The 218,554-nt window shown below is 28.0% G+C and overlaps 5 protein-coding genes and 1 long non-coding RNA gene across 13 annotated transcripts in view; 2 read left to right on the forward strand and 4 right to left on the reverse strand.

Moving 5' to 3' along the window:
• Positions 1-4,056, reverse strand: part of LOC107455635 (ras-related protein Rap-1) — a 16,594-nt gene extending 12,538 nt beyond the window's left edge. The window contains exon 1 of the mRNA XM_016073270.4: positions 3,919-4,056. The gene's annotated coding sequence lies outside the window, so the exon portion shown is untranslated. The remainder of the gene's footprint in view (positions 1-3,918) is intronic.
• Positions 4,057-29,715: 25,659 nt separating this feature from the next.
• Positions 29,716-104,433, forward strand: Fuca (alpha-L-fucosidase). 5 transcript variants are annotated; one of them, XM_087168075.1, is made up of 9 exons: positions 29,716-29,737; positions 76,829-77,096; positions 88,367-88,473; positions 90,457-90,587; positions 91,563-91,696; positions 95,417-95,514; positions 100,104-100,236; positions 102,749-102,919; positions 104,081-104,433. In XM_087168075.1, exons 1-9 carry the CDS (start codon positions 29,731-29,733, stop codon positions 104,319-104,321), a joined length of 1,290 nt encoding a protein of 429 aa, XP_087024201.1. In that variant the 5' UTR covers positions 29,716-29,730; the 3' UTR covers positions 104,322-104,433. The 5 variants fall into 5 exon arrangements, with proteins under 5 accessions (XP_087024201.1, XP_087024202.1, XP_087024200.1 ...); XM_087168076.1 differs by lacking the exon at positions 29,716-29,737 and adding an exon at positions 66,646-66,987; XM_087168077.1 differs by lacking the exon at positions 29,716-29,737 and adding an exon at positions 69,916-70,003.
• Positions 104,434-123,218: 18,785 nt separating this feature from the next.
• LOC107455622 (uncharacterized) lies at positions 123,219-135,644 on the forward strand. 2 transcript variants are annotated; one of them, XM_087168675.1, is made up of 6 exons: positions 123,219-123,374; positions 126,271-126,329; positions 128,469-128,558; positions 131,460-131,495; positions 134,834-134,863; positions 135,474-135,644. In XM_087168675.1, the coding sequence occupies exons 1-6, from the start codon at positions 123,260-123,262 to the stop codon at positions 135,489-135,491; spliced, it is 348 nt and encodes a 115-aa protein (XP_087024801.1). In that variant the 5' UTR covers positions 123,219-123,259; the 3' UTR covers positions 135,492-135,644. The 2 variants fall into 2 exon arrangements, with proteins under 2 accessions (XP_087024801.1, XP_087024802.1); XM_087168676.1 differs by lacking the exon at positions 123,219-123,374 and adding an exon at positions 125,024-125,183 and having other exon boundaries at positions 135,474-135,624.
• A 2,421-nt stretch (positions 135,645-138,065) lies between these two features.
• On the reverse strand, positions 138,066-161,353 carry LOC107455619 (annexin A4). 3 transcript variants are annotated; one of them, XM_087168080.1, is made up of 10 exons: positions 161,223-161,259; positions 150,784-150,883; positions 149,828-149,922; positions 148,070-148,183; positions 147,144-147,200; positions 146,215-146,248; positions 145,991-146,139; positions 143,427-143,607; positions 140,659-140,771; positions 138,066-138,299 (listed from the first exon to the last, which is right to left on the reverse strand). In XM_087168080.1, the coding sequence occupies exons 2-10, from the start codon at positions 150,794-150,796 to the stop codon at positions 138,177-138,179; spliced, it is 879 nt and encodes a 292-aa protein (XP_087024206.1). In that variant the 5' UTR covers positions 150,797-150,883; positions 161,223-161,259; the 3' UTR covers positions 138,066-138,176. The 3 variants fall into 3 exon arrangements, with proteins under 3 accessions (XP_087024206.1, XP_042904152.3, XP_087024205.1); XM_087168079.1 differs by having other exon boundaries at positions 138,092-138,299; positions 150,784-150,859; positions 161,223-161,329; XM_043048218.3 differs by lacking the exons at positions 145,991-146,139; positions 146,215-146,248 and having other exon boundaries at positions 138,068-138,299; positions 150,784-150,859; positions 161,223-161,353.
• Positions 161,354-164,076: 2,723 nt separating this feature from the next.
• LOC107455610 (kielin/chordin-like protein) lies at positions 164,077-190,977 on the reverse strand. Its single transcript, XM_016073234.4, has 8 exons — positions 190,836-190,977; positions 186,641-186,784; positions 176,628-176,843; positions 173,210-173,233; positions 171,473-171,697; positions 168,615-168,674; positions 168,221-168,493; positions 164,077-165,887 (listed from the first exon to the last, which is right to left on the reverse strand). Exons 1-8 carry the CDS (start codon positions 190,885-190,887, stop codon positions 165,883-165,885), a joined length of 999 nt encoding a protein of 332 aa, XP_015928720.2. The 5' UTR covers positions 190,888-190,977; the 3' UTR covers positions 164,077-165,882.
• Positions 190,978-208,031: 17,054 nt separating this feature from the next.
• On the reverse strand, positions 208,032-215,137 carry LOC147807250 (uncharacterized). Its single transcript, XR_015435582.1, has 2 exons — positions 214,480-215,137; positions 208,032-208,870 (listed from the first exon to the last, which is right to left on the reverse strand). It is a non-coding gene; the product is annotated as an uncharacterized LOC147807250 (long non-coding RNA).
• Between the last annotated feature and the right edge of the window lie 3,417 nt (positions 215,138-218,554).

Genomic DNA, 218,554 nt, shown 5'->3' on the forward strand with positions numbered 1-218,554 from the left:
TTAAATTATAAAATACAAGATTTTGTACGAAATCAGTCAAATAGTTCTTGAGAAAGAAAGATATGAAATGCGGTTTTTTTTTAACAAAAATTTCACGTTCCGCGAAATAATGAAGATTTGATAGCGATTCAAGTTTCAAACAGCAATCAAACTGGTTTTAATTTTCTGTCCGCCTTTCTCAGTAGTGTTTTGTCAGATTTCGTTAAGATATTTATATATATATGTTTTAAATATTAACTTATGCTGTTTTATCTACACTTTCGATAAAGATTCTGAAAATATATGAGGAGGATTAAAGGATATTCTGTACATAAAAAAATATTATGGAGTTTACCATCATAAATTAAACTAATTTTTTTTAATGAGCTAATAAGCGAATGAAGTTAAATATAATGCGCATATGTAAAAAAAAATTCACCTTAATAGTATAGCAAAAATTAATTTTACAAAAAAAAATAAATATTTCATGCTTTTCCCCATAACTCCTCGAACACTTAAGAACTAATCTTGATCTTACTATAACTTGTTATTAAATTTTAGAGTTAAAAAAAGAATATATTTATTGATGTTGGGGTACATAAGAGAATCAAAACTCATAAAAAAAATTCAAATTAGAAAATGCTAAAGAGCTAATTTTAAGTCACCATGATTTTAATTGTAATTTGTTTTTGTAATAAAATAGTTTAAATACAATATTTTTATGATTCAATTGAAATATCATCAAAATTATTTTAAAATGATACGTTGTCAAAATATTCATGCATAGAACTGAGGGTATTATCTACCCTCAGTTCAAGTAATCAACTCGTAAAGTGAACCTTGAAATGGAGAGTAGACAAAAAATAATTATTCTACAAAATATAAAATAAAATGCAATTATTAGCAAAAGTTTTGGAAAAGTTTTCATGATTAATTTAATATTAGTGAATTGCATATTAGTGTCTTAGCATAGGCTTGGTGAGATGGCCAGGGCCCATCCTGGGCTGTCGTGCGAATGAGAAGAAGAAGAATAGCGTATTGCTAGATTTAAAATTAAAAATAGTTATAAATGACTGGTAATAAATGACTTTTATTTACAACAATAATGATCCATTTGAAAACATAGTTTCTTTAAGCTGTTGAAATGACTTTAATAATAACATTAATAAAAACGAACACTCGAGTTTTTTGTACGGTAATATAAATTGCTATTCAGTTGTGCAAAAACAAAATTGCAATTGCACATAATATCTACGTGGGGAAAAAAATCTTGTTGATGAACAGTTTACTGGAATTCCGGTTTTCAAAATTATAGCTCTTATTACCACACATTTAGCAAAAAATAAAAAAACTGAGAAGTAAATTTTATCGAATTAGAAAATTTTACAACATTTATCAAATTTTGTCATATATTATAAAACCTTATTTCATTTTTAATTTTCCTAAAGTTATAATCAACCAGTTCGGTAAAAACTACCGAACTTTTTGATGTTTTCATAGAGCTATCTTTTTACCATATTCTAATAGTTTTTACTATATTTTTCTTCTCAGTGTATGAATATGAAAAAAGTTGCTTTGTCGATTGAGTGATTAATTTCAAGTAAATATATAACTTTCGCTACATCAACTTGCAGTTTAATCATGTACAGAATACTAGAAGGTACATATTTTATTACAAATGTAATGGTAATTAGACTGTTTAAATTACAACAAATAAATAAAGTTTAATTTTAATTGTACAGTGCTCAAAAAAGGCAAACAACCTAAATGACTTTGGATCAAATTATTAGATTTTCATGTACTTGAGTTTAATCTTAATGGTTTGTGGGCCTAACTTAAATATGGTAATTAATAAGGGTCTGAAAAGATAAAAGATGAAAGTCTGAAGCTGCGAAATCAGAGACAAAAACGTACATTCTTTCTTTTAATAATACACATCTTTTTTACGACGGATTTGAATTCTCGACCCCTCTAACTATGGTTTGTCGGGGGTCTCAACAGTAAAGCAGAAGAGCAATCGGAACCTTGGTAATATTAATTTCGCTTTTTGTGTATTTTATCGTAGGTCAAAAACTAATAAAGTGGATCGCTGTTGTTGTTGTAGTTAATTTACGTCGCCCTAGAGCCGCACAATGAGCTATTGGCGACGGTCTGGGAAACATCCCTGAGGATGATCCGAAGACATGCCATCACAATTTTGATCCTCTGCAGAAGGGATGGTACCCCTGCTTCGTTAACCCGACGACCTGCACGCGAAGTCGAGCATTTTACGGTAGAACAGCTTAACGAGGACCAATACCGCACACCCTCGGTCCCTACGCAGACTAATCGAAGTGGTCACCCACCCACCCACTGACCGCAGACAGTGATGCTTGACTTCAGTGATCTGCTGGGAACCGTGTCTTAACGATCAGTCCACTGCGGGACAATAAAGTAGCTTTGCATTAAGTTATAATACCTGTTTATCCAAAGACAAATTCCATGCGAATAATTATTTTTTTAGTCATTTTGTATTATTCAATTTAGTAATGGCTGAAAAAATTTCGAATAAAAATTTATGCAAATTTCATGCCAATTTAATCTACCGAAGCTGAAAGGATAAAATCCAAAATTTAAATCAAGTCAGTCAAATAATTTTTGAGACCACAAATTTTAAAAATATGACTTTGCTGATATAGCGAAATACGCAAGAAAACTAAATTAAGATAAAGAAACCCAATCCTGCTATTCTAAATAACGGCTATTTCCCATATTTTTAGAGACAAGATGGGCGAAATACGTAGAAAGTGAAATTAACGTGAAAGAGACCCAATCCTACCATGCAGCTGCTTCTCATATTGTGAAAGCCAAGAATCCAAATTCGTCGGGGGGAAAATATAAACTTATTCAGAGAAATTAGGTTTTAATTCGTTACTTAAAATATCGCGTCTGCACTTATTGATCAACATATTTAAGTTTAGGCTTTTAAATTATTAAGTTTGAGTCCGTAAAAATTCGATCAATATATCAAAATGCACCATTTTATACACTATAACATTAATGAACAATGTATTATTATCACATAATCTTGAACACTTTCTTACTGTCATAATCTATAACGAATAAATATAAGATTTAACGATATCTACTATTAATCACAGTATTGCTTATAATGCTTTTTGAAAATTCTGTTATTTCTTGAAAACATTTGCATATAATTAATTAATTATGAGTAGTATGACATTGAGAGTTTTGGGTAATATCACTCTCATCTTTCAACAGAGTTGTTTCAATCTGTTTGATCGCTTAACACGGAATATACGAAATGCTACACCACAGGTTGCTGCGCAAAGAAACAATGGAACACAATATTTTGGAAAAAAGCATATCACAACAATAACAAATCAAAAAGTTTGAAGCAATAAGATTTCATTATTAATAATATACTTTCTTAAAATGATATGAATTAAAAAAATTTCTGAATTGCTAAGAAATATATTAAAATTGAAAAAAAAAAAAAGAACAGTCATTTCAAAAATTAGACCACAAATGTCATACTAAAAATGATACTAACTGTTTTTAACTTTACGAATTAAATTAAATTAAATAAGTCAATTAAAGCTATTACAACAAATGAAAAACATCAAAATTTTATGGTTAAAATTAAAACATCAGCTTAAATTGATTTGAAGAAATATTCCCTTTTGCATAGTTATGAAAACTATAATGTTATAATTAAATTTTTAAATAATTCATAGCCTTTAAATAATAAAACTACAAAAGCCTTTTTATGATTAATTAGAAGAAATAAGCAACATTTGCTTATTGATATTTATTTGCTTTCACTTTTCCATTATGTAACACATTTTAATTTCGAAAAATCACAAAATAAATTTAGAAAACTGAAACAGTAGGATAAAAATTAGTTTACGCATTTGACGAAATGATGATGAAACTTACCGTGAGCTTAATGCATGCACAAGCCGGTAAAAATGATATATTAATTTTCTAATTGTGCTGCTGATATTGCTTTAACTGTAACTTGTCAAGATGAGAAACTGAGGAAGAGAAGAGAGTTTATTTATAAAAGCATAGTGTGACGTCACAGCTTACCGTCCAATCAGAAACGTAGTGATTGGATCCTCGTAGAAAACGAAGGGAGACAGCTCTACAGGTGGAAAAACCCTTTAAGCTCGAGTTCTAACTAAATCTGAGAATGAAAAATTTTAGCGACATTTCCGGGAATTTTTCTACATTTGATGATACATAATTTCTAGCTTCTTCTTCTTAAAGGAGAAAAAAAAGTTCATTTTAAGGACTTTCTCTGTATATTTGATGGTTTAAAGCTATTTTGTTGACAAAACGGTTTTTCTCTGTAAACTTAATCATAAATGAATTTAAACCGTCAGTTCAAATTCTAGTTTTTGCCGTGCAGTTTTGATTACTGTACGATAACTCCACCTTTTTTAAAATCATTTTACAATTTATTTTCGGTACTTACTCGTATTTTTCAGCAATTATTTTATGGTTTTGAACACCGTAATGACAAAACTGCTATTCGATTTTATTGTCGAATTGATATTCTAACTCAGGGGTGGCGAAAATTTATGCACCAAATTGCCATTTTTTCAAAAAATTGTTTAATGAGGTCATAGACGTGCCGTCAATTAATTTTGACTTCGTGACAAATCAAAACTCTTTATTTACCGTGAAAAAAAAAACTTTTTCAATCTCTCAGTTATAAGCATAATTCAACTTAAAGTAACATCAGTGTGACTTCCGTTGTTGCAGATTAGATGACAAATAACTTATATTAGGTTGTAAGATGTTAGTTAAAGCAGGACTGTTAAATCTTTTTTTGCTGGTTATTTATTGTTAGCTTGTTTCTTATGGTTATTAATTGTTTGTTTTTTTGGCATTAATTACTATTTTTTTTGTTAATAATTGTTTATTTTTTTGTGAATTTGAATTTAATTGTTAATATGCTTCATAGTGAACGTTGTGATCAGTTACGTGCCCAGAATAGTGTGTCGCGTGCCATAAATGGCACGCGTGACATTGGTTCGCCATCCCTGTTCTAACCAATTATTATATTTCATAAGCCATAATTTCTTGCTAAGTTTTGTTGTTAGACCACTATTATTTTAAACATTTTTATACTTAAATATTATTTCAGAAAGTAAGACTTATAAGATAAAAACAGTTCAAGTTTCTAAGGCATTAGAGCTACGTATTTGAAACAGCAGAGCTCCCTTCTCTCAATGAGGTGCCCCAGGTTCGAATCCCATCGTCTATAGGTATAAGCGTATAAGAATGCTGCTTCTGACTCGTCCCGACTTCAAGGATGTTATAAGTAACTTTATAGAATTTTCTGTCAAAATTTGTTGATTTATTTAAGTAAAAGGGTTTGCTGGTTAAAATAACAGTACTTATCTGCTTAAAAAACAGTTGTCCATTTTTAAATAACAGTTTTCTGTGAAATAAACAGTTTTATATAAGGAACAGCAGCTGACAGTTATTTTCCATAAATTTAACAGTTTTTTTTTCAGTGCATTGCACTTGCGGATTTAGGTAAAATTCTCCAATATAATATTTCTAAGTCTTTTCGGTTTAATACACTAGGTTTAATTTTATTAATTTAATCTTACTGAAATGAACCTTTGTTACTTACATTTATGAAAGAAGATAGTTGATTGATCAAATTGCCACTCGTAAAATACTTTTAAACTGCTTTTCCTGCACGTTTTTTTTTATTTTAAATTTTTTCTTACTTCCCCGTTTTCTTCTATTTTGCTATTTGAATACAGTGCTTAAGAAGAAAAAAAGAACCTCTACTTCATGCCTCTATTTTGTTTTTGCAATTTAAATTAATGTGCCAAGACTTTATTATGAAATTAAGTATTTTCCAATAAAACAATGTAGCATTTTACAAGACTTGCCGTTATATTTAGCGGAAATGGAATTGTTTATATTTCTTTTATTTCATGTAACAAAGCAGTTTCTTTGAGTAAAACTAAATCGAAATAGATATCTATCTATTTTCTTTTATGTATTTACTTAATTCTTGCCTTTTTGAAAAGGTGGGCTTCAAAGAAATTTTTTTTGTGTCCCGCACGTGGGAAATGTGGCCGGCGCGTGACATTTCGTATTTTATTTTTTTAGTGGTTTCAGTTATTATTTACTCTCTAGATTAAAAAACAGTAACTACCGCCGTATCAGCTGTTTTAAGAAAATTTTTACTGAGCGTTCTTTTCACTGTCATAACTAGAGCCGGATTTTGATGACCTAAAAAATCTCAATTGATGCCCTTAAAAAGTGCAAAAAATGCCCTTATGAACTGTAAAAAATGCCCTTAAAAGTGCAAAAAATGCCCTTAAATTGCGAAAATTGCGCTAAAAATGCTTTATGACATGACTTAAATAGAAGTAAAAATATTGAACTAAAAAAATGTTTTACTCTTTAAAATTATTATGAGTCGTTTCAAAAAATATAAAGCAATGCAATACTTGTTCTACGTTCATTAAAGTTTGACAAATATGTTTTATATCCAAAAATAACAAAAAAAAAGGAAAATATATTGACTCCAAAACATTTTCATTTTGTATAGAAACTTAAATGAATATAACAACTTCCATCTCATAATATTACTAAATATCAGAATTACAGTGGATTATTAAATTTTTTTTTTTAATATTTTGAAATGTAAACGAGCGTCTCTTGTCTGAAAGCAAATTTTTATACCAGGAGAAGCTTCTTTCAACGTCTACTGATGTTACTGGTGCGTACTTGAAAAGGACGGTCACACTTACTGACAATTCTTCTTCAATTTGAAAAGATGTTGCTTCACCTGTTAATATCCTAGAAATTTTCTTCATTGTTTGAAAGCCAGTGTAATAATAAAAAATTATAAAAAATAATAAAAATTAGAAAAATTTAACAAAAAATTTAAAAAATGCTTTAAAATGCAAAATACGCCCCAAAATTTTAAAGAAAATGCCCTACAAATCTCAAAAAATGCTCTAAAGGACAAAAAATGTCCAAAAATGCAAAAAAGGCAAAAAAATGCAAATGTCATCAAAATCCGCACCATCAAAATTAGTCATAACCAAAAAAAAAAAAAAAAAAAAAAAAAAAACTGTTAGATGAAAATATGAAATATACACTGAGGAAGAAAAGTATGGTAAAAACTACGGAAATATGGTAATTAAAATTATTTAATAAAAAACTTAACATTTTTCTTTGTGTGCAATCAATAAAATTAAAACTATGTTTTTTTTTGCACAGCTGAAATTATGCATGCTAGTTTTTTTTTTAAAATTTGTATTAGTGGTAAAAATTATATTTTTGTGTGAAATTAAAGAAAGCAACGTTAAACTAGTTCTACGTAAGAATACGTTTGTCTCGAGAAAAATATTTACTATTTCATAACTTAAGATTTAAAAAAAACTGTTTGACTTTTTTTTACGCAGTGTATTCGCAATACTTCTCAATACCATAATTTGTTTTAAAGAATTTTGAGTTCATTTGAATTACTTTTCATTCCTAAAAGAAAATTTTATAGGGTAATCCTTTATTCGTTTAGATAAAGGATTTAGGATCTGAAACAAATTTTAATTGATCCATCTGATTAAATTGAAATTAGTTTATTTTAAGAGTCTTTTCATCAAGTTCTGATAAAAATGAAGCTAAAAATAGAATGCACGACTCCTATTTTGAATTTTTTTTGCATTTAATTTCTATTTTTTCTATTTTGAAATATTTGGTTTCGGTTTTGAAATGAAGGAAAATCAAAATCTACTCCATTAGAAATTTTTGAAATGGTTTTTTATGGGAATTCTGTACCTTTTTATAATTCGAATTGCTAATTTAAGAAAATAGCATTATTCTTTCAAAAGATTTTATAATGGAAGAAGTGTTAAATTTAAAACTGTTTACCAATAAAATTGAAAGCATTAAACATACAAATTGTGTTATACTACAATATAGTTTGTAGATTTCTCAATCCAATTAAAATTTATCCTCACTCTCGAATAAAATTAAATACATTTTAAATCTGAATTATTCGATTTAATAGATAATATAGATATTTCTTCTTAAATATAATAAGATAATGCAATTTTAGTTTCATCAATTTGATTTTTTTAGAGTAACTCTTTACATTCAGAGACCTAATAACAGTAGAGACAGTATTGGTTTTGTGCAAACAAGTGTCAAATTTAATCAAAACCGCCTAGGTTTTAAAAGAACTTTGCTTTAATATTCGTCTTTATTTCCCGTTTCAACAATAAGAAATAAAGTTAGCAACATTGAAAATAAAATTACTATTGAATTCTCATGTAATACTTTTTGATTTTAACTGTTTAAGCTTCTTTCTTATATTACGCATAAATTATACATGAAGAGGGTTTTAAAACTTCGTAGCAAAATCACCGAGATATTTTCGACTCTTTCGCTGGAAAAATTTAGAAATGTTCTGAATGTAGGGAGATTGAAGAGTACAGATTCTAGAAATCTGGACTATTTTTTTCAAAACGGGACTTATGATTTAAATGAAATTTAAAACTTTATATCAAAACAAAAAATGCGTGTTTAATTTAACTTCGAATATATTTAATACAATGTTTTCTCTTTGTTCGAATGGAAAATAAATGATTGCATAATTTTGTGCAAATAAAATGGTTAAGTTTCACTCGCAAGAAATGTTAAGTATAACTAATTTTTTCTGCCTTTCTTGGGTTTGCAATTGTATAGAAACAATTCAAAATGTCTTTAATAATTGTAATTTAATAATCTAAGAAAATGTTTGCAACAAAGCATATAGATATTTTTTTTTCAAGTAACTAAGCACATTTTTTTGGATCTAGTTACAATTAAAGAGGCTAGAAAATTCTTGTATGGAGGTATTAATGAAAGTCTTAAAAGGAATTTCATTAGAGTGCAAATTTGATTAGATTTATATCAAAACTTTAAATATGTGTCTAATTTTACTTCGAATATATTTAATATAATGTTTTCCCTTTGTTCGAATAGAAAATAAATTATTTTTAACTAATGATTACTAGCTTTTTCCGCCTTTCTTGTATATATATATATATATATATATATATATATATATATATATATATATATATATATATATATATATATATATATATATATATATATATATATATATATATATATATATATATATATATATATATATATATATATGGAAGACTGTTCAAGGTCAAAGGTGCTGAATCATCAAAAGTGAGAGTTATATTTTTAAGAGTACGTATGGCCATGACACTATTAAAGATCTACGAATGTCAAAAACACTTCAAAATTTTAATTTATGATGCATAAGAAGTCAATGACTCAGCCTAACTACAAAATGCATGGAATGAACTTAATTACATATTATATGCCAATTGCTGAAGGAATGGATCTCATAAAAAAATCATTTAAAACTTAAAAATATCTTTCATTCATTAATTTTTCAATTTTGCGTATCATTTCCTTTATTATGTGTGATAGTTTCGAAAATATAAATATAAATATTTAAAATCCAATCATTCATTTGAGATATCCCAGTATATCACAACTGAACAATATAACATTTATTTAAAAAAAACTATATAATATAAGAAATTAGATATACATACTGAAATCATATTTTGGTTTACTTCACATTTGGACGCAAACATATAATATTTAAGATTAATCACAAGAGGCATTAATAATAGAAGATTTGTAGAATAATATGCGAAAATTCTTGAAGCGAAAATATTTCTGTCTGTCTTGGGTAAAGGCGGAAGAACAAAACAAGTCAGAAAATGTAGGCGTATTAATATTTCTGTAAAATAAAATGTTTGCTTCAAAATCAGATTGTTTATTTGTGAAAAGCTATTAATTTTCTGAAGGAGAGATTCAAGCTATATTTTGTCCTTTATTAAGAATCATAAATATTAAGAATCATAAATTACTTACCATTAAAACTAAAAAAAAATTTATGAATGGAATACAAGGATTTTTAAAATAGGATTACAATCTATTAATTTGTGTTTCTGTCTTAATTTTATTGTAAAACAAATTTTTACTGAAGAAACAAAATTCGCTCTTATTGTTTCACACTGAACTTGTACAAATTTAATAATAAAGCAGTGAAATGAAAATAATTAATAAGAGAACATTTTATTTTTTCGTAAAACATAACAATTTTAAAACTTGTTTATCATAATTTCAAAATAGAATAAACGAACTTTTCAAAGGGTGGGCTAATTTTAAGAATCTCACTGGTAAAATGACTTGTTTTTATATATTGAGATTTTTGTTAAAATTAGATAATTTTAGTCTAAAATTCGAAATTCCGTTATTTTTTGCTAAATAAAATGCTTTTATTTCTATTATCGCAGAATATTTGCTGCTGTTTCACATGCTTAAAGTAGTGCTTATTTATGATTAAATCCAATTATATTTATTCAAATCAAATAAAATGCTATAATTCCTCTGTATCGCACTGAAATCAGTAAACAAATGGAAAGTAATTAATTTAAAATTTGTATTAAGTTTCCAGGAAACATAGCTGATGGTATTTCATGATTGAAATTAGTCATGTTTATTATCAGGAAGTTAACAAACGAGTGAACTTCCGCTTATGAATATAATATCAAATGAACGGTCAATATTTCATTTCAGAAGTTTTAATTAATACAGGTTGCTGTTCTGAGAGTGCATTCAACTCTGCTCAAGTAGAAATAAAAAAATAAAGGGGCAATGTTAAAATTAATTGATAATAATAATGAAATTTTGTAATATTTCGCCTTTAAAAATTTTTTCCATAAAAATATTTAACAATGAGTAGCATATTATTTGTATTCTTTTTTTTTCTTCTTTTTTTGGTATTATAAGGAAAACTTTAATGATCGTTTCAGTTTTTAATTTACTAAAATTTTAAGATTTTAGTGACAGAAAAGCCTGTAAGTAAATGATCTTTTTTAAAATTTTTTTCATACTTTTGCTTTAATTACGATAGGAATAAAACTCAAGGGCGGTGGTAGTCCTGTGCTTAGAGAATCGGACTGTTGGGAGGGGCCAGGGTTCAATACTCAACTCCGCTAAGACCCACCGAGTATACTGATGTGCTCGTAAAATCTTTTGAATCGAAAGTCTTGTAGTCGATCGCTGAGCAGTAACATGGGTATCGGGATCTGGAGAAAATTTCCTTCCCCTTCAGATCTATGTTTAAATTGAGGAAGTGGTCTACCGAACGAGTGGTGCTGCCATCTCTCCGTGAAGTTCTAAGCTAAGACGTACTTTCCTCCTTGTGGTGCTCTCTTGTTAAATAAAAGGCGCAACTTTGTGACTTAATTCGTAAAAAAGCCAACTTGATTTGTCCTAGTATCATTAGAAACAACAACAGCAAAACACAAATCACTTTGATAATATAAAAATGATTTCTTTTATTTTATGTAAAAATATAAAGTATTATTACTGGTTCTTAGTTGACGGAAAAAGCCTTATTCACTGCATTCCTTAATAAGCAAACCTAAATTTAAAATTGTTAAGTGTTTTACATAATTATCTATTATTCGATTTTTGTAAGATGAGTATACAATTTAAAAACATATACATATATTATTTATTTTGTAAAAAGTTCTTTTAAATTAACTCATAGAATATGATAAATACATAGTAAATAAAGCTTTTTCACCCCAGCTTTAATTAAGTAGCAATCTTGAAATTCGCTATAAAACACTCTTTTAAACAAGTAAATATTTATTAAAAAGAAACATCAGTGTCTTATTAATTTGGTAAAAAGTAATAACTACTTATTAATTATTAGCTTCGGAAAATTATTCAATGCATTGACGAACTATTGCTTAAATTTTTTTCATTACTCACTTAATATACTAAAGTGTCTCTATACTTTAAGTTATAATATACGTAGGTGCATTTTTAATGAAATCATAATTACTTAGATTGTTTGCTTTATTCTTGAATATATGGGTAGTTTAAACAAGATTAACAGTTTTCATCATATATACTCGATTCTTAGTTTAAATACAGAGATCTTAAATTAACTTAAAGCTTATTTAAGAAATTAAAGTTTTACTAGAATGAATTAGGAATTTAAACTTTAATTCCCTTATATGTAATTAAATTAAGACATAACTTATGCTTATTGAGAAAATAATTTTCTTTTTTCTTTTAAATTACGTATTTTAATTCATCTTCCGCTTTTAGACTGAAAGCGGCTTTAAATCTAGAGAAAGAAAAAATTCTTACTAGATATAAAATTAAAATGAAAGAAAATTAGTCTGCATTCCTGTTTTAAGACGTTACTTTGACCTAATGAGAAAATATTTTTCTTTTGTTCTGTTAAACTGGGTATTTTAATTTTTCTACTGATTTTAAGTAGAAAGCTAGTTATTATGAAAAACTCTTCGAGCTATAAAAATAAAACTAAAGAAAATTAGTCTAGTAAACAGTTTTTGTTAATTGTAATAAAAGTTTTAAAATGTATTGAAAGGGGAAATCCTGAGACAAATTTTTTAAAAAAAACTTTAATGCTCTTTTAGAATTTAAAAATTTATAAATGTTTCAAAATTTTCCTATTTCTTGTTTGTAACTGGTAATTTTCTTTAAAATTTGATAAATTTATTGTTTAGTTTTCTTTCATAAAAAGATGAGTGAAACTGTTTTACCAAATTTGTTTTTTTAGAAACATACTTGATTTTTAAGAAAGCTAATGATTAACTTAATTATCTTGTTAGTGATCCGATTAAGCTTAGTTTAATCATTGAAGTTTGAAATGCCAAAGGACCACTTACAAATTAAGCAGTTTAATGATTATTTAGTTCTTTAGACAAAAGAGATTTACTTTTTTACTTTTATTATCGTTAATAGTTTAAGAATAAAATTGAGAAAAGATTATTTCATTAAAAACAAAATATCTGCAGTACATTATATCGTCCAAAATAATATAACAAACTAACAACGTAAACAAAAATTATAAAAAATTAAAACTTTAGATAGGTACATTGTCCTATATGTTGTTTCTATCAGAGAAATAAAATGCTAAAATTGAATATTTATAAAAACTTCATAAATTGTAATTAATTATAAATTTTTAAGTCTTCGTCACTAATAATAAATCCTAGTAAATATAATAACTAAATCTTAGTTTTTATAAATCTTAGTCATTATTTTAAATTTTTTTAATATGTTTATTGTCAATTATAGTCAGATCTCTAATATGCGAGATATATATGATTTATTGTAAGCTGACCATCGTCCTCCTGAAAGAAAACTGGCTGTAAAATTTCGATGAAGTTCTTTGAAAACTCACTGCCTTACCTTTTAATTTAATATTTAGAAGTTCTTTATATAGATTATGTAACAAAAATATTTTTTTAAGTTATTAGAAAAGTAAAGCGGTGATTTTTTTAATGTTCTTTTCGAAATCTTGCTACCAGTGCCAGTTGTTTTAATTGTAGGAAAACGTTGGTGAACTTATTTATTGCTGACATCAATTTCATACATTTAATGTCGGTGATATTGGTTATCAAAGTTGCCATGTATTATAACCGTTATGTACGCTTTGAAACATGCTGTAATAGTGGAAAATAGATCCCAAAAAGACTAGTTCATCAAACTAGTTTTCAAGACTAGTTCATCAAACGAAAACAAAACACAATGTAAACCAATTATGGGCTATTTTTATGCAATGATACTAATTACTTTAAAGACAGAAAAAATTATTTACGACGTGCCAAAGGGTCACACATTAATACTTTTGATCAAACAGGTACTTAAGGTCGCAGAAACCGGTTGCATGTTCATTTACTATTAAGGAAGCAACTCGGAACCAGAGAATCAACAACTTTCAACCGTAGAGGATGAAATTTGAAAACCAGATAAACGCAGGCAAAAATGAAAAAAAAAAATGGTTGATTTTTATGAGAATTACTAATCAATCCGTCTTTTTTTGTCATTACATGTCGCAACTATGTAATGGCGCCATTACATGTTCATGCGCCATTAGATGCGCCATTACATGGTCTAATGGTCTTTTGGTTCTCACTCCCAAATCGAATGAAGCGAACATTTTCATACTTGCAAATTACCTACAGGTCTTTAAATACGGAAGACCTTGAGCAGTATAATGGAATAGCCTAAATTTAAGACATAAAATTCTTTACTCTTCCTTCAAATATCTTGTCTCACATAACGGCTACATAATCATCAGTCTCTTGTGGACGTTAGGAAAACCTATAGAATGTTTTTAATCATGATGATTACTCCCCGAATCATTTTTTTATCACTTAGTCGCATGATGATTACTCACCATGACAACCCGCTGTGAAGTCTTGAAGGACAAGGTTACACAATTTTCTGACCATTCTCAGATGGTCAATGAGGTGAGCATTGCAATACTCGTAGCTTTTTCCTTCCGAACAAACACGTATTGGTTGGTCTGAAATGAAATGAGCTTCAAGCCACTTCTGCAGTTTATATTGTAACTTTTCATTATGACAACTCCTTGTCTAAACTAATGAGCCATTGTAACTAACTTGGGGATCAATATGTCTTTCAAAAACAACTTCACACGATCATACACTCCTTAGAATAGTGATAACAGTGGCTTGGCTACCTTAGCAAACAGAGTTCAGCACTACTTATGTTAGGCTTATCGCAGGCTTTCAGATGTATTTGACAACTGAGTTTCATTTTCAAGCTCCTACGAAGAAAAAAAATTGTTCTTGGATCATCAAAGTTATACAAGCCTGCTTATACAACATAACTTTTCCAATTAGTTTTAAAAAATTAAAATCAACTATCAGATAAACTATAACCGGTGTCTCTTAAGGAAGTTTATTTGGGCCCATAACTCTTTATTTTATTTACTTACGACTTCCTTTTTTTTTTGGAAATGGATCAGTTTGAGAGCCTATGTAATTTTGGATCACCTACAACGACTTCCTTCAGGTCAGAAAAGACTATAAAAAAGCATCTACTGCTTTTTACGCTTATGACACCAGCATCAACGTGAAGTCAAAAAAGGCGAAAATCGCACTGCATAAACTTTAAAAGAATTTCTATGAAATTTAAACCTGTTGTAGACTAGAAATTTAAAGTTAACGGAAAAAATACACAACTTGCTGATGGAAAATCGACTTGTGTTCAGTGAAACTATGTCTATTATCAACAGCACCAAAAACAAGTACTTCTCATAAACAGTTGGTCAATTATGAAAACTATATCAACACCATAAAAAAGCACTAGCAGTCTGTTATGAATTTCAAGTTATCTCCCGGAACTCTAATATAGAAATCAGATTTAAATGAGTGATTAACATCTGAATGATCCTTCCCACTCTCAGGTAAGCATCCTCAGCCTGGTGCAATATCTTCCCAATATCTCAAGAGAAACTGAAAAGATGTCTCAATAAAATTATAAAATTCTCCGAAAAATAACGCAATTAAGATGGTTTATTCAAAATAAGGGCTTATATTACACAGATATTCCAACATGGACTATTTGATCAGCATATTGTGAAACATGTTTGGAAATTGTTTTGGCAAAGCCCGGAATTGCGAACATTTAAAGGAAGGCATTAATTTTAGACCCAATTTTGTGGTCATGCGTAATTGTTTAGGATGCAAAATATTAGTTTTATTTATTCTTCTATTTGTATTCCAAATTATTAAAATGTGCCATCTTATTGCTACTATCTTCAAGATGGATGGGAAGAGGACCGTAAATTCTCCGGGCACCCAAATAGACACATAAGACAAAGTGCAGTTGATTGATGGCATATATATAATTCTTGAGTTTATTCACTTCTTAGTCTCTGATGTCAAATCAGGTGCTAAATCAGTGACTCTGTTATCAAGAAGGCTCTAATAAATAGACGTAGGTAAAATGGGTGACACTTGGAAAGGTTGATCTCGCCTATAGTGCACTAGTCTGTAGGTATGGAACGTCATCATGGCGACACTCACTGAACTCATTTACGAGAGTGTCTCGCAAAAGCTAACCATCCCTCTGAACCACAAAGTGTCTTGTGAAAGCTCCATTTTCCAGTAGATACTTAGTGTTATCACGGTGATCTTCGGTTGTTTCGTCATAACGTTTCCTGGACCACTTAAATTTTTGATCAATTGAGCCATTTCACTAGGTTAACATGGCAGAGTACATGGCAGGTAACGTGGTTAACATGAGCTCGTAAACAAAAAATATGGTGTGAGATTAAAAAGGTTTTCGTTCATAAACTGCAGTTTAGCTCATTTCAATTTAAGAATGTATGAAATAGAGTGTTTATTGTTGTGTCTACCCTCCTGTATTCAATAGCATTGTAAAAAATTCCCGGATCAAATTAGGGCAAAAAAAGTTTTTGCAATCAGTGTGCCGGTACATTTTACCGTAAAATTCATTTTTAAGGTAAAATTTTACGGAACAAAAATCTGACATACCGTAATTTTTTTTTATATAGTTTCCTTTTTTGTAGAATAACTGAATCACTGTAAATAAATATTACTGCAAAAATTACAACTTAAAATTTTACAGTAACAATGAATTTTACTGGATGCTGCACTTAGTGTACTTTACTGTGCTTTTTTGCCAATACTTTTTATCGTAATTTGAGCCGGAAATTTTTGCAGCGTAGGACTTAGTTTCCTTAAATATTTAATGTTAGGAACTGTTTAAATCACTTATGTGAGCTTTTCTTATTAAACTTTTTATCGAATGAAACGGAATGTTTAGTATTTAACTAAATCCTATCGTACCGAATCTGCATTCCTTTGATTTCAATAAAGATTAAAGACTAAATCTTACAGAGTTTAAATGGAGTTTCCATATTAGGAAACACTTATATTTGTATAAATGTATTTAATAAATAATTTCAATGAATTTAAAAATAGCTTTTGAAAAATGAATAATAATGCCAAAGAGTAACTGAAAAAGTCAATAGCTAAATAAGTTTTAGAAGGAAAACTTAAATGTTTACTTTTTTAGCACATCATCATCATTTTTTAGATAAATGCAAAAGAAGGAAAACTTTATTTCTAATCTAAGTTTTGATATTTTAAAGTATTTTAATGCGTAAATAAATTAATATTTAAAATAATACTTTTCGAAAAAGAATAATACGGAGTATAAAGAGTCACATAGATCGATAGGTGTAAAATATAGGCGCATTTGGAAGTTCTTTTCGATGAAATGAAATACATAAGAAAATACAAAACTCTATTCGAATTGCGGAACTACAAAATCGAAATCATTCACCGAATCGTAAACATTTGCCTCTAACTTTGCATGCTTATATTACTTTACAACGTTGGAGAATATTTTGTTTCACAAACATTGAACTTTTGCTTAAATTTCATTGGATTTTCTTTGTACCTTGTTTCAGATTCATAAGAGACTGATATTCTATTCTAGTTCCACTTTATAAGATGTTTTTAATCAGCTATAAAAAAATCAATTTGTTTCATTTTCAAAAACTGAAAATTAATTAAATTAAACACTCTATAATTTATATTTCAGTATATTGAAGAACATTTTTCCAGAATTTTTTTTTCTTTTAAAAATTTATTTCGTATGCAATATACTTACGTATTTCAAACACAATACAAATCCACAGCTTTGAACCAGTTTAATTACGCTCTAAATTCGATACATATACATTTTAGGGCACAGAAAATCCCTCTATCAACTTAAAAATTCTCTACAACTCTCAATGCACACACCTCAGCCTATGAAAGGTGGTTTCCGTTACTAGACGATTATATATTTTTTTATTTATTCAAAAAAAAAAAAAAAAAAAACTCTTGTGTTGGGCCCAAAAAATAACACGGAAGAAACCCAGTTTTTTTTTTTAATTTTTTTTTTTATTTATCTATTTTTTTTTTTTTTAATACTGAGAAGCCACAAAAGCTAAGTGTTTGAGAAAGGCCAGGAATTATAGCTCAAACGTAAAAAGATAATGAATGTAACTTTTGCAACTCTCAGTTCTATTTCCTCAAAACAAAGCTTTACTAAAAGCTTATAGTACGTTCTAAATAACTAATTTTTTATATTTTAGATCAACTATAGCAGTTGTGCGATATTCGAAATAGTAGTTAGATACAAGTAAAATAAACATGGATGGTTTCTTAATCTGCGTTTTAAAAAACCAAGCGAAATCACGTTTTTTGAATGGGATACCTGCAAGCGACGTAGTGTGGTTATCTCGATCCTGATTGGTTGTTAATACGTGGCATTTGTTTACGTTAGCAGTTGTTCTTTAAATTTATTTCGAGAAAGCCAAGCCTGTCCAGTATCAATTCTCTTAAGGGACGCATTCTGTATTCTTTCGCAAATATTTCGATACTTTCACTATATGTTTCTTATTTAACACAAAGACAAGAACGAAGATAAACTAACTAACTAGCAAAAATAAATTAACATCGAAGTTGCCAGGTACACAAAACGGAAATATATCACCGATACAACAAAATATATCAACAAATAATAAAATATATAAACAAATAACAGAAGATATAAGTTAAGTAAAAGACGGAGACGAGAAAAAAATTATATCTTAGCAATTTCGATGCAGGATTTGGTGCTGAATTTAATTAACTTCGCTTTAATTAGCATTCTAACTTATGTGGAGAAACTTAACTCAACTTTAAAAAGCCATTTTGCCGATTAGCGATCAGCTGGTGCTGATGTCATAGGTCACGTGCGTGGGTATCCATTTCTTCTCCTTCTTGAAGTGCAAGTACCCAATTATGTGTTTGAAAATTGTTTCGATAAGTTTAGATTCTATTATAAAGTCGGATGGAGATGAAAGATAATTAAATTGGCATACTTCAGTGCGAAAACTGCACGCAATTGTTAAAATCTAACAGTTACAGATCAGCAGTAATCAATAGTAACTTTTCTGTGTCGAATAATAGTGAATAGAATAAACCTTTCTTCTAGTGAGTTGAATCTCAAAACAATGCTCCGATAAATTTAATAATGTCACAGAAATGGTAACAAATAGTGAAAAAGAAGTTATATAATAAGCACGGTATGGTTTTTATCACGGCTTAAAAATAAGATTTTAAAACCTTAAAACATAGTACCTTAACTCTTCAAATAGTTTTACCAATAGTAATGGCATTAGTTAATATCTTCGAGAATCACATTATAAAAAAAGGTTTTACGAAATTGAGCTAAATGTGTCAAATAAACAAGTCTGAAAAAAAATAGTCTGACTTAAAAACTCCATGTAATCAAAATTGGAAGAATATGTACTAATTGTGGATGGAGAAAATGTGAGAAAGATGTTCGTTGGTTGCTTGCAGGATTAGAACCAAGGACCTTCGGTTTCGTCGTAGGATGCTCTAACAAATAGAGTGGTACAACTCAGTTCAGGAAGAGATAGGAAGCTTTATATAGTGGCCATCTCAATGACACATTATGACATAGTAATTTCCAATATCAGTGGTTATTTTGGAAAATATTGTCCCAATAGTTTAGTCAGGAGATCGATAATGTTAATTTTACTTTTTACCACTTTGACTTTATTTTGAAATCTTTAAAAAAATTTAATATATAAAGCTTCCTAACTCCCTGGACAAGGTTCCACACCTATGATGGCTAGAGCATTCTATTTCGAATCCGGAGGTCCTTTTTTCGAATCCAGCCGGCGAACATCTTTGTCACACATTTCTCTCTTCACATCACTTTTAAGTAACGAGAATTATATCTTTCATAGACAATCGTTTTTTGAATACATACAAGCTGAAAATAATTCTAAAAACATTACATTCTAAGTGAGGAAATTGCAGTCAATGTTGTCTGATATATTATGCACTGGATATCAGAACTGGGCCTCAGGAAAACTAAGGTTAAAATAATACTGTTAAAAATCAACATTACAATATACGCAAATAAAATAATACTTAATGATTGCGAATTATTTATCTCCAGGTATATTGTTTGAATGACCCAAATGTTACTTTATTATGAACTTCAGCGTTTGCGTTCGAAAATAGAGTATAGTAATTTTAAAGCATTGTAATAACATGGCAAAAAAACAACAACAGACTTTTCAAAACAAAAGAGAAAAAAAAATAGGTCAAGGGAATCCCAAACTACAAAAAATTATTGCTCTGCTAAGCGATGATGTAACTTTGATGTAATGATAAAGAATCATTTCGGTACTATAGTTTAGTTTCCCGCCTTAATTCTCTACAGCATTAACGATGGCTAATAAAAACGTAAAGAGATGTGCTGGACGTTGATGTTACTTAACTTTATTTAATAGTGACCTACAAATTGTTGACAATGTATTTTTATAGTTATGTGTTTCTTATCCAAATGTTTTTTTTTCTTCGTGTTCTCTAAATATAAAAGTAGGAGAAGGACAAATTTTTTATTAGCTTCTTTTTCTGGAATCAAAAATAAAATTTTTTTCCTTCATTTTAAATTTTATTTTAAAATAATAAGGTACAAAATATAAATGAAAACAAATTGGAATGTTTAAAAATAAATATTTATTTACACCACCCAATCAATATGTATTTTTTTACTAATTGTTTTGAGAATAGAGTTTTATAAGCATTGCTCACAAATTATAATCTAGATGCATAAATGTTAAATAATATTTTTTTATTTAAAATAGTAATAAAACTTAGATGAGGATGCCCTCTCTCCACACTGCAAAAATTCCGGATCAAATAACGATAAAATGTACCGGCACTCAGGATGCCGGTATATTTAACCGTACCGTGAAATTCATAATAACGGAACAAATTATTTCTTTCTCATAATTTCGAAACTCCTCCTTTGTTTATTTACTTATTGACTGATTTATTGATCTCAGTGTTGTTGATTATCAAAATATTTGGCATTTTATTTATTATTAGGGACTATTTATCTCATGATGTTTTCTAACATTATCTTTATACTAACTCCAGCAAAACAAATAACACAAAACTAAAATGTATCTAAATGTATACACATACACTTGGAAAACAATTTGGTCAGGGTTAAAACATTAATACAGATTCTTGAATCAGCATTTTTTTTCACTGAAACTAAAATTACCAATTAAGTTGAACTTTGTTGAATTTTACCGAACAAAAAATCTGTTATTTTGTAATTTTTACAGCGATAATTCCAGTAAAATCCCTGTTGCTAAATAAAAAACTAAAACAGTTGATTAAATAAAGTTGCATCATATTACTCTATTATCAAGTTTAGAAGTACAGCAATATGGTTAAATTTTGCAATACCTTAAGGTTGAATATGGTGACTCAGGGGAGAGAACCCCGACCGGCCTCTGTAAAAGTCAGAAAGGTTCTGGGTTCGAATCCCGGGCAAGGCATGGATGTTCTTTCCTTCACTGTACTTTCTGTCCTTACTGTGGGAGCAAAGTTGGCCCACCTAATATGGTGCCCCTGAAAGAGAGGCCAACGAAATTGCCCTGTAAATGCCTGAATTGACGAATGTTAACACAGATGGGCATTGGAAGAAAAAAAGCTACATTTACCAAATTTTATCATAAATAATATTAAAAAAAAATTCTTGTTAATTTTACCAAAATCATTGCCTAAGAGTTTCGATAAAAATTGCCGAGCTTCTTGTTGTTCCCCTAGGACCAGAAACACAGCAAAGTTTACCACATTCTTGTAGCTTCGACTATATTTTTTTTCTCAGTGTGTTAGTGTCTTACATGAATGAAATTTTGCTAATATTTGAAATGAAATTTAAATTTCGTTCGACCCTAATTTTATAGATTTCTTATTAAATCATCAAAAATATATCATATTAACCCGACTTTATTAATTGATATGGTTTCTTGTGAATGCTCGTTAATATTTTGCAAATGTTGTTTTATAAATCGTATATGACTTTTACAATCAAAATAATATTTAAAATGTACTGTAAATGCATTTGAAAGTTTCTAGATACCACTCTTTCCCTCTAGACACATAAAATGAAATTTTTTACTGCCTTTGTATTTTACTGTAATATTTTAATGGGTAGAATTCATTAAAATAAAAAAATTTTTTAAAGAAAAGTTGTGCGTCGCATAGGTTTTTTTTCAAAATTTAGATTAACTGCAAAAATTTTAAAAGCACTTATTGTTAACATTGTTTTAAAATATGAGCCACTCCTTTAATCTGAGTTAAGATAGAAAAGATTGAATAAAAGCAAAGTAAAAGTGAGAGTTCATTAAATTTTGGAAAGAAGATGGAAGTTTCTAAAAATAAGACTCTATTTATAGAAGCACTCCCTTTAATTTATTACAAATAAAATATTCTACGCAAACGAACAAAATATTCTTTTCTAGGACTTAATTGAATATTTTGTGAAATGTTTTCAATTTTTCGGTTATTATTTAAAAAATTTTGCAATGTCTTCTTTTTCCAACTCTGAAATCAATAAGGATTAAAATTTATACAAAAATGTATTAAAAAAGAAAAAAAAATCAAAGAAATATTCGGTTTCATAAAATATTAGTAAAAAGTCTTAGTCTAATTAAATCTATGACTTTTGTACTTTTACGGATTGAAATGCAATTTTAATGTTTTCGTCATAAATATATTAAAAAAATAGTGCAGAACTTTTACGATGTTTCGAAATAGAAAATTGAACACACTTGTAACAAACACGCCTTTTTTTCGATTAACATGGGTTTTTTTTACCATTGAAGTATGAAAAGTATTCACAATCTAATAGTAAATATACACTGATAGTATTTTCATTCTAATATTATGGTTTAATAACGGACAACAGTCTGTCAATTTACCGTAAAGTTAAGGCATTTAACACTAGAATAGTTAAAAGAAATCTATAAATACAAAGCTATACGGTCTTTTTAACCATTTACAATCAGCATGTTTTCAAAATCGTAAAAAAAGAAATGTAACTGGACCTTAGAGAGAGTTTAGCAATTTCCATCTATGCTTGAATGTAAGTATCGTATTCTAATAGCTCAGGGATTGGCGTAAGTATGGAATGTATGAAATATCGTGTTGTCAAAGCTGTACCTTGAACTTCCTTTCTGTCATACTTGAGATTCACTGATTAGCCCTCTCTGCTATAATATGTACCCATCTGCAAGGAATAGGGTCTTCATTAGGTGGGTCTAGTTGGTGCTGTAAAATTCTAGTTGTTTAACCGTATTAGGGAAAAGCAGTTTATAAACGATTTTTCTCATACTTTACAGTTTGAATACCATCTTTTTTTTGTTATTTGACTGTTTTGTCTAAACATGGCAAATAACACTTAAATAAATTGTTACTTAACCTTTTTTTCCGAGAAGTTTCTAACAGTGTCGTCCCAACAGGTTAACTAAAAAAGCAGTAGAATGTATACTTTTCTTACCACTATTTTGAGTTTTTCGTTTCTTACTCTTTCTACAGAACTAGCCAAAAAGAATGATAAAATAAACTTATTTACAATTTAAAATTTTTTAAGCAAATGAAATTTTATGCCAAAAAAAAATAATTCCCAAAATAAATTTCTTTTTTTTCAATGCTGATTTAACGTAATAGGGATTAAGCAATTGACTTGAAACGTAAAAAAAATATTATTTATTTTTAAATTTCAAAAAAGTTAAAATAGTTTAATGAATTTTTTTCTAGTTAGAGATTTTGAAGTTAGAGATTATTTTAATAAATATTATAAAAAGATTTTTTCGTTTAAATAAATTCTTTCGATAATAAAGTTTAAATATTATTTTTTGACGAATTAATTATTTTTTATAAATTAGTTTTATAATTATTTTAGAAATTTGTTTCACAGTTACAGAAAAGAATGACTTGAAATAATATTTCGAAAGTTGCAATTATCTTTATTTCCTTATCTACCTACATATTATTTAAGAAAAGTCCAAATGCTTAGAAAAATATTATAGCTTTCTTTATAAACTGTACTAAATTATTGCTTTATTTAAGGTTCAGCTCGTCTCATTCATTTTCATATTGCTCTGACTAATAAAAAAGTAAAATAAACAAATAAACGAATTAAAACTCAAGGAGAACAAGAAAACTTTACAATCTCGGCAATTAAATTTTATGTGCTTAATTATGCATATTTATTAAGGAAAAAAATAGATAACAGTAAACGAAATCATTGATTTTATTTAATAACGAAGTTTTGAAAAATAAATCGCATTGAAAGTTATATTCAATTAAAATTCGGATATAAAATGCAGGTTGAAACAATTGAAAAATAATGAATATATTCATTAAACTACTTCTGCTTAGTTCATTGAACTATTCAGAAAATTAATAATTATTTAAAATTTTCGAAGTGGAAAGATCAGACTAATAAAATAAATTTGAAACCGTCGGGACTGAGCATTTTCCTTAACTGTGAAGCTATTCGTGACGAACCGACATTTTTATTTATTTAGTATACACGATTATAAGAGTTTTAATCAAATGTGATTTATTCACTAATCTATTTAATTTCACTCTAAGCAAATGATTTCATTATTGCATTTTATGTTTCAACTAAATGACTTTGGGAATTAATTGATGCTAATTGTGAATATCTGTTCGTCCGTAATAGACTTGCGGAATTTTAACGACTTACTTTAGAGCTATTAGGGCCTTTATGCTAATTGAAAAGCAAGATTCCACTATCTATAATGTTCTAGTATCTATAAAAATAACAGGAAGAGTTGGTGTGAAAAAAACTCCGTAATTATTATTGAAATGCTCCGGTTATGATTTTGGAGAAACTAACAATAAAATATAAATTCATAATATAGGCCAAAATATGGTAAATGTGGCAAAATTTGGCAATTTTACCATGTTATTCCAGAGCAGAGCAAGAAACCATTTATTTGGTTAGATTTGCTTTTTAGTTTTGTATTTTTTACTAAATGTGTAACACAAGGAACCATATTCGAAAGCTGGAATTTCCAGAAAACGTTACCATATGAACGGAAAAATTATGAAATGAATGGTTTAAATTCCGTATATTTTGGTTTTCCTAAGAACTATAGTTTCCAGAAATGTTATTACCAAAAATTACAGTAATTACACCAGAATTGTTTTTTCTCCATGCATAACTCCACAGAAGGTCTGTGAGCCTTTTTTTTTTGGAAATTAATACTGCGTTGCAAGAAATAATTTTAGCTTACAAAATTTAGAAGTTGTTCTATAATTTCACTCAGTCCATTCGATGGAGACATTAGGAAAATGACTTTTTTTCATTCGTATATCATTAGCCACTGTCATAAATTAAACTCTGGGGGATTCTATTTTTTCAAATAACTAAAAAATAATATCAGTGATGATTATTTGTTCACAGCTCTAGTTAATCAAAAAGTAATTCATTACACGTTATTTAATATTTAATTGTTTCTATTTTCTAAATAAGGTCAGTTCAATGATTACCGTGGATGGCATACATTACATGGCATATAGATAAATTGCGCAAGATATAAGTAATGGTTCTTTTATTGCACCGGAAAAACTTCAATTTTTTTCTTAAATTTGTTAAGAATCGTATTTGGCAACTAATGAAAAAAATACAGATTTGAATATCTTAAAAATTCAAAAAGTTTTAAGCAATTATCTAAGTAGTTTTTGTACTTTTTAATTACTTGAAACTTTTTATTGCTTGAAACGTTTTGAATTTTTAAGATATTCAAATCGAACAATAGTAAAATTAGATGCCAAATACGACGTAAAATTTAAAATTTTTCCCGCGCATGCGCAGTATAAACGAAATACTTTAATTACTCATATCTTGTGCAATTTTAGACGAATTTTCTCAAATTTTAAAGCAATAATTTTGTAATTAATTTTAAATTGCTCTAAAAGTTTTGTTTAATTTTAATGAATATTTTTAAAGTTATTGCAAAAAAAACGGGAGACAAAAAGGTTAGTTTTTTACAAAACTATCCACATGTATACAAATATTTAAATTATAGGTTCATGAAATTTTGAGCAATTATTGCACATAATAACCGAAATAATTGATACAAGTTACAAAGTTATTGCTACATTTTTTGGCATAGGGTGTCCAAAAACATTATTTTCCGTTTGTAATTTATTTTTGACCCCTCTCACCTCTTAAAGCTTTAAACTTCATTGATGAGTATGAAAAAGAGCACAATTGAAGCACTTCTGAAGTTATAAAATGATTCTTTAAGTATTTCTTGAGAAATATGAAAAAATACAATAGCATAGAAGTGTTGCTATTATATTGCCCACCACCTGTAGGTACCGTGGTAAAAAGGTTTTCACGACTCCTCTTCGAAAGGATTAGTAAGGTAAATTGCTTGATTGCGATAAATTTTAACTATCATAAATTAGTATCGAATTAGTAATATTGCCGAGTGATATTAATGAAAATTTGACTTTATTTGGATGAGATGAATTTCTGAAAACGTGTTTCACTTAACCCAATTACCTAGATACACCGGAAAAAACAACAAATCACAATTAAAAATTAATTATTTTAGGTTTATTAGTTATTTCGGTTTATGTGTTTCAGTTGTGTTCATGATTTTTTATTGTTTATCATTGATTAAATTGATTGGTTATTTACTTTTTTTACTTCAAACAAAGAACGGATTTTTAGCTGTTATTAGGCATTAAAAAGTATTTAGACGAAAGTTACAGCATTATTTTTTATCAGAGGACAGCTAGATTTCGTAAAAACTATTCGAAGAATATTTCTCATTGAATGAAATGTTATTAATTTAAAATGAAGGTGCAGGTTCATTGGTTAGGTTAATGTAAGAAAAGACAACAACTCTGTGCGACATATTATCATTTGGCTATTTACAATACGATTTCCTTCCCGAAATGATTGTCTATTTCTCGAAATATTTCATCGTATACTTATCATTCAACCATTGCCAAACATTCTTCAAAGCTTAACCTATTAACAGCCGTGGTAGAAATGTCTCAAAACCTTAACCCCAGTCAGATGACGAGGACAGCACCTGAGCTGGTACTCTTTTCTTCAATCTTACAGACCGAACCAACGAGTGTGTTTTCGGCCATGACATATTTAATTTAATCCTTGATGCGTGTAAACTCCATATGTTTAATCAGCTGTCATGATCGAGTTCTCAATCTCTATCTTCCATCAACGATGTGAACAACACTTTTCTAATCGAATCAACATCAGAGCTCCGTTTCATTGTAAATGTAATTGTTTTACATTATTTGATTAACATCGTTTTCGAAGCTCAGTCGCCAAGAAAAATAAAAAAGCTATAGTTTAAGTGCCTTACTCGAAGCAATGCTATGATTTTAAACCATATATATTATCTTGTCGTGAAGACTTATCAGGTTTTTAGAACAGACAAATAACTTAAATATTTTAAAAGTTATTAAACTTTTTAAAAATCTCCAAATTAGCGACATTTTCCCTGCTAGATATCTGAAAAAAATGCTGATAGTAATATGAATCGGGTTCTGCATAAAATACAACTCATATTGATATAACAAGTTTAAAAAGAAATAATGTGTTGACATAATGAAGTTGTTTGATTTTTAAGAAAAGCGGTTATCCAGTGTTTAAATAAAACGGCTGGGGCAAATTAAGAGTAATATACAAACATCACAATTATCTTAAGATCATTTTTTAGTCACGATGATAACAGATAAAATGCGATACAGGAAGGGAATAGCGCGAAATAATTTGAAAAATAAAAATAAATTTTTAAAAAAATTCAGAACTTTTCTCAAAATTTTTTTTGAAATTTCCGGAAGATTTTAGTTATTATCATGCCATTTAAGATAACATTCAAGTTTTATCGACTATGAAATAAATAAGAAGTTTCATAAAATGTTATTTTTACACCAGAACACCGTAAAAAAAATTTCTCGATCAAATTAAGATATAAGGTACTGGCTGGCACTTTGCGAGTATCATACAAAAATCCATTTTACCGTAAAAACTATTTTTACCGTAAAATATTATACCGAAATTTTTATAGTAATATTTATTTAATTAGAGTGATTATATGATTTTAAGATAATTATTACTATAAAAATTACGGATTTTTTGTTCCGAAACATATTTCATTAAAAATGAATTTTACAGTAAAAAGTACCATCATTGTGCCAGTACTTTTTACCGTAATTTGATCTGAAATTTCCCCTTTCCGAAACGAAATAGTTAAAATCTATTGTAATTTAGAGTCGGATATTGTTCTACTAGTGTTGATTGCATATTGATCTATTTAGAACAATGAGTTTTTTGGTTTTTATAATTTTATGTTATATTTTAGGTATATTTAAGAAATCTTACGCATTAGCAAATTCTTTTGTAAACCGAATTCCATTTGGATTTCCTTCAAAGCGAAGACATATATATTTGCTTGTTTGATTGCGCAATTGAAACGTCAAAGAAAAATTAAAACTGTTGTGCAATGTCTTTACAATAAGAAACAAATAATTTTGAAAATGTTATTCTTAGAACTAATGGCAACATGCTGTTTTGATAAAAATGTTGGGAAAATAAAAAATCCAAAAATTTAATATATACTTCGCATTCTAAACTTCATTTCAATATAAATTTTAGTTTTCCTAAAGTAAACACAAAACAGATTTTCAATTATGTGTACAAAAAACATCGACAAAACTCTTATGAGAAATAATATTTTTGTAGTATGATACCTATTAACAATGAATAGTTTTTAAAAGAAGAGTTATTTCTAGGAAGTGTAAAGTTTAAATAATCATATTTGTTTACTACAAGTTTTTTTGAACTAAAAATAAACCTAGAGCATTTCTATTTGTTCTTTATCGATCTCGTTTCTCTTTAAAATTATCGTCTTTCATATTTTTCCTGAATAAAAGAAGTTCAATAATAAAATATGTATAAAAAATGATTTGTTTATACCGAATAACAACTGTGTAATAGCCATAGATTTATCGAAGCTTGAAAATAGAAATACAAATATTTTTCTCAATTTTACATGGATTAAAAATGAATTTTTGAAACTCTTGTTCTAATTAAAAGTTAAAATGAAATTATTTTATCCAATTTAATGATGTACTACTGAAAATGTTATTTTTTGATTATAGTTAGTATGTTATGAAATAAAGTATTTTTAGAGTAAAAATTTCAGATAGTTAAAAAAATGTCTATTTTAATCAAAGAGGAAAGAATAATTAGTTAAAAAGTTGTTTTGTTGTTCTAATAAAGCCATGCACGCGATAGATTTTACTATACCCTGGTTGTTTAGACTATAATTATTCTCTAAATGAGCTTTTTCTTATTTTCTGTCTTATTTAATAATATTAGTTTACTGTTTTATTAGTTGATAGGCTCAGAGTCTTATTATTATTATATTTTATATACTACCACTCATTAATTTCTTTTCGAACTTAATGTACATTTTAAATTCGAAATGCAACATATAGTTTGCACAAAGTTATTTTATTATAACTGTCGTTGAACAGCTGCCCCAATTCTAAGTTTATGACTACCAATATTCAACTCCGTAGCCTTGTAATTTTGAATCCAATCCAGTAGGACAAGGGAACTTTTAGATAAAGTATTGGGATAAATTTGCCTTCGTGTAGGATTCTTTTGATTGAACTGTTCTGCATTTGCGTTACACGGAGAGGAAAACCACCGAAATCTCTCACTGTTAGCCGGACGTTAAAGTTACTCTAATTCATGATCCGTCTATCACTGAGGATGTCTTGTGACAGCACTGTAATCGGTGCAATCTGGAACTAAAATTGTTATCAACCATCACCGGGAGCGTATTCATATCGGCTAGCCCATCACTGGGATTCAAACAAGGTTCCCTCGATGGGAGGTAAGCCCTCTATCCCCTAAGCCACCGTGACTCGCACTAAGTAATTGGCATATTAGTGATTAGTACCTCAAATTATTTAGATTAGATCTTAATAAAGAAGAATACGAATAATATTATGGTGTTACTTTTTTCCGCACTATAAAATCATATTAATACAATTTTATAATGCACTTAATTATTAGATTCTGAAACAGAAAAAAAAAATTAGCAGCAAGAACAATTAGACAAAACTTGAATTATTTTCTAAAGAAATAAGGGAAAACAAAGACAAGTTATTTTCAAACATATTTGATAAATCTTAAATTAATATAGCCTAAGTTCTATTTTAAGGAAGCAGTAAAATGTTATTTTTAGAAACTTTTCTACACTAAATCTGCAGTTTCCTCTATTAATTTAATTGAAAATTCTTTAGGACTAGATCAAACACTTTTATTCAAGTGAAGCGTTTCGAAGATTTAAAAATTTATAGTTAATTGCTTCGCAAGGCGAGGATAATTAATTTTAAGGACTGTTTAAATTAAAATATCGCATTATAGAAATTTCAAAGCAGTATTTGGAAATTATAAATAAATTAACTTCCAAAAACTTAGAACTACACCGGTTTCAAGGAAAATAAAAAATAATTTTAATGTTAAAGGGGGATTAATTCTGAAACTCTTTAAAGAATTTATTTATTTTTAAAGTAATTTCGAAAACAAGAATATTAGAAAGCATTTTACAGAAATTTATAAGAAAATCAATGCCAAAAATGTTATAGCTTATATCATTATTTAGAACTGACAAAACTAAAATATCATAGACAACTAAATTATCATGTTGAAAACTATATTAAGCTACTTTCCGAAAAATGAATAATCAAATTCAAATAACGTTAACTTTAACATGCATTATTACGATTAATAATTAAAATAATTTCCTTTAGAAAATGTTTCTATGTTTCAAAATATTTTAAACACAAAACACATATTTTTAAAATTTACAATTATGAAAAAAAGTTAAATAAAAGTTTCGTATATGTAGTTTGGTTGTGTTCTGATAGTTAAGAAAATTATTTAAGTTTTAAGAAGAAAATCGATAAAGAATCAAAATAATTCAGCCGATAGCGTTTTCTATTGTTTTAACCAAAATAAGAGTAAAATGTGTTTAAAGCGTTATTAAGCATTCTTAGTTATATAAGTAAAAAACTTTAAAGCAATGAAAATATAACTTTTACTTTTGTTTAACATCAAAATAGTCTCAGAAGATATTTCTCTTAGAAACTTTCCTCATCTTTAAAAACAAACTTATAAGACGATTTAGTTTTTCTTTTTAACAATTGACGTGCATCGTTAGAAACCAATCTTATGAATATCTATGCATTTTGTACATCGCATAAAAAAATGCAAACAGATGAATAACAACGTTACGCATAAAATATCTTTTGATCTAATGATTAGGTTTTCAAGTACACTGCTGGACAATTGCTAAGGACGGATAACACTATCATCCATAGCAATCACAAAATGAAAGGAAGCAAAATAAGGAAAATTAGAATAAGTGCGGGATATAGTAAGAAGAGGTATGCGTATGCAAATTTTTTTCCACGTCTGTTCATCACGTGATAGCCCTGATAAGCGCTTTAAAGGTTTTGACGCGTGTGGAGAGTTGTTATTACAAGTCAAAGTTTTACAGGAAAGATTTAGTTGACGAACTTGAAAGTTTCGGCATGTTTTCCCGATATCTCTTAGATGATTTCAAGCGTGGCCGAATTATTGGAAAGATCGAAGAAGGGCGAAAAATAACAGATGTTGCCATGGAGTTCGACATCGCTCACAGCGTTGTTTCACGGCTGTGGCAATCATTTAAAACTACTGGAATGTGTAGTAGGTGGCACGGGGGAGGTCGTGTTAGAAGTACGACACCTGCAGAAGACAGATACATCGTCCTATAAGCAAAAAGGAACAGGCGCACTACAGCTCAGTAAGTGGCAAATCAGTTTCTTGCTGCCACAGGAAAGCAGAACTCCCGAAAAACTGTTGCCAGACGTTTGAGGGGAGGAGGACTATACGCCCGCAGACCTGTTGTGTGTGTCCCATTGACCAGACAGCACCGTACTGCCCGTTTGCAATGGTGTCGTGAGCATCACAATTGAACTGAGCAGGACTGGGCATGCGTACTATTCTCAGATGAGAGTAGGTTCAGTCTGTCATCGGATTGAAGACGCCAACTAATCTGGCGCGACAGTGGTACTGGTTATCGTCCAGAAAATATCCAGGAAAGGGACTGATATCCACCATGCAGTGTCATGGTGTGGGCCGGCATCATGATCAATGGCCACACGCGCCTACATGTGGTTGCGAATGGGACTATGACGGGCCAACGATACATTGATGAAGTTCTACTTCCTCATGTTCGTCTTTTCCGTTGTGCTGTCGGTGATAAATTTGTTTTTATGGACGACAACGCAACATGTCATCGAACCCTCGCTGTTCAGGATTGTCTAGACAGCGAGGGTATTCAACGCCTCGTATGGCCATCACGTTCTCCAGATCTAAACCCCATTGAGGCTTTGGGGAGGCAACTTGCTGGTTGAAACTATCCTCCGACAAACAAGAACCCCCTCATCCGTGCACTGACAGAGGAATGGGATAAATTGCCTCAACAGCTGCTGGATAATGTTGTGCAAAGTATGAAACAACGTGTAGAATGTTGCATCACACTCCACGGTGGACATGCGCCGTACTGACACCTTTCTTCAAGTTGCCTACTGACATTTAGATGCATTCTTCCATTTTCCCGTACGCAGCATCAAATGAACATTTTTTTCTTTCAGATGTTTCAAAACTTTTGTACTTTCCAGAACAATGAATATTCTTTATTCTAATGTCTGAACAGTGTGGCAACTATATTTTATTCTACTAGGCCTCATGTCTCGCCTAATGTTATGCTACATTGCAATTTGTGATCCGTCCTTAGCAATTGTCCAGCAGTGTATTAAGTATTCTTAAGTTTTTAAGCAGTTGACCTTAAATATGCTTATTAATCAGCGTAGACGATAATTTTAGTTATAAAAGTGAATAAAAAAGCAATAAAATTTCTTTGAATAGAAGTGGAAAAGGACCACGCAATCTGGAAAATGTACCCCAGTAGTTTAGTCAGGAGATCAGTTGAAAGTTTGGAGACCATAATTTGTTTTTTAGTTTTACGTAGCCCACCATATCTCAAAATATTTCGAAAAGCAAGTAAATTTTGCACACAAAAAAATCGCTTATTCAAAGACACGTAAAAATAATTTAAGAACTTTTTATTTTTAATCATTAAATTTCATAATCATTGAAACATTTTTAATTGAAAAACGTGTAAATCATTAGATCATCATTAAATTTTAAAGACAAATATTGAAATGTAAATGTCATTGTACATAGATCCCTTGAGCAATAAAATATGAAAAAGTTATAATTTTGCATTTTCTTATCTCGAAACTACTAAAAATAACATTCATTGATTAAAAAATAAATTTTGAATGCAATTAATTTCGAGTAAAAAATATTTGTATATTTTTGTGATTAATGTTTGCATTTTTTTAAATATTTAATCCAATATTTAATTAACTCGTTGTACTTACACGAAATAAGTGTTCAAAAATAGAATGGATATCAAAATGATAACAAAATGTTTTTCATGAGAAAAATGGACAATAACATTTTAAAGTAAGTGAGAAATAAAAACAAATTATAGAATAAACCAGGAATAGATATTAAACCTTTGTTATAAAAAAGTAGGGCATTGTGCGATTTCTTGAATTTAATGATATGACGTCAAAGGAGAGTTTTGCGAACACAGAATTAGTTTCATTCCTGATATTCAATTTAAATAAATTAAACTTTTTATTTGCTTTGTTTAAATAAAAAAAAAGAATTTTTTTTCTGGAAATAGTTGTATTTTCTCTCCTCAAAAAGATTTAATGAGAAACATGATTATTTAAGCAAAGGACTTTTATATTTTTCAGCCTGTACTTTTTATTTCAACAATGAATAGTTTCTTTTTCTTTTTTTGCACTGGTTTTATGTGAAACAAATTCGTAACTGCATAAATATTGGTTATGAATTTACCATTTTATAATTATTTTTGTATTATTAACAACTGGAGAAATTCCAATGAACGCTTATTGTATTTAAAATACAGGGTGTTTATAAAGTCCCGGACCCATTTTGATGTTTAATAACTCATAAAATAATAAAGATAGATTAAAATTAATAACATAATTGGTTAGATAGACTCAAAAAGTTTCATGACCCTTGTCAATGAACTTCCACGTGTGCCCCTTTCGTCGCACGGCAAATTCCTTTGCAATTTCTCTGTGCCTGCACTATCGATTTCGTTTCTATGAACCACCATAAAATCTGTGCTTTCTCTTGTGGTGTATGCATTCTCCTTAATATCCGCTCGAATAAAACATCACATACAAAAGTACTACATAGAACATCAAAAGTAAACATTGCAATAGTTACCTAAAACAAAAGAGAGAAAAATGCAATTAATAAGCAGACGATATTTACAAAAGTAAAGATATTCAAACCTGAAAGGGAAAATATATGAGTTATTCCATCAATAAATGCCATAAGTTTGTTTATATCTTCATTATTTTATGAGTTATTAAACATCAAAATTTGTCCGGGAATTTATAAACACCCTGTGTAATGTATTTCATGTGGTTAGTGATAAAATGTGAAGAATACTTTTTTTAAGTCTACAATTTAAATTATGAATGTTATTTTTTAATTTTAAGTAAGAAATTATATCACAAGCCATTAGGCCAACTATATGGCATAAAGTAAAATTTCGATTTATTCTTCATAATGCTCTACAACTTTAACTTCAGAGAAGAGCTCCTGCAAAATATTAGACACTATTTGCAAGAAAGTATTTAATAATCGATTATTTTTGATATTGATAATATATTATAAAATTTATAATCTATTATAATTAATATCCTACAATATTTGATAATAGTTTCTTTATTTCATGATTGAAAGCAATATTAAGTAAATAATTCCAAGAAACTTAACCGTTAAGTAGTACTTGATTAAAAATTTCATTCGATTCAAAAATATACAATGTTGCCAAATGCCAAATTACTGATGCCATTTCGACAATGTTAAAGTTATTTCCATCCCAGTCACATCAATCAGCTCACCTTGATGTCCTAGTATGTTATATTTAATATATGCTGTTTTCCTTGTTAATGCCATTAGTTCTCTGCTACCTCTCCATAGCGCTTGGAAATGCATTTTACCCTGATTTGCCTGTCTCGGTCGCTATAGTTTTTTTCGTTCAGTTTTTTTTCTCTTTTGGCAACTATGATTTTTTTTAAATTTTGTTTCGTACCTTTATTTTTCCATTTTTTGTTGACAACTTTAAGTTCTACACTTCAAATAACTTTTATTTTTTCTGATTCAAGTCTGGCAAGTCTTGAAAATGTGCACCTATTTTAGAGCGCTGGAAACATGTCTACTGCTATTTCCATTTTGTATATATTTGAAGCGAATGAAGCTTTTAAATAAGTAAATCAATATGTTTGTAGAACACTTTTCATATCTTTTTTGAAATATTTAACAGTAATTTACGATACTTCATTCATTTCATAAAATGATAGCATTTAAATATACTTATGACTATGATAGAAAAGCTTAGAAAGACGAAAGCATAAATAAATTTTTTTCTGTTGTGAATTTATTCTATATGAATACTAAAAGCACTTTAAATGTACAAAGTCAATATTGATCACAATTTCCTTTAAGAACTATTAGCTTCTATTGCAATGTAAGATATCTTAATGTAAGCTAAAAATAATAAATGTTAACAAAAATACTAATTTATACTTTGATTTATAATGATTAAAATTTAATATTAATGGTATTTAGTATTAATAATAATATTTATGAACTTTTAACAAAATTTTTGCTCCATATGTGTTTGAATTATTTTGTCTAATGCTTATGATAGATGAAAGAAAAGGTAACGAAAGTACGTGTATTCTATGCATATAAAAGTTTATGTCTGTGTGTCCCTTATAAACTCCTAAACTATTCGACCGAATGCAACGAAACTTGGCATAGAGATAGTTCAAAGTACGAAAAAGGTCACTGTTGACCTTAGAACATTCTACGACAGACTGTTCAAGTGGAATGAGTGGAAAACGAAATGGAATCTTCTGATTGGTTAAGCTTAAGCCATTGTTTTAAATTTTACTATAGATGATTTAACTTAATTTTTGAGTACTACTTAATATTTAACTCTCATGAAGAAAAAAATTAAAATACTTATATTTTACTAACTAAAATTACTAACTTGACTGAAGAAAATTTAAAAAATTTCTAAAGTAAGATATTTCGAGGAAGCCATAAGTAGTGATTTATAATTCTTACGTTAGAATAACACAATTGGCAGCTTAGATTTAATAACTTCTCACGTGTCAAAAATGCTGTAAATGTATTAATTTTTTTAAAGTAAACATTTTAAAAAATACTATGATGGACTATAGAGAAATGAATTCAAAAGATATGTCCTCTTTTTGGATTAGAGATAATTCAGCCATTTCAAAACATCGAATTTTAAATAATGCAGTTTGAGTTGCTTTTCCTTAAAGTAGCGTACTATATATTTAAAAATTAATAGTTACTCTAATCTAGAATTAATTATCTCTAGCAATAGTAATTCAGAGAAAAGGTCATATTTTAGCATTTTTTCAAAGATTAACTACACGGAGAAAAGAATTCTGGTAAAATTAGCGTACTGTGTGGCAATGACCTTTCTGGTAAAAAAAAACCACTCTTCTGGTAATAAAAACTAATATATATATATATATATATATATATATATATATATATATATATATATATATATATATATATATATATTTATTACTAGAATCATGCTATTTTATTACTAGAATTATTTCTTAACATTTTTGAAAAATATAACATTGACATTCAATTTTTATAATTCTATTAAGTGTAAGGTGACGCATTACTCAATTTAAAATATTTCAATGGAAATTTCCTTTCGATAAACTGCTATGTTTCATTGAAATAGATATTTACGAGAAAATAACTGAAACCTCCTAATTACACATAAGCACTTTTGAGTACTACTTTATTTAACTCCAACGAAGAAAAAAATTAAAATACTTAACAGAAGAGCTTAACTTAGCTGAAGAAAATGTAATACATTTCTAATGCAAGATATTTCAAAGAAGACGTAACTAGTGATTTATAATTCTTACATCAGAATAACACAGTTGGAGTTATAATGCTGTATTATAAAATTCTTAATAAAACTGAGTTCAAGATATATTATTCTCCTTTGTAGGGCATTGCTCTATGTAGGATATTGCTCTTTATTAGTTATTTGAAAATAAAATTATCATGAAATGATATTTTTCCCATTATTCTTTATAAATGTTTTTACATTAATGGTCAAATAGAAATTTAGAAGAATATTTATTTAAAATTGATTTAATCTGAAAATCTTGATTATATTACAAAGAATCTAATAATCATTTCATCAGGAACTAAGCATTATTAAATACTGGGAAGGTTCAATTTTTTATCTTTTTAAACTCTTCATTACCTCTGTTCACATACGTTGACCTTCGCTTCTTAGCTTCTAAAAACACGCTATAAAAAAATTATAGCTTTATTTTCACTTTAACATTCGTGAATATTTAGGCTTTCTGGGGATTCTGCAATAGATACAGAAAATGTAAGTAATATGGGTAGAATTCCACATAAACAGAAGTGGTTTTCGAAAAGTGACGCTAAGTCCACAAAATTTTAAATATAATATAATTTAGTTATTTTGAAAATATTTCTTGTTTGACCCCTAATATAATTTAAATATAATACAAATATAATACAAATAAACTTTAAAGTTTATTTTATCAAATTTACTAAAATGTCGCTTACCTGCATCATCTACTCGGCTTTCCTATTCAATAAATTATTTTTTTCATGAAACTTAAAATTTTTCGGAAATTAGGGAAACATCAGTATTGGGAATGTCGAGTCATGGTCCACATCTCTACCGGAAAATAGCAAGGTTAAACCGGTTATTATTATAAATACATGATGATTACTAAAAATGTATGGATTTCTTAAAAATAAAATCTATAACATACAAAATCTATTCACTAATAAATTGCTTTCAGTTATAATTAATAATAAATCATAATTACACTAATTAAAAGTATGAAATAATAATTTTTTCTAATTGAGTAATCTTATGCCATTCTGTATTCAGAAAATGAACGGAATTATACGGGATGTGATTCTGTATTCGGAATCCTCCTCTTAACAAAAAATATTATTCTCTTACCCACGAAAGTAAACATGTTTAGTTAATTAATTTTCAAAACATCGGGTTTTTTTCAGAAGTATTTACCAAAATTTTATATTTTTTGTGGAAATAATTAAATTTTAAACTCAAGAATTAATTTTATTTCATTTCTAAACAAACAAGTTTAATATTATTTTAATTTAGTGATGTTTTAAAGAAATCAAATCCATTAAAATAGGAAAAATTTCAAGATATTGAGAAATGAATCATTTAAAAAAAAAATGAATGATTTCATTTTCAAATAAATTGAAATGTTAAGTACTATTCTAGTGTTAAACTAATCAATATTTAGTAATTTTTAAATTTTAAATAATTAGTTTTTATTGCAATTATTCTAATTGATCTATTAAGTTAGTAATTAAAATACCTGGTTTAAAAGAAAAATGGATAAGCATTTAAATTACTTGAACGTTTTAAACACACTTATGCGTTTCATTCTTTTTCTTTGTCAAAAAATCTCCCAATTATTTTACTTTTCACTTTCTTAACATAATTACTTTGATTATGAATCTATTAAATTGGGAAAAAGTTCAATGCACTGATAAATTAGGTGTAATAAATAAAAAAAGACTTTTCCTCTTAGATTAATCTATTTTTTTTACATGAAATTGCAGACATATGGAAAGATCAAGAAAATCGTCGCGACGAAGATTATTTTATAAATCATGGGATTGTGTGTGAATGTGAAAAAAGAACTGAAAGACATAAAATTTTTTTAACTAGCTTTATAACTATAAATGTGGGTTTGTAATATCAACACAACTAAATTTATCAAAAGATAAGCCTTGCGGCTTATGCCAAGTGCAAGTGATTATTTTTAAGGGATTATGAATTCCGTTTTTTCTTTTAAAGTACAAATGTTGAACTACATTGAGAGTAAATCAACTAAAATAAATTAAATTGAAACGAATACAAATAGCTATTTTCAAAATTTTTCAAGGCGATAGAATATAGGGGCTATTTTGGTAGCTTCTACATTTATTTCCAAGTTAGAAAACCTACACTGTAAAAAAAACTGGGTAAATGTTTAACCAATACTTGGTGCAAAGTTTCTAATTGCACCATAAATTGGTTAAATTAAAAATTGTTTCATTTAGGTTGAGCCATAAATTGGTAAATAGGATCGAGAAATGCGCCCATGGTGCAATCGATTGCACCAAACTTTCATATTATGAGTGGCTCAAGCTTTAACTGTGACCGATAACTTATTTTGTAACTGTTGACTAAAGGAAGATTTTGCTGTAGAAGCATGCTATCATCTCATGCAAGTTGTCTTTGAAATTGTCTATTTCTTTTGCAGGTAAGTAAACTTTTCGTATTTATTTGCATCAATTATATTTCATTCCTGTCATGCCATCTTTACAAATTTTGTTGTCTGTTCTGAAAGAGTCAGTTTTAAATTTCTTCTAGGAAACTGTATTCATTGTATGAATAATTAAACATTCTAAAATCTATATTACCTATTTCTCAGTAAATAAGGAGATACATCCATTTTATGCTCACAGAAAGTGCAATAGCAGTGACAAATAAACGGTAACTACGAAAATCTTGAGCAGCATAGCTTTCCGCCAAATTTACTGCTGGTGAAAATTTTCTAGGTCCGTGTTTTAATTGCATTCTACCGAACAAAAGAAATAGTATGTATTTTCTGTTAGGATTAAAACTTTTTATCAATATCTATGCTTCTGTTTTGATTTCCATGTTCTATATTGCTCATTTTCATTTTTAATGTCACATAATTACACGAATTTTTGTCTCTACATTCCTAAGTGCCTTTAAATTTTCAAAGCGAATTATACTTCCGTTCAAATTTCAAATTAGCACTAGAGAGAAAGGCGGCCGTTGTCATGGAAACTGGGTTTCTCTTTGGCCTACGAGGTGGGGAAAAAAACAAAAAAATTGTTCAATATTGGCGTTAAAGAAAACAAAGCGCTAATTTTTTTTATTCACCATGAATCTTACTGAAATTTTGAAAAAAATACCGACCAGAACAAGATTTGTGTTAGAGCATTTAGAAATAAGCTGATTTCTTATTATATATTTTCTTAAAAATAGATTTTCTTATTAATATTTTTTTAACTAAGCAAATCAAATTTTAAATGAAATAAAATATCGCATTTAAAAAGTCAATAAATATATTTTTTTTCATTAAATATAAATAAAAAAATACTTAGATGCTCATAGATACTTTGCTTTAGATACTTATTTTTCCATAAATTATTATTTTTTTTTGTAGATTTATGCATGTTAATTAAGCCCACATTTGCGTTTTGTGAGGGAAGGAAAAGACAACATAAACATAAAATCGAATGTTATAATTGATAATGAAAAAGGGCATGTGTATTCATTCTATGTAATATTCACAGTTGTTTTTTTTTAAACAATTTTTTAAAAAAAAAGTTTTATTTTAATTATAATAGTAATTTTTTTTATTCAGAAATATATTTGCTTCTATGAAACAAAAGAACTTTGGTTAATAAGACAATCCTCACAAACATGTGGAGTTTTAATACCATTCACATGAATACTGCTTGTGGGTTTATCAGCAGCCATATCCCGCCCTCTTAGACTCAACAGGAACTTTTTGATCTATCCAAGTGATGGTCATATTGTTCATTTAATATTTTAACAGTTGACAGTTCCTTCTGCAAGTTTTCTGAGGGGTCGCCCTGCATGAAATTCAATTCAAAATTTCTGATGAGGAGAAATTCTACTTGGATGCTTTGGCGCATTTTAACAACAGCAAATAATATATAATGTTTTAAAATATCGAAACTTTCCTTTTCAGGATCTTTGTGGGTGAAAGGAGTCTTAAGATTAAAATACCCCACCCCCCTATAAATAGTTGATTTCGAAAAAATGTTTCAGCTGGTGAAATGTTTAAAAATTTTTCTACATAAGAACAATTTCTCAATTTTTTTAAATATTGTATTTTAATAATAGTAATTGGGTATAATATGAAAAAAACACAACTACTTCCACTTCGAAAATTTTACTAGGAATAACATTTACCTTTTAGTTTAATTAATAAGATGAGTTTTAAATATGTTTACTAAATTCATAAACTTAGATAAAACAACAAAATAAATTATTTCAAAAGGAACTAGATAAATACAATTCCAACCTGACGAGTAACGACTTATAACAACACACTTCTTTTAATGTTTACTTGTTGCTAGAAATCAGGTTCGCAGAAAATGCTGTCTACTAGTTAAATTTAGTAGGAATAACACTACCTGTGACGTAGGCAATAGTATACCCAATTAAAATATAACTTGATTTGATTGATCTTTCTTTGTTTTAAAAATGTAAGGGTTCAAATTTTGCTTCTTCTGTGAAATTATTTCAATTCCTATACATTTTATTAGCATAAATTACATTATTTTTAATCTTCTTTCATTAGCACAAAGGCACCAACAACTTCAATGCTTTTAATCCGGAAAGAGGCTTAGGAAAAAATATTGTTATAACCAGTGCAAAACCTATTAATGAAACTATTTATTCTGCTGAAATAACCAGAATTCTAGAAGGTTATAAATAGTTTTTTTCAAACTTCAAAAATACTAGTTTCAAGTACAGCTTAAAAGCAAGGAATGTGTATAGTTTCAAGTTTTGAGAATGAGGAATCTGTGTTTGGAAAAACAATTATCATTTTGTGAAAAATCTCCAAAATTTTATTTGTGTGCACATCTAGTTTTTACATCTTGTTGTGTTTTTTACAATCAACTGAGAAATGTGATGTACTTAAAATAGTAGCATCAGAAAAATCTATAATAATGAATATGTAATAATGAATATAATAATGAATATGTAATAAAAATATTGCTTTTTCTCAAATACTCACCACCATTTACTAGTTTGTAAAAAAATTATAGTAATTTTTTTCAAAACTGAGTGAAATTTTTATATTTTTATCAAGTAGTAAATTATGTTTGTAAAAAGTAATTTAGTTATATCGTAAATTTTAATTCAGATGTGGCAGAGTACATCAAGAAATTAGTATCTTATTAAAATATTGAAAATTATTTTTAGATGATCCCAAATTTCAAAACTATAAATATTGAGTCATATGCTAACATAATTTTTATTTTAAATTACTGTAAATTAAAAATAAGTTTGAATTGAATGCATTCTCTCTTAGTAACAAAACCTGCTATCTATCATATTTTTGAGTGGGCATTTTGTATTTTTTAATATATATATATATATATATATATATATATATATATATATATATATATATATATATATATATATATATATATATATATATATATATATATATATATACATAATATATATATATACACCCTTGTGCAAATTAATTGAAACAAACTCAATAAATTCAGAAAACTAAGAGAAAATGCTATTTTATTTAAATTTATACAAACTCAAAAATTTTTAGTACATAATATGATCTCCACGACACTTTATTAACATTTGGACACGATTTGGCATAGATTCCACTAATTTTTTACAGTCATTTATAATATTTGTGTCCTTGTACCACACATGAATTAACGCCGTGATTATCTTCTCCATATTTGTACAGTCCATATTTAATAGGCGATTCTTGCATATGGCCCAGAGATTCTCAATTGGGTTGATATCCTGAGAGTTCCCTGGCCATTCCAATGTCTCAATTTGATTCTCAGACATGAATTTCTTGACAATTTTGGACGTATGGCAAGGTGCTAAATCCTGTTGAAAAATCCCTGTTCCATCAGGGTATCGTTTCTTCAACTCTGGAACAACTTTTTTACCCAGAATAGTAATGCACTGCTCAGAACGCATCATACCGTCAATAGGCTGCAAAAATCCAACCCCATTGTAACCGAAACAACCCCAAAACATCTTCTTTAAAAAGCACGAAAAAAAAAGTTTGTTTCAATTAATTTGCACATGGGTGTATATAGATATACTTTGGTTGATAAAATTTAATTATTGAAAAAGTATAACAGAAAGTTTAATTATAAAATTTAATTAACTAGTTTAAATAAAATTGGTTCCCCGGAATAACAAAGGAATTAAATAAATATAAATTTAAATAGCTTAAACCAAAACAAATTAATTTACTAAAGTAATTATTTCAGGAAACTGGGTTACAGAATTACATTTTTCTTTCTTTGGGTAAGCGGAAATATTTCACAAATGTACTCCATATTTATTCTTTTAAAGAAAACATAAATGATTTGAGCTTTTAATGCTATTCAATAAACAACTCGGCTACGAATTTCAATTATACCTCCTGAAGAGCTCCAACATGGAAATCTATTAGCCCCAAAAAACTCCAGCCTCATGACGTAAGTTAAAAGAAAAATGTAATCACTAAATGCCCGTTGCTAAGGCACCCGGGTTTCTTAATTAAGATTTTAAATCTTCCACTGCGAGGAGTTAGGGGGTCAAGAATTAAGGAAAAGCAATTTCATTAGAAACGGGGTATGATTTCTGTTTTTGAATTAATTAAGTTTTTTTTAAGTAAAATTATATGTAATGCTGTCATTAGCTATTATTAGATTTTTATTTAGTTTTTCTTCATAAAATCCGTGTCGTTTCTGTGGGTTTTTTTCCAAATCATCTGTGTTATTTTTTTAAAGGTCATTAGCAATTTTTTTTTAAAAACGTATCTCTCTTAACAGTAAAAGTCTCTCTTAAACAGTGTTCTCTTAAACGGTAAAAGCTGTTGTGCAAAATCTATTCGAATTTAGTGTTGAAACAGAAAAAAAAATGTGCATTATCTCAAGTTAATACCGAATCCATCAATAATACATACTTTAGAGGAAATTTTAGCTAAATCTAAACACCAGTAATTCTGGGCAACAAAGCTTTTGTTGCGTTTCTACAAATACTTAATCTTGCCTAATTTTGGTATAGGCGGGATTTCAAATCTGAAATTAGTTTTGTTCCTAAAGCTACAGAATTTTTTCGAAATTGTATTTTTATTGATTTTTTATTGAAATGTACAAGTTTAAAAACGTTATATATAACAGTGGGTCGCGTAAATGTTGCTACTAACTTCAAGTGAAGTTAGTTAAGCACATCAGGATGAAAATTAAATAGAAATTTTTGCCCAGAAATGTCACCGTAGTGGCTGGCAGCGCTTGCCTATTATGACATGTTCAGAAGAACACGAAGAAACAATTCGTAACAGAAGCGTCTTTAGCGGCTTTATTGTGCATTTCGCTATTTTACGAAAACTTTTAAAACGAATTAAAAATTTTTTTGACTACAATAATAAAATTCGTTAGTCCAAAGATGACTCCATGCAGAAAATAACCTTTTTTAAATATTTATTATTTTATTTAATAATAGTTAATAACATTTTGAATTGTAAGGTATACCATATTTTCCATCATTTTAAAGAATATAATTTTAAATGGCAAATTACAAAATTTGAGCAAAATCGGTCGAATAGTTCCAGAGAAACTGAATTTTAAACATCTGACTTCTTTGAAATTCATTTTCTCAGTAAGTATTCAACCGATTTTGCTCAAATTTTGTATTTTTCTATGTAAAATTATATTCCTTAAAATGATGCAAAAAGTTTTAGACCGTGCAATTCGTATTCCTATTCCTATTCAACCGCACCCATGACCAAAATATTTGTACTGAATTTTTTAGATTTAAACTATCCCCCCTTCCTATTTAGAATATCAAACTCCGAATTCCTTGGAAAACAAAAGGTATGTTTATGCTGAGAAAGTTAGTTTCGTATCAAATTTTGCAACTTCAAATATCGTCTGTATTGATTAATTAACATGTTTGAGGTCAAACTGTTGAACCATTAAAAACCATTGATTCCGAGCACGTGAAACTTTGATTATGTGATCAAAGATTTTTCAGGGTATTCCTTTTTTTTATTTTGAACACTGTGCATAATTCAGAAACTATGCATAGTCTTATTCAAAACTGTATACTTTTGTATCCCATTATTTTTCATCTGAAACAAAATGTATTATTTTACATAGTACATGCTCCCCACGAAAAGACACAAGCAATAAAAATATTTAAGTAGAGAAAAAACTGAACTTAAAAAATTCAGAATATAAGGATAAAAGTATTCCCTCTCTATTTAACAAAAAAAAATGGACGACAAATCTTTTTTCGTCATTTAAGTATTGTTTTTTTTAAAAAAAAAATAATAAATATTATAAATAATAAATATGAAGAGTTCATTTTTTTAAATTCATAAACTCAAAATAGACTCGTTTCAAAAATAATCATTTTACGAGATAGTTTACTTAGCTAATTAATTTAAAATGTTGAAATGAGTAAAATAATTAAATTCGTTTCTTCAAATTGTCACTCAGCTGGAGTCGCCGTCGTCTGATTTAAATCGAATTTTCGTCATTTTTCCTGATAGACTCAGTGATCTGAAAGTTAATTCTTAAATTGCCTTAGAAGTGCTGTTACGTAAGTTAAAAAAAATTTTAAGCTACTTTTTATTAGAGTTATCAGACTAAGAGTCTGTCTTTATAAAGGAATATTATGGGCTATTAGTCGACTGCAAATTTTCGACTGCATTCAATTTAAATGCACTACTTAAACTTCTAAACTGCACTACTTAAAAGTCTTAAACCCATAAATGTGCCACTTTTTGTTAGTAATGTTTATTTTAGTCACCTTTCAAATTTAAGATGAAAGCGTGGGACTTAATAATTAAAGATATATACTGTCCTATGCAACACTTAATTCTTTAAATTTATTTCACTTTAAATTTATTTCAATTACTTAAGTTCATTCCAGTTATTTAATTTTATTTCAGTTATTCAAATTTATTACTTAATTTCCAAAATTTACTTTATTATATAATTTTGCTTAAAACTACACACTGCAAAAACGCTGTTCATTTGGCCACAAATTTTAAAATATCGTCATGTGGGGCTACTTTGAGCAGGATTTCGCAGTTTTGGAACTTTGACATGTAAAAAAACTATGTTAATTCAAATTTTAGTAAAATTTATCGATATTATATTCCTAACTGGACTCAGACGAGTGAATTTGATCAATATTGGCATTATTCGTATGCAATATTTACAAATAATAAGTCAAAACATACCTTGCACAAAGTTGCCCCACTTGGGGGCTACTTTGTGCAGCGATAGGAATTCAGTATAATAATCATGTTCTTAGTAAAATATTGAAATAAAATTGTTAAAAAAGTTAATTGTTGACATTTTAACAACAAAAACATCAAGATATGTAAAGATATTAGTTTGAAAATAATTTTCAGTGTTAAAAAACCATTTTTTATAAAGAATTTTTTCTTAAAAAGAATGTTTATTTGAAAATATTTGAATTTAAACAAAAGGATACATTTTTGAACATAGAAATAGATAAAATTTCAAAAATAATAATTATTACACATTCATTAACATTTATAATATTGATAAATTTGAACATAACATGCTTGAATGAACATAACAGAATTTGCTTTTCTGTTTCCGTCAAAATCGCCTGATGTCCTATAAAATATATTTTTATGTGTTAAATCGTTTGATTAATTCATTGAAAAATCTTTGCAGAAGAAAAATAATAGTTTACCAGTACGTTTCACGTGTTTCTTGTCAATTTTATTAGAGATAGTATTTCTGTGGATTTTGTACAACCGAGAAGCTTCTGCAATCGACGATACCACCAGCAACTGCTTGCAAACATTGTTGCAGCTCTTCTAAAGTGTAATCATGGTAGTTTCTCGTTCCAGATATTTTTTTTATAACGTCTGACCATTTTTCTGTCGAAAAGAAAACGAATGAAACTTTGCACAAAGTAGCGCCACAGTGCATTTTTTTTTCATTTTCCGTTTATTTGCTATTAATTTTCAAAATTTTTTAACGCTAACATGATATAATTGTTTATTAATACATAAATAAAAAAAATTTCACTTACGACGATTGTTTTATCAACGTCTTTGCATTTCACAGCTAAAGTTTCCACGCACACTTTTCGACGTCCGACGTTCTCGGAAAGTTGTTGACATTGGATAAACAAAACACACTCTGAGATTGTTTTGAAATTCGAAATAATGTTTGTAGTAATAGAGGAGACTTCTATCTTCAAATTCCACACATTTTTAACGTGAGAAAAAAACATAATACTGAATAGCAGCATTCGAAAAGTGCCAAATTCAAATTTGCACAAAGTAGCCCCCGCTGCACAAAGTAGCCCCACATGACGGTACACACTTCTTAACGTACTAAATTTTACCTTAATACACTTCTAAACGTTATTTTCCTTCACTTTACCTTATTTTCCTTCCAAAATTACGATAATATAACTGGCATCTGTCTGTCCATCCGATTAACCATAAAGTTTACGGAAAAGAAAAAAGTTTTCCTTTATGGTATTATAACCATTTACAAAAATATAGTTATAAAACCATGAATACAAAACTATACAGTTTTTTAACCATTTACAACTAGCATTTTTTAAAAACGTAATAATTTTTTAACTAGACATAGAAGCTCGGATTTTTGTAAATTAATGGTCATTCGAGAGTGCCGGACACTGGGAATTCTTCATGTGTTGAACGGAATGGAGAAAATATTGTAGTGTCAACACTAGGACTCGATCTCCAGCTCTGATGGTCATGAGATTGACAGATGAGCCCGCTCGGCTATGATATGTACACAGTAGCGAGGAACTAATTAGCTTCATTAGGTGGTTCTAGTTGGTGCGATAAAATTCTGGTTGTTTAACCGTATTAGGTGAAAGCAGTTAATAAACAGTTTTTCTTAAACTTAACAGTTTGATTACCATTTCATTTATGGTTAATTGACTGCGTTGATTAAATAAGGTAAAATAGCCATGCAATCAATTGTTATTTAAGCATTTCTTCCGAGAAATTTCTAACAGTGTATCATGCACATTAATAATTATTTAAATTTGATTACACAACACACCATTTTAACTTGAACAAAATCGTGATTCAATTTAATCCCATAATCTGTGTTACAGCAAATTTGCAGGATAGATTTGCAACAAAATCGCAACATATCGTGAAACCGATTTGTGTTGTTTGCAACCGAGAGTACTTATTCTTATCTTTTGTACTAAGCAAAATAGTCATAGTTTGTTCATTAATTGTTCGTATATTATTTTTTCGAGGTTTTAATAAAACTGAACAGTATGTTTTATTTAAATTGGCTTTCATTCAAAGCCATATTTTTAGAATCAGCGCTTCATTATTTTACGTTAACGGTTGTAACAGGAATTTTGTCTCTGAAAATGCAGTTAAAGATTAATTTTTAAGATCAGTGTATAAGTTGTTTTCTTTTAAATTATAACAACGCCACTATTTTTTTCGAACATAAATAATTTTAACAATTTTCTTTTAAAAAGTAGCTTCATACGAATAGAAACATTTCCTAGCATCTGCACATATGCTTAAAAAAATTATCATTTCCTTATTATGAGTGCTTTCATGTTTTTTTTATGACTTATTCATATGTTTTTGTGTGAAAAATGTCTATTAAAATGTATTTTTGACAAAATAATAAAAATATAATTATTCCTTTCCGCTTTTAATTCATTTATCCAATCACAATATACTTATTTGTTATTACCCTACTTGTCATCGCTGATAAGTTTGGTGTCAAATGCCGTATTCGACACTTAACTTCTAGCTTCATTTTTATATATATATATAACGTCGTTGCCGAGTGGAAGGATTAAAACAGGTCATAGGTCGGGAAGGAGGGTACAAAATTTATTTATTAAATATTAGACAAGAGCAGTCATGAGAATGAGTAAAAGTGCACATGAAAAGTTGCACTCCTTGGTTATATGTTAGGGAAAATCTTGCAAAGTAAAATCCGTAAAATGTCTTAATTTAGGGAAAGAGGGAAATCTTAGTAGTTGCTATTGGTTTATGAAAGAGATCGCGCGTTTCCCACGCAAAGCAAGGGAAATATGTCCTGCTCTTAATTAAATGCATAGTTAGGCCAAAAATAGATTTAAGAACAGGATGTGGCTTTTAAAAGTGTGAGAAAATATTTGAAATAGAATAATTAATTAGGAAGAAGTTTTATAGCAAAGAAACTAACATAAAAAGATTAATTGAAGCTTTTTATGTTACATCCCCCTTCGCCAAAATTGTTTAATTAGAATCCAAAAATTTTAAAATTATCCATTTGCAAAATCTTCCCTATGGTAGAAGTACAAATAAAATAACCAAATTTGTAATGGTAACAATATATGAAAGTAATATAAATTATAAAACATTTACATATGTTCTCACTGTAAAAATTTTAGCACAATCAAAAATCTGTAGTAGCATTATCAGCAATTTCACGATTTTCATTTTCAAAAAATTTTTTTTTTTTGACAGTGCAGTTTTTTCAGTTTCAAAAGTCTTTTGTTTAAAAATCACAACACAGCATTTTCACTAAAAGAAGTATTCTTCATTAAAACACTATTTAAGTTAAATCTTCAATCATGATAAAAAAATTTATAAGCATTTTAAAAAATGTGCAAGTTAAAATGTAAGACACAAAATACAAAAAAACAGTTTTACAGGAAAAATTTCAATCTGAAATTAGATTTGAGTATTGTTTACCTTGTTTGAAAACAAAATAAATAAAAAAAAATGATAGTGGTTGTTACACTTAAGTCCAAGACTTCAGTATTTACTTCATTTCACTTTATTTATTATTTACCTTACATTTTTTGTCACTTTAATAGCAAAATATTTGAAAACATTTTTGCAAAATCACCTGAAGTTAGGAATTTATTAATTTTCTTGGATTTGCACAATTCTGTCAACATGATTTTGACAATGTTACGCACCATTATCATATTTAGTCTCAAGAATATTAGAAAACACAAGATAATTTTAAATTTTGCTATTTGAATTGTTATTATTATTATTTTTTTTATGTCCAAAATTTGCCTTCTATAACATTTCTTCTTTTCACTCTTTTATTTTTCTTTTCTTTTATTTCTACTTTCTATATTGTTTTATACTTTTATTTTCTTTCGTGGTATTTTTATTGCAATTATTAACCCGGATTTCAGGAAATATGTGTACAGACAAATTGCTTTTATAATCAGAAAAGGTGATCAGTCTTCTCAGATTTTACATTACAACCCGTTTAACACAATTTATCACTAATTGAAATCCAAAACAAAGCTTTCAAATTTAATATGGTATTAAGGTAAATCAGTTTTTAATTTTTGACTGATCTAGCTATTTTCCTTATTTTTAATCTGAAGTGCAAGTTTGGCTGTGTTGCAAATTACCTTTTATTTCTTTTTTTATATTTATATCTTTCTTACTTTCTTTCTTTTTGGACATATTTTTTTTTTTTCAAAAATTGTAGTTTGGATAATTTTTAAAGTAATTTTTGTGTAGAGATCTTAATTGATAATTCAATTTGTCACAATTGTTAGGGAATTCAAATATTTTCATTTCTATTTCTTACGTGTTTTTGAAGTGAATTTGGTTACTAAATTTTTCAATTTGTGTTTGATCACTTTCATATCTGTATGCTGGAATTAAAGTTCAGAAATAAAGAAACGATTTGTTTATGGAAATTACTGAGCTAAAACAGAGCTTTGAACTAATTACCAACGTTGGACTCAAGCATTAATGTTTTGTTACTCTTCAATTCAAATTCTAACAACAAGTATTTTGTTCATTTTTCTAACTATTTGTATGAGTTATAACATTTCCTAATTTAATTTTTGCCACACCGTAATTGCATTCATATATCAATATCTATACCAAAAATCAATATCAATAAATGGAAATATTATCAAAATATAAATATCAATATGCATAAATTTGTTTGTTTAAATTTCGAAATATGAGCGTGAATGATTAGAAAGCATTCACGTTTAAAAATTTCACCTGGAGAATATCATTAAAAATATCAGAGCACGATTTGTCAAATAAGTATAATTGATATAAAATGTGTAAAATATTAATCCCCCCAAAGAAGATTTTCATAGCACTCGTCCATTTTTGTTCACAAGATTTCATCACTAAGCACGATCCACTAAAGTTCACACATTGAACACATAGCACCAACAGTTGAGGATTTTGTTAACGGGTGTTGAAAACCATTCAAGGTTTTGTTTTTGAACATATGAGCAGACAGATTATCTGACCTCTGACGACGCATCGCGTTGCACAAACCTATCGTAAAATCATTTTCTTTTTATTATTATTTTATATGATAACATTTCCATCAAGTTAAAATACAGTTGAGACCACTCCAATGGACACTTGAAAGAGAAGTCCCAAAAATCTTCTTTTAATTATTTTTGGCATCAAATTTCTTTAGTCATGTTTCAAAAGAATAATATGTGTTTCACGAGCAATGTCAGTTCAGCAGCAATTTTATGATTCAGCCAATTGTATTTTTATTTTCACTTTTGAATTATATTTTGAAGAAGCATTTTAGCAATTATTATCCTGCGCCCGTTTCAACAGTTCTTATAATCCTGCCGGCTTATAACGTCGTTGCCGAGTGGAAGGATTAAAACAGGTCATAGGTCGGGAAGGAGGGTACAAAATTTATTTATTAAATATTAGACAAGAGCAGTCATGAGAATGAGTAAAAGTGCACATGAAAAGTTGCACTCCTTGGTTATATGTTAGGGAAAATCTTGCAAAGTAAAATTCGTAAAATGTCTTAATTTAGGGAAAGAGGGAAATCTTAGTAGTTGCTATTGGTTTATGAAAGAGATCGCGCGTTTCCCACGCAAAGCAAGGGACATATGTCCTGCTCTTAATTAAATGCATAGTTAGCCCAAAAATAGATTTAAGAACAGGATGTGGCTTTTAAAAGTGTGAGAAAGTATTTCAAATAGAATAATTAATTAGGAAGAAGTTTTATAGCAAAGAAACTAACATAAAAAGATTAATTGAAGCTTTTTATGTTACATATATATATATATATATATATATATATATATATATATAGCACTCCTTCCTTTTTGCGAATATAATCGTGTGGGCTGATGAAGAGATTATATCTTTTCCTTATTTCACTTTTTGGATTTTTAATATATATATTTATTATTTTTATTTCTTATTTATTTATTTTTTTTATTTTTAGTTATCAAAAATTATATTTTTTTAATACTTTTGAGTAATATTTTTAATTATTTTCTTCTTTTGTCATTAATATTTTATTATTTTCCATATTTTCTCAATATTTTAGCGTATTTTATGAGTTCTATATACTTGCAGCTTATGCGCAGTTAATAAAACTTATTAATTTTCTTCATTTTTCTCTTTGTTTTTATTGTGCTATATATATACATATATATATATATATATATATATATATATATATATATATATATATATATATATATATATATATATATATATATATATATATATATATATATATATATATATATATATATATATATATATATATATATATATATATATATATATATATATATATATATATATATATATATATATATATATATATATATATATATACTGTCTAGCCATTAATGATCGGACACCCCTTGAATGACAGGTGGACTTGTCCTGGCGGAAAAAATACGGAACCTGTGGTGGGGGAAAGACCGTTTGCAGGCAGGCAACGGCCATACGAGCGTTAACAGTGAAAATGAGTGGACGGCGAGAGCTGAATGAGGCGGAAAGGGGTACGATCATAGGCGCCCACCGATTTGGTCATTCCATACGTGCCATCTCCGACAAGTTTCAGATACCACGGTCAACAGTTCGTGACGTCGTGTTGAAATGGGAACGAGAGGGAGTGATAAAACTTCAGTCCTGACCCGGAAAGTCCGAAATAATGTCCGACAGGGATCGACGATCTCTTCGACGTGTAGTGAAGGCAAACCGACAAATGTCGATGGACACTGTCGCTACCTACTTCCGGGCTGCATCTGGCGGTGTTGCCAGTACACGTACCATTCGTCGGGAGCTGATTGCACAAGGATACCATGGACGAGCAGCAGCACATAAGCCAAACATCTCTCCATCAAACGCCCGCCACTGATTTCAGTGGAACAGAGCACGTCGCCAGTAGACAGTAGAGCAATGGAAATGCGTTATGTGGAGTGATGAGTCACGCTGCATGTTGTAGCACTCTGATGGACGGGTGTGGACCTGGAGAATGCCCGTAGAACGGTACCTACCGGAGTGCATTGTCCCCACTGTGAAGTTCGGCGATGGAGGAATTATGGTGTGGTCCTGTTTCTCATGGTTTGGCCTTGGACCCTAGGTGTTAGTGCGTGGAACCCTGAACGCAGAAGGGTATAGAGACATCCTGGACAATACGGCGCTTCCTACCCTGTGGCAACAGTTCGGTAATGACCCGTTTGTGTTTCAACACGATAACGCTGCCGTTCATAAAGCACATGCTATCATGGACTGGTTTGATGAAATGGGGGTGCAAGAGCTTGACTGGCCATCCCAAAGTCCCGACATCAATCCAATTGAGCATCTCTGGGATGAGTTGGAGCGCCGGTTGAGAACCAGACCGCAACGCCCCAAAACCACCACTCAACTCTTCGCCATGTTACAGGAGGAATGGCGGGCAATACCTGCCGCCGTGTACCAACACCTAGGGGATAGCCTTCCTAGAAGGGTTAAAGCTGTGATTAGTACGCGTGGCGGCCCTACGCCCTACTAAATTGATACTAGCACCTCATATATCCGAAATGAGGGGTGTCCGGTCATTAATGGCCAGATAGTGTATATATATATATATATATATATATATATATATATATATATATATATATATATATATATATATATATATATATATATATATATATATATATTTGCTGTAATTTTTGCAAAAATACTTTTTGATCGAGTGCTCCTCACACTATTGTATTAATATATTTTGCTTTGGCTATATTGATACAATATCAGAAAGCACTCTTTTTTTGCGGATATAATCGTGTGGGCTGATAAAAAGATTATTTCTTTTATTTTCCGCTTTTTTTTTTTAAATTTTATCCTTTTCTTTTAATTAGTTGTTTGTTATTTTTTTATTATTATTTCCCCCTTTTGCATATGTTTATAATTTTTCTTTGTTTTATCTTCATTTTGAACTTCGCCACTGCCGGTATGCATTTGCCCGGAATACCCTATACTGATGGTTGTTTGAAGTTCAGTGCCACACTGTCCGGAATACATTTGCCCTGTATGCCCTACATCAATGTTTTTTAAGGTCAAGTGCCACTGGCCAGTATGTATTTAACCGGTAGTCCAAATTCTGATGTTTCTCCTAATCTATCCTCAGAAGATATTTAAATATAGAATAAATATAATAATATCAGCGAATAAATTATTATCAAATCGGATATAACAAATATTTGTAATATCCGATTTGATATAAATTTATTCGTTGATATTAGGAGAAACATCAGTGTTTGGAGTACCGGGAAAATGTATACCTGGCAGTAGCGCTTAACTAAACCTTGTATATATTTCGGACATTTACCAAAGCGACTATGTGATAACATTCCCCGGTGGAATTCAACAACCACCAATTTCGGTTATTCACAGTAATGTAATGCACAGTAATCTAAAAATAATGCAACTATACAGCGCAAGTTTTTTAAGCAAGTGATATGATAAATAAATTATGTTGTAAAAAAGGGTTCGGTAAGAAATGAACGGTATGAAAAAAATATTTCAGAAATTTCGATTTATTTATCAAATTAAAATTTAAAACTGCACACGCATATTCTGTACAAGGTATCTGTCTTGCAGTCGGCACTAAAAAGAATTCAACTGCATCTCTGCCTCTGATTTAAGTATATATATATATATATATATATATATATATATATATATATATATATATATATATATATATATATATATATATATATATATATATATATATATATATATTGTATATATATATATAATTGTTGGAAATTATATTCAGAAATATATATTCACTCTTTTAATTTTTTATTTCATGAGCTGAAAAGGAAAGTTTTCATGTGAATGACTCACGCATTAATAAAAGAACAATAATTTATTATATAAGAAGATTGCGTAATTTTTATTTTGTATTACTTTTAATTTGAAAATACTACAAAGTAATCTTCTCATTCTTAAAAATATGCAGATTTCTTACTGACGTCATACAAAAATAGCAGAGGCAAAGTATAAAGTTTCCATTGATAATTTAAAATTAAATCAAACTCCTATGTAGTATCAAGTCAAGGTTTCACGTCTTATTACCTGAGAAGCGAAAATTAATGTGTCACACGGGACGCATAAAATAGAAGTTTGTCGCGAATAACTTAAGGTCAAGGGCAATCAAATATCTACTGCAAGAAAATACTTTGACATAAATTGTCGACAAGATCTGATGACATATTTTTTAGTTTCTTATATCACCATTTCATAAAAATGTGATTAGAACAAACTTAAATTATGCAATATTTTTTTATCTCATTCATGTAATAAAATTGTGACGGTAATTCTTAGTGATAATATTTATTTTCATTAAAAGCAATGTTTAAAAATCACAAATGGTTAACTTTTTATTATAAAAAAATATATGTTTTGGTGCCACATAGGTACATTTGCATCAATAGGATAAAAAGTTGTATGGTACACCTTCAAAAGTTGGATAAAAGGGGGTGGGATACGTCTTCATCAATAGGATAAAATGGGGTAGATGCAGAATAAAAAGGGACAGTATACACTTTCATCAGTAGGATAAAATGTTGGAGTGTACATCTTTATAAGTTAGATAAAAAAGGGTAGGATACACTTTCATCAGTTGGATAAACTGCGGTAGGATACACTTTCATCATTTAGATAAAATGGGATCAGATACACTTTCATCTGTAGGATGAAATGGGGTAGGATACAACTTCATCAGTTGGATAAAATGGGACAGGATACAGAATAAAATGGGATGGTATACACTTTCATCAGTAGGATAAAATAGAGTTTGATACACCTTAATTTTATCGTATTGATAAAAGTGTACCAATCTCACACTGAAATCGATGAACATCATGCCAATGGTGCGCCGTTATTTTAATAAAAATTTTACCATTTGTGATTTGTCAACGTTATTTTTAATGAACTTATTTATGTAAATTATAGCAAAACGAGTAAATAAATATAATGTAAATAAAATAATAATCTAAATTAGACTGCAACCGGAGTTAACTTTTCTAGACAATGGAATAAATTTTATACAAAAATATTATAAGGTATGCATTTAGAAATTTTGTTTGAAAATAATATCAAACTCTATGGATAACAGTTTCATCTAGAAAATTTCTTAATTCAAATGGCAACGCCTACCTCTTTGGTCAAAACCTGATCTTCATAGAAAAAAACTTGAGAAGATAATGGTGATCGTGTGTTGGGACGATATTTTTAAAATAAATAGTTAGAAAACAAGATAGAAGTGAAGAGTAAGAGATTCAGCATATTATTTCCAAGATTCAACATATTACTATAGCTCTTATTCTTACACTAAGAAAAAAAGTATGGTCAAAGCTGCCAGAATATAGTCAAATTTACCGTATTTCTGGTTCTATGGAAGCACCAAAAAGGATTCTATAATCACACTTTGTGGAAACACCATTTTTACAGAATCGCTTTGGTAATAATTTTTTCAAAATTAACAGTTATGAGGTTTTATAATCTGTGACAAAATTTAGTTATTTTATTTTGATATCTAGAGTATAAAATTAGAAACCTTTTATTCGTTTAAATTTACTTTTTAGTTTTGTTTTATTTAATAAATGTGTGGTAATCAAAACTGTAATTTTGAGAACCAGAATGTCCGGTAAACCATTACCATATATTCACAAAAATTTCCAAATGAATTATTTTAATAACTTAAATTGTGGTTTTTATTACCAAAATTAACCTTTTTTTACTAAAAATGTAATAATCATAAAGCATGGTAATTTTAGCAGAATTTTTTTTCCGTGTATTATTGCTCTCATACATCGTCTGAATTTAGAAATATTTAATTGGTTTCTGAGCGCCATTTAAAAATACAAAAGCATAATTGTATTAGAATTAAATCGCACGTTTAAAATCTCAATAGAATCAGGTACTAAAGGTCGAAAACAACTCAGTATGAATACAACAAGACGTATAGGAATCTTTCTATAAGGGAGAAAGAAGTAGTCTCAAAATTAGAAAATTATTTGTCTAGTATTTTTCAAAATACCTCATGTCTTTATTGTTCAAAAATGAAATAAGACTTATTTATGTAACATCATAATGTTGTTAAAGCGGAAATCTGGTCAGTGTCATGTAACAATGGAATATGACAAGCAAGTCTTATAACCTAATTTTCTATTTTAGGTCAACATCTGTCTGCTCAAATAGCTCAATGCGGGGTGCAGTCGGTTATAATAACGCAACAAAATGTTTGTCAATACAATGATGGCACCTCGCATAAACGACCTCGTTAACCAGGGTGTTTGTGCGGGCTTCCTTTTCAGCTACACTTACAGCTTGATGTTAATTGTTAAAAGGGCTTCAAACACACTCTAATAATTTCTTACCCGAATTTCGGCTGATTATCTTTTCAGATACTTGTCTGCCGTTGTGTAAGGCTCAAAACATTCCTGTGTCACTAATTTGAAATAATGTCGACGTGATTGTCTTGATTTCAAATGACTGAATTTAATAAGGGAGCTAGGGTGACATTTACTGGGTGTTTTTACCCTTAGTATGTATGTACTGAAAATATCTATTAAAAATGAAGTTTGATTGATATTAGAAGAGCTATCGTAATCTGACGAATCATTAATGAGTTGGAAGGGATAAAGGCAGTCAGTTTGACTGCCAGATTAAACTTAGACTTCTTTCTATTAATCATCTTTTTTCTCATTACAAATTATTCCTGGAATAAATCAGGTTGTGATGATTTGAGTAACATATCCACAGTGAGGATTTATTTGACTTTGACAAAAAGAAATTTTTTCTCGATAAAATATTAATTTGTTAAAAATTTAGAGAATACATGTAAAGTAATAAAGATTAATGCAAAGAGAAGAAGAAAAATAATAAAATAAAACATTTAAAAAAAAAACTTACTAGTTTCTTTAATTTTATTTGTTTTTCCTTTATCTATATTGTGTCTTTATTGTGATATATATATATATATATATATATATATATATATATATATATATATATATATATATATATATATATATATATATATATATATATTACATACAACAAATATATATATACATGTGGAATATGTATATATATATATATATATATATATATATACATATTCCACAATCATGACATTGGTTACGAAATTTGGAGAGCATCAACTTCTATGACCCCCTCCTAACCCACAACTATTATTAAGAATAGAATAAAATGAACTACATTATTGAGTACTATTGTTATTGTATGCTTATAAAGTGCCATTGATAAAATACCCTGCTGTTGTTTAACTCAAATAAAAATCGAACGTTTTTCAAATAATTATTTCTAAGGCACAATTTTGATAAAAAATAATATTACTTTTTAAAAATACATATAAAAAGCCTTTATTGTTATTAAAATATGGATCTTATAATAAGTTGAATTTTCAAACATTTCGAATTTCTTTCGTTTCTTCTTTCAAATTTGAAATTTTGATATTTGTTGTACAATTCAAAAACTTTCAACTCAGTCACAACTCTTCAATTTCCTTCAAAACTGCGTACATTCATAAAATTATAATGCGCTGCTCCCTTATCAGTTCCATTAAAAGTTTTTATTATAAATTACGTAATATTCTTTGTTGTTGTTGTTGTTGTCATAGGCCATTAAAAAAATGGTGCGCTTTTTTACGTTTTCCTGTGGCACTATCTATGAAAAAGAATTTGACTTCTGCCACACTTATATGTCGCACCCGTATATAGGGCGGACCCATTCATACACAAATCGTAGTTTTGACCTGAACCAGAGAACTATCAATCTATTTCAGTACCCCCAGGGGTATTGATTTGTTATGAAAGCATGGAGGACTTTGTGATCCGACAGATTTAACGTGCATCAGTCACCATTTACTTCACGGGGAGTCTTCGGCCGGCTGAATTCGAGCTCCCGTTCTCCCGAAACAAAGTTCAGCACCTCGCTAACTAGGCTATCATGGCCTTTAATATTCTTTTGATTTGATGAATAAATTGATAAATACATTAAAATTGACAGAAGTTGCAAATATTTATTAATTAAAATACTACGACGTCCTTGATTCTTAAGAGAGAGAATTGTAAAAGATTTCGAGGGAAAAATAGTGCTAAAATAAAAAACTTAGAAGTTTAATTACTCTTTTTAAATATCATTAGTGATTAACGACAAACAAACTAATTTGTTTCTATTGCATAATTATGGGTAGTGCCAATTAAAAATCATCAGTTTTCAGCAAGTTGCCTGCCGTAAATTTTACTTTACTTTCTGCTACGTAATTACTACTTATTCGTCAGTCTCACAAATTGAAAGGTTTAAAAAAGTTTCTTTTAACCTTCAGTTGAATCAATTTCTGCTGTCCTTCTCATTAGAGAGTTAAGAGTAACAGATTTTGTACCCTTGAAATAGGCGAAGGTAGTTAATTTCTCTTTCCAATTCTAGAAAATACTAATACAACGAGTTTAGAACCAATTCTTTAAAGTAAAATGCAAAAAAAAGTTTATACTAGCTTTTTAATGATTATTACTTTAGATTTTGATACGCTTAGTAAAAAATTATAATCAAATAACGTAAATATATAGTTTGTCTGAATTAAGAAATCCCCTAACCACTCGCTTGGACCTGTGGCGGGTAACTATAGTAACTAGGTATAACTATTTGAGGTCACTGTTTAGGGCAGGTTTTGGCTCGGATAGGGGAGAGAAATGGAATCTTTTTCTTCGGTTTACTGTGTAAGTCCAAGAATGAAGAGAAGCTACCTTCCTTGAAATGCCCTATTCTTATTTCCATAGCAGCAGATGGGGTTCATTGTAGACCTCGCCCAAAGTTAAGCTGTCAAGATAAGGATAATTGCTTTCAGGTGCGTTAAAAAGCCCCCTAGAACGGGCTTGGCTTAATACTTTCTTGGCATGATATAGTTTATTTCTCTTGGCGCTTTTCTTATAACAAGGTTACTATTTCTCCTGGTATGAAGAAGGATTTTTCCTGTCCGCAAGTGTGTAATCGAAGTCTTAGTCATGAGAGGGAAAAGTCTTAGCTATCAGAGGGAAAATTTTCTAGGAATGAAAGAAGCTTGACCTTGACTTACCACCATTTCATGAATAGCTTATCTTGTCTAGCGAAGTGAAATAGATTTATGTAGTGTTTCTGCAATTTTAAATAAACTATAAAATTTCAATTATCAGAACATTTTTTTCTAAGCATTGGAAGTCGTTATTAACAATCGCATTAAATAAATATTTGAAATCTTTAAGAATTTTTTTAATTGTAGTTCAAATCTAATTTTTCATTGAGTACAATTATTACGTCAATTAAATTTAATGAAATCGATCATAATGTTATTACTATTATGATTAATAATTTTAAACCATAAAATTTATCGTCTGTATGAATGAGGTTTGAAAATGCAACACATATAAGAATTTAACATAATATAGTAACTGCACCGTAAAAACATAATTGGGTATACTATAGCCTACGTCACAGGTTGTGTTATTCCTACTAAGTTTAACCCATGAACGGCATTTTCTGCGAGCCTAACTTCAAGCCCCAAATAAATAAACGAAGTGTTTGATCGTTTAAATAGCTGCTCGCCAGATTTTATTGCATTATAAAGAAAAGTAATTGATATTCGATTTTTGATTAATAACTGATTTATGTGGATAGTGGCATAGAATTTAGCATTGCGTCATGGTAAATGTTATTCCTACTAAGTGGAAGTAGTTGTCTTTTTTTAATATTATACCCAATTAGAAATAATACATTTTTTTCAAGATTTTATAGGATAATGATTGAAATTATTTCTATGTATTGATATTCAAGCCGTGATACAGACTTGCGAACTAAAGAACTAAATTAAATTCATGTTCAGTACTGAGGAATCATGTCAGAACTGAGAAATCATTCAGTAATCTTTAATGGTATTAACAAAATATTTTCACTACAATTTTATTTATTATTATTAAGCACAACATTTTTAAATGCGGTTTTATAATTCACTCTCTTTTTTTCCCAAACCCAAAGTTTTTTCTTACTTTTTCGAAAATCTTGATCCTGAAGATTTTCTTTTTAAAACTTAATTGTTCTTTTTCGCAAATAAATTTTTCGACAATTTATTAGCTTTCAGAAAAATCACCTTTTACTAAAATAAATTAAATATAGTTAGTTGGTTTTTGTCATACGAAATGAAGGAATGTAAATCAATTTGAACAATCCAAAAATTTTTTTAAATTGAAATGAAATTATATTTTATACAAAAAGAAAAAAAAATGTACAGAAAACTTTTTTTACACATAGAATATCCCAATAAACAACGCCTGTAAACTACATTTTTAAAATTCTTTTAAAAGTAAATTTGAACTTTTAGTTTTTATTAGATGTCACAAAATAACATTGAATCATGGAAAAATCTACTAAAAACTGGACCAATAATTTATGAGGTGGGAGACATTGAAAAAAGTTTGAATAGCAGAATTAAAAGAAAGTAGTTTAAATCCAATTATAATTATTTCTCAAGAAATACTTTAGTCGTGTTTAGGTCATGAAATTTCTCATACTTAAAAAAAATGTTTCAAAGCTTTCAAAGAACAGCAATGAATTACAAACGAAAACAAGTATTTTTGAGCACCCTATGCCAAAAAATAAAGCAATTAATTTGAATGAAAGATTAAAAAAAGATTGATGATGGATAGATGAAGTAAAAGATTTTGCATTGATTACATTTGTTGTTGTTTGCAAACCCCTCCATACTTAAAATTTTTATAAAATAGTAATTTTTTTCTTGCATCTTTTTGGGCTATAACTCTGTAGATAATCAACGACATTTTCGGAACTATTTTCAATTACTATTGAAATTGCTATTTTAAAGTTTATATAAAAAATTGTTAAAAATTTCTCAAGATATGAGCTTTTAAAGTAGTTTCTTCACTCTATGCATGAGCGGAATAATTTTAGAAATGTTTTTAGAAATGTAACATTTTCATCCATTTATAATTTTTATATATTTATTATATATTAAACAGGTGATTAAGAATTTAATGCATTCTTTAAAAAGTAATGAAAATCACGTCTCCACTCCAAACTAATCATCATGTAGATTAGGGAAAAGATATACCATGTGATTGCTATTTTATCAAGGAAGCCAACTCAGAAGACAAGGAAACCCTTAATTTCAGAACTAATTTTTGTGTGAAAGGCCTTTAAGAACTTTGCGTTACTTGAGTGATAATTTTAATTGATATTATACTACTAATTCTATTAATATTATTTTGTTAATTTTTCATGTGTACTATAAGAAAATGTACAATTGTAAAGTTCAATTTTTTTTAAATTTGTCTACCATATTAAATTTAATGACAAATAAATAAATACCAAGGTGGCCCTTGGACGACTAAATTTTTATTGCTAAATTAAACCCTACGAATGACTTAAGTATCTCTAAAGTTATAAAATAATCTTCTTGGTATTTCTTGAGAAATTAATGAAAATGTCAAAATCTGAAAGTTTCTCGCCCATCATTGTAGGGCAGTATGTATTATTGTTACCCAATAGTTGTATTCTCTGTTAAATAATTACTCTCACAAACATGTGGAAGTAGAGCGTCTATCAATAATCCACAGTAAATCATTCCTATCTGTGAGAATATTTTAAAGTCACACCAAATTAATTTTGATAGACTATAATCAAACGATCACTGACAAAGTGTCCATCCTAAAGGTTTAAAAGACCTCAAAAATTAATAACTTCTGAATTTTCTTTTTAAAATTTAACTTTTATCTATTGCGAGATATTTAGAGATTATTCTAGTGCACAAAATATTCGTAAAGGTTCGTGAGCATTAAAAATAGTCTTAAATGTATGCACAAACTGTAATTTGTTTCAGTTTTTGAATTTTTATCTGATTGACTTGTATAATCAATAATTTGAAGAATATGTAAACTACTATTAATTCCATTTCACATAGGATCAATATTTTTTTTTCCCTTTAAGTTTAGAATATTTGGTAAATTTGGCTTGACGACTTTCATTGAACGATTAAAAAAATAATGGCCTATCGGGGAATACTCATGGGTTTCGCTGTTGTTGTTCATTTACGTCGCACTAGAGCTGCACTATGGGCTACATCTTTTTTTCAGTTCATTGTAAAAACTTTTTCTTACAATTTTACCCTTATCAGGCGCATGGGTATGCTGAGCTTTATGACTTACTGTATGATCATTTTCTAGAATTAACGAAGCTTTACAATCATCTGAAATACACTTGTAATAGATTTTCGTTCTGTGTTTCATCCTTATTCTAAATAAAACCAATTTACCACCTCGAATTGATTCGACATACTCAAACTGAGCCATTTTGTTTGCATGTAAATCTTGGAGCCTACCTTAAAAAGTTATAAAGATAGTGGTGTTATCTCTTCCCTCTTTTACAAACAAAACTGGAAATTCAACTCCTTATCAACCCATACCCAATATAACAGGTGCTCATAAAAGAAAATTTTTTTGTTTTGTTAATTTTTAATATTTTTTATTCCTGTACTGATTCACTCTTACTCTTTCACTTATTTTACACTACAATATTTTAAATTGTTAATTTTTTAACAGGAATTTTTAAATTTTTTCTCATTATTTTAGAATAATTTAAGTCAAAATAAGTGAAAATATTATATTTAGCATTTTATAATTTATGATTGCGCAGTACAAAATGAAACACCGTTGTTTTTCCTGCATTAAAATTTTCTAAACATGACGCTTCCAACCAATCTTCAAATGTGCACTTATTTAGAGTTAAATTGAGAAAAACAATTATTCATTATTGAAATTACAAAATTAATTATTAATGTACTTTTGAGTAAGAATTATTGATACAATTTTATAAAAAAAACTTTCGAATAACGTTTTTAAAAAAATGCACAAGTTTTTTCCTGATAATCTAAACAAATTTTTAGTAACTATTCGAGTATTTTTTAAAGTTAAAAAATACCTAAATATATTTTTGCTTGTAATTAGAGTGTCAGGAAAAAAAAATTTAAAACGGACACCACTCTCCAATCTACGTCAAAAGATTATTAATATGCTACCTTTGTAATTTTTCGCCTACACTTTACGACGACGACAAATGAATCAACAGCAACAAAAGTATTCATTAAAAATAAAAATTGAAAGCATTACTTTATAAAACTGCTTACTTTATACAGTGCCACTATTATCTCTTTTTTTATTATTTTGTAAAAAAAAAATTTTAATCGAGTCTTTTAATGTTTATGAGTTTTTTGAATATTACATAGTAAGAAAATTTTAATCATAAAGCATCTTTTATGGTAATATCATGTTACTATTCATAAAGCACCTTTTTATGAACGGTAGCATCTTCACTTGAATTCCATAAATAACTATCATTGTGGTATACTGATTATTTTTTACTATCATTTTGAGGTTTCAAAAAAAAAATAAAAAAGCAAATGCTACAGTTTGATTATTCCCAGCATTTTCAATCGGATAATGCAATGCAGTATGCCCTTCAAATTTAAGTATAAAAAATGCACGAAGACACACGATATGTATAGATAATCTTCAAAAAGTTAGCAAAGTTACCCCTTGTCATTTGAACGGTACCCATAAAAAAACACTCGGAAATGTCGTGTAATGTTTTAACTCAAATCCCTAAAAATCCCTTGCGCATCCGAAAAATTTTGCAAGTTTCACTCTCCCACTAAAGGAAGAATTAATCAACTATGTCTCTCAAAACGGAGGGAAATCGGTTTTCCATTTGAGACCCTTTATCGTCATTGGCATCATAAAGATTTGGCGAGTAATCATCTACGGGAACAGGTGCGGTTTTTCAATAGAGCTCCTCCGCCCACCTCATCAATCATTCAGGTAGGGGAGAAACTTTTAGGCGAGATCTATAGACAGCGCAGAGGCTCTCATACATTGTGGCGGCGTGTGTTCTTACTGTCGACAAACTATACTGTAAACTCTTACTTAAGTAAATTTGGTCAGGACAAAGCAATATGTTGGTCTTAGGAAAGTTTTTGTTTTACACATGGGGTAATAAATAGAGTAAAGTTACCGTACTGAATGGTATCAACATTTATGGGGTAAAACAAACCATACTTCTGATAATAAAAAATCAAAATATACAGCATTCAAACCATTCATTTGGTAATTTTTTCGATCAAATGGTAATGGCTTACCGAAAATTCTGGTACTGGTTTATTGAAAAATTATGGCACTTATTACCTCACATTTAGTAAAAAATGCAAAACTGAAAATTTTTTTTAACTGAATAAATTATTTTTATAAATTATTTATTTAGTAAAAAATACAAAACTAAAAAATTTTTTTAACTGAATAAATTATTTTTAAAAATTATTTATTTAGTAAAAAATACAAAACTAAAAATTTTTTTTAACTGAATAAACTATTTTTATAAATAATTTATTTAGTAAAAAATACAAAACTAAAAAAATTTTTTTAACTGAAAAAATTATTTTTATGCCATGCTCTAAGGTATTATGAGAAAATTATCAAATTTTAAAGCATTTACCATATTATAAAACCATTTTATATATTTAATTTTAACTTACCATTACTAACTAAAAATACTGAGCTTTGTGGTGCTCCCATAAAGCCTGAAATATAAGGAATCATACCTTATTCAGGTAGTTTTGACCAGACTTTTTCCTCAGTGCACAAAGAAAGCAGTAATATAAAAAGCAATAAGTTAATAATTAAAATTCTTCTCTCCTATATTCAAAAATATATTTAAATACTTGAAAAAAACTTGATAACCGTGGAAGATATAACTATTTATAGTTTAAAAAAAAATATGCATTTACTTTTTTCGATTGGTTACATTTTAATAATAACTTAATAACTATACATCTAATATTACACACTTTTATTTGTTATGAGAAGTGCATATAACTAATATCTCGAAAATAAATACTTTACTATAGTAGAAATCCTTTATATTGGGAGAAAAGATGTATTAACTCAAAAATTTTAACTATATATATATATTAATAAATTTTAATAACTACCCACTTTTAGAAGTCGGATAAAATATTTTACTAGTAAATCCAAACAGCAAGAATTTATTTTATTATATTCTAAATTATTTTCAGCCATTTTTAAAAAATTGATGCTCGAATATTCACGCTTTTAGTGAAAGAAAGTTTGAATTATCATAATAGAATGCGAAAATGGAATATGGCCTGTAAAAACCATTTAAGTAACAGCTTTTAGATAAAACGGCTTTAATCTATCAAAAAAACATCAATGTTCTCGGGAAAACTTTAAGAAATCTTCTTTTTAATCTGGAGAGATAAGACTCTATTTGTTAAGCGATAAGACAATCGAAGTTGTATTCGAGAGAAAATTTTATCTTCATACGCGGTCATGTTACTGACTAATGCACTTTTTCTGGCTGCATTGCAGCTCGTAATTGGAGACTACACACCTGATTGGATCTCTTTGGATTCCAGGCCATTACCAGATTGGTATGACGAAGTTAAGATTGGCGTTTTTATTCACTGGGGTGTGTTTTCTGTCCCAGGATTCGGATCAGAATGGTTTTGGTCAGATTGGGAAGGAAAAGAGCCAAGTTTTATAGAATTTATGAACAAAAATTATAAACCTGGTTTTACATACCCAGAATTTGCATCAGATTTTACCGCTGAGTTTTACAACCCAGAACAATGGGCAGACATTATAAAAGCCAGTGGTGCGAAGTAAGTTAGGATTTCTGTATATCAAATACTAACATTTTATTCAAGGCATTGTTATACTACATGTTTGAAAAAGCGAATGTTCGAAAAGCGAATGAATGCTTAGAACTTTTTTTATATAACCAGCGCAGAGCATATCTGATCCATACTTGAAAAGTCCCAAAATTTCCGCAATTCATTTTGAAATTTTTTGCAATAGTTGTGCCATAAAATGTTGTCGATGAAAAACCAATTGAGTCACATTAGACGTTCGTAAAAATGAAATACTACATGGAAAAACAATGAGTTTTCGTTGTTGAAGTTCATTTAGAGCATTATTTTGTCATTTTATGGTCGTGTAATTTTTCGTTTCGTTATCACAAAGACCATTCAATTTAATGTTTCTTGACATTTGCTTTGAGATTTTATATTTTATAACCGGTGTGAAACCCAGTCGACCCAATTTCAGTTTACGTCTATCAGTGTTCAACTCTATCAATGTCTATCAATGCTTATAATTTTGAATCCAACCTAGAAAGCATGGAATCTCTTGGATGAATCATTGTAGAAAATTAGCCTTTGTGGAGGGCTTGCTATCTTGACAATCTAGGGGATTCAACCTTAATCCGTTTACCATCCGTCTATGATAATTTATGTTAGAACTCGGTCGGTGAGAGCCAGGAGCTAAATTCGTATTAAGCAGTCATAGCTGAGATTTGAACCTGGGTCATCTCAATAGTAGGCAATTGCTGAGGAAACGGGCAACACTTTCCCCGTTGTGAAAGGGGAGAATTAGTAATGGAATTCAACCATATTTATGTTGAACGGTAATTAAAAATTTCTTCAAATGCTTGAGTATGAATTAAACCATCCTATTTCATTATGTGCTTTTCTATTCATAATCATATACTGTACACTTTAAAAAATCACTAAAAAATTCTCATTTTGTTTAATAAATTTCTGTAGTGTCTAGCAAAATTATAACTTGCGTGAGTTTCGAGACAAATTCAGGCTAAATTTTGTTCAATACATGACAAAAACTAGGATTATGACAAAAACTTAGTCTTGCATCCGACAAAAACTAAGAAAATCTCGGACTTTTTGTAGGAGAACTAAGGCTGTTGAGTCAACATTTTCTTCATTATCCAACAGTTTATAGATTTTTATAGATTTGTAATTTAAAATTATTTTAAAAATACATTTTTTTTTAGAAAAAAAGCATTGTGTTGGGGATTTTAAATAATTTTCGCATTAAGCAAATATTTAATGATTTTCCTTCTTTTTATATCTTAAGCAGAAAAGGTAAGGAATAAAGAGTTCTACTATATTATAATCAGTGATGCATAGCAACGATTATGACTAAATTAAAAATATTTGACAAAAAAATATTTAATAAAATATTTGATAAAATATTTATAAAACTTTATAAAATATTTAATTAATTTGATAAAATATTTATAAAAATATTTGACAAAAATTAATTGACGGATATTTTTGAACACGGATATATTGTAGTTTATCTTAGTGTTTATGTTTACGAAAGCTAATACATTTAATAAGAAATAAATTGTAATGTGATATTATTTAAATTATATTACTATTTTTAAATAAAATTAATTTTTTATTTATTTATTTATGCAGAGAAAAGCTACAAAAGTTATTAAAAAAACTTAGTGACTAGAAACTGCTAAATTCCCTTGGAAAGATTAATTAAAAATATTCATAAAAATACTTTTAATTATTTATATTAAATATAATAATATATTTTAATACGTTTTCAAGAAATTAATTATTTTAATTTTTTTTTATTGACAGAAGATTAATTTTTAAAAAATAATTAATGCATCACTATTTGAAAGCCTTGGACATAACAAGAATTAAAAACTTTCATGTTAATAATTTGCTGTAAATTATTTTTATAGTTTTTCCCAATTCTATTTTTTTTAAAAATGAATAAGAGAAACAACGACTTTTGAAACTTAATATTATTCTAATAAATATTTAAGTCGGTACATTTTTTTATAGAATGCTCTTTTTTAAATAATTATCGCTGCGTGTCTTGGGATATTCATCCACTTTTAGATGCCCCTGGATAATTTTTTCCTTAATTTTTTTCCGCACACGCGCTGTATAAAGCAACTACTTCAATTACTGTTATCCGGCGCAGTTTTTATTATTTTTTTTTAATTTTAAAGCAATAATTTCGTTGTCAGTTTAAAATTGATTCAAACGCTTTGTTTAATTTTTTTTAAATATTTAAGCTATAGCAAAAGTGGCACTAGACCTAGTATACATTTCGGATATTTACCAAAGGTCCAGTCATACTAGGTCTGGTTAAGTGCCACTGCTCGGTATACATTTGCCCGGTATACCCTACACTGATGTTTTTTAAAGGTCAAGTGCCACTGCCCGGTATACATTTGCCCGGTATACCCTACACTGATGTTTTTTTAAGGTCAAGTGCCACTGCCCGGTATGCATTTGCCCGGTATACCCTACACGGATGTTTTTTTAAGGTCAAGTGCCACAGCCCAGTATACATTTGCCCGGTATACCCTACACTGATGTTTGTTCTAATCTATCGTCAGTAAGTATTAAAATATTGAATAAATGTAATTATATCTACGAATAAATTAATATCAAATCGGATGTAATAAATATTTCGGACATTCACCAAAGCGACTAATTTGATTGTCAACATTCACCGGTGAAGGTCAACAACCACCGATTTCGGTCATTCACAGTAACATGCACATCATTTACATAATAACCTCATCAGGACGATTATTTCATACTTTGCCTAAATAGCATCCGACATTTCAAAAAATAAAAATAATTGGTTTTGTTGGCGATGATCTCGTAAGGTGATGAAAAATCATGCATAGTACAGGTAAGGAAGATATTAACATCGAAGGAAAAGTGGATGAATACCCCAAGGAACCTTATCGCTGTGTTTCAAAATATAGACATAGTAACAATTAAAACTTAGCTCGTTAATAATTTGTTATCATTTATTTATGCAGTGTTTCCCAATTAGAAGGTAAAAAATGAATAAGAGAAAAAACGATTTTTTGAACTTATTTTAACAATAAAGTAAATGTCTTCATCAATAAAGTAAATGTCATTCTAAAGTAAATGTCTTCACGATAAAGTAAATGTCTTCATTTCCTTTTGGCAGAATATGCATTTTTCGTTAATAATTTGTTATCATTTATTTATGCAGTGTTTCCCAATTCGAAGGTAAAAAATGAATAAGAGAAAAAGCGATTTTTTGAACTTATTTTAACAATTATTTGTCTTCATTTCCTTTTGGCAGAATATGCATTTTTTTTTAAAAATATTCCATACCTATTTGAAATTGTCAGCAATAGTTAGGAATAAAAACATGCTCTTTAGTAGTTTGTTATTTTATTCAAGCAATTTTTTACAATTCTAAAGTTTAAAAAAATGAATACGAGAAAAAAAAATGATTGTTTAATATTTGAACTTATTCTAATAAATATTTATGTCTTTATTTTCATTTGAGTCACCAGAAGTGCTGTGCAACAACCTTTGAGAAGCTTTATTGATTCTTGTAGTTTCATTTCGGGTGATCAATCTAGATATATATTAGAATAAAATATTTGTAGGCACGTGTTTGAGTATCTGTTTACCGATTTGAGTTCAAATGGCGGCTCCTTACTGCGGAATTTAACGGGAAGATAGATATTTTTGTATCCATGCTTGTTGAAAAAATTATTTTCGTTGAGGTTTTCGTGGTATTTGTTTTATTTTCGCACATCTGACAAGGACGAAAACATGATTTTGGATAAAATTTTCGTAATTAAGTGTGTTAAGTGGGTAATAAATTTAGAATTTATGTACTCTTAGATTTCTAAAAATACTTTACTTTTGTTTGTGTTCTCTAATTATTTACTAAGGTATAGCAGTTTTGTGAAAGATAAAGGCAATGGATAGACTAATGATTTGAAATCTTTAAATGCGTTTATCTCCAAGCAGATTTATTTTAGACTTTACACCCCCTTTAATCGATAACTCATGTTGTTTTTAAAATAATTATCTACAATTTTTTATGAGTGTTTATAACTTTAGCACACGTTTTGAACTATAATCTAAGAGAAAAATGTAGAATTTCTTTTTCTTATGTAGGTTTTTTCGCAAAGAGAAGTGTGGAAATTTTTAAAAATTTGTTTTTATTTTAAGTAATTGATCTCTAATTCAGTAGTGTATGCATTTGCTTTTAAGATAAGAGTTCAAAACATAGTTGATAGTCTTCTGAATAAAATCTTCAAATTAATTTTTGTTTTAGGTGAATGAATTTTTTTTCAGTTTTTAGCGTACATGCAAAAAAATCCTTATTTTTATGTGAAAATTGCCATTTAAAAAAATAACAATAATAATATTTTTTGCTAATTTAATGTGTTTTTACACATAATTAACTACTAATATATATAAAAAAGTTTTGTCAAAACTAGTCGGATACCTTAAAGCACTTTGCCTTCAAAATAATAATTTTATATTTTTTTCACAACTCATTCATATGAAATTTGTATGGAAAAACGGCCATATATTCCCCCTTTAATTTGAATCAAAAATAGTAAAAAAAAATTAATACTTCAATTTTTGAATTTTTTTCAATGCAAGTAAAAAAGTTTAATTTTAAATTAAAAAGCAATCATTTGCCGTCTTTCTACAAATGCTTCCTGACGACTTGACGTTATTTTTCAGTCGTTTTGTTACGTAAAATGTTACTTCATTTTAAGATTGTCTACTTAGAGAAAGTCAATAGTTATTGAGTTGCTAAGAAACTGTTCTTACGTGCTCTTTAATTTTTGTGCAAAATTTTGGCAAACACTGGCTAATGAGCTACAATATTGCTTTTCTCCGTTTTTGTCACTTTTAGTGCAAAAGAAGTTCACATTTTTCGAAGGGCAACGAACATGATTTAACTGTATCTTTCTTCATTCCGATGTCTTATAATTTCGTTTATTAAATACAGTTCTTTTTTTTTTAAAAAAATGAAGTACAACAAACATTAGAAAAAAAGAAGAAAGACCAAAGTTAACCCCCTGAAACTCCCTACACGGACAAAAAAAATCTGGTTGAATTACCGTACTGTATGGTAATGATAGTTCTGGTAAATAAATAATTATGCTAATAAAAAGCAAAATATACGGTATTTAAATCATTCATTTGGCAACCTTTCCGCACATATTGGACTGGCAATCTTTCCTTCATATTGGTTTACAGGAAATTTTGATTTTCCAAACCATAAATCTTTTTACCACACATTTTGTAAAAAATACAAAACTGAAAAATAACGGAATTTAACCGAGGAAGTTTTTTTTATGCCATGCTCTAAATTGTCACGATATAATTATCACGTTTTACTACACTTACCAATTTTTACAATTATAAAACAATATTTTCTTGACAATTTTATCAAAATCATTAAAAATTTCTGATCTTTTTGTTGTTTCCACGAGGCCAGAAACACGATAAATTTTACATTGTTCCACAGTTTTGACCACACTTTTTTTCTCTGTGTGGCACGCCAATATCTTGCGGCATTTATCAACTAAGGCTGTGGAGTGTTTTGTAGCGATGGAGATGTTTCCGATTCACACAGGTTCTTTAGAGTCATATAGACGATAGTCAGGATACTTAAGTGATTCAAGGACGTTTCATGCAGTCATGGCCTGTTTGGTTAGGAAAATAGCTACTGCATTCTGGGGAGTTTTATCTAGCATTTCTTTTATCTATACCTCTCACTTTAATTTTTATTCTTTGTACACTCTCATAGCCAAGAAAAAGCCCTCATTTTTACTATATAGAGTGATTTATTTTAATGATAAAGGTATCAATAAGATATTTATCAGTCAAATCCAGATGAATATAAATAAGTAACTTAGGTATAATGGAAATGTTTAGATTTAGGCAAAAGATTTTATGGAGATTTTTTTTTAAAATTCTACTATGTTCGTTTTTCTTATTTTGAGTTTCTAAAAATATATCTATATCCCGTTTTGTTAATTAACTACTGATTGAAATAAAATTAAATAATTGAATATTAGAAGAATTTCCTACTGTTTTTTTTATTTTATCCAAGAAGCGAGAAATGTTGATGAATGAAACGGTGAGTTCCTGTAGGCGGGTTAGCAGAATGTCGCATATTTAATTATCTATCATTTTATTTTATTTATTTATTTTACTTTAGTTTTCTTTAATAAAATGAGTACATATTAATAAGAAATTGCCATGTCATAAATATTTCAGCATTTGATTAACATTATAGTTATATTTTTTAATAACCTTTATATACTTGGGGAAAATTCAACATTTTGTTGTTTTCTAAAACGTTCCTAAAATGTTACTTTTTATTTTAATAGTGAAAGTAATGCTTTCGAATTTTTTTTCGTTGTCATACTTATTACAACGCACCACACAAATAGAATTCTTTAGTATTACGCGTAACGTTTCCTTGTATCGTTTGTTATGTTGGAAATGAGAGCAAGTAGTTGTACTGCTTGATTGTAGTTTGACTTGTGCTATTCTGCTGAAGAATAATCACTTTTACTACGCAATGCAAAATCGAGATACCCCTTCATTAATAAAAACATAGGTGAACATTGTTGAGCAATGCAAAACAAATCCATCATTCATGTTTTTTTTAAATGACATTCTGTTTTCGTTTAAACGTTCTAACACATGTGTGTGCTTTGAATTAACCTCACTTAATCAATAGTGCCTTTAATAGCAGAAAAATAAGTGGAGAAATATTATATTTAAGGCATTCTTCTTTTAAACTTAAATTAGTTTTATATATATTTACCAAGCCACTTTTTTAATAGCTTGGTTTTACCGGAATAACCTAAGCTTTATTAGACTTCAGATTTTAACCTGCTAATATTAATCTGTAGTCTTTACAATAAGCTTGATACATCTACATTAAGCATAGAAATATGGTCAAAACTAACAGAATGTGGTAAAAGTTTTGTCGCTATGATGGCACCAAAAGTTTCGAAACTTTTTACTCTTTTAGTAATGATGTTAGTAAAATAAGCAATAAAATGTGTTTTTTTAATATGTCATAAAATGGTCAATGTGGTAAAATTTTTTATTTTTATCATGATATTTTAGAGCATGGAATAAAAGCAATTTATTCGGTTATTTTTTTTATTTTTGTATTTTTTTCTCATATAATGAGAATTATAATTTTGAAAATGTAGAATGTCTGGAAAACCGTTTCCATATGAAAAAAAAAACCAAATAAATGGTTTAAATACCATATTTTTATTTATTTTTTTCAAAAAAACTTAATTTTCAATTAATTTTTTTTCAAAATGTGATTTTAAAAGAATTTTTTTCTCCGAGTAAATAAGCATCAAATTTACAAAAATGTCATTTGTTAATAGTTTAAAAATCTCTTTAACTAAAAATTCCTAATTTATTTTTAAAATTCAAAGCTAGCCGTTGAAATCTTTAATATATTTGTCCTTTATTACTTATTTGAAGAGAAAGGTATTTAAAAATTGGTACTTATTTAATAGATTCTGTCATTTGTTGTCACATAACAATAAAGGACTATTAAGTACAATTTATCCTTAATACATAATGCTGGTTAATGTCTGTTTTGCAAAGCTTTTCATCGAAATTATTTTAACTTACTATTTAAATTTTATTTTCTGCATAGTTAAATTAGATGTAAAATTTTATTCTATCTTCCGCATTAACTAAGCACTGTAAAGCCTTCATAAGAACTAATTAAACAATGCTTATATTGTTTGAATTTCTGTTATAACAAAAAAGTTAAGCAATGCTTTTGCGATTTATTATCTTAATTGATATGGAATAAAGTTTATCCCTAATTAAAGTAACTTTAAAGATATCAGGAAAGTATTTTTCTTTTTAAATTTGTATACTCTACTGAAATTTTCTGAATAATTAATGAAATTAAATCCATCATGTGCTGTTATTTGATCCCCCTTTTAAGTATTTTAAAGGGAAATTTCTTAGTTTCTGATGTACACTATTTCATAATATCTAATATTCAGTATTTAAAACTTTACCTTAATTAATTACGTTTGAAACAATTAATGGAAGAATTATTAAATCAAAGATTGCGTGAATTCTTCGATGTCTTTTTGTTATTAAAATTATTCAAGCGCATCTGTAAAATTACATAACTCAATTTTGAATTATTTTATTTTTTCATTGGAAATCAGACTTTTCTTGCAGGTTCTTAACTAAACACAATATTAAATTATTGCTATGAAACCCCATCATTTATAAATTGTTGTTTTGAAAATTATGAAATACATTTCATTGTAATTTTGAATCTGAAGAATTTTATTTATATAGATAAGCAAATTAAACATTGTTTTTCTTTAAATTGCACAAGATAAAAAATTATATAATATAATTTATAAAATTACATGGGTTTATAAAATTATATAGGTCTATAAAGCTATATAAGTTTATAAAATTGTATGAAGAAATGGAAACTTTTGATGTAAATGGTTTTAATGATTGTGTTAAAAATATTTATCTCACACATTAGCACAATAAAATAACATGCAATTTAGACAAAATTAAAACAAAATTTTGAATTAAAGAAACTAAACACAGATACACGATTGCCCAATGAGGATCAAGTTCTAATGTGTCCATCCCAGTTTTCTTGACCTTTGGTTTTGGGTATAGAAGCTGATGTTCCAATTGGGTGATCATCTGATTAAAATAATAGTACGTGACAAAATATTATTTACTTATTGTTTTGAAATTTATCTTTTGTTTATTTATTTATTGATTAGCGTGGCATAGAACTAGTTTTTTTTCAGTGTTGCTGCTTATCAAAGTATTGATTATTTGTACATGCATTATTTATTATTAGAAATTTTCTCATTTAATGTTTTTTATATAAACATGCTATAAATTTAAACCAAGCAAATAACACAATAAACTAAAATGTATCGAAATGTAGTGATACAAATTTATAGAAAAATTGGTTCAGATTAAAACCTTAATATTGATTTTTTGATCTCTTCAAACTAAAACAAACAATAGCCTTGTTTCATTTAAATTGCCAAATGAAATTTGAAAATCAATACTAAAAATTTCAGACCAAATTACAATGGAAGCACTAAATCACTGTAATTAAATAAATAAAACTGTAAAAATCACGGTAAAACTGTAATTTATAAATGCTGCACTCAGAGTGCTACCATTTTTCATAGTATAATTTGATCCGAAAGTTTTTACAGTAAAGAGTAAAAACTGATTTAATATTGAATTAAATGGCAGTAGAGTCAAAATTGACAATGTAAGGTCAGGCTTATAATACTTTGAAAAATATTACCTGAAAATATTTAAATATCATAAGTTACCTCAATTGTTTTATTTAATTAACCATATTTCATTATTTTAAAGCATTAAAAAAACATTTAAAAATTTTTTTCTTATCGTATTTCATAGCAACTCAAAATTAATTTTAAAATCAATTTATTTTCATTCTCCGTGAGGAAACATCCTTATAAATTAAAGGCTCTTCACGTGAATTGAATTTTATTGCAACATCATTAAATACAATAGTCGGCCAATGCCACTACGCTCTTTCGAGCTTTCAATATTTTCAAAGATTAGATAATATTTTATTATGAGGTGCAATCAGTTGCGATTATATTTTATCTTTGATAAATCTCTCCTTATTTAAGCAACACATTTCGAAAGTTAACTCAGAACTCCCTTGGGAGAACGGACCTCATTTCTTTTAATAAAAAAGGTGAAAAATATATCAACATGAAAATCACAGCTTTAGTTGTGGTGACTTTAATAAACTTATCATTTATTTATTGTTACACCCCAGACTGGACTTCTTTGGATGCGAGACCCATTCCATCTTGGTATGATGAGGCTAAAATTGGTATTTTTATCCACTGGGGAGTATTCTCTGTTCCGGGTTTTGGATCGGAATGGTTTTGGTCTTATTGGAATTCAAAGTCACAGGCTTTTGTAGATTTTATGAACAAAAACTACAAACCTGGTTTCACTTATCCTGAGTTCGCACCAATGTTTACAGCTGAGTTTTATGATCCGGAAAAATGGGCAGAAATATTTCAAGCATCAGGTGCTAAGTAAGTTTTCGTTTTCTCTTTTTTAGGAAAAATTATTTTTAGTTAAGTGATTTTTCAGGAAAATAAATTCATTTGATTTTCATGATCTTTAAAAGATTTAAAAATTAAGATCACTGGAATTATTAGAAAATGTCAATATTGTTAATAAATTTGAACTTAAAGTTTTAAAATTATGAAACAAAATCTCGATACATAGAGAGGGCGCATTTTGATGCTAACAATCAAAATTTCTAGTACTAGTGTTTCTTTCTACTGAGAAAAAAGTATTTTCTGAGCTACCAGAACATGGTTAAATTTACCATGTTTCTGGCTCTATGAGAGAACCTATGAGTTAGATAATTTTAACCGAATCCCTTCGTTAATGATTTTGGTAAAATTAACAAAATATGGTTTTATAATGTGCAATAAGTTTAGTGAATGAGTTGAAATTTGAAAATTTCGATGTGATACCTCATAGTATGGTATGTGAAATATTTGCTTGATTAAATTTAATTTTCAATTTTATTTTTTACTAAATATGTGGTATTAGGAACTATAATTTAAATCTTTACCAGATGAACAGAAAAACTGCCAAATCAATTGTTTAAATATTGTTTTTTTTAATTTTTATTACCAGAAATACGAGTTGTTTTTGCCATAAATACCACATAATACGGTAGTTCTACCAGAATTTTATTTATCTGCGTTTATTTCCGATGAAACGCTATTAAAGGTAAATTAAAAATTAGATTAGAGCTATTTTATTACATTGCTGGTAATGTTATGTAACTAGTATGTTGAAAACAATAAAACGTTTAAACCATAGTTGAAGAAAAGTAAACTATTTAAATAATTCAGCGTTGGCATTTTAAGAAAAATGAAATTTTGAAATTAAAAAAAATATTGTAATTATAAATGATAAATTATTGTTTGCTAAATTACATCATTCTTTGAAAATTAAAACAATATACTACTGATACACTACTGATAGCAAAAAAAAAAAGTATAAACCTCATCGGTTTTAATAAATAACGAAATAGTTTTAATAGCAGTGTAAGAATATTGCAGTATTTTTCAGTTCTTAAATCTATACTTTATGAATCATACATTATTGACAATTTGTTGAATGCTAGATATTTTTTGAATGATAGGAGGCTCCCCCGATTGCTTGCTTTGCTTAGAAACCTGTGATTGCTTCACAATTGTTATCTTTTCTCTCCAAAAACCTCGTTATCTTCTCCAAAAATAAAGAACATTTTGTTAACTAGTTAAATAGTCTTTATACTATTTTCTGTAAGAACTCTTTGTTAATTTAGTAATCGTAGCGAAATTAACATTTACCTGGATCTGAAAAATAGTTAACTTTACTGAAAAAAACGGCTTAGGAATAAAGAAGGTGAGATATAATAACAGAGGAAATGAGGAAGAAGTAAATTTACTCGTTAACGAAACTTATATCAACGTAACACCTCAAATGGAACCAGTTTTTATCACCCTTGAATTAAGTTTTTTTAATTAAAATTTTTATATTAATATTATGATTTGAACTTTCTCATATTCTTTTGTTACTTTCGATATTAACTCAAGCTTGAACTCATTAAAATAAAATCATGGCTTTCTAAAATGAAGAACTAGGTTTTATAAAAGGAAGATCTCGAGCTTTTAAAATAAACATGTCGCAGAGAAAAAAAAATTTCTGCAAATAATAAAAGATTGGTTGAGAATTATAAATTATTAGTTATAATGATAAGTCGTTATTATGTTAGCAACAACTTTTCCATAAATTAGAGTTTTGAAGAAAAAAAACTCGTGTTAATTTTATTAATAAGAATGGCCATCACAGCACGTTAAATTTAAATTATGTTGTTTTGGATTTCTGCTTCAGTAAAATGGCAAAAATGTATTTGTTTTCTAAAAAAATAACTGTTTATAATCCTTTAATTACCAAATGTTTTTTTTAATCTATATTAAGCCCTTCTCAATTTCAAAATTCTTAGTTTTATAGTTATTGTCCAAAACAAAATATAACGATGTCGAATGGGGGCGGCTGTTACAAATTTTTAATATAGAGAAATTTCTGAATATTTTCATTTATATGGGACTACAATTATTAATTACCGCACAATTAGGAATTCTTTTGCCAATGTCAAAGCAGGTTATCCACTTTAACATATAGTTAGTTATTATCTATTTGAACAGTAAAACTCATTCTTTCAATTTTAATGATTTATTAATTTCTGAGAATGAAATTATTAGTTTTGTACAATTAAACTATTTGATAAATCATTGAACTATATGTTTGAGTTATTAAACTATTAGTTAAATTATTCAGAAATAAAAGAACAATCGAGATTAACAAAACGCAGCAGAGAAATTGCGCCTTCTGTATAAAATTCCTCCTTTTTTAGCAATTAAATATAATTCGTGATTAGTTCTTAGAAGTATATTGTACTACATATGATAATTACAATATATCTTCTAATGAGGTGAACCGGGTTTGAATCCCAGTGATGGTTGGTCGATACGACTTCCGCACCTGGCTCGCACTGACCACAGTGCTGATGTAAAATATCCTCAATGGTAGACAGATCATGGGTTAAAGTCCCTTTGCCCTCAGGCTAACCATGGGAGGTTTCAGTGGTTTTTTTCTCCATGTAGCGAAAATGCGAGTTAGTTGCATCAAAAATCTTACGTGGAGGCAATTTCTCTCAATATTTGATCCAGGTCTTCTGGATTGAGTTCAAAATTACAAGACTACGGAGTTGAACATTAATAGTCGTAAGCCCAAAATTGGGTCGGTTGTTCAGCGACGGTTATAAATATATATAAAAAAAAAAAATGAAATATAATAAAATAAAAAAATAAAATAAAATGAAATATAATAAAATAAAATGAAATATAATAAAATAAAATGAAATATAATAAAATAAAAAAATAAAATAAAATGAAATATAATAAAATAAAATGAAATATAATAAAATGAAATATAATAAAATAAAATGAAATATAATAAAATAAAAAAATAAAATAAAATTTAAAAAGGAATCACATAAAATAAAATGAAATTGCAAAATATAAAATCAGAAAGAAATGTTAAGTTACATTGCGCGAAATTCTTTTTATACATTTCAAAACTGTTTTGAAATACTGTTAATGAAAATATAATAATCATTAAGAAGTAGAAATCCCTGGAAAGATGTAAATTTGGAGATATTTAATCAATGGATTTATTGCGCCGTCATGACAGTATTAATCGTATAATGAAGCAATTAACGGCTTCAAAATAAACAATTCTGGTGAACGTTAAGGAAATATGGTACACGATTTTGGTTAGCTATAACTTTGATTTGCAAGAATAGTACAAGCCAAATATTTGTTTATTATTATTAGATTAATATTTATTGTATAATATTATATTTTATGTACTATAATATTATATTTTATGAACTATAATATTATATTATACTACATGTAAAAATATTATTTAAAATATTATCGATTATTATACTGCGTGTAAAAAAATTTTTTCTATGCTTCAAAAAAATACTAAGCTATCAGAGTTATCAATTAATTTAAACTCTTTAAAAATAGATTTATAAATTTTTCTTAAGTCAAAAACTGTTTTCAAAATGTATCTTTTTATTTAAACCATATAATAAAAAACCTACTTCAAATTATTGCCTTTCTGTAACGAAACTAACGATATATTTTGAATAAAGTATTCAGATTTAAGTCAAGTATAATTTTTTAATGTAAAACAAAAATGTTTCACACATTTGTATGATATTTGAGTATTAATTTTGTGAAAAGGGCTGAAAATGTTTTGGTTTTTTAATTTAGTTTTGTTTCAGTTTTATCTTTAGTTATAACGTAAGCAAGAGATATTTTTATTACGTAATGTTTGGCAATCAATATTATTGTAGGCCTTAGATGTTATTTGAAGGCCTACAATAAATATTATTGTAGGCCTTCAAACAACATCTAAAATATTCCGAATCAAATTACTATGAAAAGTGTTGCCGCAGTGAGCGCAGCATTTGTAAAATCTATTTCACCGTAAAATCTGATTTAACTATAAAAGCTTATATATGTGAAGCTTATATAAAAGCTATACAGTAATTTTTACAATAATGCTTATTTAATTGCAGTTTTTCATTGATTTTAGAGAAAATATTACAGAATATGTTTCGTGAAACTTTACAGTAGAAATGGAATTTACAGTAAAAAGTAGCGGCATCTTGAGTGCCGGAACTTTTTACCGTAATTTAACCCTTAATTTTTTACTGTGCGCGTGTAGTTCACACCTTCATTTCATTTAAATTAAGGACAATGTGTTATTCAAATTTTTAATATTTAATAATTAAGTGCATCAATTAAAACATTCATTCTTAAGTAAACATTTTGAGATTTAAAATAAACATGTCCCTTTTCAAAAACAGAGAAAAAAGAAAAAAAGCAGGAAAAAGAATCTCTTTTACAACGATGGTTCGGAATTTGTTTTCTTTTTTCTTTCCTTTTTTCAAATTTCTAAATAGTGATACACAAACAAGTTTTCCTCCCATTGATATTTATATCTCACAAGACTTGGATTATAAAAACAATAACAATAACATCTCATTAAGGTCAAATTTCACATTAACTAATTTTCCACATAAAGGTAATCGAAAACCTATTGATACCATTAAATTCTGCAACAGTATTGAAAGTGATTTTCCTTTCGCTTGCTATACAGACGGAAGTAAATTAAATAACAGAATTGGCCTGGCCTTTGTGATCTTTTATAATAATATAGAAATGGAGAACCACCTAATTAGAATTCCTGATGACTGCAGTGTTTTCCAAGCTGAGCTTCTGTGTCTTTACCACTCTATTAAATGGATCTCAAACAACTCATCTCTTTCATCAAAATTCCTCATCTGTTCAGATTCCCTTTCATCCTTATTTGCACTTAAATGTATCACTTCATTTAATAGAATTACTGTTAATTCGCAAATCATTTTAAACGAACTCCAATCCGAGGGTAATTGTGTTCTTTTCATATGTCCGAGGCCACTCCGGTGTTCTGGGTAATAAAAGAGCAGACTTTCTGGCGAAACAAGCGACTAATCTTGATTCCATTTGTGATATAAATCCCCCAAAATCTTTTTTTTTTAGTCTTTAAGTCAGGCATAAAGTTCAAACTGTGTGGAACGAACAATATCAAATGCTTCACTGACTAACTCTTCTTTCCATCTGTTAATCAAAGATTTAGAAACCAACATTTTTTCTGCAACTTTCATGTGACACAATGTCTTACTGGACACGGCAATTTCAAGGTATATTTGAAAAGATTTGACTTAAGTTCCAGTGATCTGTGTGACTACAATATTGGAGGAACATTTGAGACATGCTCACATTTTGAGAAAAATAGAAAAAACTTAATAATTGCTTTAAATTCGCTCAATATTAACTTTCCTCCCCCTCTTTGCACTTTTGTGAGAAACAAAACCATCATCAAACTTTTCTGCAAATTCATTGATTCAGTTTTTAATACAAATTTATAAATCACTTTGTTTTGTGTACTATTTTAATTTTTCTTTTTTCTCATCCTTTTTTAAATGTTTTTTTTTATTTTTAAATTTTTTTCTATTATTCATTTTTTTTTCTTTTATAAATTTTACATGCCCTTTTAGTATATATTTCTGTTTAAAACTCCTACATTATTTGCTACCTTACTTACGTCTGTAAGCCTCGTGTTGTATTTTTTCAGTGATGCAGGAGGAATCATTTCGTTCTTGAATAAAATAAAAAAATTAAAAGAATATGTATTTATCACCATTTTTCTATTATAAATAGTCTAGACCCAAAATATAAAAAACAAATGCAAAAATAAAAATTTTAAAACTCCTGAATTTGAAAATTTATTCCAATTTTAAAGTTGACTTATGATTTAGTTAATGAGGGTTTAGTTAGTTTTGACATATTTTACGATTTAGTTAATAATATATCCGATAGGGTTGCAATCTTGGATGTAAAGAGAAATGTTGCATATATTGGTTAAAGGTAGGTATAGCAAATAGCAAATAGCTTCATAGTATAGCAAAGAGAGAAAAAAATGAATAATACCAACAAAAAAATTAACTATAACAATGAGAATGGGAATGGTTGAAACAAATCTGAACAAATCTGAACATAAATCTCCAAGTTTTAACTGAATATTAGCAACAATTCCAAATGTTACCAAGTTTTTGTTCCATTAGTTAATTAATTAATTAATTTTATCATATAGCTTATGGATTGTATTCCAAAAAAAGAGTTTTAGTAATTATTTAATTTAATTCTTACTAAGTTTTGCTTTTTATAAAAAAATATAAAATTTTTTTTCTTCAGCTTTCAAAATTAGTTCTTGAAAGCCACTGTTTTTTATTTTCCTTATGGATCATAAATAATGAAAGTAGACTTCGTTGCGGAGGTCTTAAAATCAAAAGCTTTGAATAAGTAGGAAAGTCGATTCGATAAGAGAGATTTCATATGTTATTTGAATAGATTATTTACTATTTATTTTGAAGGCAAAGCCTTTGTTCATTTTTTTCATGTCATCAATATTTTTCGATTATGTTTCTTGCTTTATCTCATGAATAGTTGTGATTAAGTGAAGTGGCGTTTTAATTTAATACTTCAATAAATTGCAACTTAGATATAAAAATTAATAATAATAACATACATTTTGTATTAAAGAAATTTATTTTTGTTTTGATTTTTTGTTTTTATATTTGATTTTTGCTTTGTCTATGCACGCATTTTGATTAAAAACTTTTAAATCCCAAATTGTAAAGTAAATGACTATTTAATTACGAATTTCACGTTATACCTATTTTATTTTTTAATACAATGTTTAAAAAAATTTTTATCTCTTGACATATTTAACTATTAAAACATTTTTTAAACATCTAGAATGCCATTGAAAGATCTAGTTTTTTTAGGATTTGAGAGGAGTACATTTATAATTTCTGTTACATATGAAATTATAATGTTCTTCATTTGGTGTTAGTTTGTTGATATGCACTTGATCAAAATTAATATATTTTTAATTACAGGTTTAATGATTACTTATTGACAATTTTCGATTCGATAAGAGAGATTTCATATGTTATTTGAATAGATTATTTACTATTTACTTTGAAGACAAAGCCTTTGTTCATTTTTTTCATGTCATCAATATTTTTCGATTATGTTTCTTGTTTTATCTTATGAATAGTTGTGATTAAGTGAAGTGGCGTTTTAATTTAATACTTCAATAAATTGCAACTTAGATATAAAAATTAATAATAATAACATACATTTTGTATTAAAGAAATTTATTTTTGTTTTGATTTTTTGTTTTTATATTTGATTTTTGTTTTGTCTATGCACGCATTTTGATTAAAAACTTTTAAATCCCAAATTGTAAAGTAAATGACTATTTAATTACGAATTTCACGTTATACCTTTTTTACTTTTTAATACAATGTTTTAAAAAATTTTTATCTCTTGATATATTTAACTATTAAAACATTTTTTAAACATCTAGAATGCCATTAAAAGATCTAGTTTTTTTAGGATTTAAGAGGAGTACATTTATAATTTCTGTTACATATGAAATTATAATGTTCTTCATTTGGTGTTAGTTTGTTGATATGCACTTAATCAAAATTAATATATTTTTAATTACAGGTTTAATGATTACTTATTGACAATTTTCGCTTAATTCCACTATTTTATCTAATGATTTAGAGTATTAGTTTGCGTACCGCTAGGCTTTTTCCACACTAAAAATAAGAAAATATCAGGTTCAAATTACGGTAAAAAACAACTGTACTCTAAAATCTACTTTTAAAGGATATTGTTTAATGGAGCAAACAAACTTGATATATACTATAATTTTCTCACTAATAATTACCGCAAAATCACTGAATCACTCTAATTAAATGAATATTACTTTAAAAATTATGGTATGATATTTTACGGTACAAATGGATTTTGCGGTAAAATATATTTTAAAATAAAATGGAATTTACAGTAAAAAAGATTTTAAGAATGATTCACCCAAAGTGCCTGTAATTTGCACAGTATACTTGGTATACTTGGTATACTTGGTATACACAGTATACTTAGCTATCATCTGTTCTATATTAAATAAATTAAATTTGTCATTAAAAGCTGAATTTTTCATAATTTTAAATGTGTATGATATACGTGAAACTTGCTAAAGAGCTAATTTTTCAGTTAATCACCTAAACTATGAATAAGTTCGAATGTTTCATTCTTTCTGGTGCTTTATATCAAAGAATTTTTTTAAACCCGGACTAGATGCTAAAATAAATGCAAGTAAGCATCTGAAACATTTTAATAATAAACGAATTATTTCCCTATCAAATAATTGGTTGCGTATTCATCTTGAAGAAGATTTAAATTTAGAGATTTTTCTAAAAATGAAGAAAGGAAAACTCACTAAAATATTTTTCTGGAAGAAATTTTTAAACATCATCGTGGGTATCTAAACTTAGAGATATCTAGGGGAGTGTCGGGCACCCCCGTCCACTGTCAATTTCATATGTATAGAATACTTTTTCAAGTCAATGGGCCATCGGACGTTAATTGTTATATTAGAAAACGATTATTTTCAAAGTTCCAAGTATTTATGATAAAATATTTGTGATATACTCAAGTAATACTCAAGTATTTGTGATAAAAATCATAAATGAGGTTTATCTATTGTCAATACATTGGTCATTTTTATTTGAAAAAACAGTCAAAAAACATAATTTTTGTAACTGGGCGGGGCTACCCGACACATTTTGAAAAGAGCTGAAAAACATGTTTTTTTACATTTCTATTTTTTAAAGTTAAACTATTCTTTTTTTGGTTTATTCTTTTTGCATTATTTAATTAGATGATAAAACAATAGAAACATACAAAAATATTGATTATTACTCAATATTATACAGAAATATAAACAATACTCCTTAAGAGGGTGGGGCTACCCGACTCTCCCCTATGGGGAAAAGGAAAACCTAATTAAAATAGTTCTCAGGCAGAAACTTGTAAAAATCCTCTAGGAGATCTAATCTTAGAGATATCTCTATTATGGGAAAAAGAAAAAATTCAACGTGATCGTCCACTCGGAAAAACTTTTAATTCCAGCTCACTGTTAGAAATGACCATTTTGTTTTGTCAAAAGCTCTATTTAAAACTCTGCTTACTTTTTTCACAGTATCTGAGAATTTGATATATACTTTACTGAAAGACTAATGATTAAACCAGACTTTAAATTTCGATGCGTCATAAGAGAGCTAAAATTATCCCATGAAGAGAACTTGCTTGATCGAAGATTTAAGACTGAAATTGATATGTATTAAACGTGAATTTTAATTTCGTTGCACCATAAGGCAGCTAAAATTACCCCATGAAGTGTTTAGTTCAAGTTAAACTCCTGCATAGTTAAGTATCAGTTGACTTGCTGATTTAAATTTGTTTTTATATTCTTCTATCTATCATCTTGGTTCTAAAAGTTTTTCCACCAATGTTCCACAATTATATTTTTGCTTCTTGTAACAAGCGACTGTTGAACATGGTTAACAAATATTTTAACTATTAGAACTAGCTTACGTAAGATATTTTATAATATTTTCGAATTTTAAATGCGATTCTTAAGGAGAAAATGGTTAAGAACCACTAAAGAGATTGTGTGCAATTACGTAAGTACTGTTAATATTTTACATAAATTAGTAAAGAATGCTGGGATAGACGTATATTTTTTTTAAAAAATAAAGCCAACAACTTTTAAATTTTGCGTAATAGTCTGAAGCTTGTATTAAAAAAAATCTTGTACAACGTGAAACAATTCCAGATCTAATTTTGGTGCAAAGAACCGACACTTTGGGGATGTAAAATACATTTTACCGTAAATCCAATATAAACCTGTGCCAAAATGATGCCAAACTTTACTCTCATTGCCTGGTATTTGTCTTAGCTTTAGGCGGTGAATGGTGATTGAGTTTGGTGCCATTTTGTCAATTTTCATTGGATTTCAACTGTTCTTTTTCTTGCTATTAATTTTCGATAACTACACTGCGGTTCAATTTGTATATATATTTTTTTACTTAAATACAAAATATTCATCAAATGATTAAACTCAAAGAATCGTACTTTATATGAATCTAATATGTACAGTGCACCAAGTAGAAGCGGACCATGCTGAATAACTTTTGATCTAATGATCGAATCTTCCCATTCTAGAACTCAATCTTAATTCGAGGGGCTGACCTCAAGTATGCTAATCGATTAGTGCAGACGATATTTTAAATTACGAAATCCGACACAAAAACTTACTTTCTATCAGTAAACATATCGGGGTTATATGGTACCCATAGTTTGGTTAGGAGGACGGTCCAAAGTTTGAACCCCTTAATGTTAAATTTACTTGTTGCGTATTTCTCTATATCTCGACGAGTTCTTGAGCGAATTAAAAAAATTTGCACACAATTATAAAACTCGTTTATCCAAAGCTAATTCCATGCAAAACATAAATGCTTGTAAATATTTATTATTTTTATTACTTTAATAAACAAAAGTCGAAAAAATTTTGAATTGTAAGGTATACAATTTTTTACATAATTTTAAAGTTTGTAATTTTACGTGGTAAAAAATACGAAATTTGAGCAAAATCTGTCGAATAGTTCCTGAGAAATCAAATTCTAAATATACGATTTCTTCAAAAAATAATAAAATATAATAAATATTTATTAAAAGTCTTTTTGCGTGAAACTATGTTTGGATTGTCTTCCAACATGTTATACTGAATCTCAACAACAAAACAAACATAAAAGCGAATTTCCTGCTTATATTTCAAATCTAGGTTAACTTAGGTTATCGTTTTGTTTTATGTTTCCACACCAAGTTCGGTAAAAAATTTCTGGAGAGAGAGACAGGTACTAAATGATTCTTTAATTGCACGAAATCACATTTTTCATATCTTATCATAGTTAATATGTATAAGTAGAAAGAATAGTTTCAGAGTGAAACAAAATCTGCTCTATATATATGTAAAATCTTCCAGCAACTAAGTTGTGGGTTAGTTTGTGCTGCCTAAGTAATAAGCATTTAATTTATGAATTAAACTTTAAGCATGCAAAATTTTACGCACAAGAAAAGCTTGAATTCCAATTTATATATTTTATTTTACTCCCTACCATATATATTCTAATAGAATTAAATAAATATTTTACTAAAATAAGAATAATTATAGTTTAATGATTTTTACTGTTTTTTAGGTATGTTGTGCTGACTAGCAAACATCACGAAGGTTACACACTATGGCCATCCAAAGTATCTTGGAATTGGAATGCTATGGATGTAGGACCTAAAAGAGATCTTTTAGGTAAGTTAAAACACTAATTTCTAAGGCATATCTAATATGATTATAGAAACGTACAAAAAAAATTTTTTTTTAATATTTTGAATTTTATTAATTATACAGGTTCAGATTAATTATACAGGTAAAAAATTACAGGCACAAATACTTATTTATTTACAAGCATAGAACTAAAAAAATGGAAATAATAAAAAAGAATGGAAATTGATAAATGGAAAGAAACATTATCTCACTAAGTTTCCGGTATATGTTACAAATATTTTGTGTTTATGTGCAATTATTTTAATTTTTACTTATCACACTCCTAATTAATAGTTTTATAACGCTTTTTGAGAAAATGTTTAATCAAATTATGGAAAAAGAACACAAAGAAATAATTGATACCATTGAAAACTCGAGATGTATCATTAATAAGTTATACGTTTAATTTATAAATTCATAAGCAAAATTTATTTATATAAGTTAGTAAGTTAATAAAAAATATGCGAATGAATCAATGAATGATAAAATTTGAGAATGCATGATTCATAGTTGTTTAGTTGTGCTCATGACTATTCACTGAATAATTTTTGTCATAAGACTTTTATGTGTGAATGTGTAGTTGAGATATTGACACGCAGTTTTTTGACTTAATGGTCGTGCACAATTTCAAATTTTGTGCAAATTTATTTTTAAAATTTATTTTTTTAGCTGTGCTTCAAAACGTAACTTTAAATGCATTGTATTTCACATTAAAGGTATTTACAAAGAGTAGAAATATATAATATTAATTTAACAATTACTTGATAATAATAATACTTTTTTTCTGATTTGGTGATGTTTTAATTGAGTATTAGTCGCCGCTGATTTGAGCTCTCAAGAAAGTCGGGAGTCGGAGTTAAATATTTTAACTACCAACTCCACAATTTTGGTAATGAGTACCATCATAGTTTCAAACTAAAATGTCCAACTAATAGTCTTGAATGTCACTCGAAATTTTTTTGTAGTTACAGATAAATATAATTTATTTATTTTAAAGTTATCTCACTGATATGTTGATGAATCATTTTTAATACCAATCTAAGTTGAATTTCATTTCAGCATTTCAAGTAAAATATTTATGAGTTAATTATCATATTTACAGTAACATTTTTGTGCTATGAATATGCGCTATTAATATTGAAAGTTATTATTCTCCAGACGTGTCGTTAACCTATTCATAAATTTTTACAACTCGTTCCAAGTGTTCATAAAATATTCGTTACACACAAACCAAAGAATTCGGCACTTTAAAACGAACAACCTGTCGTATTTATCTTTCTAAACGGATACAATCATTTTCAATGTCAACCAAAGTATATAGGATTTTTTTTACAATTTTATGAGCTACAAAATACAAGGTATGAAAAAGCATTATGATCTTCTTTGTGTTATTTAGTTTTATAGTTTGAGAGTTAATTTTTTTTGTTCTTTGTCTCTACACAAAGCAAAATAGTGTAATAAAGTAATTTAATATATAGTTATGCATTTTTACATATTTTTTCGCCTTAAGATGTTTTTTTTCCTTAATATTTAAAAAGAATGTTTTCAAAATGAATTCTAAAAAGTAAGAGAATAGAAAAATCTTTCTGAAAATTACAAAAAATGATGCTAACAAGTTTATGTTTAAAATTTATACGCTAACATTACATTAACTAAATGTTTTTAGAAGGGTTAAACATTTTCGTGTTGGACTATAAGCGATGGTTCGATGGTTAAAGTCACTGTGCTGTCATTGTTAGAGACGGAAAACTGATCTTCTAAATTCTAAAAATATGTATATTAAAGAGATAATTACAGAACACCCTATATATATATATATATATATATATATATAGGGTGACAATTTCAAACAAGCTCACTCAGTTTAAGATCTATAACTGTGAAAATTATCTAACTTCTAAATTAACTATTACTATCATATTTTATATCTTATAATATATATATAAAAATAAATTTTCAATATCTCAGGTGATTTAGCAAAGGCTATAAGAAACAAAACAGACATTCACTTCGGTGTGTACCACTCTATGTTTGAATGGTTTCATCCTCTGTACTTAATGGATAAAAAGAACAACTGGAAGACTCAATATTTCGTTGACGTAAGTATCTAAAGCACCTAGGGCTTGGGGCAATATCATGATAAGCAACACATTTTCCAAAAGTATTGGTTTAACATCAAACTATATTCTTTAGTAACATTGTTTCCAGATAGGTACTTCTCAAGTTTCTGAAAGTTCCACTAGATGGTAGCCCAATGCACATAAGCAATTTACGTGGAGATTATGCGTTTCTCAGTGCAAAACGCTCATCTAAAAATGTTAAAATTGCAGCTTATCATTATATTGCTTCAATCCCTTCTTTTTCACCTGCGTGTATATATATATATGTATATATATATATATATATATATATATATATATATATATATATATATATATATATATATATATATATATATATATATATATATATATATATATATATATATATATATATATACACCGAGGAGCCATTACATTATGACCACCCTCCATCTATAAAAATGGGTTCGCCATAGAACAATTCCTGACGTCTGTAAGCTACTTGAACATAGTTGCAGACCAGGTTCACCCATTCATGGCAACAGTTCTTCCTGCGGGGGATAGTGTTTACCAACAGGATAATGCACCATGTCATAAGGGTCGAAGCGTCAAGGATTGGTTCGAGGAACATAACATTCCAGTGACTTTCAAGTCATGTCTTGTCCCCCAAATTCACCTGACCTTAATCCAATAGAGCATTTGTGGCCCTACTTGGAAAACCAAATTCGTGCTGCCGTGCCACCCCCTCGCAATGTGAGGGAATTGCAGGACCAGTTGGTGAGCGCTTGGTACCTGATACCTTAGACTACCTATCAGCACCTTGTGGAATCAATGCCACGGCGTGTGCTAAAGGTGATCCTGCATGTAATTAGCAGGGTGGTCATAATGTGATGGCTCTTCGGTGTATGTATAATCTCAGAATAGAAAAAATGGAAGCATAATTAAATTTCAAGTTCAATATTTTTTTTTTTTTTTTTTTTGAAATTCTTTCAGACTAAATCCCTCCCTGAGCTCTTTGAGCTAGTGAATAATTATAAACCAGAAGTCATTTGGTCAGATGGTGACTGGGAAGCGCCGGACACTTATTGGAAAGCAAAAGAATTTTTAGCTTGGTTATATAACGAAAGGTATATTTTAAATCCTTATAATAACACATCATGTAAATTCTGAACAGTAACTTTATTAAAATTCTATGCAAAATTTGAAAATAAACTATTATCGAATCTGAAAAAAATGTTAAATGACAAAGAAATATTAAGTTTTGAACTTAATTTTTATGAAGATTCTTTCAACCAAAATCCCTCCAAGAGTTTTTTGAATTAGTGAAAAATTATAAACAAGAAGTCCTTTTGTCGGATGGAAACCTGGGAATCACCAAAAAACTTATACGCCAGCAAAATAATTTTTAATTTGGTTAAATGTAACGAAAGGTAAATTTTAAATGCTTATAATGCTTATAAATGCTTACACGCCATTCAAATTCTGAAGAGCAACATTATTAAAATTCTAAACATTATTTGTAAGTAACTTATTATTGAATATTAGAAACCAAGAAAATTGAGAGGTGAAATTAAGTTTCAAACTTAATATTTCATTTCAAGAAAATTTTTTTACACTCGCAGAGCTGTTTGAGTCAGTGAATTATCATAAGCCAGAAGTCATTTGGTCGGATGAAGTTCTGGGAAGCATCTGACACCTACTAGAAAGCAAAAGTATTTTTAGCTTGGTTATAGATTGAGACACATATTTTAAATCAATATATTGGCTCGTCATTTGAATTCCGAGAAGCAACGTCATTAAAATTCTGAGAAACATTTGGAAGTTTCATACTAGCGAATTTAAGAAAAACAAGATAGGTGGGAATAATCTAACTATATTCAATTCTTAAGAAGTATAAGATAGTTAAGTTAAATTTTCAAACATTTATACGTGAAATAATTTCGTGTCTTGGTCGTTATTATAGTACTTGTTCATAGTATTTAACCATCTGTCTTTATTCAGTTAGTTTTACTTGTGTTTACTTTTTGATTTATTTTTTGTGATTTACGGAGATATATTTCTGAAATTAAAAGCCAAGGCAGGAAATAAACCTAAAGAACCTCTAACTTATTAGCATTGAAACTCTATAACGCATTAAGGGACAACAAATTGCGTTTCTCATGCGCTTCCACATATGAAGTTTTGTGTCCCAAAACTAATGTCGGTACTTATTGTTAGTTTCGAAATATCTATTCTTTGTTCTATTTTCATCGATTTTCACTCGTGCTCTTAATGTAGTTCTATGAACTACATGAAGTTTTGTGTCGGTAAAAGAAAGCCGGAAACAATGCCAAAACCCATAAGAATACAAACACTGCCATAAAGGAATCTCAAAGTAGTCTTAACCCTAATTAGACAGCGTGGACAATGCCTGATCTGGTACACCTCTCAAATTTTTCGCAGCAAAGCCAACGAGAGGACCTTCCGTCACTGTAGATTTAACATGTACCTCGCTGCATATAAGCAACGGTTGTTTTGCCATATATATGCGTGTGTGTGTGATGCCACAATTAGTATTACCTATTTTCTAAGTTTTAAAATTTCTTTAATTAAGTATAATTTGATACATTAAATGAATTAGTTCATTTTTATAAAAGTGATTTTATTCTTTTCTTATCGATCAATGTAATGGCTAACTTTTTATTTCAATACTAATGCAGACTCATTAATTCACTGTCACGCCTAATCGAAAACAAAATCTATTCATAATTATCTTTATTATTAATTTCTTACCATAAATATGTTTCAGTGACATGGTTATTCTAATTTCTCACAGTCATTATTATTTTCATCTCACAGTCATCTTTTCATTATTATTTTTGTATTTTAAATATGGCCATTTGCATTATACTAATATTTGCATACTAAATAAAATTTTTACTTAAACGATTTTATTCATTTCCTTGAGATAATCATCTTATTACATCCAAATTAAAATGTATATGTAACGGCCAAAAGTCAATGATGATACTTCAATTACCACTATAATATTAGCTATTACTATATGTAGTAAAATTTATCGTGTTTTTAGCTCTGTGGGAACGACAAAACTTTTGTCATTTAATAATGATTATAGTAAAATTAACTATAATATATATTTTTACTTTATAAATGTTTTTTCACCATATATTGTGTAAGGATAAAATTTGGTAACATTTGGTAGCTTAATCACTATGCCTGAAAACATGGCAGGAAAACAATTTGCTTGGTTAAACTTACTTTTCAGTTTTAAATTATATTTAATAGTGGTGAGCTGTGATGCCACCTGCTTGAAGAGTAACAAAAGTGAAGGAATTCGAATTAAATTGAATGGTATTGATTTCTTTTCCTTTTCTTTCAAGTAAACAAACTAAAACAAACAGGACTGAATATAAATAAATTGAAATATGCTAGTTATTGCTTTCTTGTCTTAATGTATTTTTACTGTGGCCCTGAGAAAGATCTAGAACTACGATTTCGAAAACCAGAATTATCAATAAGCTGGAATTTGAACAGAAAAATTATCAAATGAATGGTTTAAATAACATATATTTTGGTTTTTTTAACCAGTGGTTTTATTAATTCAGTTTTATTAGCACATTTTATTTTTTTTAATAGATATGACAAATTACGTTAAAATTGTTAATTGGTATATAAGTTCATTCTTTATGATTATATCACAGTATCCTTTATTTCTCCCAGTTCACAGTTAAATAATTCTATTAATTTCGCTCGTTGGTGATGAATGACCCAAAAATGTAAAAAATATTATTCACATGAGCATTTAATGTATTTCTGAAGACTTAAATGTTTTTAAACTACTTTTTCTAAGCTTAAATTGTATTGTAAATTGATGAATGTTCCAATAAACAAAGTATATATAATGATTATTTTATAAAAATATTTGAGAAATCAGTTCATGGGAAACATAACAATAAAGTATGAGTGTAAATTATGCGATAAAATTAGTTAATTTTATCATGATACCTCCGAACATGGCATAAAAACCATTTATTCGGTGAAATTTTCTTTTCAGTGTTTTGTATTTTTTACTAAATTTGGGGTAATAAGAATTACAATTTTGAAAACAAGATTTTCTGATAAACCATTACTATATGAACAAAAAAAAGAAAAAATGAATGGTTTACATACCGCGTATTTTGTTTTTATTTATAAGAATTATGGTTTTTTTTTATTTACCAGAAATGTCTTTATCATGCAGAATGGTAACTTTATCAAATTTTCTTCCATCGTTATGGAAATGAAAGTTTGAAAAAAATATCAAGGCAATTTGATTTCATAAGGAAACATGCATACATTTCTTATAATTACTTTTCATATTTTCTTACATTTCTCTGGCAATCAAACAGATTTTGTCTTTCATTTTGTTTTAATTACATGCAGAATTATTAGAATCTGCACTTGCTTTTGCTTCAAATCACTTAAAAAACAATTAGCCCCCTCTAATATAATTTTTTTTCATATTTCGCTTATAAGAACGATTCTAAAACTATACGTTAAGGGTGATCACTACAAAACACTCTATATGTTCTTTTTTCTTAAAACGCACAAACATATCCCAACTCTCTTAAAATTTCAAATGATTTTGGTAATGCAGAAATCGAAGATCCATTGATTTTATGTTTTAAAAAAACGTATTAACAGCATAAGCGAATTCTGTATGAAACCCTATGCCATAGATTTAAGGTATAGTTTTCTTACCCCGCAACATACTCAGGTTCATGTCTATAAGTTAATATAGTACTTCTCTTTTATTTTCTAAATAACATTAAAAATTTTTAATACTTATTATATTTTAAATATTTCAGTCCAGTTAAGGATGTAGTAGCAGTTAATGATCGTTGGGGTATGAATATTCCATGCCACCATGGAGGTTACTACACATGTACTGATAAATACAATCCAAGTGAGTATCCTTTATTTTATTATATATATTAACTAATGTTATGATAATGACAATAATTTTTTCCCATTTATACTATTTATAAATTGGACAAACCATTTTTGTAATAGTCCATAAGATTTGGAAAAGAATCGAAGTAAATTATATTATTTTATGCTTACCTTTTACACTAGTTAATTCGTTTCTTTTTCTGCCCGCTTACATACAAAAAAGATAACAACCAGTAATAAACCTTTCATTAGTACATAAAAAATCTAATTACTGTAACTGTTTTTAAATATTTTATAAATATTCATGTCACTTATCATACTACATTTTCTACATAAAAGTCAATACAATATTTCTTAAAATTATACTGTAGGGATCGAAAATAGTTCACGCCAAGCAGAATCCTAAATAAAGTCAAGGAAAAAAATCCCTCAATTATGACTATGTTTATCGAAGTACATATATATATATATATATATATATATATATATATATATATATATATATATATATATATATATATATATATATATATATATATATATATATATATATATATATATATATATATATATATATATATATATATATATATATATATATATATATATATATATATATATATATATATATATATATATATATATATATATATATATATATATATATATATATATATATATATATATATATATGGGTCATTCTCACAAAAACAGTCATTTTCATGTCCCCAGTATATTTTATGTTTGTTATACAGCTTACGAAAAAAAAAAATTCAGGGAAAGAGTCCTTCAGAATGCAAGCTAACAAAAGAATAAAAATAAAATTATCAATTTGTATTTTTTATTTATGTTAGGTAATTAAAATATACCAATATGTCATTCCCTCACTTGTCCCCATTGCTGATTTAAAAAAAGAAAAAAATTGTTTCTGAAATAAAAAAATTTTTTTTACAAATTCGTGTTTTTCATTTCAGAACACTGAAATATAGAATTCAGAAAATCAATTTTAAATTTAATTTCTGATAAAAATATTAACACAGCGCTATTTTAAACTTTGTCCCCAGTGTTTCGCGTCATTCCCTCACAACAATGTTCTTATCACCTGCAATCTTCTTAGAATAAAAATATTTTAATAAAAACTTCAGAAGTTAACAACTGGCATCATAGAACAAAATTGCAGTATGTTTCCATCTTCAACTTAAAGAAGCTTTGCTGTGGAATAAATTTCAATGAATCAAACCAGGTAAAATTTTTTCACATTTGTCATTCCCTCATGTCATTTTTTAGAGTAAAATAAAATACAACTTCATCGAGAAAGTGGATAATTATATGTTGCTTTCTTGTATGAATATAATTGTATGTGATTGACTTCAGAAATTAATTTGGCCTAGCTGTTATTTTTAAATTCTATTGAATTCGTCATTCCCTCACTAGTGTATAAAGTGAGGGAATGATTCAAGATGAGTATATTATCAAATTTTTTTTGTTCAATCGTGCCAGCCAATTTTATTTCCCAAACCTGTAAAAACTATTAAATATATAAGACTAAATTATAATAAATTTAGATATACTTAGTATGTTATCATTTTCAAACTTTAAGTTGATGTAACTTAGATAAAAACATGTATTGAAATAAAATATCATTCCCTCACTATTAGTGTCATTCCCTCATTTTTTAAATAGTGAAAATAATTAATTTACTTATTAATTAATTTGAAAAATAAATTAAAAAATCATTGAATTAATTTATTAAATTAATTAATTTATTTATTAAATTAATTAATTAATTATTATAAATTAAGTAATTATAAATTAATTATTTAAAAAATTAATTAATTTAAATATTAAGTATAATTAATAGGATATATACTTTCTTTATAATGCCATTACATATTTCTATTAATATAAAAAGTTTCAGAACTTTTTATTCACTTTACTTTTTTGGGATTTTATGAACTGAAAAATGACAGTTTTCGTGAGAATGACCCATATATATATATATATATATATATATATATATATATATATATATATATATATAGTTCATAACGAAGAATAAAACAAAGAAAAATAATAGACATATGAAAAAGGGGGGGAAATAAAAAGTAAAAAATAACAAACAACAGTTTATTAAAAATAATAATAAATAAGAAAAAATTAAAAAAAAATTTAAAAAAAAAATCATGAAATGTTAATTAAAAAACCGAAAAAAAAGGATATAATCTTTTCTTCAGCCCACACGATTATATCCGCAAAACAGAGTGCTTTCTGATATTGTATCAATAAAGCCAAAGCTAAATAAATTAATACAATAGTGTGAGGAGCACTCAAAAATTTTTTTTTAAAAATAACAACAAATGAAAAAGATCACAAAAAGTACAAATAAGTAAAAATAACATGTAAAAACAGATAATAAAATAAAATAAAATAAAAAGAAAAAACATTAAAAAGGGGAGAATATAAAGGGAGCAGCAAAATCAGTTCAACTTACATGGACGGATATTTTTCAAGAATGATTTAAAAATGTTTTCGCAGAAAGATTGCCAGATTACAAAATATGAAAACAAAAGCGCAAATTGAGTGTAACAAGAGGGTTTTAAAGTGTCGTTCTTACTGCACTGTTGAAGTGATTTGTTATTCTGAGTTTTGATTTGTTAGTTACCAAGGTAATATATAATATATATATATATATTATATATATATATATATATATATATATATATATATATATATATATATATATATATATATATATATATATATATATATATATATATATATATATATATATATATATATATATATATATAATGTGTTCAAATGTTATTTAAGTAAACTCATGTTTGTGAAAATTACAACAACATGAAGGAATCGTCATAATTAAATGAAATTTAATACCCAGTTGAGTGGTAGTGATACAAATAAATGATTAAACTTTCAAAGCAAACAAGCAACAACAAAAGATCAAAATCAGTATTTTGTGCAGCCACCACGTGCCGCAATAAGTGCTGCTACGCGACGTGGTATGGACTCAAGGAAATTTTGAATGTCTGTCTGAGAAAGAGCATTCCATATTGTTTGTATGCGTACCCAAAGCTCGTTTGTAGAAGCAACAGGACGAGGATCACAAGCGAGACGCCGAACAGCGAAATCCTTCACATGTTCAATCGGCGACATATCCGAAGAATACGCAGGCCAAGGAAGAAGTTTTACCTGTCGCGATGCAAGAAAGGATTGAGCAGTCCTAGCAATATGAGGGCGGGCATTATCCTGTTGAAATACAGCGCCTGGCAAGGCGTGAAAGAAGGGAACAGCTTGGGGCTGTAGAACTTCACTGATGTACCGGTTGCTGTTCAGATTACCCGCAATTCGTAGCAATTGAGATCGTCCATTATATGCCATGTCACCCCAGACCATAACTCCGGGTGTTCGTCCACTGTGGCGTACGATAATGCACTCCAGAAGGTGGCGTTCACCGGCATAACGTCTGACACGAATGCGGCCATCATGGAACCACAAATTAGAGCGAGATTCGTCAGAAAACACGACACGCTGCCAATAAGCCCGCCAGTCACTATGCTGGTTGGCCCGTTGTAGCCGCAGGATAGGCGATGGTTTAACGCGAGGGGGATCCTGTATAAAGGAGTCCTGACTCGCAGTCTACGCTGCAGCAGAGGTCTACGAATTGATGAAGCACGCAATGAAACACCTGTAGCTGTTGACCACTGTGCTGCCAGTTGTCTAGAGGGAGCCGTCAGCCCCATGCGGACCAGGTGTCTGTCATCGTGAGCTGACGTGACATTTCGGGGTCCACTCCCGGATTTTCGAGTTGTCCGACACTCGTCTGCCCACTGCTTCCAAACACGCGTCACTGTGTTGCTGTTACGCTGCACACGAGCGGCTACAACACGATAAGACAATGCAGCTTCACGAAGACCGATGATTCCCCTCCGTTCAAAACTCCGTAAACTGTTGAAATCTCACTCTCTTTCGTCGAAGACGCATAAGTAACGACTAAGCTAACGTTTGCCACTAGCAGATAACCACCGATAACCATACACGCCTCGCTACTGCCGTCTATTTTTTCGGATCCATCCGCCGTTCAAAGGGCGCTGCTCAGCGTACGCATGCGCTACGGGTCTGAAAATCTAATCATTTGCATATCATGCTCTACTTTGCATTTCCTGAAAATTTCAGCTCACTCGCATAGGTCCTTCATAGTGTTGCAATTTTCACAAACATGAGTTTATATTCAAAATTTATTTTAAACTTTACAATATTAATGTATGCACTGCACAAAATTCTGAATCAAATTATGGTAAAAAGTAATGGCACCCTGGTTGCATCATCCGCAAAATTAATTTTAACTCAAAATCAATTTTTACTTTAAAATCCATTTTTACTGTAACATTTTATTCTGGATATTTTACAATAATAATTATTCAAAAAAGCACCCGGAAAGCAAAATTTATTAAAAAGCAGCCGGAGTGCCGGTACATTTTACAGTAATTTGATATTTACAGAATATTTTCCAATGTACTTTGTAAAAATTGTTAACTAAGGAATGCTGTTCTAATAAAAAATATTTATGATTTTATCCAGAAAAATTGCAACCTCGTAAATGGGAGAATGCCATGACTTTAGATAAAGGATCCTGGGGTTACAGAAGGAATTTACAATTATCAGATTACCTTACAACCGATGAGCTTATTACAACTCTTGCTGAGACTGTCAGGTAAATTAGAAATATGCAATAAATATTGTAATATAGTCTATTATAATCTTAGAGTTTTAATATAAACCAATATTCTTGTCAATAAGGTTAACGTAAAGCTGAGAAGTGTATTAAAATTCAGTTTGAATATTGATGAAATGTTTTCTCACTTTTAATTTTTTTTCTTCTTCATGCTTAAACCTAGGATTTGAGACTCAACTGATTTAGACCTTAAATCTGCTCACACAAAAATATAATTTATGCACATTTAATATATCTAGCAGCTGTTGGCGACCAACTTCACTATTAGAAGTTTGGATTATTTTATAAATTGTTTAATTTTTATTAAAGCTTAATAATACGAAACTCATGAATTAAAAATTTGTATTTTAAAAAGATGTCAAAAAATACGAACTATTATTAATACTAGTGGGCTCGCTTACGCTTGCCAACCCCCGAAAATTGTTACGCAATCTTATATGGTCTCGCTTCGCTCGCTACTAACTTAGGTACATTGCAAATGCACAAAATTCTAAGAATTCAAAGCAATCATCCAAATCCATATAACAACTTTTTATTTTTTTAAAAAAAATTTCATCTTTTTAGTAAATACCAAGTCATTAAAATAAATTTGAATTCAAATAAATGACATGTAATTCGTTAAACCCATGAGAAATGTGCTGTATTATAAAATCCTGAAGCTTAACCGCACGACTGAGACTCATTTTTCAATGAATAACTAATAACAATAATAAAACAAATAATATAATTCGTGATATAAATCAAAAATCGTCAAATAAATTTGTAATATATAAATTCGTGAAACAAAAAAAAACGCTTTCGACAAAATACTAAAATAGAGATCTATCGACAAAGACTACTCACTTCTGCCAAGCTTAATAGTATGAGATTGCCGCAGCTGATAGGGTGAATTTGGAAGAGTGGTGAGAATTCTCTCTCTGGTTATTTCAGTTTCCGTTTTTCAAAGCGCTATATCTTGAGCCATCTCAGCCAGATTTGGCATTTTGACATTTTTAGCGGCAATAATTGGTCGATTTTCCAGCGTTGTCATTCGCGGAGTTATAATGAGGCTTTTTTCTCGCCGTGTAAGAGAAATATATATATATATAGATTTTGCAGCAAAAGGTTTTAGCATTTGAGTTCTAAAAATGTAAATTTTTTGAAAATTAAATGCCTTTTGGACAAATAATAATTAGAATATTATTTCATATTTATATTTACAACGGCCAGTGACGGTAAAGTATCGTATTTTTTAATTTTTGATAATCTTTGTCAGTATACGTATTTTTTCTTTATTTAAACAATGAGCTTAACGAGCTTTTATTAGATATTTCATTTTCTCAATATTTCGTCTGCTTCTGTTTTTTTCTGAACTTTTTGTTATGATGCTTTTTTCATCGATGTAAAATGTTTTTTTTTAATGACGCATGTGATATGCAAAATGATCCATAAAATATTAACAATCTGTAACTAAAACCACCGTATCAATCTGTAAAATTATTAAAATCGATAAAATTGTTTAATCTGCAACATTGGGTTTCAACAATGAAATTTCATATTTTTGATATTGCATCCAAACTACACGAAACCAGAAATTAACGCTCGTTTACAAACCATCTCATGGAAATTTGCAAACTGCAGAAAAAGCACGATTCAAATCGGTTCTCCCGTTCTGGAGTTATTAGCAAACACAAATATAATTTAGCTTTTACATCATCATATGAAAATTAAACAATGCATCACTTAAAATTTTTTCCTGTAGTATTATTTACTTCTTCTAAAGTACCTAATTTTTCTACGATGGTTGTTATTAAAGTTTTAGAAGTTAAAATTAGCTTTTTCTAACTTACCACTTATTTTAATGTTTTTTAATGCTATTTTAAATTTCATTTATTTTAATTTCGCATTTCTGCTAATATAATTATTTTAATTAATATTTGAGTAAAATATGGCTCTCTACAAGCTCTTAATACTTTTCGGTATGTTTTCCCCAATTTTAAATTATTAAAAAGCACTGTAATACTATTTAAAAAAATTTATTTCACCTCATCAAATGATAAATATTTATTCCGAGTATTATCCTTTGTTAAAACTCAATTTAAATCGTTATTTAACCAAATATTTCCTGTTGCACACAATTTATAAACTATTATTTTGAATAACTTTTATTTTGAATTTAGAATAAGTTTTAGAATAATTTTAAAGCACAATTTTTTTTCTTCAGTTTCAGAAAAAGAAAAAAAAAGGGAATAACGGGTATCTGGAATTTTTTCCTTTATTCAATTTTTGTTTTTAAAAAATAAGAACTTATCGATAGTTAGATACCTATTTGTTTTCAAATTCGAAAACCTCCAGTTTGAATATTCGGTGAAATATGAAAACAAATTTTAACTTTATTTCTTATATGACTTACCTTAGCTTAGGGGTCATTTAGGATTTTCTTCCTTATATTTTTGATTAGAATATTAAAAAAAAGAAGAAATAAAAAAGCATTCTTACATTATTTTTTCAGCTGCGGTGGTAATCTTCTCCTAAATATTGGACCATCACCAGATGGTCGTATTATTCCAATCTTCGAAGAAAGACTCCGTGATCTTGGATCGTGGTTGGATATCAATGGTGAAGCTATTTATGAATCTAAACCATGGAAATTACAAAATGATACAGTCACTCCTGATGTATGGTATGTAATTAAACATTATACAGAAACTATTTATGACATTATGGTAACATTCAAGAAAGATACAATTTCATTTCACTTTATTCTTTCCCTTAAAACAAGCTATGTTTTTAATCTACCAAAAAGTATTAGCGTGTATAGAAATTAAATTTCAACTCCGCTCTATTCTTTTTCTTAAAACAAGTTCCATTATCAATCTACCAATACTATTAACGTATACGGTAATTTATTTTAAACCTTACGACATTTTTTTTTTAAAAGCAAGTTTCATTATCAATCTACCGATAAAATTAACGTATATAGAAATTTTATTTTAAACTTTACGACATTTTTTTTTCTTAAAACAAGTTCCATTATCAATCTACCGATAAAATTAACGTATATAGAAACTTTATTTTAAACTTAACGACATTTTTTTTCTTGAAACAAGTTCCATTATCAATCTACCGATAAAATTAGCGTATATAGAAATTTTATTTTAACTTAACTCTATTATTTTTCTTAAAACAAGTTTCATTAACTATCTACCAATAAAATTAACGTTGATAGAAATTTTATTTTAACTTAACTCTATTCTTTTTCCAAAAGAAAGTTCCATTATCAATTTACTAATAATATTAACACCTAAAATTTAGTTTCATTCATATATATATATAGCATAATAAATAAAAATAAAAATACACGATGTAAATTAAGAAAAACAAAAAGTTTTATTTATTGCGTATAAGCTGCAAGTTTCCCTTGTTTTCTCTACATTTTGATCTTATATATGATATATATATATATATATATATATATATATATATATATATATATATAATATATATATATATATATATATATATATATATATATATATATATATATATATATATATATATATATATATATATATATATATATATATATATATATATATATATATATATATATATATATATATATATATATATATATATATATATATATATATATATATACCTTGTAAAGGATATAGTATATACAAAATTTTTTATCTTATAATATATATACATATATTAAGAGTTAAGAGACAAGAACATTTTTTCGTTTTATTAAACATCGTGACTTAAAACCAAATCTTTAAAAAAACTTATTTTTTTATCATAACTAATTTATTTCACGTCATAAATTTATTTATTTCAGGTACACTTCTAAAGGTGATATTGTGTATGCAGTTGTTCTCAACTGGCCGAAGACTGATACAATTACTCTCTCTAATGTTCTGGCTGTTACCCCAGGAACAAAGATTACGATGCTAGGCTATCCAAATGATCTTGATTTCAGTCAATCTGCTAAGGGTGTTATGATTTCTTTCCCTGCTTTAACGCCAAACACTAATGTTAGCCAATGGGCTTGGGTGTTGAAATTTGAATTTGACAGATAAATAAAGTTTTTTCTACTCGTTGTATCGTCCAATTTGATCGAATTTTGCTTTGTGTATTAAATGTATTTATAAAAATCTATTTTTAATAAATGGACACTTTTTGTATTTGGTATATTTTTGTATTTGGTATATTTTTGCATGTTGTGTTCAAAATAATTTTTTCTAAATTTACATTTTAACAATGTATTTTCATAAGTTTTATGTGAAGAGCATTTTTGAAATAATATTTAGCAAAGAACATTAGAAATGAAACTAATTATTACTTTGCAAAATTTTAAATTAATTAGATTATAATAATATACTGATCCAACGTATAAGTAGACAATATTTATTGAAAAGCTAATGCTTGGACCATTCTTAGTTAAGGCTGAATATTGACTGACTGTGTTATAAGGATTAATTCAGTTGATTCGTGCTTGTAAAGGATAACTTTGAATGATCATTATATAAAAAAAAAATAATTAAGACTATTTACTAATTTATTTATGGACAAAAAGAAAAACTGTTAGATTTTGGAATTTGGAAAGTAGACGGTCAATAATTATCTCTGCAAGAGCTTTTCAATGTATGATATTTTAAAAAATATTGTTTATTAAACTGAAATGTGCTACACACATTAATAGTGATCAATCCCTTATACTTATCATTCCTGTATCCTGCACATCTGTATGCTAAACACAAGTAGTAATAATAGTAATAAGAATAAAATGAAGTGTTAATGAGCAGGGTGATCATAAAAAAAAACTCCACGTGCATGTGAACCACTAGCATTATATGGTCCTTGATAATCAAAATGAAGTTTCAGATACCGTTATATGAAGGTATGCTGTAAAGAAAATCTATTAAAAAACAGAATAATTCTTCAACTTTCTTACAGAAAATTTGATTTCTTCAAAACTAACGAAATTTAAAGAGAAAGGAGATCTTTGTCTGTCTTAGACACATCTTTTCAATGTGTCTTTTATTAAACTCTAACAATTAAACTCTAATAATTGATATAGATTATTTTATTTGTTAGATTTCCTTTATTTCTGTTTTGAATACGAAAAATGACTATAACAAATACAATAACAACAAACAGAATATTTCTCTCTTTTTCTGCCCAAGCGAGTTTCACTTTATTTTTAGTACAATTTTTAGATTATTTTTAGATTTTAGATAAATTTGATTTTTAGATTTTAGAAGCATTTATTTGCACGTAACAAGTTTTGTGCTTGTTTTATATTAGTAAATTGTAGAGATGAGTTTGCAACTGAAACTAAGTAAGGCTTCCAAACTCACCTTCGTTTGATGCACAGTACGGAAAAAAAATCTTAATAATTTTTGAATTTACCATCAAAATATTGGCGATTTCTTCAATCTAAAAAAAGTGATCCTAATGATTTGGTCAGGAGAGAGGTCTGAAAATTATGTTAATTTTATGTTGTTAATGTTAATTAACTTTATGTTAATTTTACTTTATTGTTAATTTTACTTTTATCCACAAGAACGCACTCCACAAGAACGTTTTAAGCTAATTGAAAACATTAGGCTCAGCAATTATTAAATTCGTTGTATCCACATATAATTCAAAGCAAAAAATAATTTTAAATAATTTCATTTAATAAAAGTCGAAAAAATTTTGGAACTGTAAAGCATATACAAACTATTACATCATTTTAAAGAATTTCATTTTAAATTAAAAACTACGAAATCGGTCGAATAGTTCCTGAGAAATCGAATTTTAAATTGAACACTTTTTCGCAAACTTTCACATTTCTAAACACGCATAATGAACACACAAATCTCTCTTTTCTCGATAGATGTAACACTAATCCATATCTCCAAGTTTCGCTTTGACACGATAAACGCAATAACCTGAGCTATGATCATCGTCATAAGTTTGACGTCAGCTTTCACAAATTTGTATTGTCTCCTGGTATACTGAAAAAATTTGCTATATCCGAAGATTGCCTTTATACTTTTGTTACGGATGATTTTTCCTTGAGATCGTAATGATTTATAGCAATATTGCTAGCACAGTTACAGTAACATTGAAGCATTTCAAATTTTCGGGCAAACATCCATTTTTTTCCATTAAATCCTGATTTTCATTATAATATACTATCTTAATACCCATTCTCTGTAAGGAGTGAGTAAAAAAAATCATTTAATCAGTACTGAATAGCACTACCAAATCATGCACGAAACTGAAAGGCACATTCCGACACAATCGAAGTGCTCAGTGGAAGAACCAGGTAAGTGACATTTTAGGGATACTTATAAGCCAGTGGAAATAACAAAAATGTTACTTCAATATGGGTATATTTTATGTAACAAAAGTGGTTTTGCTTTCACTTTAATCTTAAAATAATTTGTCGACATAAGTTTTAAGTATGCTAACATGATTTTTGCTTTAAAATTAGGCAGTAATAAAAAAAATAAGGCAAAATATTATTAGCCCCACCTTCTAACTGGTAATAAATTAGTTCAGAGACAACCTTATATTTTATCCTGATTATAGCCTCTCTGAAAGAGTCACTTATGTGGTTTTTCCACTAAGTTCTTCAATTAATAAAGATTAATAATTTGTTACCCTTCCCGGTAGCTTTACGTTATTATGTTTTAAAAAACGCGTTTTTTGGAGCTTATAGAGATTAACTGTATTTAGAATCACTAGGCGTGGTAATATTGCTTGCAGCCAACTCATGATAGTCAAAATTTACCACTACCAAGTATATTTTTCTACGGCATCAGTTTTAAAAGTACTCAGTATTTGTGCAGTTTTAAAAATTACAAAATATATCAATATAATACTTTTTGCTTACATTAGTATACTTATTACTTATTGTATAATACTTCAACATTTGAGTTTTGAAAGAAATTCATTTATTAGCTGCAGCAAACTACAGCTGACCTTTTAAAAACAAATACACTTCTTATGAGACCTTAATAAGGACTTTGTAGTAAGCCCATTTCTCTATCGACTTTTAATTTACCGTTTAAAATATTTATAAGTGGAAAAAGTTCTTTTAATTCGTTAGTATGGTTCTAATTTGTTTAAATATTAATACACTATCTTTTCTACCACTGAAAATATTTGTTCTGAAACTACAGAAAACCCGTTGTGGAATCTTTATTAAAACTGCACCAATTACCATAATATCAGTAGATCATATTCCCGAAATTAATTCAGCGTCATCTGCATATGATTCCTCTGAACGATTTTATAATTAACCTTTTCTCTATAAACTTTGCTTTTTAGCACATAGCTGAATTTTTATTTCAATGAATGCACATTACTTAAAATAGTTAAGTAGTAATATCAATAATATGGCGTATTATAATATACCCAAAATGAATAAGTGTCTTTTTCCATTAACTTTGCTTTTTAGTCGATAGGCCATTTTTTTTAAATTTTTAATTTACGATTAATTAAAGATCATTGGCTTCCATAGTAGTATGGTAATTTTTTATGTTTCTCCTTAGGGAATCAGTACCACTTTTTCATTAATTTTGCCTTTAAATACATATCTATCTTTTTTTTTTTCATTTTAAACATCGTTGATATTAAATTATTTGCTTTTATAGAAACTCATTTTAAAAGAATTACTATAATTAAAATAAACAAGCGGTATCAGATGTTTGAAATCTTAGTTTGGTGATGTAGTCCACGAATTGTTCATTGAATTTTTCTGACATAGCGAATAAAATTTTATTAAATACTAATGTGCATGCAATAAGCTTTCTATGATCAAACAGAGCTATAAAATAGCAAATATCACCAATGTTACTATTTGCAGAAACAGCGTTGTGCAGTACGAAGACAAAAAGTGCCGCTTTTGCACACGTGTAGTTTTGATGGACTAGTCTGCAGAAAAACTATTCCATAGTTTTTCGTCCGCAGTGCCATCTGCTGACAGTTTTTTTTTAATCTAATTTTGAAACTTTATGAGAATAAACTTAGTCATCCCTAGGCAGAGTTCTGAAAACCGCGCATTTTCCATCTCCTCCCAGTTTTCTTTCAATGGTTTTTAAAATTATCAGTAATTTGTTGGACACCCTGATGACCTTACATGAGTCTAGGAAATGATGACAAAATCTAAAACTGATCGACAGAGATAGTAAGAATTTTTACAGCAAATTGTATACATTTCTATAAGTAAAAAACATTCAATGATGATCACAACAGTAAATATAACTAATTACCAATTACATCTAACTAGCAGTTGCCCGTGTGGAAGTCTTGGATTTAAATTTTAACTATTTTCAAGAGAAGTCCGCAATATCCTTTTGTCCTCTATGCATTGAATTTTAGTAATAATTTAAAATCTGTCCTGCAGCCATTAAATCACACGAACCACCATAACTATGAATAGTTAAGCATAATAGACAGCAGAAATATTAAAATTATTTCCATCTCTGTTGAGAAAAATGGTAAAAAAAACTTATCCTAATGCTCCAATACGTGCAGTACTAGTTCTTAAAGCAATTCTCGGGCCATAACTTAAGTATCGTTTAATATATATGCAGTGCTCGAAAAAAGCAAACTCCTTCAACTATAATTCGTATGACAGTAGGCGGCACCATATCATTGTTTATGCTTAAAATTTCTACAGCAATTTTAGAAAGGGTCAAAATTAAATCTAAATAATAACTTCGCAATTAATTTTTCCTTTTTATAAAAACACAAATATTATTCTAAATAAAATTTATAACTAAATACTCGACACTACTTAAACAATCACTCTCAAGACAACATAACAATATGTATATAAACAACTATTTAACGTTAAATAAATAATCCCAAGAAACTGAAACTGAAAAATATTACCTGATTATAAACTACACCGTTTCAAAAATATACAAAATGAGATGGTCGTTGACATGCTTCAAGCTCTGAAAAAATAGATACCCATTTCATTAGATACCATAGATACCATCTCATTTTTGTATATTTTTAAAGCCTATGAAGTTTACAATTAAGAAACTACTTAACATGTTATTAATTATTTAACACTAACTTAGTTATTTCTTAAGACAACCTAACAAATTCAATATCATATATTACCATAGTGTTGCCAATTTAGATAGAGAAATACCTAGAGAAATACTAGCATATTTGATTCTCCGTAAGAGAAGTATATACAGGTGGACTTCTTTTTAACGAAATTCAATTTTGCGAACCTCTCTTTTTTGCGATTTTTTTTCGAGGAACGAAGAACATTTTGAAAATTTCTTCGTAAAATAACTTCCAAATAGCGAAGTGAATTTTCTATTTAACGAACTTTTGTATGAGATCCACTTTCCCTATTTCCCAAAATATTTCAAAACATTTCAAACTTGTTAACCTTTTTGTTTGAATTTCAAACGAAACACTCAGACAAAGTTAACAGATTTTATCAGTAGCAATTAAACCTAAGAACACACGTGGTAATGTATGTTTAAAATTACATTTATAATAAACGCAGCAATAATTTCATACATAAATTTAGCTTTTTTTAGTTGAAAATGTATGTTGCATGATATACACTATCATGCACAAACACTAGATAATGTTTTGCTCTATTCTTGCTTTTCATGCAGATTTCTTTCATGGTTAAGATTTATAAAATAATTAGTTGATACTAGTTTACAATGTAACGGTGTATCAATTGCTATTTTAATAATGTCTAGTGTTTATGAATTAAAAACCTGTTTTGTATTACTTTAGTATTTCAAGATGTGATTTTCCATTTAACGAATTTCCCATATAACGAACTTATTATACGGATTTAGTGATTTCATTAAATAGAGATCCGTCTGTAAATAAATTTAAAAAAATCTTAATGTAATAGTAAGGAATATAAACTTTGCAAAATGCATTATAATGCTTGACGTTATAATGTATCTTACTTTTATTTTAGCAAAATAAGAGAAGGAAGCAAATTGTATTTTGACTTCTTTTTTAAAATTAATGCAGTTTAGTCCCACAGAAAAGATAACTTGTCTAATATGTACCACATATAAAAGAAATGACTAGAAAGAAATAACATTGTCTTCGTTTTTACAAAATAAACAAGATTAATTTATGAAAGAAAGAAATTTATTCGAAAACTACCTTATATTCTGAAAAACAAAAACTGAATAGAAACATATGTTAAAACAAATGTAGGCCTTTAAAATGAAAAATAAACTTATCTTGTAAATAGTGAAAGTAATTAAAATCCCAGTGTAATTAAATTCTAGTAGCGTTTCCAACTTATTAGAAAGCTGGAGGGGTATTTTTTTATTTTCACGGGAAAGCTTCAAAACTAATTTCCCCTTCTTTTCAAAAGAAACCAGAAAATGTTGGTGTAAAATTAATTTCTTCAGGTGTTAGAGTTTATTTCAAACAATCCTTAATGAGGTTGTGTCAAGTATATTTCGTTTGAGTAAATCGCAAAATTTAGTTCAAATAATGTTCTTTCATAATTATACGAGTTACGAGGCTTTAAAGTTCTTGGAATATTTTGATAAAGATTTCAAATAATTGTATTAAAACCAAAAGAAGAACTTTCCCAATCAGTTATTTGTAGTAAAACTAAATTTCATTTCATTTAAATTCTGCGTTCTTGTATTTTTAAAATGCATTATTTATTATTAAAATGTAAGAAGTCAAAATCAGTTGTATATGAAGTAGAAGTTTTTTTTTTTTGTTAAACCAAATTTTGTGTAAAGGGTATTGAACCGTCCTCTTTATATTGTTTAAGAATTGTTGACGAAATTGAAGCGAGGAAAATCACACATTAGAAGTTTCAAACTAATATTTGAAGCGATAAACAAAAACAAATTATCAAATTGCAATCTTACAAATCACGAAGGCAAAGCTGAAAATATTTAATTGCAGGGGAAATATGAAAGCGGGGAAATAAATATAATGGCATCATTAGGAGAATCCCCAAGTGTCAACCGGCATTCAAGCAAGATTTAATATTTTTGTTTCACCTACCTACGGATTTGTTTGTTAAACTTCAATAGTTGAGCTGTAGTGGAACAGTGAATAGAGTTCTCGCCCTCCAATGAGGTGACCCGTGTTCGAATTCCAGCAATGGGTTGTCGATATGAATTGTGCTCCTGATTCACACTAAGCACTGGGCTGACGTAAAAATATCCTTAGTGGTAGATGGGTCGTGGATTTGAGACTCCTTGCTGTCAGACTAACCATGGGAGGTTTTCGTGGTTTTTTCTTTCCATGTTTTGCAAATGCTAGTTAGTTCCATCAAAAAGTCTTCAATGAACGTTCCGTTGTCTACAGGCGTTCCATTGTTTTCTGGTTCGGGTTCAAAATTAAAATGCTATGGAGTAGAACATTGGCAGTCGTAAGCGCGGATATTAGGCGGGCTGTTCAACGATAATAATAAAAGATTTAACTTCCATAGTTTAAGATATTAGAATTTAAATACGAAATACAAGAATTTATACACGAATTTAAAATCTAAATTCTAAAGCGGTTTCTCGTTGGCTTAGTTAAAAAAAGACCAATACTATTTATTCTATTTTAATAGCTGCTCCAAGTTGATCCTTATTGTTTATAAGTACTAGAAAATACTAATATGGTTCTGTGCTAATACTGTTTTTAAGTACTAGGAAGTTTTTAAACACTCGGATTCCTCTTCATTCTATTTAATTTCCAGTTGATAAATAGACATAGACATTAAATAACATTTATTTGTTTATGCATATATATTTTTTGTTTTATTATTTCTCATGACGTAATAAAGATTGATCTCTTATTTTACGTCTTCAAAGAAAAGTTTGAAAAAAAGATTGAAGGACTAATTTTTAGGGAGTACTTTTTAAATGAATACTAAGTTACATTGCCGTATTAGTTACATTGAGAGGAAAATAGCGAAAATTTCTCGAGTTTGCTCAATGACTATGAAATTTCAATATGTAGCTTATCTTTTCAATCATTTCTGGACTATCACAATGAAACAATGCTTTTATTACAATATTAATTTTTCTTCTTTACTTTCAGTGCATTAAAAGATATTACTGATATAGATGAATATATTTTGCTTTGTATTTTTATCTATAAATTATTTTATATTTTCAATTTTTCTTGTTGCTCTGCTTCATATTTAAACGCATCCATCATAGGTTACAAAGTTTGAGAACTTAATCTATATCTCCTTACACGGTGTGGAAAATCTTAAAAGTTTGCTATTTTTTATATCAGTAACCGGATTCTAACCTTTACTTCAATTACCAGAGGGAAAAGTTATTGTTATAAAAAAAAATGGCTATATTTAGATATTTTTGTTTTTATTTATTAAAGCAAAAATTTCTACCATTTTTTTTTAAATTCGAAAACTAATCATATAAGAATTAATCATATTAGAAAATTAATAATATTTTTTATAAATCATAAATCTTCCACAAAGAAAATATTGCCATAGTTTAAAACAAAAGTCTGAAAAAATTCATTAAAAAAACCAATTAATATGCAGTAATCTGAAGAAATTGAAATTTTGAAATAAATAAATCTAACGACCCTTATTGTAACGTTGGATATTTGCTTTGTAGCTGAAATCTGATATCTGAATATTTTCATTAACAACAAACTCTTGGAAATTCCTTCATATTTTATCTTATATAAGATTTGCATAGTACATAGTACTAAAAACAATTAAGCACATAAATTGTCAAGTAACTAATTATTGATTTTAATAGTAATATTTGATTTAGTAATTTCCTTATTTAGACTAAGATATGAACGCCCTTTATTTATTGGGACAAAAAGTTGAAATACATTAATCAGGGAAAAGAATCTCTGTTGATTCATATAATTTCTCTGAATTTCGGTTTATTTATTTTCTAGTGGGATCCATTCTCTACTCGCCACTATATCTAAGAACATAGAGTCCGTACATAGAATCTTTAATATACAGGGTGTTTATAAAGTACCGGACCCATTTTGATGTTTAATAACTCATAAAATAATAAAGATAGATTAAAATTAATAACATAAATGATTAGATATACTCAAAAAGTTTCATGACCCTAGTCAATGAACTTCCACGTGAGCCCCCGACGTCGCACGGAGATATCAAGTCGATAGTCAATTTCACGCCAGGTAGCGGCAAGCATGTCGGCATCCACAGAGGCTATTGCGGATGTAATTCTGGCTTTTAGGTCATCAATGTTTGACACGATCCTCCTGCAAACGTTGTCCTTTATAAATCCCCAAAGAAAAAAGTCCAGCGGCGTTATATCAGGTGATCTGGGTGGTCAAGGAATTGAACCTCCTCGCCCAATCCATCTTCCTTAAAAATGGTCATTCAAAGAACTACGAACGATGATACCCCAATGAGGTGGTGCACCATCTTGTTGCAAAACGACATGTGGCTGAAGCTCTTCTAGTTGTGGAAAAACAAAGTTTTCCAGCATGTCTAAGTATACGACTGATGAGACCGTCTTTTCTGTAAAAAAGAAAAGCCCAATGACTCGGTCGTGCATTAGTCCACACCTCACATTAACCTTTGGGGAATACCTTTGTGTCTCACGGTATTCATGGGGGTTTTCAGATCCCCATATGTGCACATTATGGCGATTAACAATGCCAGAAACATGAAAGGATGCTTCATCGAAGAACATTATGCGCAGCAGCATCTTCTATCCTTCCTACCATATCTGTTGCAAACGCCATCCTCCTAGGCCTATCGCCCGGTTCCAAACCTTGAACAATTTGAACTTTGTATGCACGCAGTCTTAATTGTTTCTTAATAACCTTGTACACCTTCGAAATTGGCATATCCAATTCTCTTGCCGTTGATCTCACAGTTCTTCTAGGATTGTCTAAAAATGTCTGTCTAACACGCTCAACGTCAAAATCACTTGTGCAGGGACTTCCAGAACGTTTCTTATTTGCGATACTTCCAGTTTCTAGAAAATTCTTTTTCCACCGCAAGATGCTGTTTTTGGATGGAGGATCTTTTTGGTAAATTCTTCTGCAATTTCTCTGCGCTTGCACTATCGATTTCGTTTCTATGAACCACCATAAAAGCTGTGCTTTCTCTTGTGGTGTATGCTTTCTCCTTTATATCCGCTCGAATAAAACATCACATAGAAAAGTACTACTTAGAACAAACGCATCAAAAGTAACATAACATTGCAATAGTTGCCAAAAACAAAAGAGACAAAAATGCAATTAATAGGCAGACGATATTTAGAAAAGTACAGATATTTAGACTGGGAAATAAAATTATCTAAAATTAATCACACGCGCAGACGATATTTACAGAAGTAAAGATATTCAAACCTGAAAAGGAAAATATATGAGTTATTCCATCAATAAATGACATAGGTTTGTTTATATCTTCATTACTTTATGAATTATTAACTTCATAATAGATCCGGGAATTTATAAACACCCTGTATAATAATCTCACACTGAAAACAAAAAGGAAAGAAACAAACTTAAAAAACCTATCAAAGTTAATAAAAGATATTTTAAAACAAGAAGACAATAAATTAAAAAATAATTAATAAAAAATTTAGAAATATTTAGTAAAAAAATAAATTGATTAGTTGAAATAAAAGCAAATTAAGCTCAAAAAGATATAATCTCTTTTTCAACCCTTACGGTTATATCGGTTATAGCACTTGCTGATATATTTCAAATTATATACTTGATGATATATACCAAATTATATAAATACAATAGTGTACGGAGCACCAAAATAAATTAAACCAATTTTTTTTCCTCAACATATTTTTTTAATTAAAATATTTTCCTTTAATGTTTGTTTTTCACCTCTCATTGCACCGTTTTGAAACAGTTTGGAATATATATATATATATATATATATATATATATATATATATATATATATATATATATATATATATATATATATATATATATATATATATATATATATATATATATATATGGGCAATTACATATGTGACGGAATGACATTTTGGCAACCAAGCTTTTGGCATGCTGCTTAAAACTGGTAGTTTCTGTGAATTTTGCAGCTATTATTTTTCTGAACTGCTTTTTACTTTTAGTATAATGTGTAAGCAATGTAAAATCTGAATTTGGAAAATTAACCTCAGGTTGGCTAGCAGTTATTAGCATCTATTTGCTGTGACGGAATGACTGTGACAGAATGACAAAAAGTTTAGTGGAAGAAAGTTTTCATTTAAAAAATGTTTTATTAATATGTAAATGATAAAAAGAATGTAACAGATAAACAGGATTAATATGTATGTAACCGATAAACAGAATTAGTAAAAATTTCAGCAATTTGAAAATTAGCTTGTCTCTGAAGAGGTATTATATCTAACTTGCCAATTACACATCTTATCTTCTTTCTCAGGAAATTTATGCATAAATCAATCTTTGTCCCGTCTTCTTCTTAGTACTTTAACATCTAAATGGTCTATCAAAGTAATTTGAGCCACATATAAATGTTCCTTTTCTGAAATATGGGACAGTGATTAAAGAGTCTCCTCAGTCATGTTTTCCTCTTCAAAACAGTGACCTTCTTTCAAATCATATACTTGGTTTTGGTTAAAATTAGAAAGCATTCTAATTTTGATGATTCACTTCTCAACTACATGAGCGTCTAGTGCACGTCTCTTGTCTCTGGCAATGCTGCTCTAACAAGTGACCAGCTGAAGTCATTCTCTTTTGCCCTCTCTTAACCCCTTGGGGACGGGTGATTCAGAAAAGCAATCGTACAAAATCAGAATCAGGATGTAATTAAATAAAAAGCAATAACTTAAATGTAGTCGTTTCTAATTTGACAGACTTACTTTGCATTTACTTTAATTATTGTTAGTTTAATCACACATATAATCAATGTTAATTCAAGGTATAACTAAATAGCTTTATTTTGAACAAAGTAATGGTGAATTAAATAAATCAAACAATTATAACTCCGCAACAATTATAACTCCCACAAATAAACTGCTGAAGAATTACTTTGATTACCAGTTTTATATTTTTGCCCTGATCGATACTGTTTTATACTGGCACGTATTTGTAAACAGTCGGCGCGAAAGGGTTAAATAGAATAGCTGGACAAAAACAAGACTTCAACAATTTGTTGCTTCGACTTATGAAATCATAAAATTCTTTTGCATATTAGGTGCCGTTTTAAAGCATCCAACGCCTTGTTTGGCTTTTTAAAACAACCTCACATTTACGTGGTATTTATAGGTGCATGTGTTGTGAGGTATTAATGAAATACACTTAACAAAAATGAAACACACTTTACATCATTATCTGCTTCTTTAAACAAATGAAAAGCCTCTTTTAGTGCACTCTTTGTTACTCTGTCAGAGTTTGTATTATGACTGAATCCTTCATACCACCTGGGGGCTTGTAACTAACATAATCTTGACAGTTAAATTTTTTAACCAAAATAAACAGCTTATCGACATTCACTTAATTTAGTTTCTTTTGAGTTGAATGTTAAATACTTCTCACATTAAGACAGAATTAATTTTTTTAACTTTATTGTTGATTTTGGAAGTGAGTGTACAACTTTTTTTACAGCTTTACCAAGATTTGTAGGGGGAATTTAAATTATCAGTATGTGAAGAGGTTGGTAGAATTAGACTTTTTCTTTGTTTACACAATCTCTGCACAACATCTAAGCTTTTAAGTTCAGTTTTTGTGGCGGAAGCCTTCTTATCTGCTTTTCTGTCTCTGGCTTTTTTTTCTCCATAGTATTATGGGGATCTTGTTCCTTTTCAATATTCTATCTGTCTTTCAACAGTTGTTTTATCCATTAGGTTAATTGAAAAATAAATAATTCTCTAATTTTTGAATAAGATTTTCAAGGACTCGTTTTGTCATTCTATCGCCGAGGATGTGTCATTCCGTCACATTAATTATTGGAAGTTAATAAAAAAATGCATAAAATTTTATAATCTCTCATTGATTCTTATGCCATATCTGCTTTATATTCCAAAATATACACATTTTCATTTTGAAATTTAGTTGCAGTTTGAAAAAAAAATGTTTAATAACTTAAAACATGTGACGGAATGACATAAAAAAAGTTACTTTTATTTTATATATTAAACTTAAAATGACTTAAGGACTATGTTTTAAATGTTTAAATTTTGTACTATATGCATAATTTTATCAAAATATTGTAAAAGAAAGATACATTTACTTTATTTTATAAGTGTTTTTCAAGAAAACAATTTCAGCACAAATGTGAACAATTCACTTGTCAGCCATGTGATTACTTTAGAATACTGCTAGATTCAAAAAATATATATATATATATAATATATCCATATATATATATATATATATAATATATCCATATATATATATATATAATATATATATATATATATATATATATATATATATATATATATATATATATATATATATATATATATATATATATATATATATATATATATATATATATATATATATATATATATATATAACTGTCATTGGTGTTTTGTTTCTGTATATCGGTCTTAAAGGAAATCTCACAGAGGGCACCACGATACCTGGATCACAAACATAACAAAATAGCGAAAATAAATGAATTTCTTTTAAGGATGCATTTTTAACTCATTTAGTAACCTCATGTAGTTTCTTTATTAATTGAATCAATGTTTTGAAATTATGAGGGAAGTTTCTTCGAATCTTTTGTTTCTCATATATGATTTTATATTTAATCATTTTTCATTTGCTTCGAAATTTCCATATTAATTAAACATTTGTTACAATTATGATTCTATCTTAAAGAATGGATACTTATATATTTTCTTTTCCGGTTGTGATAAAATGGGAAAATGTTACCAAAACGTTTTTTATTTCCTAAACACTTAAAATTGGAGGAAAAATGAAAAATGTTTTTTGATTCAGAAAAATTTGAAATCATCGTTGGTTTTTGCAACATTAAAAACGTTAATAACGATAGTTAAAAAATATTAAAATGTGTCCAGTACATCTTACTGGGAAAAATCTAAAAAATTATATTTAAAAAACATTTTATATAATAACAAAGCAAATGTTTGTTAATGTTTTTTAAGTTAATAATGTTATTATATATATTTTCCTCGCTCATAAAGTTCATATGTGAAAGCAAAATAGTAAATAAATTAATAACTTAAATTAACTACCATAAATAAGTAAATTATATGAATTAATTACATGAAATAAGTAAAATTTCAAAGGAAAAGAACTAATTTCAAAACTCTTAATTAAAAATGATTTTTGTGTAATTTAAATTTTGTTTGTAGTTTAAATTCGAAGGAAATAACAAAATATTGCAAGTCATATCAAATTTTTAAATTTATTTTACGTTCATAAGAATTTTTGTCAATTTTGTTGAGGATTTAAGTCATTACTTTTGGAAAAATAATAAGTATAGTTATATTTTTTTCTATTAGACTGATTAGGTTGAGAGGACAGTTTGTCTCTTAATAAAATTGTAAGATGTTAAAAAGAAGTCATTTTATTGTGTAAACATGTGCAATGTTAAACATGTGCAATTAAAAAAAAATCTATTCTGTCTCTTATCTAAAATCATTGGAGATAGCTTCATTTTATTGTGAAAAGAGACTCATTAAAATAAATAAAATGCATATAAGCATCTTCTTTAAACTGATAAGCTCAGGTAAAGTATTTAAAGTTGAGTAAAGTGTTATAAAAAGTGTAAGTAAACAAATATGTAAAGTGTAAAGTTTAGCATAAGTAAATTGTAAAATGACTACATTAATTTTATAAATTGGCTTAAAACGTTATTTATTATGAATTTGTTTTAAGTAAGTTTTGATATTAAATTTTTGAGTTTTTGATTTTAATTTTTAATAATTAATTTTTTATATACACTACCGGTCAAAAGTTTGCGAAAATTTTGAAATCTACAAAAAAAAGTTCTAAATTCAAATGTTCATAGAACTGCGAAACATCATTCAAATGGCATGAAAATTTGATATGTTCTAAGGTGAACTCTCTACAGTTAGTTACATATGATCAAATTGCAATACTTTGTTTTTTGCGAACTGAATCCAGCTTTTCATCATGAGTTGTTTCTATGGTGAAAAAAGTTGTTAAGTTTGAACACTTGCCAAACTTGCAAAAAATATTTTTTGTACTTTCTGCTAATAGAAAATAGTTATTTGAACAGTTCTATGTAAGTCCTCAAAATTTCAAATCGATTTGATTTTTTTTGACGAAGTTATAGAATTTTGAAAAACATGTGTAATTTTCTCGATTTTTAAGCATTCCACATTTGCGGTCCTTTGGTCTATACATCTTCGACCAAAGAACTTTTTAATTTTAATGTTTTCTATATTTTCAAATAATTAATATTGATTATAAAACAAATATTCTTATTTATTATTGTAATTATTGTTACTACACGGAACTTATTATGAATATAATTAAAACAATATCTCATAGATGTCACATTTCATCTAAAATTTGTTTGTTCTTGCAAACGATGCTCTGATATTTGAATCGAAGTCAGTTATGGGACATTTTACAACAGGAATGGAACTCTATATCACTTGAAGTGATTAATGGTTTATTAGAACGAATGCTATGCATATGTAAGGCTATAATAAAAGCAAAAGGTGGATGGTTCGAGGAATCTAAGATTTAAAAGTTAATTTATTTAATTACAAAACACGAATAAGAATATGTTAAATATTTGACCTGTTGTAAATAAAATAGTTTAATAAAAATGCAAATTTTTTATACTATTGTTATTATTTTTTTAGAATAATTTATGTAATTATTGTTATAACTTTTTAATTTAATTTAATATAAAGTAAAAATATCACAACAAAACTAATACAGGTAAGCAATAAATATAAACAATAAATATAAACAATAATAATTACAATAATGAATAAGAGTATTTGTTTTATGATAAATATTAATTATTTGAAAATATGGAAACATAAAAATTAAAAAGTTCTTTGATAGAAGATGTATAGACCAGAAGACTGCATATGTGGAATGCTCAAAAATCGAGAGAAGTACACATGTTTTTCAAAATTCTATAACTTCGTCAAAAAAAATCGACTCGATTTGAAATTTTGAGGGCTTACATAGAACTGTTCAAATAACTATTTTCTATTAACAGAAAGTACAAAAAATATTTTTTGCAAGTTTGGCAAGTGTTCAAACTTAACAACTTTTTTCACCATAAAAACAATCCGTGATGAAAAGCTGGATTCAGTTCGCAAAAAACAAAGTATTGCAATTTGATCATATGTAACTAACAGTAGAGGGTTCACTTCAGAACATATCAAATTTTCATGCCATTTGAATGATTTTTCGCAGTTCTATGAACATTTGAATTTACGCCTTTTCTTTGCAGATTTAAAAATTTTCGCAAACTTTTGACCGGTAGTGTACAAAAATACACTTTGAGCTTATTAATGCTGTAGATTAAGATCCGTATAGTTCAAGCAAATTCTTTTGAAATCCAAAAATCAATCATAAAAAATAAAAAAATAATAAAAAGAAAAACATTAAATCCACAAATCAAAAGGAATAATGATAAAAATTAACTTTATTTGAAAACACATTTTTACATACTATTTGTGAATAAACAAGTTCATAATTGAGTATGAAAATTTTTGATTATACCTTACATCCAGTGCTCAAAAGCAACGTTGCTAAATGAATGGGACCAATTGCCATGAAAACACATGAACTGCCTTATTACCTGTGTGAAATTACGAGGTCTGTGTATCATTGAAAATAGACTACTGCAAGTTGACCTCTTTTATCTCATTTTTTTATTCGATTCCAGAACCACTCACTTATACTTTTCTTCTCTGAACAGCGTTACGTACAATCATATCTATATATATATATATATATATATATATATATATATATATATATATATATATATATATATATATATATATATATATATATATATATATATATATATATATATATATATATATATATATATATATATATATATATATATATATATATATATATATATATATATATATATATATATATATATATATATATATATATATATATATATATATATATATATATATATATATATATATATATATATATATGTACAAATTTATATATATATATATATATATATATATATATATATATATATATATATAATATATATATATATATATATATATACATATATATATATATATATATATATATATATATATATATATATATATATATATATATATATATATATATATATATATATATATACATATATATATATATATATATATATATATATATATATATATACATATATATATATATATATATATATATATATATATATATATAATAAATAAATAAATACAAGAAAACACTAAGAAAGTTAAGAAAGGTTTTTTAATTAACATTTCACTTTTTTTTTTTTTTTTTTATAAAATGTTGTTTGTTGTTTTTTTACTTATTATATCCCACCCCTTTTTTTCATATGTCTATAATTTTTCTTTGTTTTATTCTTCATTTTGAACTTTTATATATATATATATATATATATATATATATATATATATATATATATATATATATATATATATATATATATATATATATATATATATATATTAAGATAGATAGATACTACTCGATGATTTTTCTCTATTAATGAATTTCGCTATTTACTTCTAGCAACGCAACGATCCTACGTTACCATATGAAAACAAAAGTACCAATTGAATGGTTTAAATACCTTATACCTTGGTTTTTATAACCAGAAGTATGAATTTTTTTACCAGAAATGCTATTACCATATAGTGCGTTAATTGTACCAGAATTTTCCTTCTGTGTAACGTTAAACTGAACACCCAAATGAACGGCGGATTCGGTAGCCCTAATGTTATTCAATATAGAGAGAATAAAATGTTTTTAGGAAAGATAACTTTAACGTCCCAGTTAATATTAAGACGGTTAATATTGACATGTGAAATATTATAGAAATATTGTGGTATCCATTTAAAATTAATCAAGTTACTCATCAGTTGTGGTATAATGATAATATGCGTATTTTTCTGCAAGATAATATAAAATTGGCGAAGTAATTATTTTCTTATAATAGGTAACAATTGTACCGTTTGTTGACAAAAAAAGTCAATTTTCATTCATACATTTTTATAGTACATTTAACAAATGTTAATATTACTAAAAAAATACAATTTTTATTTCATTTTTTTTTTCTATTTTCAGCTTCTAATCACAGGTTCTAAATATTTTCTTTAAAAATGAATTAAATACTTAAGAGAAAATTGTCGGCATCATATGTATCATCATTATATATGTAAAAATATATTAATACACTGCAAGTCAAAAAATTCAAAGTTAACCGTTATTAGATGATCCGTAAAATTTCATTAAAATGTGCAAAGATTGATAAAAACAAAACATAAATATAAATTAAGATTTATAATCAAGTTTATAAGAACTATTACAATTTAACATCGGTATTAGAATAAATGAATATCAAATATTTACATAATTTATATTTACATATTTTATAGAATATTAAAAATTTACATAACAGAAAAGGTATCGTATTCTTTGATTATCAATATATTATTTTATTCCACGGAATTTTAAATAATTTGGAAAAATAATAGTTAGACAAACTCAAAATTTTCAACACATTTAATAATTCACTAACAGTTTTTATCTTTAATCATGCCTTTTGATGATTTTATGACAAGGACAGTGTGTTTATTCATACTGAGGATAATGAGATAATAAGGTTGAATATGATAATAAACAAATATATATTCTGAGAAAAAAACTTTTTCACAGTAAAGATCCGTACTTAGATCTGGTGTCTCATTGTGTTTTAAAGCTTTTATGATATAATTTTTTATTGTTATTGCGATATAGTTGCCTTTATATACAACAAAACGTTGGCCCCTTTTTATTATAAGAGATTAGATGAAAGCATCAGAAATAAACAATGAAAAACTGTAGCTTACTTTTAGTTCTTATTTCAGGCAGTTTAATCATCGTTTCTGCAAAAAATTTTGAATTGAAGAAGAAGTTTGCTTTGTTTGTGCAAAAGCAGTTTTGTGGTAAGTAAAATTTCGATAAAAAAAATATTATTTTTTCTTTAAAATCCGTATTGTAAAAGACAATGAACTTACTCTTAAACTGTGGTACGACAGTAAAAATCATTCGTTATTCCCTTGCTTCATATATATTTGGCTGAAAAACGAGTTATTTTAAGAATAATTTCTTAAATAAACTGCAGCATAAATCCCATTATTAAGATGCATTGAATTCATCGATCAGTATCAGTATTTTTCGAAAATGATCATGATTATCGAAAGAAAAGCTTATTTAAAACAACAGGATCAAATTTCTAAAGTCAACTGGATATTATTTTATTATTATTATAAAAATAATAGTGGCATTTTAATATTAAAATTTTCCTGTAGAATTTATATTGGACAATTGTTTTAGTTTAAATACTGGGAAAGGGGTTATTTTTAATTATACATGGATACTGAAGAGTAAGAGTATTATTTGAGTTCATGTGAGTATTGCTTTTTTTTACATGATTAACAATTGACCTTTATTTACTGAAGTTTTTTAACTGTTTCAAGATAGTCATACTATAGTAGTAATTAGATTATTGTATTAAATAAAGTCAATCCAGTGTAGTTTATACATTGATTTACTGATAATTCTTAATTGTATCAAAATAATTATACTAAAATAATAAATTTTAAGAATAATGTTTGAGTTAAATGCATATTGTTTTGTTTATAAATTAATTTACTTGGTTGAATTTATTATTTACAAATGGTTTTTATTGTTTCAAAATAATAGATTCACAATAATTAACATTAACACCATTGTTTGAGTAAAGAAAATATTGTTTTGTTTTTAGTCGATTTACCATTGACCTTTCATATACGGGATGGTTTTTAATTGCTTCAAAATAATCAACCTACAGTAATGAATACTAACACCATTGTCTGAGTTAAGTGAATATTGTTCAATTTTTTACCAATTAACCATTGATCTCTTACTTACGGGATGGTTTATAATTATTTCAAAATAATCATACTAGGATAATGGATACTAAGACTATTCTTTGATTTTCAGTAAACCTTGATTTGCTTCTAAATTGCCATTATTTACCAACGGAGCTTTATAGAAGTGTTTTATATAAAGCCAATAAACGTCTCCTGAAAACTTGTGTAACACTCAAAGTTAAACACTCTGTGCTATGATGCAAAAGGCAGTCAGATACCCCCCAGTAGATTAAATTAAAAACTGGTTTTGATTTATGAGTTAATCACCAGGAAAACTTTAACATGAAAAAGAAATCCCAAGTAGTCTTACCTTAACGTTTATAATGAGGCTAAAATTTATTTAATTTACGTTTAAAGAAAGGTAAAATTAAAATATTGTGGAAATTGACAGTTCTTAAATTTGTAGTCTAATAAGCAACTTAGGAAATATCTTGTCACAGCACAATGAAACAATATTTTTTCGGAGAAAAATCTTTGCACTAGGAAAATAATGATATCACTCTAATCCCAGCAGAATGTCTATACCCGGATTTTATCAAGCAGGCATCCATACCCTGATTTTCATTTTTTTATGTTTTTAATGTTTTTATAGTATATTTCTTACTGTTTCGCAAGATACACTATGCTGAATGGTAATTACTTATATCCGTATCCCACAGAACTTATATTTATTAATATTTTGCCATTTTTCACTATCTATTGAACGAAGCACATCTAAAAAAATAATGAAAAACAACCGCTTCATTTTAATTTTTATTTCTTGCATCATAATCCTTATTTCTGCTAAAAATCTTGAATTGAAAAGAAAGTTTGCTTTGTTTGTGTATAAAGGCTTTTGTGGTAAGTATTATAGAAAGATATTTTTTTTACAAAGCTATAGGATAATTCTAGAGTTATGTCCAACGTTCACAGATGAAGATCAATAATATTTTTGCCAAAAAAAATATTTTTTAAATGTATGCATGTTTGAAATATAGTTGTACTAAGTGAGAACACTTAGCAATTATTTAATATAAATCCCATTTATATAATTATAATCCAGACAATTTTGCTTTTAGTTGATTGCAAATAATGAAGTTCAAGCATTGAGATTACTGTCAAGACTGGATTAGAAACATTTTTCCCTTATTTTAAGTGTTTGATATTGAAAAACTTGAAGCGCAGCTTTACTATCCTATTATCACTATTCAAGCAGCAGAATTAGGATAATAAGGCAATAATCTTTTCACTTTTAATTAGGGAGACGTTTTTTAATGGGGTGGGGGAAGGTTTAGGCAGACATCCCAGAAAAAAAGATCATTTAAAAAAATTAAAATGAATCCTAACAACATCCATGTCACCACCAGTAAATAAATGAAATTGGTTTCGTTATTTTAATTCTCTTAAATAATGATTAACATTGGTGATGATCCTTCAGAATTTGAAAGTTTTTTTTTGTATTTTGTATACTTAAAAATTAGTTTGCAATCCCTAACGTAGTGAGATCTTATTATCCATAGCATTTCCTTACCTGTGGTAAGGTTTTTTACTAGTCAGCAAGAAATCTAAGCATTTCAATAAAGGCTATGATTAAAGAACACCCTGCATATAAAATTTCAGATAATTTTAAGTAACTTCACTTTCTGTGGCAGATAATTTATATAAGCGATATGTGAAATTACTTTATTGAGAAATTGGCCTTAGTTTATTAAAATCTAAGCGATTAGAATTATTTTAATAAGTTCTAAACATTATTGAGTATTATTATTTATTAAGTTCTTAACAATCCTGCAGAAAGGAAAGGAAAATAAGATATTGTTCGAATTTGATATATTTTTACCTTATGCACATATTTAATAATTTTTGTTTCTCATTCCCTAAATTTTATTTTATACTTCGTTCACTGGTAAAAAAATATTTCAATTTCTGAAGCATTGTTATTTATCAGGTGGAAATGCAGAAATGAAATTGGAAGTATTGGATTGTGTGGATATGTTCCCAAAGAAGGTAAGGAATAAAAAAGCTTTTTTTTATTACTAAATATTTTCTTGAGTAAATTTCTTGTCTTTGATAATGTAAATTTTGCACAAAAATGTACTTTTTCAAAAACAGTTGAATTTCAAAGTTTGTTTGGTTATTCTCTTTGCTTTAAACAAATATTTTTTTTCGAATCCCAAAAGTTTTACTGATGTTGTCTGCACTGTGTTGTTGTTGTTGTTTCTAAAAACACTTAGACAAGACAAATTCAGCAGCCATTAGCATTGCAAATAAGGTTCGGAAAGTGGGAGTTTCACTTGACAAGAGAGCACCGTTAGGGTAAAAGTGCGACTTAACTCAGAACTAGCCGGATAGATGGCAGCATTACCGTACTCATCCCTTAACTCATAGTATAGCTCAGCCACCGACCACAGGACTTTTGATTCACAGATTTTAGGAGCACGTATATCACATGTAGTCAATTGGTCTTTAGCTGTTTTGAGAATTGAATTCCAGTTCATGCGGCGTGGAATTCAACACTCTGACCACCGCGCTACCACAGCAAACAACAGCCGTTATCAGTTTCAGTCTTTAGGTGCTATTCTACTTATCTGAAAGTGAATAAACTAATTATTTTATTTGTAGAATGCATTTACAATGTATCATAATCTACCACCCATCTTTACAATACCAGGGAAGTGTAGAAATAAATAAATTAATTAATTTACATTTTAAGAACTCGTGAATTTTGGATATTGAGTTTATCTGGAAAATTTTTTTAAAGAAATGTTATGGAGTTAAATTGGCTATGAATCACTAAAAATCTATAACACTTGTTTCTGGCAGAAAATTTGAGACAAAAGATTGTTAGCTTATGTACAGTGAGCAAAACTAAAAATGGACCACCCTGTATAATTTCAATTCACAATTGAAATTTACAATCCATCTAATGATTGGATCTTCATTTCCTAGAACTAAATTTAAATGGCTCGAAGGGGTGAACTCAAATATCCTAATCAATAAGGGCAGACGATATTTTAAATTATGAAATAAGACACAAAAACGTACCTACTCTGAATAGACATACCTTTTTTTCGACGGATTTGGATTTGGGATATATGGTCCCCATAGTTAGATTAGGAGAGCTCTCCAAAGTTTGGACTCTACGACGTTAGTTTTACTTTTAAAGTATTTCGCTACATTTCGAAAGCTTTTTAAGTGGAATTGAAACATTTTTACTCACAATTATAAAATTCGTTTATCCAAAGATAATTCCAAGCCAAAAATAACGTTTAGCAAACATTTATTATTTTTTAATATTTTATTTAAGAATGGTAAAAAAAAAAAAATTTGAATTTAAGATACGCAATTTTTTGCATCATTTTGAAGAATGTAATTTTACATAGGAAAATACAAAATTTGAGCCAAATCGGTAGAATAGTTTGATAGAATAGAATAGAATCGGTAGAATAGAAATCAAATTTTAAGTATCTGAATTTTTGAAATTTAATTTCTCAGGAACTATTCAACCGATTTCGCTCAAATTTTATATTTTGCTGCATAGAATTACATTCTTTGAAATATTGCAAAAATTGCGTTCCTTACAATTCTAAATTTTTTTGACATTTCTTAAATAAAATAATGAAAAATAATAAATATTAACTAAAAGTTATTTTTTGCCTGGAATTTTCTTCGGATCTTGTAATTGTGTGAAAATATTTTTCAATTAGTTTAAAAAGTTCTCGAGATATAGCAAAATTAGCAAAGTTGTAAAATTAATATTAAGGGGCCCAAGCTTTGAATCGTTCTCCTGACCAAACCCCAGATTGCAGATACTCTATATTTTGAGGGTCCGTAATCCAAATACGTCGAAAAAAAAGGTGTGTTGATTCAGAGAAAGTACGTTTTCGTGTATGATTTAGTAACTTAAAATATCGTGTGTACTTATTCATTAGCATATTTGAGGTCAGCCCCTCGAGCCATTAAGATTGAGTCCTAGAACGTGAAAATCCGATAATTTGATCAAAAGTAATCCGTCAGGGTAATCCGTTTTTTTTTCGCACTGTACATTAGATGAAACAAACAATGGTAATAAAAATAGGTTAATTTGTTATTAGTTCTTTGTTGAGTAAATTATATATTAATAATGTTTGTTCTGCTTATGTTTAGATTAAAGATGAAACAATTTCGATCACTAAAGAAAAAACAATTTCAGGAGCTTTGTCAAAAATTTGTAATGACATTGTTGCTGCCAAGTTGGTAAAGTATTTTGTTAGTTTTTTCTTGATAAACCATTGCAAAAATGTTATGTTCAAAGATATTTTTTTATCTGTAAACTGACATATAAGATGTTTTTCTATCTGTTATATGACAGCAGAGCTGGCAAAAAAGTTTTTCTTTTGACGTATTATTTGAGGAATTTCAATTAAACCATTCATTTGGCAAATTTTCTGTTCATGTCCATTGAATGGTTTGTCGGAAATTCTAATTCTTAAAATTGCTGTTCTTGTCACCAGGTATATAGTGAAAGTACAATACTAAAAAGTAAAATTCACGGAATAAATTATTTTTATGCCAGACTTTAAGGTATCAAGACAAAATTATCGAATTTTAAGACATTTACAAAATTTTACCACATTTCATAAAACCATATTTTATTGTTAATTTTAGCAAAATCATTAGCAAAGCGCATCGGTAAGAAGTACTGAGACTTTCTAGAGTTCTTATAGAGCTAAAACCAAAGTACATTTTACCATATTCTGGCAGTTTTGACCATACTTTTTTTTGAGTGTGTAAAATTTTAAAATAATTATTTCTCTCTGTTACCATTGCAATTTCATACATCGACTTGTTTTTTAAATCCTACTTAATTTCCGGTATCTATGAAAACTCGTTAAATTCTGATCACTGAAGAGATTGTTTAACAATTGCGCTAAAAGTTAATTCTTAATCTTACAATTTTAAAGGATTATTTAGTAATTAATTTTTTTGCTTGCATTTATATTGATTGTCCACAGCTTTTCGTGAAACGTATAAAAAGTTTTAGATTGTGGTGTAACTACCACTATAAATATTGAATACCAATTCTCTAGTATATAAGACATGTTAACTTGAATCCATCTCGAGGTAACTTTCGGTAGATGAAGGTTGCATACCTGCCAACTTTCACTCTTTCCGAGAATGGATTTTCAGAGTGGTTGTAAGACAATAAACGAAACACAATTTGACTGAAAAATATATTTATATCTTGATCCCGTTGAAATTAGCTTGAGCAAGGATTAGTGTGCTTTCATATATTTATTGTTATTATTTATATGTAGCGATGGTCAAACTCATTTATAATTATCATTATAATTCAAAAAATTAATTGGAATAACCTGAGCATTGCTACCACTTTAAATATGAAAATAAAATCTTCCGGAAAATCCGGAAGAGTTGGCAGGTATGATGGTTGACATAGTCGATAATAAAATTCCCCTCAAGATATTCTCAGAAATACAAACTCTCTCTTTTGACAATTCAGCAATCCTTCAGCAGTGTTTTGTTAATTTTGAGAATTATTTCATCACGAAATCACGTCATTTATTACGAAACGCGATCTCTCAAATGTATGACTTAAATGTTTTCTTATTTCAAAACCTCTTCGTAATGCATTGTGGAAGATTGTTAACTAGAATGATGAAACTAGATAATCGAAAAAAGACTAAACAATCGAAAATAAACTGCAAAAATTACCCTCTTCGGTTTGTAAGGTGGTCATGAATTTGACCTTTAACAAGGAAGATCCGGAGTTCGAATCCCTCTTCGGGCATGGGAGTAATTTATCTATCTGTCCTTATTGTGAAGTGCCGTCTATATGGTACCAGCGTTAGATTGGTTATTAAAAATGTTAAATACATTAGGCACTACAAGTTTTAATTTTTCGGAAAAAGAATAGAAGGACGAAATAGTTTTTTAATTTTGATGAAATTCGTTCCCTCGAAGAAGTGGCGATAGCTATTTCATCACTTTGACGAAATCTTTGCTCAGAGCATACGCCAGGAAACGGTGTCGTCCAAAACGAAGAAAGTTTCATAATAATCGAGTATCTATTTTTTACAGTGTACCTTAGCAAATCTAAATTATTTACTGCCTAATTATTATAAAAAGTTAATTCAATATATTTTCCATAAAATGCTACTTAGTAAGTAAGCATCTTAAATTTATATTATAATACAATAAAGAAACACCATTTTAAACTTTAAGCCCTTAATTTTAATTAAAAATGTTACTTTTAACAGGAATGTCACGCTTGTATCCTTCTCTTTTAATAATAAGGATTGAAATGACAAAATTGATTAAATTAAAATAGCTTAATAATTAAATGCAAGTAAAAATAATTTCATGAAGTTAATATTAAATATCTCTGAAATCAAAAACGAGCAAAAAAAACATGGCTAACAAAGAGATAAATAAATTATTAACAGGGAAATACCGCTATAAATTTACTTACTTTATATTGATGACAACCATAGTTTTCCCGATCTTCTTTGCTAATTAAGTATTCAATCACATAATTTTCTTCCCAATAAGAATGCACCAACAGTAATGAGAAATATTTTTGGACCATCATCCTTTTATATAAAGATATGCTAACGTGAATTTATGAAGTACTGCCATTCTATAGAATGTCGCGTTTTTTTCTTCTTCTTTTTTTCTGTAGAATGATTGTCGTTTTTTATCCAAAGTATGAAAAATGAAAATCATTATGTACATTGACAGGTCAATGTCTCATCATTCCCTTTTTAATCATTTTATAGAATTCATAAGCAGTGTATGAAATAATAATCATTTCCTTTTTAGTAGATCGATTTTAGGCATTCTATAGCATTTCGAAATCTGTGGTTTGAGGGCAACATGTGTCTTATTAATATCATAATAGAATATTTACATGCCTTAAATAGTGAATTGCGAAGACTTGTCACAGGGTCAAAATAAATATTTTTATTGTCAACCAAATGAAACTAAATTAGAAAAACGAAATGAGTTAAAATTTTAATATAATGGTTGTCAGTTTGCATATGAATTGGGAGTTTTATTTCATTTTTTCCTTCGAATAATATGAATTAAACTTAACATTTAGTTTAATTTAAGTCATAAATTCTGTTATATATTTTTCAGGTGGCAGAAAAGCTTGGAAATGATGAAACATATGATGTAAGTTATTGTTTCTTCTTTTTAGTAACTTTCAGTTTTGTTGGGTTTTATAGCAAAACAACGATTTATCTTACATAAATGATAAGATGTTATTTTTTTATTAAATCTATTTTTAAAAAATATCTATTTCGATTGGGTTTGTACTTAAGTCATTTTACTTCTTTTAAATCGTTTTATAGGAAATTAAAATAATCAACTGGTTAAAAAATAAATTTTAAGCAAAATTTGGATGTAAATTTCTTTTAAAATATTATTTTTTGTACAAGAAAAATGGTTTTCTTTCCTTTTTTCTTATACTAACCTCACGCCATTGGGCTAGTGATTATTTTATCTATTGTTACTCGTAAAAAAGAAAGTAAAATCGAAAGGATACCTATTTTAACCAAAAAATAGAGTAATTATTCAACCATTTTTTTGGAAAATTTTCTAACAATAATACCCTGTTTTCACTAGAAGGTTTAAGCTTTCTTAAACAGGTTTTTCCGAGCGTTCAAGTTTTTTTTAACTTGCTGATGCAAACAGGGTATTAGTTAAATGTATGTGTAAATGAGATTGGACTAGTGAGGACAAGTTTCATAAATTTGCCAAAAACAATTACCTATTATCATTTTGAACAATTCAAATTTTTACTAAAATTTGAGCTTTTGTTTTATATTTCAATAATACATAGGATATTTAGGATGTACATTTTCAATAAGATATTGCTTTTTCATAAGAAAAATTGCTCATTTCTTTATTTTTTATACTAGCCTATGAGCAATGATTAAAATTGATTTTTTTATTTATTGTTACTAGTAAAACAGCAAGTCTGAGCAAAATGAAATTTGCTTTAGCATAATAATATAGCATTTGATAAATAATAATTATACTTTTCATTTCTTTTAATGTTCAAACTTAATGAATATTAATAATCTAGTCACGTTTGGAGACCAACTAAGTCACGTTTCATAAACTCGGAGCTTTGCGATTCCTCATTGCATTTTGGTAATGAGTCATTTCGACAGTTAAAATAATATTTCAAGTGCTATTATACAGATCGTAAAACTACAGATTTGATTTAATTTTGCTTCATTTATTTGCTAACAATTGAAATATTCGCACTAGTTAACGTGCATCTCAAATGAGAAGAAATAAACGCATTTAGTCCACATTCTGTACAAGTGTTACATTAACCTTGTTTTTCACAAATACAAAAAATGTATAAATAATAAACAGAAAATTCTAACACATGCTTTTCAAACAATTCAAAAGAACAATGATCTGTTCGCATCCATAAGAACTGCGTAATTGGAGGAACATATACATTTCGCATATTTTTCCCTCAAATCATAACGCTCTTTATTTCCAAAACACTATTAGTAAATTACTTCACATATTTATTAAAAATAAAATTTCTTTTTATATTTATTTTTTTTTTAAATGTTTAAATGTTTTTTTAAGGAAATAATTATTTTTAACTCTCGTTAATACACTAAATTTCGAAATTTTTACCTAAAAAAAATTCATAAAGTTATGATTTGTTAAAATTTGCCAGATGTCATTTTAGAGATGGATGATAGAAAGTTTGATTATCATAGTTTTTTAATCTTTCGTGTGATTTCATGATTCTGAATTATTGTTTTGATAAAGGATAATAACATTTTCAATTTTCCAAAAATAGCAGTCTCGTAATATAAGTAATCAGGCAATAAAAAAAGGCAATTATTTGAAGATAGTACTGAAAGATATTAGATGAAAGATATTATTTATAACAAAGTCCTAAATATTTAAAAATTAATCTTATCAGTTGCATTTGTTTATATTTATAGTTGTTTGAAATGCTAAAATGCACAGATTGCACTATATTTAATGAAACTTTCTATATTTAATGAAGATTCGAAATTTTCTAACTGAGTGATAAAAGAAAAAAATCACATATCTAAATTATAATTTTTCGCAAATGAGCTTATAAATACTGATTATATTTTTATAAAGGCTTATAATTTAAGCATGCTGATTCAATGAAGCTACTAAATTAAGGCTGAAAACAAAAAAAACTGAATATGTATATTTCTTTTCCTTTTTTTATTAGTCTACGAAATTATCGAAATATTGCATTATATTTGATAATGTTCAGTAAACATAAGATTTAAAAAGATGCGTTTAAAATTGAAATACCTGATATTAAATTACTCTGTTTAACATCTCTAGCTCATATTTTTTTATGTTTCAAGACAGTTAGAAATTTTTTTATGTCAAATAAAATAAAGATACATTTTACATATTTTTTCATTAAAATGTTTAATTATAGTTATCATTTTCTCGTGCAATTTTTTTTCGTCGTGATGCTTTAACATTGTCTTTCATTTATAGAGTATCACGACGCCTAACCTAAATTTTCACTGCATAGCGTATTGGTTATTAGTTGAAAATTGAAAAATCATCAGTGGTATTTTTTTGAAGGAAATAATGAGAACTAAATGATGAAAAAATGATGAACTTCGTTTGAGCACGTTGGGATTTAGATGTGCACTAAAATGGTTTTAACATTTTATATGGGCCGGTATAGCCTAGTTGGTATGACGTTAGACTCATGTTGACTGAAGATTCCCCGTGAATTAAATGGTGACTAGGTCATAAAGTCCCCCATGTTTCCATAACAAGTCAATACCCCTGAAGTCGCTAAATTGGAGACTGATGGTTTTCGGGTTCATGTCAAATTTGCGATCTGTGGATGAATAGAGTATGATCGGCCATAGATGGCGCCACTGAAAAAGCAAGAATTGTACCCTTTGCCTTAAAAATTTTTATTGGCAAGTAGCATAAGTAACAACAACAACATTTTGTAATAAAAAAAAACTGTTCAAAAATTTCGGATCTTGAGAAGCATTACATGAGTAAAAATCTACCTTGTTTAATTTTGAACCTGCCTCTTTTGATTAAAAAAAGTTTCAAATACACATAGATGTGAAATACAAGACCATTTCATTTCGGAAAACTTGATGAAGTAAAATAGTTTTTACTGTAATAATAAGTTTGAAATCAGTGAAATATGTTGACTCCTAATGGATTATTGTTTTCGTAAGACCATAAAAAAATAAAACTAATCTTCCTTGACCTTAGCTGCAGAAATGTAATTGTTTCTTAAAATTTTCTTAGTCAGTGTATAAAAATGTTTTGTTTCACATTTTGTCCAAGCCATTTCTTTTTGCTCTGCTTCAAAACAACTAATTATAATAAACACTTTTCTTTTTTCTTTTTCTTTACAAAAGGAAAGCTCGTTTTACTTTCTTTACTTCAATTACTTTATTTTTTATTTTTGCTTTTTACTATACTAAGAATTTTTCTTAAATTTTCAGTTGGGTGAAGCATTTTGGAACAGATTAGAAGTACGTATTTTTTGTAATTTTCCTTTAATTTTATTGACTACAAAATATTTTATTTTTACAACTTTTTTTTATTCTTTTCTAATTTGTTTTATGCTTAAAGGAATCTGTTATCGATAGAGTTATTTTTCTCTTAAGTATGTGAAATAAAAACTCACGCGTTTGTTCTTTCAGAAATCTTTTCTTTCTATTTACAATTATGATGAGAAACTTTAAATTTTCAGTAGTTCTACAGTCTCAAAATTGATTTTTTTTTTAATATAAATTTTAAAACTATCGTGTTTACAAATTGAAGTATAACAAAAATTTTGAAACCTGACTTTAATTTTAATGTAAAAAATAATCCCAAAATCGGACACTCATATTTCAAGAAATTAAACTTTAAATCAAAATATTCATGATACTAATATCCTAACTATTAAACAGTTATACTACCATTGAACATCTTCATTTGCGCTTTTACGTGTACCATATTAAAATTTCAATTTATTAATAAATTAAAATTTGAATGCAAAATAGATAACCATCAATTATTATTTTAAGAAATTTCTTCTTAAAAGTGTAATACCCTTTTTTTTATTTCATTATTTATGTCCAAGTGTTTTTATTTCAGATTTGCATAGACTTTTGATTGTTGGAACTCTGTGAATGTCTTCCATTTTATAAAAGAAATATAACTAAAAATTCTTCGTTATTTATTTATTTATTTATGAGCCTGCATTTATTTTATTGGATGAAATCCTGCTAACCAATTTGAATTTCAATAAACACATTAATCACTGTTAATAAAATCTTATTTATTTATTTATTCATCATTTAACTTATTTATTCATCATTTAACTTATTTAACAAGTTTTATTTCATTCCGCAACGGCTCAACCATACGAGGCCGAGCTTTTTATTAGCGTGCATAAATGTCCCCAGGCACATCCTTGTGTTTGATGCGGCACAGCAAGTAATAAACACATTAATTAGTGTTAATAAAGCATTATTTATTTATTTAGCGTTTGACCGTCCGCGACTGTTCAGCCATACGCCACCAAGATTTTTATTAGAGTGCATCAATGTCATCAGGCACATCCTTGTGTTTGATGTGGCACAGCAAGCAATCGCTATGTCACACTATCGTTGCAACATAATGGGCGGATCCCCTCCAAAATCAAACTAATGCGTAGGAAGTGTGCCTGTACACGGTGATCACCGATATTTGTAGGGTCTGCAGAGGCAGTCGTTGAAGTAGAGTAAGATTTACACAGTGTGCACTTCAAAGAGGACTTCTATAGATTGTCTACGGTAAGAACTCCCTCCATTACAAACTCTGAGGCCGTCTGCTGCTATGGAAGCAAGAATAGCGCATTTCAGAGAGGGTAGCTTCCCTTCATTCTAGGGCTAACACAGCAGACTAAAGAAAAAGTTTCCCACTCTTTCGCCGACCCTAACCAAAACCTGCCCTAAACAATGACCCCACACACCTACCTTGAAATAGTTATATAGTTATTTCTCGTTATCATATTCACCACCACGGGTTCAGACGATTGGCTAGGGGAGTTCTTACTTTAGACAAACAATACAAGGCATCTGACCACCATTATAATTTTTTTTTGGTAATATTTAAAAAACAAAGACTTTAAATCTCAATTTTTCATTAGGGAAAAAATTTCCTTAGCCTAATCAAAATTAAAAAAAATTATATCCATTTTAAAAATACAGGAATTTCCGTAAATTGAAACGTGAATAATTGAATAATGAATAATTGAAAATTGAAATACATATTTTCAGAATTTTGTTTTTCAAAAATTAAATCAAAAGCTGAAGAAGAAAAAAAAAGAAAGCAAAGCCTTTTTGCAACCAAGCCAGATACCACCAAGGGAGGCAGAACTAAAAACCTCCAATTCTGTTTGATATCCAGAGAAAATGGAGAGAAATGCGATTATTTGAAACATCTTCATGTTTCGCAAACAATCAAGCTGTTTTTTATTCTTTCAGTTCTGCCTTCTTCAGTAGTTATTCGACAGATTTTTATATAATTTTTATTCTTTCTTCGTCGTAATATTAATTTGCTTAAACTTTTAATGTGTTTAATTTTTGAACACGGTTGTGACAAGAATTTTAAGCATATATATCGAAGGTGATGATTTTGAAACACCCCAATTATGAAATAATAAAAACTGGATTATATTATATAAGCGATTAATACAACGTAACTGGAGACAAATGTTGAGAAATGCTACACAATGAACAAAAAGAAGAAAGAGTAAATAACTAAATTGAATTTAAAATTATAAACAACAAAGTAAGTCAACATTTTATATTTTTAAATAAAATGTTATACCTTTCAAGAATATCCGCGATTGCTTTTAATTACTCTAACTTTCAGAATGAATTTGTATTATGAGAAAAATAAAAAAGTGCAACATTCTTCTAAAATATATTTTTTTAACATATCAATTTTAATGCATCGTGTGAAATTTTTTATGTTTAAATCTGAATTCCAGATAATATGTAAGATAATGTACTGAATGCACTGTAAATAAGGTACTGAATGCGTAGAATATTTAAAATATTTTAGAATGTTTTAAATATAATATATTTTAAATTTAAAATATTCTGGAAAATTTTAAATTTAAAATTAGAATATTTAAAATATTCTAAGTGTTCAGCGCAGTTTTTTTGATTTTTTTTTCAGCGTATTTAAAGAATACTATCTTTTAGAATTTCATCTGAAACTTTTTAAGAAGAAAAAATTTCGAACATTACTTTTTAACATACGAAGCGTTATTTTTTTGTTTAACTCAATGCTCAATAAATTCCATGTTTGTTTTTGGTAGAAATTACACAAATACGAAAAAAGAATAAAAGAATTTCTAGGTATTAATTGTATAAATATTTAAAAACTCTAACCTGAGTTAAGTATTAATCCTTTTTTTTACTGTATATATTTTTTTAAAACTTATGTCGAATACATTAAACTAAATATAATATTTCAAATATTGGAACAATTAGTCACTCATCTACTCAAAGTTATCTTCCTTATAGTCTTTATCATTACTCCCTGTAACTGTCTTTTATATTTCACACTATTTGAAAACTACCATTTCCGCCTAAACTATATTTTTAATGCAGAATAAAGGAATACAACGAATTCCTTTTTTTTCACACAAAAAAATTATTCGAGTTATCAAATGCAAAAAAAGATGACACATCATATTAAAAATAAATATTTTATCTCTCACTTAAAGTTATATTCATTCATATGAATACGAATAAAATATTGTGAACAATAGTGTGAATAACGAAACGTTTTTTATATATATTTCTATGGATTTAAAATTCTGAGCAATATTTTTCGGTAATCTCCACTTGTATCCGCATAAATAGCTTCACTCAGATCTTCATTGTACTTCATATGATACCATTCTTGAATATCTGCCAGGTCTACCTGTTAAAAAATAAATAAATTAAGTAAGAAGAAGATTACAAATGACACTTACTTTATTATTATATATTTTAAAACGCATTGAACAGTAACTTTAAGTAAAAGAGAAATTAAAAATAACATTTACTTCAGTATTATATAGTTTAAAACGCATAGAACCATAATGTTGCTCACATATGCTACAATCTTAATTTGTTGCTAAGTTGCACCATAGTATCATATTTCTTAAACTTTGTTATAATTCAGCATGAATGACTGCATGGTACAATTCAACACCTTAATAAAATTGCAGAAAATTTGTACCGTATTATGGTTCAAGGTACCGATATTAAGGTCCAAGGTAGAACCGAATCTTCTAACAGAGTAGAAGTGACAAATGTTTAAATTATAACCTCGTGTTATTCTACAGTCTTTAGCAGAAGTTCGTAAATCACGAGACTTAAACAGTTTGGGAGTGAGGGAATCGGTTAGGTCACACAAAATGGCGGTGGTGAAAGTCGCATCACATATGATCTTACATTGAATCACCTATTTTTGATCCGAATTTTCTGAGTCTGTAGAAATTACCTATGTTTAAATCATAATATCGTGTAATTCTTTCGAGTATATCAGTTACAAATATCTTTAAAAGTATCTAATATCGATAATATATGTGATAAATAGAGGTAAATGAAATTCTTCTAATGGTGGAGGCGAGGGGGTTAAAAAATTTTAAACACAGATCGCGTTCGATTAGATATCAAAAATATACGCCTACGCGTTTTACCCTTATCGTACCCCCCGCTCCACTTTGCATCGCTGTCATAGAATCAAGCATCTTTTTACTCAAGAACTTCGAACAAGGAAGTTCACTTGTCAGCTCTCTCATGAGCTACTTTTCATTGTTTACTGCTACTGCAGCAGTCATAATAATTTTCTTCGTGTATATAGTTCATTTGTTTCATTAAGTTTTGTTTAATAAATGTTTAATCAAACCATTACAGTCCACTTTCTATTACATACAATGCACATAAGTTTGGTCTGGCACAGCTCCAAAAATTTGAATAAAAAAACTATTTATTCTATTGTCTAATTTTCACTTTTATTCTACGCAATTATTTATCAAAAATATTTGGAAATCGCATTTTTTATAACTTATGAAGCTGTCATTTTCTCAGTATAAATGATAAAAAAAAATCTTTAGCATCCAACTTCAAAACGAAATTTTTATATCATTTGTGAAAAATTAAAAGGAATTTAAAATATACATTATCCACATTCAAATAATTTGAAATTAAATTTTAAAATAATTTAAGAAATTGAAAGTTTTAAAAATTCAGTTTGTAGATTATTCTAACTGCAATATTTCTCATTATAAAAATTTTAAATGGTACATCATTGCAAATAATTGCACAAGTGAATTTGAAAAGTATTTATCATTGAATCAGTTGAAAACTCTCAGGAATTTAAAGCTATATATAACATAAAAAATATATATAAAGCATTTATTAATTTTGAAACATTGATTTTGTAGTAAAACAGAGAGACTAACTTCCGATCTAGATACAAAAATTCTAATTATTGTTCTGTCATCAATTCCTGGATTATTAAGTTATGGAAAACTCTCAAGAGTTTAAAACTGCATATAACATAAAAAATATATAAAGCATTTATTAATTTTTAAACATTGATTTTGGAGTAAAACAGAGAGACTAACTTCTGATCTAGATACAAAAATTCTAATTATTGTTCTGTCATCAATTCCTGGATTATTAAGTTATGGAAAACTCTCAAGAGTTTAAAACTGCATATAACATAAAAAATATATAAAGCATTTATTAATTTTTAAACATTGATTTTGTAGTAAAACAGAGAGACTAACTTCTGATCTAGATACAAAAATTCTAATTATTGTTCTGTCATCAATTCCTGGATTATTAAGTTACGGAAAACTCTCAAGAATTTAAAACTGCATACAACATAAAAAATATATATAAAGCATTCATTAATTTTGAAACATTGATTTTGTAGTAAAACAGAGAGACTAACTTCTGATCTAGATACAAAAATTCTAATTATTGTTCTGTCATCAATTCCTGGATTATTAAGTTACGGAAAACTCTCAAGAATTTAAAACTGCATACAACATAAAAAATATATATAAAGCATTTATTAATTTTGAAACATTGATTTTGTAGTAAAACAGAGAGACTAACTTCTGATCTAGATACAAAAATTCTAATTATTGTTCTGTCATCAATTCCTGGATTATTAAGTTACGGAAAACTCTCAAGAATTTAAAACTGCATACAGCATAAAAAATATATATAAAGCATTCATTAATTTTGAAACATTGATTTTGTAGTAAAACAGAGAGACTAACTTCTGATCTAGATACAAAAATTCTAATTATTGTTCTGTCATCTGTTCCTGGGTTATTTAAAGCTTGATACAGCTGCTTGGCAAAAAATGCTGCTTTGTTGTCTATGCATTCAACTGAAATATTAAATAATGATGTCAACAAACAAACATAGAAACCTTCAATACAAAAATATTAATAATACAGAATGATACATTCCAACTAAATTTATAAATTAAAATATATTTAATACTTCAAAATAATACAAGAATCGTGAAATAAAATTTTTTTATAATGGTATATTAACTATAAACATAAAAAATCAAGTAAGAAAATTTATATTTTTCAAGTTTTCATGCTTACTGTCAAATTTATACTTTTTTTATTGATATACATTGAACTAAATAAGTAAATTTTCTTAAAATACCTGTTTTAATATTAAAAACTTGCAAAAGCTCCTAGTGGATATCAAATAATGCGTAAAAATGTAAGATGACCCAAAATCACGTCTCTTATATTGACATGAAGTAATCTATAATAAAATAAAGAGTTTGTCTGCCTGCATGCCTGTCGGTGTGTTTCTTTTGCACCACAAAAACTGCTTTTGATTACGTTTTGATATTCGGGCAGTGAGGAAAAAACAATTTTAACTTCAACTCCTAAATGTCGTTAAATTTTAAGTAGATTGCTCGGGAGAGACGTTTGAAAAATGGTAGTTGGATACTTTATTTATGTCGCACTAGAGTTGCACAACGGGCTATCGGCGACGATCTGGGAAACATCCCTGAGAATGTTCCGAAGACATACCATCACAATTTTTATCCTCAGCAGAAGGGATGGCTCAACCGCTTGGGTAGCTCGATGACTTGGGTGCGAAATAGAGTACTTTATGGTTGAGCAGTTTAACGACAATCGAAACAGCGCAGATGGTGGACTACGTCACCAAATTAGTATGCGTAAAGTTATCTAAAACTACATTTTTATTTTGTTTCAATGGAACCAAATAATTTAAAATCGATGCTAATTGAACAAAAAATTATGTACTGTAAAGCAAAAGCAAGGGAGAATAAAGATGTTAAAAAATAATAAAGATAAAGATGTCCAAGCCGGACACTTGGTTTCTATATCACTTGATTGCCGTAATTTTGTGGCTGAGAAGGGCAACCGTCGTTTCCTCATTCCTATTGGACAACATTCCTATTCCAATAGAAACGTATTTCTATTGGTTACTACTAGTAACTGATTGATCATTGATGATTTGTTCAGTTGACAGGTAAGTGAAATGACTTAGACATCTCTTTTTAGTTTAGTTTAGGCAAAAAGCAAAAATTGGGCATACCATTACTAACGCTAATGGTGAACAAATGTTGGTAATAGATGCTAATAGAAATAAGACAAAATAAGCGGTGCACTAAAAAGCGACTAACTAATTGAGGAAAAATATTATTTTAAGGGAACCGTAAAAAATCACCATAATAATTTTGACACCATTGATGCTTAATAAATTTTGCGATAGAGATGTCAGAGATGACGTCACTTCACTTATCTGTCAACTTGAAATCCTTCAATGATGTATCAGTTACTGATGCAGGCAATATAAGAAAAAAGTTTCGACTGGGATAAGAATACTACTCGTCTAAAAGGAATGATGCAAACGGAAAATCATAGTGAAACACTGATATAGTTCAGTCTTTGAATGGACATTTCTATAGCCAACAGTGGTATTATGGTACAAGGTGAAGTTTCAATTGGTGAAAAATATTCCATTAGTAAATTTGATTCTTGCTAAAATTGCACCAGAACTGTGCAGTAATAACATAAATACAGTGGGGAAAAACAGATATTTTATATCCCTACAGAAGGAATAAGTACCGGAGCTTGATTGTGATGAGTTATGTCTATAATGAATTTATCTCGAGCAGCAGCATCATATCAATTCAATCTGAATATAGTTAATTTTTATTTTGACCGAATGAACTACTAAACACGTGATTTTGCTTAATCTAATAACTTAAACTCATTTGTAAGGGCAGCAAAAAATAATAAATTAAAATAATTGAATATTTTTTTCAAGAAATGTACAGGCATGTCTTTCAGATTTGCGCTCAATTTCGTAGTGTTGATAAATAACAATTTATTTATTTTCGATCTTATTTAACTCGTACCAAGAACAAGTATTCAGTTAGTATAATATAAATAAGAACGTTAAGATTATTATTTCCATTTTATTACGTTGAATCATATTATCATATTACGTCGAAAGATAATTTTGTACCACCGTGTATTTGTTTCTACATTTGCATGTTTATAATCTGTGATTTTTTTTGACAAATGCCAAGCCTTGACTATCATGTCATTAGCTCTCGAACTCTCCAATACTTTTGAAGCAGATATTTAAAATTTCTAAGTGTTCTGGCACTTGTCCATGTGATCAGCATTGAAAAGTTGTCCAGAGTCACCTCAACAACACTAGGGAGAGTCTATAAATTAAAAACAAAACAATTAGGCAGGCAAACAATCTTGCCCTGTCGAAAGTTTAAAACTTGCAACTGCTTGGATGGTCTGGGACCAGATACATGGATAATAAATTATTATTATTGTGTTATCAGATTTTTTATATATTACAAAAATGTACATAAATTAGCATATTTAACGAATTTAAACAATTGGTTAACGTGAACATCAGTTAATTACTGAATTCTTAAAAACACTTAAGAAGCAAGCAATACCTATCTCCACAACATTTACTTTAGAGACATATTAAATAATTATTATAAAGGATTGAACGTCACTTATTGCCAATAGAGCGTGTCTGATGTTTCCACCAAATTCAGATTTAATGGCTTCTTCCATAATGTGGCCAGCTATTCTTTCATAGGCAGCAATCGTGGCTCTCAGCTGAAGTCGACTTCTGGTGGCTAAAACAGTGATGAAAAGATCTTCGTCTGATCCCCAGCTTTTCGATAGACCTGCCTAAGAATATATAAGAGATCCTTAATATAAGAATAATATTAAGGATCACGATTTATATATAAAAATAGTTTTAAGGTTTTATAACTCTATTATTGGAATAGTTATTTTTCGCATAATAATGATTTTGAAAAGTTTTAATTGTTGAATTACATTAAATTATTTTTTTATTTTTTTTATTCCCAATGAGCTGCACAATCGGTCTTGCCAATTAGCAGACCTAGTGCGTTCTCCTGAGGTGGTATCCACTCTTTCAGGACCACCACAATGGGTGAGATACCGTTGGTCATGTTAATTTGGACATCTAGTTTCTGCCATACTAGATGGCAGCACCGAGACTCTATTTGGATGCTAAAGTGCACTAGGAATTTAATTTTGCCGGAAATGCCAAGAGCCAATAAGGCACTCCAGGGATCTTTTACATGCCGCATAATAATACGACATGGCCGCTGAGGATTTTCTGCATCCCGAAAATCCGGTGTCTGCTACGTCAACAAACAATGTAATTTAAAAGACTTCTTTCAATTAAAGTCCGTACTTTTCACGATAAGACAAAAATGAGTTTATTAAACTTTACGAATTAATTGAAAAGAATGAATATTTTTGGTTTCATTAATAAATTAAAGTTATAATCGATGTTTTAGTTTTTATTGGATATCTAATTAAAACGTATAAAAAATGACATTATATTTTACAAAAATCTATCGAATAGGTCGAGCATAATATTGGTCAATCAACTATCATAAAATTGACAATCTCTCAAATTGGTGCAAAATATTTTTTGTAAGAGGTCACAATTTTAAAACTGAACGATATCTTTCTTAAACTGACTGATATAAATTATCGCAGTTCATAAATTGCTTGTCCTTAACAATTAAGTAATAAAATCTGAGAAGTTATTTTAAGTTTTCTTCACACTCACTCACTCATTGACTAATGGTTTTAATTTGATTTTACTCTACCAAAACCTTCAACGTTTATTGATCCGTTATTTAAGAGAAAAACTTTTTTCTCTTAAAATTTAGTAGTGTAATGAGTTGTGAAAGTATTTAGTGTTGTTTGTACTTAAATAATACATCGAAAACTTAGTTCAGTTTTGTGATATACTACAAAAATATAATTAATTAAAATCTAAAAGAATGCATAATTGGGTTTGGTACATTAGACCAGCGGCTCACAAAAGGTGCTCTGAGAGTTAGAACTTTTCTTAGCTGATGGTGTTTGCAACTGATGGTGTTTGCATATGCATATATATATATATATATATATATATATATATATATATATATATATATATATATATATATTGGCCCAGATTCTTCTAGCCATGCAAATATGAGAAATCCACGCATTTTTGGCTGTCCCGATACTTAAAGGGAGGTTCTGAAAGGGAGGTGGTTGCAAGGATCTTCTTATCCTAATGAAACGTCATTCAATTGATAAAATTTAGAGATTTTGATTCGATAAAAGGATGGCGCCATTCTGGTGCTGGGAAGTTTTTGGGACTACCTTAATGCGTACTTCATATACGAATTATTGCCCATTAACTTCAGAAAATAATCTTTTATCTGGCATTATCTGGTTCAGCTTGACTTTTTATGGCTCTTTGTGAGAGACCGACTTCTACATCTTAAAATTGATAAGAAGCATCTGTTCTAAGCTTATCAGTTAATATAGAAAGACTTCTATGAGGAATTCTATATTACGCACACACATATATATATATATATTCCAAACAACGATATATTGAATGAAGTATGATATTCATTTATAAAAAATGTCATTATTCTAAATTTCTCAGCAAACTTTTCAATTCGTAATAATAGTAAGAGCAAAATCTACACTCAAAAAATATGTTCCCCTGATAACTATTACCATTACTTATAAAAGTTTTTTTTTCCATTTCAACTAAAACCACAACTCAGTTTACTTTATACTTTTCAGCTTACACACAAAAACAAATTCAAAGCTCTCCTCCAGACCTGTGAATTTAACTGTTTGTCATGAAATAATTTTGATTTTTTGATAAAAGAGAAAATTTATTTCCTATAAGCATTTTAAAAAGAATTATTAGCTTTATTTTGGTTTGTTCGCGTTAATTAATGAATTTTAATTACAGCGTAGGGGTTACGCTAAAAGAACGTCAATTATTTGGGGTTCCATAGCCGCAAAAAATTGAGAAGCGCTTCATTAGAAATATATAATAATAATAATACTTTTAAGCTTCATTACAAGGACGACTTACAGCAAGGCCGGAACAAAAGTCATTATAACGTTTCATGCTGTAAAATATAATTAAGCCTGAGTGGGTGGAAAATCGAAACTTTTATTCTGGTCACACATGAAATTGAGCACGTTAGTACTAGAATATTAATCAGTATCTTACATCGTATAGCTGATGAGCGTCTACGGCCGCCAATTCCATGTCCACCTCAGTGTAATATTCGCGATCTCGTGACGTTAAGGCTGATACTAGTTTCTTTAAATCACCTCTGAGAACACTTGTCAAAAAGTCGCCAAGGTCATGATTGTATTCTAAAACAACAATTTGAATTTAATTCACAGATTTCTTTAATTATAGTTTGAAAAAAATATCAAATAGTGACTTACTTTCTTTAAAAACTGCTTTTATGTATCGGAGTTCCTTTTAAATGAAAATGCAAGAAAATATTATTAATTTAGGTCTTACTGAAATAAATTACCTATGATATATAATTTACAAAAAAATATAAGAAAATCATTTAAAATTTTTGTTTCTTTGTAATAAATATGTATTTTCGTTATTGTATTTCTCAATTTCTCAAAAAAATTTGTTTATTGGTTAGTTAGCACAGAAGTTTGGATGCAATATAAATCCAAATGTATTGAATCATCCTTACAAATAATTTAAGCTTGCTATATTTATAACTTTGATTATCCAAATTTTTCACCTAGCATCATTTGTATGTCACCTAATATTATGCAATAATCAAAAGTTAGCTCTCAACAAATAATTCCTGCTTGCAATATTCATAACATTGATAACCCAAATGATTTCCTTAACATCATTTGTATTTCACATAATATTATGCAGTAATCAAAAGTTAACTCTCCACAAATAATTCCGGCTTGCAATATTCATAACTTTTATTACCCAAATGATTTATTAAACATCATTTGTATTTCACCTAATATTATGCAGTAATCAAAAGTTAACTCTCCACAAATAATTCTGGTTTGCAATATTCATAACTTTGATTACCCAAATGATTTATTTAACATCATTTGTATTTCTAACAGTATTATGCAATGATCAAAAGTTTTCACCCCAAAAATAATTCCGGCTTGCAATATAAAGTATTCAAAAATATACGGCAGAAGTACCAAGTTTTAAATTATTTTTATAAGAATTTTTATAAGAATTTTTAAAAAAAATCATAGTTATATTGAGCTGTGGTGTTTTGCAGACTTTTAATAAATAAATAATATTCTATATATTATTATTTATTCAAAAGTAAGCCATTTTTCATTGTATTGAAAAGGAAAAAAATAGATCATACCATATATTCAAGAGCAACTAAAATTTCGACAATGCAGTTTTCATCTATTCTGACTCCCTGAAAAAAAAACCATTGTAAAAAGACAAATAAACTTTTAAATTTTATAAATAGAATCGCTTTTAATATCAAGAAACAAATCCAGAAAGAGGGGGCTGAAATTATGCTTTGAAATATTTGCTTAAATAAAGTTGAAAGCTGATATTTTGATCATTCTTATTAATCAAAGAATTGATTTTAAAAAGTGAAGTATTTTCCTTTAAATAAACTAAATTAACATGAAAGATTTCATGTTAATTTTCATGAAAGATTCATGTTATTTCATGAAAGATTTCATGTTATTCCTAATCGTAATTTATATTAAAAAAATACTAAACATATTCAAATTAAGAAATTTAATAAAAACGTCTGCACATATCACATGTCATCGTTATAAAATTAGTGTTCAGAAACAATATCGTGCAACAATGCGTTTTAATATTTATTTGTCATTTTTAATGACACATAATGAAATATTGAGGCCAAATCTATTTTACTTTATGTTAAGCTACTAATTTTTAAGCTATTTTAAAGTATTTTATAGTAGATTCAATAAATTTGTATAGAATATAATTAATAAAATTTTCATGGAATATCATATTTTTTGTTCCGTAACATGTTCCAGTAAAAACGGAGTTTACAGTCAAAAGTACTGGCAACTTAGTTCGATAATTTTTTACCATAATTTGAGCCGGAATTTTTTACATTCTACTCATTTTCTTAACTATTGAAATGGTAAAGAAAGGATGAAGCAATTATCTTTTAGTAAATGCTAATTTTTTGGCAAATTAGAATACGTTAAAAAACATAAAACGAATCATATAACTTTTGGAAATCATTGTCTGAACTATTAAAATGCGTAAAAGATATAATCTTTCGTGGATACTCACTTTTACTGCAAAATAAAGACAATCTACCACATATTCGGCTAAAGGAGTCAGAAGAGCTAAACACACATCTTCAAAATGGCCTCCTAATTCTGCTTTAATATCTTCAGTCAAAATCTTAAAAACGAAATATTGAATTAGTGCCTTTATTATATTTTCAGAAACTAAAAATCTGACTTTAGAATAAATACACTATGAATGGTATACTACATAAATTATGTATTAAAATCAAATACATAAAAAAAAGTAAATTGAAAAGAAACTACACAAAAGCTGCTTTAAAAAAACCCTGCTTATAAAGTTTAAACTGTTTCTAGTTAAAAATTCCAAATAAATCACATCATTATCTCAACATATTTTTTTTAATAACAGTGCTTAATTTACAATTAAAACTTAAATTCGAAGCTATACGATTGTATTAAATTAACTTTGTGATCATTTAAAATATTTTCAAAAAATATTTTGAATTTGCCATCATTCTTTGAGTTAATAATTAAAAATTAAGTGCAATTTCCTCTTAGTTTTACACATATTGCTCATATTAAAAATTTCAACAAATATAAAGAACTTCATAAATATGGTTTAATGAAAAGTTTTTTATTTAGCTAAAGATATAACCTCAGTTATTAGATATAGTTTGTAGCAATTTTATAAATTCTCAATAATTTATCAGTTTGTTATAACTAAATATCACAGTATATCACAGTATTTTTGCAATATTATTAAACAAAGACATGACAATTCTTTTTTGTACCTATTATACTCATGCACTAAAAGTATTTTTATTAATTTGTCACTATAATGATAATTAGCAAAAACTTTCCCTTTAGAGTTCTATTAGTTACGATCGACTTTATGGAGATTCAAAATATTTCTGAATTAATCTGTCAAAACAGTAATTTGAAATCTCACTTATCTTTATTTGAAGAACTGTTTAATATGAAATGACATAACATTTCTAGTAAACTAGAGTTATTGAAATTAATATAATATCAATATTTTATTACCAGATACAAACTACTGCAATGTTAGAAATTTCTCATAAAAAAATGAATCTCAGCTTTGACGCAACAATATTTCTTCTTCCCCTAAGACACATGAAGAGTTTCCAGAGTCCTGCCCTCCCCAATTTGTGACCCTGGACTATTAGAGTAGGATACTCTTATTCAAGCATAGATGACAGCACACAAAGCTAGTTAGCACAAAAAAGTCAAGTAATTCCCGTCCCTTACAATAGATGAAATAACCAGATAAATTGTTTAAAAAACATTACAAGGTTCATTTGATAAAACACAATTTTACCACAAACTAACTCCAATGTTCATTACCTAACAAAAACCTTAACTCCAAATCCAATTAAAACTTCTTTTTCGTGGTTTTGAAACCATACTAGTTTTAAATGGTTATAAAACCGCATAATTTTGTAATTATGATCTTTTAACTATGTTGTCAACTGTTTCAAAACCATAATGGTAAAAAATTCTCTTTACCGTAAACTTTAAGGTTAATTAGATCAACAGACTACTGCAGGTTTTTTTAACCGTAATTTTAAAATGGAAATTCTAACAGTGTGGTTTAACATAAAATAATATTATATTTCTTTTAAATAGGGCTTATTAACTTACCTATCAATAATAATTACTATCTGGTGGTAACCCATAATTAAAAAAAGAACTAAATATGTAATTTTTACACATAATGAAGTTTCCAATTTTATTTGATTTGAAACATTTTGGAAAAATTACTAATTCAGAGCCTTACCCGCCCATACATTGTCTTATATTTCTTCTTTATTATTTGTCTTTGAGTACTGTTGTGACCAACCATAATATCTATAATAACTTTTTCATCCGTCCCTAGAATGTAAAGAAAACAGATATAAAATGCAAAAATAAAGGGGCTAAATTTGCAATAATCAATATAAGAGTGCATGGAGTAAAAATTAATTTTGACTAAATTGAAATCTACTAAGCAATTAAAATATTTGGACAATTCAGAAGAAAAAATAAATGTAAAGTGCATTGAAACAAAAAACAAGAATCTTACATTTAAAGAGAAAGAAAAGAAAAATTAAATTATTCTTATTAATTTTACTACCGATAATGATACATATAAAAATTTAACACATAGCATGAAATTATTTCTAAATTCATATAACTCACATTATTGACAATTAAATAAATTGAATGTCTGCTTTCTTCTTCCTAATGTACTTGTGATCGTTATTACTAAGCATTAAAGACAACATTTTTTGTCATAACATTACTTGGTTTGCTTAAATCAACAGTGTATCACATAATGGAATGTATTTCAAGAAATTTCATACACATTTTGTGCATGTTATAAAATTAAAAGAATAATTTTAAAAATATTTTGGTGAACTCTTAAAAACATAACTCTCGTTTATTTCAGCTATCTTTTGACTGTATTTCGTTACTTTTAACAAACATTTCGTCACAAAATCAAATTATTTTCTATGGAAGGCAAACTTGCAAATCTTTAACGAAACCGTTACTTCATTTGTCAGTCATAGCAGAGCATTCCAGAAAACTTAAATTTTTTTATCAGAATTTTAAACAATTAGCGAAGTGCTCTTCTGAAGAGCAGGTTGAAATATTTTTAAAACAAGGTATATGTAAAAGCAAGTATTCAAAAGAGTATATTATTTTTAAGAAAAAAATGTGTACTGCTGAAAGCTTATTTGCAATATTACTTACCGATTCCCCGCATTGCTTTCCGTAGACGGGATGCAACTTTTTCGGCATTAAAGTTGGCAGCTGGTTCTATAGTCCCCTAAAAATCACAACACGAAGTGTTCTGCAAAAACATTTCATGAACAGTATCATAGAGTTTTAATACCATAGTTCTTGAAATAGAAGTTGTTGTTTTTTATTTACTCTTTCTAATTTGTTTGGGTTAAAATTAACTAAGAAAAATATGTTTCAATTTTTTAAATATTACATCATCTTCTTTCTAACTTTTTTCAGTTACTTTCTTAGATATCTGATTCATTGCATGATATATAATTCCTTCATTTAAAAATTGAAATACATTATGTAATTGCCTCGTACTTTGTGATGCATTATTTTGCTTGAAATGCATTACAGTGCCTATAAATAAGAAGAAACTGGCCCGTTGTTCCACGATGGTAATAAACTACAGATATCAGATACAGATGCTTGAAAAAGGAAGTTGATTCTCAACAATGGTTGCCCGTTGACAGTATTCCAACGAACGGCCTTCCACACACAATACTCCATAGAAATTTCACTGGTATTTGTGTGGCTATCTATCCTATAGTTCCGATCTTCCTCCCAAATATTTCAACTTGTTCCTGTATCTAAAAAAATTCCTGCCCGGACAAATTTCCACTGGCAAATACGCGCAAAAACCTGTGACGCGTTGTTTTTCCACGACGGCAAAATTCTATGATGATAGAATACAAAATCTTGTTCAACTGTATAGCTATATCTTCAACAGTACATATTTCTAAGTAATTAAGTTTTTTTTTCTTCCCTTTTATTAATTTTTGCCATCTTGAGTTCAGAAATAAGAGAAAAGTTTTAATAAAATGTCCTCTTAGACAGTGACAAAATACCTACGATTACTCCTTGATTATGCGGCGCGTTGTTTTTCCACGACGGCAAAATTCTATGATGATAAAATACAAAATCTTGTTCAACTGTATGGCTATATCTTCAACAGTACATATTTCTAAGTAATTAAGTTTTTTTTTCTCTTTTATTAATTTTTGCCATCTTGAGTTCAAAAATAAGAGAAAAGTTTTAATAAAATGTCCTCTTAGACAGTGACAAAATACTTACGATTACTCCTTGATTATGTGGCGCGTTGTTTTTCCACGACGGCAAAATTCTATGATGATAGAATACAAAATCTTGTTCAACTGTATGGCTATATCTTCAACAGTACATATTTCTAAGTAATTAAGATTTTTTTTCTTCCCTTTTATTAATTTTTGCCATCTTGAGTTCAAAAATAAGAGAAAAGTTTTAATAAAATGTCCTCTTAGACAGTGACAAAATACCTACGATTACTCCTTGATTATGTGGCGCGTTGTTTTTCCACGACGGCAAAATTCTATGATGATAGAATACAAAATCTTGTTCAACTGTATGGCTATATCTTCAACAGTACATATTTCTAAGCAATTAAGTTTTTTTTTCTTCCCTTTTATTAATTTTTGCCATCTTGAGTTCAAAAATAAGAGAAAAGTTTTAATAAAATGTCCTCTTAGACAGTGACAAAATACATACGATTACTCCTTGATTATGCGGCGCGTTGTTTTTCCACGACGGCAAAATTCTATGATGATAGAATACAAAATCTTGTTCAACTGTATGGCTATATCTTCAACAGTACATATTTCCAAGTAATTAAGTTTTTTTTTCTTCCCTTTTATTAATTTTTACCATCTTGAGTTCAAAAATAAGAGAAAAGTTTTAATAAAATGTCCTCTTAGACAGTGACAAAATACCTACGATTACTCCTTGATTATAGTCTTAGGTTGTTCATCACTGATGATGAAACAAAATTTAATCTAACTGTTACGGGTCCCTTTCAAAAATTAATTTATTTCGTTCATATTGACCTACAGAAAATTCTATAGTTCTCAATAAAAAAAACTAACCACTTTGAATAAATTTCGATCTTATTATGGGATCCTCACCTTCTAGGGCTGAATTGTTTAAGTGGATGACTTAAAATATTCTAACTAATTAGTGCAGACATTATTTTAGGTTACGAAGACAGAAAAACGTACTTTCTCTGAAAAAACGTACCTTTCGTCAACTGATTCGGATTTTTGAGCCCCAAAATATAGGGGTTAGGCAAAATCTGGTAAATATGGTACCCATAATTAGTTCAGGAGAGTGATTCAAAGTTTGGAACCTTTAATGCAAATTTTACCTTTTGCTCCATATATCATGAGTAATTAGAGCGAATTAAAACTTTTGCTCACAATTATAAAGTTTGTTTATCCAAAGACACTTTTATGCAGAAAAATCAACACTTTCGCAACATTAAGATTGATTCCGAGAGCGTGAAGATCCGATGATTAAATCAAAAATTATTAGACTTTCAGGGTGGTTCGTAAATTTTTTTGCACACTGTACATCAGGAATTTTCTTATTTTTTTAGTAATTAATTAATATTTTTGAATGAAATTTGTTTCACTTTATTTGTTGATATGTGTTCTATTGAACTAAGTTAAATTTATGATCATAAATGCTAAAATTCGGTACTAACGTTCCATCGATTAGACGAGCCTTTAGCAACACAAAGCTTCTGACATGATATATGTAAGCATATATCTTACTATTCCTAAGAGAAAAAACGCTAGTTTCAATTAATTTTCAGATTTTCTGACTTTTAATTTAATTATAATTCTAGAAGTTATCAAAAAATAATCGTAATATTTTTGTCAAAAATGTATTTCTAGATAAATGTATTATATTTGTAAAATTAGAAAAAATATATACAGTGTATTAACTGAATTAATGCCTTCTTTCTTAAATAGCGTGAGTAAAACAGTTGAGAAAGCTATTTCCTTTCCATTAGCGAAATAATCTTAATGCAAGGCGGTTTTCCTCGTATCTTTTCCAATCAATGCTGTGAATGTAACACCACTAACTTAGAAAAAAATCAAGAAGTACCACCGTGTCACGGAAACTTTCTGTAACAAAAACAATGTAATCTTGATTGGGTACATCTTGTTCCATTAGCTTATTAATGAATTCAGTCAGAGAAATCGCGTCTCTTAGCAACAATCTTCAATTAACCCCAGAAAAGATTTTAATACATTTTTGCCACGAGAATTTCACTACTCTATACCCAATATTGGCTTTTAAATGCTTCGGTTTAAGGAGATTTTAAAAGAACTTTAATTCGATTAGCTGTCAAAATACTTTCCATAAATAGCTGTGTGAGGGCATATTTATATTGCAGTAAATAATATTAAGAATTTATGCTTAAAAGCTTTATTTTCGAACCCATTAAAACCACCACGCATTAAAAATAATAAAAATGTATTTTTAGGTTAGAAAGAAGTGAAAAGTTAGGAAAATTGTTACAATCCAAATAAATTTCCATGCGAATGCTACATTTTAGCCAAAACTACAAGTTTTAGCTTTAAAGGAAATGTATGCTGCTTAAATTGTTTTTCTTTTTTTTTTTTTTTTTGTCAAGAAAGATAGTTTTAGGAAAGATACATTTTGGAAAAATTGTATATAATCTTAGAAGAAATATGTCTCACAAAAAACTAACCTTAGTTTTTATCCCATTTTTTGTTTTCGTCTTGAAATGTATGTTTGTTAGTTTCTTTCCATAGCAAACTACGCCTTTAGAGTTCTTGAATTGCCCAAACGAAATAACCGCACAAAGATTTAAATCAGTTATTAAGAGGGTCCAAGACAAAAAACGCCATTAGCTCTCTCTCTCTCTCTCTATGTGTTTATATATATATATATATATATATATATATATATATATATATATATATATATATATATATATATATATATATATATATATATATATATATATATATATATATATATATATATATATATATATATATATATATATGTATATGTATATATATGTATATGTATATATATGTATATGTATATATATATATATATATATATATATATATATATATATATATATATATATATATATATATATATATATATATATATATATATATATATATATATATATATATATATATATATATATATATATATATATATATATATATATATATATATATATATATATATATATATATATATATATATATATATATATATATATATATATATAGGGGTGAACAAAATAATGGAAACACTTCTATACTGATATATTTTTTCATATTTCTCGATAAATACTAACAGAATCATTTCATAACTTCAGAAGTGTTTTGATCATGCAATTTCTGCTACTTATCAAGGAATTTTAAAGCTTATAGAGGCTTAAAGGACCGACAATAAATTAAAGATAGAAAATAATGTTTTTAAGCATAATTTGCCGAAAAATATAGCAATAAATTTGTAACTTGTAAAAGTTATTTTGGTTGTTATATGCAATATTTGCACAACATTTTGTACGCTTAGCTTAAATATTAATGGAGATATAAAGAGATATTTTGATGGTATATATGGAGATATTTTTACAAAAAGAAATATTTTTTTGTCTTGCGTTTTTTTGCTGTAACTTTGAAAATATTTAATAAAATTAAACAAAATTTTTAGAACAATTTAAAACAAATTACCAAATTACAAAATTGTTGCTTTGAAATGTTTGAAAAAAATCACTGAAAACTGCAAAATATAAGAATTTGTTTTTATAAAAATGTTCATTTCTCCGTAAATATTTAAAATAAGTTCCACTTTGCAATTTATTATTGATCCCTCAAATCTGTAAAAGCTTTAACCTTTATTGATAGCTACGAGAAGTCGTCTGACCCAAACATTTTTAAAAGTATAAAATTATTCTCAAAATATTTTTTTGAAAAAGTTCGAAAACTTTAACAAAACAAAACAAGACTTTAACAAAATTATGAAGCTATTTCAGTTTACTTATTTTAAGATATTTAATGCAGTACTCTTTTGGTTTGATTTTTATGTGTGCATGTACGTTTTTTTTTTCATTTAGTAATAAAATGCCCGTATAAAAATATGCATATTTTTGGAAAAGAATGCTTTTGCACATCTGAATGTCAAAAAATATTTTTTTTTCAATTCTATTCGATCCCTAACATTATTCAATATTTTTACTATGTAACTAAAAAATAATAATAATTTTTGAATGCAATAAAGTGTCTCATTTCTATAATAAACTTACCATAAATAAAATAAAGTGTTGTCTCCTAGTGAAATGAACTGTCTGACTTAATAGTTAGTCAGAGGAAACGAGACGTCAATAATAGTTATTGGCTTTCTAGTGCCTGTTTTCTCTTTGTTCCATGGATATCAGAATCAGTTCAATTTTCTGACAAGCTCATTAATTAGATGATTCGGTAAATATAAAACGAAAAAAATCCTCAGTAATATTTTAAAACATGAAAAGTTTAAAATAATGATGGCCCCGACTGTATAAAAAAGGACTGTATTAAAATGAGGATATTGTGTTTTAAATGATAAGAATTAGAATTTTAAACTTCTAGTTTTTTTTTATTGCGTTAGTTTTCAATATTTTCATTTGCTCGTTGCTTTTAAATATTTTATTTCTGTAATAAAACATTTATGAATTGCCAGCTGCCTAAAAGATCTTTTACAGTCCTATAACATACTACTGAATTGAATATTCATAAGTTATGTTGTATTTTTCTTCAGATAGATTACTGATACAAAAACAAACACATATTAAACTTTTAAAGCCTTTAGACAACAAAATCACTTAAAACCTTGAGTTCATAACAAAAATTAGCTTAAAGCATTAATATTACAAAGTGTTTATAAAATTCAATTGATGCAAGCAAAACACTTTATTTAATTGTTCATGGTTTAACTTAAAAATGGAGAAAAACTTTCCAGCAGAAGTACCTTACCCTCTAGTAATGACAAGTAGTAAGGCTAAAAACAAAAACAAAAATTGTAAAACGAATGGTAATTAAACCATTCATTAGGTATTTTTTCTGCGCATGTGGTAATGGTTTACCATAAATTCTGGTTATAAAAATTATTGCTTTTATTACCACACATTTAATGAAGAAAAAAAACTAAAAATTAAATTTAACAGCATAAATGGATTTTATGCCATGCTCTGAGTTATCATGATAAAATTAAAAGCTTGTACCAAATAAACTTGTAGCAAATTTAATCACATATTATAAAACCATATTTTACTTAAAATATTATGTTATGTTTAAAATTACGTTTTAAAAAAATCATTACCAAAGCCCTCTGCAAAAAGTACCGAGCTTTTTTTTGTTCCCATAGAGCAATAATTACGGTAAATTTACTCTATTCTGACACTTTTAAAGATAATTTTTTTCCTCGGTTAACTCTTAACTAAAGTTGCAGAAAATTCGCCCCTAATTATGATGTTATAGTTACCAATATTACGATAAAATGTTAAAATAATTTGACTGAGTGAGTTTTAAAAGTTAATAAAGAACATACAAAATTTTTTAATACCAATCTATAAATGATAGTACATTGATAAAAAGTATGATCAAAACTACTGGAATATGATAAAATGCATCGTGTTTCTAACTTGATGGGAACACCAAAAAGCTCGGCAATTTTAATATTTTTACCGGAATGTTTTGAATTGTGATAAAATTAAGTATTAAATATGGTCTTGTAATGTGTGATATAATTTAGTTAATATGGTAAAATTTTGACATTTTATCATGATACTTTAGGACATAGCATAAAAACCATTCATAAGTTAAGTTTTTTTTTTCAATTTTATATTTTTTACTAAATGTGTGGTAATAAAATCTATAATTTATAAGAACAGAATTTTCGGTAAACCATTACCATATGAACGGAATAGTTACAAAATCAATATTTTAAATTCCTTATATTTTGAATTTATTATCAGAATTATGTTTTTTCTTTTTTTTTCTTTCTTTTTTTTACCAGAAATATCATTAACAAACAGTGCGGTAATTTTACCAACATTTTCCCCACATATAGAGAAAGAATAGATACCTAACTAAACTTAAGTTATGATTCAATTTTTGCTGAGACGTTTTGATTATAGAAAGCCATATCCTCCAAGTGATTTGTAAAACTCACTCATAAGAGTAAAAGGAATCATATGGAGTCAGAAAAATAACTCTGTCTCGATTTCTCAGCTTGTAAAGTTCTTGAGCTAAGGGGTCTCTACGCAATGATTGGGGATTCAATCTCAACTGAATCATTAAATTTCAAGTTTATCATAAAATAAAATAATGCACTTATCAGAACTAATTGAACTTTTTCCGACTTTATAATTACACCTAACATTTATGTAAAAATATAACACATTTATCGTATACTGCGGCTAGTCTTTTCAATCTTGCACCTCGAAATGCGTTTTTCTCCTTATTTTTGTTTGTCCCGTTTTTTAGAAATTCAGTCTAAATGCTTTTTACACATATTTTAAGTGATTATTTAACGCTTTACGAAATCAAACTATTATTTTACATTTTAAAGTCAAAACAATAAATTGTATTCTTCACCGTTTTAATAATTATATTGAGATATTAGCAGTAACTGATTTAAAAATTATCACAATATCAAATGCAAGATCTATTTCTTTTCATTTCATAAATTTCATACACATAAAAAGAAAAAATGAATTGCAAAAAATGATTACTTGTATCAAAGTGATTTTAGAAAGAAATTAAAGTCTTTTTTCATGATTGGCACTCTTTTCCAACCTCTTTATTTTAAAATATATTCTTGTTTAAGTTTAAATATATAACTATCATACTTCAGAACATGAAACAGACATAAATCAAAATTAAAAAAAAAATAATGAGAGGCATAAAAAAAACGCTATCAAACTCTAACGCATCCCAACTGAAAAACTTGAAACTTGAAGCATAGTGAGAAAATAAAGTGAAATTGAAGAGAGATAATTAAAAACACTCCAAATTATAAATGGTTTTAATACTTTCATACATCTTCCTTGCTAGTGATATGACAGATTTAAATAGTTTTTTTTTCTCATTTCTTCCTCGCTTAACAATTAATTTGCGTCTGCCATAGACCTAGTGCGAGTGTGGAGAACACTTTTTGTTTTTAGAAAACTGTTCGCGCATTTTTAAGTTTTATACATACATTAATACATAAATATACAAACACATAAAAATAAATATGGATATATACATAAAAATTAAAATAAATGAGCAGTTTTCTAAAAACAAAAAACATGCTTCCCCGATGGCTACGATTTTGGTGCTAATGTGCAGATGTTTTTGACAATGAATCTAAACGTATATATTGAGAACTGTATTTACAAGAAAACATGCATAAATTTATAATTTACTAATTTACCTAACAATCACGTTTTGGATTAAACAAAATATAATTTTATAAAAATAAAATATGCATCAATCTGTATTGAAGTAATCAGTATTTCTTAAAATATTTTATAAATTTGGGTAACCTCAATTTTTTCAAAGAATTTGCATGTTGAAAACATACAACAGATGATATTTCTTTTTTTTATTAATTTTTCGCAAAATGAAATACTTTTTATTACAATTCCACTTACATATAACACATGCTTAACTGTTGGCACCTACTATGTTGTTTTATTTAGCTTTGATTTTCATACATAATATTAAGAAATGTGAGCATTTTTTAAATGCATGACTTATTCAAAGCAGATCATTCGAATTATCAAAGGCAAACACAGCATTTGATGTATTATATCGGAAGTTTGTGTACTCAAAAAGAATACATAAAAACGGTGATAATTTGATATTTCCGTGATTTCAAATATATATTCACAATAAAATTACGACAGTAATTCTCTGTGATGAAATTAACTTCCAATCTTTTATTTTAATCATAGGTATATATATTTCTCAAAAAATTCAGGAAGATGTTCTCAAATGTTCAAAGTCATATTTTTACAGTCTTTTTTTAGAGTTTATTCTTGAGCTTAGTTAAAAAACATATTTTTGAAAGTTAACTCTTAAAATGACCGCTGGGTAATTCCATGGTTTTGCTTCTCACTTGAAAAATTGAGATTATTAAATATAAATGTCAGAAAAAGTATTTTTGTAGATATTTTTCTATGCTTAAAATATCTTAGCACAAAATGTGAAAAAAAAAAGAATTTTCTTCTTATTTCTTATTCCAAAAAATTCCTGTGTAAACTTATTTTTTCTCACTGTCTTTTTGAAAATTTTTTATTGACGTTATTTTTTATTTAATTGACGCTAAAGTTTATCTCAAGTCAAATTAATTTCTTGTAGGAGTCTAATGAATCTATAACTCAGCAGCTTATTACTGTAAAACGATTTACTATAAATTATTACAGTAAATCGTGCTTTTACCTGAAATCGTCTTGAAAATATCGTATTTTCTTAAACAGTAATATTTATTTCACAGTGAAAATGACAGTGAAATGAATTGCACACAGTTCTAAAAAAACCCATTTCGTATTCAAAATTTTAATTTTAAATCATTGTTTTTGTGTAAGACCAAAGTATAGAAAAACAGTCGTAACTATTTTTTTGCAAAAATAAATTGAAAATATTGCATTAAGCTAATTTTTTTATACCTTCTTAAGTGAAACGAAATTTAATATTTTGCCATTAAATATATTTAATACCTAAAAAAGCCTTCTAAAACATCTAATTTTATTGAAACATAAAATTTAAAATGAATTAAAAATAGAATATTTTTAACAAACGGTTTTCAGACAGCAATAACTTTAGCAAGTATGGAACTTGTAAAATAGTTTTCAAATTTTGCTTGCTTACATAAAATAAAATTTAGAAAGACAATTTGCAGCTCATACCAAACTTTAACTGATGTGTAAAATGTGAAAAAAAAATTATTATTTAAAATTCGAACGTAGTGTTTTTCAATACTTTTACATATGATACTGAATCTATAAATATGATACTGAATATAATATAAATATGATACTGAATCTCATGTATCTAACAAAATCGTAAACTCTGTACTAAAGTATTTTGGGGAAAAAGAGCCCAACGGTTTCTATTTTTTTTTCTAGGTTTCTTAAAAATAAACAATATGCATATGATAATTCTTCAAAAGCTGTTAAATAACAGTTAAATGTGGATAATTAAAACTGTATTTTCAAAATATTGAAATATATTTATTAATTATAAAAGAATAAATGACTTAAAGCTAACCTAATCAAATTAAATTGTTTTATTAACGAGAATTAATTAAAATAGTGTGTTTCTAACGCGAAATTCTCAACAGGAACAATGACCTTTTTTAAAGTTTTTTGATAAGTTAAATTGCTAATGACACTTGTTGCGATAAAGAACTGATTCTGTAATAAAAATGCTTACTTTTAAAAACAATCAATTTTATTACCTTATGACGATAATAATATTTATATACTTGGGTAACAGGAAATACTCAATTTGGGAGACGAAAAAAAGTTTAAATAAGCTTATGAAAACATTATCCCTAAATTATGTACTTACCCTACCCTTGGAGTCGTCCATGGCTTCGCGTGAACTGAAAGAAATATTACGCTACATCTTGGTTATATTATAGTTGTTGCTAAGGTAACATCACGCACATTTAACGAAGCGGGGCTTTCACTAGCTTTTTCTGGCTTTAACCTTGCCTCGAACCCATTCGACGCAATCACCGTCACTAATGTGAATTAAAGGATAGAATAGACACATAACATCAACAGAAAATGTGCAAAGATACTATGAAGGAACTATTTTTAGATATTGTAGAGTGTTTTTTTTTATATATTTTGCTACATTTTTTATTATTAGAATCGGCTTTTTTACGTTAAAAATTAAATAATTACAATTGGAATGAAATAGGGCTAATGAAGACAAATTTTATAAATGTACCAAAAAATTTACCTATTATCATTTTGAACATCAACAGAAAAAGTGCGAAGATACTTTAAAGGAACTTATTTTTAGATATTACAGGTTTTCTTTTAAAAAATATTTTTCTGTATTTCCTATTATTACAATCATTTTTTATACTGAAACAGAAAGATAATAACTATAGATATACACTTTTTACGTATATGTAAATGAATGTGTAAATGAGATTGTACTATCTTATAAATTTGCCAAAAAATTTACCTATTATCATTTTGAACATCATCAGAACAAGTGCAAAGATACTCTAAAGGAACTTATTTTTAGATAGTATAGGGTGTTCATTTTAAATATTTTTCTATAATTTTTATTATTACAATCAGTTTTTATACTGAAACAGAAAGAGAATAACTTATATGTAAATTTTTATATGTACGTGTGTGTAAATAGGATAGAGCTAGTGAGGACAAATTTTATAAATTTGCCAAAAATTCACCGATTATCATTTTGAACAGCAATAGAACAAGTGCGAAGATACTCTAAAGGAACTTTAGGATGTCTTTTTATATTTAGCTATATTTTTTATAACTAAAATCGACTATTTTACTGAAACAAAAATGAATGCAAATGACATAGAGCTATTAAGAACAAATTTTAAAAATTTGTCAAAAATATTTGCCTAGTATTATCATTTTGAACATTTCAAATCTTTTTTTTTTCTTTTTACTAAAGTTAGAGTTTTTGTTTTCAATTTGAATGATTCATTGGAAATTTTGGATGTATATTTCTTTTAAGATATTACTTTTGTATAAAAAAAAATTGCTTCTTTCTTTTTTTTATACTATTCCTATGCCTTTGAGCTATCATTAAGTTAATTAGTTTTTGTATTGTTACTAGTAAAAGAACAAGCAGAATCAAAGAAAATTTATTTTAACCTAAAAAAATAGTATTTAAAAATTAATCTTAATGATACTTTTATTAATGTGTAAAACTTAATAAATATTAATATTCTAACCACGTTTGGTGAACAACTTGGTCACCTTTACGAAGTGAGTGATCTGATACTCTTCGTTGCTTTCTGGTAATATGTCATCTCAATAATTAAAAAAAAACTGCTGAACAGAATTCTTAGCATAAACTCGTAATATTGAGAATAATACTAAGAATTGTAAGAAGTTTAAGGTCATTTGCTGGTGAATGAACTCCTCTTCTGCAGCATGCGTTGATGAGCCTGGATTTCTAAAAAAACTTAAAACAGAGAATCTTGCCGAATGCCAGATGTTTCCAAAATTTGATTTTAAAAAATGGACAGAATATAATTACTTGATATATTTTCAAAAAAAAAAAAAACACGCGATCAAAAAAAATCACAATATTCTTTAAGCGCCTAATAATCTCACTACCGAGAAAATCTGATACATTTTTAATTGCACTAGACAACAAAACAACAGCCAAAATTTATGCAAATCGTTTGATATTTTGAAATCAAAATCTAACGAACACTTCGTAAATATTTTTAACTTTGCATAGTAAAAATCGATATAACTTCACAAATTAAATCATGGAGATGTTTTTATAATTACACAATCTGAAGTTGCCTTCCTATTCTTTTATGCCAACTATTTGACAAAAATCGTATAAAAATCTCAATGAGCAAAGAAGATCCATCATTGGTTGCCAACTAGCGAATCATATTGGTATGGTAGTTTTGTACCCAAAATTGGCTACTAGTGTATAAAATTAAGGTCCCTACAAACTATTTACTTATCCCTTATCTAATTACTCTCAATTTGCGCTTTTCTTTTCATATTTTGCAATCAGGCAATCTTGTTACGAAAATATTTTAAATCATTCTTGAAAAATTTCCCGTTCATGTAAGTACATTTGAATTCGCTACTCGCTTTATAGATTATGTTTTATTCTCTTTTTTTATTTCTATTTTATTTTATTTTCTGTTTTTACGTGTAATTTTACTTATTGTGTTCGATTTTATTTGATGAAATTTTTGTAAAAAAATTTTTGAGTACTCCTCACACTATTGTATTGATATATTTTGCTTTGGCTATTTTGATACTATGTCAGAAAGCACTCTTTTTTGAGGATATAATAGTGTGGGCTGATGAAAAGAATGTATCTTTTATTTTCCGGATTTTTAAAAAAAAAATTTATCCTTTTTTTTTCTTCTTTTTTTTCTCCTGTTGACTGTTATTTTTTAATTATTATTTTTCGTTTCCCCCCTTTTTTCCTATGTCTATAATTTTCCTTTGTTTTATCTTCATTTTGAACTATGGAATAAATCTTTATTCAGCATCCCTTTTGTGGAAAGAAACATTAAAATGAAAGTAAAAAATAAGTACACGGGTTTTTAGTGCATTTATTTCTTTTTACAAAAATTTCAGTTGTTCAAATTCCAGAAAAAAATACGACAAAACTTGAAAAAAAAACATAACTCAAACAGTTGATGTAAACGTAAATAAAACAATACAGCTAGCTTTAGATCTTTTATTTTCTATCTACAAATATATTGTAATGTTTATATAAAAATGATAACATCAACCAATAGAAATTAACATTATTACAGTGCAGAAGAATATAGGATACTTTTCGTTTAATTGGTGCAAGAAAATTAAGAAAAAAAATTCTTTTTACTTCTATTTTTATTGCTTTTTTTATTTATTTTATTTCACTATTTTTTTTATTTATTTTATTTCACTATGTCCATTTTGCTCAGCGTTTAAAAAAAAAATTGAAAAAAAGTTTGTGGAGGTCTACATTTTTTGACGACTTTTCGTTTGAGGCCCGGCTAACCTAAAAGTACCAAATATAGTTTCAACTTTAGCATACTATATTTCAGATATGAGTGCAGTTTTTGCTAGTTTTAAGGTATCACCGTTTTTATAGATACAATTTCTGGAAATGAAGCAAATGCTGCAAGTGTGCGATGATCATCCCAAGACACTATTTTTAGTATTATAAAGTGTGAAGATTCTGGTTTTTATTCTGGCTTTCAAATCAGGAAAATTTCTAAAATAACCATGACATGAATTTTTCAAGTAATTTAGAATGATGTATTTATCATCCAATCTTCATAGAAGAAAATTCTCAAGCATCAAAATGTCGCATAGTGTTTTAGAGTTTTTGCTTCCTCGAAATCGTATTATTTCTATATGTTTGTCTTCAAAAGTACTTCTGTGATACAATCTAAGAAACATAACATAAAAGACCATTTCAGGTTAGGAAATATTAGGTATTTTTCCTAATATTTCAGCACTGTTGAAATTCTTAGAAATCGTAAATTTATCAAGCAAAATTATTCATATAAAAGCTTTTTATAATGATATTGAAAACTTCATCACTGTATCTCATATGATGCACGGTTCAGAGACCTAGGGTTTTTTTAAGTGGAGCAAAATTTAATTGTGATTTTCCACTGCAAGTTTGTACTATGCCTGTGTTTTTAATGTACTAGTTTAATCACTCAGGAATAGATGGCGACGTAATGCATTTTAAATCATTTCGTTTAAACATTTTTGCACTGTTTCTGATTCATTTCAGAAATGTAAATAAAATATTTATAGCAAAAAAATTGATATTTTAACGTTGCATAGAGTTATAGAACGTTTCTGGAATATTATAAGTTTCTTATACTTCTATAAATATTTTAAATATGTAGTATTCATTGTATTTTTGTCAAGATTCGCACAGTGGGCAAAAAATACAGATAGTTTCTGTGATGTTACTATGCGAAAAATTATATTGAGAAGCGTATATATCATTCTAAACTTGAAAGACGTTACATTTCAAAAAATTAATTCCTGTCTATTATACCCTTGAAATTTTGGACAGTGATAACATATATTTTTAAATGTTTAGCGAATTCCACAAAGCACCAGAATAATTACTTTCATATCTAAATTAAAACCTAAAACTAAAACAAATTAAAAAAAATTTCGGGAAGGTTATTTGTTGTATATGGTATTTTTCATCGCGAATAATTACAAGGTTAAAATATTTCGATTTGTAATTGCAGTAATAGAAATAATTTTTACAGTACCACAATAAAACTGAGTATTGAATGTTATTTGATACAAAATGCTAATTTTTATATTTCTATGAAGTTACAGTTCGTTAAATAATTTAAAAAAGCAGAAAACTATTTAAAAAAATGTAGCTAAAATTATTACAAATACAATGTTAAAAATAAACATGTTAGAAAAATGCGCTGAATATCTGCATGAGTTTTCGATGTTTATGATCGTCAGAAGTGCATAAATGAAAGATATCACATCTGGAATCAACCTGCAAAAGAAAGCATTCTATGAAACATTATTGTATTACAACATTAACAAACAAACCAATTTTGGGTAGGAAAACAGGTGCTACTTTTTCTTAAAATCCAAACATTGAGATCGGGAGATTGGGTTCTATAGGTCTGCTTTTGAATTCTATAATTTTTCTAGGAAATTTCAATTCAAACTGCTGGAAAATTTCTGAATACTACAAATTTTTAAGCCTGTCCATAAATATTTTCAGATCATCAATGACAGATAGAATCTTTTGAAGATATTTACATTATACATTTCAGACCTACAAAAGTTAAGTAATTTAAATTATTTTTTTTCTTTGACTTTGGATTAATACATTTTCAAAAAATAACGTCTTGAAACGTAGAACGTCTTGTGACGTCTTGAAACGTGTGACGTCTTGAAACGTAGGTAGGATATGATGGTCAATCCAATGACAAACATCTATTGAGACAGTTTGAAATGTTGTGGCGTTTAACAGAGTCAATCCAGTAAGAAAAAGCATTTGACCAATGGATAACCAGTGATCGTAATAAGACGATCACAACTTTTTTGTTGATTTTTTTTTTCATTTAAAATCTTGTAAGCAAATAAACTTTAGAATAAAGCAAAATTAACTTGACTAGCGTCTGATTAGAAATTACGATATCCAATTGTAAATGACGATTTAAGAAGACGATTATGACGATTTAATTATGACGCTTTAAGAAGATTTTCTTTGAAAAGAGAGCATTTTGTTATTTTTATTTTCATTTGGTAAAATGTGTAATTAACGTAGGAAAATAATATATTTCAAGGTATCATGCATATGATACCTTGATTCAAGTATGATATAGATGATACTTTATCAAGTATTCAAGCATCATATATATGATAGGTTAGCATCTTGAAGACCCCGCTTCAGATCGATAGTTATCAGTTTGTCTTGGAAGTAAAAGGTGGCCGTTGCAAAATGCTGACAACATTGCCATCAAGATTCCGTTAGTTACAAAATTATGGAGGCAGCCCTCTATGCTAGAGCTTCAATTTACTTTTAGAAACTTAAAATAAAGATAATAATACCCTGAATAATATTTATAACTCACAATGTCAAGTTTTACTCTAGTAGAATCCTAATTGGCTATTAAGTCTCAAACTTAAATAAAAATGGTTTACGAAAATATTTTTCTACTTTTTTGTTAAAAAATTATGCATTATTTTTTACACTAAAGCATTTTTAAAAATTTATGGAAGTAAAATACACCCGTTTAAGTATTAAGATTGAGACACTATAAATAGTTTAAGCTAATTCGTAACGAAACTAATAAAAAAAGCTTTAAAATTTCAATAGAAAACAAAAAAGAGGAGAATAAAATTTTAAAATTAATATTGATTTCTATTCCTATTGATTTACACGCACTAATTTGTAATTCTGGAACATACTAACTTGACTGATTCTTTGAGTTTAATTTATACTAACTAATAAGCATATAAGTAAGTTTTCCAAAATATGAAGATGGCTTAATACGTCAGAGTTCTCAGACACAAAAATTTCAGCTGAAATACATTTTCTGATATCAACACCGAAAGAAATCAAAAGAAACATTCATTTGATGTAAAACAATTTCCACCAGTTTAGAAAATGTTTTCCGCTTAGAATGCATAAGCACTTTAACTATTAATTTATGAATCACAACTAACGCAATCCTCAAAGTTATATCGCTTAAAACTTACTATCCATCAAATCTCACATTTTTGAAACATATCTTTCTTTTCAAATAAATAAAGACAGGCAACTTAGCCATTTAATCAATAAGATTTATTTTAGTAAAAAGAAATCCCACCATTTAATAGTAGCAATAAAAATATTTTTGTTTTCATCTCAAATAATACAAGGTAATTTTTTACAAGCATAATATGTAGCTGATACTTGAAAATATTCACTTAGGTTAAATCAAGATAATATTCCGACAACTCCTCCATAAAAGCACTTTTAATATTTTTTTTTTCATGACCCGCCTGGGGAATGACCTTTCGTCATACAGGCATCTGAGGGGTAGATTTGTTCACCACTTTTTCAGAGGAACCATATTAGGTGGGCCAACGTTGCCCCCACAATAAGGACAGATAGTTCAGAGAATGAAAAAACATCCATGCCTTACCCGGGATTCGAACCCAGAACCCTTCTGATGCAAGGTCAGTTCTCAGACCCCTACGCAGGCCCGTCAGCTTCAACTTCCATATAAAAATGCGAATTTCTGTCTTTGTGGCAAGAAATAGCAAAAAAAGATGCGGCAAGATATATTTAGTTGAAATCAGATATACTTTGATTTATTTAAGAGTACTTACTCTCTTCTTTAACTGGTTCTTCATCAGCACTACTCTCTTCTTTAAGTGGTTCCTCATCAGCACAATTATATGTTGGGCAACATTCTCCAGTATTGAAACTTCCAGGGCAGTGGTCATAGTCATTGTTAGGTGGATTTGGACAGATCTTATGAATGCAAGTAAAGATTGGAGGTGCTTGACACGTGCAGGTCACACAATGCGTTGGATGATTTATATCCAGAATCTGTCCAAGCTTGTAATGTAATCCTTTGAATTCACATGCTGTGCCACTTTCTAAAAATGTCAGCAATATTTAAAGTTTACTTTAATCTTTGATAGACGTTTAATAATATTATTCTGTTTATTTTCAAAAAGAAAAAAAAATCTTTAAAAACTTCAAAAATTTGTTACTTACCGATATCATCTTGAGTCGCAAGTGGCTCAGTGGTGTTTTTATATCCTTCTTCTTCAGTCCCTGTAGAAGTAAAAAAACTTTTCTGTTAATTTTGAGTATTAACGTATAAACCAAGTTATTCGGGAAGTAAAAGTCCTATTTCGTACAAAACATAAATAATTAACGGATTTTTTCCGATTTTTTGTATTTAATGCCTTACAGTTTCTTCCTTATCCTGTAGAGTTCATATATATAATATTTTGCCTTTACGTACTAGAAGTTTTGCAAGCATAAGTTGTAGAAGTTGCTGTTGTTGGAGCCTTATTCCACTTGACAATACCAGCTAGCCTAATTAAGGCAGAAAGGTGCGCTTCTTCTTATTTTACAGTGGCGCCATCTATGTGCAAGAATTTGACTTTTACCACAGACATACGTCACATCCCGTTTTAAAGAAAGTATTCTTTCATACATTCGCAGATCGTAATTTTGACCTAAACCAGAAAATGATCTATCTTCGATCTAGTACCTTTTAGTTATTGATTTGTTAAGGGAACTTGGAGGACTTTGTGATCCCAACATATTTATCATGCACCAGTGTTCGGTCGGAAAGATTAGAATTTATGATATCTCAAGCATAGGCCTAACACCCAACCAGCCAGGCTATTCCAGCCTAGTTGTAGAAGAAATTATCAGTGAAAAAATTATCAGTGAAAGAACTATCGTGAAAAAATTATCAGGCTTGAACTCTGCTTTTTTCGCCTTCTCATCTATGGCGAAACACTTGCCAATGAGAAATTCCATTAGGTAGATCTCCTTCAGACTCTTTAGGTAGATTTCTTAAGTTGAGGAACTAGGTTTTAAGTCTGGGTGGTACAGTGGATGGTCAATCAGTTACCCTCCAAACGGTTTTATCAGATTTTTGAAACGGAGAGTATAGCAGAATTAGGTCTGGCAGCAACAAGACTCCAGTTGTCAGAAGGTCATGTCGTTTCGTCTTTATTGCCGAGTCATATGTAAAACTAATCACTGACTACATTTCATAGTCTGTAGGCTGATTAGTTATTTTAAAATTAAAAATTCAGTGTTTTCTTTAAAATCAAACTATAAGTATTATGTTTATTAAAAACAAAAATTTAGTTTTTTAATAACAATTCAATTTTGAACATTTTCCTCACTTTCCCGACTAGCACTACCATCGTGAAAGTTATTCATTTCGTTGTATTATTATTTAGCATGAGTAAATCACGCTGTTTAGTTGATTTTTGGTAGACAAGGAGTCAATATAGTTAGTCCAAACTTTGTTTGATTAAAAACCATCTATCCAATCCATGTAATTTGAATTCTCTTCCTCTTCTGTTACCGTATTTTTCTAAAGACTGAGGTTCAGTAGAAACGATGATCGTCCAGCAAGGACATTTAATAGTTTTTAAATTATATTTCTTTTAAATCATATTTTTTTTAATTAAATTTCCATCTAATTAAAATGTAAGAATTGATTAAATTTTTAAACTAGTCTCCTTCGCTGACCACCTTTTTGTTGAAGCCGGTATACATGTTGTACTAGTAGCGCCACCTACATTAATTAGAAAAAAAAGTTACTTCTTTAGTTGGTTTCATTATTGCGTCTACAGAGATGGACCAATGCGCAGTATATAACAAACGCACTAATTATTAATCCGCAATTCATTCTTTTAGTTGTCATTTATTTAAATTCCGATCAACATTATTTCTACGAGCTCGTAAATAAGAACCACGCAAACCCACAAACGCCAATCAAAGACAAAATATTAATACTTTTTGTTTGTCAAATCTGCTTATTTCGGGAAAACTGTTCCCATTGCTTAACATCCTTGTCTAGATTATCTCTTTAAAAATGTTGGGGATACATTTGAGCTGTAAATGTGGAAATCAAAACTCGTTCAATCCTTTGATTCTTTCAAAATAATCAAAATAAATTTCGGTTTTGCTTAACAAATGATCAGTTTTTGCTTTTCATGCTAAAAATTCATTTAACCCCTTAACATATATTTCAGAAAAATGGACCAAACATTTTAATTTTTTTTGACTGTTTAATTTTGCTCTTTATGGTAATATAAAAGTTAGAAAATAGTTTTTATTGTAAAAATAAAATGTTAAATGCAATAACTACTGTATTTATAATTTTTACATACACATAAAAGAGTAATGGATTGCATACACATCTTATTCAATTAGAGCAAATTAAACAAAATTTTGAAGCTAAATTTAATATTACTATAATAATATAACATAAAAACATAACAATATTATTTTCAATACATAAATTTTACAAAACTTTTACAGTATGGTATATCCCAAAAACCCCACCCATATTTCCCTCCCTCGACTGAAGTCATAATCTAAAACTAGGATGACCAATGCCATCTATTAGGAAAATAGTGAATTAAGTATCCTAAAGAGGAAACGAACTCAGCTGGGGCTTCACAAAATAGAAACGTTTATTTTCCTTCAGCCCAAAGTCAGTTCGCGCATCACAAATACTGCATTTAGTAGTTGCCCGAACAGAAATCGGGCGGTACTGGCAAGGGATTAATAAAAAGTTATGTTTCAATGGGGAAAAGTAAACATCTAAAAATTAAAAAGAAAGAAAGAAAAAAAACTAAAAGTCCTTTTAAACATATCGATTTTCATAAATATATAATTAGATTTTTTATGTTCTTATCGAGACCTTCAATGACTATTTCAAAAGAATCTTTCATAAAGAACATTTCATAAACTGTTTCCATTATAATCTCTATATTAATAAAATATGATTATCTATATTAATATGTATACTCATCTTTACAACACAAATAACAATAATAATAGTAAAATATTTTAGCAAAAATATAAAAGCTCACCACAATGATATTCTATAGGACAACAAGTGGCTTCGTGATATATTGGTATACACCCTTCTTCTAGCTCCTTTCGGTCTAAGTCCAAAGCACAATCAATAGTTGAACAACTTTTTCCTCCAATGCCGCTCCATTCTTTGTTGCATATACAGATTTGGCATGGATCTTCTTCTGGATATATTTGTTCTCCGTAATGATAAATCTTACCATTGTAATCACAAACATTTTCTTAAAAAATGAAGAAAATTCATTTTGAGACAAATAAAAAATATCATAAAAATAGAACATGCATGGATATAAAATGTACAAAGCAGCCGTATTTTCAAACACATTTTAAAATATATCATGTTTTTAAGCCCGGGTAAAATGAAAAAAAAAAATTGAACATTTGATAAACAAACTAAGAGGCGAAGACGAAAAGGGCATCAGTTATCTTTTTGATATTTGTAACTTAATGAAATATACTTTTTGCTTCTGTAATATATAAAAAGTTCACTAAAAATATTTAGTAAACTTAACGATTTTTTAATAAACTTCGCAAAATTTAAGATATATTTTTATCGTAATATTTCCGAAGTATTATTTTGTAAAAGTTTCGCACTCAACTCCAACTTTCTGTGTATGCTAAAAAATCAAAGGGCCAACGCTTATTTAATGTAACAAACTTGTACTAAAAGACTGTTTTTGTACTATAAGTCTGATTTTTGCGCTAACTATAAGACTTAAAAACTGGAAATTATTACGGTGCGCAAAAAAATGTTCAGAAAGTAAGATAGAATAAAAAAATTAGCATTCAATTATTAACTTGAGAATTATTAATTGTTAAACGCGTAGGTAAATAAAAAACGAAACCATTTCAAGTACTAAAAGAGCTTTTTTGTAAACTTCAAATTAGTTTTTGTCTTTCAAAGTTCTTATTTGGTTAGAAGTTATAAAATATATAAGTGCGTTTTCGTGAATTCCGTTTCTAGTTTTTTTTTTTTTTTTTTGCTTTAAATGCTGATTATTTATCCATTATTGTATTTTTTACTTGTATTTTTGTAATATATTTTTTCGAACACTAGATCTTTATTCTTTTATTTTATAAGCTCGCTCTCAAGTAGATGTCAGTGAAAAGTTTAAAAAAAAAAGAGGCTACATGTTGTCAGATATAAATCTTAACATTACAATTGAAATTTTTAAAAAGAAAGGAAAAATGTAATAAAGAGCAATCAAAACAGTTCCCGATTTGAATTGTTATAAGTGTTGCCAACGTGTAAAATTACTTCTCATTTATTTCTTCTCATTGAATCACTCAATCACAGTGTTTGCTAGACTTATTGAGAAGCCTCACAAATATCACACCATCATATTGTTTGTTTCTATTGTTTACATTTATTAAACTTGTTTGTTATTAAATATTATTTTATTCGATGCACCATTCTTTACTGGGGCATTCTGCAATAGCCAGGTACGTATTGAAATCGTACATAAAAATAAATTTGCACTATGTTTCTACAGAGAGGAAATCAAAATTCAATGTGTTTTTGCTAAACTACGCGCTTTTACATACTTCGCTGTGCCGGAATTTAAACTAATTATAATTAATTTAATTAATACTAATTATAAACTAATTAAAATATTATTTTGCATTTTTATTTATATCAAAATTCCTGTTTATTTGAAAAAGTAGAGAATTTTTTTAAAAAAATACATTCAAATATTGGTTTGTTTGTAATTGTGATTGGAAAAGTGTTATACCTTTGTCGTTGGCTTCATCTGTTACTATAAATAAATAAATAAAAATTAGATTGAATATTATCTTTAAAATAATTAGACTAATATTTTACTTTTATACACTATAAAAAATTCCAGATCAAGCTATGATGAAAAGTGCTGCCAATTTGGATGCATCATCCGCAAATTTTATTTTACCTTACAATCTATTTTTGCCGTATAGTAGTTCATCGCAATTTTTACTGTAATATTCATTTGATTTCAATGATTCACTGATTTTACTGCAAACATTACGGTAAAAATTACGACCTATCAGATATTTGTTCCGCAAAATTTATAGTAAAAGAATTGACACCCTGCTGCCAGTTCCACTTTTTACTGCAATTTGCCGTGTCCAAAAAAGTGTAGAACTAAGTAACGTTTCAATGCACAGAAATTAAAAGATATGGAATGAATGCAGATTGCAGAAATAATATTTCAATTTTTTTTTAATTAAAAAATACTATTTTAATAAGAGAATATTATTTGCATTAAATATATATCATATTCTGAAAAAAATTTCTGTTGAAAAAGTATTCTACTGAAAATCCTATAAAATATTTTTAAAAGATATAATTTCAATAGAAATTTTTTTGATAAAATATTCCTTTTTCAGAATTTTTTTAATGTATAACTTAAACTTTATATCTTGAATAAGATGCGTTTATATTTTAAGTATGTCGTAAAGCAATTTTTTTTTTAAAATTACGTAAGAATTGAATTGAAAACCAATTTTTTAACCTATGAGTCCAAATACTCGAATACTATGTTCAAATATGCCTTAAATTTTGAAGAAAAAAAACTATCATATATATTCATTTTAATGCACAAAGAGTTCATAATGTTTCTTACAATTTTTCCTAAATTTTTGCATGGAGTTAAAGTTATAATCTTCAAATAAAATCTTGCAATTATTTACTTAACTACATTAATTTATTTTCTTTGTAATGTAAATAAGGCAGTAAATATAAATCTAAAAGGTTGCCTCCTTTTATTATAAAAAAAAATTCATCACATGAGTTCATATTTTTTTAATTAAAATGTATTAAATTTTAGATTTTAGTTTTACACATCTTACGAACTATCTGCAGAATAATTCATTGCTTATGAAGTATATATTAAAATGTTAACTATTACTTATACTTCTATACGAGGTATTAACAACCTTAGTAAACTTTATTAATAAAAAATTTCTGATATAGTATCAGATTTTTTTATAAAACTTTTTAAATTTTAATATTTCAAATTTTGATGAACAATATGGCTTGACAGCTAGTATCATGTTAAAATCTTACATGGAGAAAAATAATTCTTGTTAATTACTTCACTGTATGGTAATGATATTTCTGATGAAAAAAAAGACATAATTATGGTTAATGAAACCAAAATATGCGATAATTTAAACCATTTGATATTTTTTCCGTTCATATGCTAGCAGTTCACCGAAAAACTCTGATTTTCAAAATTATAGTTCTTATTATCACACATTTAGTAAAAAATACAAAACTGAGAATTAAACTAAATTGATTAAATGGTTTTTATGCTATGCTCTAAGGTATCATGATAAAATTGCCAAGTTTTACCACATTTTCTAGATTTTTTCTCATTTTATTATTGTTATATTTTATAGTTTCTTTTACCAAAGCACTTCGGTAAAAAAAATTTGAGATTTTTGGTGTCCCCATAAAGCTGGAAACACGATAACTGTTATCATAATCTGGCAATTTTGACCATAGTTTTTTTTTTCTTAGTGTACGACGTTACCTAAATTGTTATTTCAATCGTGAAATTTTATCATTGACTCAACAGAATTGAGTTAGAAAAAATCTCAAAGATTTTAGGAAAATTTACTAAATTTCTCTTTACTATTCATACTTTTAAATTCCATTTCGATTAGGATTTTGAATACTTACTAATTTGGAAAATAATTATAGAATTCCTATTTCTTAGTTAAATAACAAATTTCTTGGCGCTAAACTAATTGTTTTTCACGTGATTTCTAAGTAAATAAATATTTTCCCAGATTGCTATCAGCCTAACGGCAAACAGTTGTGTTTGCAGTTGTGTTTTCTTTTGACTGACCCAATAAGGTTAAATGGTTAATCATTATTCTTACAGAGCCGAAATGTTACAATACCCAATACCAATACTAGCTTTTTAAGGAAAAACCTAAACTAAAAATATATAATTTCTTGGCTGGGCTAAATATGGCTGGGTGGCGCAGTTGGTTTGTCGTCGGCGTTCAGAGCCCAAGTCTGCGGGTTCGATCCCCGGCCCAGACACCGGATTTTCGGGATGGGATGCAGAAAATCCTCAACGGCCATGTCGTATGATTATGCGGCATGTAAAAGATCCCTGGAGTGCCTTATTGGCTCTTGGCATTTCCGACAAAATTAAATTCCTAGTGCACTTTAGCATCTGAATAGAGTCTCGGTGCTGCCATCTAGTGTGGCAGAAACTAGACGTCCAATTTAACATGACCAACGGTATCTCACTCATTGTGGTGGTCCTGAAAGAGTAGATACCACCTCTGTAGAACGCACTATGTCTGCTCATCTGCAAGACCGATTGTGCAGCTCATTGGAAATAAAAAAAAAGTTTTTAAAGGATAAACCGATAAACCTAATCTAAAAATATATAATTTCTTAGCTTTTATTGCAAGCTGAACTGTTTCTGAACTTTTTTCCTATTGTATGCTAAGATTCTCAAACGACTCTCATGGCGAACCTTATTGCTCATGAACTAGCATAGATAAATTTACCATTGTTTCAAGCTTTCATGGTTTATTTGATAATCATTAAATAGCCTTGTTGTGGTTTTTGGATTATTGGTTGGTGCCACATTAAAATCAACCTTACTGCAATTGCTCTCTGGGTTTAACCTTAATTAAAAATATTTAATAAAATATGATAATGACAGATAATGATAATCTAAAATTATTTTAAACTTAAAATTAAAATTTAAATTCAACTCTAAAAAGTTTTCATTGCATTAAATAGATATATTTATGTTAGTATACTATATTTCTTACTCTTAAGTAAGCAATAGTTTTTCAGTGAGAACGGTGGGTGCTATTAAACGCATAGAGACAGCTAAATAAATGAATCATTTTAATTATACACAAAAATATATTATTCGTGATATATTTATTTTACGTAGCTCGTACAAATTCGCTTGGTACTTGCATGAATCCACATGTAACCAACCCTGTGCTATCTACTGTATTTTGTGAACTGTAACCTATAAACTTCACCCATAAACTGCAAATTTATTTCTAATTTTATTAACTTCCGATACTTATTTGTTTAACAATGATTTTTTTTTTGGTTATAAGTTGAAGCAAACATCTATTAATGCACTAAAGATAAAACTAAAAAAAAATATGAGAAGAAAAAATACTTGCAACATTTTGTTCCAATTGAGCAGCATGTATTAGCTTCGTACGTATTATAGCAAGTGCTGTTCAATTCCAATTCATTATCATTAAAACATTCCACATGAGCACACTCAATTTCAAAGTGTTTATTTGAATCATCCCCAAAACAAGAGCATATTTCACATGGATTACCAACATCAATTTCTTCTCCAATGTGATACACACGTCTGTTGTAAACGCAACCTTTAGATATAGACAAATTTGTTAATCATGTTTAGTTAAAAAACACAATATTGTTTGTATCAGTGCAAAAAGTGTTAATTAATCTCTCTGAACACATTCATTGCACACATATATGGTTTTTCCCTAATGCAAAGTGAGCAATAAACCATTTTCGACCAAAACAGTTAAATAACCCTAAAAAAGATGATATTCAAACTGTTAAGAGAGGGAAAAAACGTTTATTGATTGTTAATTGTGGTGACTCGGTTATAAGTGTGGCTCTAACGGAATCACTCGGTGATGCTACACTGTTAGAAATTTCTTGGTAAAAATGGTTAAATAGCAATTTACTTAATTGTTGTTTTACCATTTTCGACCAAAGCAGTCAAATAACCTGAAAAAAGATGATATTCAAACTGCTAAGAGTGAGAAAAAAGAACGTTTATTGATTGTTTTTCTACAACTAGAATTCTAGCCGAGCCCACTAAGTCCACCTTATGAAGCTATTTAGTTCCGCGCAGCTGATTACATACTATAGCTAAGAGGACTAATCAGTCAATCTTATGACCGACTAAACAAGGGTTCGAATCTCGGCGTTAACACAACAATATTTCTTCCATTCCATCAATACATGGAGAGTTTCCAGTGACCTGCACTCTTCAAGTGACCCTTTAATATTGGAATACGAAACTATCATCAGCACTACATTCACAGAGCTCCAATGTTCATTTAAGTTATATTTTTGTGGTTTAGATACTATGCAAGTTGCAAATGGTTACAAAACTGTATCATATTTACGGTTTTTTAACCGTACTAATAGTAAACGGTTTCAAAACCGTAAAGGCAAAAAATGTTCCGAACCATAAACTTTATTGGTAATCTGATGGACACTGCTATCCGTTATTTTACCATAATTCCAGAATGAAAATTCTAACAGTGTAAGTGATTTTACTTAGTTGTCTGTGTTTAAAAATATTATTAAAAACCAATCTCGGAATTTAAAACTTAAATAACTTGATACATAAACCAATTAATTTTGTATTCATTCATGGTATAATTTATTGTATATTAACCCCAAAATAACAATTCAATCTTATACACAAAAAATCTTGTATACAGCTCCTCTAATAAACATAGACTGATCTAATAACTCGTAACAAAACAACTGTCTTATCTAAATTATTGGCAAAATTTCTTCGAAATCTCAAATGCTTATTACATTAACTGATGTACGTACAGTGCGCAAAGAAGGGAACACCTTTCTATCTTTTGATATAATGATCGGAATATCATTTATTTCAATATAATTATTGAAATATCATCGGATCAAATTACGGTATAAAGTATCGACACTTTGGGTGTACCATCCATGAAGTCCATTTTACCATAAAGTAAATTTTTACCGTATAACGTCATACCGTAAATTTCAGAGTAATATTTATTTAATTAGAGTGATTTAGTGATTTTATAGTAATTATTACTGTAAAACTTACGGCCAATCGAATTTTTTGCTCCGTAACATGATCTGGTAAAAATGGATTATACGGTAAAAAGTACCCGCGACCTTAGTGTCAGTATTCTTTATTATTCTTAATTGTAAATGGTTTTTTTCTAACAATATTATACTATTTATGTTTTCTTTCTAGCTAAAGGTAATTCAGTATTATACATTTGCTGTCTTAAGAATTTTAAGTTAATCTTTGCATTTCAGTAATTCATTGTAAAATAAATTTTAAGTTTCCTCTAAGAAGTTTTATTTTATTTTATGGCTTCGAACAGCCGACCATATTCTGAGTTTACGACAATCAATATTCAACTCTACAGCCTTGTAATTTTGAATCCAATCCAGAAAACAAGGGAACTTCTAGATCAAGTATTGGAACTAAATAGCCGTCGTGGAGACCTTTTTGATGGAATTCACCAGTATTTGCGTTACAGGGAAAGGAAAACTCCCGGTTAGTCTGACGTCAAGGAGATTCTACCCCATGATCCGTTTACCACTGAGGATATTTTATGCCAGCCCACTAGTCGGGGCGATTCGGAAGCAGAATTTATATCAAGTAGACACTGTTAGAATTCAAACCTGGTTCACTTCATTGAGAGACGAACGCTCTATACCCTGAAAAGTTTAAATTTCCTATGCGAAATAATTTAAAGTACTAATTTATTTGTACAGATTTCAATTTTTGTAAAAATAAAATCGATAGATGCTCCTCAAAGCAATCAAGACTTATTTCTCCCAATTTTACCGATCAAAGCCCTTATCCAAAAGAGGATAAGGTGTACTTACGTTGAATAAAAAGCGTTAATGAAGCGCAAATAAATATACAGAAATAGAGATACTATAGTTTCGATGCCATTAAAAAGGAACTTTGTCAATGTCTAAACACCAAATGAGACAAATTAAGAGACAAGCACGTGCAAAGTGATTTATCCAGTAGGAACAGCAAAAGAAACTTGAACCAAAATATAAAAGAAGAAGGTAGATCAGAAATAGATTTTAGGAGATTTTGTGGGAACATTTTCAAACATTAGAAAAGAATAGAATACTAGAAAATCATCAAACTATTAAAGTTTTTCACTGTACTGAAAAATCCCCAAAAATCAAGATTGGTAGATGAAAACCAGAAATGAGTAAATTTACTATTTATTTCAGCTCATGTATTTCAGCTCCATGGGGATTAACTCAAAGTGGAAACTTATTTGCCAAAGTAGTCCTAAACATTCTCTATCGGATTCAAATCTGGAGATCTGACTGGCCAATCCCTCCAATGAATATCCTTACATTCCATAAATTCCTCGGCATGTTGAGGATTATGTGGCCATGCATATGCATTGCTTTTCATTAAAATAAAATCAAAATCAGAGGAATTGTTAAGGAGCAAACACAGGGTTCAAAAAACGCACATCTGCATTCAAACCAGTAACATTACTTCTTTTCAACTCATGGGATAGAGGTTGTGTGGAAATAAATGCCCTGCTGAGACCATTCGCTTTCAAGGATTTCTCAGGTATGAGAGGGCAGGTAGCTAGCGTGTCCTTGGTTGATACTTTGATATGGAGAGCACTGGGGCCTTCGTCACGATCTGATAAATTGGCAATAATGTTGGCAAAAGTTTTATGGTTTGATAAACTCCTCATGATGGATGGACACAATTTCTAATGCCTTTAAAAGAGCCCCTGTTACTATTTTGAGTGCAAAAATGTGCTTTGAATCTCTTGTTTTTATGTTCAATTCTTTTCAAATTAGACACTGGAAATATGCTTTATTTTAACTTTTCGAAGACCATGCATCGATTTATCCGATGAAGTCAGAAATCCGATATCTATTTATCCAATGAAGTCAGAAATCCGATATCTATTTATCCAATGAAATCAGATATCCGATATCTATTTATCCAATGAAGTCAGAAATCCGATATCTATTTATCCAATGAAGTCAGAAATCCGATAATTTATGCGATGAAGTCAGAAATCCGATATCTATTTATCCGATGAAGTCAGAAATCCGATAAACTTAGTGACCGGTAAAATAAGAATATACAACATAAACTTTACTTCCGTACACAATGGAAAAAAAAAGTTTTTATTTTTATTAAACTCCATTAATTTCTTTTTATAACGTATTGAAAAAGGAATATATTTTTTTTCCATTAAACTTTTGACGTAATACTACATATTTTATTACATATTTATAATTGCAATTATTTTGCCCATAAAAAATCAAATTATACAATAGCAGATTTGTAAACAGAAAAATGAATAAAAAACATTCATTGATGATCATAAATTCATTATTTGAAAGCATGTAAAAGCAGTAAAGTCTTATTACAAATGCCATTTAAACATTTGCTTTGATGATTAATTTTCCATTGTTACACTGCTTGAGTTCTACTTTTGTTTCCATTATCCATTATAGAATCAACAAACCACATATAGTTAATTAAATCTAATATTTAATATTATATTGCTCAGATATATTTACTTAAACAACATGTGTTTCATAGACATTTACTACGAGATACTTGTAGAAATCAGAATTACAAACGCAAACTGCGCGATTTTGAGAAACGTAAGAATGTTCTAGAAGTCATTTAACACGAATAATAATTGTATAGATTGGTTCATATTATATTTCTTGAGTTTTATTTTTTACATTTCATTTTAAACCCCATTTTCTAGACTTAAGTGTTAAAATAAGAAACCTCACTCTAAATTTACGATGAGTATTAAATGGGTTTAATGGATTTCAGATTGTTTTCTTTAACACAGCGGCCTAAAAAAATGAAGGAATGAGATTTTGAAAAATTGTATTGCTCGTGAAAGATTTAGTAAGGAAAATTTGCAGTTCGTTGAAAAGTTATATAGCACGCATGCTGAAAAATAAATGCTAACGAATATTTTTGATATTTTGATTGTCGTGCAGAAAAGTTCGATCGGAAATCGTCACACCCCTCTCCCAAGTAATAAGAAAAAAAATTATTTTTGTAGACAAGAATGAAAAAGTTGCAGGTCTTCGCTCGTCTAGTTTTCTTATTTTTTACTTTATATCCGTCTCTGAACAGCCAACCTAGTTTTTGGGTTTACGACTACTAATGTTCAACTCCGTAGACTTGTAATTTTGAACCAATCCACAAGACAAGGAAACTCCTAGATCAGTACCCCCAGAGGTTTGATTGGTTAAGGGAACATGGAGGACTTTGTGACTCGAAAGATTTAGCATGTATCAGTCACCATTTACAACACGGGGAATCTTGGGGCTGGCGAGATCGAACCCACGACCTTTTGGACATGGGCCCAGTGCACTTCCAACCAGGTTGTCCCGGTCTGCTCGTCTAGTTTTAGACGGAATGGTCAAATAAGTGAAATTTAACATTAATATTTCCTATCATTTCTGATGAATATATCTCCTACGCTAAAACGAAAATCAGTTCCAGACAATGATATTAAAAGAGATATTAAAACCCATGCGATAAAAAAGCTAAAAACTACAATTTCAAACGAAAGTTGCACACTGCAGCAGAAATTTCGCAAGGAAATTCAAACCAATAGCAAATTTTAAAGAAGAAAACAATTAAAATTATGAAAAATATGAAAAATACAGTAATGACAACCGAAGCTGACCTCGTCAGGGGGTACCAGATGCGGAAAACATAAAAATTCAAAACCTTTTCTGTCGAGAAAGCACGACAGATGTCTAAAATTTGCTCTCTCTGTACCCCAAAAGTATTGCAAGAAGGCCAAGAAGAGAGGAAAAGAGAATACAAAGTACAAAAAGGAAATACAAAAGTAAAATATATAAATCGGCAAATACATCCAGGCAATGGCTCTAACAGTTTAACTATGTGTATAGATTTGTACTATAATTTTACTTACAAAACCTTATAAACCCATTAACGCATTTGACATTACATTCTAAACTAGCCCATAGAGGGACAAGGCCTACTGTGCCCATCTAAGTTTTCTTGACCTTTGGGTTCTAGGGTGCAGGAACAGATGTTCCGGTTGGGAGGTCAGCCCAACGAGACCCACTCACAATTTATCGACCCACTGAAGGGAGGAGAGGCTGCGTCGACATTGCCCGGTCCGAGGAATGAACCACTCAGCCATCAGGCGTCAAATTACTATCTAGACAAATGAAATATTTTTTTCGTTTATATATTTTTTGTGCTTTCTTTGAACGGCATCAAACAAGAGTCAATAAGATTAATAATTCAGAAGTTGAAAGAGTTTTAAGTATATATGATACCATTTTTAACTTGTACTTTCGTATTTATCTTTTTTTTCTATACTATATATCCCACCTAGTATAATTTCGTTTAATACTATTCTAATTTAAAATAACACAAGAAACAGTACCGCTTTTGACTAGATAGAGGCAAGATATTAATGTCAGAAGTGTAAATACATAGAAGTCAAAAATGCTACTTTTTATACCTAAAAATTCTTATAATTACTGAACTAATCGGCAAATTTACTCGCGTTTGGTCTCATTCAATTCAACGTAATAAATAGAAAGAAGACAATACTTCACTTCACTTATCTAGATAGCAAAGTCAGATACGTAAATAGGTACAATTTAAACATAATATGTTTTGTACATAAAATTAGTTTAACTTCTAAACTATCGTCTCGAACTTGGTCTCAACCGATTCATCGTCAGAAGAAAAAAAATACCTCATTTATCTAGATCAGTGTTTCCCAACGTGGGGCCCACGCCCCACTGGGGGGCATTTTGGTTGTCAAGGAGGGCAATTCGAAAATGGACTCGACCCGAGTTTAACCCTTTTGCTCCGGGCCATTTAAATGCAATGCTAGATTTCGTTGGCAAAATTGAAAGTAAAAAGCAAATTCTTAAATAATTGCGGCCAATAAATATTATAAATTCGTTTGACGAGACCAAAATTTCAACTAGATTTTTCGCGTCGTGAAGTTAACTTCCCTGCGGCAGACGGCAGGCACCGCGTGGATCCCCGCACGCTTTAAAATTTTGCTAAACAATGCAGTTGTTCGCATCTGAAGAATAAACGAAATGAGTGAAGATATTAAAAAACAACTTGTTGAAAAGCTGAAAACAAGAAAATTTTCAATGCAAATGGATGAATCAACTTTGATAGACAGTGTGGCAGTATTGATAACTTACGTAAGATATATTGATAAAGGGCATTTTGCTGAATAAATGTAGTTCAGTAAAAGATTAGAAAGCACCACTACCTCCAAAGATATATATATAATAAGCTAAAAAACTACTTAGATTTCAATAATATACCAATGAAAAATACAACATCTTGTGCTGCAGATGGTGCTTCGAATATGATGGGCAAGAAAAATGGTTGCTTAAAATTGATGAAAGATGAGAATCCTGAAATGATTCTTGTGCATTGTGTTATTCACAGGGAAAAGTTGGTAGCAAAAGACATCTCGCCTGTTCTAAATGAAGTACTACATATCAGTAATAAAGGGTATCAATGCTATTAAAGCTAATGCCAAATGTGAGCGTCTCTTCAAGCTATTTTGTGAAGAACAAAAGGCAGACCATGTGAGACTTTTACTTCACACTGAAGTAAGATGGCTCTCAAAAGGGAACTGCTTGAAAAGATTTATGGAACTGTTTAATACTCTTAGTGATTTTTTAAGCGACAAACCTGAAATGAAGTATCTGTTAACTGTCGATGGTAAAGCATTTTAACACTAGATTGCCTAAGGAAATCATTTTGACTGCTTTTAATTTCAATTAGAAAAACAATGATGTATATAATGACACAATTTCTTAGAATTTTGTGCAACATATAATTTTTTTATTGTTAATATTTACTAATAACTTGTTATATAACTGTAAATAATATAAAAATTGTTATTATATAATATTTACTAATAACTTGTTATATAACTGTAAATAATATAAAAATTGTTATAATATAAAAATTGTTATTTACGCATTCACAATGCAGTCATTTTTACTGCTTTTGGGCAATATAGGTATAATATTAATTTTCCGTCCTTCTAGTGTTAAGTTATTTAGCCGATATCTTTGAAAAACTAAATATATCAAATAAACGACCTCAAGGGACAAATAAAACTCTTGTTGATGCGAAAGCGACGATATTTGGTTTCATTACCTTTATTGAGTTATGTCAGAAATATATTAACAACAAAAACTTTAAATAGTTTCATTGGCTGCAAAACATGAAGTAAATGATACCGCTTTACTTGTCATCTAAAAATTCTCTTGACTGATTTAAAAGAAAGATTTTCTGATTTAAAATAAATTGATTTTCCAACATGGATGAGTCTCGCAGTGGACTGACTGATCGTTAAGACACGGTTCCCAGAAGATCACCGAAGTCAAGCATCGCTGGCTGCGGTCAGTGTGCGGGTGGGAGACCACTTGGATCAGTCTGCGTAGAGACCGAGGGTGTGCGGTATGGGTCCTCGTTAAACTGTTCTGCCTTTAAAGTGCTCGACTTCGCGTGCAGGTCGTTGGGCCACCGAAGGGGGGGTGCCATCCCCTCTGCAGAGGATCAAAATTGTGATGGCCTGTCTTCGGATCATCCTCAGGGATGCTTCCCAGACTGTCGCCAATAGCCCATTGTGCAGCTCTTGTGTGACGTAAATTAACTACAACAACCAACATGAATGATGCAGCCAATGTTAGTGAATTTGTCTGATATATCAAATATGCAGTATCAGGAAGAACTCGCTGAATGATGAGTCAGTTAAAACTTTATTTAATATAAAACGAGTGATGACATGGCTTTGCCCGAAATAGAAATATACCCGAATTCAACCAAATGTGCAAGAAAACTATTGTTACCGCTTCCATCTTCATATTTAGCTTAATGTGGATTTAGTGCAGTAAATAATTTACTGGTAAAAAAAGATATCGTCTGGATGTAACACAACAAGGAGACTTAAGCTAACAAAATCGAAACCTAACATGAAATCTCTGTTCAGCAAGCATCAAGCGCAAGGATCTCACTAAATTAAAACATTTAATTACTATAGAAAAATCCTTCTTAAAATTATTTCGAATATGAATTTTTCATTATATGTTTTGAAAATTTACTTACTGTGTTTCGTTAACAATTTCCTAGTGATTTATTCCCAAAACCTATCATTTAAGTTTCTTAAGTGAACAATTCAATTTTTTAATATTAAAAATTATGTTTATGTTACATAGGGGGGCATAAGATTTTTAGAAAGGCTTAGGTGGGGCATGGCACAAAAAAGGTTGGGTAACACTGATCTAGATAGTAATATTCATACTTTCTCCACTTTCTGCTCCTTTCCCCTCGTCCTTTCAAGTTTCGACGAACGAGGTCATGCATCTTTTTACCACTTAGTAGACTTAAAGAACTTCACAGTTTTTTCTTGAGTTAAACTTTTTTTGCCAGGTTTAAGACCAATTTTTACTGTGCTAAAAGCATTCTTTTGTCAATATTCTTAACTGATTCCTCACTCACTCAGTAGATACGAGTTAAAAAAACTAAAATATGTTTTATTTTAATATGATGTTGAGTCCTAATTTTATATCTACAAGAGACTCTCTTTATTTTTTAAAAAAGCTATTCATTCATTCGTAAGTCTTACATTTTATACTTCATGTTTTGCAAATTGTAGACTTTTTTAAAAGTCAACAATTTGCAAATTAGACAATTAGATCTTGTTATTTAGATTTTGCACGGAATAAAAATAATTCATCTAAGTTTTAACGAAACTAGTATACACTTACCCACAAAGCATAGCGTTGATAAACAAAAATGAAAAATAATTTTAAAATAAAAAGGGCACTAAATTGTAAATCTCTGCGTTAATCGAACGAAACTTCAGTCTATCGTAAATTGTCTATTTATATTGGCAAATTTAATGCAAATATCAACTGCAAAATCCCAGCAGATCACCGAAGTCAAGCATTACTGGCTACGGTCAGTGTGCGGGTGGGTGACCACTTGGATCAGCCTGCGTAGGGACCGAGGGTGTGCGGTATGGGTCCTCGTTAAACTGTTCTACCATAAAGCGCTCGACTTCGCGTGCAGGTCGTCGGGCTACCGAAGCGGGGGTGCCATCCCCTCTGCAGAGGATCAAAATTGCGATGGCATGTCGTCAGATCATCCTCAGGGATGTTTCCCAGACCGTCGCCAATAGCCCATTGTGCAGCTCTAGTGCGACGTTAATGAACAACAACAACAACTGCAAAATTCATGTGTTTTAGTTTTCTAAATTTAATTGGTACACTAAAACATTGGTGTTTAGTTATGTAAAAAAGAAAATTTGAATTCATTTTTTATGAATACTTCATAATATTATATGCAACTTACCATTAGCAAGAATTTTTTCCTCTTTTGGACATTTGTAAAACGAAGGACAACTAGTGTCGTTTTTGTAGACGGGTGTGCAATCTTTCACTTCATAATGTTGCAAAAATCGTTTTTCACAAGTCAAATTAGTGGTCTGGTTTTCGACTATATTGGAATAATGGAGAAAGTAAGATTCTCACGAGATAATATTAATTATTTACATTATTGGCATAAATTCATATTTTACTGATATTAATGGAACGTTTAAAATTTAATTTGGGAGAAAATTTCGCGGTCGAAATCTCCCCGGATAAAATCTTACGTATCGCGTGAACAAAATATATCGTGGACATAATATCACGATATGTTCAGCTACCGAATCGATTTTTCTAACTTCAAAAGTGTTTCTGAAATTCCTCCATACATCGATTAAGGATTATATTGAAAGGAAATAAGTTGTTATTAGGATTGTTAAAATTTTTGTATGCCTTGCATAGCAACATTAATTGCCAAACTATTTTAAATATCGACATAAACGTTCTTATTCAAGCTTTTATAGAAATTTGTGCTGCATTTTAGAAAACTGAATCGAGTTTTTCAATGCATCTTTTTCATTTATGCTTTTTTTTTCCTTTTTTTTTCAAGCGAGATAGATTTAGTTCACGCGATATTTTGTCCTTGCGATAGTTTTTTCGTGTGAGATTTTGTCCCGCGATATTCTGACCTCGAGATTTTGCTTGAACTCCCAAAATGTTGCGCTTTTCTTATAAACGATCTGGCGTTCTCTGTTAACGCGTAGGTTGTAAGTAAATATTTCGCCTCTGGAAGTTCTTCGTTGGTTCTTTCTCGAAAATGCATGAAAGGGAATCACCTCACATGTTGGTCATGATCGATTTAAACAAAAGTATTATAAATCAGTGTACAGGAAGACGTTAGTAATGACATTAAAGCAGGATTGCGGCTGGAAAAAGAGAGAAGTTGAAAGACATATATTAAAAACGCTTTCAAGATTCAACTTACAGTTAAATCTGTTTTGATGTTTATTGCATTCACCTACCTTTATTCAAATTTGCCAGATTTTTATAGCGTTTTTTTCCTACTATCGCATTTCTAGTCGTCACATCGCTTTTCTACTATCGCATTTCTAGCTTAAATATTAATTTGCGACCCCAATCTGTATATTTTTATGTTTTCATTTTTGGAAAGGATTCCAAAAATACATATCAAGAGTGGTTCTTAATGAACACCCTACACACTTACTAACAGGTCAAAACAGCCTTGACTTTGTCTCTGAAGCAATATTTCCTTAAAAGTGAATTAACTCCAAAATTTTATTGCATTCAGAGACACTACTCCTATTCTTTTTATTATGTGTTCCCAGAATATTATTTTCCTTAATATCACGTATTTTGTTTCATTTCAAAGACTAATAAAACATTTAAAACACGATTAAGCTTGTGTCTGTTTAAAATCTCCTGAGATACGTTACTCCCTCCTGGTATGGATTGGGACCCTTGGTCCCCATTCATGGTAAGCTCAACGCCTATGCCTACTGCACTATTTTGGATGACAATGTGCTTCCTACGTTGTGGCAGTTTTACGGGGTGGACCCCTGTTACTTCCAGGACGACAATGCCAGGTGTCATGTTGCGAAGGTCACCAAGGCTAGGTATGGTACCAATGGGGTTCATCGAACGGACTGGCCTGCCTAGAGCCCAGACCTGAATTCTATCGAGAACCTCTGGGACGAGTTGGATCGCCGAATTAAGGGGAGTACTGCCCGTCCAAAATCGTTGAAGGAACTTACATGTCTTCTCCAAGCCGAGTGGAAGAAAATACCACTAGCCGTCCCACAAGGACTTGTGGAAAGTATGCCCCGGAGGGTTCACGCTGTAATTGCCTCTCGTGGAGGCTCTACCAACTATTGATTGTGAATAAAGTCTGTTTTTCTTTTCAATCACACGTGTCCAAATACTTATTGGTAGATAGTGTATTACGTAAAATATGCAGCATAGTAGTATATCATTAAAGAAAAGTTCCTTTTTTAAATTGGTGTCGATGATTCATTTTGAAATAAAAAATGAAAAACTAGATATCTAGTTTAGTTATATAAAAATGAATTTTATTTCTTAAAAATGCTAAAAATTTTGTCTACAGTTTGCAGGGTATTTGTAAATCAAAGAAAAATCAGACTCAACATGCAACAAAAATTGTTAGAATTGAATGCGGATGATGGTAGGAAGTTAATTTAAAAGTATTGTAATATAATTTGAATGTTATGTAATTTCGGGTGTTCTTTAATCAACATCCCAAAATATTATCATTAGTGACATTAAAAATGTATACACAAGAGGAATCGAAAATAAATATGTTAGCGAGAAAAGAACAAAAACACCATCGAAATACAAGGTAAAATGAAAGGTCTCCTCTGGCCACAGGGGAAATTTTTTTTTTTTGTTAATTGCCACTTATTTCACCGAAATTTCACCACATTTGCTCCAAATAACTTGCATTCTACTTCCTGAGTTATTAATAACACGGAAACGAGGATGTATTGGACAACCTGTCAAATTTGCAGTTTGTGACGTAGCTAAGTTAGCTGTTAATCGATCCTAAAGCCAAATAGCAAAGCATCCTCATAAAGGTCTTTTTCTTACTTTGAATATAAACATGCAGTAAAATCCACCGGAAAACCCTGGGCTAACATCTAAAATAGTTGGAAGAAATTTTGTCACATTCCTCGTAAGAAGGCTGTGGCAAACTTCAGACTCTCAACAGGCCATGACTGCTTGGCAGAGCACCTCAACAGAATAGGTATCCTTCCATCTAGTGAGTGCCAAATCTGCAATTCGGGAACCATGAACTCAGACCACTTGCTTATACGCCCTTTACTGGACAAACAATCTCAAGAGCGGGGTGATCTCTGTAAACTTTACTGGGATGCCAGAGATCACATGAACTCCCTGTAAAGACTGCTCCTCATTCTTCACTGTATATATATTTATTTATTTATTTTTTTTATATTTTTTTTCTTACTTTAATTTTATCTATGTGTTCTTTTTGTGTTAATATGCGTTTGCCATGTGTTTTCTTTGTTTGTTATTGTAATTTTGTTCCTTTTTACTCCTTGTTTATGTCCATTTAAAGTTGAACATTGTATATGGATTAATATTTCCAATAAAGCCATGTGTAACAACATAATCGAAAACCGGTTCTGAAGTGTGAGAAGAGGTTTTTCCCTTTCTCAAGCATACACAAAGTAGAGCCTGCTACTTAATAGAAGCCGGTTGAGCATTACGGAGATAATCTTACTTATGAGGCAAACATAAGCAATTACACCGAAACAGTTAAGATTCTCCGCCCCGTTCGTGCTATGTATTCCTGGTAGTTCAGGTTGTTTAAGCTGGCTTGAAATTTCAGAGGAACTGATTTTGGTTATCAAAGGTTTCATTCAAGTTCACATAAATTTATATCTTTTTTTTTTAAATTTATTTATGCCCGATAATATTTCAAAGTAATCTCATTAACACAATTTTATCATCATGAGTACAATTATTTCCGATTTATTTTGAAATGAATAAATTCTACGTTTGTTAATAAACATAAATTTTATATTGCAGTATTGGTTCAAATACTCGAACCTTAAATTTTATTAATTGAAATAGTTATAAGCAATAACGAAATTTTACATAAATCTAAATACAGTGTGTGTACCATTATTTGAGAAATGTTTTACAGTTCTAATAGGTTTTCTTTAATAGTTTAGCACTTTTAATTTTGAAAAAGTGGTCTGCATTAAAAATACTTTGAAATATGTTTAATTACACTAAAGAAGAAGGGATAAACGATATTAAAACCAGTTTAATTGCCTGGTGAAACTTCTAATAGTAGCTTTCCAGCTTGTCTCCGTTAATTTTAGCAGTCAAGCTGTTTTTTACATCATTTTTGAGCTGGATTCTGTAAATATGCATAAGAACTATCATAGAAGAACAAATTATATATGAACTTGTATTCTCATATATGCTTAAAGTGTAGTCTTACTTTTTGATAATACAATCCGTTAACTCTACGAAGGAATGCGGAATTTTAAAAATATTCAATGTACTTGTACTATTTTTAACTTTTCAAAAATTCAATTTTGATTTCTCAAATTTATAAAAATCAATATTCACCAGTAATAAATATAAAAAATTTCAAATATATTCATAACATTTACCTCCTATAACGATTCCAAAAAGTCCACTGAGGATCAACAACAGCACCCTCATGCTTATAATGTAATTAGAACATTAGTAGAAACTCCACAATATTCAGCAACTTTTCGGATACTATCTTTCACATAAAATAAGGTCATAAAACATTTTGTAACCACGGATCATGCAAACAAATATGTTTTATTACCTATCTATAATACGAAACAACTGCTTATTCTATTTACCTAGTTTAATTTAGGAACTCAAAATCTGTTTTTTATTTGGAACAAATGCGGTCTTTTTACTTTTCTCTTTTCATAAAATAGACTCTTGTTCGTGAAAATTCAGAATAATTTTAACTAGATTAATTATAGGGTTATAAAAAAAAATCAAGAATTATTTTTCTTTTACAAAATCATTGCAGCAACATTTATTTTTAAATGCTACCTGCAACAAAACGTACACACAGAAATTTAGAAAAGACCTCAGAAAAATAAATCAATTAGTGTTTAAAGGAAGAATAAATATATTCAAATAAAATAATATATTTGGCAATAAAATGATATAAAAACAATAAACTTTAATTGAAATAAAAAAAAATACTTTATTCACTAAAAGACAATACCGATAGAGAAAATTTTTTGATTATGATAAATTTAGATCAATTATCAGAAAAATAACTTAATAAGGTTTAAAAGAAGGGAAAAAAGGATAAAAATAAGGGAATTAAAGACAAATTGATAATAACTGCAGTCAACGGTACTATTTAGATTATCGTGATCTAGACTTTAGTGGGTTGGGTTCTATTAATAATCTGTGATGGATAATTCCGATGAGTTGAACTTAACCCGCCCTTTGCATAATGATCTAGTAAGAACTGTGCTGGCTCAGGGGAGGTAACCGAAGTTCGAATTCCAGCGATGGCGATGACGATCAATACGAATTCTGCACTCTCACCTAGCACCGAACACGGTGCTAAAGGTAAAATATCCCCATATATGTATATATATATATATATATATATATATATATATATATATATATATATATATATATATATATATATATGTAATAACAGGGCTCCAACCCTGTTATCAGTGTTGTATTTAGCTTGAAATAATTGCAGTCATAAGCCATCAGACGTTCTAAACAGGTTTATTTAAATATAGGCTGGTATTGCTAACAATTCACGTCCCCACTCCTGCAAAGGAGGGGGAGTGGACAAGACTCCGGACAATCCCGGAACAGCTTATCAGGATCACATAATTATGAAAAGGACACGCAAAACTATGCGTTCTTACGTTTTATACCAACATAGATTTGAGGTAAAAAGGCACCTTCGTACATTCCTTGTATCCTTAAGCATTAAGGAAAATCATTTCTGCTTCCTTATATGGAAGTGAAAAAGGGAACGATTCTAAAAATAACTCTTCCTTTGAAATATAAATCTATTTATATTTCAATGGTATGTTTTCAGCCTTGAATTCCCAAAATAGAATCTCTCTACGCTTATTCTTTAACAAAGACATTTTATGAAAACGAAAGACATTTAATTCTTTTATTAATACAAAAGTATTTACTTTTTGTATTACATATATATATATATATATATATATATATATATATATATATATATATATATATATATATATATATATATATATATATATATATATATATATATATATATATATATATATATATATATATATATATATATATATATAATGAGAGAGAGAGAGAAAAAAACACGGAAAAAATAGAAAAATTTTTTTAAGAAACAAATTATTAAAAATAAAATAATTTAAAAAAAATATTTAAAAATTTAAATAAAAAGCCAGAAAATTAAAAAAAGATAAAATCTTGTCATCAGTTCACACGATTATATCCGCAAAAAAAGAGTGTCTTCTAATATTGTCTTAATATAGCAAAGCAATATACGAGTATCAATACAATAGTATGGAAAGCACCAAAAAAATTGAAACGAAAACAGAACAAATTAAGCAAAAATAGCGCAATATAACATATGAAGCAAAAAATTCAAGGAAATACAGAATAAAACACAAAATGTAATATATAAACCGAGCAGCGAATTCATATGGACATTCATTTGCTCCCATCCTTCAAATATAATTTAAAATACTTTCGTAACAAATTTGTCAGATTACAAAAAATGAATATCGATGCGTAATTAGAGAATAATGGTATAATTTTATGGAGCGTTCTTACTGAAGTACAGAAGCACGATTGATTTGTTAGTTACCTTGGATTGGCCCGAAACATGATGCGCATAAGGTAATAGTAATTTATATAGGGTAAACCAACCAGTGAAGGAACATTTCATATATATATTGATTAAAAATAAGAATTTGAAAGTTTTCCTTTAGATTGATTGGTAACAATAGCTTACTGCCAAACAATAGGAAGTCATCTAGCAATGTTTTGGATTACTTGGTCAAATAGACTTCTCTGTAAAAAATTTTAAAATTTTTATTATCTCTGCAACACCTTGTTTCTTTGAAAAAATTATAAGGAGAGTGTTTGTTTTCATATGTTTGAAGTGGAATTAATTTCATGTAATAGTTTTATTTTTTTCACTGTGAAAATAAGAATTCAAAATATAGTTATTGAAGCTACGTTTTATTTTTTAAGCATCATAGCATAAACAAGTACTGAAATACGGGGTGTTTATTCACTGGATCACCAAGCGATGAAAAACCAGTGAAGGAACAAGTGTTCCTTTACTGGATTTTTTCCTAAGTTAATGAAAATGAAAGTTTTCTTGTACTTTTAGTGATGTTTTGCATCAAAAGTGTGTTAAAAATACAAAAAACAACTTCTAACCAGTGAAGGAACAGGCATGTTCCTTTACTGGGCATAGATTTCCCAGTGAATGAACAGTATGTGTTAATATGTTGACACTTTAATTTTCAATTCATGATTACAAAAAAAAGTTAACATTTTCCAAGTATTTGTATGTTATAATTTCAAGAATAGGCTTGTTTTTAGATATTTGTATGGCATATAAATTAATAAAGAGCATTAAAAAAATAACCAAAATTAAGTGCTCCTTTACTGGGAAATTTTGTGTTCCTTCACTGGTAAGAGCTGTTCCTTCACTTGGTCCTCTTACTACTCGTCATTTGAACCTCCAAAACTGTAAAACAATATTATGTAAGTTCTCTACAATTTTTTTACATAATTTGCAATTAGTAACAAATATGTTGACACTGTCATTTAACTAAAATTACGATTTTTGAAATTAATATGATTTTTTAAAAGACAAGCGAAGCTTAAGAGTTCCTTCACTGGTTAGTTTACCCTACTGGATAATTCAAAGTTTGTGATTATTAAGTGTGACCCGTGGTGGCTCAGCGAATTGACAAAACATACCGTAGATTGCAAAGGGTTGGCGAAAATTTCTATTGGCGTTAAAGGAGCGTTCTCGCAAATCGCCAAACAGCTGTGTGCTTATGTTTTTGTTTTGTTTTCGGTATCGCATAACATTCAACAAGTTAAATATGGGTGCGACATTTCAATTAAGCGGGTCTTCATTTGATTCTTCTGCATCAAATAAAATGTAAAGCGTATTTTTTTTTTGTTATAGCGCCGACTTAATCGTTTGTATCTGTTGACTAAATTGTGTTTATTAGCGTTTTTTAAAAGGTCGTAATAGAACTAAGATAAAAAAATTACACATTATTACATATTCTATAATTTCATAACTTTCATTAAATGTATTTTGAGTAGTAAAATTCTTTTCCTACTTATCCACTAATTAGAATTAATAATTTAACAATAACCTTTAATCCTTAATAATGATATGATTATTATAATAAAGTTTGTTTACTTAAAAGATTAATTTTTTTTTATTGTTTATCAGAGACTTAGTTTCCAATTCTATATTCATTAATTAAAATTAATGGTTCTGCTCGATAACCATTTACAATTTTTTTTAAATTTTATTTAATTTTCTGTTATTATGGAATTCTTTAAATATTTTTCGACGTAGAGATTATTTAGCAATAATGCGAAAAGCTGAAATTTATAAATGTATAATATTTATAAATGTTTAAGAGAATTTTTAGCAGCTATTTTGTATAAATTATTTTAATTGAAATGTTCATTATACGCAGTTCTATAATAATAATCGTAAAATTCATTGAACAATTGAGTATTAGACTTTAAAATGCAAGTATAATTTAATAGTTATTTCATTTTATAACTGCAAAACGGTAGACAAGTAACTTCGTTATAAAGTTTTACATGATACGAGAATATTATATGATTGCTTTATAATGAAAGAACAACAATTTAAGTTTTAAACTTTTTGTGGAAAAGAAAAAATTGAAAATTTCTGCTGTCATCGGTGTTAGCGATTAGAGAGTCTTTTATCGTATAAATATTAAGTCAGTATTGTTCCCTTATAAATAAAAGTGCATTTTGCTCCGGAAAAAAAAATTACTTGAATTTTGTCTATAGAAATTCCCTAATTATAGCAGCAAAAAGTTTTAAATTTCTAATCAAACTTTCCCTCATTATAATTTTGTGTAAATAATAATTATTAATAATATAAATGACTATTGAAAGGAATTAATTGAGAATGTCCAATTTTAATGAATTAACTGTTTACGCAATCAGATTAATAATTTTTTTCATAATTTACAAATGGAGAAAAAGTCTTTACAGTTTAAAAGTGAAGAGAAAAATATAGTTGAGGTTGAATTTATAAAGTAAGCACAACCCGAAGGAGATCGAAGTAATGGCATTAAAATCGAAATTTCAAAAGAAAAAAAATCGCATTTTAGTGTACAGTGAGCAGTAAACAAAAATCTAAAACTAACTTTTGATCTAATGATCAGATGTTTACGTTCTAGGACTTAATGGATCGAGAGGGTGAGTTCAAATATGCCGCTTAATTATAGCAGACAATATATTTTAAGTTCGGAAATCAGACACTAAAACAAGTCTACTTTGAGAAATTTTTTTCCTGCGTATTCGGATTTTTGATCCCCAGTATATAAAGGTTGCCGCATTCTGGAAATATTATCCCACTAGTTAGGTCAGGAAAGCAATGCAATGTTAGGACCCCTTAGTGTTAACTTTACTTTTTGCGCATTTCACCATATCTTGGGAACTTTCCAGTGAACTTTTAAGTGAATTGAAAATTTTTTGCACTCAATGTTTTAATGTTCATTTAATTTAGAATTTCCTTAATTCCCTACCACTATTGTAAGATATTTACTTTTCACCTAACTTGTAAAATAAAAAAGTTTAGAATTCTTTACAAAATCACTCAGGCGAAGTGATTGCGTTTTATTTAAATCTTATTTAGAAGGTATTTTTCTAAAAGTATTTCATTTAAAGTTTTTATCTAATTTTTGTTTCTTATTTATCTATAGTTATTGAAAGTTAAGTTGATATATTTTAAGTTGAAATGAATGTCGCCCTGCTTTGCATAGTTCAAAAATTATTTCAAAGGAAACATAACTTTACATGAAACACTCAGGACTTACAATTATAAATCAAACAATCACTACATTTATTTATTAAAAAACACTCTTATGAACTAACAATAAATTGATCTAAGTCCTTAATGTGAGTTCTATAATATATAATTTATTTAAACTCAGTCTTTACATCTGACCTCTGTTGTTGCCAATGGCTCAATTTTAAAATATAGTTTTTCTTTTACAAATTTTCGGATATTTTCGGATATGAAGGATAGTATTAAGTTTGAGAATTAAAAATTTTTGTTTGAAAAAGTTGTTAAAAATTATAATTATTATTAATTCTTGACAACAGGAAGTTTTTAATAAAGGTTGAAAATTTTTTTTAATTATGTTATTTTTTAATTCTGTTATTTTTTTAATTATGTTTTTAATTACCTAACTCATATAACAGTATTTAGGAATCTATAAATTTATGCTACGTATGATCGTTGCAGAATAACCTGTACACAATATATGTAAATAAAATATATTTTTAAAATTGTGCATTTTCTATTAATTGCATTCATTATTCTTATACTGAAAGAGTATCAAGGTATCTATGACCTCCATAGTAAATGAAGTATTTACGGACTTTTATATATATTAAGGAATTGAATCAATTTTTCACGAAGTTTAAGATCTCATCCCATTGAAAAAAAAAGTTATTTAATAAATTTTTTTTTTTATAATAAATGCTTCTAGTAATAAAACAAACGCGATATAGGTCATTGAAGAAAAATCCCTTCATTTGTACATTTTTCGCTTCTTGAAATTATTTCACATATTTCTTTTTTCACTAGCGAATTTGCGATTACTTTAAAATTTTAAAAATATCGATTTTTTCATTTGCAAGAAATTTTTACTTTAAAGCGTGATAACATTTTTGAATACTCCAATTTTTTCTTCTAATAAATAATATGTCTTTGTTAATTTCTAAAAAAAATGTTCATAAAAAAGTTTTCATTATTCTTTTATCAAGATTGATTTAACAGAGAAAAATCACTAAATTAAAACAGGTTAGTTTTCTTACAATAAAAGTTAAATATAATTAATTCTTCAAAATAGCGTTCCAATAAAACATGGTATTAAATGTTACGTTATTTTTTGAGATTGGTTCATTAATAAATTATTTTTATTTCTTCACAAACACAACTCTTGCAAAAAAAAAATTAAATCTGTTGTAATAAAAAACTAGATCGTTTTATAAAATATAAATTATTGCGCTTAATGAAATATAAATACAGTTTATTTGTAACGTGATCCTGAGAATAAAAAGGTTATTTTCTTTTTTAATTCTCTACTAAAATGAATTAATGAGTTATTTTTATTCATCATGGCTAGTCGAGGAGGAGAAAAAAATATCGAATTTCACTGTTTAGGTTAATGTAATTTCGTTCTCCCACCACATTTCCGCGTAATCCATCGCCAATTCCACGTGCAATCGCCTAGTTTATAATCTACGGTATGTTTTGTCAATTCGCAGTGGCTCAGGGTAGAAAGCGCTCGCCTTCCAACTATCAATATTCGTAGTCTCGTAATTTTGAGCCTAAAACAGCAGACAAGTAACTCCTGGCAGCTGTGGTGGCACAGGGGATAGAGAGCTCGTGTCCCAATGATTTGAACCGGGTTCAAATCTCAGCGATGGCTGTTCGAAATAAATTCCGCACCCGGCTCGCGCCAACCACAGTGCTGAGGTACAATATCCCCAGAGTCCCCTTGTTGTCGGGCTGACGGTGGGAAGTTTCATGGTTTTCCTCTCCATGTAAGGCAAATGCGGGTTCATTCCATTAAGATGTCCTCCACGAAGGCTAGTTTTTCTCAGTGTTTGATCTAGGAGTTCCCTTGTCTTCTGGGTTGGGTTCAAAATTATAAGTATACGGAGTTTATATATAGAGAGTTATACAGGTAAGGAGCATTGGCAGTCGTAAGCTCAGAATTTGGTAAGCGGTTCAACGCCATTTATAAAATAAAGTAAAAATCATCCAATATGGAGAACCACAGGAAGGGCAACAAATAATAATAAAAGGAAAATTATGCTATTTTAACAGATTTCATTGCGTCTTTCTAAGTCATTCAATTTTGTGCATGAATTATGGTAAATTTTAAATATCACATTTTATATTATGCAATATGTATTATTATTGTTAAGAATTAGATACTGTCGTCAATAATAGTTTGGCAATCTTTACGGCTTTTTGAAATCTGTATCGATATTAGTTCGTCAGCCAAAACTAATTATAAAAATGTTAATGTCATTACTAATTATTTTCAAGCATTACAATTAACTAATTTTTGTAACGGGTATCATTTGAAATAAAAAAATTTTATTAAAATGCTAAATTATTAAAATGTATTCATGTATATAAAGTGTAAAATAATTGTTTTACTTTTATTGATGCCAATGATACTTAATTAATTTAGGAAACAGGTACAAATTGAAAAAAAAAAGTTCTACTAAAAGGCTAAATTAATGAAGAAAATTTATACTTTATCTTGAAAAACCATTATAAATTGCCTAATTATTATTCCATCAATAATACTTAATTAATGATGGGTACTACTGATGTTAATCGGTGTTTTTTAATAAGTACTAAATATACTAATATTGTCCCAAGATACCTCGGTGGTAATAGTTTTTTACGGACCACCGAACCGAAAGGATTATGTATATGAAAAAATTAATTATAATAATGTTTGACTATCAGGAGTTGACCTCAAGCAATAGCATTATGCCAAGTGATATTAAATATAATTATTTTTAATTTGAAGGTGATGAACTTATAAAAAAATGATTTGCTTAATCTGATAGATAAAGCTACTAGGAAGCAGGGCTAAAGAGAATAGAAGGGCTGGTTCACTCCTTTGAAGTAGCTCTCGCCGTGCCAATCCTCCGATTTTCTCTAATGACGTCACTTTGGCGCAAAGCTCGCACTTTTACTTCAAGAACGGAGCGTTCGGCCTTAATAGCTCTAACTAATATTGAAGCATTTCTTTTTGCAAGATATTCTAAGAAATTTGTTATTTTCTATAATGACTTTTCTCAGTTTTTGCAGTGAATTTACAAGAATTTAAAACTATTATCGAAATGCCAGTTTGCGCGATTGCAACTTGAAAAAATTTTGATAGAAAAACAAAAGGAAAAAATATAATTTTCCGCATGTTCCCTAAAGTAAACGAAGAACTATGTAAAGAATGGATTCCGAAATGACGCAGTTAATATAAAACAGAAATACGTTTATTCTGTCGTTAAGAACTTTTATAAAAATTCATTATTTAAATAGAAACCGCCTCGTTACTTCAAAAAGAAAGGCAGGTGAAAAAAATTAAAAAATGGATAAAGTCAAAGAAAATTAAAATGTAAATAAAAAGTATAAATAAAATATATAGAATGTAGTTGGAATTCTCCTAATTTCATAACATATTTGAAAAGGTAGTTATTCTAAATATTTATGATTTTTTTTAAAAATTATATTGTCTTAAATTTAAATATCTATAAATTATATCATCGTAAATTTAAATATCTATAAACAATTGTAAAATTTCTAATGTCATTATGAACCTAAATTATTATTTTGTTTCAGTAATTAGCGTTTAAGGTTGATGTTTCCTAATGATTAAGTATGAACAAATTGCTATTAACGGCATATTTTAAAATCAGGGATTCTAAATTTAACTCAACTTATTGTTGTAAAAGAATATGTACATAAAAAAAGTGTCGATATATGCTTTCATTTTTCTTAATAATTAAAGTTAAAAGTGAACTTTTGAAAATAAAGTATTTATAATGTCATTTTCGCCAACTAGTAAAACATTTTTATAAGTTTAAAATGGTATTTTTTGTAATATAATGGCCAAGAAAGTTTTTTTGAACTAAGCTTATGAACGGAAATAATGTTTTAATTACGTAAAGTTTGAAAGCTTACAACCAGAAAAAGTCTAACTTATTTTTACAAAGAGAAAGATGCAAAGTTATCATAATATCTTTGCTTGCGATCTCCGAGTTCTGTGGACACAGTGACGTCATGAGGAGGGAAATGGTAGCTTCAGCTCTAAGAGCGGAGTGAACGAGCCCTTCTATTCTCTTTAGCCCTGACTAGGAAGAGCAGCAATTAACTAAAGAAAAAATTGAATTGTTTTAGCTTAATTGCGTCAATGTATCTGTCGGTTTTGCGCAAGAATTCGTAGAGTTGATTACTACTGATTTATTGATTATTTACTTTTTCACCCTGTACGAAGAAAGAGTATCCAGCTAGTTGGTAATACAAAGGAATATAACGCCAACATGGATAGGAAAAAATCCAGTAGATTTTACGAAATAATACAAATTTAGTAATAATTGTTGCAAAATATTTAATACATAGGGAATCTTTATAGTCATCAAAATAGAAAAACAGCAATACTTTCCAGTGATGATTTCACATTAAATGAACTTGAAATGTTATGTATTATGTTTATTCATAATTTTGAATAGTAATAGACATTTAATTAAGCAAAGATAGTTAACTGAATTTTATAAATGAGGCTCGCTTCATTATGTAGTAGTGACACTTATTTAAATATTCAAGCAAGCAATAATCTACATAAAAATTTTATTTCAATAGGGATTTTTTTAAGGAAACTTACTTAATTTTATAAAATGTACAAAAACTAGAATTTTTATTCAACCAGTAGACCAGGAGAAACTGGCAAAATTCAGTAGAGTTGGCAGCTATGCGCAAAGTCATGTTTACTGTTTTTTTTTTTTTTTTTTTTAAATCTTAATTTCAAGTTCTGATAGTAAATAGTAATTTTTTATTTTACATGACGAGTATACATGTAATAAGCACTGCAATAGTTTATAACGACCCGACGTGTAATACACGTCAAACCACACTTAACTGGTTAAAAAAAAAAAAATTATTCCCTAGGTGCATTAGAACAGATTAAACGTTTTTTAAAGCTTAAAAAAAAATATTTCCTCTTAAGTTTCAATATCTTATAACAAAGATTAGTCTGAGTTTGAAATCGTTCATGCTATTTCTGACTTAAATATGGATTTGTATACTAATGAATGTGTACACTTATGTACATAATATTTTTAAGTCATTCATTTACAAGGACTCTAAAAACATGTTAAGGGCGATCGTTACAGAACATCTTATTAAAAATTTAAATGATGCAAAAAAATACAACAAATACTCAAAATATTTTCAGTTACAAATTGGAATGATTCCCACCAATGCCGGTGTCATTTTTAATAAATCTTTTATTGTAATTCAAAATAAAATTTGTGGAAAATTCCTTATCATTTTGAGCATGCTTTTTAAAAAAATATGAAAACTACTTTGAAAATTGCTTGAAACTTTATAAATTTTAAAGATATTCAAATTGGACTTTTTTTCATTAGTTGCCAAATATGATTCATTAGAAAATTACGAAATTTTTTTAAATTTTTAACACACTCAGTATAAAAAAACTACTTTAATTACTCATATTTTGAGCCGTTTTTAAAAAATTTTTAAGCAAAAATTTGCAACACATTTTAAATTGTTCCAAAAATTTTGCTTAATTTAATATTTTTAAAGTTAAAAAAAGCGCAAGTCAAAAAAATGTGTGTGTTTTTTTTTATAAAATTTTCATATCTTAATAAATATTTAATTTAGGTCTACAAAATTTAGTGCACTTATTGCATATGATAACCAAAATAATTGTTACAAACTATTTGCCACATTTTTTGGCATAGGGTGTTCAAAAACATTTTTTTCAGTTTGTAATTTATTGTTGGTCTCTCAAACCTCTATAAGCTTTAAACTTCATTGATGTGTATGAGAAATTGCATGATATAAACACTTCTGAAGTTATAAAATGATTCTCAAATTATTTCTTAAAAAATATGAAAAAAATCTATTAGTACACAACTGTTTCCATTATTTTATCTAACTCCAGTATGTACATACATATATATCAAAAATTCTCAGTTTTATCAGCAAAAAATTTAGATTGTTTGAAATTTTTAAATTTATTTAAACCATTCATTAATTCAACTCCCGAAATATCCCTGCATTGGTCTTTAATTTATTTATCTTTTACTTTCAGCTTTTACATTATTTTCGTTGCAATTTTCATTCTTCTAACATACAATAATTTTCCAGACAATCCTCCTTCATTATGATATTTGCAAATTCAATATAATATTTGCAAATGTAACAAATTTCTTAATGGTCCTTTTATTCGCATATTATAAACGAAGTGACGAAGCTTTGTGTGAAGAGTATTCACACAAAGAAAATCACACAAATTATTGACATTCAATGAGTGTGTCACACACATAATCAATTTTTAAATTTATTTAAACTACTCATTGATTCAACTCCCGAAATATCCCCGCATTGGTCTTTAATTTATCTTTTATTTTCAGCTTTTACATTATTTTTGTTGCTTAAATTTTCATTCTTCTAACATACGATAATTTTCCAGACAATCTTTCATTATAATATTTGCAAATTCATTATAATATTTGCAAATGTAACAACTTTCATAATGGTTCTGTTATTCCTATATTATAAACGAAGTGACAAAGCTTTGTGTGAAGAGTATTCACACAAAGAAAATCACACCAATTATTGACATTCAATGAGTGTGTCACACACATAATCAATATAAAACAATAAAAACAGACGACTAAAAACAAAATAAGAACAACAAAAATAACTTTATTTTAAAACTCATATATGATTTATTCATTTACATTGAGATTTAAAACTTAACTATGTAAAAAGGCGAGAATATGGCACAATAAAAGAAAATTTTATGTATTAAGTACAATCATTTTGTTAAAAAAAAATTTCAGTATTTAAGTAATTTTAAAATAAAAATAAAGACTTCATTATAAATTTTATTCATATACATTTAAACACACATGATATAAAACCCTGAGAAAACATAATAAAATTTTAATAATACATATACATTTGATCATAAAACACAATTTATTCATAAAAAAGATTTTTGAGGTAGTATTTCAACAAATGGTATATACAATAATGAATTTGTATTTTTAAAAAAAATAGTTAAATAACAAACAAAACAATTTTTATGCTAAAAATACTTAAACGGCAATAATATATTGATATTTCTATTTTGTTAAGAATAACAATTCAAATAATAATAATAAGAGAATAACACATGATTTGCTAAAATAAAATATAAAACAATCCAAATGAATACATAATTTTAAAATCAATCAGTTGAATGTTTAACGAGAACTTCAAACATCGAGAATCAAAATGGGAGGCAATACAAAATTATTCTATCAGTTATCGTAATCAAATTTTAAGTGTTTCAGTTTACATAGATGTCTAAATCAGGGTTGGCAGGTTTTTGACATGTGACAGTTTAAACCATGGTTTAAACCGTCACGTCAAAAACCTCACTGTCAAAAATGTCGAAAATGTCAAAAACCTATATTCATATCTGAAATTTAATTAATACATAAAATTTATATATTTTTTAAAATAGTGTTTCTAAATATGTTCTAGAAAAAATAAATTTAAAATTTTGAAGAAACACTTATATTTTGAATAGTAACCAAAATCTTGTACTTTTGAAAACTCACATCTTTTGTAATATTATGTATTCATTTTCATGTGTTATTGAAAATCTGCAGTGATATTATTAAGAAATTTATTTATAACCAAATTTAGTGTATAGTATAGATTATACTAAAAATTAGACATTTTTAAAGATAAACAATAGCAGTTTTGTACATTAGACATCTTCTTTTAAAGAAAAATCTTTTTAATTTTCTCTTAAATCTTCTTAATAATCTTTTTAACATAAGACAATACAAATTTAAGTGCTTTCTGTTAAATACACAGAGTAGTTAGTGTCGATTTACAGTATATTCAGCCTATTCATTTACTATGCTGAAAATTTAGTTTATCCAAATACTTGTGAATTTCATTTTGCTGAATATGATCAGGGGTCTGTTTAGAAGAAATTTGGGTCCGTTAACGGACCCTTCACAAAATATCTTTTCATAAAAACGGACCCTTCACAAAATATTTTTAATTAAAAACGGACCCTTCACAAAATGATTTTTCTTTTAATCGGACCCTTCACAAATTTGTTTCTCTTCATTATTATTTTGTTAATCGAATAAACCCTTTCCAGGGCAGAAAACAAGAAAGATGGATGTAAACGATTTAAGTTTTGTCTTCGGCAGACGTTTCTTCCATTATTGCATTTTAAAAATTGTTTTAAAATGATAAGTGTAATAATTATAAATAAATATAATAAACAATATGAATTATATTTATCATTATTCATAAATATAACTACTTTTAAATTCAAATTAACATACTGGATAATAAAGATATTCGGTATAACATTAAAAATTTTTTTTTATACACTTGTATCTTATATCAAGTTTGTATTTATACAACATAACTTGTAAGTTCCTTATAAATATTAGTTATATGTTCCTTATATGTCAAAAATGCATAGTAATAAACTTTTAATTTTTTTAAGTATCAAAAAGAAAAAAAAAATTTTTAAATATAAATATTTAAACAATTTTTGTGCAAAATTTTTTTTTTTTTGCATGCATTTGAATATAAATTTCTGAGATTTTAAATCTGTTATTTTACCTTAATTTTAATTAAATAATATTTTAAAACCTGCTGATTACCTATAGTATAATTAAATTTCAATATAATGCATGGCAACTGTTGGTAGTTTTGAAGTTTATATATTTTCTTGGCAAACTTCAGTTTTTGACATTTTTGACGGGTTTTTGACGGTTTAAACCAGTATTATACCCTTGTCATGTCAAAAACCACTTTTTGACGTCAAAAACCCAACCCTGGTCTAAATAACAAAATAAAATTATAAAATACATAATTGCTAGGTCCATTTAATAATTTTTTTTACAATGCAAATAAATTAAAACAAATATATGTATTCATAATTTTTATAATAAATAAGATCAATGAAAAATCCATGAGGGAATATAACAATTTTATAACATCAAATTAGCCAAAAGTTAGGTATTGTCTTAAAATAAAATATTGGTCACACAAAGTAAGTTCAAAACATTATAGAATGGTCATGTCCTAAAGTGATTTCTACTTCCATGATTAAACTAACAATTAAATAAACATATAATAAGCATCTTTTCAAAAGAATTTATGGAAATAAGATAACAGGAATTCTAATTTTTTAAAAATTAAGAACATTTTAAAATATTAAGACAAATTCAACTTTTTCCCACACATTCCAGTGTATGAGTATAAATTTAAAACATAAAAACTTACAACAAAATAAATTTGTGAGTAATATTAGAGGGTTTAATCTCTAAAAAATTTTTTTCAGAAGTACATTATGACTGAATAAAAAACTGTGCAAAAGTTGAGTAAGCATAAAATATTTATCTAAAAATAATTTTTATTATTTTGATCATAAAAACAAATAACCTAATAATTAAAACTTTATTAAAATTTAAAAATAAAGTTTCAATCACCTACCTGATAGTCAAAAATTACTTTCTAACTTAGCTTTTAAAGTAATGATAGATTGATTTTAAAACGAAACATAAAAAAAAAAAAAAAAAAAAAAATCTAAATGGAATGTTATGATTCATGACTTGAAGAAAAATAATAAAAAATCCCAGATACCAATTAGAAAAATATAAGAAATGAAATACAGATTAGATTTTTAAAGTGAAATATGCTGGCAAAAAACAATGTTTGCAAGGAGGCTTAAAGATCTATGTGCTGAAAGAAATAAAATATCCTGAATAATCAATAATAAGATTTGCATTTGAATCAGGCCAAAAGCTTTAAAGAGTCATGCTTTTAAACTTTCAATGCATTAAAATTTAAAAACCTATGTAAACAAAATAAAATAAAACTTTCTTTAAATTTCATATAAGACTTCTAAATTTTTCTTTTTCTATTATTTCAAATGATTACAGGATCCAAATTTTAATTCAATTTACATTTTTAAAATATTTTGAGTTAAAAAATTATATTAAGTAATTTTGTTAGGCGGTTCTTAAGAAAATGGCAATAAACTGGCAGAATACTATTATAAAATATTTCAACACAATTCAGGAAAAGTCATTTTAATTATTTTAGGGAAAAAAGATCAGTCCAAAAGAATTTACATTAATCACTAAAGAATGATAATTAATAATTTTTAAAACCAACTGAAAAGAAAATTTTGAGAAATTAGAAAATCGGTATTTTTCATATGATAAATGCAAAACATTAATTTTGTATCAAATTAACTAATTTAATTAAAAACAATTTAAGTTTAACTTATTGACAAACATTATTATTTATTTAGTCATAATTTAGAGCTTAATAAAAATTAAAATTATTAAAAATTTAAATAAAATTTATTAATTGTACTGTTTTTATAGATGCATTTTCTTAAGTGGTTACATGGGTTTTGACAGGTAAATAATAGAATATTTTCTTTAATTTCAGTAATAAAATAATTTTTTTTCACATTTTAGGCATATTAAAACATAACATTTGAACAATATAGAACTTTCAACTATAAATCTTGACAATTTAGTTATTGAGAACAAATTTTTAAAAATTCTTGAGAAGAAAAGAAACTTTGGGGTCAAGATAACTCCTAATAGCTTTACATAAAATTTAACAACATTTTTTTTTCTGTTAAAAGAATAAAGTATGTGTGTAATTTAGTGCCAGATTAAAAAAAAAATGAAAGTTGAATTTTCAATAGAGTAGTATGCAAAAAAAGGTAAAAAAATAAATACATAAATAATAAGAATAGAAATTTTAAAATCTGTGTGATCCCTAAACTGAAGACTGACACAGGTTAGAAAATTTAAGAGTTATTTCACTGACATTAAATCATTTTGGATTGTAAGATAGTTATTACAAAGAAAAGGGAAAAATTGCTAAATTAAAACTCAATTACATTACTGCTACTAAAAAAAACTTTTTTTATGAATTATACCCTAAAAATAGTCACTATGTACATAGAATTGAAGTGATATAAAATTATCTTAATTATTTATATGTCTACAGATAGGAATAATAGAATAATAAATATTGTAAAATTATTATGGGTTAAATTTTTTTTGTAAATATAATAGATATTTAATAAGATAATTTTGAAAGATCTATTTTTTATAAAAACTGAATATAAAAAGATTTTTAATGTGAACAATTGATAAATAAAATTTTCTATGAAAAAAAAATTCTTAGACTGAAAAAATAATTTTTTAAAAAACATATTTAAAAAGGTAAGTGGAACTAAATTGAATGATTAATAAATAGACATGACATTTGATTTTCGACTTCAGGTTTATGATGCAAAAAATTAAACATATAAACTAACTAAAGAAATTATTAAATGATCATTCAAGCTGTATAGTTACTTCAAACAACGCTATGTAAAATTAAAAATTAATTTTACATAATATGTAAAAGTACTTAATTTTCAGAAGTTTATGAATATAGCAGTCAAACTTCTATTTAACGACCTTCTATTTTGCAATTTTTTAGGAGGAACCAAGAACATTTTGGAAATTTCTTTGAAAATAACTACGAAATAGCGAAGTTAATTTTCTATTTAACAAGCTTTTTTTTAAGATCCACTTTTCCTATTTCCCAAAATGGATAATTCTTTAAGATACCCCAACTTTATGGGGAAATGACCTCGAATTGATTTTCGCAGCTACTTAACTTTTAGAGAAAGCAGTAAAATCCCTTTTTCTTTTTGTTTGCATTTCATACAGGAATCCACGCCAAAAAATAATTTTCAAGAAAGTATAACAGAAATTTCTAAAGCATGAAACTATGATGTTACAGATTGTACTATTCGTTACAGTTTTGCTAAAGCTGGACTCTTAGTCAGCGTGGAGAATTTGGTAAGTGCGGAGGACGAGGATGACATTCCTTTAGAAGAACTTAAAAAAATGTGGGAGTGGCTAAGAGAGATCCACAAAATTAATGATGATGTACTGATCAATGATTTTCTTTTATTTATTCTGAAGCTGAAACCACAGAAACATTAACTTAATAGAATATTTTGGAACAGTGTGAAAAATAAAAACAATGCAGCAATAAATTGTGAGGAAGACGGAAATGATAAAGAAATTACCAAACCTTCATATTATAAAATCATTTGAAACAATTTGATAGTAGATGATGATTTACAAGATAAAGGTGTATTAATTGCTAGTGTTAATGAATTAAAAACCTGTTTTGTGTTTAAGTATTTCCATGATGATTTTCTATTTAATGAATTTTCCATGCAACGAACTTTTTATCAGGATTTAGCGACTTCGTTAAATAGAGACCCTACTGTATATTCATAATTTCAAAAGTCAAATGTAATCTAAGTTTTACTCTGTTTAGCATGTATCAAAGTATGTTTTAACAAAAAATTATACTTAGGAAATATTTCAGGGCAATATACACACTTATATGAGCTAGTGCTAGAATGTAGACGTTCATGATAGGTAATGTGGCACTTTTTATCTGTAGAATAAGAGCAATAGCGGCACTGAAACTTACAATTCAACTGTGGATTTCGTTTAACAAAAGCTGAAAAGAAATTAATAAAAATTTTAGAATTTGTTGACGTCTGTAACGATCATAAAATTTCACAATACTAGAAAAATGAAGAAATAGTATTATAGCTTTATTCTTTTTTTAAACATATATATAGATATACATAGAAGTGGGAGTGCATTTTTCAATTGAAACTTAAAAGTTAGTCTTCATTTTGAATGACATAAAATGTACTTTTGATAAACATATTTTAATAATCATTTATTTAAAAGTTGTTGCCATTAAACCAGTTTCATGACATGAGGTTAGTGTGGGTAAGCTATAAAATTAACTATTTAATCTATTGTCTCCTTAAGCTAATTTTAACTTAATACAGTCATAAATGAATAATCTGAAAAATGTTTATGATAGTTAATTTTAATGTTCAATAAATATTAATTTATAATTAATTACTGAACTGGAAAGACAAGCAACTACACTATATGTTAATTTTGAATACTTATTTAGAAGAAAAAAAGTTTTTTTAAAAAAAATTACTTAATAAGAAAGAAATATTTTTCTGATTAAGTAAATTTTTATTTTTCATTTCATAGAGTAGTTTAACAGATTAATATTAAATGAGGTAGAAGGCATCAGTAAAATTTTAAAAATACACATTTTATAACTGCTATAAAAGGGTAATAAACATTTAGAATTAAAATGCATTTTTTTTAAAAAAATTTCTACTTAACAAAAATTCTAAGTAAATATCCTTACTTAATAAGGTACCAAAAGTAATTATTAAAATAGGTAAAAACCATTTTCTTTAAAAACAACCTTGTAACCAATGTAATGAATAAAATAGTTTTAATTTATGGAGACAAAATATAGTATAAAGTAGTCAAAATTTAAGAAGAAATCATGAAGGATAAATACCAAAAATATTCTAGCTGTCCACATTAGCTCTTCCCTCATTGAAATCAAAATAATTAACAACTAATATAGAGTTTCAAAATATCATTACAAATAAGAAAAATATTTTTAATGTAATCCATAATTGTATATTTAACTTTAAAAACCAAATTTTGCTTGCTTCTTTTTAGAAAATAGATAAAATTAAAGATAATCATGTCACAAGATTAAATTTTTTCCATACATGAATAGCATTGAAATATTTACAATACATTTTGTCATTGTAACATTAATAAAACTCTCACTGTAGTATGTAACAAATTAACATTATAAAACATTAACAGGTAAAACACTATAAACAAGATGTGAACAACCTAGAGGCATAAGTTTTTATTAAATAGAATCAACAGGTTTCAAAAATTATTAGTTCTGTGATCCAATAAAATTTACAATAACAATATATATATATATATATATATATATGCATGCAAATGTAGTTTAAATATTGCATTTTAACTGATTAATTCAAATATTTTGATTAAGAATTTCAAATCAGAATTTAAAGAGATAATCATATTAAAAACTTAAACTTTAGGTAATATATTTTTAAAGTTACTTCCATAATAGTTAATAATCATAATAAGGTTTGATAATAAATTAATATTTAGGTATTTAGTTGGTATTTTCGCAGGTAAATAAATTTTTTTTCGTATGCTGGAAAGAAACATAGCATGTATATAATAAAATTAAGATAAATACAATATATATAGATTTTCTGGATTCAGTCTAAAGGTAAAAACAGTAGTCTAAAGCTATATAACAGCTGCTTAAACTATCTAACAATAAAACTATTGCTTAAACTATATAATATTAATATACATACAATAATAAGAGATATTACATTTCTAAAAACTATGTTTATAATAAATATCCAATGCAATCCTTTAACAATCAAGCTCTCATTCAAATTCTCTAAAAACACATCCTAAAAGATCATGGTCAAAATAGTACAAAAATTTTATACCAGAGTATTATTTCCCTAAAAACAATGTTTAGAAAAATGATTTCATTGTGATTTAAGCTTCAACATTAATCTAGCATCAATAATTATCAACATATCTAACATCAACATCTATCTAGCTTTAACATTAATCTGGATTCAAGATCAACAGAGAAAAGAATAATTTAAGAAACAAAACAATGCCATATATTTCAAAGAAAAACTCAATTACACAAAATGAGTAATCTAGCCAGATGTTACTTTTGCCCAATGTTGGAAAAATTATTTATTCAATTTTTATTTTATTTTAAGAGCTAAAATGAAAGTTTTGATTAAAAAAAAAAAAAAAAAGAAAGATGACTTTAAGTAAGATTTCACACTTTGGGAATTTATTAGTTGTTGTAAATTCTTTATCAGATATATTGAAAATACTATAACATTACAAAGTTATTTAACGCTACAAAATTTTACTTTAGAATCTGGACTAAAAAAATAAAATTAAGGACTAAAAATAATATTTAATAGATGTGAAAAAGAAAATAGTTAAAATCAGTAATTGCTGTGAAATTAAGAGACTGTAACCCCAGATTTTCATATAACAATTAATAATAAAATTAAAGCATTTATAAACAGCCAATACACATATGGATAAAGTGCCCATTTTAAACAGAGAAAAAAGCTATTAATATGTTACTCATTAGAGAAAAAACTATCGAACCAAAATTTTTTTAGTAAGTTTTAATTTTTATTATTATTCACTTGTTTTTAAAAAGTAAAATAACAATTCTGAAACTGCAGTATGGGTGTCTCCTGAAAAAAAAAATACATAAATTATCAGAAAATATTCAAATTTAAATTCAAGAATTCTCAGTTAAGTTATGCATGTACATAAAATACACATTTACCCAGCAGCAGAATTTTTTCCACCTATCTGCGAAAAAACTCTCTAGCACTAATATCTTTCTGCAAGATACTTTTAATAATAACAAACATATATATATTACTAATTTAAAATAACAAAAGCACTGAGTTTACAAAAAAAAAACACGATTTATAATTTTTTTAATTAAACCTGTAATAATTTTTTTTGTTTTAATATTATGGATGATATTTTCGCATCTTATTGGAGGTCTCGCATATTATTTTTGTAGTTTATAAATAATCATTGCAATAAAAAAACAATTAAAAATTACGAAATCCTTAGTAGTATTTGCTGAAAAAAAGATCGATCATGAAATCACATGAATCCGACTCCTCAAAAAAGGGTAATTCAAATGCGTGTTCCGTTTTGAAATTAGGTTGTTGTAATTAATAATTTCATATAAAAAGTATCAGATTTAAAAAATATGGAGAAATCAATAGCAATAACAGCCAAAACAATTGATAGAATCATTGCCTTAAAAAGTAAATACATACTCAAATGCAAGATTCGAATTTTCCATATTGTTTGAAATATATCGAGATATTTAAAAACCACATGAAAATCAATATTCATAACCGCCGAATATACAATAAAAACATTATATCGATTTATGATACTATCGGCAAAAATTGATTATCTTAATGCACAATTCAAATTTTACGGGTAAATTTCTGTAGAAAAGAAAACTGAAATTTTTTACATTTCAAAATAAAAATGTTTCTGCAAGAGTTTTGTAATGTTATGCGACAATGTCGCCGTGATTCTACCATGAAGCACATTTAAATATAAAAAATCAGAAATATTATTTCTATTTTTTTTATCAATTTTTTTATAAAGAACAGAAAAAAGAAATTTAATTGATACACAACAATACAATAAAAATGTATGATTAATAGCACAAATGTATATTGAAACATTTAAATATTCATGTTTAATCAGAGCAAATTTATTTTAAAAAAACTGAAGATAAGCACTTAAGAAAAAGATTTTTATTTCAATTATAAGAAATTATTTCTAAGCAAAAAAATAGAAAAAAGAAATATAGTTCTGAATGATAAAAACAATTATTGTATTTTATCAAAATAAAAAATCTTAAGAACAAATTGAAAAATCAAAATGCAGATGACAGATATAACTTGAAAAATATTATTACAGGAATGTTAATTCACCAAACTAAAAAATCTAGAGAAATTTTTCAAAAATCTTGAGTTAACTTCCAAAACATAAATAAAAGAATCAAATGCTGTATTAAGTAAAAAAAATTATAAATACAGTTAAGCCTCCATTAAGCGGACATTCATGGGACCAAAAAATTTGTCCGTTTACGGGAAGGGTACCCTAATAACGAAATTTAACACCGTAAATTGTTTTTGTAATATTCTCAAAGATGTAGAAATAATTAAATAATATCTACAAGGATACTGCAAATATCTACAAGAATATTTATTTAAACAATAAGAAAGATAAAAAAGAATATATAAAGAAGTTTGATATAAATACATAATTCTGGATGTAGCTACAGATAAATGAATATAATTTTCCTATTAGCATAGATACTCAAGTTAGACATATGATACCAAATAGGAGCGTACTGTCCTCAGTCCGTTTCAATTATTAGGTTCACATCCCCTTACACCTACTTATCATTTGATAGGGAACATGGTTAATACCTTCTTGGAAAATAAACCTCCCATGATTCACAGAAAAAAAAGTAATGCATACCTGTAAGTCATGAGGACCTATGGAGATGATTATTCACAATTGATCAGCTATCAAGTGTCTGAATAAATGTTTCATTTATATAAACACCTCAAAGATTATACTTCTGTTCTCTTTTTTTTAACCCCAGTTGTGTTAAATACAGTCTTCAAATTGATAAGAAAATTAAAGAAATTTTCAATGGGGAAGAAGCATTGAAAGAAGTCATTTCAACTTTAGGGGTCTCATAACCTGTGTGGTCCAGATCAAAAGATGCCGATGCCAGAATTGTGCAGTACCATTTTCTCTCCTTTCAATACAAAGATAAGGCAAGGTGACAGGAGAAAGATTGATTTTTCGGTGGTGAAATAGCTTAACAATATTTTTAGTTATGGATAAGGCAAAAAGTTTTATTTGCGTGCTTTAAAAATGGTGAAAAGTTAAATTTTTTTAGCTTGCAATTAATTTAGAAAAAGTAGTGTCCGGTTTGTAGAGGTAAAAAAAAACGTTTCAGGACCAAAATGACTGTCCGTGTCCGGTTACGGGAGTGTCCGCTTTGCGGAGAATGTACGTAATGGTTTATTCATAGAAGATTCCCGGGGAATTAAAAACAAGTCCGTATTGAGAGGCGTCCGTTTTGCAGGAGTGTCCATAACAGGAGGTTTCACTGTATATACATATATATATATATATACGCCATTAACTCATAACAAACATAAGTATTAAATTATATAAGTAAAAATGAGACATGTAACAAAGTGATTGTGGCTCCATGGAAAAATATCTGAAATTTTCAAAGAAAAAAGTAAGTTCATGTAAGAGGCATATACATAACATGGTAATGGCAAATTCTGCTTTTTAAAAAATTATAAATTACAATTTTTACAAATGAGAAATTGATATACTTTATTTTCAATCTTATTTCATCGAATTTTAATGGTTACACAAAGTATAGACAAATAAAATTTCCTAAAATTATGAGCCATATAATTTTAAGAATTTAAAATAGCTACACTTTAAAATTAATAGAAATTTGAATTCTTGTCATAGATTTGGACAATCTTTCTGTACAATCATTATTTATTTCGAAAAATTCCAATAATTTAGATAATGATCTTTCAAATATCCTACCCTTTTCTATTATTTGGAAGTTCATATTAATTTAAACTGTTGCACCCTGGGGTTCTTGCCAAATCTCCTCACACCTGTTTTTTATCTCCCCATTATTATTTCTTTGTTCAAGCTTGTTCCTTTGTCCTTATTGGTTAAACCACTTTACAGGTCTTTTTGCCTCTTTACTATTTTACTTTTATTTGGTATTTACACAACAAGGAAGGTCCTTCTTTATAGAACTGTGAAACTATAGTAGGTCAATTTATTTACCTTACATACGTTTTTTTTCAAGTTGTTTGCTTTAATCCTTGATTAATAAAAATAAATAATACAGATTAAAAAGATAGAAAATATTTTATATTATTGCTTTTTATTTATCTGTGTGAACATTAAAAATTAATGTTATAAATTTGTTTTGAATTATAGGTTATATACAAAACATACTTTACTTTTTTCATGAATTAGTACTGTCAACTCTTAAAAATAAATCAATAAAAAAATGAGAATCACAACGGGTATAGGCTATTCAAGTATGAAACTTCATTGTTTGTTTCAATAATAGATATATGAAAAATATTTTAAAACTTTTTAACAAGATTCAGTTCTAAATAACACAAATTAATTATAATTATATGTAAAACTTTTATATGTAAACAATAATAAGATATGAGAAAGAAAATTCAAACCAAGGCTGGTTTTTATCCTTCCAGAAAAAGTTGACTGTTTAAAAACACCGAGCATCACATAAAACTTTGAATTTCTAGTAAGCTATAAAATAAAAGCAGATTGGACCATAAAAAAAAAACATAATTTAAGTCAATGTTACGAAAGATTTTGTATAAATTACACTATGAAAAAATAGCAAACAATTAGAGACACTAACAAATACATGTTTAAACAAAAAATATTTAAAAAAGGAGTAAAAAACTAAGAAGACTTTTAAAGTAAGTGTTATTACATCTTTATTTTCATCTACTTTAATTTAAATGTGCTATTCACATAATTTTATGAAATATTTGGCATATAGTTTGGATAGCTATTTGAAAAAAATATGCGCTCATGCAAATTTTAGTGTTGTGGTTTTACACTAAAATAGTATTTGGCCATCAAGTGTTTTTCCTGACAGCAAAATACTCTTCTTTCACATTTCATAAATAATGGTTATTATTATTTAATGTACTTGAATTTGAGTTAAGGTAAACTTTACCATATTTTTATTAACAAAACAAAAAATAATTCCTCTTACTTAAAAATTTTAAATACTGAGTCTCAATTTAAAATAATAATAAATAAAAAAATAAGCACAAACTATCATAGACATAAACACATTAAAATGAAAAATTTTATTCAATATAATTTCTTATTTTCATTTACCAGATGAAATGATTTTTGACTCAAAGAAAATTAGAAAAATCAGAGAAACAATGTTACAAAATTTAGTACAAAAATGGTAAATTGATTTAAATTGTTTCATAAAGCTACAAATTAAAGGTATATTTTACTACAGGAAGGTTTCTGGATTGGTACCTATGCCAAAATGGCTGCCCAGCTTTAACATCAATTTAGTGGCAAAATAGATAAAAAAAAAAAGAAAAAGCTTCTAGAAAGGAATCATTTTCCCCCTCCCTAATAAGCCACTATACAATTTTTTTTGCAAGTACCCACAAAAACTGGGCAGCAGGACTTTGAAAATAGCAATGAATAGATCTACCAAAATGAAAACATTTCCTTTCTAATTTTTATTTTATAGTAACCTTGATAATTTTTCCATTTTATTTCCCCCCCCCTTAAAAAAAAACAAATATAAACAAATCTTAAAAACCAATTTTATCACTTACTATTCTTTGAAAGAGTAAGTGATAAAGATCAATAAAATAACAATAGAAGGGAATAATACATAGGAGAGGGAATAAAATATCATAATTGCAGTTCAAAAATTGAAATGCTGAGTTATTAAAGATGGTTAATTTCGCAATTGACTAATTGATATAATTAAAAAATACATGTATAAGGGATTAAAAAGTAAGTTAAAATAAACTGTATTTTAATATTTAAATGTAGTTACAAATATTAACTGCTGTTCAATAGAAAAATCAACATAAATGAAATATTAAAAAATTCAAAATTTAGTCGTTATTGTATGATATGGATTTAAATAAGTAGTCATTCAAAGCCTCATCGTGCAAAGCAATTCCACTGATCTTGTTAGCAAGAAGTGACCTGTGAACAGTCAAGACCAATTCAAACTAAGGGGGTGGCAGTCCCAAACTGAATAATAGGCAACATATGGTTAAAAAAAATAACAGAAATAATTTTTGTTTTATTAGTTTACTCAAATTCTGATTTTAGCATTCATAGGAATAGGATGAAAATAGTATTCAAGCCACTTTCACAGAAATCTGTTCTGAAGCACTTACCTGTTTTTTTCAATTAAGCAGTACATTTTTAATTTAAGCACAAGATTTTAGAATAGTCATTAAGTCAAGTGCCAAATTTTTTTAAGTTAATAAGAAGAAAAAAACACTCTTAGGTTGTTTAAAATAAATACCTATTTACCATTCGCAAATGACAGTCTTTTTTTATTTTTATGCATGTTATCAATGATCTGAGATGTTTCAGACGTTCAATTGCTAAACAAAATACGGACGAAAATCTAGAAAAATTATATTTTTTACCGTGGAAATATCTGAAGGCTCTTTCAAAATGTTAAAAAAATTTATGAATTGTACGTTCATTCCTTGAAATAAATAACTCAAGAAGAGATCTGTCAAAAATTTTTTTAGTATTTCTTTTTTAAAAAAAACGCCCTAAAATTTCTTCAAGACCGCAATAATTTTCCTCCAATCTCGTTCATGCAATTAGATATTTTCAGCATTTTGGTAGTAATGTACATGTGATTTTACATGCTGGGGAGATTTCCGTGGGAGAGTGATCGGTGGCAGAATAATAGCCAAGTCTTAGTAACTTCCGGGCAACAGCTCGCGAGAAACTAAAAAAGAAACACGGAAAGGGACTGACTCAAAAAGCATAACTCGAAGCCAAACCCGGGCAAATATCTACATGTATTTTCATTATTTTTTTCAATTGCTAGTTTAAAATCTATTTGGCACCTTGGCGATTCTAAATGGCACAACAGTTCATAATACAGAAATATTCCCTACATACTTTTTAAAATAATATACACGAAAGAAAATACTTTTGGAAGAGATGCCATGAAGTGTACTCGCATACTTTATGATTCAATTCAAAACTAATCGTAGAAGAAAATTGCGCCCTGAAAAAAATTTACAGGAATAAAAAGTTTTAAATTAAAGTTTATTTAAAATTTCAGTATCTTAAATTTCTAAGTAAAATAAGCGCAGCAAATAATCGTATAAAATTCATAACAAAGTTTAATTTAGGTGGCAGCCGATTAATGCTAAAATTAATATTTATAAAATACTAATAATAAAAAATTGTTCATCCTACCAAAAGATTCATAAATTTTCTTTTATAATATAAACTTTAAGATGCTAAAACAATGTTTACGTATAAAATTGGAAAATTTACCTACATTTATAGGTATCTTTAAGAAATTTTAAAATCACATATAGTTTTCATAAATCATAGAGGTATGAGAACAAATTTTTTTGATGTTTAAGATATTTCCACAGCATAATGAGAAATAAGATTTAAATGCCACATTTTACTAGTTAATTGATAAAAACAGGAGAACATTTTATAACAGTAGTTGTCCAAAGTACATTATTTCTTTAGAATCTTAGGCACTTCAAAAAATTAAATAGTAATAGTCAGCCATAGATATTTGATTAAGAGTATTTGCTACAAACAATGGTATTTCTTTAAAATGCTCAAGTTCCAAACAGTTAAAAGATTTAACATAAATTGAATAAAATTCATAGATTTCAAATGTATATTTTTTAACATTAATAATTGCACAGCTCTTGTTTATACTTTATTTCCAAAATTAGAAGTTACTAATGCAAAACAAAGCCGAGGGCTTATTGAATCAATTACAAAAATAGATATTTTTAATTATAAAAATAAAACAATATATCCTCTTTTTAACGGATACGAGAAGGGGGAAAAATAA

This window comes from Parasteatoda tepidariorum, chromosome 7, assembly GCF_982258835.1.
Source record: "Parasteatoda tepidariorum strain Cologne lab strain chromosome 7, Ptep-v5.0, whole genome shotgun sequence".
NCBI lineage: Eukaryota > Metazoa > Arthropoda > Arachnida > Araneae > Theridiidae > Parasteatoda > Parasteatoda tepidariorum.

Bases quoted from the DNA above. Each gene is read 5' to 3' on its own strand.
- Fuca (XM_087168073.1), top strand. From the start codon at position 76,762: ATGAAAATCACAGCTTTAGTTGTGGTGACTTTAATAAACTTATCATTT. The intron at 77,097-88,366 runs GTAAGTTTTCGT...ACTGTTTTTTAG, and splicing joins TTTCAAGCATCAGGTGCTAA to GTATGTTGTGCTGACTAGCA. The intron at 88,474-90,456 runs GTAAGTTAAAAC...TCAATATCTCAG, and splicing joins ACCTAAAAGAGATCTTTTAG to GTGATTTAGCAAAGGCTATA.
- LOC107455622 (XM_087168675.1), top strand. From the start codon at position 123,260: ATGAAAAACTGTAGCTTACTTTTAGTTCTTATTTCAGGCAGTTTAATC. The intron at 123,375-126,270 runs GTAAGTAAAATT...GTTATTTATCAG, and splicing joins TGTGCAAAAGCAGTTTTGTG to GTGGAAATGCAGAAATGAAA. The intron at 126,330-128,468 runs GTAAGGAATAAA...GCTTATGTTTAG, and splicing joins TGGATATGTTCCCAAAGAAG to ATTAAAGATGAAACAATTTC.
- LOC107455619 (XM_087168079.1), bottom strand. From the start codon at position 161,243: ATGGACGACTCCAAGGGTAGG. The intron at 146,249-147,143 runs GTATGATCTATT...TTCATTTAAAAG, and splicing joins TAGTTGCTCTTGAATATATG to GAACTCCGATACATAAAAGC. The intron at 138,300-140,658 runs GTTAGTCTCTCT...ATTTTTTAACAG, and splicing joins TTTTTGTATCTAGATCAGAA to GTAGACCTGGCAGATATTCA.
- LOC107455610 (XM_016073234.4), bottom strand. From the start codon at position 190,887: ATGAGGGTGCTGTTGTTGATCCTCAGTGGACTTTTTGGAATCGTTATA. The intron at 186,785-190,835 runs GTAAATGTTATG...ATTCCAATATAG, and splicing joins TTTTGGAATCGTTATAGGAG to TCGAAAACCAGACCACTAAT. The intron at 173,234-176,627 runs GCAAGTATTTTT...ATTTATTTATAG, and splicing joins CTCAATTGGAACAAAATGTT to TAACAGATGAAGCCAACGAC.